We start from the raw sequence: 275,628 nt of genomic DNA, 5'->3' as shown, positions 1-275,628 counted from the left end.
TTTGTCATCTGCTCTTGGCCTCCCCAGCCCCCATGCCCCTCAGCCTGCCCCTCTCCCTCCACCTCTCACCACTCCCACCCACCTACCCCACATCTGTCGGTCAGCGCCTCCCTCCTCACTCCATTGACCACTCCGCCTCGCCACCCGGCTCTCCACGCGTCCGTCAGTCTGTCCATCCTTCCATCCGTCCCCGCGTGCATCGGACTCTGGGCCTGTGAGTCTCTCACTCCGTGTCTGGTGGGAACGTGAGGGGAAGGCCTGGAAGGTGGTTGGGAGTGCGTGTGTGGAGCCGCGCTGGGGCCGGGCTGGGCACGGGTCAGCACTGACCGCGGCGCTCCTTGAGCAGGTGATCCTGGGGGAGGTGTTCTCAGACTACACCCCAGCCCAGGTGGTGGTGAAAGAGCTCCGGGCTAGCGCGGGGCCCCTGGAGCAGCGCAAGTTCATCTCGGAGGCCCAGCCCTACAGGTACGTCCACGGACAGGGCTTCTAAAAACAAAATACAAGCTCGAAGAGGCGACGTTTGCAAGTGGAGGGAACCCAGTGCAGTGTCATACCAGGCTTCCCGGCTCAGACTTCTTCCAGGCTGGACAGCTCAGCTGCTGGGGTTTCCCTCCCAGAATCTTGGGTCTTCCCTAGAGAAAGCTAGGGGCAGCATGGGGAAGGGGGTTCCCAGCTTCTGAACCTGGTATCTTTATCCCAGAAACAGTTACGACCACACCCAGGCTACCCTCAGTCTGCCCCACCTCCCTTCCCCACGGGGAGAGAGACTGGTCAGCACCGTGCTCAGGCGGCCCTGGCCCTCCGTTCTTAACACATAACTGTGCTTTCCAGTTGTAGGAGGTTGTATGGCCTCATCCCTGAGACAGGTGTAAGAGTCTGGCCCAGCCTTGCTCCCAGGCCTCCCATGGCTCCTCAGTGCTTCCACGGCACAGCCCTGGTTCCCTACAGCCCACTGGTCCTGCACAGGCTGACCTTCTGGCCTCAGTTTCTCCAGCCCCCCCCCCCCCCAGCACAGACTGCAGCTTCTTTTCTGCCCCAAGGCCTCCATTATTGCTTATCCCTCTCTGTGGAATACCACTTCTTATCCGCCGTCTCTGATGTTGAACTGGGGTTCATGTTCCCGTAGTCTCAGCAACCAGGCCAGACATGGTTGGGTTTACCTGTAATTGTGCTCAGTTGCACAGGAGGAGGTCCAGTTTCAGATGTGTGTGCGTGTGCGTGTGTGTTGGGGTCTTGTTTTGCCTTGCTGCTTGCTTCTTATCTGTCTGTAGACCAAAGCTCCTTAAACTGAAGCTAAATCAGTGAAGCCAGTTCAGAACTCATGGAGCCAGGTGCCTCACCCCTGCAGTCAGCACACTTCTGAAGCCGAGGCTGGAGGCCTGTGGGAGCTTGAGGCCAACCTGGGTTACAAACAAGTTAATTTACACATTCATTTCCTGAGCGACATTTGCCACATTTCAGGCACTCCATGGCGGACCCAGGTTGGAAATCTGTGGGACAGCACAGGCTGGCTGGCTGCTCAGGCCTCTTCCTGGCTCTAAGCTTAAGCTTTACAAATTCCATCAGCCTGCAGCAGGTATTGGCTGATCTAGACATAGACCCCAGCTGTGTGACACTAGGGAGTTGCTTCACCTCTCTGAGCCTGTTTTCTTCTGGATCACCCTGGTCTCTATTCCGCCCCCACAGAGCTGTGGGGAACCAGGCTTCCCCTCTGCCCACTGTCCTTGGTCTCTGCCTCCTGCCAAGTCTCAGGTTCCAGCACATGGCTGGTGCTTCTAACCAAGCACGATGTTAGCAGTCTCCTTCTAGAAAGGGAAGGGCTCTGGAGCCATTGAAGCTGGCATTGTACCACAGATGCCAGCCCCACACCCAGTGCCCGTGACATCTGCGAGGCTCCCCTGTATCAGCCCCACTCAGCTTGAAGTGTCAGAATAAGAAGGGTCGTGAGTAAGAGAAGGACCTGTAACAATGACGGGGGCTACTTTGAAAGATTGGGGAGGCCAGATTCTGTAGGGTTCAGCAGTCTTGCAAAGCACTGTGGGAAGCTGGTTACAGGAAGAGGGAAAGGAGAGTAAGGGTTGGCCAATAGCCAGCAGCCCTGTAGACACAGCTGGGATGGTGTGTGTGCCTGTGTGTGTGTGTGCGCACACGTGTGCGCGCGTGAAAATCAAGACAAGCATATGTCTAAGTGTTAGGATAAAGGTAGCAATAGCAGCAGAGTTGCTGCACACCTACCGTTTATCCTAGCACTCTGAAGGCTGAGGCAGGAGGATTATGTGTTCCCAGGCTACCTGGGCTGCAGAGTGAAACCCTATCTTAAGTACATACAATAGCAGGACCTACCCCTCACCATGAACAGCCCCTGTGGGAGTCACTGCCTTCACCCATCAGAGGAAGTAAGCAAAGCAGACAGAGTGACTTCCTTGGGAGATCTGGGAAGGGTTCAGTCCCCGTGCAAAGATGAAGAGGCAGTGAAGTGGGGCGTGGTGATGCATGCCTGTAATCCCAGCACTTGGGAGGCAGAGGCAGGTGGAATGTGAGTTTGAGGCCAGCCTGGTCTAGGGTTGTATCTGAGCCCTAAGCCATGGCAGAAACAAAAATGGGCTGGAGAGATGGCTCAGTGGTTAAGAATGTGTGCTGGTCTTTCAGAGTAGCGAAGTCAAGTGGCTCACAGGGCCTATAACTCTCGTTCCAGAGGATCTGATCCCTCTTTTGACCTCCATGGGCACCTGTGGAGGTCACTCACATGCATATACCCACATATCACACACACATACACACACACACAATTTTAAAAAAGAAAAAAACTAAAGGTCAGGCATGCATGGTGACTCACATCTTTAATCCCACCTTGGGAGGCAAAAGCAGGCAGATCTCTGAGTTCAGGCTAGCCTGCGCTACATAGTAAGTTTCAGGACAGCTAGGGCTATATAGGGAGTCCCACATTTGAAAAAAAAAATAGAGCGAGTTCTCCATTGAGGAGAGCTGCAAGTGCAAAGGCCCAGGGCCTGTGGCAAAGTGGAGTCTGGGCTGTGAGTAGCTGTGGCACCAGAGAGTGAGGTCTCGTGGGGGTTGCTGGGGAGATGGAGAGCTGTGAACATATTGGTGGGAGGTCAGGGGCGGCCTGAAGGAGAAGTGTAGCACGCAGGTCAGGTCCACAGGCCTGGGAAAGGGTTCGCTGAGGTTCGGTTCTGTGGGATGGACACAGGCTGCTCCTTCTCTGCCCCTTAAAGGAGCCTGCAGCACCCCAATGTCCTCCAGTGCCTGGGCGTCTGTGTGGAGACCTTGCCCTTCCTGTTGATCATGGAGTTCTGCCAGCTGGTGAGGGGGCTGGGGAAGGGGAGGGGCTGCTGGGGGCTGGAAGCCAGCCTTGGTCTCAGGACTCCAGGTCTCAGATTCCTATGGTCACCTGTGCCGCTGCAGTAGCACTCTCTTTTTATATTTTTCGGGCTGGGGTTTGAATCATGGACATCATGCATGTGTGGCATAGCCAAGCTTGTGCTAACTAGCAAGTGAAGCAGCAGGGGAAACTGAGGCTTGGAGGGGCTGTGTATTGTGGGGCGGGGCTACTTCGTGCTTGCTTCCAGTTGTGCTGAACTGCCCTTGCTCCCCTCCTAGGGGGACCTGAAGAGATACCTGCGGGCCCAGCGGCCACCTGAAGGCATGTCCCCTGAACTTCCCCCTCGAGACCTTCGGACCCTGCAGAGGATGGGCCTAGAGATTGCCCGCGGACTGGCGCACCTGCACTCCCACAACTATGTGCACAGGTGAGCTAGGTGGATCCACAGCAGGAACACAGAAAAGAACTGAGGAAGAGACATCTCCGAAGTTCTGAAGGAGAGAGGAAGAAAGGGAAGGAGTCAGGAGAGGGGGAGGAGTTAGGAGAGGGAAGCAGCTAGGAGGGGGGAGGAGTTAGGAGAGGGAGGAGCCAGGGGGAGAAGCAAAGGGGAGGGGTATTTCAGGAAGGAAAACCCAGTGTGGTGGCTCTAGCCTGTAATCCCAGGAGGCTGAGGCAGGAAGATTCTGGCAGGGTTGAGGCCAGCCTGGTTACATAGTGAGTTCTAGAACAGCTAAGGCTACACAGTGAGACCCTGTAAAAAAAAAAAAAAAAAAAAAAGATGGCACTGTGATTAAGAGCACTGTCTGCTCTTGAGAGGTCCCGAATTCAATTCCCGGCACCCACATGGTGGCTTACAAGCATCTATAGAGATCTGGCGCCCTCTTCTGGCCTGCAGGTGTACATGCAGACACAGCACTCATACATAAAGTAAATAAATCTTTTTTTAAAAATGAGAGGAGATGGAGGAGTCAGGAGAGGAGGAGGACTCAGGAGGAAAAGGGACAGGAAGACCAGGAGAGGGTTCAGGAGAGGAAGGGCCCAGGGGAGGAGGAACGTGGCCGGTGGTGGTGGTGGAGGAGGAGGGGTCAGGAGAGGAAGGAAAGCTCTGTGGGCAGAGCTTTCTTCTCATTCCGCCTTCCCCATCCCTGCTCCGCAGCGATCTGGCGCTGCGCAACTGCCTGCTGACTTCAGACCTGACTGTGCGGATCGGGGACTATGGGCTGGCGCATAGCAACTACAAGGTGGGCAGTGCGTGCGCGTGTGCGTGTGCCTGTGCGCGTGGACCAGTGTGTGTCACCTGCTGACCTGCTGACCCCGCCCGCCCCCAGGAAGACTACTACTTGACACCCGAGCGCCTGTGGGTGCCGCTGCGCTGGGCAGCGCCGGAGCTGCTGGGCGAGCTGCACGGTAGCTTCGTGCTGGTGGATCAGAGCCGAGAGAGCAACGTCTGGTGAGGCCAGGGGTGGTGCCTGGGGGTGGGGTGGGCGCCACTGCCCTCTGACCTCTGACCGCTGACCTCCCGCGCAGGTCCCTGGGGGTGACGCTCTGGGAGCTGTTCGAGTTCGGGGCCCAGCCCTACCGCCACCTGTCGGACGAGGAGGTCTTGGCCTTCGTTGTTCGTCAGCAGCATGTCAAGCTGGCGCGGCCCAGGCTCAAGCTGCCCTACGCCGACTATTGGTGAGGCACCGGCTCCCAGATTCCCCGTCCCAGACGCCGAGCAGCGGTCTCCCCTCCTCACCTGAGTCCTTCCCTGGCTTCACGCCCTCTCCACCCCCAGGCCCCCCCCCTTCCCCCTCTCGCTGCCTCCCTCTGCCTCAGGGTCTTGGTCTTTGGCCGTCTCTATTGGCCGCTCTCCTCCTCTCTCTGGAGTTCTGCCATCTTCATTGTGCAGTCCCTTGTCCCCAGGTATGACATCCTGCAGTCTTGCTGGCGGCCGCCAGCCCAGCGCCCCTCGGCCTCCGATCTCCAGCTGCAGCTCACTTACCTGCTGTCTGAGCGGCCCCCCAGACCCCCTCCGCCTCCACCCCCTCCCCGAGATGGGCCCTTCCCCTGGCCCTGGCCCCCCTCGCATAGCGCGCCCCGCCCGGGGACCCTGTCCTCGCAGTTCCCCCTTCTGGATGGCTTCCCTGGGGCGGACCCGGATGATGTGCTCACGGTCACCGAGAGCAGCCGTGGCCTCAACCTTGAGTGCCTGTGGGAGAAGGCCCGGCGTGGGGCAGGCCGGGGCGGGGGTGCGCCCCCGTGGCAGCCCGCTTCCGCGCCTCCGGCACCCCACACCAACCCGTCCAATCCCTTCTACGAGGCGCTGTCCACGCCCAGCGTGCTTCCGGTCATCAGCGCGCGCAGCCCCTCGGTGAGCAGCGAGTACTACATCCGCCTGGAGGAGCACGGTTCTCCACCGGAGCCCCTCTTCCCCAACGACTGGGACCCGCTGGACCCAGGCGTGCCGGGCCCCCAGGCCCCCCAGGCTCCCTCCGAGGTCCCCCAGCTGGTGTCCGAGACCTGGGCCTCCCCCCTCTTCCCTGCGCCCCGGCCCTTCCCAGCCCAGTCCTCTGGATCAAGTGGCTTCCTGCTGAGCGGCTGGGACCCCGAGGGCCGGGGCGCAGGGGAGACCCTGGCTGGAGATCCGGCCGAGGTGCTTGGGGAACAGGGTACCGCGCCCTGGGCCGAGGAGGAGGAGGAAGAGAGCTCCCCAGGCGAAGACAGCAGCAGCCTCGGAGCGGGGCCCAGCCGCCGCGGACCCCTGCCCTGTCCCCTGTGCAGCCGCGAGGGCCCCTGCTCCTGCCTGCCGCTGGAGCGGGGGGATGCTGTGGCCGGCTGGGGGGGCCACCCTGCCCTTGGATGTCCCCACCCCCCAGAGGACGACTCTTCGCTGCGTGCAGAGCGGGGCTCCCTGGCCGACCTGCCTCTGGTCCCCCCCACCTCGGCCCCTCCCGAGTTTCTGGACCCCCTTATGGGGGCCGCAGCGCCCCAGTACCCCGGGCGGGGGCCCCCTCCCGCTCCCCCCCCTCCACCGCCGCCTCCCCGGGCCGCCGCGGAGCCGGCGGCCGCGTCCCCCGACCCCCCGTCGGCCCTGGCCAGTCCAGGCTCCGGCCTGTCGTCTCCGGGCCCCAAGCCGGGGGACAGCGGCTACGAGACCGAGACCCCTTTTTCCCCCGAGGAAGTCTTCCCAGGTGGGGGGGCGGCCGAGGAGGAAGGGGTCCCTCGGCCACGGGCTCCCCCCGAGCCACCCGACCCAGGAGCGCCCCGGCCACCCCCAGACCCGGGTCCCCTCCCACTCCCCGGGTCCCAGGAGAAGCCAACCTTTGTAGTTCAAGTGAGCACCGAGCAGCTGTTGATGTCCCTGCGGGAGGACGTGACAAAGAACCTCCTGGGGGACAAGGGGTCGACACCCGGGGAGACAGGACCCAGGAAGGCGGGGAGAAGCCCCGGGACCAGAGAGAAGGGCCCCGGCCCCAACAGGGACCTGACGTCCCTGGTCAGCAGGAAGAAAGCCCCGAGCTGGAGCCCTCCGGTGAACGGGGTGACAGTGTTGGAGAACGGGAAGCCAGGAGCCCCGGACACGAAGGAGACGGTGGCGGAGAATGGCCTGGAATCTCCCGAGAGAGGAGAGAAAGCTCTGGTGAATGGGGAGCCGATGTCCCCAGAGGCCGAGGAGAAGGTGCTGGCGAATGGGGTTCTGATGTCCCCAAAGAGCGAGGAGGAGAAGGTGGCCGAGAATGGGGTCCCGAGGCTGCCCAGGATCACGGAGAGGCCGCTAGAGACTGGGTCTCGGAGAGTCCCCGAGCCCTGGGAGAAGACGCCCGAGACTGGGTCTCCGGCTCCAGAGAGCCTGCCGGCTCGAGCCCATGCGCCCTGCGAAGCAGCCTTGCCCCAGAACGGCTTGGAGATGGCCCCTGGCCAGCTTGGCCCAGCCCACAAGAGCGGGAACCCGGAACCCGGGACCGAGTGGAGAGTCCAAGAGAGTGGGGGGGCGCCGAGAGCCCCCGGGGCTGGGAAGCTGGACCTCGGGAGTGGGGGCCGAGCCCTGGGGGTCGTGGGGACGGCCCCCGGCGGCGGCCCCGCAAGCGGCGTGGACGCAAAGGCCGGATGGGTAGACAGCTCGAGACCACTGCCACCTCCGCCACAGCTACCGGGGGCCCAACAGAGGAGGCCGGAGCCAGCGCCCTTGAAATCCAGGCCGGAGCAGGCTCCCGAGGAAGAGCCAGGGGTGCCAGACAGCAGGCTCGGCGGAGACACGGCCCCCAGCGCAGACGAGGGCCCCCCCAGGCCGGAGAGGAAGGGCCCCGAGATGCCACGCTTGTTCTTGGACTTGGGACCCCCTCAGGGGAACAGCGAGCAGATCAAAGGTGAGGAGGTCATACAGTGGATGGGCTGGTACTGTGGATGCCCACCCAGGAGCCTTGGCTGTGTCCCCATGTGCATTCTTAAGAATGGGTCTATTGCTCCGGGTCTCAGTTTTTTCCACCTGCCAAGAACGGATGACAGAGAACGCCCTACCCGGCAAGGTGGGCTAAGCTGTGGCCAATTTGGCACCATTGAGCTGGGTGATCTAATGGAGACCTGTCTTTGTCATTTACACTAGTAGAGATGGGGTCTCCAAGTCAGGGACTAGAAGGTACCCAGAAACAGGGAGGTCCGGGGAAACAGGTGGGGAGTGCCTTGTCTGGGAATGGCCACCCCCAAGAAGGCCACTGGTGTTGCTGGATCAGTGTTCTGGATGCTTGAGTGGTTGTAGCCAGCTCAGAGGTCTGGTGCTGTGCCCATGAGGGCTCCAGTAGGCTGAGTAGCTAAGAGCGGCCCCACATGGCTCTCCTACCAGCACCTGGGAGAGAAGCAGAAAAATAGCTGCCGATTGGGGGATAGCCTGGGCTACCTACTGTGTTCTTGGCTGGTTAGAGATACGTAGTAAGATCCTGGCTCAGACAAAGCAAAAGGGTGGGGAGATGGTTCAGTCAGTAAAATATGTGCCGTGGAAGTGTGAGACCTGATCCTCCAAAGCCACACAAGGCCAGGTGTGGTGGTGAGCTTGTAATTCCAGTGCCAGGGTGTAGGGCCAGGAGGATCCCTGGAGTTCACTGCCCTGTCACTCAGGGCCCCTCAAAGCAGGTGGATGGTGCAGAGGGTGACACTTGAAGCTGTCCTCTGTGTTACACACACACACACACACACACACACACACACACACACGCATTTTTCAAAAATAAGGAAGGCAGGCAAGATGGCTCAGCCGGTGAAGGTACTGGTCACCAGAGCTGCTGCCCTGAGTTTGATGTGCAGGACCTACATGGAGGAAGGAGAGAACTGAGTCTCAGAAGGTGTTCCCTGACCACCACGCACATGCTGTGGCACATGTGTGACTGCACACATACATGCATACATGCACACAGACCAAACAAAGTTTAAAACTTTTAATTAAAAAAACAAAACAAAACACAACACCTTAAAGGAAGCAGCAAACTAAGGGTCTCTGCAACATGTCAGGCCAGGGGTTGTCTGTGGCTGGACCCTGTAGGGCCTCAGGCCTTGCCCTGGCTTGCCCTGGTGGCGGGAGCCACTGAGAGACTAAGAGCAGAAAGGTGAGCCACATAGTGGCTCCTCAAGGGCTGTGGTGCCCACCCAGGTTCCTGAAACACTGTGTCCACAAAGACGCTGGCTCACAGGACCCTACTGGGTGAACTAAGATGCCTCGGAGAGTCTGGCCTGGCTTCGGGCTACTGGGGGAACTTCCATTCATCCTTTAAGACCCCACACAGATTTTCCATTCCCCGGAAAGCCCTCATGATTACTAAAGGCCACCTCTCCCTTCATCCTTCCTGTGGGCACCCATCACTCTTGACAGCACCGTGCCTGCCCTGCTCCTAATCCCCTACCCCGAGGGAAAGTACCTTTTGAGCAAAGTCAAGGAAAGGAAGATAGGAGCTGACTGGGTGTGGGGGGGGGGGTCGGTGGGCACTAGCTTGGCACAGTGGGAGAGCAGCCACAGGTCAGTGAAACATGAGTGCAGGAGGCGGCCTCACCTACACCATCCTTCTCTATCCCCGGCTGTCAGCCTCCATAGTGCCTGCTGATGGTTTACTATTGCCCCTTTCAGCGACCCAGAGAGGTGGATGTGCTTGTTGAGGGACACGGTGAGAGTGGGGCAGGACGGGACGAACAGTGGCCTTGGGGACAGAGAAAGTGCTGGGCAGTGCAGCCAAGGGCCAGGTGGGGAAGAACTGCCCTTCTGCAGGGAATGTGGGTTCCTGAGCCCCAGGGACTGCGAGCACTTCCGTGCACAGGCCTAAAGCTGGCGTGCACGGCCTAAAGCCAGGCACGCTGACCAGGGCTGCGCCGCTGCTGCCCTCGGAAGGCGTTGTGTGACCAGTGTGCCTGCCTCCTAGAGGAGGCTCAGGTTCTGAGTCCCCCGAGCTGGAGATCGGGAAGGAAGAGGCAAAGGTTGAGTGGGGAGCGAGAATAGCGAGTCCTGAATGAGGTGAGGACAGCCGGGCCGGGTCCTGTGGGAGAAGCCTGTTGCTCTGGGTGCCGAGACCGTGCAGTAGGGAGGGCTCGTTCACTGTGCCCACGAGAGGCCCCCAGGATCCCCGCAGCACACAGCTGTGGGCAGAGGCTGGCTGGGTGTCCGGAGCAGGAGCTCACCTGTCTTCTCCCCTTGCAGCCAAACTCTCCCGGCTCTCGCTGGCGCTCCCACCGCTCACGCTCACGCCGTTTCCGGGCCCGGGCCCGCGGCGGCCACCTTGGGAGGGCGTGGACGCAGGGGCAGCTGGAGGGGAGGCCGGCGGGGCGGGGGCGCCGGGGCCAGCGGAGGAGGACGGGGAGGACGAGGACGAGGACGAGGAGGACGAGGAGGCAGCGGGCTCCCGGGGCCCCGGGAGGACGCGGGAAGCCCCAGTGCCCGTCGTGGTGAGCAGCGCCGACGCGGACACGGCCCGCCCGCTGCGGGGGCTGCTCAAGTCTCCACGCGCGGCCGACGAGCCAGAGGACAGCGAGCTGGAGAGGAAGCGCAAGATGGTCTCCTTCCACGGGGACGTGACCGTCTACCTCTTCGACCAGGTAGGGCAGGTGGAGCCACTGGTGGTTCCGAATTGGCCGCGCCTACGGGGGGAGGTGTACCTTCAGGTGTCCCCGGGAACCCACTAGTGGGTGGAGCCCAGAGGAGGTGGCCGCAGGTGGGCGGGGTCTGGACCGGGTGGATGGGAGGAGCTTGGCCGGAGTGGGACCTGGAATGGGGCAGGGGTGTGTGATACGAAGGGGCCTGGAAATCTAGGAGAGATCTGAGAGGTGTTGTTGGGTCTGGAAGGCTGTTAGGTAGCAGCCTAAACAGGCTAGAAGAAAGAAAAAAGATAGCGATTAGATATTGAAGAGAATGCGGGCGGAGCCCGGGTCCGCTGGGGGCGGAGCCTAGCGCTTTGGGGCCTGGTTTTTCTACAACCACCTCCACAGCTGGGGTTGATGCTAATGCGTTCTCATCGCACGTGTCCCCGGTAAGCGTCCAGGGTTAGGGGGGCCCAGGCAGCGGGAGGAGCCCGGGGAAGGTGTCTGGTCCTCTGGAAAGTGACTGCGCCTTCTCAGCCCTTAGCCCAGCCTCCTGGGATCTTACCACGTGGAGCTTTAAGATGGAGCAGGCTTGGCCTGTTGCCCAGGTCCCTGTCCTCAGGAGACTGAGGCAAGACAATCTAGTTCAAGGCCAGCCAGGGCTCCATGTGGAAACCCTGTCTCAGACAAATGAACAAACAAAACCCAAAGTAACCCCGACCTGAAATCTCCATACTGTTGAAGAACAAGAAAAAACCAGAAGGGCCTATGATCTGAGGCCTCCCTAGATAAACCGGGGTGAGACTATCTGAGGCCAGGTTGAGACAGTTGAGAACAGGGTCAGGCGCTGGGTTCGTGGCGGCTGAGACCAAAGGGTGCCAAAATGGGATTTGTAAACTTGTTTATCTGTTTATTTGAGACAGGGCTTCTCTGTGTGGCCCTGGCTGTCCTGTCCTCACTCTGTAGATCAGGCTGGTCTTGAACTCAAGAGATCCACCCGCCTCTGTGTCCTGAGCGTTGGGATTAAAGGCGATCTTCATCCTGCCTGGCTCAAAGTGGGACCTGAGTGGGGGTCGGGGTCACTGTCTCTTGGTGCTCAGCCGGGGTTAAGGGTTGGGGGGCCACAGGAGCCGGCGGCTGGCTCCGAGACACGGCTTTGGATGTCTGCCACTCAGATCCTGGAGTGGTGGCGCAGGGTTTAGAGCAGCTGTTGGGTGCAGGCTGAATTTAGGAAGCAGAATTCCTGAGCAGGGTGGGGCTTCACAGTCAAGTAAGGAACAAAGACCTGATTAAGGCCTATGGGAAGCTCCATGCATTTCTCCACACAATACGATGCCAGTGGTTGCAAGCTGGGGTGCCAAAAGCCCCAACAATATCTTTGCGTTTTATTTCTCTTTGGATATGCGCTGGTTAGGGTGTGACGATTTTCCTTCCCTTCTCTTGCTGTCACAGGAGACTCCAACCAACGAGTTGAGCGTCCAGGGCACCCCCGAGGGGGACACGGAGCCATCAACGCCCCCAGCGCCCCCGACGCCTCCCCACCCCACCACCCCAGGAGATGGGTTTCCCAACAACGACAGCGGCTTTGGTGAGGGGCGGAGCTCAAGGCTTGGGCCGCGGGGAGGGCGGGGCTTGGGATCAGAGGGCGTGGTCTTATGGTGTAATGGGCGTGTTCTTAGGGAGGGCGGGGCTGGGGAGGGACCTGAAGGAAGTCATTCAGCCTTGGTGGCGGGAGCTTACAGGGTACCCGGGGAGCAGCTCAGGAAGGCCGGGCGGGTAGGGGCGGGAAGGTATCTGGAGTGAGAGAGGTGGAGCGTGCGGCTAAGGGAGGCCTTTGGCTGGTCAGCAAAGCTGGTGTTTAAGACTGGTCCACTTTCTCCCTAGGCGGCAGTTTCGAGTGGGCGGAGGATTTCCCCCTCCTCCCCCCGCCAGGGCCCCCCCTGTGCTTCTCCCGCTTCTCCGTCTCACCTGCGCTGGAGACCCCGGGGCCTCCCACCCGGCCTCCAGACGCCCGGCCCGCAGGTACAGTGCTTCCTTCCAGCAGGACCCTGTCCTACCCTCCCCAACCTACCTCCCTTGCCTTGCCTAGCTCATAATTTTCTTGCCTCTCTCCTCCGTGCCCCTACCCAGTCACATTGACATATCCCAGCTCAGACCAGTTGGCTCCCCGTTCACACATCTTTGCACCTCAGTTGCTTTTTCAAGGATTCCCATGTACGCACTCTCTTGCCCGTCTTCCCACTTCTGAGCTCAGACACCTGGCTGGATCTCCATATCTTCTCCAAGGGCACTTAGAGCCCTCAGAGGACACCACACACACCGAGAGGCAGGAGTCACTGTAACAGAGTGATCACAGCAACCTACCACACTGCAAACCGCTCAGTACTCACTGCGATCCTTAGAGTGGATTCTAGCTCCATCATTTTTACAGAAAGGACGGAGGCACTTAGAAAGGACTGTAGAGCCAGAATTCCACCCTGGCTGCTGCCCCTGAGCGCTAGCCTCTCACAGCATCTGCAGCGGTCCTTGTGCTGACGGAGACAGTCAGGTCTCTCCTGCCCCCTGCTGGCCACCATGTTGAATGCCCAGGGTGTGGAGAATCCCTGTTTCCCAAATCCTCTGAGTCCAGGACTAACCCTGGCTTTTGTCAGCTGTGTGATGTGGGCCAGTCAGTGTCCCTCTCTGCCTCACCGTCCTCATCCATATAGTGGGGATGAGAGTGGATCCTGATTCTGAGTGCTAAGAGGGTTTAAATGGCTTTATCCCCCTGATAGGCATGCAGCCTAGAGCTTGTGTGATGGTGTTACTGACCCAGAGCTGTGAGCAACTTGCAGAAAGGTGGGAGGCAGAAGAGCTTAGCTAGTTCAAGGAGCAGAAGACAGGTCAGAATGCCTGGGGCTCCTGAGGGTGCAAAGTTGTGGTAAGGTGAATAAATGGGACAAGTTATAAAGGACTTGGAGGCCAAGCATGGTGAACGCCTTTAATCCAGCACTCGGGAGGCAGAGGCAGGCGGCTCTCTGAGTTCGAGGCCAGCCTGATCTACAGAGAGTTCCAGGACAGCCAGGGCTACACAGAGAAACCCTGTCTTGAAGAAACTCTGTCTCAAAAAGCCAAAATTACTATAATATAATAGAGTTGGAAGATCTTTGCCCATAGGACCTAGGGAAACAAGAAGGACTGTAGGCAGGGAAGAGGCTGGGGCTCGAGAATGGAAGAAAGTAGAGGCTGGGTGCCTGGGGGAGGCTGGCTAGTAAGCTAGGCACAGGGAGGGCTAAGGCAGAGTCAAGGGCAAAAAAGACAGGGTTGGGGTTGCATCCCCATTTCACCCCAAATGTTACTTCCTGACGCCTCCATCTCAGGACCCGCAAGAACTCAGGACAGGGTGGGTCCAGGGTGTGGGGACATCAGCCAGATAGTGAGTCAGGAGGACCAAGGCTGGCGGGTGACCTCACTCTTAGTCACCAGGAATGGAGGTAGAGGGAGCAGTGGTCTGAGGCCCCAGTTCCTGCTGTCATCCATGCTCCTGCTGGGCATGGGTGGGGAAGCTGCTAAGCACGTCTGTCTTCCCAGACCACAGTGGGTGCCCCTGGCACTCCCATGTGCTTCGTCTCTACACCAGGCCCTGGGTGAGGAACTCATCCCCTTCCTTTGAAAAGGCATAAGGGCCACACTTTCCACTCAAGGAGGGAAATGGCCTCAAGTTGGCCAGGCCCCCAGCTGTCAGCACAGAAGTGTAAAGGAGGGTGACCCCTAACCCCACCAGCCCTGGCGTTTTAGATCCAGAGTAAGTCAGGCTGTCATGATATTTGGGGAGGCTGGAGGATGGTCCTGCCAAATCTTGGTGAGGGTTCTGTGTGATGGACTGTATGCCACAAACCTGAACACAGTCCCCATAATCAGCCTATGCAGTCAAGGCACCAGCAGGTTCTTCCACAACAATGGGAATGAGATACATGAGTACTCAATACCAGAAGAAGCAGGTGATAGCAGAGGCTGTCTGGGGTGACTGTGGAAGGCCTCTAAAGAGGGAGCCTGAACTGCCTGGAGAACATTTTAGATCCTGGGAACAGCAGATGCAAAGGCGCTAGGGTAGAATGTTATCCGGGACATTTGAGGCCAGTGTGCCTGGATGAAGACAGGATGGGATACCTTTGCCATGAATGAGTTGGAGGCCGCAAGCTTGTCTCCCCTCATTTTCTCTCCTGATTCCCATCTTTTCTCTATCCTCAGGCCCCGTGGAGAACTGACTCCCCAAAGACCCAGCCCCTTTGCACCCCAAGAAGAGGGTTTGCGAGCAGAATCTTGTGTGGACGATGGAGCCGTTGCCCCTGATGTGGACACAGCCTCTGGGGAGGCGCCTGAGGCTGGGCCCTCCTCCTCCTCCTCCACCATGTGCCAAACAGGAGGCCCAGGCCCTCCACCTCCACCCAGCCCCCCAGATGGGTCCCCTGATCCCCCGGACTCCCTTGGAGCCACATGAGGCAGGAAGCCCCATCGCTGGACAGCCACATTTCTTGGAACTGAACTGAACTCTTTTGGGCCCGGAGCCCCTGGCACACCAGAGGCCCCTCCTGACTCACTTCTGGCCTCATGAGGGCCACTGGCTTCAGGAACCTGGGCCCCCATCTTGCGTCTCCCCTTCCCCCAAGCCTGGCCCCCAGAGGGGCCTCTGATTCAAACCTTCGCGTGACATTTTCACATTATTTAAAAAAGACAAAAACAAATTTTGGAGGAAAACGGGGCCTGTGTGTGTTTGGGGAGGCGGGTGGGAGATGCCAGTAGACACTGCATGGAAGTCACTGTCTTCCTTACAGCCCCTAAGGCAACGTGCCTGCGGAGCTTGCCTGCCTTTCCCTTCCTCTCTCCGGGTCTGCTCCTCATGGCCTGTGCCATTGGTGGCAGCCTCGACTTACCAGTCCATGTTCCAGGAGGAGGCAGTGATGGCTTGGGACCAGGCAGTTGTGGTAACCATGTTCTTCAGGGTCTGGAAGCTATCAGAGGGCCAGACCAGGTGGTGGTGGTGGTGGGAGGGTACTCAGAACCCATCTGCTGAAACTCAGCTGAGTCATCTGCTAGCCGCTGCCTGGCCTGCCTGCCCACGCTGGCCTGTCTCTCATTTCTCCCCGTTCCTGCCCACCTCCTGGGTAGGCACACAAATACTGTCTCTGTGATCATGCACACACCTACCCACCCCCCTCTATCCCTGGACATTGTTCTTCGCCTGCCCAAGTGCTTGTGTCTCTGTTCAGTCTTCCTCGCAGTGACCTATGACTGCTGCTCTGGTTTCTTCCTGTTACTGTGTTCTCCTGTGCCTCTCTCTGCCTCGGCTACACCTTGGGTTTTGTCCCTGTTTTCTCTCCCTCCCTTCCTCCTGTGGCTGCCTGTTCCTTAGCTTCTCTGTGGCTGGGCTGTTGGTGTCTCTTGAGTTGGGTACCTCACCCCAACACTGGGGACCAGATTTATTTATTGTACATGCAGGGAGTGAATTTACATGGTAGAAGGACAGGGCAAGCAGTGGTTTTGAGTAGGATGGTCTACCCTATAATTACAGTGACAGGACATAGGGGTCACAAAAGACCTTAAGAAGGGCTCTCCTTCCTCACAGGATTGTTGCCTAGCAAATGCCTAATTCACAGAATGAGGGTTATAGCCCTAATGCCAAGACAGAGAGGAGGCCTAAGATCAGGATCTTTGTGTGTGTGTGTGTGTGTGTGCTGGAACCCATTGTGCAGACCAGGCTGGCCTCACACACAGAAATTAGCCTGCCCCTGCTTCCTGAGTGTCCCAGCACCTGGCAAGGGCTAGGATTTTTAGGTGAGGGAAGAGGGCTTGGCCTAACCTGGTGGCAGTGAGGGAGGGCCGGGGCCTTTAAGCCTCAGGCTGAGGGAAGAGACCAGTCCAAGATCTGAGACATTAACGTCCTGCCCGGTTGCAGGGAGCAGGTGGAGGGAGGAGTGCTGGAAGGAGGGCTCCCATGAGGGAGAAAGGCCAGGGTCTGGATGGTCTGAGGGGGAATCTGGGCTCAGGGTCCTTGGAACTGAGGAAGATGGCTGGGCTGGGTCCCTGGTCTGGAAGAGGGTAAACTCTTTCACTAGCCCTCACTCCACAAACTCATATTCAGTTGTCTTCAACCACAGAAACTTACTGCTTCACAGTTTTGGAGGCTACAAGACCAAGACCAAGGACATCAGTGTTTGGAAAAATCTTCCGTGGTTTTGCAAGCCTGGCCTCAGGTAACCACTGGCACTCTCTGGCTTATCTGTGCTTTGCCCTATTCTGTGCATTCCTCCCCACAGGGCACCCTCTGTGCCTGCAGTCCAAATACTTACTTGAGGGACTCTTACCTGTGTGTCGGTATGTTGGTGGGTATTGGGGGAAGGCATGGGCTCACAAAACTCAGTTTGGCTTTGAACACGATTCCCTTTCATCAGCCTGCCTAGCACACGGATTGAAATATGAAGACCCACTCCCCGCCCCTCCCCACCCCGCTTGGCCTGCAGTGCAGTTTAAAACACTTCGCTACCTGACTTGAATGTTCCACAGACACCTGTAGCTAATTTTTGTCACCATTCCTTTTTGATCCTCTATCAAGCACTGCCAATCATCCCAGCGCTGAGCCCATTTTGGGGCTCCTCCACTCCCTCCTGCTCTACTCACTGGTTCCCTGAGGACTACAGACCTCCCCCTTTCCACTTAGCCCTCTACTCACTCAGATCACCCTGATCACTTCAAGTAAACGCTGTACCCCTGCCTCTTGCAGTAGCTTCCCATAACCAGGCCTGCATAACCTGTGCTTGCCTCCCACAGCCACAGCAGTCACCTGACACCTGCTGGTGTCAGTCACCGTCTGCCAGGCAGTGAGCCTATGGTGAGGAGAGCCCTACTCCTAGGCTTGTTGTATGTAAGGTGTCCTTGTCACCTTAATTTGTAAGGCAGAGTACACATCCAAAACCAGCCCCTGTTCTGGCCCTCTCCCATCAAGCCAAGCTCTAGCCCTTCCTGTGAGAGACAAGGATTCCAAGCTCAGACATAAATGGGAACCTGTAATCAGCTTCCCACATAGTTCCTCCCGGTCACCATCCCTTTGTAGGAGGTCCTGGGTTCAACCCAGGGAGGCAGATACAATGGGCGAGAGGGTGGTTAAGACCCTCTGAAACAGACTCATTGCCTACTGCTTTCCTGGCCCTTTCAGTGAAGTTGGAAGTTCCATTTTATTGGGGAATCTCCATTTCACACCAGCCCCTGGGGAAGTAGTTCATACCCCTTTCCCAACTTCAAGGTAAGTTCCAGAAACTGTTAATACCCAGGAGACTACAAGACTGCCTTTGTCTAAGCCGACAAGAAGCCTGAGCCACAGAGCCCACCCAGAACATAACTGTGGATGCTTGCACTTTACCCAGATCAGTGCTGTCAGAGAACACCCACAGGTGCCTGTAGCCAAAGAAAGGCAAGACTTAGCCCCACAATAGGGATTTGCAGATCCAATACAGACCTTCTGGAATCTCAATACCCAGAAGGCCCTGGGGAGCATCCTTCCTTTCCAGTCAGGCCAGCATGCTGATGCATGCTTGGAAGTGGTGATGCCTCTAGAAATACGGAGCTAGCAGCCTACAGAATGCCAGCACTAGAAGGGTGAGGCAGGACTCGAGAGTTAAAGCTCACCATAGTCTGGGAAAACGAAAACAATAAAAAAGCTTCTTGGCTCCAAAGGTGGGCAGGAGGCACTGGGCCTTTGTTAACTATCCCAAGCAGGACAAGAGGATAGGACCACTTGGGGACTCAGCATTATCCCCTTCACTAAGATCCCCTTCTATCAGTCAGGACACATGCACAACAAAAGCCCAAACACCTCCCCTGGGGGCTGTCCTGGGGCTGGGAGAAGCCACTGTCACCTCCAAGGCCATCCTATGTACCCCACAGTACCACAATGGCCCCTCCAGCCTACTGTGGAGCACTCAACGGATACCAGACAGTTCCTAGCACCATACACATGGCCTTTCTCTGGGTTTGCTCCCTTCTGAGAGCCAGTACTTTTTTCTAGTCCTAGTCTCTCGTGCCGAGTCCCCCAGTGACCACAGGCCCACAAGGGCAGAGTGTATCTAGAGAGTATGTGTATCTGAACACTGTCCCACACTAAACTCCGCACCCACGGGCCTTGAGTGTCTTGTCTGGGAAGCGCCTGCCTTCCACCCTGTTTGCCACCCAAGATCCTGGTCAATGTCAAGAGGATGGGTTCTTAGCTCTCCCAAACCCAAAAAATGAGGGCATCTGCAGGCACAAGGGATTAAATAATTAATAGATTACCAACATGTTAATTACAAATAAGGAGTCAGGAGCTAGAGACGGTGATTTTTCCAAATGGGGAACCAGGATCCACAGCCCCAGGGCCCAGGGGTCCTGCCACCCAGGCGGGGCAGCTCCAAAATAAATAAGAGAGTTGGGGACAGGGGTCAGGGTTGTTCCTGCTTCTTCTTCACAGAAATCCGCTTCTTTCTTGCTGCCAGCATCTCATAGAAGGGGTCCACGCTCACAGCAGCCCTGCAAAGAGGTCTGGTTAGGACAAGGGCCGAGCGCAGGCCCAGCCCTCCCAGCTCAGACCCCAGCCCGATGGGGCTCACTGGATGGACTTGATCCACTCGTCTTTCTCCTCCTGTGTGGGTGCTGAGATTCGGTACACCATGTGGTTCCCCTCTACTACCCGACCGTCAGCCTCGGTTTTGCAGGCTTTGATGAGCTGTCCCTTATTGTTGGGAATGTAAAGCTCAAAGCAATTCTAGAATAGAGGGGAGGGGACAGGTCAGAGCAGCCCTGGGCCAGTACATAAAGGTAAGGTTTAGGGGCACTTTATGAGTCTCACCGGCTTCCGAGGATCATCCACCTCACGGATGCTCAGGTTCTCTAGGGGGATGATCCCTCGGGGCTCCTTGTCCTAGGGGCAGAGTCAGAATTCAGGTTCCATGAGTCCCCCAGTGCCCTTAAGAGTGCTGGCTGGACGTGTGTGACCCCCCCCCCCCCAGGATCCTGGGCCCATGTCTGCAAGCTCCACCCTCACCGTAGTGTACTCAAAGTAGTAGAGGCAGTTGTCTGTAAGAATGAACCAGCGGCGCTTCCAGGTCTTCACCCGGCCCCCTGCAAGGGAAGGGGTGGGAGGGGCCGGGCTCAGCGGGGAACCGCTGGGGGGGGGGGGGAGCAGAGCAGGAAAGGTAGGGTTCTTAGGTCTAGGACACAGGCAGTGAGGGAAAAGATAGGCAGGCAAGGAGAAGCTGCTAGGGCCCCAGGAGTGGGAACCCTGCTTGGGCCAAAGTTTCTGGATATTCTATTGGCGTAGGCCCAAGACCCTCCCCATGGGCCAAGGCCAGAGCAGCCCCTTCCTATCTGGTGGGGGTTGGTAGGGGTCAAGGACACCAGGTACCTACCTCCTGGGGCAGACAGCGAGAAAGCAGGCAGGACCAGGTGTGGAAGGGAAGGCGAAGGGATGGGGTGCCCCCAAGAATCGCAGCGACAGAAATAGGGGGTCAGGGAAGGGATGCACAGGGGGCCAGAGCAACAGCAAGAAAACAGGCAGAGGGGAGGGGGAGAGAGGAAGAAAACCAGTTACATCCACATGGGGAGGAGCCAAGGACTCCCCCTGCCCACCATGCCCCTGGCCTCCTGGCTTCAGCCTTTCCCAGCAGGTGTTCAGCCTGGCCAGGATGGTCAGGACAGCCCTGAAAAGACATATTCCCTGAGACCCTCTGCCCTGATCTAAGGGATAGGGCTGTCTTAGCTGTGTTTTCTTATGAAGTCCCTGGCCCTCTGGACTCTAGCCTAGAGACCCACGCACCCACATCTTGTATTCGACAAGATGACATACTGTGGCCTTTGGATGAGCCACTGAGTAGAGATGTTTACACCAGCCATCATGATCATAATCAAGCCCATGAGAGACCCTGCATCTCAGTGGCAGGACACCTTTGAGTCTCAGTTTCTTCAAATGAGAAATGGAGAATAAGGTTCGCAGAACAGCTCAGAGACCCATCTTGGGGGAAGTTGCCTTCTTGCTCCTCCCTCAGGCTCAGGGAGACCACTGTTTGCTGGGGAACCTGATCTTCTGTGATCCTACTGGCCTCCTTGCACTCTACAAGGGGACAGGGCCAAGGTGCTTCCCAGGAAAGGCCATGTGTAATTACCAGGAGAGTACACTGACTTTGAAGATACAATGCCTTGCTCCAAGTGCACAATTCAACAAGGCAGGACCTCAGACGTGGAGGGATGCTGAAGCCACTGCTGACTAGTCCAAGAACAGAGAGGCCTGATTCTAACCTGGGCCCTCACTCTGCAGAGTGCCTAGCTGTCCCACTACAGACCACACACTGTCTCTGAGCAGTGAGCAGGCAACCTTGCCATTACCCCTCCAGCTCAGCACAAACGTGCCTAGCTATACTCCAAGTGTCTGCGGAGCTGTAATGGTAATTAATGGCTGGCCTGTACCCAGATCCTGCCTGCATGAGCCTTGAGTCTTCAGGGTTCACAGCACCGAGTGCTGAGAACAACTCTCCTGGCCACACAGCTACCTGCTGAGGCCTTGCTGACTGAGCAGTCATGTGTTACATCACACATTTCAACACGGCCTGCTCCCCCCTAAAGCGTCATCTAAAATCACTGGCTACTGCTGCACCGTCCTCTCTCCGGCCCAGCTGACAATGAGGCCAATTCTAGGGCAAACAGTCTGCAGAACATCTGACCCTGTTCTGGGCTTTTGGGAGTTTTACTGAGGGAGGTAACAACCTGGCTCATCAGGCCCTGGCATAGAAGACTCCAGGCATATGAGTAGGCGAGGCCAGGAGCACTTTTATACAGGCCCAGAAAATAGCCAAAGTGTGTTCTTGTTTTCAGCTCAATTTATCAGATGTAGAAACCTGAGGTTCTCAAAGGTGCAAAACCTTAGGACACTCAGTCCTGACCTGGGCCACTAACATCCCCTGCAAAGTGGCCAGCAGGCTCAGGAAGGGACGTACCCAGCTTTAGGAGCCAGCCCTCGCGGTCTGGGTTGAAGAAGGTGTGGGTAAGATCATTCCCATCATCCTCAGGAATCTTGAAAGGCTCGTTTCGGATGCTGTCATAGAGGTTCTGAGGGTGGGGGAAAGAGGTTAGCAACTTCAGGTACTGAAATTTCTCAAGGGCCAGGAAAATCATCAATGGGTCACTCACCATGGGAGAAAGGGATCAAACTGGGAAGAAAGGGAAACATAAGACTGAAGAGATGGGAGGAGGAAGAAAAAGATGAAGGAATAATGGTGAGAAAGCCTGTTAAGTTCTTGGAGATGATGGAAGAGAGGCCTGGCAGAGCCTGAGAAGAGACACAGAACAAGAACCAAAGGCCAGACAGAACTGGAAACAGAAGAGAAGACACATGAGAAGGTCATGCCCACACTAATGTGAGTAGCCAGAGCAGTTTAGGCACTGGGAGACCCTGGGGCACAAGAAGTGGTGAGGCTAGAAGAGGGGCAGAGCTGGGAGCAGCACTGACCCTGAGAAGGTCCTCAGGCAGGTCCCCACCCTCATTGATGCCCCGGTTCATGGCCACAAAGCGCTCCAGGCCCGGCTTGTCCCTGACATTGGGATTGTGAAGGCTAGTGTTCAGCATGATCACGGCAAAGGACAACACGTAGCATGTGTCTGCGGCAGATAAAATAAGGCAACCAGTGATGACCCAGACCTTTCTCATGGATCTGGGGATCCAGACCCAGCACTCCCTACTCAGACTATAGGTCCACGCCCTGCCCTCTGGTCCTACCTGTAGACTGGAAGACCCCAGGGTTACATAGGCAGTATCGCTGGGCAAAGGCCTCCATCATTCGGTCAATTTTCTGAGCCTCTCCAGGGAGGCGAAAGCTCCATAGAAATTGCCTGGGTTGAGGTGGGGGCAGGCATAGATTTCAGGGCTGGAAAACACTTTCCTTCTATCTTCTCTGTGTGTTCAGTGCCAGCCCATCATCTACATGGAGTTCCAGGCCAACCAGGGCTACACACTGAAATGCTATCTCAATACCAACCCTCAAGCAAGCAAACAATCAGATTCCAAATCTCTCAGCTCCAGTTGTCATGTGACTGGAGTAGTAAGTTCTAACCATGGATTCTGGTGGGGCTATATAGAAACAGCTTTTTTTCCACCCCTAAGTTTGCAGAATTGGACTGGGAATGCCAGGTGCTTGGGCTGCCATGCAGGAAGATGCACTGAGCACAGAGGATCAACATGAGCACGCCAATGGAGAGCCTTGGGCTTATCTCAGTTGAGTTGTTTCCTGAGCGTTGCTTGCTTCTGTTGGAGCTGCTTTCCCCTCCCAGCTGAGAATGCCCTGGCAGATGCACTTCTGCCCCATCCTTACCGGAGCGCCTGCACCAGGTTGAGGTCGGTGAACTCATGCAGATCCACAAAAGCATGCAGCACAGACAGGTTCAGCTCTTCCCTGCAGGGAGACAGTGACATGAGAACCAGTGACACTGGGCACACTAGTGCCACATCCGGTTCACTGTGCTTGCCCCCAGCAGCTGACCCTTTTACCTGCTCCATCGCAGGCTGCGTCCTAGAGGTAGGACACCTTGCTCTGGTAGCTTGTCAGATCTTTGAGCACATGGAGTACCTAATGTCACCTCTCTAGAATGTCCTCGTGCCCCCCAGATGCCTTCACCTCAAGAACTGACTTTATCTAAGAGTTCACAGGCAATTCCTAGTTCTATGCACTCACATGGCCAGAGGGTCTCCTCACACTTGCAGCTCTGGCCATGACAGAAGACTTCCAGACAACCCCACACTTCAGATGCCAGCTATGTACTCCTGAGACTTTGACACTGCCCCCAACATAAATGGGCCCCTACTGGGCTTCCTGGGCTCTGAAGCTCCCCCGGGAGGCAGTCAGACCACCCTATCATGAAGCAGCTGGGAGTCCTGTGTAGCCGGGTAGCTCACCTTTCCCCTAGGTAGTCCCCAATGGCAGTCTTGTTCAGGCCTTCGCCCTTGTACAGGAAGCGAGCAATTTCCTCAGGTGTGTTCTGCAGAAGCTCATGCTCCACCAAGAATTGGATCCCCTGGAGGGAGGGGGTCAGATTTGTGCCCAGGGCGGAGGTTGATGCTCCTCATGAACCTCAGCATCCAAACCTCCTCACCCTAACAGAGCATGATCAGCCTCATGCTCCCATGCACCATCCCTAACACATCCCCTCAGCTTCTGTTCCAGCCGATTCCAGAATGTGCAACTGGGTGTGGCAAGGAAGAGCTCTGAAGAGTAACTGAATAGACTACACACTACAGGAAAAATGAAGCGGTGGCTGCCTGTCACGCTGTGAGCGTAGACCCTTGCTGCTTCTGTCCTGCACCGTGAAAAGCCCTCTCGCTGCCACATCTCCCCTGGGCTGGAGCACTTCTATCTAGGAGATGTCTGAGAAAGGCAGGCTCAGCACTGCTTAGCACGTGGCCAACTCCCAAAGGCCTCGGCACATGGACATTCATGGAACAGACAGGGAGGAAACATATTTTCCTAACACTTCCAGAACCAGAGATGCCAAAACCATGCCTGAATATCTGCTCAGCTAACCTTTTTGGGGTCCATGTTGAATTTCTTCCTGCCCATTGCCATCTTCCGGTTCCGCTGCAAGGTTTTACTGCAAAAGCAAGGTGGGGAGCGGCCAAGGGCCAGTGCTTGGGTATCCATGTCCCCGGCCAAACCCCCTGTTCCCGTGAGTTCCCACAGTCCTCACCTGCCCTCATTGGCCTCCAGACCCTCCACCTCGCTCATAGCCTCACTCAGCTCCTCTCGCAGGCGCTGGATCTCCACCAGCAGCTCCTGCTTGCGCCGTCGGATGTTCTCCAGCTCCATGCGCTCCTCGGGAGTCAAGTCTGGGGGCTCTATGGGCCAGGGTCAAGAAATTAGTTCAGAGGGCCAGGACTCCTGCATCCTGAGAAAGGATTTGGGCTTGGGGCCTGGATTCTTGTCCAGAAGAGGAATGGCTACCAGAGAGGAGAGAGGAAGAAGACCCTGAATCCTTAGTCTGGAAGTGTCTGGGAGTCTCATCTCATAATAGGTTCGGGGATAAAGTCCTGGGCCCATTACTTGGAAGAAGGATGGGGCACTGCCTTCATCATGGCAGGAAGTGGGGAACCTAAATCTTCTGTGCATTACTTGGAAGGGAACCAGTCCCTGGGCTCCTGGACCCGTCACTACAGCTGAAAGCGCTTCAGTCTGAATTTTGCACGCTTTACTTGGATGCCCCGGCTCCTTGATTCCATCACAGTAGACGGGAGGCGTGGATATTGGTAACATTACTTGGAAGGACCTAGAACCTTGGGCTCATGGCTCCATCGTCGCAGGAACTCTGGAGCCCTGGATCTCTGAAAGGTACGGGGCCCTCCACCATGGTAGAGGATCTGGGATCTTGGGTGCATTTCTTGGAAACACACCAAGACTCTGGCTTCTAGCTCCACCATAGTGGGGACCCTAGCATGGGCTTTTTGTAAGGGAGCCGTATCCCTGATTCCATCATGGTGGAAAAGTTAGGGTCCTGAATTTTTGGTGCATTTCTTAAAAAGGAACCGAGGCTCTGGCGCCGCCTCGGCAGATACAGTGGTCTGGATCTTGAGTAAACAGTAAAGACAAGCTAGAACATCAGGACCAGGGTCAGGGTCAGGAACCGCACACAGACTAGGTCTACAGCGGGAAAGGCAGGCCGCGGTTCGCGCGGGTGTACGCCCCGCCCCGCCCCGCCCCGCCCGCCGCCGCCGGAAGCGGGCTCGGTCCAAACAATGGCCCGGAACCCTGGCTCTCGGGCGAGCCGGAAGCCGGCCCCGTGCGCCGAGAGACGCCCTGCGGCGGCCCGGCTGTCCGCGGCGAGGCTCGGGAGCGCTCCGCCCGCTCGCCTCGCCCGGCCTACCGTAGACACCGTCCTCCATGGCGGCTAGGAAGGCCCGCGGGGAGTCCGGGGCGGTTCCGCCGGCTGGGCCTGCGTCCGCGTCGGCCCGCGGGCTCGAGTGAGCCCGCTCAAACGCCCCAGGAGCCACCGCCGCCTCCTCAGCGCCCGTCCTCAGCGCCGAAAAGACTCTCCCTTCACGGCCCAACCGCCCGGCCGGTGGGGCCCGCCCCTCGTCCTGACACCACCCAATCCACTGCGGCTCTCCCCGACTGCTCCGCCCCCGACGCCACAGGACCATCTCCAGGACCAATAGGCTCACGAGAAGCCGCCGCAGGCGCGCGCTGCGGGCGAGAGACTGCTAAGCCTGGCCAATCAGAGTGTGGGCAGGGTGCCCGGTCCCGCCTCCGAAACAAAGGAAAATTCTTGGCACCTTTATCCCCCAATAAGAAAACTCAAACAAGCGCGACCAGGAGGTGGGGCTTCGGGGAGCAGGGAGGGTTGTGCCTGTGCGCGAGCCAGACTGGGGACACTTAACCCTTCGTTCAGGAATTCGTTGTTAGGGGCGGGACTTTGTTAGTCTTGTTGTCAAGGGCGGGAGCTCAACCTTGGGTTGTTTCCTGGAGCCACACCTCCTGGCCCTCCACGCCAGCTTTGGACCGGAGCGGTTGCCAGGCAACTGGGAGCCGCATAGGCCTGTCTTTTTGCCTCCTTTCTGGGAATACTTCTAAGCGGGTCGCTGTCTTTGAACCTTTTCCATACCACCTCACGTGACTTTCCTACACACCCCAATCTCCTCAAAGTCGAAAGATGGTAAATAAAGACATTCTTTCTTCCAGATATTATGGAATTTGGCTCCACGTAGGCACGGGCTCTACCTTTCCAGGGCTTTCTGTCTTTCAGGCTCTTCTAAACTCTCCCTTTAAGCTTAGCGTCATCCTCCTAAAATCCTGCCTTCCCCAGGCATTCTCTCAAGACACCTCTTTTCCCTCAGAATCTTCCAGCCTGCGCTGACTTTCTTCTCTTGGCAGAACTCCAGGTCCCAGTGCTTAAGGTCCTCCTTCCACCCAACCTTTTCAATCCTCATGCTTGCCCTTCTTAAGCTCCTCCCTCCTCTCAGAATCCTCCTCCTCTTTGCAGGGAAAGCAGTGAAGGGCCTGTCTGATGGGGACTCTGCAATTCTTGTAAATCGGAAGGGGCTGAAGTGGCTTCCAGGTCTCGTCCTCATTTGTGTCCCTGGGCTGCTCGGTGGTGACGGATTCAGGGCCAGGACTTGGCTAAGCCTCTGGATTAGTCATTGGAGCCTTCTAATCCCCTCTCTGACCTTTATGAGTGGCCTGACCCATGCCCTCTCTCATGGAGACCCTGTCTGCACCAGACCTACCCCACTCTCTCCTTCCCATTAAAATATGCTCCTGCCTCTTCAGCCCAACTTAGCATCTTCCTCCACCATGGTCTCCGTTGTCCCTAGTCTCTGTCCTAGACCTGGGGGTGGGGAAACTGCCAGCTAATTAATCCTGTCCGGTTATTACCTGGGGATTCTGAAGGATAAAGCAAGATGAGAGCCAGAAGAGGGCATGGGTGGATTCAGCTCTCAGGCCAGCCAATGCCAGTGACAGCGCTGGCTCTCAGTTGGGAACACTGGGGAGGACACCTCCTCCTTCTGGCAGCGTCCCTGAGGCTGGCTATCAGCCTGCTGGGCACTTAGGTGGCTGTACCATGAACGAAGGCCAAGAACAAAGACCCACATTCCAGAAGCACAGGCACACTGCCAGAGCTCCTGGTCCTTCAGTAGAGTGGCAGAGTTCCCTAAGAGCTCCTCTACCTTGCTCACAGTGGATTTTACCCTGAAGACAACATCTCCAGCCCCCAAGTTGGAGCAGTGGGATGGTGACAGTGGCCCTTGGTGATAGCCTATGCCTCTTCTGGCTGGTGGAACCAGTCATCAAGTCGCTGTCCCCTTCCACCTACCCCTAGAAGGCTGTGTGTTTCAGCACAAGGATGGAGACAGGAAATCTCAGAACCTGCACTGGATCTTAGCCTCCATGAAGTGAAGGACCGCTCTTCTAGGAGGACCCTTGGAGAACTTCAGACTCTAGTGGCCATTACAGGAAAAATGAAAACAAGGAGAGATTTGCCTAAGGGCCTGAAGTTCCTTGGAGCTGCTGGGATTTAAAGTGAGCCTTCCTGAATCTCTGCAAAGGGCTCTAGTTAGCGTGAATGTGCTCAGATCTTACCACAGGAACAAACGGAAAACATAGAGATCTGTATTTATGTCATATATAATACTCGTATGAGAAATAAACACACATCACTAGGTGCAGCAGTCCAGCCCTTAGGCTCGCCGGCCTCAGCCTCTCCCTTCCCTTGCCCACTAGTTAGCCCTGTGGTCCTCTAGGCTCTTGCTCACAAGCTCCACACAAGAGTCTCTGCCTCCTAGAACTGCCAGGCTGTCCATCTGAAGGTGACTAGGACTTCTAGGCTTTGGGAAAGGACAGCTCTGGTCCCTGGAATTTTGATTTCTTTTGGCATTACAGAACCACAGGAAGTCACTCAAGGTCATAGAGATCCTCAGCCCTGCTGGGTAAAGTGGAACCAGCAAGTCACAGACCTCTAGAACCCTGCCTGGGATTCTGCTCAACCTTGAACCACAGAATCCTGATTCCTTTGGATGTTCTAAGAATGGCACTTCAAACAAAGACAACAACATTCACCCTGTGGATCATGGAGAAGCCACACTCACTCCTTCAGCTGGATCCTAAACAGCCAGAACTCCAGAGTTCTCCAGCCTCAGGAGCCTCAGCATGCCAGCTCAGTCCTTTCAAACTCAGAGACCTAGAAATGCTTTGTGTATTCTAGAAACATAGCTTTGTAGTTTCTGGAGAAGTTCCACTCTCTAGCCAACCCGTTCTAGAATCCCCAATGTCAACCTAGACTCAGATAATCTCAGCTCTTGGGCTCTGGAACCACCAGAGGTCTTTTCTTCACACACAGTCCAGTCACCATTCTGTTTTTGGTCAATTATGATGATCCAGAATCCTTGAAGTATTCTATCCCCTCCTCTCCTGAAGGTAGCAAAGCCACCATTGCTTGAATCTTTGTTTCTTGATCTGTGTAAGTTGATGTCTTCCTCCTGTGGCTGTGTATCTCTTCTACGCTAACCAGAATTCAGCCTTCACTCCTCCAGAAATCTGATCCCTCAGCTCTGGTAAGACTCAGAAATTCAGCTCATAAAAGGGTCTTGGGAGTGAGAATGGAGCAGAGAAATGAAGGTGTTATATCTGCAGCAGACATCTTCATGGTTAGTGGTTAGCTCAGCAGGCCACTGGTCCTGAGAAGCCCCTGCCCCACTCCCAACAGAGTCTGGAAGCTCTCCACCTCTGTCACGATTGGGAAGGGGTGTCACACGGGGAAGCGGACCTCAGCTGTGTCATGGAGGCAGGGTTAGTGCGAGGGTTGGTGTAAGAGCTCGGGGGCTGACAGCCTTATCTGGGGTCTCTACTGAAGTCCCCTCTTTAGTGTCCTCATCTTCATCTTCCTCCTGGCAGCAGCTCAGAGCAAGTTCATTTTCATAACAAAATGCAGTGAGGGAGCCAGGAAAGCTTGACTTAGGGCTGTGGGAAGCCTGCTCTGCCCGTTCATCCAGCTCCTTGGCACTGCATACTGGTGTCCCTGGGACCTCATACGTTCGATGGAAGTGGCGATAGTCAACCTCATACTGGGAGCCACGCTGGAAGAGGACCGGCTCGAAGCGATGGCCCCAGAGCAGCTCACCTGGGAGGTAAGATGAGCGGCACTGTGTAGTCATGGCTGTGGCCTCAACCATACCTTCAAGAATGACTACCAGCTCAAAGTCAGCCTGGGCCAGCTCAGCCCGCCCCAGCTCATACAGTGGGCTGGCGGAGTCAATCTCATGCACGATGGTAATGGGGGATACCAGGAAGATGCGATCAGTGCCTCCATCAAAGCCGACATCCACATCCTGGTGGTCCAGTGGAATATACTCCCCCTCTGGGGTCACACGGGGCTGTGCAGAAGCAAGAGGAAGGAGCCAGAGAGGTGAACAAAGGTTATAGAAAGAGAGGAACAAAGACAGAGAGAAAGAACAAAGATTAACGAGCTGAGCTACTGGAGAACATGGTTGCAGGGAAAGGGACAGGGACTTAGAGGGAGGGAGACCTAGAAAGAGGGACAGAGACAGACAGACAGATTCCAATATAAAGGGACATGGATCCAAACCCAGGGAGAGGAGGACATAAAACCCAGAGAGGGTGTGGGGACACAGACCCCCGGGGACCAAAACCCAACAGCATGAGGAAGATAGTGAGATAGAGACCTGTAGAGATAGAGAAGAATAGAGACTTAGAGATAGGGAACCAGAGAGAGAAAGGAGGAGCTGGGAGGTAGATCTGGCTCCAACGGCAACTGTTCCACTGCTGTTTTAGGTATCTATCCATCCCATTGAGTACAGGCAGGAGCACACTGAGAAGTGTGTGTGTGTGTGTGTGTGTGTGTGTGTGTGTCAATACTGGCAGTTTTGTCTCCTTACTGCTCTATGACTGTCTTTCAGGCTGTCACTACACCCACACATCTGGAAGAAGCATCTCTCTGGGTCATCTTGGCGTTTCAAAGGGCTAGGAGCTCAAGTATGGTTGAGGATCTGTTCTCTTGTGCCCCAGAGGCTTCTGGGAGCTGTACTTCCCACAGTCAGTGCCCTCTCTTCTGGCCTCAAGGGCAGCCTCCATTTGGTAGTGCTGACTGTAGCTCATTGGCTTGTTGGGAACTCAGATGCCAGGGCAATGTGGCCTCAGGTCTAGGAGCATCAAGGCTCCTACTGCAGGGCTTGGAGGGTTACTGCCCCAGTGGCCAGTGAGAATGGCTTCACTGGAGCTGTTCCCAGCCTGGTGCTGTACTTATTGGGCAGGAGGCTGGTAGGGAGCCTGTGACCCAAGTCCTAAGCTGCTCTGTTGTCCTTTCTCCTGGGAAGTGGGAAAGTCCCATAGTCCCCACACCCAGCAAACAACACACCCAGCAAACAACACACCCAGCAAACAACACACCCAGCAAACAAACATGCGCCACAGGCATTCCCTTGCCCTGGTGCTGCTGGGAGCTCCCAGGAGCACTTGAGGGCAGGCATGCTTGCCCACATCTAGACTACTCAGCACTGATCAGACAGTCTCCAGGCCAAGAAGCTCCTCAGGTGTTTTACTCTCTCAAGCTCAGGTTCCAAGTAACTTGCCTCCTGGGACACTACCTCTCCTTCAGGTCTAACAGTCCTGCTACTCGGGGTGCTGAAGAAGGCGCATCTCCCATCTTCCTACTCCCTACAACATACACACACACCTACTGGTCCTTCCTAAACACACACACACTCACACGCACGCACGCACGCACGCACGCACGCACGCACGCACGCTGGCCGCCATGCGTCCCCTCACCTGCAGCAGCTGCGCCCGCACGTGAGCTTCCACCAGGTGGCTGCGACGCAGGTTGCCCACCCGCCACATCAGGCAGAGCCGGTGGTCCCGCAGAGCCACCACTGCGTTCTCGCTGAAGACCAGGGTCTCGTTGCGTTTCTTGGGCTTGGCCATCTTGGCCATGACTGCACCTACGACGAAGGCGTCGAGCACACAGCCTGCGATGCACTGCAGCACCACAGCGGCCACAGCGGCCGGGCACTCCTCGGTGACGCTGCGCACACCGTAGCCTATGGACGTCTGTGTCTCCAGCGCGAAGAGGAAAGCAGCCAGGAAGCTGGCCACCTGCGAGAAACAGGGTGCCGGTGGCGGCGGGGCAGCTAGGTCACCGTGCAAGGAGGCGATGAGCCAGAAGGTCAGGCCGAAGAGCAGCCAGGAGGCGAGGAAGGAACAGGAGAAGAGCAGGCACATCCAGCGCCAGCGAACATCCACACATGTGGTGAACAAGTCGCTCAGGTAGCGCGCGCCCTGGCCACCCAGGTTCACGAAGCGCACATTGCAGTGCCCATCTTTTTTGACGAAGCGCCCGCGGCGCCGGCTCCCGGCTGCCGGCCCAGGCGCCCACCCATTGCGACACAGCCCGGCCCCCGCCTCCTCCTCATCACCAGCTCGGCTGTTTCCTGACTCCAGCGCGCCGCTCAGGCGGCGCAGGGCCCTGGCCAGGCCCATTGGGTGGGGAGACCCCCTCTGCTTGGCCTAGCGGGGGGCGGGCGCCCCAAACCTGCAGGAACAAAAGATAGGCAGGACCGTCAGGGCTATCAGGAACTGGAGGAGCCACTGGCCACAACAATGCTCTGCACCCTCATTTAACAATAAGGTAGGCCAGTACTTGGGGGACAATGAGACGATCCCACCATAGGAAACTCGGCATCTGGAGCAGAGGGTTTCACAACACTGTTATGAATTATGCCAAAAGGTGGCTTAGGCTGCTGTAAGCACTGTACATGAATCTACACATTTGTGGGTTTGTTTGAGATGGTACTGGCGAGGAACACACCAGGACTCCTGAATGCTAGGCAGTGCTCTACCACTGAGACGGTATCCCTAGCACCAAGAAGAGTCTTGAGATAAACAACATTATTTTACAAATATAACCTGCTTAAGACTACAGCCACTCAGGCTACAGTTTGAATGCTAGAAGTTTTAGCTCCTGAGTCCTTGTAGGTAACTACCAGTACCAGGCATCTGGAGAAAAAACCTGCGGGCCCCACGGATGGAACACACACTGTATAGCTCCAGCACTCGGGAGGCTGATGTAGAAGCATAGAGAATCTGAGGTTAGCTTGGAGCTACATAAAGCCCTGGCTCATACAAATAACAAGGATTCTACTTGGCAGAGAAAAAGAAACGAGACAAACATCAAAGTGTGAACACTTTCTTTGTTGAGGCTACCTTATGGGCTCTAGATAATCTTTGTCCCTTGGACCCTGGAGTAGGTGGGAACAGGCCATGTACCTCAAAGCATTTTAAGTGGGAGCAGCCAGTCCCAGCCACTGTTCCGTCTCTATATCTACATCATCTGCACCCTCTGAACTCTGCCAAACTCAGACCCAAAGCAGTGCCCTCTGTACTGAACACGCAGACCTTTTCACGTATCAGTATTCCCTGGACAATACTTTACAGCCAGGCAGCGGTGGTGCACGCCTGTAATCCCAGCCCTCAGGACACAGAAGGCTGGTGGACCTCTGAGAATTTGAGGCCAGCCTGGTCTCAGAGCAAGTTACAGGACGGCCAGGGCTACATAGAGAAACCCTGTCTCACAAAACAAAAACCAAAGTGCTATATAAAATTGCATTGCTCTGAATGAGAATCTGGAGATATGTTTTTAAGACAAGTTTTCACATACCCAGACTGGCCTAGAACTGATCCTCCTGCCTCCACCTCCCGAGTGCAAGGATCATAAGCCTAAAACACTCCACTCAGCTATGGAGAAGACTCTAAGTACAGGGGCTTACCTCCATTCGAGGAAAGGGGTAGGTTGGGAAAAGGATGTGGGGCTTCTTTTTAGTAAGACATTTTTGGTAAAAAATGTCCTAGCACTACTACGGTGATAGCTGCTCAACAGCAGCTACCCTGGATAAGGCTGTGGTCCAGCAGCGTGCACACTCCTTGCCTCAGGCCTTGGGTTTCAGTCCCAGCTCTCCAGCAAAAACATCACATATGCTGATGAACCGACAGTTACTAATAAGCAAGTTTGGCCTTGACCATCTGACCCCAGGCCACTCCTACTAGGCTTCCTTAGCAAGGATGGGACATCACCCCAGTAAGGAAGCAGCTTCTGTCATCAAGACGTAGGACCTGTTGGTCAGTGTAGTGGAAGGCAGAACCTTGAGTTCTAGGACAGCCTACACAAGCCTACCTTATCTTAAAAAAAATATTATTTAGACTCTAACCTAGGCTTCCTTTTCTAGAGTTTTGATTTGCTTATTTGAGGCTTGCTAACCTGAAAGGGAGAGGACCTGGAGGTCCTTGGCAGCTCCAGGCTGAATCCTGATCAGGACCCTCATTAGTTCTGGCAGTGGGTACAGTGAGTTTATGGACCTTCTTAAACCCCAGAGTGGAGGCCCAGGTCTAGGCCTTCAGTTTCACCCCCAGCTACTACAGGGCTGACGTGGGTCATATGTTCCCATGCAACCCCCAGCTCTCTACACCCTGTAAGCACACTAGACTCTGGACCCTCATGGGCTTTGGTAAAAGAACCCAAGATTCCTTGTAAGGCTGTGTAAAGTTCAGCACTTATGGCTTAAGTGCCTTGCAACTTTCTTGGTCTCCATGGCATACAGAAATCTAGCCAGGGGTCATGAGGCCCACCTGACAGGCACGAACCCGAGGCTCAGGGCTGATTGGATGGAGCTGGACTGAGTCAGCACAGCAGCCCTGAATGTCGAAGGTCATTCTCAGGAGGGGAAGCAGGCTAGTCTCCCAAGAGCAGGTTTGCAGTGGGACTGTGGAAAGTAACCTTCACACACAGGCTTTGTGGCAGAATTCCTACTCTGCAATTGTGTCTAGGAGCCAACTAGGGAGAGAGGGAAGGTGGAATCCCACCCTTAAGTCCCTTAGCTGGAGAAAGGTGGCAAACTCAGGTACCAGTGAGGCTGTGGGTGCAGAGCCCCAGTGATGACAACTGCTTGAGTGCTGGCAGTGGGACAGGCCAGTGTGTTTATGGGAGGACCTGCAGCTGCCCATGGTACCTACTGGCCTCCAGGGTTCACCTTTGGTTGATTGCTCAGGGTGCCAGGGGCCCAGGGCTTCACCCCGTCTGCGCTAGGGTGGAAAGCTGGCTGGGTCATGAACCTCTGAGCCCACTCTGCCACTGCCCTGAGGTAGACCTGTGTCCACCTTAGGTTGGGTGTGATTTACACCTTCAGAGAACCGTCCGCATCACACTGCCCAGCACTAGGCTGCTCCTGAAAAGGATGGGGGGAGGATTCTGATCCACACACCCCCATCTTCCACCTGACCCACAAGAGCAGCTTAATGTTTCCATATAAAGGAGCCACAGGGCTTAAGGTACTTCAACTTCATGTCAAAGTCACTATATAATCTGGAGCCAAAAAACCCCGCCCCTCCCATCCACACAAGGTGGCACTCCTACCCCTGCCAAGTAGTGGCGACAGGGCACTGAAGGAACCCCAAAGGAGACCATTGACAAAGCAAAGGACGGAAACTCCTGTCCTTTCCTAGTCTCCAAAGCAGCCAGACAACCGGGACACACTGGGGTCACTAGGCCCAAAGATGATCCAGGGACAGACAGAGACTCTGAAAGAGTGACAAAGACTGACTCAGAGAAACAGCAACCAAGAGAGAGGGGCAGAGACCCAGATAGGGAAACAAAAGGTCACAGTGGAGTAAGCTGGGAGACCCAGAAGGTGAGGGTTTTAGGACAGAGACTGAATCAAAGAAACAGACCAAGACAGAGGGACATAGATGCAGATAGGGAAACTGGCGTATGCCAGGGAGACTGAGACTCAAGAGGGGGGCAGAGAGTGACTCAGAGGAACAGAGACCCAGAAAGATAAAGGGACTTACAGAGAGACAGTCAGACAGACAGACAAGAGTCAAGACCCAGAGACATCCATGTGCAGAGCCTGAGTAAGAATTCAAAGAGACATGAGGCTTGTCTCATGAATGTCGACAGACAGGGAGAGCGAGGGGCTGCCTCTCAAGGGAGAATGGGTAGTGAGAAAACTCATGAAGTCGGTATCGCCCAGAGCCTGGAAGCCAAGGGCTGGAGTACTAGAGGCAGGGAAGCTTCTGGCTGGTAGGGAAAGTGCTGGGGGCAGAGGGGAGACAAGGTGGGTTGGCTCAGGTCTGCACTTACCTGGGGGGGCCGCCCACCCCCATGCCCTGCACTGGGGGTTCCTCTGCCCAGCTGGAGAGGGGCCTCTGTGGGTGCTAATGTGTCAGGTCTGTCCTCGGCCCCTGGGGCCTGAGCCGGGGCACCCAACCTCTGAGCTACAGCGGATCAGGGCCTGAAGAGAGGGGGGGTAGGGGTGGAGCCGGCTCAGCACTGCAGAGGGGGAGCCGGGGAGGCTGGCCAGGCAGGACACTGGGCTGCGGCCCAGGCAGACTGGAGAGGACAGTGCAGATAATGGGTGGGAGGTAGGGAGGGAGAGTAGGCATCAGGAACATGGGAATAGTCATAGGAAGGGCACTGACAGCCCTTCCTGAACTTAGCAGGAAATACTGAGGTAGTAATAAAGGAGAGGAAATATGGGTCTCCATCTCCCAAGAATAATGCCTTAATAGGCTGGTGGTCCAGGCCTGGGCCACTGGAGCAGAGGTTAACAGGGGTCTTTCCCTGATGGCAGGGGATTAGCGCTAAACCAAGTTCTTCCCTACCACCGTTAGGGCTCTCACAGGAGAGAGGCTCAAAGGATTGGTGCCTCCCACATTTGGGGCCTTATTGTGGTCCTTTACTGCCGAAGCCCCAGACCCTCCTCCAGTACAACACTGGTCAGCACAGGAGGGCATCCCAGAAAGCCCCCGACTTGGCTCTTAACCAAAAGCAATTGGCCAGAAGAGAACTAAATTCCAGCGGAGTGACCCAGACCCAGACTTGGTCTAGCCATGGCAAACCCTTCAAGTTCTGAAAGTTAATCAACAGCCAGAACTGTCCTGGGTCAGAGGTCCTTGGGGTCAAACCAGGAGTCAACACTGACAGAAATATCACATTGAGGCCTTATCTGGGACAGGCAAGGGTTTTCACCCAAACCAAGTCTTTGGTGTAAGGTACATAGAGGTCAATCTGAATCATTAGAGATACTAGCTCAGTAGAATCCATCACTTCTCTTCCACGTAGGCCAGGTTGAACATTCTTTCTGTGGCACAGTCTACAGGCCTAATGATCTTCGCCAAGTTAACTGATCCAGTTCCAATGCAGAGCCAAGGCCTGAGGTCAAGTGTTGGCCACCTCAGACACTGATGGTGCGGAAGACGGTGAAGCCGGATAGGGCGGTGCTGATCAGGACCCCAGGGCACTGTGGGTGCCAGTGTAGCTCCTTCAGGTCCGTCTCACCTTGATGCACGAACAGCAACTGCTGGGGGAGTGCTGCCAGCCCGGGGTCTGTCTCTGCCTCACCTGCCTCTGGGTCCCGTTCAACTGCCAGGTCCCACTGTGTGATCTGGTTGTCAGCACCTGAGGCTGCAAACACCCCACTGTCCTGAGGGTGCCATTCAACAGAGGTCACGGGGGCCATGTGCTGCTTGAAGGTGGCCACAGGGGAGCCAGACTATAAGAGAATGTGGGAGTCAGACCTCAGTATGAGCACTGGGCACTCAGCCTCAGAGTTCAACCAGGGGCCCTCTCTTACACCCATACAAAACCAGAGCCAAGGAAAGAAACACAGGACAAGGACAGCAGGTAAGATAACTTAATGGTCCATGGGCTGCTGGGAGCTGTGTTCGTACCTGCAAATAAGCCTCTAACAGGGTGACAGGAGCCTGACCCCTAACATTCATCCCTGAGCATGCCTCAGGATCCCTTTTCTAAAAAAAGAGCAGGAGGGGGTCCTCCCAGCACATGCTTGGCTGTCCTTTAAGGCTAAGGCCTTAACAGGGCAGAGATAGCTCCCTTAAGCTCCACGACATTCACGCTAGAAGTGGTACTAGGAACAAAGTCCTGAGGCCACTTGGCATGGGAGGGCTGCAGCTCCCTCTGGAAGCTTCCCCAAGGATGAGTCTATAGAAATGATTAAACCGGGAAAAGAGGCTGACTGCATGTGACGCAGGGAAGGTCTGCAGCCAGACGCCCTGGCTTCCTCTAAGGATTGGAAACGCCTCTTCCACCTGTCTAGATTAGCTCAGCTGTACAGACAATGCTTAGCGTGATGTCACCTCTGCTCCTGTTCTGTGCCTCAGTTTCCTTTCCTTAAAGGAATAAACAGGGCTCAAATTCCCAGCTGATACTAAAACACACTAGAATTAATAGCAGCCCAAGGTCATGGGCTATGTCGCCAGCTGTATCTATGCTACACAGACAAATAAGTTACAGTCTCTGTACTGCCCAGCTGGTGGAGGGACAAACACACTGGGTACCTCCCTCCTAATGCAGACATCGAGAAAGCAGGCAGGACCACGTTAGAAGGAGACAGATGTATGGGCTGCCTCCAGAGTCAAAAAGCGAAGCAGAGGATGACATGCAGGGCTAAGTGATTTCTCTGCTCACACACACATTATGCTGTGCCTGCCTCCTCACCTGGATTTAACTCCCAGTACCCTCCCCAGCCCTTAGGAGCCCAGCTGGGAAGATACCTTGAACTGTCGCAGGTCCCAGACTTTGAGGGCCCCATCATCCCCACCGCTGAGCAGGAAGGGTTCCCTTCTACTCCAGCTGATGACATTGACATCCCCATCGTGCGCATTGGCTGTGGTGAGCATGCAGGCCTTGCCTGGGGCTGCTCTGATGTCCCAGATTCGAATGGAGGCATCAACTGAGCAGGAGGCAAACACCTGAGTAGGTTGAACAGTGTGAATTAGGAAGATGTGCCCCAACGCACAGACTACATTATCATTTATTGTCTGAATCAGGCCCCAACTTAGGACCCCCCTCTCCCAAGTCAAGGTTCAAGTTCCTAGCCTGTCCCCATCAGACCCACGTGTCTAGGCCTTCAGCCTTTCCTCACCGTGTCCTCAGTTGGCGACCACTGCAGATCCTCCACAGAGCGTGTATGGCCCACATACGGCCGCTGGTCCACATTCCAGGAACCACCATCGGTGGGTGTCCAGAGGTGGATGTTTTTCTGACAGTCACCAGTCAGCAAGCGGCCTGGACAAGGGTTAGGAAACCACCTTACGCACTTGGACACTCAGGAGCCCTACCTCCATCTCCCTTACACCATGAGAAAATCCAAACTCACCAGGCACCCGAGGGGACCAGTCAAGAGCAAAGCCCTCACCCATGTGGCCAGCAAAGGAGAAGATGGGCTTTACTCGGGCCTGCTCATCCCGGAGGAAAATGGCCAGGGCCTGGGGGTCATCTACCACCTGCAACAGCCGCCGCAGTGCAAACACCTCCACCTGGCCCTTCTCTGACCATACTCCAGCCACAGGCTCCTCCCCTAGCCAGGACACCTGCCAGAGGGTGCACAAACAGAGGAAAGAGGCCTAAGTTTGGACACCAGACCCCCAGAACCATAACCTCTGCATGTCTACAGACAAACTACAGTTCCCTAACAGCTTTGAGAGAGGAAACTGTACCCAACCTTCTAGACTGGCTGCTGCCCAGCTCACCTCCTGGTGCTGGGAGTAGAAGGAGCAAGAGGATGAGGCTCTGGAGCATGGTCCCTGAAACACTCTGTGTGCTAGAGTTCCACGGCTCGGCTCTCACGTCCTTTCACCTCTACACTCACCACAAGATCCTGAAACTGCCCTACCACCACAGGCAACACATTCCTTTGTTCTCCACTGTGCTGGATAGTAAAGTCAAATCAGAGTAATCTGAGAGAAGGGAACCTCAGGTGAGAAGATGCCTCAGTAGGGCTGCAGGCAGTAGGACATTTTGTTAATTAGTGTAGGAGGGCCCAGTCTGTGTGAGTCCATCCCTGGGCTCTGTGAGGAAAGAGGTTAGCTGGAGGTGTTGGCACACATCTTTTATCCCAGGTCTTGGGTGGCAGAGACAGGCAGATAGATCTCTGAGTTCAAGGCCAGCCTGGTCTACAGAGCGAGTTCCAGGACAGCCAGGGCTACACAGAGAAACCTTGTCTCAAACAAAACAAACAAAAAAGTGGAGTGAACAAGCCAGAAAGCAACATCCCTTAATAGCTTCAGAATCACCTCCTGCCTCCAGGTTCTTGTTCTGCTTGAGTCTCTGTCCTGACTTCCTTTGATGAACAGTGATGTAAGAGTGTAAGCCAAGTAAACTCTTCTGCACAAGTTGCTTTGCTCACAGCATCTCATCACAGCAGTAGTGACCCTAACTAGGACACTCACCTTGGACCCCAAACCCCGAGACCCGTTTGCTGTGTCTTCTTCCTTGTACCTTCCGACCTTTCTGCCCGCCTGTGGCTGAGCATGCCTACGCCTCTGCAGATGCAATCCTTCCTATGAGCTGCTCCTTACAGAGCCAAACACGTCTGGCTCCCTGCAGCCAGAAGGATCCAGATGGATCAGGCCTCTGTTTTACAGGCCCCACTTGTTCCTCAATCTCCTGGAGTAGAAACCCACGCCCTTACATTGGCCCACAAGGCCAAAACCCACTCCTCCGGGTACTAACCCCCACATTGTCACCGTCCCCTTTGTCCACTCTGCTCCACACAGTGGTCTCTCGTTTTCCTTGAACCCTCTGAACTGTGCCAAGTTCACCCTCTGGCACTTTCATTTTAGTTCCCTGCAAATCTGTTCCCACAGACATCTTAGCTCCCACACACCTTTCCCCATCACACTTAGCATCTTGCAACAAACTATGTATTTAAAAGTTTCTTTTGTTCCCTTTCCCACTGGTATGTTTAGTTCATTGGACCCAGAGCTTTGTTTCTACAGGCCGACTCTTCTAGTGTTAGGGCAGAACCTGAGATACCGTAATAATTTAACAGAAATACACAGGCCCAGCTGAGGGTCCAATTTTGCTCTAAGTGATCCTAGTAACCCTCCCCCCCATTTGCTCATTTACCTGATCAAATGTGTACTAGGGCTTCATACACTTGAGGTGAGCACTCTACCACTGAGCTACCTTTGAACTCATCCTGTAGCTTAGGCTGGCCTTTGATCCTCCCGCCTCAGTTCCTAAGCAATATCTAAGTAGACTCTTGTTAGTTGTTACACTTTGTAATCAGGTGCTGTTTTAGCGCCTATGATTTGTTTATCAGCTCCTATTGTTTGTTTATCCTCACCAGTTCCCACTGGGTTAGCTTCATAATTTTCAAAATTAAACAACAACAACAACAACAAAACAACACCACAGTCTAAAAGAATACCTACTACATAACAGTTATTATTCTTCCTAAAATAAGGAAAAAGAACTATGCACCAAGCCAGGTGTGGCAAGGCACGCCTGTAATCCCAGCACTCTGGGAGGCAGAGGCAGATGGAGCTCTGTGAGTTTGAGGCTAGCCTGGTCTACACAGTGAGTTCCAGGACAGCCAAGGCTACAGAGGGAAACCCTGTCTCGAAAAACCAAAGAACTATGTACCAAATAAATCTGTAAAGGCTGAAGGGAGCTGGTGTGTGTGGTGGCTCATCCATCTTTAGATGCTGAGGCAAGAAAAAAATAAAAATAAAAGCAACCTTGAGTTTGGAGTCAGCCTGGCCTACAGAGTAGGGATATGTCTGAAGCTGGCTTGGTGGTGCACATCTTTAATCCCAGCACTTGGGAGGCAGAAGCAGACAGATCTCTATGAGTTCATGGTTAACCTGGTCTACAGAGTGAGTTCCAGGACAGCCAGGGCTACACACAGAGAAACCTGTCTCAGAGAGAGAGAGAGATTATGTCTGAGAAAGATAGAGAGAAGCTGAGGGGCAGAAGGAGGTGCTGAGGAACATTTGGCTGTTGAGGGAGGAGTATGCTGCACAGAATGCTGAAGAAGCCCTTGGGAAGACGTGTACCCGAACTCGGTTGATGCCACCATAGTGGGGAACCATGGCCAGCTCCAGCTGAGGCTTCCGCTCTTCTTCATCGTCTTCATCTTCCTCCTCATCGTCATCACTGCCCTCTGAGGGTGGCGGCCTAGTCCCATGGAGATTGTGCATCCGAAGCATCATCAGTCTGGGGAAGCAAAGCATGGATTAGAAACTGAGTGTCAGGATGCTTAGGAGGGAGGCTAGGCACCCAAACTTTCAGTTCTGGCAGAAGCGGAGGGCCCTGAGGGCGTCTTGAAAAGGTTCTGGGTCTCACCTATTGCTCTGGGCGCTCTCCGCCTGGGTTCCCGCACACAGGTAAAGACTGAGAGGGAGCTCTGTCCGGTTGTCGCCCAGGTGATCTCGGACTATGTCAAAGCTGAGACAAGGTGCGCCTAGGAAGGAAGGAGAGATGGTAGAGTTGCAGAGTGGGTACGAGACACTGAGAACTCGATCTCCACCTCCAACAAAGGCCAGAATTCCACAGGGTTATGTCACAACCCTCAGACTCCAGACCCCTCATGCCATAGGCTCCAAGTCAGGCCTTCCATCTCCCTGGCAGTCAGGGCCCTCCACCTACCAGTTTGCGCACGATGGTACAGCACGTAGGCCTCCTCATCCATCACCAACTCCTCCCCTTCGCCTGGTGGCGGCCCTTTGCCGGGCAGGTAGACCTGGGATGGGCCCTCGGATCCTGGTTCGCCGGATTCAGCCTCCATGGGTTCCTCAGTTTCACATGTGCGCCTCCGGCCCTTGCGCGCCGCCATCTTCGAACCTTCTTGCCCCTGACGCGAAGTAAGAGCGTCACTTCCGGGTTTCTCTTGTCACTGTCTAAGACCCGTCCCACCGTACTGTTACCTTGGAAACCTGCGGACCAGCAGTAAGAAAGTGGTGCGCGGAGAGATGGCCAACCCCAAATAACGATGTCCTGTTTCAGTAATAAGATTTATATTAGCAGAGATTTTTGTCTTCCGCGTGACCTTGGGGAGTTCTCCCGGGCAGCAGTGGCAAGGCCTTCTGGGAGTTGTAGTTCTACAGGAATCCTCGACCCCAGAGCCCTTCTCCATCTTCCACCTTTCATTCCCAGGGTTGTCTTTCCACTTAGTCAATTATTCATGTATGTAAACGAGCACTTACTGGCAAGGAGACTGGGCTTCTGTTCCCCGAGGACGCATAAAGCTGGTTTCTTCTCCTCTTCTTGTTATGATAGCTCTAAATTATTTCAAAATGCTTTAGGGCAGACAGGCTGGACTTGATGCATAAATTAGTGGATTGAATCTATTCTCCAGGGGCAGTCCATTTCCCAGCCAGCATTCCCATGGCAGCTCTGGTCAGCAGGCACTTAATCAGAAAGTCTCTCGTGAGGCCACCGCTACAACTGTGCCCACTCTATCTACACACGTGCACCATGAGTTTTGGTTAATTGGAGTAAATGAAATGTTGGAAATGGATCTTCCCTGTGAGATTAAGGGTATTCAAGATGTCGATTGGCCACTCTCTTCATTTGCGCAAGATAACCAATCAAACCACTCCTGCCAGTAGGCTTAGGAACGGGACTCTAGATTTGGTCCTAATTTCTGCGTCCCTTATCTTTACCATTACCTTGGGGGTGTCTCTGCCCTGCTACTCTCCATCTCTCTCTCCTCCGGTCTCTCACCACTTCCTGGGCCTTGAATATGATTTCCCCCACCTGTTTTCTAGGACTGGGGATTGAACTCATGGGGTTATGAATGCTAGAACATTCTGCCACTGCCACACCACCAGCCCAATTTCTGTTGTCTGACTGTCTTCCCCATTCCATTTTCTCCAGAGAAGCTGAAGGCTCCTAAGAGACAGACACAGAGCTCAGGCTTGGACTGAGGAGGCGTAAAAACATGGTTTTATTCCAAACACTGCAGTGGAGGAGTGGGAAAGGGAAGGAAGGGTCAAGTGTGGGCTCCTAGACCCTCCTCTCGGCCCAGCTCAGACCCTGCTGAGATCTGGGAAAGGAGGCCTGGGGCGGAGTGTCTGCTGGATCATCACTGAAGGGCCACAAGTAAGGGCCGGACTTGAAGATGTGGTTGGTAGCATCTGGGGCGGTAGGTATGTGAGGGAGGCAGGTGAAGGTAGGACTTTCGTGGCGGATAGGTCATAGGTCAGAGCCAACAAGGATCTAAAAGGAGGGGTCTCCGAGGTCTAACAAGAAGGGTCACAGTCTGGTCGGGGCACAGTCTGGGGTCAGATGATCATTTTAGGTGTTGGAAGTCACAGTCTGGGGTCAGGGGTTTCTGTGTGGCGGGGCCAAGGTCTGGAGTCACAGTTTGGCGTACTCGTCTCACAGTTTTGAGTCCTGATGAATGAAAGGTTAAAAACAGGCTCCCTGGGAGGTGTGTCTGGGGTCAGGGAGCTGCACAGTGATGTGAGGGCCATGGCCCCAAGCGTCAGGGTGGGGCGTGGCGTGACTCCCACCCACACCTCCGGCCAAATCAGGTGACATTAAAAAGCCCTTTTCGGGTTTTTGTTTTTAAAAAAAGAGTCGGTGGGCTCCAAGAGCCCCGCCCCCTTGCTCTCAGGATGGGTGAGATTTGGGCGACCAAGTCCCCTCTGGCTCATGGTTCCCCCAAGGCGAGGAGGGGGGTGGGGCGCAGGACGCTGCTCCAGGCGGGGTCCGGCCAGGTCCGTTTCTGTCTTTCCCAACCCATGCGGGTCCTGTCCACTTAGTGCGCCCCCTCGGGCCGTGGCCTGCGCTGACCGAGGGGGTGGCGGGGGTCTCCCCGGAGCCGCGTCATACCTCGGACTCCAGGCTGGAGAAGTGCGCAGAGCCCCTACGCGTGCCCAGATCCCCGCCCCGGTGTCTCCGGTGCGGTGCGGTGGGCAGCGGCGGCCCCCAGTGCGCAGCGTGCGGGCAGCGGCGCGCGTGGCGCGAGGGCCCGGTGAGCCTGCGCGTGGGGGCCGCCCGCGGGCAGGAGCTCAGGTCCTCGAGGGATCGCGAGGTGGGCGCGGGCGGCGGGAGGTCCCAGCCGCCCGCCGCGCGCCTGTGGCGGTGGTGGTGCGGGGCCGCGGGCGCGCGGTGCGAAGCCCGCGGGCGGTGCGGGTGGGGCCGCGGGCAGCCACAGCGCGCCCGGCGCCGGGGCGGGGGCCCAGCGGCCCAGGGTGGGGGCGGAGGCGCCCACCAGCCGCCATCTAGGCCGTCGTGCGAGCAGCTGAGGTGGCGCGGCGGCGGCAGCAGCTCCAGGCTGGCGCAGTGGCGGCAGTGCCACGCCGGGCCGCCGCGCGGGGGCAGGTAGTCCCAGCTGCCGGCGCGCCAGCCCCCGAGCTTGTCGACCGACCAGTAGCGGCCGGGCGGCGGCCCGAGGCGCTCGGCGTACGGGTAGGGGAAGTCAGCGTACCACCAGGGCTCCAGGCCACCGAGCGACGCTCCGCCCAGGCTCTCCGAGTCCTCGGAGTCCGACGGCGACGGCTCGAGGTCCAGGTAGGCGCACGGTGGGGGCGCGGGGCGGCGCGGCGGCGGGGCGGCCGCGGCCCCCGCGCCCGGGCCGCCCGCGCTCCCACCCAGCAGCGGCTGGCTCTCGGGGTCAGAGCGCGGCCAGCGCGTGGGCGCGGGAGGGCTCTCGTCCTCGTAGGCCAGGCGGCACAGCGGCGGCCCGACGGCGGCGGCGGCGGCGGCGGCGGCGGGTGGCGCGGGCGGCGACGGGAAGCCGGGGAAGGCGCCGGCGGGGGTCTCCGGCGGCTCCTGTTCGCGTACGATGGCGAAGTAGGAGGGTGGCGGCTTCTGCGGGGGCTGTGCGGTGGATGGGGACAGCGGGCGGCCGGCGGCGCCTCTCGGTGCCGCGCGCGCCTCGCCGAGGCCCAGCCCCTGCGGCTCGATGGGGCCGTAGTACCGGTGGAAGCCGTCGGCTAGTGCCGCGCCCCCCGGCGGCCCGGGGCCCTTAGCCCGGCGCCAGCGGTCGGCGGCCGCGCGCTCTCGGGGTACGAAGGGGGCAGGGCCAGGGGGCGGGCGAGCGGCGGGGTAAGCGGGGCTGGGCAGCGGTTGCGGTGGTGGCGGTGGCTTGGCGGGCGGTGGAGCAGCCTCCGCGCTGCAGCAGCTGTACATGCCCTGCGAGGAGTGGGGAGGGGTCAGCGGGGCGCCCGCACCCACTGCCTCTTCCCTCTGCCCTGGGCCCTGCCCGCGCCTCCTGCTTCTAGGGCTGACGCCTCTTTTTCACTTTCCCGCTCCCCTTCTTTGCCGACGCCTCCCCTGCCCCTGTGCCTCCTTCCCTACCCTGGAGAAGGCCAGCAGGAAATCCATGCGGTGAGTGGGCCCCAGGCAATGCCGCAGGCGCCAGTACACCAGATGTTCCCAGGCGAAGACCAGCAAGGAGAGGCCCATGGCCACCAGGAGCATGTAGAAGACCCCTGCCATGTTGTCGATGTCTAGCTTGCTGCTCATCACCTCGATCTTGTCATTGTGGCAGATCCCGGAAAGCCACAGCCGCTCCAGCATCTCAATCTCATCTGGGGATGGGGGCAGAGCCACCTCTTAGGAGCACAGTCTTCTCCGCCAAAGCCTGCCCCGGCCCCTTTCTTTCTCCAACACCCTCCTCTCAGGACCGAGGGCCAGCCTCCCCCTCCCAGGACCGAGGGCCAGCCCTCCCCACCCCAGGGCAGGACTTCCTGCCCAGCGTGGCCGCACCGTCCCCCAGAAACTGCAGCAGTGCGAGGTCGATGGGCCGCTTCCAGCGGGAGCCCTTGTGGAGGGCGATGCCATAGCCAGTGGTGGCGAAGACCTTGCCCGAGCCGATGGTGACCAGCTTGCAGCCCTCATCCTTGCGGGCCATGTAGTTGAGCACTGCAGCGTCGTAGATGAAGGCGTCCAGCTTCCTGAGGACGGGGCAGGAAAGACAGGGCCAGTCCCATTAGATGACCTCACAGCACTCCAGGAGAGAACCCCTTCCCCTCTAACCTGCACCTGGCGGGAAAGCCATGCTGGAGAAACGACAGCCATTGTAACTGCCAAGGGAACAGGCTCTCAATCCCTATCCTGTCCTTCCGTAGAAGAAGATGCTGTTTTGGTTTTTGTTTTTAATGGAAAATTTACATTAAAGCAGGTCCTAGGGACTGGGGCTGCAGCTCAGTGCAGAGCTCACAACCCCTTACAACTCTGCCTACAGGAGATCTCATGGCCTCTGCAGGTACCTGCACCCACATCAGGAACTGAAGGCATCAGGAACTGAAATCGGGTCCCCTGGAAGAGCAGCACACAGTCTGAACTACGGAGACGTCTCTCCACCCACTTACTTACTCACATAGACACATCAATTAAAAAATAAAAGTACTTTTAAAAAGGTCTTTGATTAGTTGTGACACTGCAGGCAGAACTCAGGCCATCATTCTGTGGCCCTCACTGGAGGGTGCTAGCCAGGTTACCTAAGATCTTGCATCCTAAAGAGGCTTGAGAATTAGCAGGGGGGTCAGCACAGCTAACATGTAAGCACCCACCGGTGTTGGTAATCACCGGTGATGCTTACGCTCGAGCTGTACTGAACCAATTTCTGTTCTAGCACACCCAGCGATTCATTTAATCCTCACAACATGGTTGTCAGACTGAAACCTTTGTGTCTTTTTTTCTTTTCCCAGAAGGCGAACCAGGCTCCGAACCACCACACCCTCACCCGGGTCCTAATCTGCTAAGTCTGGGTAAGAAGAGGAGTTGGGGGGCTGGAGAGATGGCTGGAGGTTAAGAGCACTGCTTGCTCTTCCAGAGGTCTCGAGTTCAAATCCCAGCAACCACATGGTGGCTTACAGCCATCTATAATGAGATCTGGTGCCTCTTCTGGCATTCTAGTGTACATGCAGACAGAACATTGTATACATAATAAAAATAAATATTTAAAAAAAAAAGAGGAGGAGTTGGTAGCAAGTGCCTTTATCTAGCAAGCTGTCTCGCCAACTCTACATTCTGAACATATCTTTATGTTTATTTGTACGTGGGGGCTGGGCTCCTCAGGAGGCGGTTCTTCCCTTCTACCACATGGAATCCAGGGGCGGAACTTGTGGCCCTACATCACTTTCGGTGTCAGTGCGCGTGAACAGGCTCAGGTGTTTGTAGGTGCATGTGTGGAGGCCGGAGAACAACCTGCCGCCATCCTCAGGGCCACAGTCGCCTTCTTTGAGACTTGTCTTTTTGAGACAAGGTCTAGCTGTCCAGGTATCCACACACCTCTAGCTGGTTTGGAACTCACTCTGTAGACCAGGCTGGCCAGAAACAAAGATTTCTGCCTGCTTCTGCCTCCTGAGTGCTGGGAGTAAAGGCGTGTGCCTCCATGCCAGGTGAGACAGAGCATTTTATTGGCCCAGAGCTCACCCAATTGGCTACACTGGTTAGAAAGAGAGCTGCCTATTTCAGAGGCTCCGACACCTGGGTCACCACTCCAGGCATTTTACATGATTCTGAGGCTTGAACTTGAGCCCTTAGGTTTCCAAGGCAAGAACTTTACTGACTGAACCATCAGCTCAGACACACCGTTACTTCACTTGGAGACAGGGGACTTGTAAAGTTGCTGAGCCTGGCCTTAAACTTCATATCCTCCTGCCTCAGCCTCTTGTGTATCAGAGACGACAGGTCCTCACCATCAGGCCTGTCCTCCACGCTTATCCTTTAAATGGCATAGATGCCAGGCTGAAAATTTGCAGACCCCAGATAACTTGTAAGGTGGGGGGAGGTGGGGCTCACTTTGCCTTGATGTTGAGGGTTGGTCTGATGCTTGTATGCTGATGCCAATCACATGCCCCCAAGATCTGGTTACTGCCCAGATACATCTATCCTTGTGTAAACCTGCCTAAGACATTATACCTGATTGGTTGATTAAAAGGCCTGAAACCTGGGCAGGGCAGGATGGGGTAGGCGTGGCTAAAGTTCCTGGGGTTTGGGAACAGGAGAATCACCGGAGAAGATAGAGGGACCGGAAGAGAGGACGCCAGGATGGATTAGCAGGAGAGGAAACCACATGGGGTCAGAAGGAAGGACTCCAATAATGGAGTGGAAAGGCCCAGATGAACAATAAAAGCAAGTATCTATATGACTACAGGTGGAAGATAGCCCAGATGAGGAGGATTAAGGTGGAAGGCATTGGATGGGCTGGGAGGTGGATGGTGAGGCTACTGAGACAGAGTAAGTGAACTATCTGCCCCGCCTAAGGTAGATAAGGCAGTTATAAAATCTAACAGGTGTCTGTGTCTTATTAATTGTGGTATCGGGTTAAATAATACTGCCAAAATAACTATAGGGCAAATAATAATAAACACATATAGCCCAACATTGTGTTTATTTTCAACAACACGTGAGAGGATGGACCCTGTGCTTGGACACGGGAGCTGGTGTCTGTACACAGCTCTTGAGTACTTGAAGTGTGGCCAGTGGGAGAGGGAGATGCAATTTTAAATACTATTTTTCTTGATTTTGTTAAGATTAAAGTACTATTGAGTAGAACAGATTATGTGAGAAGGCAAGATAAAGACATGCCTAGAGGCTGGTCACAGAGAGGAAGGGTCCTCCAGGAAGAAATACTTAAACTTGATGTGTGTGAGTGAGCATGCACACACGTTCCACTCAGGCCTGTCAATTCATATGAACACTTCTACATTAAGCGTCAGGGAATCTCATGCATAAATGCCTTGTGTATATGGAAATAAAGGAAAGGGCTGAAGCTGCCCATCACCTCTACTGGGGAGGTGATACAGCCAAAGCAGAGAAGGATTTGGGGTGTGGGAAGCCCCTGGAATTACCTTTCTTCTTGGGGAGGTCACTGAGGCCCCTCTGGTAAGGGGTCCTAGTTTTCTCTCAGTCCTCAACTGGCATCCGAGAGCATGTGTCCTTAGGCATGCAATCGCCTGCCTGTAGCACTTCTGTCCTGTAGGTAAACTGCAATTTCCCTCTAGGTTTCCCTTTGTTTAGGAAAATGCCCTTGGGGGCAAAAAGTGAATTGCTCTCCACATTGAAGTGGGAATAATTTGGTGTTTCCGGCCTTGGGCTGAGAGGAAAAATGGAGGTGCCAAGGAACAGCATCAGGTGGAGAGCATGCTGAGCGCCTTGGAGGAAATGAGTGGAGTGGAGGAGCATTTCAGAGAAAGCTGCAAAGCAAAGCTTCCAAGATGGAAATAGCGGAGGAGTTTCAAAAGGCAAAATCAAACAGCATTTACATTTCAGGTTTTTGGTCCTGAAGGAACCAAGAGCCTGGAGCTAAACAAGAATTGCACCACTGAGCTGCATGTCTAGTCTAGCACTCACTTTTATTTTAAGATTTATTTTCTATTGTTTGTGTGTTTTGCCTGCATGTTTGTCTGTGTAGCACATACATGCAGTACCGCCAGAGGCCAGAAGAGGGCGTTAGATTCCCCCTAGAACTGGCATTACAGATGGTTGTGAATCACCATGTAGGTGCTGGGAATAGAACCTGGGCCTTGTGTGAGAACAGGGACTGCTCTTAACCACAAGCCAACTCTCCATGCCCCCAGGACTCATTTTAATGACTTTCTCAGTTCTTTGACTTAGGGTCTGCTCCCCTCCTCCACCTATACTGCCCTTCATCCTTCTTCCCTAAATCCTTAATTCAAATTCAACTTTAGGCTTGAGCTGCAGCTCAGCAGGTAGGGGACCTGCCTAGAATTCCCCTGTGAGAGGCCAGGAGGCATGACTCGCAGTAGAACCCTTTCATCAAGTCGGGGGCAGCTTTGAGGTTTCAAGAGCTGAGGCCAGCCCCAGCCCTCTGCCTGCTGCTGGAGATTGGGAGGTTAGCCACTGCTCCGGTGCCATGCCTGTGTGCTTCCTTCACGATGATCATGGACTCACCCTCTAAAACTGTAAGCCCTCACTTACATGCTTTTCTTTCACAAAAGTTGCCTTGGTCACGGTGTTTCTCCACAGAAACAGAACAGCAATGAATGCACCTACCAATGTGCAAGACCGGCCCACAGCATTACAAACACAATTTCTGTTTTAGCTAGGTGCCTCACTTCTGTTATCACTTGGAAAGGTGAGGCAGGAGGACTGCCATGGAAGTAAGTGTGGAAGGGCCCTCTCCAGCCTGTTGTGCAGTATGCTACAGGTTCCCGGCTTTTGTGAGCTATCCACCATGTTGGGTGGGCCTTGGAGATGCAGCTGTCTCTGAGTCAGTTCTGCTCCGTAAGCGACCCCTCACTGGACTCGGGTAAGTCACCCCAGCCAAACTCGCTGCTTCACTAAGCTGGACTTCCGTGCTCTCCATACTCTGGTCTCTCACAGGATCCCTATTTGGAAAGAGTAGACTCGTGTCATGTCCCCCCAGAGCTTTGTCACACAACATAACGGCTGCCCAAATAAGAGCACGGCAGAGGCCAGGAGGAGTTGGGGACGTGATCTTGGCTGTGAGCAGCAGGGCGTGCCACTGAGGGCGAGCCTCTCCAACACAGTTGTCCCTTCCTGTGGGGTGTGTCAGTGTGCCTCCGTCTCTGACGGTGGTTGCGTGGCTCCTGCAGGATGGTTGAGACACACCTCTCAGGCTGAGCCGGCAGTACTGGGAGTGTCTGTGGGAGGAATCCCACGATGGAGTCTTTATCTGTGCGGTATGGGGTACGAGCCTGCTGGGTGAGTGCTGCCCACTGTGTGAATATGGAGATGCCCTGAACACAGTGAAAGGGTTGGGGGAAATTCTGCAGTATTCAGGATGAGTGCACAGGAGTGGATACTGTGGGCCAGCAGCAGCAGAGGCTGCCTGGCCACGGCTGTGTAGGAAGAACTGCACCTGAGGAGCTGGTGCCACGGAGGGGCTTGTCTGTGCGAAGGAGCAAGTGCAACAGAAAGGGAGACGAGGTAGCATCCCCCTCATTACCTTCTGATGCGCTGAGTAAATCAGATAAAGGAGAGAGTAAGGCGGAGGTGCTGGCTTGCTGAGGACTTGGGGGCCGAAAGAAAAGAAAGGACAACTTAGACCCTAAAAGCCCTCCAAGAACTCAGACTCCACGGGCAGATTCAGAAGTGAGGAAAGGAGGACATGTAAAAGCAACAGAAGATACCCTGAGGGTCTGACTTTAATAGGAAAAGAGAGACAATCTGCGGTCCAACATACAGTTAGGGGTCTCAACAATGGTCCAGTATGGGGCTGGAGAGATGGCTCAGTGGTTAAGAGCACCGTCTGCTCTTCCAAAGGACCCAGGTTCAATTTCCAGCACCCACATGGCAGCTCACAACTGTCTGTAACTCCATTTCCAAGGGATCTGATACCTTCACACTAATGCACATAAAATAAAATTAAATAAATTATAAAAAAACAAAACAATGGTCTAGTACAAGGAACCAGAGTGACCAGGAAACACTCAGCACTTGAACTTCTGGAATTTGGGAAGGTTTTGTTGTTGTTGTGTTGGTGTTTTTTGTTGTTGTTGTTTTTGGTTCTGGAACTCTCTCTGTAGATTGAGCTGGCCTTGAGCTCACAGAGATTCTCCTGCTTCTGCCTCTGCCTCTCTGCCTCTCTGCCTCTCTGCCTCTCTGCCTCTCTGCCTCTCTGCCTCTGCCTCTCTGTCTCTGCCTCTGCTTCCTGGGTGCTGGGATTAAAGCGTGCACCACCACTGCATGTCTAGGGAAGACTTTTAAACAAGCAATGAAAGGGCCTGTCCCAGCTTGGCTTTTGAGCTGTGGGACATGGCAGTGGACGGGATCAGTCTGGCTGCTATGGAGGCAGAAACACTGAGTCAGGAAGCTGCCTATCCTTATGGCAGAGTCTGCATAACCTGAGGTAGTATGGCAGAAGTCGGTCCCTGTGGGACTGATGTATGAAGGCCATTAGGAACACGTGGTATCACCAGCTGAACTCCCCATAAATATTAGGGGCTGGAGGACCATAGCAGAGGGAAAGGTGCTATTGAGGGGAACTAGGAATAAGGAAAGCTGTGTCTGAACCCGAGTTCACTGGACCAGATAGAGCTGTGTTCACAGAGGAGTTAAAGAAAAGGTTGATCAATCCGTGACCTCAAGCCTGGTGTGGTGCCTTAGCTTTGCCAAGCCCTGTGGCAGGACAAGGTCTTTAGAAGCAGGAGATGGTTTCCCAGCCAGTTCCAACCCCAAAGGCCAGGTATGATGAATGGGGTTCAACCCAGGGTCACTCTGACCCAGGGAGGCAGCAGGCGCCAGGGAAAAGACTTTCACCTTCAGCCCTGAGTAGGTCTGGGCAGATTAAGTCAGGCGTGGAGAACTTGTCAGGTTTGGAGAAATGAAGGAGGCTCGGGGGAAGCTCCTGGGGAAGCTCCAGGAGAAGTAAATACAGCGGTTCTGAGAGCATGGCCGAGCATGCCAGGGCTAATTCAGTTATGGCCTCCTGTCTGTAATTTGTACCCAACACCGATCTGTGGAGGAGGCAGTTGGTACATGGATGGAACCTTTCCACGCTCTCCCAGAGTCTGCTTGTGTCTGACATTAGCATCTTCCTAGTTGGGAACTGTCACCTGACACTTCTAAGAACAGATGAACCTCACCAAGGTCATCTCTGTAACCCACTATTTATTGTGGGGCGGTAGTTCCAGGTGTTCCTTGTCCTGCCCATCCTCAGGAAAAGGCACACACACACACACAGGCACACACACGCACACACGTACACACACACACACAGGCACACACACATAGATCTATGTGCTTACAACATAGATCTCTGTCGTCAGCCTCCGCTCGTGACCATTGGTGATGCTCTTGAGAACAAGTGACTGTGATGATGGCACAGTGGCCTAATTCTCAGCTACTGAGGGGCATCTTTGTAGTCACTCCCTCAAAGGCTCAGGGATCTTTGTAGTAGAGGGGGCAGAAAGAATGTAAGGGCTGGGGTTGGCTGGGGAGGGAGTGGAGAGGGAGTGGGGGGTTAGAGGGCTGTGTGACAAATCTCTCAAAGATTGAAGAAACATTCAGCCCTACAGGGAAACTCCATAATCGGGAAGTAAACTACTCATGTTAGCTTCAGGAAGTCCCTGAGACTGACTAGTTCATTAGGCCCCTTCCTGTCAGAGTAAGCAGTGAAAGCTAAGAGTCTGTCAGGAAGAAGGGAGCTGAGCTGCAAAACAGACTGACATCACACCAACTGCCTTGGAAGAAGCAGAAAGCAGATGAGCTGCCAGGAGGCATTTAGATCAACTGAGGCACCAGGAAGGACACTCTCCAGCCTGCTGAGCTGCCTGCAGGCTGTGCAATGTGCTCTGGGTTCCCAGCCTTGTGAGCTGTCGCCCTTGCTGAGGTGGGCCTTGGTGACACAGCTGTCTCTGAGTCAGGTCTGCTCCTGTAAGGAGCTCCTCACTCACACGCCTGTAAGTAAAACCCAGTAAACCCCTTTGGTTCACTACGCTGGACTCTGGTCATATCTGTACTTCGGTTGGCTGTCAGCTGTCTGTCTGTGGAGAGTAGATGTGTGTTGCGTCTCCCTAGGAAAAGTCTTGTCATACAACAACCCTGTCTAAATAGAATAAACAAAGCAGAAAACGGGCCATTTCTTACAGCCTTTGCTTGAGTGTATACTGAAGAATAAGAGTTCCTGGCCTTTACCCTTGCTTTCCTGAGTGTTTATTCCTGCCTTGTGGACAGAAGGAGCTCAGCATTTTAGCCTGCACCTGTCTCTCCTCAGCTCCTGCTTGTCCTGTTTCCCTAGTTACCAGTGGGCTGCAGCTTAGAGGGGCACCCCTGCACCCCTGGCCCCCTGTGCCCATCTATAACTCTGTTGCAGCCACATTGGCTTTCACACCTTGGTACTGGCTGTCCCCTCCGTGGCAGTGTCCCCAACTCAGCCTTCTAGTGTTTGCTCAAAAAGATAATATCTAGAGCCCATGTTCAACACGGGAGGCCTCGCCACGGTTCTCCCAAACGTGGCCTTTCCATAGTCAGCATGAATCCCCTGCAGCACCCCACAAAACAGCTTGGAACCCGTGTCCTTCCACTGGACTGTAAGCCCGATGGAGGGCTCTTCGCTCTCTGTTTCCTTTTCCTTCCTTCTTTTTTTCTCTTCCTTCCTTCCTTCCTTCCTTCCTTCCTTCCTTCCTTCCTTCCTTTCTTTCTTTCCTTTCTTTTTGTCAATCTGACACAAACTAGAGTTATCTGAGGAAAAGCCTCCGTACGTGTCCATGCCTGGTGTGTGGTGATGCACACCTTTAATCCTAGCACTTGGGCAGCAGAGGCAGGCTGATCTCTGTTAGTTCCAGGACAGCCAGGGCAGAGTGAGGCCCTGTTGAAACAACAAACAAATGACAGAGTCTTCTCTTGGCCACTGTGGTGACTAACAGCTATATAGCTGTCTGCCCTTGCATCTTGAGATGTAAAAAAAAAGATGTGAGTGTGGTAGGGCACAGACCTTGTCAAAAAAAAAAAAAAAAAAAAAAAAAAAGGAAGGAAGGAAGAAAGGAAGAAAGGAAGAAAAGAAATGTAAAAACCAAAAACCTGCCACTGGTGTTCCGCCAAGCACATTTCACGGCTCGGCCTCCCTGGCTACGTGAGTCTAAGCATTCCCATCTACTGCAGGAGCATGCTGTTCTACTACTTATGACCACCTGGAGAGTGCTATCCTGGACAGCTGAGATAGGACTTGGATCTGCTCACTGCTGAGGCCTTAGCCTGCTGCCTAGTGCAAGGAGACCTCAACAAATCTTTGAAGGCGGTGGGATGGAGGGAGGAACGCACACAATAATGCCTTTTCCATTTCATACCATTAGGGGTTTATCAAGCATATCCCAGTCCTGCTCAATTATTTCCTTCTTCGTTCCTGTGTGTGTGTGTCTTACACCAAGAAAAGAGACCCCGGCACATTGGACATTGGGAGTTCCTTGATATACAAGGTCTGAATCAGCCCAGGGTGGAGCTCATGGCCACCAGCCCTGCCCATGAACTCAGAGGCTCCCACGTCACCCTACCGCCATTCCCAAATATGAATAAGAACTATTGGACATCAGTAATAATAACTGAGCAAATGGGGAAAGGGAAGCAAACCAGTGAAATATTACTATCACTAATATCAGAGGAAGAGGATAAGATACTAAACTTTAAACATGCGTAAGGTTCTATAAAACACCATTCTATAGAGTCTATAAAACACTAAAAATCCTGGGATCAAAAATGCCATCTGTAATGGAAGAACACAATTGCAATCTCAGAATTGGGAGAGCTTATGTAGAAAGATCACTGAAAGTTCAACGCCAGCCTGGTCTACACAGAAACCCCCAGGCCTGCCAGGGTCAACAACAGTGAGACCCCACCTAAAAACAAACAAACGAACAACAAAACCCCCCACTAAAACAAGTCGGACCAGAGAAACAAGTTCTTGGAAATAAAAGTACATTTGGCCGGGGTGTTGGTAAGAGACTAAACCAGCATTCATGAGACCCTGGGTCTTCTAACATCTCAGACATGTGAGCAGAAGACAGTAACAGAAACAAGCTTACTAAGGGGCAGAGGAAAAATGAACGTCTTGTAAGAGTTGGAACAGAGGAAGAGAAGGAGAAGAGCAAGTGCTCCTGATGTACCACTTACTTAGGTCTCTCCTGGGGTTGGGGCAAGGGAGAAAAGAGAGGTGTGGGTAGAAATGGCCAGGATAGGAAATTTATGTCGTTAATATAAATTCCAGAAAGAGGGTTCACAGGATGGCCCCTGGGGATAAAATACTTGCAACACAAAGCTTGACAACCTACATCGGGACAGGAGAGGCCTTCCACGTGTGCGGGCCTCTCTCATCATAAGCGACTGTGAAAAATGGATTCTTGTTAGAGGTGGAGATGTCCTTGTGGCCACACTTAAAAGTTAATTTAGGCTGGGCGTGGTGGCGTGCAGCTTTAATCCAAGCATGTGGAGGCCGAGGCAGGCAGGATCTCTGTAAGTCTGAGGACAGCCTGGTCTTCATAGCTCCAGGTCAACCAGAGCTTTATAGAGAGGCCCTGTCTCTAAATAAGGAAATAAATAAATGAGTTAATTCAGTTGAAAGGTCAAGGAGCTGGCTAAGAGACCACCATTAGAAAGGCAGGTTTGATGGAACTAGAAAAGATCATCCTGAGTGAGGCAACACAGACCCAGAAAGACACACATGGTATGTAATCACTTATATGCGGATTTTGGTCATATAGTACAGGGTTTACATATTACAATGCTCACACCCCAAGAAGATAAGTCCAATGGGCATGTTAGGCTTCATGTTGGCTCACTAGTTAGAGGAGCGGGGGATATCTCTGACACAGACTATGTTGCCTACTTTTTGATCACTTCCCCCTGATCACTTCCCTACCAGGCCACAAGGGAGAAAGACAAACTCAGTCCTCATGTGAATAGATGAGCTGGGGTGTCTGGGAAGGGGGGGTGCCCCTATTCTGCAGAATAGGGGAGAGGGGATTCAGGAGGGAGGGTGGGACTGGGAAGAAAGGAGGGAGGGGCCTATGACGAAGATGTAAATTGAATTAATAAAAAAGAGATCAAAAATAAAAAAGAAAGGCAGGTTCACCTCAAGATAGTACTTTTCCTTCCCAGAATTCTCTTCTAGTACAGTCCCTAGATGTCTCCATGAAGTTGAGCTGAGTCTGCCTCTGTTTCTGACTGAGATGGATATAACTAATCCCTTTTCTTCTCTCATTTTTTTTTCTGGTTTTTGTTTTTTCTTTCAGATGCCATCCAGAGCCCAAGTATGCTTTCCCCATTACTTTGGAGTTCCTTATTCTTTTGCTTCCCCCAACCCCACCCCCAACTTTTTTATTTTCTTTTTGTTGTTGTTGTTGTTACAGGGTTTGTCTGTGTAGCCCTGGCTATCCCAGAACTCCCTCTGTAGAGCAGGCTGGCCTCACACTCACAGAGATCCACCTGCCTCTGCCTCCCAAGTGCTGGGATCACAGGTGTGTGCCACCACACCTGGTTCCCCATGTCCCCTTTCCTAAAGCTCTGTTTTTGTCCTGTGCTGACCTCCAAGCATGCGTATCTCAGACTGTGTCTCCCCTTCCCGCACCTTCTCAATCCTGTTCCCCTCCTCTGCTCTGGGCAGCTTTGAGTTTTCCTAGCTTACCTGTACGGAGCTTTTTCTTTTGATTTCTATTACATTGCCCTTTGGTTTCTGTTTGAGGCTCTTCTTGTCATTTAATTAATGGGGGGCTCCAGGTTACCTGGTATCATGTGCTGGCTCCTTAGAGACTCCTCATGATTTCTAATAACATTTCTTTCCTCCCTTTAATTCTTTAATTGGCACAAGAAACAAGTCCATTCCTGAACCTCTCGATAGTCTCCTTCTCTCAAATAATAAAATAATTTAAAAATAAATTTCAGAAAACCAAACATAGGAATTAAGGAAAGAATTCAGGAAAATTTAAAAAAGCTTCTGAAAACAAATAGCCTAAAGACACAAGTGAACAACTCAGTGATGAAAATAGATCCAGACATATTGCTAATAAATATCAGCACACTGAGGACAAGAAAAAGAAGAGACCACAGAAAGAGGCTTAGGAATCTGCGAGATCTTGGGTTCTTCTCAGTTCTTCTCAGTAAGATGGCAAGAAAAAAAATAAAAATTCAAAAAAGAACACAGTGGAGAGTTACCTCTAAAATCAAAGGGAAATGAGCACTACGCCAGAATTCTATACCCAGCCAGACTGTTCATCACATATGAAGACAGAACAGACCTTTCACATTCACTTTGTCTGCAAAAGCATACCTCTTTGATGCCCTTCCTCTGGAAGCTCAAAAGGAACAAAAGGAACCCCCAAATCAGGAATTTGTGAAATAACAGACTCCAACTAGGTGGGGTGATCCCACATGGCAGCTGTGCACCAGACAGGAGCACGCCAGACAGAGGCCAAGGCAGGAACTGCTGCAATTATTTGTTGCCTCTAAACATAAGAAATTATTCAGATTGTTAACAGAGAATTGAGATTTGAATTAGGTAAGCACAGAGAATGTTATTACATAACAGGGGAAGAAAAGGCGGTTATTAACTTTGGGAAAAACAGAGACCCGTACAGAGGGACGCAGTTAGAATCACAGTGAGAGGCTGGGTCGAGCGAAGTATGAGAATGAGTATTCCACTGTGAGAAGTAGATACAAAATGGTGAAATTAAAAATCAAGATTATCTTTACAAACATGCCCTTTAGAGATACGGATGTAAATAGCAAAATGATAGAGCAGATGAGATAAATGCCACATCTTTTTCAGGTGGGAGAAATGGAGGGGAGGTAGGTGTTCTTCATTACGAAAGAAGAATTTGGTGCTGGCCTAGGAACACAGGCCTGTAATCCCAGCACAGCCTCAGCTACATGTAAGTCAGAGGCCAACCCCAGGCTACCTGAGACCCTGCCTAATGTAAAATAAATAAACATCTTGTATTTTGTCCTCCAAATTGAATAGCTAACTAATAAAAGTGGAACTGAAATTTTAAAAAATATAGAAACAGATTCTTGGGACAAAATAACTTAGCAAAGGCAGGAGAGGACAGTAAGAAACACGGAGCTGCCCTTTGCGATTCCGAGGAACTTGCAGAGGTGAGGAGAACGGTGAAGTGGTTCTGAGAGGAATACGGTGGGGAGGTGTGCTCCAGCCACACCTCTTGGCTCAACCCATCCTGACAGCATGAGGAATCCACTGTACTTCAGCGTCTAATGATAGGCACCTGACGTGGTTATGGGATGGCATGAGTCCCCTCCCAAGATTTATATTCTAGGGTCTGAGCCTTTAGGACCCAAAGATGTGACTGTCTGCAGAAAGGGCCTCACGGGGGTGATGAGGTCAGGTGGAACACAGGGCATGCCCAGCCCAGCATGGCCGGCATGCTTACTAAGAGCATGGGGAAGTTAACAGTTCAGCTATGTCACAAGTTCAGACCAGCATCGCCTATGCGAGACCTTGTCTGGACGGGGAAAACAACAGAGCCTGATGCAGACCAAACCCTCTGACTGAGAGGACAGCAGGGATGAGGCCACGCAGGCAGGCTGAGGGGCACTGTCCTGCCCCAAAGGCAGTGTCCATTAGAATCTGCAGTTTGCTGGGGTTGTGTGCTTCTCCCTGTCATATGGCTGTGTCCTCAAAAGCCTCGCCTGAGAACATCCACAGGCACACGCATGTGATGGCAAGCTGGGAACAGCCAAATGTCAGCAACCCTGCCGAGGAGGCACTGTGGTATGCTGGCTCAGGGGCATATCCAGCAAGTAGCCAATGAACCGTCACTGATGTCTAGTAATTCCCAGTGGTGGTCCATGGTGACCAGAAGTGCAGGAGAAGCTTTGTGAAGAGCCCAGACTTTTCCATGTATAATCTGGGTGTGTGTGGTCCAGGATGCAGAGTGCATCTGTGCAGTCAGTCAGCCGTGTAAGTTCTGTCCGTCACTGGATGTCCCTCACTCCTGTTCTCTTCTTCCTCAGTACCCTGAGTGCTGGAGCACAGGTGGCGACACCATGCCCAGGCAGGGTTCACTCTTTGACCCCCGAGCACTGAGCCAGGCCAAGAGAATGCTGTCCTGTCCACACCTCAGTAAGTTCACTTCAATCTTATTTATGTTTTTATTTATTTTGAGACAGAGTTTCACTATGTAGCCCCGGTTGGCCTCCAATATATTGTAATCCTTCTTCCTAGCCTCCTGAATGTGGTGATGACAGGTATATACCATGGCACCCAGCAAATAACCCAACCTTTACATTTTTTTATTTGTTTGTTTGATTTTGAAGCGGGTTCTCACTATGCAGCCCTGGCTGTCCTGGAACTTGCTCTGCAGACCAGACTGGCTTCAAACTCAGAGATCTAGCTGCCTGTCTACCCCTCTCAAGTGCTGGGATTAAAAGTGTATACCATCATGGCCTAGACATAACCCAGCTTAAAAAATAAAATCTATAAAAAGACATGGGATGAGGGCTCAAGCTATTTTTACTCTATAAAGGCCAGAAATGTGGCTGACATTTTTACATGGGAAAAAAAAATACAGGAGTTCTTGGTTCATGGAAGTCAGAGAGAGGAGGATTTGGATTTAGTTTTTTGCGGTAGTCCCCTTCTTCTCATGGTGTTCAAAACCTGCTCTTCTCTCTTCTTCAGTACCGTCTGTGAGTACGAGACCACAGGATGGTGACCACAGGATGGTGACACCATGCTGAGACAGTGTTCACTCTTTGACCCCTGAGCACTAAACCAGGCCGAGAGAATGGATGCCCTGACCACCTCAGCTGCAGAAGGCAGTTGGCACCAGTGAGGTTGTGGTGGAGAGCAGGCTGCTCTGTCCAAAAGAAGGGCACCCTGGGGCATCTCTAGATGAGGGGAAAGCTGAGAGGGCTCGGGCATCCCAGCTCTGATGGAGTTCTCAGGAGGTGGATCAGGGCCAGGGCCATCCAGGTCTCAGTGGGTCCCAAAGGCTCTAGGGGACACCTGTGTGTCAGGGAACTAGGGCAGGAGAGGGAGGATGAAGGGAAAGAAGTTGAGAATGGGAGGGAGAAGGAAGAGGAGGGAGAAGAGGAGGGAGGAGAAAAGGAAGGGGAGGGGCAAGTAAAAGAACAGAAGAAGGAGGAGAGAGAAGGGAAGGGAGAAGGAAGAGGAAGGAGGAAGAAATGAAGAAGGAAGAGGAAAAAAAGACAAAAAAATGAGTTCTTCCTTCCTTCCTTCCTTCCTTCCTTCCTTCCTTCCTTCCTTCCTTCCTTTCTTTTCTTTTCTAAGCCTATATGGCTTATTTCTTTATTATGTGGTACCAGGAGTTGAACTCAGAGCCTAGCACATGCTAGGCAAGTGTTCTACCACTATGCTACAGCCCCAACCACAAGGAGAGGTTTCATGGAAGCTAAAAAGTAAAACTGGGAAAATAAAAATAAAAAATTTAATGACATTTAAAGAAAATGAGGAGGGGGAGAAAATAACAGAATGGAAAGAGAGTTAGATATGATGGTTGCCAGCCAGATGGGGCTGTTACACACTTGAAATTTGACAAGTTCAGCCAGGTGGGGTGGTGTACACTTTTAATCCCAGCACTTGAGAGGTAGAGACAGTTGGATGTCTGTGAGTTCAAGACCAGCCTGGTCTACAAAGTGAATTCCAGATCAGACATGGCTACACAGTGAATCCCTGTGTCAAAAAGCCATAGAAAGGAAGGAAGAAGGAAGGAAGGAAGGGAGGGAGGGAGGAAGGAAGGAAGGAAGGATAAATTATGCCTGGGACCTCCCCTAAGTTAGAGCATTTTTGTCAGTGTTTATATTAATTAACTACATATTAGAGTGATGACAGTTTGGAGTTGTTGGAGTAACAAACATGAAGTTAATCTCGCCTCTTTCTTTTCATGTGGCTACTAGAACACGCTGACTCACCCTCTTAGCTCCCAGCTCTGTTCCAGAAGAAAGGATGGGAGGGAACAGCACCAGCCACTATGAGCAGCGAGGAGGAGGCCTCTGCTTTAGCCCAAATCCTGTGCTAAGCAAACAGACTATTCCATGGCAGAGGAAAGAGCAATTTAGGAAGGAGGCCAGGAAGGCTGAGTTGCTGAGAATATAGGGAGCTGTGAGGCTGCCCAGCTTCAAGGTGGAAGAGAACAGAAGGCGGAGGAGGAAGACGAGTTCTGGACGCAATCTGTTTCCCGGAGCCACTTACTCAGCTCATAGGAAAAGCACACTAGCTGAGCTGCGTGTGTCAGGGTCCCCAGCACGCTCCATTCCAAACCAGGCCCCTGGCTCTGAGCCCACTGCTGCTGGTGGTCCTGAAAGCGGATAGAATGCCAGAACCTGGGGCACCAGAACCACAGTGTCTCCACGCAGAGGCAGGTGGCAAGTTCAGAAGGACCGAGCCGCTCTGCTCTGCCCAGGAGCTGAGATAGCCTCCAAGGATGTTATTCCCTGCCTTCCTCTGTCCTTCCTTTTGTCCGAGTGTGTGTGAACATGTTTATATGGATGTGTGTGCCATGTATATAGGAACCTTAGGTCAGCATTGGATGTCTTCAGTTGCTTCCTCTCTTTTGTGTATGCGTGTGTGAGTGCATGAGTGTGTATGTATGTGTGTGTGTGTGTGTGCCTGCCTGTGTGTGTGTGTGTGTGTGTGTGTGTGTGTGTGTGTGTGCCTGTGCAGGTGTGCAGAGGCTGGAGGAGGACGCTGAGGGTGACCTGCCCTCTCACCCCCCACCTTATCCAGGATCTCTCACTGAACCCAGAACTAGGCTGGTAGCTAGCAGGCCGCAGCAATCCTTCCTGTTTCTGTGCCCCTCATTGCTGGGGTTGCAGCTGAGCTCACAGGCACACAAGCTTCGTATGCAGATGCAGGGGATCGAAGTTCCCCTTGCCCGCTTAGTAGGTCCCTACCAGGTCTCCGCAGATAGTTCTGCTAGACAGTCCTTGTAGCCTGGGAGACGGAAGGAACCATCCAGTCACGCTCCGAACTTGAATTTTTTTGTTTTTCCTTTTGGGTTGTTTAGGGTTCTGGAACTGGCGAGATGGCTCAGTGGTTAAGAGCACTGGCTGCTCTTCCAGAGGACCTGAGTTCAATTCCCAGCAACCATATGGTGGCTCAGAACCATCTGTAATGGGATATTGACTCCCTCGTCTGGTGTACATAAAGACAGAGCACTCACAAACGTAAAAATAAATTTAAAAAATTTTAAAGAGAACTTTCCCATGGCATGGAACCTTGGGAAGTTTTCAGGGTGCCTGCTCTGGGCATCAGCGGCACCTGACTTATGAAGAGTGGGTCTAGCGAAGGGCGGAGGAGGAGGTGTCTCACCAAGGGTCTGTGGCCGGAGTACCTCGGAAGACAAAGCAGAAGCTTGATAAGGAAGTGTTGAGAGTTTGCATAGAGTCCATGTGACCCCAGAAAGAGAAGCTAGCGAGGCTGAGATGGAGAGCTACAAGGTGGAACTGGACAAGGCTAGGCAGACACAAGCAAGCAAGCAAACAAAGCCAAAACCCCCAAACATGGGGCAGGGCTCCAGCAGATGGTGAGACTGCATCTCAGTTCACAGCCGTTCCTGGCTCAGATAATCGTCTTTCCAGCTGCCCTGACGGCTACGAGTGGTCGCTTGATGGGTTCTCAGAAATACACACAAGCCCCCGAGAAAGGCACAGCATTCTCAGGAAGAAGGCGAAGGTTTGCCAAGAGAAGACCCTCTGCTCTTTCCCACTTCCTCCTCCATGCTTGGAAGTAGGATGTGCTCCGTGGAGCGGCGACGGCTTTCCCGTAACCATGAGGCAACCAAAAGAGCATGAAGGTCTATACTGCACATTTGGTAGAACAGAAATTTGTAAAGAGTTTGGATCCTTAACAGTTTCTTTGAAGTGTCCCGCTAGCCTAGCCCTCTTTTGTTCTCTTTGTTGAGACAGGACCTCACTCTAGTTCAGAATGGCCTTAAGCCCTCAGTCTTCCTGTCTCACCCACCCGAGTGCTCGGAAGACAGTCATGAGCCACCATGGCTGGATGCCTGGACTTGTTATCTATCCTGCAAGACACAGAGAGCAACGTGTTGGCCTCCTACCCAAGCAGGAAGCGTATCTGCTTTGCTGTTGACCGTGCTTCCAAGTACAGGAACCAGCCTCCCCCAGAGCCGCTCTCTCACGAGTTTACGTGGGTAGAGACTTTTGGCTACAGGGCTATATCCTTGGGCCGACACTATCCTATGCCTAAAGACACTGACTGCATTCCTTTTCTTGCAGCTCAACAATCCACTTGACACAATGGGGCAAGAGGTCCAGCCAGGACGGCTGCAAGAGGGTGGGTCCTGAGGAAGGTTCTAATGGCCTTCCTCCTGCTCCTGCTCTGCTATGGTCCTGTCCCCCATTCTCTGAAGTGGAGAACGCTTGGGAACAAGAACTGAAGGCTTCTTTGCTTAGTCTCCTGCAAAGGTGTCTCAGTGTTTTTGGCACAAAACTGATGGTGATGTCCTCAGGGGTCACCATTTGTCCTCTTCTCCTCGGCCCCTTCACTCTAGGCTACTGCCCAATCAGCCACCTGGTCTTCCAGATGTCCCTCTATACCTACCTCAGGGCCTCTGTATGTCGTCTGCCTGCAAAGCTCTGAGTCTACCCCATGAGCATACACACGCTCTCTCTTCCTAGAAGCCCACCCGATGTCCTGATGACCATGACCCTGCTGAGAAGCCCACCCGATACCCTGGTGACCCTGCCAGTTTGTGCCTTTGGTGCTCCCTTTTCATCTCCAGACCCTCAATGACTGAGAACAGGAAATGTCTGCATAACACCCAACACAAAAGGGGGGATAAGAAAAGAAATACGTGCTGAGACTAAATAAACAAGGAGAGAGAGAGCTACTGCACTCAGTTTAGGAAACTGGGGAACTAGGGAATGAATCCAGGACTTGGGACACACCAGGCCAGCCCTCTATTTACTGAGCCACAATCCAGGCCCCACACTAAGTTTGCTTTATCTTGTGATTTAGGGAGACCCCCTCCCCATATTCCAAGTATATGCTGCAAAGTTCAGACTGACAATAACGACCCAATAACTGTAACAGAGATCCACGGTGCTTTGGCCACTGCTCTGCGTGGATTAACTCAGTTTTTTGTTAGTTTGTTTTGAGATAGGGTCTCAGTATGTAGTCCTGGCTGGCCTGGAACTCACCAAGAGCTGCCACCCAAGTGGTGGAATTAAGGGCATGCACCACCACTCCTGAGCAAACTTTGTTCTTATATCAAAGGGATGCCTTTGTGATCCTCACTGTACACACAGGAAACAGATTCAGAGCATTGAGTCAAGAGTCTAAAGTTACAAGGCAAAGAACACAGGGCAGCCCTGACCACTCCGGCCGCCTTGGTCCAGCACCCCGGGATGACCTCAGGAACGAGCCCCGCCCTCCCCAGTGCCCCACTGCCCGAGTCTGCGCTGACCCTGCCTTGAGCTGTGTGAGGGCCTCCTCCACTCTCGGCTGGTTGTATCGCACCATGTAGCTGTGCATATCAGGGTAGTTGCTCCGGATGTTCTTCTCCGTGGACCCGTTGGGCACCGTCCCAAACTTGAGGGGTGGGTATTGCTCCTGGGGTCGCTGGAACTGGAATAGAAGGGGGAGTTATGAAAGTACCCTCGAGGAAAAACCCAAACCAGATGTCCCATTCTGGAGAGCCTGCAAGTTAAGGGTCAGGCTCAGAGCGAGCTGGCAGAACTACACTTCCCTTACTATAGAAGGTATGACCAACATATTCTGTTTATTCTACTCTTCTGCCTCCATTCCTCTGAAAAGAATGCTTAATGCAACCCATGGCCTCTAGCCCACAACCCTCTAACAGCTTGAGATACAGGACTAGCTGTTGTAGTCTCACAGTGTGCCTCATGGCTGCCATTCCTACATGCTGTTGGATGGGCACCACAAGGCAAACCCAGAAGGTGGCATTTGGATTGTTTTGATGGAATCGTTTCATGCATGGTGTATTCAGGCAGCAAAAATTTAGAGTTGACTTTATTGCAATTCCTGTTTGAGACAGGGACTTGCTATGCAGCCAGTCTGTCCTTGAACTCATGATCCCTGCCTCGCCGTGGAAGACTGCACTTACAGGCAGGCACCGCTAGCCTGAGATCGAGTCCTGTCCGTCCTGGTACTCAGTGTTATTTCTACATCGTCAGTGACTCGCTGCTGGTGTGTTTGACTCCAGCGTGGCCTCCAGCCGTGTCATGGAGCCAGTCTTCATGACCGTGCTAGGATGTGCTTGTCCAGGACAGCTCCTGGGACAGCCCCTTTCCCCAGGAGTGTCCGCGCCGTTCATCTCCTCTCTGAACCTTCCATCTGCTCTCGAATCCCTCTGGGGCAGTCTCCCAGGACCCCCGTGCCCTGGGACAGGTGACAAGCCAGTCAAGCCGGCCCCCTGCACATACCTTCCGGTCACTGAGCCCGGACACGGTATCCACATACTCCTCCTGGATCATGAAGGCCGCCAGATTGGCTGTGTAGCTGGCAAGAAAGATGACAGCAAAGAAGGCCCACACCAACACCATGATCTTGCTGGTTGTGCCCCGAGGATTCTCCACTGGCACCGAGTTGTTGAACACCAGGGCCCACAGCAGCCAGATGGATTTCCCGATGGTGAAGGTGGAGCCACCGGGGCCTGTGGGGGGGCCAGGCCAGGACATGGGCCTCACAGTCCCTCCATTCCGCAGGAGAGGAGAAGGGACTGCCATTCCTACCCCAGGGCAGCTGTGTAGGGTCAGGTAAGGAAGGGAACTCACGTTTGCCCGTGGCCAGGCTGCGGTTATAGCCCACAGGACTGAGGTACTCAAAGATGAAAACGGTGACGGCAACCACGGTGAGGCACATGACGAACATCATCACCCACACGGCGGGGCTGTAGGGCTCTGGGGACACGGGAGGTGTCAGCCAAGCAGAGGCTTGGGGACCAGGAGGATCCCACTTGACTCCATCCTATTCTGGTCCCTTTCCTGGTCACACTACCTCAGTGACACCCTATGGGCACACAGACTCCTTGTGGTGGTCTTTCTCAAAGAGAGCTACTGTGACCATCTCTGTGGTTTTCAGCCCCCTGAGCCAGCTCTCTACTAAATGTTTCCTGAGCCCAAGACCTGAGCCTCCACCTCTCTAGCTTTCCCTCAGGACCATTCATCCCATCCCAGGTTCTGCATCTTGGCAGCCATGACCACCCAGCTCCAGGCCACACCCCTTGCCACCCATGCTTCTTTCTCACAGAGGACAACTTTTGCCCCTGCTCTTGCTCCTGCCCTTCAAGCTCCTTGGGCCTGTCCCTCCCCCCACCCCCATCCCCATGGCCAGCAATAAGCGAGCATGATCTCTCTGGTACCATCTCCCCAGCCTCTTGGTGCCCAGGGGAAGGGATCTTTCTGCTGTCTTCTCTGAGGAGCCTTGCTCGGACTGCCAAGAGCAAGGGGGACTGACAGGACTTGCTGGCCTGGCCCCTTGCTCACTTCTGTTGTCCCCAGCTCAGAGATGGTGTCTCTACCCATGTACCACAGAGCAGCTTCTTGATGGCACCCCAGATCCATATACATTTGGCTGCCGCCATTCCTCTGCACACCTCCATCCTGTGTCATGGGTCATCGCAGTGGCCCCCTTGCCAGCATCCTGCTTGCACAGAAGCTATCAGCAACTCACATCTGAGCATTCCTCGTTACCTTCCCAAGGTCAGCCCTGGCCTCCAAGGAGAGAATAAAACCCGAACTTCCTATCAGAGTATCCATAGTCCAGCAAGCCAAGACACTCCCCCTTTGCCTTTCGGTCCCTCACAGGCCATGAAGGCCGCTCACACATGCCTCAGTTTCCAGACCCTCCATCGCTCAGATCTTCACACAGGTGAAATGCCTCCCTCAGAAAGGCTTCTCCTTTCCACAGCATCAGCAGCCCATGCCCCCGTCTCTCTACAGCTCAGCCTAATGTCTCATGACAGCTATCACCACTAGGAGTGGTCTCATCTATATCCTCCAAAAGTAGGCAGCTCCTCAGAGACAAGAATTTGTCTGTCTTAGTCTTGTGTTCTTGTGTTCAATCCCCAGAACTAGGGGAAAAAAAAACTAACTAACTAAACAAACAAGCAAATAAAAAACCCTGTATTTTTGTATTGGGAGTACCCCTGGCCTTGAAGGCACTCTTATGGAAAAAAAATACAAAGCCTGGAGGCAAGCAGAGATGGAGACATAAAGGGTAGTCGCATGTTCAAGGCCAACTTAAGCTACACAGTAAGTTCATATTATTAAAAAACAACAACAACAACAACTAAGAATAAACTGGGCAGTGGTGGCACCTGCCTTTACTCCCAGCACTCAGGAGGCAGAGGCAGGTAGATCTCTGTGAGTCCAAGGCCAGCCTGATCTACATAGACAGGACAGCCAGGGCTACATAGAGAAACCCTATCTTGAAAAACCAAAACCAAACCAACAAATTATTGGGCTAGAGAGATGGCTCAGCTGTTTAGAGCACTGGCTGCTCTTCCAGAGGACCTGGGTTCAATTCCAGCACCCACATGGCAGCTTCAAACTATCTGTAACTCCAGCTGCAGGGGATCTGGCACCCTCACACAGACATACATGCAGGCAGAACACCAATGTACACAAAATAAAATCTTTAAACCAAACCAAACCAAAAAGCTGGCTGGGTGGGAGGGCACACCTTTAATCCCAGTACTTGGGAGGCAGAGGCAGATGGATCTCTGAGTTCTGAGTTCCAGGACAGCCAGGACTACATAGAAAGAGCTTGTCTGAAAAAACAAACACAAAACCAAAACAAACAAAAACTCAAATAAATGTGAGTGCAAATCCATTGGGAGGGATAGCTCCTGAGCTCAGGCGTGCTGACTTCCTGTTGAAATCCCTACCAGGGCAAGTATTTCTCCCACTCTGCAGATCAGGAACCTGAAACTTGGAAGTGATGTCACTTCATGGGAATCATACACCAGTACAGGCAATCCTGGGGTGCGACCTAGGGCCCACAGGTGGAGACAGTTGTTCCAGCCTTAAGTGTGACTCCCCCCCTGGCTGGCTCACCGAGGAAGGCAGAGGGGGACACAGTGCCATTACTGCGTGCCACCATGACGCTGATGCCGGTCTCTACAAAGGGGACGGAGAAGTCCACGATCTCCGACCGCTCCTCATTGATGGTGAGAGAGCCAATGGCCATGTCTGCACGCTGATAGAACACCTGAGTGAATGGAGCAGTTGTCAAGAGAAGCAGCTCAGGGGACAGAGGCCAGCGCTGGGCAAAGCCTGGCCCTGGAAGACAGTGATGATATGGGAGACAGGCTAGAAGGTCTGGTGATGAGTGAGAAGGGGAACAGAGGGGCGGGGGAAGTAAGGGAAGAGAACAGAAGCAGAAGCAGAGAGGTCTCTACCCCACCCACTGCCCACATCACTTGAGTAAGGCCTAGGGATCCAACCTTCCCGCCCCGCCCACTTCTTCAAGTTCCATCTTCCAAAGCATCTCCCTCCCAGACCCGCCCCTCCCCAGGAGTTCCACCTTCCTAGCCTTCTCTGTTGTCCTCCAAAGTCTCTTCTGGCCGCCTCCCATAAACTGGCAGTTCTCTTGGTCCCGCCCCACTCGTCCTAGTCCTACCCAAGACCCCACCTCAGGCCACGCCCTTACCAAGCCCAGCAGTCTCCTCTGGCCACGGCCCCTGCTCCAGGACGCCCTCCTCTTGGCCCTGTCCCTAGAATCCTCAAGATTCTCTCCCACAGGTTCTGTCCCGCCTGTCTTACCTCACCAATCATGCCATTCCAGACACCATCGATCTTCTTGCCATGCTTGCCGTTGGTGACCAGGTAGAGGTCGTAGCTGAAACCTATGGTGTGCGCCAGCCTCTTCAGAATGTCAATGCAGAAACCCTTGCAGCACCGCTTCTCCGGGCGGGGAGCGTCAGGCGGAGGGCTGCGGGGAGCGACCAGGCTTGGAGAGGTTGGAGACCACTGTTAGGCTCTCCCATGAGGTGAGGGACAGGCAGCAGCTAAAACTATGGATAGTGCTTTCTTGGGAGATGAAGCTTAAGAATCTCTCCACTTTCCCCAGGTCACCCAGCGGGAGGGCTTGAGGGGCTGGGGCCTGACCCGACAGGCTTCTGGGGAAGAAGATTCTGAGGCCGACCCGGCTGGATCCGGGGCTGTCACCTGTGGGTACGGTTGAGCTGGCTCCGACAGGGGACCGAGTCTCTGATGCAAGTGCCGCTGATGGGGTCTGCAGGCTCCACGATGACAAAGGGTCTCTCCTCCAGCGTGGCCACAGTGAGGTGCTGTGTGTCATCCACGGGCTGCAGGAAGCGGCCATAGCGGGACCACAGTGGATACTTGAGGCGGAGGGTCTGTTGTTCCCAGCTGCCCACCTTGGCAGGAACAAAACAAAACAGACAGTCATGCTTCCATGCTTCATGGGGCTCTCCAGGGTGTCCTAGCGCTCCCGCCCCTCCTCTCTCATGCCCAGAACTCCCATCTTCCTCCAAAACCTAGACACCTCGCTCCTTCTTCCTTCGGACCAGAACCTGCGCCTTCAGTTATGACTTCCCACAGAGCCTTGGAGTGTAGACCTGTCTCCTCCCTCAGATCCGGGGATACAGATCCCAGGGGTTTAGGTGCTCTCCCACAGGTGCCTGATGCCTGTTTGGCAACTCACCACTTCCCATGTCCTGTCTCTGGTGAGGGAGATGACCACCAATGAAGGGTTCACCAGAAAGCCGTCCTCATTGAAGGAGTAGTCCCGGTTATCCCAGGTGATGTTCATGAAGTACCTGCCCAGGTGAAAGGGTGGGGGCCACATGAGGGCCTGTGCTGGCTCCCTTGGTTGCTGAGGGCTGAGCCTCCTTTCTGTTGGCCAGCCCCAGTCCATCTCTGAGTTCTCTTCAGTTGCCAGAATCCTGAGATCGGGCCCCACACCGTCAGCTCGCTGTTGACCCCCTGAGAGTTCCTGCCTGCCATGGTCTCGCTTGTTCCTGAACCTCCCCATGGGGTGGCTTCCCATCTGAAAACTCTTAACAGCACTAAATGCTGTGTCACTTTGAACACAGGAAGTTTCCTGTCTCCAGGCCTTTGTAAAGGCTGTGCTGTACCGGTCTCTCTTCCTGACCAGCTCTGTCAAGTTGTAAATACTGAACTCAAATACCCCTTCTGGGGAGAAGCTGCCAGGGAATCTCTGGGTCCCTAAATGCCCTCTCTGTACTGAGGTACAGCACCCACACTAGCTCGCTAGTCAGCTGCTCCCTCTGTCCCCACCTCTCCTCCACCCCCAGAGTCCTCCAAGGCCCTCCCTGGGGCCTCCTGCCTGGCTTTCCAGTCTGCATCCTACTCTAGAGGAGTCTTTCTGCACCTCGAGCTGATTCCATGCCTGCCTCCCCTCCTCAGGGCCTGCCTTTGGCTCCCAGATCTCAGAACAAAGTCTCTGCTGTTCAAGCATGCACACAAGGCAAAGCTTCGGTCCCACCCACCTTCCTAGCCCCAGCACCTCAGCACCTCATCTGGTCTGTGCTACAAAGGCCCCACGTTTGCCTGTTTTTTGCCCCCTCTTGGGCCTTTCTGTACGCCTCGATCATGCCTGCTCTGAATGAAAGGTCTCCTTCTGTATCTGGTGAACATGGTGGGCACCCTTAGGTTGAAGCTGGCCTGAAGGACCTGTCTGTGTCTCCTTTGGGCCACTCTCATCCACACAGATGGCCGAAGCCTCAATGATGTGAGGCCTTGGTCGTCCCTCTCTTTATTCAGGGTTTCCAGTGCTCTGCTCCATCTATGTGCAACGATTTTAAAGAAATAAATGTGCCTGCATGTGTGCCTGAGTGTACTTATGTGCAGGGGCCCACGGAGGCCAGAAGAGAGCACATATGTAAATAGTTGTGTGTGCTGATATATGAACTGGTATGTATATATATGGCATATATGTATGATAGGTATCTATGATCTATATGGTTGTGAGATACACAATATGGCTGGGTCCTCTGCAAGAACAGCCAGTGCTCTTGACCGCGAGCCCTCTCTCCAGCTTCTCCCATCTATACTGTTTTAACTCTAAGTCTGACCTACCTGCTATCACCTAACCCCCTAGGCTTTTCGCTTCATACCCCCACATTTTATTTTCATCTCAGAGGCTGCCGCCTGTGGACAGTTCTTTCTTTTCTTGCATTCACCGTCTCTCTCCCCCTTCACTCTCCCTCATTAGACTGTCAACTCTGTGAGAGCAGGGGAATTATTTAAAAATTTTTTTTCGGGTTTTTGTTTGTTTGTTTGTTTGCTTGTTTTTGAGTCAGGATCTTATTATATAGCTTTGGCTGGCCTGGAACTCACTATCTACCTAGGCTGATCTTGAACTCACAGAGCTCTGTCTGAGTGCTAGGATTAAAGGCATATACTACCGCACTCTATTCTGATTTTTTTGTGCCTAACGCAGTGCTTAGCACACAGCCTCTCAGTAAAGGTTTCCAGTGGACACACATTTGGCCAGTAGTTCATCCTTAGGTCGGTTTAGGATCTGGCCCTCCAGGAAGCCTCCCTGACACTAGCTTACTCCCCAGCCCGTGGTGGGAAGCTGGATGTTGTTTTACAGTGAGACCTGTAGGAAGGAGAAATTATGGATCAAGATCTGAACAGTGCCTGGGAAAAGTGAGCCTTGGGGGGGGGGGGGGTGAGGATCAGAAAGACAAAATCAGGAGATGAAAGAGTCACTGGCCCGGACTTGGCCTGGATTTCTGAAGTCTGCTCCCTGCCTGTTTATCTTTCCAATGAACCCTCTTTCTCCTGGGGAAATTTAAACGAGACTGCTTTTTTGCAACCAAAAATGTCCTGGTTGGGCAGGATTCCTCCCCCACATTCCCTAAGGCTGCTGCTATCTCCATTACTGCAAGCCTCACACTGTGTGGCCATTATTCCCATCGCTGTATGTCACCTCTTTAGGCCCTTCATTCTTTGAAGACGTCTGTGGTCTTATTCATCCCTGTGTTCCCAGGGCCCAGCGTGAGCCCTGGTTCCCAGCGGGTGCTTGGGATTTAGGAACACAGGATGCTTTTCTCACCCTCTTGTTCTGGGGTCTTGATTCCCAGCTCACTTGTCCACTCCCCACCCTTAGGTCCCTCTTATGCACCTACCGCCTCCTCCCAGACTTGGGACTGATGGCCTCCCTTCTGCTGCTCTGTTACCACGTGCACTGTTTTCCCCACTCCCAAAGCTTTCTGTGGTAGATGCTGTCACTCAGTTTCCTTCTAATGTCACAGTGTGTAAGCTGGACCTGCGGCCGCAAGGGTGATATACCAGCCTACTTTGCAGCCCATCCAGGCCACATGCAGAGACGGTATAAAGTGTCTAGCAGCCAGTACAGCACAGGTACTAGCCAATCAGGACAAGAGCCCAGCCAATCAGCAGAGATGCTTAACTCATCAGAATGGATGTGCCTTGAACAACCAGTGTGTCGTTCCTGACCATGTGACAATGTTTTCACTTATGTGAGACCTGTGCCCTCCACATCACTTCACCTTGCTTGCTCTCTGCTCTGTCTTTTCCCCCTTCGTTAGACTAGGCGCATTCTGCCATGATTACAAAGCAGCTTCTACTGTACAAAGAGTAGAGAGACACTGACTCATCACATGGATCCCAGTGTCTTGACAGCCAGGACTGCCAGACACTCTGGGATGTTGTGTGATGGAGGAACAAACTTCTGCCTTGCATGGACCACACCATCACTGGGTGTTTTTATCACTGAGGCTTATCTCATGGTTTAATCCAGTATAAGATGCTCTCAATTGCCACTGTTTGTTTGTTTGTTTGAAATTTATTTAATTTTATGTGCATTGGTCTTTTGACTGCACTTATGTCTGTGTTTGATCCCCTACAACAGGAGTTACAGACCTGTAATTGTACCTGGGAATTGAACCCAGGTCCTTTGGAAGAGCAACCAGTGCTCTTAACTGCTTTTACTTACAAAGCAAACAAACCCAGAAGCACTGCCAATTAAAACATCGTAACTGATAGATCATAGGACATTTCTTGATTTCAAAGACATTAAAATATAAAAAGTGGATATTTTTGTTTTAGATATTTTAGCCTTGTTTCCTGCCTCCATCTCCAAAGTGCTGGCATGGCGAATCTCTACCGCCACGCTGAACTAAAATTACACATCTGTGTTTGCTTTGCGCTATTTGAGACAGGGTCTCCATGCAGCCCGGGCTGCCCTGCAGCTGGATATGCGGACAAGGAGGACCCTGAGCTACTGACTCATCTGCCTCCGCTCCTGAAGGGCCCAGGATTAAAGTCTTTCACCACTATGCCCAGCCTTAACTTTACAGATCCTCAAGTCATGAAGTAATGGTAGCAAACTCTGTGTATCAGGTGCTTTCCAAATTACCTGGCAACCCCAGAAAGGAGACCCAGCCGCACCTGTTTACAGAGAAGGAAATCAGATCCAGAATGGGCTCCTTCCCAGGCCACTCATTAGTGAGGATTCCCACGGCTTCCCGCCAATCACCTGTGCAGGCTCTCCCCTCGGTGGGTGCGATTGTGGGCGCGGCAGTCGTGACCCAGCTCAGGCAGGAAGCCATAGTCTCGCAGCAGGGCCTGGGCACCTCTGGCAACCACCGCCACGCCAGCGGCCACTCGGCGTGCCAAGTCGTCACGCCAGCCAGCAGAGCGCACTGCGAACAGTCCGGCAGGCAGCGGGGCACCTCCTGGCAGAAGAGGCTCCCCAGGGACCCCGGAGCCCCCTCCTCCAGCCAGCTGGGGGCCCACCATGAACCAGACGTAGCCAGGCCCAGTGAGGCCCGCCTCTTCTGCTGCCCGGAAAACAGGCTCTGCCTCCTCGCGGGCACAGAAGAGCAGACGGATCTGCGCGCTGACGCTCCGGAGCTGCGCGCCCAGTACGGCCTCACCAGCCCCAGGGTCCAGGGTCAGCGCTCCTCGATGCTCCCAGCCCACCAGGCTGCCATCAGTCAGCACCTCGATGTATGACAAGAAGGCCCGATGGCCGGGGGCACGCGTGGTCACTGCCACAAAGGATGTCCAGTCATACTCCTCCAGCACCTCAAAAATGACCTGCAGCTGCTGCTCTGTGGAGGAGCCGAGCTGTAGGAAGGTGGAGCCCTTCTCCTGCGGGAACAGTGAGGACCAGTGAGCAGACCACGGTCGCCTGAGCCAGTGCCACCACAGCTTCCACTATGGCTGCTCACCAGGCCTGGCTCCTTTGTCCTTGTGGCACTGGCTTCGGCTGGATCATGTTTAGACACATACCTGCGTTCTTCCAGGTTCACCTAAGAAAGCTCACCCTGAACCGTATTCTCCTGTCTGAGGGCAGCTGTAGAGACCCAGAAGGCCTAGGGTCTCAGAGTCACAGGAGGGATGGAGCCTGTGCTGCTCAGGACATGGAGGAATGCTACCCCCAGTCAGAACTCCCTGTTGGGATTTTGTATGAATGAGAAACAACTTACTGGGGTGAGCTTCTGGGGTTTCAGGGTTTATCTGTGGCAGCACGTGCTACTGCTACTATGAATTCACCCCATGTCTTCCCAGTGTTTGATGCATTGTACCCCATTTGCAACAAGCAAGACTACAATTCCCAGCATGTAGTGAGGCTGCTGAAGGGCACTCTTCTTCCCAAGTGGAGTAGACTTTCCCTTTAATTTCCCTCCTACCCCCAGGACCTTCATTTCTGCCTTCTCAGTCAGAATCCAAATAACCCCAAATAAACATAAGAGCGTCTTTAGGGTAGGCCCTTTCCTTTTCTCTCCCGGCTCTGTAGCACTGTCACTTAGATCCTTGTGTTTAACTATTGTCTTCAACACTCTCCAGTATGGTAGCCATAATTTGGATTTGTAGCTATCCAAATTAAAATGAAACGAAACTGGAAAAAACCGTGGCTCCTCAGCTGCCACATGCAAGTGCTCCAAGGCCACCTGTGGCTTTGCAGCTGCCTGCTGGATGGAGCAGCAGGTCCATCTTCCTCACCGCAGGGAGTTCTGGGGAATGTGCCCAAGGCTCTTATCTTTGGGGACAATTGCTCCCGTGAGCTCCAGACAAACCAATCCCACTTCTGGTCACCATCCCAACCCAGGATTTCCACAAGTATCCCAAGAACCAGCATGCCAAAGGCAGACTACCTGGCTCTCCTCCTCTCTACAGCAGAACCACCAACCTGCCGCCCTCCCCTCCTCCCTCTGGTATCTCATATATCATCAAATAAAACAGAAGACTACCCTGAGCGTCTGTTCCTCCAGTCCCCTCCTGAGTGCTGGGACTACGGTTAGGCACTGCTACCTCCATGTAAGTGGGCATGGAGTCCAGGACATGCTAGGCAAGAACTATAGCAACTAAACTCCATCTTTTCCTAGTTTCTCTGATACTTACATCCAGACCACTTCCAAGACTTCCTGGCTCTGTGTTCTAACCTAACCTTAGTTATCTTCTTTCCAATGACCCCCTCCCCCGCCCCATCATGGTTGTGCTTGCCTAGACACTGCAGCAATCTGGCACATTTATGCTTCCATTCCCATGTCTTTTAGTTTGCTCTCCAAGCAGCAAGCAAAGTGATCATTTCGGAATATTAATTGGAACACATCTCTTCCCAACTGAAAACATTCCAATAATGTTTTGGTTTTAGAAGCAAAACCAAAGAAAGTAGTCACTGTGGCCTGAAACACAAAGCCCTATATGAACCAACCCTCAGCGTCTGTCTGAGCTCATCTCTGCTTTCCCAGCCCTTCATCGGCTCCAGCCACTTCACCTTGTTCTTTGTCACACATAATGCTTCTTCAAAGCTTTGCCCTTAGCTGCTGTCCCTCCCGGGACACACTCCAGCTCCGCCATGCTCCTTCCTCCTCCTACCCCTCATCTTCCTTCAGGAGCAACAGCACAGATAACATCTCCTCAGGAGACTTCTCTTGATTATCATCTATTGGAGCCTTAGCCTCAGTCATTACTGGTTTCCCTCAGGGCAGATTTCACTATCTGTTGCCTAGTTTGTTTCCTTCATTAGAGCGCAACTTCCACATGACTGAACCTCCCCCAACTCAGTCCTATAACCCTGAACTTAAACAGGCCCCAGGCCTCACAGGCCTTCCTGCAATTGCATGCAAACAGCAACCAGACTTTCTCCTTTGGCATATGCCAGTGGGCTAGTGCTGGCTACAAGACTGCTGTCTTGAAGAGAGGGGGCTGACTCACAGGAGACCTCATCTGTCCCTAGGGAGGGTATGGCTATGAAGGGACTGGGTCTTGGCATTCATCATAGCACGGCTGGAACAGCAAGGATAACATCTCCTCCCACCCAAGGACCCTGAGGGAACTACATGGGTCCCTGAAGGTGATAGGCTGTGCCAGAATGGACAGTAGCATTCAGTGGGGCACACTCAGCAGCCATGGAGGCACAAGGGACCATGTAAGCCCGAGTTCCATGGAGGCAGCAGCCAGGCCTACAAATCAAGCCCAGAACGAGGAAGCTGGATAGAGGTCTTTCCCGGAATGTTTTGGGCAGACCTGAGCGTTCTGGGGTGCATTAGCATGCTGCTGCGGCCTTCCTCGCTGAGGCCTCGTGGGGGTCCACCCTCCCATATGGCTCCTCCTTCAGCTAATCCCACTTCTTCCTGTCACCCACCCCTTCTCAGGCTTCACCTTTCTTTGCCCGAGTCTCTTCTTTGGTACCAAAAGCCCCTGCAGCCCACTGTCCCCACCCAGACCTCCCTTCAGGCTACCACCAGCACCAGTCGCTCCCTACTTCCGGTTTTTGGTTTTATCTGGCTGGGCTGGTTCCTTCCTGCGCCCAGTTCTGGGTCCTCGTTTCCCTTTCTTTACGGTTTGACAAGCTCCTTCTCAAACCCCACTCCAAGGGCCTACTTCCTCTCTTGTCGGGGTCCATCCATTACATGTCATGGACCCGGCCTGCCCTCAGCCCTCTCCGCTGGACCCCCCTCCTTCCTGGAGCACTAGCCCTGTCCTTGGTCGACCCTTCCTCAATCTGCCTCTCAGAATCTATGGCTCTGTTCTCATTCCTAGACCTTCGGGCTCCACTTCAGCTGAGCCGTCCACCATGCCCTCCTTCAGTTCCAAATTCTCTTCTCCCATGGTCCCTGTCACTGCCTGCCTGGATCCCTCACTACACTCTCCCTCTTTCTGAACCTCATTCCTTTTCAACTAATTCTTCCCCTTGTTGCTCCAAGATCCATAACTCTTATTTCTGACCCTGTCGTCACATTAAATCTCTCTCACTGGTTTTCCCTCCGTCCTCACTGTAACCCCCCTCCTCCCTGATCTGACCCATGTAGGTGGTCCCTGGAAGGCTTGTGAATCCTATAGGGCACATCTCTGCAAGCCAGACGCTAGACTTTTAACACCAGGATGGAAACTGACCAACGGACGGCTCCATCCCCCCAAACCTCGATAAAACCCGCCCCCAACCTCTTGCCCTTCAGCCTCCTCAGGCATTGCCCCTCGACGAACCTCCTCGCCCCAGGTCAATCCAGACCACGTCGGAGCCCCGCCCCCGAGCCGCAAGGCCCCGCCCCGCGGCCGGCCCGCCCCTCGCGGTCGCGCGCACCTTGGGCGTGAGCACGAGCGCGGCGCCGCCGTGCACGGCCACGATGGGCAGCGAGGTCTGCGCCGACAGGAAGTCGAGAATGGGCGCGACGGCGGGCGCGCGCGAGTCGTCCTCGAACACCACGCCGTGCACGCGCAGCCCCGACAGCAGGTCGCAGAGCTGCAGCACTAGGCTGCGAGGGTCCGAGCCGTTGAGCACCAGCGCCACCGGCCGTACGTCCAGGCCCGGGCTGCGCACTGCCGCCGCTACGGCCGGGCCCAGGCGCGCCGCCTCGGCCGCGTACGCGGGGCCCGAGAAGACCAGCGCCACGTTGAGCGGCCGCGCCCCGCCCGTGCCCCCGCCGGCCGCGCCCGGCCCCGGCACCTCCTCCGGGAACGGGCTGGCGCACGCCAGCGCCAGCAGCAGCAGCATCTTAGCGGGGCCCCGAGGGCCGCGGGGGCCACCGGCGCCGCGCATCGCCTGCGGACCCCGCTGGGCGGCCTCTGCGTGGACGGGAGGCGAGGGCAGAGCCCGAGGGGAGGCACAGGAGAGACGGGGCGAGAGGGGCAGGTTGGGTGATGGAGAGAGGGAGGGGCAGACACAGAGGGAAACAGAGATGAGGGACAGAGATAAGGGGAGACCGAGACAGAGGGAGGAGACAGATCGAGAAACAGAGATTGGGAAGGTGACAGAGACAGTGGAAGTAAGGAAGACGCAGAGTCAGGGTGAGAAGGGAAAGTTGGGTGATCGGAGAGGAAGAAGCATAAAAACAGATGAAGAGGGAGAGACAGGAAGATTTGGAGAGATAAAAAAGGGAAAGAGGCAGAAGACAGACACAGACCAGAGACGAGAAGAGACAGCGGGAAAGCAATGGAGGGAGTGGAAGGGAAAGATGGAATCCAAATAGAGGAGGGGTGGGAGGTGAGATAGAGGAATTGAATGTGGGAGCCAGGAGACACAAAGGCGGGAGGGGTGAGTAATGGGGTCAGAGAAGATTCAAGGTAAGGGGTGGGGGGAGAAGACAGGGATGGAATGGACAATGATTATACAGATGGGAAAGAGTTCCAAAGATGGCACAAAAACAAACAAACAAACAAACAAACAAAAAACAGGAACAGAACCAGAGTGAGTGCAAAGGAGAGGATGGATAGAGATGGAAGGAGAGGCTCAGAGGGACACAAACCCCAGAGAGGGAGCCAGGGAGAGGGTTATAGTGAGGCAAGAAGAGGTGCAGAGATGAATACAGGGAAGCCCAGAGATGAGAAAGTTGGGGGGTATAGAAGGCAAGCCAGGAATTGGAAGGCAGGGACCCACAGCCACCCAGAGTCAGGCACACACCAACCTCAGGAAGAAGGAATGGAGATGGAGGAAGGCAAGCAGAGCAAATGGAATACAGAGAAGACAGAAATAGCGAGGCAAGGCAAAGACCCAGACCCCCACCCGGGAGGTGCCCAGCACAGACATGAAAGCAAGGCAGAGCCAGATGGCAGACAGAGTGAAAATAAAAGGAAGAAAGTAAGGGGGGGGGGGGAATGAGATAGGGAAAAGGGGTCAGGTGTGTGGAGAGAGAAAGAGGGGAGAAATTAGTGGGATATTCAAAGAGAGAAAATGCCCACCACCCTAAGCCATTCTTAGCCACCTCCTCCTGTCCCTGCCCCCTCTTTTAAATTCTTGATGAAACTGAGTCACAGGCCAGTCTTGGGGTTGGGGGCACAGCTGTGGAAAGCTGGGGGTGGGTCCCCTGGCTTCCAGACCAGAGCAATTTAGTAAATTAAAGGAAGAAGAGTGTGGCCTCCAGTGGCCACTGGTGAATACCAGTTGCTTGGGGTGGGTGGGCTAGGATCCCAGGGTCCTGGTACAGATCTGTGGAGGCAGCTTTGGGGGCCTCGTCTCTGCTCCCATAAAGCACTGGGGGCTTCCTGAATAAGTCAGGGTCCAGATACTGAAGGGTTCGCTCTTGGCTGTCAGTCTTCTGTCTGGTTGCCATGGTAGCACAGGCTGGTCAACTCTAGACAGCAAGGGTTGGGGCAAAGGCCCACACCCCCTACCCTGCCTGGAAACCTCATCTTCCAAATTGCCACCCCATCTTTCTGGAGGTCCTGGGCTCTGTCTCCCCAGGGAAGGGGGTGCCCCTCCTGCAGGCCATGCCTCCTCCTGTCCCCCCTCTCCACTGTCTTTCCCTCCCCAAGCAGCTGGCTCAGTCCGTGCTCAGAATAGCCCCCCTCCCTTCCTCCCCAAAATAACGCACAGCTGTGGCCTGGCCCCCGCGGGGTTAATACTGGCTCTCCTCTCCCTTCCTGGTGGCGTCAGCCCCTTCTTTCCTTCACTTCTCAGACCCTGGCCTCTGCTCTTCTAGAGTCCAAGGTCCTTGTCACTGTGAGGTCTATAGGGCAGCCTCAGCCCCACCCCTGTCAGGAGGCAATGCTTTCCCATAAAGGGTTCTTGAGGGCACCCTTTCTACCAAGCCCTCTTACCCCAGTATCGGTTCTCTGAGGCAAAGTCCATACCAACCTCCACCTCATGAGTTTAGCCTTCTACTTCCATTCCACAGGGGCCTAAGAAGCAGCTAACCCAGCCTGCCCTGCCGGGAGCCCTAGCCCCTGTCTCTTATAGGTGCCCTCCCTACGTTCCTGCCTGAAGAGCCAGCCTGGCAGCTACCTCACCCCTCACTGTGGTCCACTCATTTCTTTTTCAGGACCCTGGCCTCCTCCTGCCCCCACACCTGGGAATCTTGGTTCCTGTCTTGTTCTCCTTTAAGGAGCCCCCCCACCCCGCTTTTCGCCTCAGACCCCATCAGTCCCAACCTCCTTGCTGCCCATTAGCTCTGGCCTTCCCAGTTGTTCCTCTCATATCTTGTCCATAGCATAAGGAGGAAGGGGTCTGTGTCTCCATTGCCCCCTAATCAATCATGAGAATGGGGAGAGGCTTTGATCAACAGCTCCCAATCACTGTGCTGCAGAAAGCTTCCTGTCTTCCACTGCACGCACACACACACACACACATACACACACACACACACTCACACTCACACACACACATTCACACACACTCACACTCCTAACTCCCATCTCAATCCTGGAAGGACATTCCAGAACCTTGGGGAAGGGGTGTCTGCTTAGGGCTGGGTACTGGTCACTGGACGCCCTCAAGGTCCTTGGCAGGGGTATTAATAGCAGACTCATAGCTCTGAGGTGGGAGGGGAAAGCAAGAGGAGAGAGGGATAGCCAGCCGTGGGGAGACTGCTGCAGGGAGGGGTGCAGAGAAGGTGAGGTGAGAGATTGACAGAGGTGGGATTCGGCTGTGCGCAGCTGGGGACAGGGTACAGTATCGGGAACAGGAAGCTTGGGTGGCTTTGAGGTGTAGAAACCTAGGAAAGGGGCAGAGCGCGCGCACGAGCAGATGGAAGGCTGTCCCTGAGGGACAAGAGGCAGAGACATTTGGTTTGCTTGCATTAAAACCCCTTCCTTCCTTGGGGTCCCTGGCCAACTTTCCCTGCCCTAAATTGGAGGGGGCTAAATCCCCATCCCCACCCCTGCATCCCCTGCCCAGCCTTACCTTTTCATGACCCTGTTCTTTGGGGGGAATTGCTGGGGGGTCAGGACCAGCGTCCAGAGACCCAAAGATTCCGTGGAGTGTTGGGGAGCTGGTTGGGGGCCAGGCCCAGGGCGGCAGCAGCGGCAGTAGTGGCGGCAGTGGCGGCAGCAGGCGGCAGTGGCGGGGACCTTTCGCCTGTCCCGGCTCTGTCCCTCCTCTTCTTGATCCTGCCCTGCCCTGTCCCCCAAGGTTGCGGCCACCAGACTAGGCAAGGATGAGGCTACACATGTTGCGCTGGAAGTTGGGGCCCGGACATTGCGGAGGCTGTCGGGGTGTCCTCTTGCGGCCTGACCCCGTGGGGATCCCCCTCCACCCACCTGGGGTGCCCCCCTCTGCCAGCTTCAGTCCGGGCTCCTCCCCTGGCTGGCATGTCCCATCACCTCTCCCTAGCTTATTGGCACCCTTTTGTGCTCTCGGCACCCCCCTCCCTTGTCTCTGTCTGTCTGTCTGGGTCACCTCTGCAGCCAGTAGCTCGTGTGTGTTTGTATAAGGAGCGTGAGGTTGCCTATCAGGGAAACTGCTTGCCCATTCCTTGCTTGGCCACCTCCAGACCCCCCCTTAGTACCCCCACTCTCAAGCACAGGCAGAAACACACATGCACACGCTCACACACACACACTCACTTCCCTGGGATTCCCCCTCAACACCCCCGGAGCTTGATGAGGGAGACACACACAAACACACACACACACACACACACACACACACACACACACACACACACGCTTGCGAAGGGCCCCAATAGGGCGCGTTGTCGTTGCTCTCAGTAGCTGCTTGGACAGACAGGAGGACACAGGCATCCGGGGACACACAGACACTCGGCTGGATGCAGGCAGGAGGACAGAACCCAGGTGCACACCATTCATCCAGGTTTGGGGGCTCAGGGAACCGAGTGGGGGCCGTGAGGTGCAGGCATGAGGCTCGGGTTCAGACAGGCAGACCCCCTCCTCCCTCAGCTACCGCCGCTGCAGCCCTTACAGACACACCCCCCCCACCAGCCAGCCTGACACCAAGACACACATCCTCACCTAGCAGATGGCTGTAGCGCGAGAGACCCCTGGGGGCCAGGCGGACCCACCCAAGCTGATACCCCTCAACAGGGCGCTGCTGGCCGAGGAGGTTGCGGGCGCGGGCGGAGGGTGGTTGGTAGCGGCGGCGGCGGCGGCGGCGGCCAGGGCTTGCAGGAGCCAGAGCGGGAGGGACTCGGCACACTCGCTGTGTTCTCGCACACTCACCCAGGATGCGATTAACATTCAGTCCCCGTCCCTCCCTGCCAGGAGACCCACAGCCCCCCCCCCTGGCTTCCCTAGGGACCCCTCCTCCCATTAGGGCTGAGGAGGGGGCCCACTCCTTACCCCATTTCAAAGCCTCTGTTTTCTTTATGGGACGTGGGGCTGAGGGACTGCCATGAAACGGGAGGAAGAAAAGGTGGGTTGACAAGGACACTGCATGGTCCAGGCAGTCTGGGACCTAGAGAGACGGCCGGGACTCACTGCCGCTTGTCCCTTCCCTCTTCTGGACTTCAACATCCACCATGCTGAGACCCAGCCTGTGAGATCCCTGGCCCAGAGGCAGGATGGAAGCTGGACGCCTGTCATGGGGCCAGGAGTCTAGACTCCAAGTCCCTTATCCTCCGTCCCAGGTGTCCAGAGGCCAGCACAGCTCCCTCAGGCCCAGGACACTAGAGCCTAGTTGTCCTCCCCTAGACTGATGGGGTGGGATCCCAGCTCTACCACAGACTGCAGCCCTCTTCCCGTAAGCCCGTGGGGCTAGGCTCCCAACCCCCTCCTCCCTCAGACCTGGATGTCCACACTCAGCCCTTCTCTCTCAGGCCAGGTGTCCAGACTCTGGCACTCTTTTCTGTGACCCAGAGGTGTAGATCCTAGCCATCCTCCCTCCCCCAGGGCTCCAGACCCTCCCTGAATTCCAAGCCTTGACTCTCTTCTCTCAGATTTGGGGATCCAGTGCCTGGCCCCGTTCTCTCAGAACAGGATTAGATACCAGCCCCCTTTCTCAGACCACAGGTCAAGACCTTAGCCCTTCTCTCTCATATGGGGGAATCCTGAGCAGGTCCTTCACTGAGGGCCCACCCGATCACTGAGGGACAAGTCCTTCACAGCCACAAGCTCTGTCCCTGTCTCTTTTGCAGCAGAAATAGCAGTCCTAAACAACCCTATTTTTGAGGTCCCGAGGTCCCATAAAGTCACTGTCTACTTTGCCTCTGGTAGGACAGTCCTCAGTATCTGTAACACTGGGAGGAGTGTGCTTCAGGACTCCTGAACTCCTGAGGATGGAAGCTGGGGGTGGGGAAAGAGAGATGGGAGGGGATGAAAGACGAGAGGGAAGAGAGAGAATACAAATGTGCAGAGGGGAAGAATTCTGGAGCAGGGGCTAGACCTAGGCCTATAGCAATCTTACCAGACTTCTGCCCTCATGCCCACTATTGCAGCCCGGCTTCCCATGCCCTGAGATCTGGGAGATCACAGGTCATGCTGTTTCTGAAAGAGCCAGGACCTGACATGTTGGGTCTTAGAAGGAGGATGAGATTATGGATGTAGATTCCCAGGTTAGAATGTTGAGTAGTAAAGTGATTGCCAAGGAAGGGATGGTAGAGGCAGTAGGCTCGGTCTGGGTCCCTGGGTGTGGGGCAGGAGGGCCTGGGTCTTCTCGCTGACCTGGGACTGGAGCTCGCAGAGGAAGGCAGAAGTCTACCCCGCAATCTCCAGGACTGTTGTTGTTACTATTAGTAATAGTAGTACTGATAATTTGTGCGGGAACAGATTGTCTCTGTGGAGGCCTGAGCCTGGAACTGGGTCTTCTGCCTAACCCTCCAGTGCTAAGATTACAGGCTTAGTCGTGGCCCAAGGCGGCTCTAGGAGCTTTAGAGTTCAGAACGCAAACTCCTGGATTCCCGCTAAGGGCACAGGCCTGGAGGACTCTCCCCAGTTCCTTCCTAGAGAGAAGGCACCTGGGAATGTGGGATCCCAAAGACCCTTCTACCAATTTACAGAAGGCAGAGGAGAGCTTATTCGGTACGACTCTGCAAGGCCGGTGGCCGGCGCCAGGGGGCGCCAGAGACTCGGTCAGCCCTCGGGGTGGAGCTCCAGCCCAGACTCCTCCCTTTCCACCCTCGGCCCTCCTCCCTTTTCTCCCTGCCAGCTCTGCCACCAGCTCCGGCCTCGGCTCACCTCCCCGAGCCCCCTCCCCGGAGCCCAGCTACCGAAGGGCTCCTCTCCCGCCCTCAAGCCAGCACCACCGCAGCCCCGGGGCAGCCCGGCCAGCCAGCCTCCCCCCGCCTCAGCCCTGCCCGAGCCCCCCAGTCATGAATCTCTTCCGATTCCTGGGAGACCTCTCCCACCTCCTAGCTATCATCTTGTTACTGCTCAAAATCTGGAAGTCCCGATCGTGTGCGGGTGAGAGGCCCCCCCGCGGAGAGGGGGCGGGAGCGGGCCGCTCTGGGGCACCGGGAAGGCTTGGAGCTCGGCAGGTCAGGGTCCTCCCGAGCTGCCTGTTGGGGATCACTTTTCTAGATCTAGGGTCGCCAAGGGGGTCAGCTCCCTTCCCTAGACTAAGGGGTGCACATAGTTTGGTGGGGGTGCTCATGGGCACTCAGTTCAACCTTCTCTGTGGGACAGCTGTGGGTGTTCCGGGGCTGGGAACCAGGAGCCATGGAAGGCGGGGAGGTGGCCGGGAGTTGGTGACGTGGACTGTGAAGGCCAGGAAGGGAGCGGGAGGAAGGTGACTGGCTGGGAGTCTGAAGTCAGGCAGGGCTCTAACTACGGCCCAACGTTGATCCCGAGTGTCTGGGGACCCTGAAGGAGACAGGGGTACCGGCGAGGCCTAGCCTGGGATGGAGCCTCGGTCTGTAGTATTTTTGGGGCCGGCTGCCCCCTGGCTGTGATGGTAGGAAAAGGGCCGCGCTCAGGCTTCAAGGCCTTTGGGAACCGCTGTGTTCTAGAGCTCTAGTCTGGCCTAGGAGCTGCACGTTAGTTTATTGGCCGGGTAGCCACATCCAGCTCCCCCAACCCTGCCCCCTCGATCTCTGTCTCAACCAGGCATTTCAGGGAAGAGCCAAGTCCTGTTTGCTGTGGTGTTCACTGCCCGATATCTGGACCTGTTCACCAATTACATTTCACTCTACAACACCTGCATGAAGGTACAGTTGCAGTCAGTCCCCTGTGGCGGGGTTCCAGGCCAGGGATAAGGGAGGAGTCAGTAAAGATGCTTGGGCCTGGACATGTGGTCTGAGGGAGGAGGGCTGGAAACCCGATTTCCCATATCTGAGCCTATTAGATGGAGGCCCTCCTGTTAGCTGAGATGGCCTGTCACCCTCTCTTCCTCAGGTGGTCTACATAGCTTGTTCCTTTACCACTGTGTGGATGATCTACAGCAAGTTCAAAGCTACATACGATGGGAATCACGACACTTTCCGGGTGGAGTTCCTCGTTGTTCCCACGGCTGTTCTAGCATTCTTGGTCAACCATGACTTCACCCCACTGGAGGTAGGTTTCCGCTGGGGCTGTGGAGTGGTGATGGCAGGGTCTGAGAGCAGGCCCTCTCAGCTGCCTTCCTCTGTAGGGTTTGCTGAGGTTTCCCTCTCAGGAGCTACACGCTGAGCCTAGGTCCATGGAGGCAGACAATGTGAGCGCAGCCACAGCACTGCACACCACGCCCTGCTCCGTGCAGTTAGTGTACACCGGCAGGCTGAGTTCAGAGAGTAGCGCCCCATTTTCCGAGGAGGAAGCTGATCGTCGAGTCCTGAATGTCCAAGGGCACCTAGTCCAGTAAGGACTGGACGGTCGAGGGGTTAGGAATGGCAAACAGGGCTCTAGAATGAGGCCACTTGAATCTGAATCCCAGATCTACATTTTATCTTTTGTAGCTTTCCCACCAAGAACTGTTGGAGATGAAGTCTAGGGCCTTAGGGCATGCTTTGCCCTAAAGCCACACTGTCAGTCATTGGTTTTTTTTTTTGTTTGTTTGTTTGTTTGTGTGTGTGTGTGTGTGTGTTGTTTTTTGTTTTTTGAGATAGGGGCTTACTATGGTTCAGAGGCTGGCCTGGAACTTTCAATCCTCTTGCTTCAGTGTCTGGATTATAGGTGCATGTCACATCCCTTGATTGAGAACTATTTTCTCCTATGATGGATTCAGCCTGTGATGTCTTTTCTCTACCTCATTTTCTCCTTTGTGGATGGGTCATATATGAAGGTGACTGAGTTCAGGGTTGCCTGTTGGTGGTACACAGAGGCTCCAGAGCTGACGTACAGGAATTGGAGGCTTGCTTCTTGAACTGGACAATGGTGGGACTATGGTCAAGTGTATTCCTGTTTTTGTTTTGTGTTTGTAAACTGGGGTAAGCAGGAGCTGGAGATGGCTCAGCTGTCCAAGGCTAAGAGCTGAAAGGACGTGCAGCCGAAAGGGCAGAATGAAGTCCCTGCTTCTTAGCACCCTTTGTGTGGTGCAGGATGGAGCCCTGGCCCTGTGCACGTAGCGCGTCAGCCCTCTTAGCTGTAGAGGGAGGCTGATGTTTATGGAGTGGCATCTGGTGTGAGGTGGGGAGGACCAAGCCAGCATTTGTTGAGGGACTGGCTAGCCCGTGAATGATATTTCCCCTCCAGGTGGTAGCTTCAACAGAAGCTGTAATATGGGAGTCCTCAGACAAGGTCTAGCTTCAAAGTTGTAGCCACATATTCAAAATATATTTCTTTTTCCTTCTTCCTCCTCCTCCTCTTCTTCTTCTTTTTCTTCTGTTTCCATAGAGAGTGTCAAAAATTATCAATTTCAACTATATTTCAAGTTGTCATGGTGGGGTATTGGGAAAATTTTTTTCTTTTTTCTGTTTTGGTTTTTTGAGACAGGGTTTCTCTGTGGCCCTGGCTATCCTGGAACTCACTCTGTAGACCAGGCTGTCCTCAAACTCACAGGGATCTGCTTGCCTCTGCCTCCTGAGTGTGAGTGCTGGGATTAAGGGTGTGTGCCACCACCACCAGGTGGGAAAAGTTTTCAATTAGCAATAATCGCACCTTAGATAAATCTCTTGGCTATGTTATTACCACTTTGCAAAGTAACATATATTTCTAAAAGCACTATGCTGGCTAAAGTCAACCTTGGCCCATAGGCCCCCAGAATTTCCAGAAGGAGGCGACTGCTGTGGTGGGAGCCCGGGGCTGGGCTTTAGACCCTGCTATCACTGCCCTGCACAGCCACTACCTAAGCTGTTGAATTACTCCTTACCACAGCTGAGCTGGGGTTATTGAACTTATTCTGCAGGTGGGGAGACTGACTGAGGTGGGTAGGCATAGAGGCAGGGGCTGTTTTCTGAGTCTATGTTGGTAAATAGTACGCTCTAAAAAGTTATTTTAACCAAAGATGGGAAAATCACTTTTTGAGACAAGACTTTGCTGTGTAGGCCAGAATGGCCGTAAGTTTAAAATCATAGTCTTGCCTCAGCCTCCTGAGGGCTGTACCATCACAGCTCTCTGGCTGTGCTCAGTGGTGCATGCCTTTAATCTCAGGCAGAAGCAGGCGGGACTCAGAGTTTGAGGCTAGGCTGCTCTACATGCTGAGTCAGGCTAGCCAGGACTGTCTATCTAGTGAGACCCTGCCTCCAAAATGAATGAATGAATGAGTCATAAAAATAAAGCCAAATAAAGTTCTGATCTCGGGGCTGGAGACAGCTCACTGTTAAAAGCATTCCCTGCTCTTGCAGAATTTGGTCCCCAGGATCCGACCCTTATCAGGCAGCTCACAACTGCCTATCACTTTAGGTCCAGGGGTCATGTGCTTTTTTTTTTTTTTCCTGTTCTCCACAGGCATCCAATGTATGTGTGGTATTCACTTATGTAGACATACAGACATACACATAAATAAAAACATTTTTTTTAAAAAAGATTTATTTATTTTATGTGAGTGTTCTGTCTGCATGTACACTTGCATGCCAGAAGAGGGCATCAGACCCCACATGGTTGTGAATGTGGTTGCTGGGAATTGAACTCAGGACTTCTAGAAGAGAACATAGCGCTCTTAACCACTGAGCCATCTCTCCAGCCCTAAAAACAAATTCAGGAGATGGAAAGGAATGGCCAGTGATTAAGAGGATTTTCGGAAGAATGTAGTTCTGTTTCCAAAATACACATACATACTCGATCTCAATCATCTAACTCAGGTTCCAGAGGACCCAGTACCCTTTTCTGACCTCTGTGGGCACTAGGCATGAACACGGTGCTCATACATGCCTACAGACAAAACACTCAGACACATCAATTTTAAAAATTTAGCTGAGCAAGGCGGTCCATTAATCCTAGCACGCAGGCAGCAGAAGCAGGTGGATCTCTGGATTTGAAGACAGCCTGGCCTACATGACTCAGTCTGTCTCTGTCTCTGTCTCTGTCTCTCCCACACACATACACGCGTGCATAAAAACACTAACACAGATAAAGTAAATCTAAAATAAACTTAGAATTCAGCTATCCAGATGAAGTGCAACAGGCCCATGCTTGTGTGTGTGTGCCATGCTTTGCTTCCCTGAGGGTCAGCAGGGATGAGAGCCGAGTGCTGATCAGCCTGTGTGTATCTCTCAAGTGGCTGCCGGGAAGAATCTGGAGAGTCAAGGGAACTGGCTTGGGGTCCACCTGCCTGGCAGTGTGTTCTTAGTCTTTGGGTCCTCAGTTTGCTCATATGTATAATGAGGATAATAGCTGGACCCACCCTGAAATATTAAGGCTGAAGCCAGTTGGTGTCCCATCATGTAAGGGAGGACCCTGGGTTGTTACCAGCATGTCCTGGCATTTCTCACTTCCTTCCTGCAAACCCAAACTGGGAGAAGCCTCTGCTAGCACCTGGCTTCGTTCTCTGCTGGGAGGTTTCAGGTACCTCCAGGTGGTACTTTCATAGAGCTAAGACTCTAGAGGCTGTGATGACTGGTCATCAAGGAGGCTGTCCATGCCCACTAAAGGGTGGCTTATGTCATACTCGGGCAGCCCTCTATAGTTGCTCACTCTAGTTGACTCATTTGCCTGCCTGGTTCAGGAGCTGTGCCTGGTGCTGGGGACCTTAGGGTGAACAAGACACAAGTTCCAGGCCTCACAGAATTCACAGGAAGGAGATATGACAGGATGGTATGCCACCTGCAGTGGCACTAAATAGTCCTAACAGGAGGTTCATGAGTGCAGTGCCAGCCTGGGCTGTGTAGTCAGTTCTACGCAAGCCCAGACTTTACAAGATTCTCTCAAAAAGTAAACAAAGAGGCCAAGTTTGGTAGAGCTCAGCTTTTAATCCCAGCACTTGACAACATGGGGCCTCGCTGTGATCTCCAGGCCAGCCAGGCTATGTAGTAATACTGTCTCAAACACACACACAAAGTCCCCATAGCAAAACAAGGGGGCAGGAGACGTGCTTCTGTTGGCTGATCACCTGTTTTAGTTATTGAGACAAGGTTTTTCTGTGTAGCTCTGTCCTAGAACTCACTCTGTAGACCAGGCTGGCCTCGAACTCTGATCCACCTGCGCCTGCTGGGATCAAAGGCGTGCAGGACCACACCTGGCTTCACTTACGGATTTTTGCAGAAGATTGGCTTCAGCTCCCAGCACCCACACAGTGGCTCCCAACAGCCTGAAAGTGCAGCTCCACTCTGGATGCACTCTCCGATCTTTAAGGACTCGTGAGCACATGTGGTGCACACACACATGCACATAAGGAGGGCTGGAGAGATGGCTCAGCCATTGTAAGCACTTGCTGATCTTCCAGTGCCCAGTCTGGTTCCCAACACACACCTGGTAGCTGGAAGTCTCCTGTTAGCTCCACTTCTCGGAGATCTTTCTCTTCTGGTCTGCAGGCACCATGCGAAGCACAAGTATATATGTATAGGCTAAACATCCATGTAGATTCAAACTTTTTCTTAAACAGATTTATTTCTGTGTGTGTGGGTGCTTTGCCTGCATGTATGTCTGTGCTCCACATAGAAGCCTGGTATCCAGAGGCCAGAAGAGGGTGTTGGATCCCCTGAGATTGGAGTAACAGTTGTGAACTGCCATGTGGGTGCTGGGAACCAAACCCAGGTCCTCTGCATATGCAGCACACCCTTAATTGCTGAGACATCACTCTAAAATAACTTTAATTTTAAGCAAAACAAATAAACAATCCCAAAAGGCAAATTGCTGTGAGTCTTGGAGGAAGGGTGGCCAAGGTGGGCCTTTTTCAGGAAGGGATGGCTTGCTGGGCTTGGGAGGACTCAGTGGGCTGATATGCTGGGGAAGAGTGAGTGCAAAGGCTGGGAGGCAGGAGGAAACTTGATCTGTGCTGCCAGAGAGGGAGGGAAGGGAAGGAAAGGTCAGGAGGCTAGGTTTTATTTTGAGCAGTTAACAAGCCACCAAAGGAGTAACAGTCTGTAGGTCTTTTTTATTAGTTTTTCAAAGACAGGGTTTCTCTATGTAGCCTTGGCTGTCTGGCTCTGTAGACTAGGCTGGCCTCTAACTCAGAGATCTGCCTGCCCGTGCTTCCAGAGTGTGCCACCACGCCTGACTTAATGGTACCTTATGAGAGTAGTAAAGGGTCTCCACTGTAGAGCCAGGAGGAGGGGACTGTAGATGAAAGTGCTCAAAGCTGCAGCTGAGTCCCCAGCTCTGCGGCTTATGAGCTCTGTGGGCATGGGCCGGGGTCTTAGGTTCTCAGGCTTTAGTTTTCCCTGTACAAGGGGGATAGTCGAGGCTGTGATGAGACGTAACTGATGGACTGGTGATGAGGGCTCAGCAGTGTGAGGTACTTCTTGAGTTCAGGGTGCTTGTCCTGCAGCACTGCTGACCCAGCTGGTTCGCCCTGCCCCTCACCCCTGGCCTCTGCAGATCCTCTGGACTTTCTCTATCTACCTGGAGTCGGTGGCCATCTTGCCACAGTTGTTCATGGTAAGCAAGACTGGCGAGGCGGAGACCATCACCAGCCACTACCTGTTTGCCCTGGGGGTCTACCGCACACTTTATCTCTTCAACTGGATCTGGCGCTACCACTTCGAGGGGTTCTTTGACCTCATCGCCATCGTTGCTGGCCTGGTGCAGACAGTGCTCTACTGCGACTTCTTCTACCTCTATATCACCAAAGGTAACCGGGCTGCAGAGGGGGCTGGAGGGGTCTACTCTCTCCCCAGACCTGAGTGCCTGGGCCCAGGGTCTATTCCTAGCCAAACATCACTTGTAGGATGGGGCTTCTGTTCCTGGCTTCTGGGCTTGCAGGCCCACCATCCCCTATTTGGACTTGAAACACTGCCTCCCCGAGGCACAAGTTTGGACTCTCAGGTTGTATTATAAGTAGAGAGGAGGCAAAGCAGGGACGGGTGATTCATGAATCCTCACTGTGCCAACTTGTTGAGTATCTGTTGTGTCTAGGGCTCAGCTGGAGTGGAAAAGGCAGTTGAGGGACTCTCCTCCCTTAGATCCTACTGAGGAAGATGGCACATGAATTAGGAAGAAAGAATATGTAATGATGAGAGGCACACTGAATGGGTGAAGGCAGGGATGCCTCCTGGGGGTGAGGCTAGAAGGGTGGGACCTGCCTTAACCAGGGCCTGTGGGCATCTGGAGGTGATGTTTAAGCAGAAACATGAAGATCAGGAGTCAGTATGTGAAGGAAAGCGGCCAGAAGGCCACACCCAGCACTGTGGAGGTTAATGCAAGACTGTGTTGAGTTCCAGGCTAGCTTAGGCATTGCAAAGCCACAAAGAGTCTGGGGCAATCAGACAAGGGCTTAGAGGCCAAATCGTCCCCAGGCCCTGGTTAAGGCTGGGAAGGCTGGAAGGAGTAGTGTTGTCCAGTCAGCCCTGCTCGTCTGTTTGACCCTGTCTTGGGTGATCCAGGCTTATGGTCGGCACTACTGAAAGCAAAGCCTGCTCTTGGCCTCCCCTGCTCAGCCCATGGGACTAGGTCATGATCCTTGTTCCCCTCACTGGCTAATCTAACCCAATAGAGCAGGATGCAGAGTTCAGGGGGTTCCCTCTCCTTTACAGCTCACTAGCAGACCTTTCTCAGGGTAGGAGGCTGCCCCTCTGCAGGGTGGGAGGTAAGGCCCACCTTGTCTCTCTTTCTCCACAGTCCTAAAGGGGAAGAAGCTGAGCTTGCCGGCATAGCCCTGGCCTCACTGGCCTTCTCCGAGGCAGGGCAGGAGGCAGAGGAAGGCTGCTGAAGACCGAGAGCCTTCCCATCCAGAGTTGACTTTTTAAAGAGCTCACCTCCCCTGGCTCCCCATCCCTCCAGCTGGGTTTTGGGGTCAATGGAAGACCCCTATCCTGGGGAGCTCAGGACCTGAGCTGTTTGTAGCCTTTTGCCTTTTAGAGAAGAAAAACAAGAAACAAATCTTTCCACTATTTAGTTTTTGATTCTGATGACTTTTTTCTCTTCTACCCTGGCCCTGATTTTTTATAAACTGTGTTTTGAGTGTTCTCTGGACCAGGGCCAGTGGAGGTCTACTCCCTTCTCTAAGCCACTTAGCTCCCTCCAAGATCCCACCCGAGCCCCATGGTTGCCAAACACTACGTCTGCCAATGTCTGCCTGCCCACCTTGGCTGTGACCACAATCCTCCCACAAGTTCCTGGATTGGTGGTAAGAAGAAAGAGAGTTAAGGAGGGTCTCCCTAATTTTTCATATTTTTTTTCCCAGAATTTCTTAGCTTTTTGTGGGGGGGAGGGGAAGGGAGGGAAGGGTTGTCCTGTTTTTGACAAATTAGGGGATGCTTTGGGCTTAGGCAAGGGAAAGAGGCTGGCTGACCCAGGGGTCACTATACTCTAACACCATGTTTTTGTACAGAATTTGATGGCTGATTCTTTGTTCTCTTGAAATAAACAACGGAAAACTGTCTTCTCTTTGCTGTCCCCTGCCCTCTTTGGTTTGTATTGGGCCCTGGCCAGTTCTACTTTTGCATCATGGACCTTCTGGGGATGACCAGAGGTCTGGAAGGAGCAGAAGGATGACAAATGGGGTTTCCCCAGGACTTTCCGATGCACTGTGATGCCTTGAGGTTCTGCAGAGAAGAGGTTGGGAGACTCCAATTCTTTGATATATTAACTGCCTGATGAGTGTCCAGAGGACCCTGCAGAGTATGCAGCTCCTAGCCCACGATGGGACAGCCCTCATCCTATCCCTTCCCCTAGCTGGCATTTGAAAACAGTTGTTTTATGTGTATGAATGTTTTGCCTGATGTCTGTCTGTGTACTGTGTGTGTCTGGTGCCCACAGAGGCCAGAAGTGGTTATCAGATCCCCTGAAACTGAAGTTAAGACAGTTGTGAGCTGCTGTGTTGGTACTGGGAATTGAACTTAGGTCCTCTGCAAAAGCAGCCAGTGCGGGTGCTGGAGAGATAGCACATTGGCTGCTCTTCCAAAGGTCCTGAGTTCAATTACGAGCAACGACATGGTGGCTCATAACCATCTATAGTGAGAACTGGTGTCCTCTTCTGGTGCGCAGGCACACGTGCAGATAGAATGTTGTATAAATAATCTTTTTTTAAAAAAAAAAAAAAAAAAGAGCAGCCAGTGCTGTTAACTGCTAGGCCATCTATCCAGCCATTCCCTAAGCCTGGGATTTTGATACTGTTTCATAAAAAAAGGAAAAAGGTTGCCAGCTTTTAAAAACCAGATCTTCATACAGTCTGGATTTCTGGCCTCTGTAAAAGAATTCAGTCAATTCCACAGTGGTGGTCCTCATTCTGGACGGCAGCAGGTGGCTGAAGCTGATAGATGGGACGCCTGCATTTTCCATAGAGCTCATCTTGGCTATGGGCTGTTATCATTTATTATTGGGCTGATACTGTGTGTGTGTGTGTGTGTGTGTGTGTGTGTGTGTATGTATATATATTATAGAGTTAAAAAGCAAATGAAAGCCTGGCATGCACTCGGGAAGCAAAGGCAGGCTGATCTCTGTGAGATCGAGACTAGCCTGGTCTACAAAGCGAGTTCCAGAACAGCCAGGTCTACACGGAGAAACCCTGTCTCAAAAAACTGAAATAACAAAACAAAAACAAAAAACAAACACAAATGAAATACTTAACGGCCTCTTTTGAGATGGGCTTCACACCTGACCATTTCTGACTTACACTCTGCCTGGCTCTTGTCAGTGATAGGATCAAGTTTTGTTTGTTATGATGGGGATCAAATTCAGGGCCTTGTATGCACCCTAGGCAAGTGGTCCTCCATTGCGCTCTGTCCCAGCCAGCATGTGGATTTTGATCCTTGGTTCAAACTTCCTATTTGTCCTTTGAAAACTTCCCAGTTCATAGTTGTGTCTGATGACCTCATAACTTGTATCTCTGTCTAGTGTGTAGTAAATGTTCTCTGCAGGTCATGCCAGCCCTTATACAGGTTTGTGTGTGTGTGTGTGTGTGTGTGTGTGTGTGTGTGTGTGTGTGTTAGGGTCTCAAGCTTAGGGGACTTTTCTAGAGTACTTGCCATATCTTGATATGACATGGATATGCAGCATTTGACCCTCAGAACACTTGATAAACAGTGAAACACTTTATAAATGAGGATATTGAGGCCTAGAAGGATAAATGGCAAAGATGGAGCTTGTTCCTGGACTTCCTAGCTCCAGAGCCCTCTTGTTTAACTACTCTGTGTGTTTTAGTGGCTGCTTCTGTTGAGAAGTTTTGCCCAGAAGCCTGGTAGAACATGGGTGCAGGGTGGAGGCCGGTCCCTGTCTGCTTGTCCCTGAGATTCCTCTTTGAGAATCAATCCATTTAACAGATTACATGCAATGTTGAAGGTCTTCCAGATCATGTTGCACAGAAGACGAAGCCTGCTTCTCAGCCCAGAGTGCTTCCTGTCACTCTTTTCTCTTGCTCTCCACTAGAATCATGCTATGTGATTTTTGTGCCTGACACACAGGAAGCTCCCTCCCCCACCATCAAAAAACAAAACAAAACATACTGGAGCCTAACTTTGACCTCCCCATAACTTATATCTCTGTTATTTGTTATTTGTAAATGCTCTGCAGGTCATGCCAGCCCTTGTACAGGTGTGTGTGTGTGTGTGTGTGTGTGTGTGTGTATGTATGTATGTTAGGGTCTTATGTATCCTACACTGGCCTCAAATCCCTAAGTACTGAGGTTGATCTTGAACTTTGGGACCTCCTCCCTCCCTGTCCTGAGAGATGGGATTATATCTGGCTTATTTGATGCTAGAGATTAAAGGATTCTAGGGATTTGTGCATGCTGAGCAAAGTATTCTACCAAGTAAGTTATAGCCCTCGCTCCCTACTTTAAAAAAGTCTGTTAGCCACTAATTTCATGTACAAAAAACCCCCCAACAAAACAAAATCGAAATAACAAAAAAGATGTTTAGTTGTTTTAGAGAACCCACCAGAAAGATCAAGAGTGATACTGCCAGTGAGTTGCCCATCAGTGACTTGATATGGCACATCCGAAGTGAGCTGTGTTGTGAGGTAAGGTGCGCAGTGGATTTTAACAGTTAGAATGAATGCATGCGAAGTGCTGCATGGTAACTTTCAGTGCTGCAAATGGTGGCCCCTGCCTGGAATCTCAGGACTGAGGCTGGAGGACAGTAAAATCCAGGCCACTGGAGCTGTACACCAAGACCATGTTTTACAAAGAAAATCAAGGTTCAATTCTCATCGAGTTGATTATACATTGAAACAGTAGCGCACTGGATATATTAAGTTATATTAAAATTGACCTGTCTCAATGTAGCCTTGAGCAAGTTTCTGCATCCTCCGCCCCATGGAAGAGCGGTGGGGGAAAGGTCACTCTGGCATGAGGTGCCACCTGCCTGATCCCTCATAGCAGGGCTGTAGTCTGGTGACCCTGGGAGTCTAGAGTAGGGATGCTTGCCTGTTTCCCAGGACAGACTGTAGTATATTTGAAGACACAGGTCTCCCCTCATCTCATTCGTGGACTCAGCGCCCTGAGTCCTCACACACATTGTTGAGTGCCTTCATCACCGTGGGAGTGAAGAGCTTGGGCTGCTGGGTCGACACGGCACTGTTTCTCCCTGGCACTCCAAGGTCTGTCCTCTCTCAGCCTCAGCTGCAGCATGAGGCCCTTGTACCTCCTCTTCAAGGCTAAAGTGAGCTCAAGGTACAGGTAACATGGCACGGCTCCTGCCTGGTGCCACTTCTGGTGTGCTGTCAGCAGTGTGATTAGCATTTGGAGATAGCACAGAAGTGTAACTTGTGGCAATGGTCTCCCTCCTCCCCCTGCCACTCAAGGGATGGGAGAGGAACAGACAGGACAGGGTCGTTCAGAAACCCCTCAAAGGGGGCTCTTTACTGATGTATGTAAGGCTGTTTAGCTGTCTGGCATCATAGCCAGGCGAGGGGCCTTTGGAGTGGTCATATAGGGGGCCATGGCTGAGCTGGTGTAACTCAGAGTGTTGGGGACTGTGGTGGGAGGGCTACTGGTGGATGAAGCAGGGAGCGTGTTCAGCACCACACCACCCTCATCCAGGGAGCGCTTGTAGGGGACTGGAGCCTCGTCTCGGAGGTCCTGGAAGGCCAGGTAGGCCTGGAATATCTGTGGGCAGGAAAGGGCAGGATTTAAGTTGCTGGCCTGGGAAGGGAGGCCCAGGGACTGGCCTGGGAATGCAGTGGAGAGCTGTGCGTTCACTGCCCAACAGTGCCCAGGATGGGGATGCCTGAGGAAGGTAGGCTTGGAGGATGACAGCAGAGGCCCAGGGAGAGTCCTGGCCTTAGGCACCAGAGGTACAGCCCTCCCAACCCACCCTGGACGGGGGCCAGGGTTTGTCCTCACCCAGACAGGGACAGAGAAGAAAGCAAAGGCAATGGCTGCCTTGGCGCTGCTGTTCCCCAAGAGGAAATGCTCAGACTTCGAGTGCTGCCACTGGCTGGCTAGGAAGCAGAAGGCCACAAACCAGACACCTGCCCAGAGGACTGGAGGGGCAAGGAAGGAAGAGAGCTGGAGGAGCGTGCTGGGGCAGGGTAGCTAGGGAGGGGCTCAGGAGTCCTGTGACACCCCTGGTGCTAACCCAGATCCCTCAAGTGTCCCCAAAAGCCAACTTCTGGAGTGGAGCTCCCATGTCTAACACAGTACCCCAGCTACATGCTGCTGCTTCAGCTGCATCAGAATCTGGAAGGAACCCAGTGCCCTGTAGGCCAGCCACATCTCATGTGCTCAGGAGCCATAGGTGAAGGGGGCCTCACACAGAGGACAGCACCCTCCTGCTGCAGAGGCTCTCTGGCCCTGAGGTATCAGGAATGGCTCCTGGGGAAAGGAAGAGAGGCAGTGTGAAGAGAGTCTGAGGGTCTGGCTCTAAAGAATGGGCTTAGTGCCTTCAGTGTGCCAAGCTCTCTAGACAGTGTGACCTGGTTATGCAGGCTGTGCTGTGCTTTGCCTTTCACAGAGAAGTAGGGGTACAGTCCCACGACCTCCTTAGCCTCTCTCCTTGTAAAATGAGAAGATGGGCAGGACTTACCCCTAGGGCTGTTCTTAGAGCAGAGGAGAGGAGGCACATACCTTGATGGTGTGCCTAACACTGGGAGGTGCTCAGCAGGTGTCCACATGCTTATAGGCATCCCTTAACTCATTGCACACTCAGAAACCCCTTCAAGGCAGTCTTCCTCCTAGCTTTCACTGAGGGGCTTTCTGGCTCAGTGCTCTGAGTCAAATTCCTGCCACAGGTGGGCTTTTCAGGCTAGGTTTAGTGGGCCAGGATAATGAATGTGAGTGGAAAGCAGCTTGGGCTAGAGGCAGTGAAGAGACCAGAAAGGCAAGGACTAGAAGATGCTTTTGGGAGGAACCATGGAGTCAGACCCTCAAAGTTGGGAGGATCATCAGGCACAGGTTTGGCAGCTGGGCCCAGGACTGTGACCTGTAGGCACTGGGGCGCTCTCTGTAGTCCCTTGGAACTCACCAGCCAGGATGAAGTCCAAGAGCTGGAAGGCTGTCTTAAAGCGGGTGCCTGTGATGCGGCTCTCCTGGGTGTCCAAGGTAAGGAAGACCAGACAGCTGAGGAAGGACAGGAAGCCAGCTCCTACTGCGAAGCTACAGGCCATGCGGTTGCTGTTGAGGACGCAGTGGAGCTGAGGAGACTCTGTTGTGTTCTGGTAACCATCAGTTAGTAGAGAGGAAAAGATGACCAGGGAAAAGACCTGTGAACCACAATGGACAGGGTGGAACTCAGTGCTTCCTCCGAGATGCCCTTTCCCTTGGGTGGACACTTTTGAGGACTGGGCATTCTGCAGCCACCCTTTCTGTCACCGCCCCAGAGCCCTGACTCTGCCCTTCACCTCCTTTCTTCCATGTGGGCTCTGGCCTCATCCTTTCCATACCCTCACCCTAGTCTCCTTTCTGCTCCTCCTCACCACAGTTCAAGGCTCTTCCGTGCCCCACCGCAGTGCCGGCCCATCACTGTGGCCTCCAAGGCTCTCCTGCCTTAGCTATGTTAATCTGTGCACTCACCCTTGCTTTGTCCAGACCTTCTGGCCCCGCCCGTACTCAGGGCACAAAAGCTAGTAAGCGCTCTCCTCTCCCAGCTCTTCTGTCGTCCTCCTCTCCCCTCCTGGCTTATAACTTTCTATTCTTTTTTCCCCTATGCTTCCCCCCCAACCAGGGCTTTTTCATGCAAGTCAAACACTCCACCTGAATGAACACTCTACTTCCCAGCTAGGTGCCTAGGTGCTGGGAAGCACATTCAAGCTCTTGGCAAGTACTCAGCTGTCAAGCCATCTCTCCAGTTCCCTCCTCCCCAATTCATTTTTTGAAATATGTGAAATAGTCAAAATAAACAGAAAAATGTGCAGACATGACAAGCATACAGTATTGATTACAGAATTAAAATGTCAACATTTTGCTTTTTTACTTCAAAGGACTTTCTTCTTTGAGACAGGATTTCACAAGCAGCCCTGGCTGGCCTTGAGCTCACAGCCTTCTTCCTGCCTTAGTCTCCCAAGTTCTGGGATATAGGTGTGGGACACCGCCTCTAGTTTTTGCCTACACACCAGCCTCTGAGCCACCTCTCCAGCCCCTGCTTTAGGATTCTTAAAAGGGCCCTATAGCATTGCCTTGGGAGCTGCCCCACATCTGGGCACCTGCCTTCTGTGATACTATCCTACAACCATACTGCAGATAGAGGCACTTTTCTGCTGGTGAATCTGAGATGACTTATAAGGATGAGGAGCTGAATGAATTTATCAGCTAGTAAGCAGCAGAACCTTGACTTGGACCTCAGCAGTGTAGCCCGTCATCTTTTGTAATCTGCCTCAGGCCTGACCCAGCCTTGAAGGAAGTGGCTCCTATCAGCGTAAATCTGTGATGGGCTGAAGCTCCTCCCACACTGCAGAGTGGCAAGCCCAATATTAGGCATAGAAGGAACCCATGTGTGCCCACTGGGTAGAGAGTGGAGTGGGTCCAGGAGCTTTCTACATGGAATGTTTGGGACGAGAAGGACTGAGTAGTGGGGCCACTGTTTGGAGAGCAGTGAGCAGAGCAGGGTCAGCTCTCAGTGTGGAGAAAGCCTTCAGGTTGGGTAAAGTTGGCTGGAGTGGTAACTGCGTGCCAAGGAGTCAGGGCAGAGTAGAGTGGAAAGAGCTGAAGTTTGGCTGGAAACCAGAGTTCTGGGGCTGAAATTTGGAAGTAAGAAGTTGAGATCTGGAGCTTCGAGAAGTTTGCAGGGCATGGAAGTGCATTCCTTATAATCCAGTGGTTCCCAGCCTTCCTAATGCTGTGACCCTGGAGTACAGAGGGTCTTCATGCTGTAGCCACCAACCGTGAACTTATTCTCATTGCTACTTCATAGCTGTGATGCTACCGTTATAAATCACAATATAAATGTCTGACATGCAGGGTATCTGATAGAACCCCCCACCCCAAAGCGGTTGGACCCACAGATTGAGAACTGGCTCTTGGAGAGTGGAGGCAGGAGCCAGCCTCAGCTACATATCCAGGTCAGCTTGGGTTCTATGAGCCTCTCTCAAAAAAACAAAACAAGAGAAGGAAGCAGGTGCAAGCGTCAGATGCTATAGATCTGGTTCCTTCAGGGACGAGGTCTTGAGATATTCAGTGAGGTGAGGCTGAGATGGAGCAGATCAAAGACCGCAACAGATCCAAGGAGATGTGAAGGTTAACATTCTCATTTGAACTTCTTTTATCTCTACAAAATTATCTCTAAAAATTTTTGTGTGTTTGAGTGCTTTGACTGCACGTATGCACGAGCTCCACTGTGTCTGGTGCCTGGGGGTCAGAAGAGGGCATTAGGTCCCCTGGAACTATGTGGGTGCTTGGAGTTGAACTTGTGTCCCCTGGAAGGACAAGAGCCATCTCTAAAGCCCCTCACTTGAGTTTCCTCATGTGAGGAAGGGTTCAAAGAAAAAAATTCAAATAGCCAGGACCAGACCTAGGGATTAGACAAATCCTCTGGGGTCATGTGGCCAGTGGACTGATAAGAGTGAGGCAGAAGTTCACAGAGCAGAGACACCCCCGAGCAATTCAGAGACATTTTAGATCCAGTGAGATGGGACGTGACTTAAGCAACAGACTGGTACAAAAAATGGAGACTTTGACAAGGTTTGAGCCCCTAGGGACAGGCGCTACGCGGTGCACACAGGGCTCCAGCAAAGGAGTATGGACAGTAACTCTGGCTCCCTGCTCTTTTCAGGTCCTTCCGTGTGGGGCTCACGAGGGGAAAGACTGACCCTACATTGTCCTGCCCCCTCCTCTCCACTTCTCTCTCCTCTGCAATAACTGCTGTATAACCACAATAACTAGCTTCACTTCTTGCCAAGAACTTCATTGTCAAGACCATAAAGGAAGGCTGTAAGATAGTCTGGGATAGCAGTTCTCAACCTGTAGGTTGTACACCTTTGAGGTTGCATATCCTACATATCAGATAGTTACATTATGATTCAAAATAGCAGCAAAATTAGTTATGAAGTAGCAACAGAATAATTTCACAGTTGGGGGGTCACCACAACATGAGGAACTGTATTAAAGGGTCACAGTTTAGGAAGGTTGAGAACCACTGGTCTTGGAGTTAAGGATTCAGTCTTGAGGAAGTACCTTGCACTGCTCATGAGGCAAGGAAAGGAGAAGAGGGCACATCAATTATTTTTTAACTCATTATTATTATTATTATTATTATTATTATTATTATTGAGACAGGGTTTCTCTGGGTAGCTTGGCTGCCCTGGCCTCGAATTTACAGTAATCTGGCCTGCCTCTGCCAACCTGAGTGCCGGGATTAAAGGCTTGCCCCAGCACGCCTGGCTGAGCTCATATTCTTTTTCCCTGTGCTACCTCTCTGGCACTGTGCAACAATCCACAAAGGGAGGTATTATTAATTCACTTTTCAAAGGTGATAAATCTACCTCACAGCACAACAGGAAAAAGCCACATGTCACCGGGCGAGTTGGTACACATCTGTAATCCTACTGCTTGGGGAGGCAGAGGCACGTGGGATCTCTGTGAGTTCTAGTCCAGCCTGGTCTACAAAGTAAGTCCAGGACAGCCAAGGCTACACAGAGAAACCCTGTCTCAAAAAAAAAAAAAAAAAAAAAGGAAAAAAGCCATATGTGTCTGATCTGCCAGGCTGTGTGGCCTTTAGCAAGTCATTCAGACCTTAGAACCTCAGTTTCCCACTGTGTTTATGTGGTAAAGAAGGGGATTGGGAGCTCAGGCCTAGTAAGTGCTTGGGACAATGATGGTTCTCTGGACTCACCTAGGGAAAAAAATGCAGACCCTTAAAGTTAGCTGCTCTAGGGTGGGTTTGAGTCCAGCCCTCCTGACTTTCAGGCCCCAGGGGCTTTTGTTTATGGTAGAGCCTAGGGCACTGAGAAGGTACAGAGAGGCATCAACTGGCTGGAGATCCTGTTTCTTTAAAGCCTGTGTTTAGTCTCTTTTTGCACCTTCCCTGGCTTGTCTCCAGGGAGGGAGAAAAGATTCATGAGTTTAGGCACCAGTAGGCAGGTGGCATGGAGGACATAAATGCCAGCCGCTGAGAGACTTCCACTGAGGAGCCAGGCTAGGGGAAGGACGAGAGCGTGTGGAGGCAGCGTGGCTGCACAGGGAAAGTCCCGTGGCTGCAGGTCTGGCCTGGCTGGCCGCCTCTCCCAGCCTCCCTTAGCCATACCAGGTGAGTGCCCAGCTCCCTCATGCTCACCTCCACTTTTAGGGCACTGGTGAGTGGACAGTGAGTGGACCTGAGCTTGACTCCTTCATCAGATGGCTCACCTTGACAAGTCATTCAACCCTTAGGAGTCTCAGTTTCCCCTGGGACTAGACAGATCAGTATGTCTTTGTCATAGGTTGCGCTGAGGAGTGAGGGCCCCAGAGTAGTGTGTGACAGTCACAATTCCTCTCTCCTCACAAGGAAGAAGGACACTGTGGCACCAGTCTCTGTCCTCCCAGGTTCCTTCCTCTCTTCCCTCACAGATTTATTCCAGTGACAATACTTGCTATTTAAAGAGCGCTCAGCACGCACCAGCCCCCCCCCACCCCCACCATTCAGCGTGTACATGCGTTGCCTGCCCAGGAGCGGGGGTATTAGGACTCTCAGGACAGATGAGGACATTGAGTTTTGGAGAAAATGCTGCATGTATATAATTTGACCATGTCTGAGCCAAAGGGGCATTTTTGGGGATGAAAAGTGCTGCTGCTGGTTATGCTGGGGGAAGCCCGGCCAAGCAGGGTACTATGCCCCTCTAATGGACACCTGACTAGGCTAGGTCTCAAAGCTAGGCCTGTCTGGACTCTGTTCCAGAGGACAGAGAAGATACTCTGGATTGGGAACCTGAGGAGGTTAAACTCTGGAGTTGAAGCCATGGAGAAGGACATGCATGCCAGCTTCCCAGAGACTCTCATTGAGGAACCAGGGCAGACGGTTGGTTCTTGCTCCCACTACCCTGATCCAATCTCGTCATTGGGCCTCAGTTGCCAATTCTGTCCAAGAGAAACGCTAGAAGTAGTACAGGCTGGCTGAGTATGGGGTCTCATACCTATAATCCCAGCACTCAGGGAGGCTGAGGCAGTAATGTTTTGAATTCAAGGCTAGCCTAGGCTAGGCTACAGAATTAAGACCTTGTCTCAAACAACAAAAGAAAATGACACCCAAAACATAAAATAGGATGTGTGTGTGGGGGGGGGGGGGCACAAACTTGAGAGATGGTTCAGTGGTAAGAGAACTTATTGCCTGTGGTGATTTGAATGAGAATGGCCCTCACAAGCTCATGTGTTTAATATTGGGGTTTTTTTTTTGTTTGTTTGTTTTGTTTTGTTTGTGTTGAGTCGGGGTATCTCTATATAGTTTTGACTGTTTTGGAACTTGCTCTGTAGACCAGGCTGGCCTCGAACTCACAGAGATCATCCTGCCTCTGTCTCCATAGTACTGGGATTAAAGGTGTCTACCACCATGCCTTGGCCAGACTCATATATTTGAATGCTTGATCCCCAGTTGTTGAAACTGTTTGGTAAAGATTAGGGGGTGAGACGTTGTTGGAGGAGGTGTGTCACTGGGGGCGAGCTTTGAGGTTTCAAGAGTCCACGCCATTCCAGCTTGCTCTCTCTCTCTGCCTCCAACTTGCAAATAAAAAGTAAGCTCTCAGCTGCTGCTACAGCACCATGCCTGCTTGCCTGCTGCCTGCCATGATGGTCGTGGACTCATCTTTGCAGCAATAGAAGAGTAACTAAGACCCAAGCAGGTGGCTCACAACCAGCTCTAACTCTGGTTCCAGGTGATCTGGCACCTGCCAGCCTCCACCAGAGCCTGCATGCATGTGGTGCACACCAACCCATGAAGGCACATACACATAATTTAACAACTCTTAAAAAGAGAAGGACTCAGTGTAGGTGGAAGGCCTAATGTTGAGAGAGGGGCAGGAACTATGTATTCAGGGTCATGCAGCACAAGTGGGCTGAAGGACGATTTTGCTCCCAGTGTCCAGATTCTTAGGGACTATGGTAATGATTAAAGGATGCACACAATGCATCAGCACCATGCCTGGCACAGGTGACTACTCAGATCTGGAGCCTGGCTCTGTTGCTTATTGTCTTCCCATCTGTAATAGATCCCAGTCCTTGTTTCCCCATCCCCACCCAAGAAATAGGAAATGTATGGGTCCAGGTATCTCACAGAACTGAGTGATACTACCTCTTTCTCTTTGTTAACCTTAATGGATGCTGTTCAGTGGAATTTTCTGGAATGAAAACGTCCTGAACCATGCTGTCCAATTGGAGAGCCACAAGGTACCTGCAGCAGCTAAACACCTGAAACAATGCCACACTGATTGCAGAAGAGCCCATCTGAATTAAATTAGTTGGAACTGGAGTAGCTCATGTGGCTTGTGGCTACCCCACTGGACAAACAGTCTTCAAACACTGATTCCATTTATTGGTGTGTTTTTTTTGGGGGGGGGGGATTATTTTTCTTCTTTGAAGGGTTTCACTTTTTTCTTTCTCCTATACTGTAACCAAGGCTGGCCTCAGACCCATGACAATTCTTCTACCTCAGTCTTGTATGTGCTGGTGCTAAAAATCATACCCAGATGTGAGGGCTTCTTTCTCATGATGGTGCTGACAATAGCTGGTGACCTCATCTGACCCCTACCCCTGCTCCTGGACCTCTCCTGTGTCCTGACTCCCAGGATCTCACCCCTCCGCAGATCCTCGAGATGCTCTTTGGTTTCCTCAGAAAGCGCACAGCCTCACTGTCTGCCAGGTCCTGCAGGCTTTCATGGAAGTGCATGGCGGCTTCTCTTCTTTGGGTGTCCTGGGAGGTAGGGGCAGGGGTGTTGGGTGCTGCTTTCTGGGCACCACTGCCCGCGTGCTTCAGGCCTACCCTGGGGCTCAGCTACTGCAAGACAGCACAAATGGGAATGTCAAGAGTCAGGGTGCTGGTGGTGGGAAGCACTGGTCCACACCTGGATGGAGTAGGGAGTGCGTAGGAGTCAGCGTCTGATGTGAAAGGAGGGCTGAGTAGCCAGAGGTGGGAGCTGATATTAGACCGAGGATTCCAAGGTAGGGGTGGATGGACTGAGGAGGGTAGTAGCCCTAGGAACAGGGGTGAAGGGCCTGGCTGCTCTCAGTATCAGTAGTCAAAAATATGGGGTGAGAAAAGGCTGGGTGATCCCTGTGCTAGAGATAAGAGATAGGGTAAATAGGGTATGTGGGAGGTTCTTGGGATGGGAACATGGCTAAAAAGGCTGGTTCAGGTCCTAGAAGTTGAAAATGTAGGGTCTCAGGAGATGAAAAGGGACCAGGGGGTGCTGAGGGCCCTGGGTGTTGGGGATATAAGGGTGGTGACGGGTGACAGGCCTGCTGGGTCCTCAGAGTGGAGGCATGAGGTAGTGGGGTTAGAGTCCCCAGGGCATGGAACCCTAGTGAAGGCACTGTAAACCAGAGTCCAAGGGAGTGCAGCTGCCCCTCGCATAGAAGATCATGGCGAGCTTATACCTGAGGTGCTCCCTGACTTGTGTCACTTCCCATAACAAGAGCCTTGCTTAGGTTTCAGCTCTGTTTCAGGAAGCCGCAATGTCTCAGACTGGGGTCTGGTCTGTGAAGCCTCGGAAACCAGCCCGCTCAGGATGAGAGTTACGGCAGCCTTCTTAGAACAGGGGCCTCCCTTCCAAGGACGTGGGGGCGGAAGTGCTGAGACCTCAGGGACGCCGCCTGAAGAGAACCACCTAGTCTTCGAGGGCCGAGGACCATCAGTCGCCACTGGGAGATTGGCTGTTCCGTCTGCCTGCTCTCCTCTCCTGCTCCAGGGCGCTACCTCTAGTCTCCTTTTGGTTCCTATTTTTCCCGCCTTTTCTGTTCTCTACAGAGGATTGGCTGCAGCCAAGTCCCGCCCCTTTCCCTTCCACCTACCCGAGCTGAGTAGCGAGGGGGCGTGGCCACAGCGGACGTTGGGCGGGTCGCCGTTGGCCAGGCGCGCGCCAGGGCCCGGCCCAGCCCCCAGCCTCCGAACTTGTCTCCCCCGCCCCGCCCCTTCCCTTTGAAATAGTGACGCTTCTTTGGCGCATGCGCGTCACAGAAAAAGCCAGACTAGCGGTAAAGCATGCGCAGTCGAGACAGCTCTGGAAAAAAAAAAAAAAAGTGGTTTCAAAGGCCCAGGCTTTGAGCATGCGTATTATTGCTTGCTGAAGCCAATCCTCTGGGCCCGGGACCTCTTGTGCACATGCGCAGAAGGCTCAATGACAGTCGCGCGCTGGCTAAGGTGAGGGAATGGTGGGGGATTGCATGGCCCAGGGAGGGCACCCGCTATTACTTTTCCTAGTTTTCCAACGCTCCTGAGATTCACTTCGTTGTCTAAGCTCCGCAGAAACCATCTGCACCGCTATAGGGTCCCTGGGCCTGCAAGATACTCCAAACTAGGCCCCTGACCCTAGTCTGGTACCCACCTAAATGTGCAGTGTGGAACGGATAAGAGGGAGGGAAACTGGCTAGGGACTGTCCCTGAAGGGAGGGGCCTGTGGAGGTACTACCTCCCACTGACCTTTGTCGCCCCTCTTCATTGCTTACGTTTAGGCTCTGGGAAAAGGGGCTGGTCATGTTGCATGTGACCTGGAGGTCCAAGGTCCGAGTATGGGCCTTGGTGCCTGCTCTTCTCGGGACTCCCCGGGCTCTGTCAACCCTGGCAGACAGGATGGGGGTGTACCGCAAGATGTGGAACCCCAAGGAGCCCCGCGACTGGGCCCAGCAGTACCGCGAGCGCTTCATTCCATTCTCCAAAGAGCAGCTGCTCCGCCTCCTGATTCAGGTACTGCCCATCAGTGGTCAGTCCCCAGAGCCTGGAGACTACAATTTCCGGCTGATCTAGCAACTGCACCAATGTATCTCCTATCGAGGACTGCTCTAGCGCCTTCTGAGAGTTGTAGTTCCTGGTCTCTTTAGCATTCCTAGTGGGTACAAGAAAGTTGGAAAGCACGAAAGAGCTCCAAGATGAGATACCTAATGGATTCCCGACCCGGGCTTTTTCTGGGGCCTTGAACAGGCACTCGGGGACATGAGGTGTTTCCCTTGAAACAGATATAACTACCATCCTCATCATTACTTTCTACTACATAATAAAAGTGTACCTGCAAAGCTGTAATCAGAATTATTATCATCACACTTTGAGCTCTTACTCTGTGGCACTGTGCTACATATTTGTAATGTACAGAACCGTCTGGACAACCTAGTAAGAAAGAGACCACGTCATCCAGTTTTACAGGTGTAAAAGCAAAGTGACCCAATGCTTGCTGGATTCCAAGAGTGAGACCCTTACCTTACCCCTGATCGATTCCAGAGTCTGCGCTCTCAGCCCACCATCCCTGTCAGACCTCCCACCGTTGACGACCACTCATTAATGCAACAGTTGTTTATTGAACACCTGCTGTGTATACCAAGTTCTGTGCTAGACTTTATATACACATGCATACTTGTTATCACAGTCTCATCAAAATTTCCCTTAGGATGGGAGGATGGCTTAGCGGTTAAGGGCATTTGTTACTCTTGCAGAGGACTCAGGATCTGTTTCTAGCACCCACATAGTAGCTCACAACATCCATAGTTCTAGTTCCAAGGGAGACAGTGCCCTCTTCTTACCACTGCTGGCACTAGGCACATGTTGGGCACATACATGCAGTCAAAACACATATATGCAATAAATAAAAATTTCTCTGGAGTCAGAAGGGCCCATCATGACACTCAGAAATGACTTCACTGAGCCTGTTTTCCCCTTTGAAAAACTGGGGTTCTAATTCCATCAACCCTGTCCCTTCTCTGGGGGATGGTGTTCTGCCAAGAAAGAACAGCTGCCATACAGCACACGTTCTGTGGCAGAGCCAGTGCCAAGCCTTGAAGCCTTCTGCTTTCCCTGTGCCATGCTGGGTCACACATTTGGCTAAATTACCTTTTAAATACAAATTTAAAGCCCAGAATTCCCAGCTTGTATGTGGGTTGCCATGAAAGGTTTCCTCTGGAGGAAGAAGAGAGAGGCCTAACTGGGTTTTCTTTCTGGGTGGCAGGAGTTCCACTCCAGCCCAGCAGAGAGAGCGGCTGTGGAGGCCTTCTCAGCTCATGTGGACTTCTGTACCCTGTTTCACTACCACCATCTCTTGGCCAGGCTGCAGGTGAGGACAGTCATTCAGCCTCTTCATGCATGTTTGTCCAGTGTCTGTTTCGTATGTAGTGACTGACACCTGCTTGGAGCCTGGCTCTCTTTTAGGTTCTGAGGACTCTGCCATGACCAGGATAGATGTAACTGCATGGAGCTGGCATTTCGGCTGGGGAGACAGGAAATAAAATGAATGTAAAACATGATGTTGGGTTGAGGGATCTGCAGGGAGAAGGGACTGAGATGTCTTCAGACTCACAGAGACCCACCCTGTCTGCCTCCTATGTGCCTGGAGGAAGTTAGCTATGTGAGCAGAGTGTGACTGAACGCCTTGGGTCTGCAGTGAAGGAAGCTTTGGAAGCGTCACAATGACACTGACACTGTCAAGGGAATTAGTGTTTCTGACTAGAATACTGGGGCAGAAATGCTGTTGGCTGGGCATTGTACACACGGGTGTTTATCCACAGTGACATCAGGCTTGAAGCCTGAGCTCAGAGTGTCCACGATCAGGGATCTAATGAGGATTGCTTGCTTATTCAGCCCTTTTGCTCTCAGCATTGTCCTCACATGTGGGAGGGTTGAGCAAGAGCTCTGTGCTTTCTTTTAAGGATTTTGACTCCCATGAGGGCTCTTTCCCCCCGTAAGTCTAACTTGTTAAAGTCACATCTTGGCATGGAGGCTGACCTCTTACTCTTGCCCTTCCACAGATTAGACAGAAACTGAGTGGTCCAAGCATAGCCATGGCTTACAGTGGCAGTGAAGACCACCCGAAATAGTTAGGGCCGCAGGTCAACCATGAAGGATATTCCTAGATTAGGGTTTCTTCTTACCAGCTGGTGAGGGGCTGAACGTTCTTGAGGTGTATAAGGTGGGAACCCACAGCCTGCTGAGCTGACCTCACACTCCGGCCTCAGATGGCCCTCCCTGCCTTGCCTTGAACAGTACAACAGCTCTTCCAAGCCCAGCGTGCGTCCTGTGTCCAGCGGCAGCCCTGTCTGCTGCTGCCAGCCCCATTTGTACAGACAAAAAGCTGGGCTCAGGGAGAGTCTGGCAATGTTCAAGGTTACAGGGGACACAACTGCAGGCTCAGTCCCAGGCCTCCTCACCTGCCTCCATGTTCTGTCATGGGCATATGTCGCTTCTGCAGGTAGAGTTCTTTTTTGGTTTTGTTCAAAATAGTTTGCTATGTAAAAGTTACTCTCCTTCCCTCCCTTCCTCCTTCCCTTCCTTCCTTTGAGATGGGGTCTCACTGTGTCGCCCTGGTTGGCCTGGACCTCTCAAGATAGACTGGGTTGGTCTTGAGTTCACAGAGATCTGCCTGCCTCCCTGCCCCTGCCTCCTGAGTGCTGTTATTAAAGGCATGTGCCCTCATGCCGGGCCCTGCTATGTACAATTTCAAATACTTAGAGATGCGGAAAGAATACAAGCACCCCCCTGTCGGTGGGGCAGATGTCCTGGTCATGTGCTAGGTGGTGGAGGTGTCTTAGGCTGGTGCTGTGTACATTCCCTCACCCCCAAAACCAAAGATGGTTCTGCCCATGGGAGCAGGACCTATGGTCAGTGTGAGCAGGTGCCCTCTGGTGGCCTATTAGTAGAAAGTAGGGTAAAGGCATTCTGGAGTTCTGCAAGCACGGGCTCAGTCATTGGTCCTGTGCCCTAGGCTGCTTGGATAATCCCCAGAACACAGTTGGTGAGGGGCAGCTTGCTGCTAGAGATGCTGCTGACTTTGGGTTCTGTGTTGCTGGCTGTGTTCTCAGATCAGGTCCAGACATGGTTAAAGCCTGGGTCTACTCAGGAGATAGTGCCTCCAGGACTGGTTTGTGCTGGGACGTGGGCCAATAAGAAGGGTTCAGAACAACCCAGGCTTTGGCCTGCTCCCTGAGGCAGGGGAGATGGTGAGTGGGCAGCATCTGGGCCCCACTGGGGAGCAGCCTGAAACTGCATGGAGAACTGGGTCAGCTCTGGACTGCACAAACCTAGGACTCAAGTCCTAGGGCAACTACCAGCCAGCCATTGTCCTTCATCCTTTAGCAACTCAGGCATCACTGAGCCTTTAGAGTATGCCTGAGCTGCCCTAGGGATCTGAATGTGAAGGGTGGGGACAGGCAAGAGCTGGAGACACTTGTGAGTGGACAGGGCCCAGCATGATGGTCTGTGTGGACAGTGCTGCTATGGCTCCCACAGAGGTCAGTGTGCAGATTCTGAAAGGCTGCCTCCTGCACCACCTTGGCAAGACTCACTGTTGCAGCAGCTGACCTCATGTGGGTTTGTTTTTGTTTCTTGGGGTTTTTTTAGAGACAGGGTTTCTCTGAGTAGCCTTGGCTGTCCTGGACTCACTTTGTAAACCGGGCTGGTCTCAAACTCACAGAGATCCACCTGCCTCCCAGAGTGCTGGGATTGCACTTGAGCACAACTGCTCCTAGCTACCCTCCTGTGGCTTTTAAATTTAAACTGCAGGGACTAGGTCTGGTAGTGAACTCCTATGATCCCATAATTGTGAGGTGGAGGATCAGGAGTTCGGGATCAGACTTGGCTGCGTAAACCTGTAGCAAAAAACAAAAGAAGACGAATGGCTCAGTTTACAAGAGTGCTTGCCACCAAGCATGGTGACCTGAGCCCTGGACCCTGCATGGTGGATGGAGAACTAGCTTCTCCAAGTTATCTTGTGACTTCCACACATAGTCACAACATGCATACACAAACACACACACACAACTCTCATACTAAATTATATATTTACATAATATAATAATACATATAATCTATACATACATATAATATGTAACATAATATATAATAGGTTATAACATATAATAGATATAATATAATTTATATTATATAATAGAAAATGATAAATAACATAATTATATAATATATAATAAATTATATACATAGTTATATATAATTTATTATAACAATGATATGATATAATGTACAATATATTATATTTGTATATATAATATACAATATTATAGTTGTATATTAAAATATACAATATATTATAAAACATAATAAATTGTACATAATATATTATATATTATCTACATATAATAATTTAAAAATGTATACATACAGGCTGGAGAGACGGCTCAATAGTGTAGAGCGTGTGCTGCTTTCCAGAGGACCTCTAGGCTCCTAGCACTCACATCAGGGCCTCAGAACCACCTGTAACTGTAGCCCCTGGGATTCAATACCCCCCTCGGCCTCCACAGTAAACTGCACTATGTGTATATAGCCTTACACAGACACATGAATAATTAAAAATAAGTCTTTAAAACAATCTTGCAATAAAACAAAACATGCTGTCTGTTCCTCAGCAGCTCCCATGTGGGTGCTGAGATGATTCAGCAGGTAAAAGTTCTGGCCATGCAGGCCTGCTGACCTCAGTTCCAGCCCCAGGACTCATGGAAAGGTGGAAAGAGAATCAACTCCACAAAGGTGTCCTCTGACCTCAGCATGTGTGAGGTGATGCATGTGTGACCCTCCATCATATACAGACACACTAATATTTCATAGAAGTTTTGTAGGCCCTTGATCCTGCTTCCCGAGGGCAATGGGAGCCTTGGCAGGGCTTTGTTTATTTGTTTATTGAAGTGTGGTCTCACTCGTAGCCCAGGCTGGCCTCGGATCCACAGATGTACAGTCCTCCTGCCCCCAAACACTAAAGGGCTTTTGTAAGTAATTGGCAGATCAGGGTGTGTCTGTACAGCAGTTTTCACATCTGTAAGTAAGAACCACAATGGTCCCATTCTCATAGACTGGGAATGTGCTTCAAGCATGACAGAAAAATACGCAGGGTTTTCACTCACTTTTTCCATCCTTTGTTGAGCTCTCGCGGCGCTGAGCAGAGAATGTGCTGGCTGCAAGGCCCATGGGACTTGAGGCTGTCAGTGAGGTCTTGAGCATCCAAAGGGGGAGGCCTTTGGGCACCAGGCAGGCATGTGGTATACATACATACATGCACACAAAACACTCATACACATAAAACAAATCTTGAAAAATTAAACAAGCAGAAACAAACAGGGAGCTTGTGGTGATCCATCTGCATTGCTGGTAGGAGCAGTGAACTGGGAAAAGCATCCATCTGTGCTGGGACTGCAGACACGGGAGGAGTGGTAAGCAGGGGGAAGAGTGAGGGGGGGAGAAGGGAGAAAACGGGGAGGGGAGCACCAGGCCATGTGCCTTGTCTAGGTGTCTAGCTTGGAGTTCTCAGAGGAGAACCCGGCTGGTGGCAGTGTCTGTAAGGGGCACAGCCCTCCCCTCATCCCCAGACTTGAAGGCTCCAGCTTCAGTCCCAGCCGTGCAATCTTTCAAGGTCATTCAAGGGCATCTTGGGCATCTGTGGGTGTGGTCTGTGGCTGACTTTGCTTGAGCCCTGCCCTGGTCGCAGCAGCTCCCTGCTCACTGGCACTGGGCGTCTAGCCCCGCCTATCAGCATTTTCTCAGGCTGTCCCATGGAATACCTTCCACTGTCTTGTGGTACCTACCTTGTGTCCCTCAATGGTAGGCTGGGTTCCATTTCCCTCCAAGGCATGTCACAGTGTCTGGGACAAATTACACATCATACTGGGAACAGACAGGTTGGAAGCTGGGGTTCTCCCTGCTCCTTCCCTCCCTGCCAGACTTGGGGGTGGTTGTCAGTATAGACCTAAAAAGCTAGAGCAGCTTTTGAGGGGCTCTTAAGGTCCTGAAAAGGTTCACGCTTCACTCCAAGTTCAGTGGAAGGCTTTGGGAATGCTTTGTGGGTTAGTTTTTAAGTGGAGAGTCAGGCAGGCAAGTGGAAGATGAAGGTGTGAGTGGAGGTGGCTCAGGAGTGAGATGGGGCTCGGGCTGTGAACTCAGGGGTTGAGTAGAGGCGATGTTGGGAATCTGCAGGTGGAATATCTCGGAAGGGAGGGACTGACAGGCTGGTATGAGAAGCCATAGATACGGACTGGAAATACCTAAGGACCCTGGAACCAGGTAGGACATCTTGGGGAGCAGGTTTGGAGAGGAAATGAAGAGTGGTTACTTGGATGAAATGTTGGAGCCATAGTGATTGATGTGAGACCATGATGGAGTGTTGTCAGTGCACAGCTGCACACACTGATCCTCCGCCAGGGTTTAGAGGCAGAGAGTGGGGCTCTGGAGTACACAGTTCCTTCCATGTGCTGTCCCTCTGTCCTCTGTGTAAGCTGCTGGATCTGTCTATTTTACCTTCTTTGTAAACATTTTTTTTTTTTTTTTTTGCTATCCCAGGACCCAGGATCTTTCACATACAAGTGCTCTACCTGCTGAGCTAAGGTCCAAACCCTCAGTAGGGGATGTAGGCTGTATTGCTGAACTTCATCAGGAGCCCTATTCATTCATTCATTCATTCATTCATTCATTCACTCATTCATTCATTCATTTTTGAGACAGGATGTTTCTAAATCACACATGCTGGTTTTGAGCTTTCGGTCTTGTTTCTGCTTCTTTGGAAGATGGGAAGACAGTGCTGTCAGGTCCAGAACGCCTTATCTTCTGTTTTTGTTGTTGTTGGTTTTGTTTTTTCCTCTGTCTTCTTGAATGGTGAGGTAAGTCCTGTATAGCTATGGGACAGGACACAGGGGAGACCTTGGAAAAGACATTGACTTTCCTCACTGTCTCAGAGGTAGGTACTACAGCACATTGTTCTGGGCTATCTGAGGGAGGCACAGGATGCTGGGAGCTCTGTTGGGGTTCCTGAGACAGACAGGGCAGAAGCAGAAGCTCGGGACTGCAGGATGAGACCTTCTACAGGCTTGGTGCCGTGAGCTGTGTATGTGGCCTCTGATGGTCTGGTGCCTGGTCCTGGGACAGTCTCAGAGGAAACGGTCCCCTGTGGGAAGGGATTGGAGCCATGCAAACAGCAATTTTCACCTGATCACTTCCACGCTCAGACATGTTCCGGCTGGGCCTTGGCTGCTCCTGGGAGGACAGCGTCTTCAGCATCTGAAAGGCCTTGTTTTGACAGGGTCTTACCTAGCCCAGCCTGGTCTTGAACTTGTGATCTCCTGAGAGCCACCATGCCCAGTCAAACCTTTGCCTCCCTGCCCTCTTCTTTAAGGACTCCCTGGCCTAAGGACGTGAGGCTCACTGTCCTAGTCTACAGGAGGTTTTAAAGCACTCTGGGCTCAGCAGACCTGGCGTGGTCTGAGGCCTGCACTGCAGTAGAAGTGCAAGTTCCGGGGTTGCCACCTCCTCTCAGTCCCTGCTTAACCTGCCTCCTAGCGTCCTGACCTGGGGGGGTGCACCTTAGTCTCCACCAGGCCCTCTGTTCTCCCGCAGCTGCTTTGCAGGGGAGGCTGCTGCTCAGCAAAGGCTCCAGAGGAAGCTGACATTGTCTGCATGAGGTTTTGATATTTTCTTCCTCTTTTTCTTAATCTTTTAAAAAATTACCTTTATGTGCATTGGTGTTTTGCCTGCCTGTATGTCTGTGTGAAGGTGTCAGATCTTGGAGTTACAGGCAGCTGTGAGCTGCCATGTAGGTGCTGTAATTTGAACATGGGGCCTTTGGAAGAGCAGCCAGTGCTCTCAAGCACTGAGCCATCTCTCCAGCCCCATCTTTTTCTTTTTGAAACAGGGTCTTGTTATGTTGTCCTGGCTAACCTGGAACATTTTATGTGGACCAGGCTGGGCTCTAACTCATAGGGAGCCACCTGGTTATGCCTCCCAGGTGCTGGGATTACAGGTGTGTGCCACTACAACCAGCTGCAGTGTGTGTAGCAGGCAACAGGGCCATGTGGAGGAGAGTACAGAAGACTGAGTTCTGGGCTTCCCCAGGCCTCAGGGGCTCACATCCTCTTGTTGTGACCTCTCTGTGTTTCCTACCATCTCTCCTCAGGCCTTGTATGACCCCATCAACCCTGACAGAGAGACCCTGGACCAGCCATCCCTTACTGACCCCCAGCGCCTGTCCAGTGAGAAGGACGTGCTCCAGGCTCTGGAGCCCCTGCTGGCCCAGGCCAACTTTTCTCCACTCTCTGAAGATGCTTTGGCCTATGCACTTGTTGTCCATCACCCTCAGGATGAGGTCCAGGTACTTGTCCCCAGAGGAGCCGTATTTGCTGGTGAGAGGAACCCCACCCCAGGCATTTCAGTGCCCTTTGTCAGAAAAGGGTCTTCAGATGAGGGTCTTAGGACCAGGAGCACCAGGTGCTGCCGCCTGACAGGATCCTGTGATAAACAATATAAAACTCACCCCATGGGGCTGGAGAGATGGTTGTGTGGTTGAGAACACTTGCTGCTGTTTCTAGCAACCACATGGCTACTTATAATGTCGGTAATTGCAGTTCCAGGAGACCCAGTCCCCTTTTCTGGCTTTTACAGGTGGGTGGCAGGCCTATGCACAGCTCACTTACAAACAGAAAGACCAAACACCTATACACATAAAAGTAAAAACAAAATCTAGAGGCTGGGTGTGCTATCACACACCTTTAATCCAGGCACTTGGAGGTAGAGGCAGGAGGGTCTCTGTGAGCTCAAGGCCAGCCTGGTCTACAGAGCGAGTGCAGGACAGTCAGGGCTACATAGTGAGACCCTTTCCCAATATCCCCTGAAATTCTTTTTTGTCTCTAAAAAATCCACCAAAAAATAACAAAAAACCCCGTCCATTCTCTCTCTTCCTTAAAGTCAACAAAATTATGAATCTTCCAGCTCCATGTCTTAGTGGACTTTAGGATGTTTTTCCTAGACACATCCTGTCATATTTTGCGATCTGGCCTGCCAGTGGTGGCAAGGCATAGTTTAAGTGGCCGTGTCTTATCTGTGTAGTTGCTTCATAAATGGAGACTCTTAAAACCAGAGCTACCTTAAGTCCTAAGAAGATTCCTGTGTGCAGGCCCAGCCTAGAGGCTGTAGTGCTGTGCCGTGTGGCTCTGCAGTGGCCACCACGAGCGACCATGAGTGACTGCCTACCTACACTGCATGATCAGCAACAAAAGGCAGGGCCCATTTCTGGCTAGGACACATATTCTGGCACCCTGACCATAACACCTGGCTCATGTTCAGCTACCTCTGCTTCCTTTCTCCCCTTGGCAGGTGACAATAAATTTGGATCAGTATATCTACATGCAGTTCTGGGCTCTGGGCCAGAGAGTTGGGCAGATGCCCCACATGTCCAGTGTGGGTTCCAAGCGCGGCTTCTTCCGAAAGTTGCCCCCTGTGGAGAGGTGAGCAGGCCCTTGTTCCTCAGTCGCAGCAAGAAGGAGCAAGGTTTGAGTTGAGAGGGCACAGATAGGTCAGGGTTTGCCTTTTGCATCTTGGGACCCTGGAAGAAGTCCTGAAATGGGAGGTACAGAGTGTCCAAATGCAGCTTTTCCTTCCCAAGAGAAAGCAAGAGCTACTGTTTCCGGAGAAAGAAGGGGAGGATCAGTCACCTCCATTTCTAAAGGAGGAAAATTGATAATCAGAGAGGAAGGCCACATCCTCAAGTGGCACAACAATGTTTCTGGTTAACAGCTGACAGGTCCATTAATAGGAATATTTATAAGACCATGTGACTTACTTCCAACTCCTTGTGATTAAGTAGCTTTGAAAAAGGCCATGCAGCATGGGAATGTGTAGTTTCAGGTGTGTTTTAGTTAGAATTCTTTAAAGGAACAGAACACATACATGTGTATATATGTTATATAACATAATGGATTTATTAAAACTGGCTTGCAGGCTGTGGTCAGGGTAGCCCAATGATTGCCCCATGATGAAAAGAGTAAGAATTCAGTAGTTGTTGAGTCCTGGAGGTTTCTGGAGAGCCACCGATTGAAACCCTGAAGCTAGCTTTAATACAGGAGGAAGAATGCTTCAACAGCAGAATAAATTTTCCAGTGAGACTCAGAGCAAGCAGGCAAAAACCAAAAGCTTTTGAGACACGGTCTTACTTACGTTGCTTTGGCTGTCCTGGAACTCACTACATAGACCAGGCTGGCCTTAGACTCACAAAGAGCCACCTGCCTCTGCCTTATGAGTGCTAGAATCAAGGTGTGTGCCACCAGGCTTTTTACATGGAATATCACTAGAAAGTGGGTTGCAAAGTTTTAGGCTGGGTCTTCCAACCTCAAAAATCCAGTCAAGAAAATTCCCCATAGGAGCTTGGGCTTCAGTCAATTCCAGATGTGGTCAATGTGCCAACCAAGAGAAGCCATCACAAGGCGAGAGGGCTCTGGTCCCCTGTGCTTACATCCTTCTTCCGGGCCTTCAGGAGATATTTCAAGCGGGTGGTGTTGGCGGCCCGGACGAAGCGGGGGCACCTGGTTCTGAAGAGCTTCAAGGATACTCCACTGGAGGGCTTAGAGCAGCTGCTGCCGGAGCTGAAGGTGCGCACGCCCTTGCTACAGCGTGCCCTGCTCAACCTGATGCTGGTGGTCTCCGGAGTTGTGTTCTTCGTCAATGTGGGCATGGTGGTGCTGTCTGACCTCAAGATGGCTACCTCCCTACTACTGCTGCTCTTTGCCGCCTTCATGGGCCTGAGGGCCTCCAAGGTGAGCACCCTTGGCTCCCTGCTGCCTAGACTTCCCAGCCAGCCCCCTGTACGTTCAGTGCTTCACACATTGTTTCTGGTACATGGTGCCCTTACACCCTCCTTACGTCATTTATCAGCACTCTTACCCCAGACAGAGTTCCAGTTTCTTCATCTGCAAAGTGGAGTTGGACTGGAGCACTGGCATGTTAAAGAATAGAGCAAAGTTATATACTTTGCAGTTTGTATGACTGGACATGAATATTACTGTAGCCGCCCTTTGCTACTTTGTGGGTTCCTAGTTCTCTTTTCCACCCTTTTCTACATTAACCCCCTAACACTGGATAGGAGAGGGAAAATGATAGAGGGAAAAGGGGGCGACGTTATTATTAGATTACTTCCTGCTGATTGCGGACATCAGGTTCCTTAGGGGCGAGTTTGGTCTTTGCAGTCCGGGTATCTGATTTCTTCTTCTCCTTGTTTCGTCTTTGTGCATCTACTTAACAAACAGCAACCAACAGCATCCAGTCACCAATCAGCCAACAGCTGCAACCCCGCCTCTCGTTTATATATCCTCTGAAAAGTTCCTGGAATTCCAAATGTCACAAACTCGCAGAAACTATCTGCAGAGGCAAAACCATGCCCCTACTAGAGCACCAGGCAAATTACAGTCACCTGCTGTGAAGCAGCCTCATATCCCCACACCCGGGATTGAAACAAAAACATATCCTTATAATTCTGTTTTTTAAAGAAACTGAAATTCTCACCAATATGACTCTACTGTTCTCTTTAAGTTAGTTGCTTAACTTCTCTGAACCTCAGCTACTACACTGCACAATGCCGGCAAGCCCTGATGTAGGGGGGTGGACAGAGATTAAATGAGTCAATGTGAGCCTGGCCACAGTACAGGAAGTACCATGTGAGGGCACAGTTGAGGGATGATGGTTACCATGGGGGGACTCTCTGTTCCCTAAGCTTCCTTCCTGGAGTGCTATTATGATCACGGAGAGAGCCAGCTCCAGCCCCAAAGGATGGCTTCAGAAACTTGGGGCTGGGCCAGGAAGTTGTATATCTAATAAACTCCTTGTCTGAGCTTCACATGGTGCTCAGGACCTCCTCAGAACACTGTTGCTCAACAGCTAGGATTGAGGGTCAAGAGGGCAGGTGGGCCTGACACCCAAATGTGTTCTCTTGGTCCTTGCATGTCCTATTGGCGAGATGGCTGAGTGTGGCCTTTCTCAGTTCTTGTGTGGTCTCACTACCCCAGGACTACAGCCTGCCATGAGCTGTGTGTGCTAGCTTGTCATTCACTTACTACCTCATTAGTCCTCAGGCTGCTCTCAGCAGTCTTGACAGGTTCTCTCTCAGGAAGATGTGTGATAGAGCCTGCAAGTAATGGCCAGGCCACAGTGGCCACAAGGGAGAGCAGATACCCAGGGCCAGCACAGGGGTTTTAAACAAGGCCCAGGGTCGCCAGGGTGGCCCATGCCTGCACTTCTTCTGGGTGCTCTCAGGGTAGCAGGGAGCCACAGGTTAACAGCAGGGAGGAGCTGCCATGCCACAGGCATAGTGGAGGGCAGGACTGAGAGCAGGAGTCTAGAGGGTGCTCCGGCACTCTGGGAAGGGGGCACTGTCCAAGGCGAACCCTCCTTCCACTCCTCAGTGGCCCCAGAGGGCTGCAGAGCCGACAGGAGTGGAAGGGCTCTGTTTATCCAGTTACCCATTTATTCATATTCCAGCTGCCACCCAGCCCTGACTTCCCACTGGGCTCACTCCCAGCCATTCACATCCCTAAGTATTCATTCCTTCTGTGCCTCAGTGTGCCTGGGTCTGTCGTACCACAGGCCCCTCTCCTGGTCCTTTCCTGTCTGCCTGTGTCGAGCCACACGCTCTCCGGCCAGCTGGGCCTGGAGCAGTGGTTCTCACTGGCTGCCCAGCCAACATCTCCCATATCTGCTCTTTTTGGGGCCATGGCGCCTGCCTTGTTCCCAGCCTTCAGGTGGCTCTACAGCTTATTCCTAACTCCACCCAGGGCTGGCCCTACCCTGCCTTCTCACTGCCTTGTGGTTGGTTACAGTCCTTCGCCACCACTGTCCCACCCACCCCCGTTTCTGCTGTCTGTGTGTTTGTGACACCCAGGCTCCCCTCCTGCTTCCCCAGACTCCACGTTTGCACTAGTGCTGTCCCCTCTGACTGATTCTCTGTCCCTGGCCTGGCCACCCTGTGCAGTCCTGATCCTTGCCCAGAGGCCCTTAGCTTCCGGAGAGCTTCCTGGATTGCTTAGCTGGGGTGGGTCTCTGGACACCCTACCATAGCCTGCTTTTCTGTGCAGAGCAGGCCGGGGCAGCCTGGAGGCTGTGGAGCTGGAGCTGGGCAGCGAAGGATTCCTATGGACATGGGTGGGGTGGCATGGGTTCAGGAGCCTGAGGATTCGTCCACTCTCTGGACAGCCTTGAGAATGAGGCAGTGTTTTCTGAGAACACACTGTAGGGTGTTGTTCATTTGAAGACCCAGGATCTGAGGTAACAGGGGTGGGAGGCAACCTGGGCAGGAGTGTTTGCTCTGTGGGCTGCACTAGGGATGTTTGTTTGTGTTTTTTGTTTTTGTTTTGAGACAGGGTTTCTCTGTGTAGTCTTGGCTGTCCTAGACTCATTTTGTAGACCAGTCTGGCCTTGAACTGACAGAGATCCACTTACCTCTGCTTTCCGAGTGCTGGGATTAAAGGTGTGTGCTACCACACTTGACTTCATGGTGTGGGCTTTTAAGGAGAAGGTTCCGCCACCGAGCCATGGCGTGAGGGCCCCAGCTGTGTCAGTTCAGGCTGAATTCTTGGCATCATAGGGTGGGCAGGCAGCTTTGCCCTCAGGCTGTCCATCATGTGTACTGACTTCCTGAGCCCTCGCAGCATCAACCTTGTATGCATACAGCAGCTCTAGGCCACTTTCACTCAAGGGCTTGAAGATGGCAGGGGCAACACAGAGGCACAGGACTGCCTTGAGCTCAAGTATCCTGGCTAAAAGTGGCCTTGCAGTGTGTGAGGGCTGGGCTGCACTCAGTGCCCTTTACCTAGCTTTCTTCACAGCGCAGTAGCTTAAGCTCTTCCTTTTCAATTATGGAAAGGTTCAAATAGATACAGAAATAGGGTAACCTGCACCCAGTGTCCACTTTACAACTATCTGATTGCATCACAACACCCCTGTCTCTTTGTAATGGGTTACTATAAAGCAAATTAGACATGTCATCTGGGGATACGCAAGGATACTTGATAAAGATGTATTGGGCTTGGAATTTCCTAGGCTAAAGCTCATGTTTTAAATCTTTGTACAAACCCACTCACATGTGGCCAGATAGCAAAGCAGTGGGACACTGGCAAAGGGATTGTACTTGAGCCTAAACCCAGCCCCAACCCAGAGCTGAGCTCAGGAAGCCAGGCTGCCCTGGCACTTTGCTCCTTAGTGGCCCTGTACCAGTGTCTTCAAGCCTGCATTCCCACAGGTGTTTGGGCAGCGTCGCAGTGCCCAGGCGCTGGAGCTGGCACACATGCTGTACTACCGAAGTACATCCAACAACTCAGAACTGCTCAGCGCCCTGGCACTGCGTGCACAGGAGGAACACATCAAGGAAGCCCTGCTGGCTTACAGCTTCCTAGCCCGCCGGCCAGGGGCCCCCCAAGGCCTACAGGAAGGTAAGCCCTCCCTGTCTCCTAGGTCCTTCCTGCTGTTGCTCAGCCTCCCCTATTACTTCCCAGGCCCTCCCTGCTGTCCCCCAGGCCAACCTTTCAGTTCCCAGGCCCTCCTTACTATTCCCCAAGCCACCTCTTCTGTACCCAGGTCCCCTGCTATTCCCCAAGCCAACCTTTCAGTTCCCAGGCCCTCCCTTCTGTCCCCCAGACGCCCCCCCACCGCTGTCCCCCATGTCAATCCTGCTCTCCCTAGGCCCTCCCTGCTGTCCCCAGGTCCTACCTTCTTGCCCCCAGGCCCTCCCTTCTGTCCCCCAGGCCCTCCCTTCTGTCCCCAGACTCCCCGCACTGCTGTCCCCCATGTCAATCCTGCTCTCCCTAGGCCCTCCCTGCTGTTCCTCAGGCTCAGGTTTCCTCTAGGTCCAGCTTGGACACAGTCTTTCCCTGCAGAGACCTCCAGGTGGTTGCAGTCTGAAGTGGAAAGCTGGCTTCTGGCCCAGTCAGGCTGTGATGTGGCCTTCAATGGACCTCGGGCCCTGGCCCATCTTCAAGCCCTGACCCCCACCTTCGGGTTGTTCCCACCACCTGAGTTGCCACAACTGGACCAGCTGGTCCTAGGGACTCCAGAGGCCCCGCAGGCTGCGCCAGGCAGTAGCTATCCCTCACCCTGACCTCTTACTGCCAGGCCCCGCACTGGTGGGGTGCCAGGCTCTGCCTCCTCCACAGCAAACCGTCAGTCGTGGCAACTGCATCTCCTTCCTGGTTGTTGACAGGCCATGATTTCTGCTAGGCCATTAGTTTTGCTATGCTATAGACTTAAGAGTAGCCAATCAGGGCCACTGGCAGTTGCTAGGCAGCCTATTGAGGTCAGCCTATCAAAGCCTTTTATTTCAGTTTGTTATTTTATTTCTCAGCCCCGCCCCTGGCGGGAGCCTCACCAGAACCGGTGGAGGGGCGGGGCTTGGGGAGGCTCGACACAGCTGCTGGATTGCAGCTGCCAGCGTTTGCCACATTGAGACCGGCCAGCCTGTGAAAGCTGCGCCTGGAGGCTCTGCTTCAGCATCTGTTTAGCCTGCACAGGAACTGCTGCCACAAGCACCCGGGCGGGGCCCACTGCAACCCTCGAGCTGTTTGGCCCAGACACACAGCGGGTGACAGACACTGGGCAATTGAGCCGTGGGCAGCCAATCAGAATTTCTGGAGGGCCGCCTCCTCTTCCATGTGAGATGAGCCATCTGTTCTGCAGCTGATCCTTTCTGCATGAAGGCACTGGGCTGGGAACTTCCTGCCCCAAAGAAGTTCTGCAGGATTCCACCCCAAGATCACGCTAGCTCAGGCCTCAGCAGGGTCCTAGGCCTGCCCTACCTTGCCGCAGAAACCACTTCAGCCTGGTTCTCCTAACCTGTGCAATATTTATCCTCCCTTACCCTCCTTCAGAGGAATAAATCATGTGTAATAAACTGATTGGTGTGGCTGCAGGTGAAGGGGATGGTCAGAAGCCCAGAAAAAGGGTGTGGCTGGATCCCGGACTGGCCTCTTAGAGGCACTGAGACCTGAGGAGAGCTTTACTGCAGGAGTCTGGTTCTCAGCCAGGAAGATGGGGTGCAGGAGTGCACAGCTGCAGGGTTCAGGCTGTCCAGTGCATCATGGCACTGGACACTGCCAGAAAGTAGGTGCCTGTGAAATCCAGCTGGTACCCCCTGCCTGAGAGTAGAGGAGGGTGTCAAACTGGCTGTAGAGGTGGCCTTTGTTGGGGTGGGGGGCAGGTTCTAGAAAGGAGAGGAGATGGGTTTGCAATAGGAAACTCTTCCAGTGGTCAGTCAGAGAGAAGGAATGAAAGAGATCAACTCAAAACAGCCTGGGTTCCTGAGAGAGGGATGCTACAGAGCCTGGAGCAGGGAGAGGGGACTGAGACTGGGTTCTCATGAGGTCTTCAGGGAGGGAGGGCATGCATCCGGATCTTCCCAAGCTTCCCTGGGGAAGCTGGCTCCAGCCAGGGTCCCAGAGTGTTGAGTTTGGGAGTTGAACTCTGGATGAGACTGGAGGGGACATGTGTTGTTATGGAAGGAGGAAGGGAGCCGAGTCAGGCTCGTGGTTAAATGGATTTATTTTCTAGGGGACAGAGTGCTCATTCACGTTTCCGCAGGTGGATGTAGACAATGCCGCTGACCAGGGCGAGTGGGAAAGCCACCCAGGCCAGGGCAAAGCAGTATCCGAAGCTGCCCCCGCGTGGGTGCTTCGCCAGGATCTCCTCAGCATGGATGGCATAAATCAGTGCCCCGGAGAACACAGCTGCACCTGCAGATCCGTGAACACAGCAGCATGGGCTGGGTGCGGAGGAGGCCGCAGCGTTCTCCAGGTTCTCGGCAGTCTCCAGAACCACACAGGCACCCAGCTGCTGCAGAGTAGCTGTGGGCACCTTGCTTCACCTCTGCTCCCTACTGCTCTTCTGTGAAGTAAGGCCAGGGCAGCTATCCACCCGTGGAAGCTTTTTTGGGGGGAGGGGGTTCATGAGCCAAACATGCAGACATGAGTAAGTAAAATGAGGGGGATTCTCTGGGAACCCAGGAAGATGGTTTCCCAAAACCACCATGATTAACTCAGCCGTTTGCAACCTGGAGCCAAAAATTTATAAAACAAAACCAACCAAACAAACAAAAGAGCTGTGCTTCTAGGTCTCATTGACCTCTTCATTCCCCTCATCCCTTCAAAACTCAATTTATTTGACCTTTTTAAAAATGTGGAACATGACCTGATTTGCCCATCCCTACACTTTCAGTTAGTCAGGGTGCAGAGACAAGAGGATGGAAATTTCAAGGCCAGCTAGGATGATTTAGTGACACCCAATTTCCAACTAAGAAAATAAAAAGGGGGTTGAGAGCACATGCCTAGAACCCACCAGTGTGGAGCAGGGCACATGCCTCAGAGAGGACAGTTTGTCTAGCATGCCACACACTCTGGGGTACATCCCCAATACTGGGCAAAGAGAGAAAACAAACTCCCGAACAGGTACGCAGAAAGCAGCAGATGGCTGCTAGGACTCACAACATTCCTTTTGTGGATCCTTTACCTGCCTCCATCCCTGGAACCCAAATAATTCACCAAAACCTACTTCTCAAGCACTGCATCACCAAAGTCCGGAGATAAGCACAGAGCCTCTGAGAACTAAAACTCCACTAGCCCACGGGGTCACACAGGCTGTCCTCGGGGAGGGCTGGGACCCTGGAGATGGTTTACTTTGTGAGCCTTGAGTGCTGCATCTACTCCTTGCCGCCATTCCCAAGCTTGAGGACATGCTTACTTGTGCAGAGCTGGCATAGGCCGGTGGCGTAGAAGAGCCCTCCTCTTCTCATGGTGTAGAGTTGGAACATGAAGAGGATGAAGGACAGGCAGCAGAGGATGAGGGAGAGCACCATGAGCACCTGCACTGCCTTCAGCCAGCCTACAGAGGGAGACACGGGCGTGGTCACAGCGGCTCCCCTCTCTGTCCCTACTGGCTAGTCTCTACCCACTCCAGGCTCAGCCAGGCAAGCTTCAGGGGTGCGCGTGTTACAGGATCACCAGGCAAACACCTCTGGTGAACTTCATCCTCATCCTCACTTGCTGCCACTTAGAATTTTGGAGGGAGGCAACTCCATCTTTTTAGAGCTCTGGCCCTTTCCTACTCTGCCCCAGTTCAATCAATGGCTCCATTTCCTTACAACTTTGAAAAGTCTTAGCTTCTCAGAATTTACGAAGCTTTCTCCCCATTCCTTAAGCTGTAGTATGTGATCTCCACCCATTCTGGATCCACTGGAACACAAGCAGTGGCCTTTCCATCCAGACAAGCCGCCTCCGCCAGCCCAGATGCTCACTGCCTCGGCTAGATCCCAACCCGAGCCCTCGACGGTCTGGGGCCTCCCACTGCCCTCAGGTCTCGCTCACCATTCTCACTGACGTTGCCGCAGGCCCACGTTTTGGTGGTGGTGTTCCATGTGCAGTCATACCACAGGTTCAGGGACTCCTTCTCTGGGAGAGTCCACCAGGACTGGGAGGGACGGAGACCAGGGAGGGTGAGGACAGGAGGACAACAGAAGACGTCAGGGAGAGTTGGGATAGAGGCACCTGGAAGGTGGACTGATGGCCAAAAGGGTGGGCACGGCTAGGGGAAGGGATTGGCCCAGAAGAAGAAGTACGGAGGTAGGAGTAGAGGGGTGGGGGCAGGGAGGGAGGGAGGGAGGCAGAGGTGGGAGGTGGAGCCTTAGAGATGGGCTAGGCTGAGGCTCACGGTGAGCCGGAACCTCCTTACCTTGTCCAGGGTGGCCACGAAAAGCAAGATGAGAATGAGGATGTGAAGGGCGGAGACCACCAAGAGGAGGAGTGACATGACTGCCAGATGCCCGGCTCAGAGTAGGAGAGGCAAGCCTGCAAAGGGCGGGAGCACTCAGTTCTGGGGGAACAGGGCTGGGGTCTGGCCTTCTAAGTCAGAGGAAGGCTGGGGGATCTCTAGAGTCTGAGGGAGGATGGCGTGGGAAGTCTCCTGGGTGTGAGGGAGACAGGGAATAGGCTAGGCAGTTCCTCCCTGGGGAGGAGAAGGGTAAGCCCGGGACTCCTGTGCCCCTGGAGGGGGCTAGGGAATGCCCTAGATGGACATAGATGAATGAGCAGGATTGACATGTTGTAGCATCTTCAGTTCCCTGCCCCTGGGCCACCATATGAAAGTTTAAGTTGACACCCCTTTCCAACCCGTGAGGAGCAGGAATTGCCCCCAGGACAGGCATCCTTGACTCACTCTCTTCTCTTGGGGTGAGTCATGAGTGACTCATCCCCCCTCCCTCCAGCACCAGGGAGATGTCAGCCCCTGACTGAGTCTCTGTGGTCCTCACCCCACCCTACTGTGGACCCAAGGCCCTGGACACTTGGGGAGATGGATTAAAGGGGGGAGGGGGAGGACTGAGTGGAGAGACCACTCCCTACCACCCTTCAGTGCCCAGAGAACTCAGCCAGCCCTGGGAGCCCTCCTGCACCCCATAATCTCAGGAGAGCGCAGAAACTCCCAGGGCGAAGCCACAGCACAGTTTTCATGGTGGGCTCTGCTGGGACCACAAGTCCTACAGATGGCCCTACCCCTTCCTGTATCCCCACCACAAAGGCTGAGAGATCACTTCTTCAGTTGTTAGTGTCCTCGGGAGCTGAGAGTAAAGGGTCTCTTCCTGCCTGGAGTGCCCCTCCCATGGTGCCATGCTGCCAGTAAATAAAGTCCCGCCTGAATAACGGATTGAAAACTTACGGAGAGTCGAAGAAGTAGTCAGAGTTGGAGTCTGTCCTCCTTTGGGCCTCTTGCCCCGCCCTTCTGCTCCCTCCTTCCACTCTGAGGCCCCCGCCTCCCTCACGGCCTTCCTCCCACCCCTTATTACCCACCCGTCTCCCTCTCCTTTCCCCCTCCCTCCCTTTCTCTCTCTCCTCTGGTGGTTTTCTGCTTCTCTCAACTCTCAATATATACCAAGCCTTTTATATCCACTTTGGCCTCGCCCAGCTGAGGTCTGCAGTCAGGGGAGGGCACAAGCTCTTGGTTCCTTATCCTCTGCTTACCCAGTCACACAGTAGGCACATTCTCGTACCTTCTTTTGGGGCTCAGAGAAGAAATCTTTGGGGTCCTGGGATGGGTCACATTAGCTCCTTGGACTGGATACCTGCCTTCTTTGATGCGGTTTGGGGCAGGCATGTGATATAGGTCACACTTTGAGCTGACTCTGAGGTGGGGTGAAAAGCATCAATCTATGGAGCAGGATGTAGCCTTGAAGAAGGCCAGTGTTGCCATCCCTAGCTGTATGACCTGGGATAGATTTTTTTTCACTGGGCCTCAGTTTGCTAGTCTGTATAGTGGGCACAATATGCTGTCGGTGAAGAAAACTGAGTGGTGACGCAATTGGGTGGGTTGGTGCTAGGTAAAACAGTGTAATCCTTGAAAGCCTCCTGGAAGAAGTGATATTTGACCTGAGAGGCGTCATCTGGACATTAGGGAGAAAAAAAAAGACGGCTCAGGTCCTGAGAAGACACTCTTGTTTGCAGAGCAGAAGGAAGGGACAGTGTGGCTGAAGCACAGAGCCTCGGGTGTGGGGCCCAGGGACATCAGAGGATTGCAGTATTGCGCTGGAAATCCATGGAGGAATCTGGCGTGTGCTGTCCGAGCCGTGAGGCCGTTAGGAGTCTCACTGCACCAAAGTCCCAGGGTTGGAATACCAGCAGCCACGGCTTGTTCTCAGGACACGGAGTTAAGGCGTGTGGTGCCGGCTGATATCCGCATCCCTTGGCAGGGGACCAAGTCCTGTTTCTGATGAAGTAAAAGCTAGGGGCCTGAATGATGGGATATGTGGGCATCTGGAGCTGGGTGATTGATGGCCCAGGCCTCGAGCGGGAAGGCCTAGCAAGACTGGTGATGGAGAGCCCGAGAGCAGGGTAGCTCTGCTGACTCTGGAGCCTGTGTGATCCTAGGCGAGTTACAGACGACTTCTGCGTGCTTTCTCCATCTGTAAAGGAGGGTAGTGCAGGGGTAGCAGGGGTCTAGGGCAGTACTCACGGCAGGCATTGGGGCCTCGAGTGGAGTCAGGACGCTCGAGTGATTGGAGAAAGAGCAGACTTGAGTCCAGTGAGACCCAAAGCTAAAGTCTGGAACCCTAAATGAGGGTGGCTGCAGGAGGGGTCAGAAACTTGGGGAAGTCTAACTGTGATCCTCGGGGAAGCAGGCAGTGGGTCATTGGGGACAAAACTGGGCTTGGGATGGAGTCGTGTGCTCCTCTGGGACACAGGGACAGGAGGCTCCATTCCAGGCCTGGCAGGAGTATAGGAGCCAGGAGCAAGGAAGATGCTACCGGGCAGAGGAAGTCAGCCTGGACTGGCTTTTCAACACTCCTTGAAAAAGCTGAAACAGTTCGGTACTTGGGGTGCCTGAGGGAGGCGTTTCGAGAATCACAATAGTACCACGCAGAAGTGGGAGGATCTGCAGACCAAGGGTGGTGGCAGGATCTCCCTTGCCCAGGCCTCGGAGGAGCTCGGCATCGCGGCCACTTCCTCCCACAGGAAACCGCAGGCGTCGGGCACACCCAGCCTGCAGGCGGGCGTCCACAGCCCGCTTGCAAGAGGACCACGTGGGTTGAAGAGTTTGGCCAGATGGGGCCTCTGGAGGCTCCGCCCCCTCTCGCTTCCGGCTCTGCCCTAGCACTCCCGAACCGTTGATCGCGCACGCGTAGTGAGCTTGTGTAGGAACTGAGTTAGTGGTGAGCGTGCCTCCAAACCATGATATCCCCAAATATCCAGTCCAGACACGCATTCCTTGGACCGGTACCGAAGGACCCTGCCTGGCCGCGAAGTCTAGTCTTCTAAACATTTCCCTTCCCCGGAGACCTGCTGTCCACAGTGCCTAGCTCCACGCACCCCATTTTGACTTCCGGAGGGCTCGCTCCTTCACGTCCCCTCAACGAGCGTCCCCCCAGGGCTTCCAAGTCACCCCCGGCCCCTCACTTAGCTCCTTTTAAAGAACACTGCTCCCAAACCCAAAGCCCCGCTCTTAGAGTGCACAAGCTCCCGCCCCTTCTTCCTAAAAGCCTCGGCCGCCCCCCTTAGTCCCCGCCCCTGCGGCTACGCCCTTCCCGGGGCTGACTCCTCCCCCTGCCTGCAGTCCCGCCCCTCACGGCACCCAAGCCCCTCCTCCTCCTCCCAGCACTGCGATTCCTGCCCCCCCCACAGTACCCGAGACCCTCCCGCACTCCGCTTGGGGTCCCTGGGCCCCTCTTTCCCAGGCTCAGCTGCCTGTGTGCTCCTGGCTCCTCCGTCTTCCTAATGCTGCGACCCTTTAATTCAGTTCCTCATGTTGCGGTGACCCCCCTCAACCATAAAATCATTTTCGTTGTTACTTCATAAATAACCGTAACTTTGCTACAGTTATGGATCGTATTGTAAGTATGTTTCCTCCGATGGTCTTCGGTGATGGTCGACACCCCCAACGGCGTCGCGACCCACAGGTGAGAAACGCTGTTCTCTAGGGTCGTCTCAGCCCCCACCCCCAACATCGAGTCCATCGAATCTTCCACTGGTCTCTCCTGCTCTCCTCCAGCCCTCCCCCCGCTGTCCTCAGGCCTCATTGGTCCCCTATCTCCCCAGTAACCAGACCACAACAGTGAGTGTGGAGCTGCAAAGACAGGTCAAGGTGCTCCAGCAGGTAGAGCCCTCGACCGTACCCCAAGCCGGCCGGGGCTCAGAGGGGCCGACAGGCGGCCCCGGCACGGAGTCCGAGGCAGGCCGCAGGACCCAGGCTGTGTGTGTTTGAGGTGAGCGGCGTGCCGGTGTAGGCCCCGAGGGGCTGCTGCTGCTCGCCCTGTGCGTTGGCTTGCGCGCTCTGAGGCTTAGTGTCCCTTGCAGGAGCGCCGCCCCTGTGTCCAGGATGCGTTTGGGTCTGTCGGCCAGGAGCGCCCGCTCCGAAGAAGTTAGCGAGGTCTTCCTGGAGGGACCCGGTAATTCGTGATTCCTCCTCTCCTCTGAAGTTCCTTTTCTGTCCTCAGCTTTTCCAAGTTCCAGAGCCAGGGCTGGGGACGCTTCCCAGGAGCGCCCTCTCCTGGGGGCAGACTCGAGCCCGCACGGAGGGGCCTCCCGGCGTGTGGGGCGCCAAGCCGGGCAAGTGGGGTGGCCGGAAAGACTTCGGACATCCTGAAAATACCAGGGGAGGGCCTGTGAGATGGCTCAGCGAATAAAGGCTCTTGGTTACCAAGCCTGACGGCCTGAGTTCCACCCCGGAACTCACGCGGTGGGAGAAGAGAACCACCTCCCTCTGACCTCTCCTACGCTATATAAACATAATTTAAAACAGAAAAAGGACCGGCACACCTTTCATCCCAGAGCTGGGGGGGGAGGGGCAGAGGCAGTTTGAGATTCAGTCCAACCAAGGCTACCCAGTAAACCCCTGTCTCAAAAACAAAACAAAACAAAAGCTTGGGGAGCGAGAACAGCATACGCAGCTTGTGGCTAGGGCAGGAGAGTGGACACTGTTTTGGGTCAGTCGAGGAGCTGGGAAGGTGTGAAGAAGTTGATGGACTGGAGGGATGGGTAGGGCAAGGCTCCTCCTCCGGGCTTGGATGCCAGGCTGAGGGGTCCAAGAGGAAGGGTTCATTCGGTAGAAAGTCCTTGGGGACTTTGTAGGGAGATGAGCAGGAGACTGGAGGAAGGTTCTGTGGGAAGGGTTGAAGCATGAGGACAATAAGGGGGGGGGGGGCAGGCTGAAGGAGAGAGGCCACCGCAGTCCCACCGAAGGCTAGAAAGGAGCCGCTTTCTAGCCCCAGGTGTTAGAGACCAGGAGGCACCCTCAAGCCAGAATGGGTTGGGAGGGGAAGGGGTCAGTCTAGCTACTAGGAGACACAGGGACTGAGGTGAGGTCCCAAAGGATGCCAAGGGCTGGGGCTGCGGAACTCTCTGGGGAGCACAGGCAGGCCTGATCCTTTGAGTCCTTTGCCTGGTCTCCCCACAGCGGATTGGGAGCTCAACCGCCTGCGACGAAGATGCAAGGTGATGGAGGGGGAGCGGCGGGCGTACATCAAGAAGGTTCATCAGAACATCAAAAAGCAACTGTGAGCGGGGGAGGGGGGTTTCTGAGCCTTGGGAGGAGGAGAAGGAAAAGGTGTGGGGGAAGTACACGAGTTGTGGAGGAGATACAGGGTCCAAGAGAGTTGCAGTTGCAGGATCTCTGAGTCAGATGCTGGGGAAGAGAGCCGGTAAGCGGGAGAGCAAGGGGAGGAAGCAGAGGAGGGGCGGGGTTGGGAGACCACAGGGTCCAGGGGCCAGTCGGGACTCAGTGACTGGGGCTGGTTGTTGAGTGCCGCGCTCTTGCTGGTGTGTGACCCCGGACTGACTGACAGCGAGGAGATTCGCCAGCTGGAGATGTTCAGAGCCAAGCTCCAGATGCAAATCAGCGTGGCGCAGACCCAGGTCAAGCGACTGGGAGACAGCAAACGTTTGGAGGACATGGGTCATCTGCTCAAGTGCAGGGCCCAGGTGCAGGGCGAGATCGACGCGCTGCAAGATCAGACCCGGGCCTTGGACAAGCAGGTGGGCTCTGCTGCTTAGAACCTCCACCCAGAGCTCTGCCCATAGGCAGGGATGCTGTGTACTCCCGGGAAACAAACACTCAGGAAACTGAGGGAGGAAGGTTACTGCAAGTTCAAGGCCAGTCTGGGCTACAGGTGAATCCCACGTCCCACACTTTGCAATGTGGCAAGCAAAATAAAATATCACCCAAATTCGACCTAAATTTTAGCTGGATTAGGAACCTATTTGGATACTTTTAACCATTGGAAAAGAATGCTTTTTGTTTTGTTTTGTTTTTGAAACAAAGTCTTACTATGTAGTCTAGTAACTCACTATGTAGACCCCGCTAGCCATGAACTCATAGAGATCTGCCTGCCTCTGCCTTCTGAGTATTGGGTTTAAAGGTGTGGGCTACCCCATGGATCCTGGAAAGCATTTTCTGAACTAGTGATCCTAAGCTTTCTTTGTCTTGGAGCTCTTAATTTCTAAGTAAGTTTTTGTTGTTTAAATTCTAAAAGAAACCTCTGGAAATCAGAAACATGGTGAACAGCTCTGAGAGCGCAAGGCCCTGATTGCAGCTCAGCTGATTTTTATGTTTGCTGACACTCCTGTCTGGTGAATGGTCTGAAGGTGTCACAGCTGAGGCGGGCCGCTAGCTCATAGAATGTGGCAGGATGGTGGCTGTCACTCTCTTTGTTGGGTAATGTCAGTAAGACCCCATCTTAATAGACTGCAGACTGAAGGGTCGGTTGCCACCCACCAGCGCTGAGGAGCTGCCATGCCATATGGCGGGGGAGGCAGGGCACCCCGCAGTGGTGAGCTGATTGGTCTCATGTCACCTTGTCACAAGCCAGACACCAGCTGTTTGGGAAGAGGGAATCTTAACTGAGAAAATGCCTCCTTGATATTGGCCTGCAGGCAAGTCTGTGGTCCGTTTTCCTGATTGATGATCGCGGTGGTTTGAACAGGGATGGCCCCCATAGACTCGTGTGTTTGAATGGCTGGCCCAGAGGGCACCATTAGGAGGTGTGGCCTTGTTGGAGGAGGTGTGTTGTTGTGGGGGTGGACTTCGTGGTATCGCATGCTCAACCTGTGTTCAGTGACACAGTCCCCTTCTGCTGCCTGTGGAACAAGATGTAGAACTCTCAGCTCCTTCTCCAGCACCATGTCTGCCTGCCTGCCATCACGCTTCCCGCCATGATGATAATGGACTAAACCTTGGAACCTGGACAGCCCCCTTAAATGTCTTCCTTTCTAAGAGCTGCCGTGGTCATGCTGTCTCTTGGCAGCAATGAAACCCTAACTAAGACGATGGCTGATGTGGACGGCCCAGCCTGTTGTGGTCCTGGGTATTATGAGAAAGCAGGCTGAGCAAGCCTATGAGAAACAGCCTAGGACTAGCCGTCCTCCATGGCCTCTTCCTCAATTCCTGCCCTGACTTCCCTTCATAATGGGCTGGGATCTGAAATAGACTTTTTCCTCCACACTTTGGTTTTGACCATGGTGAGTTTTGTTTTTTCTTTTTCTTTCTTTCTTTCTTTCTTTCTTTCTTTCTTTCTTTCTTTCTTTCTTTTTCTTTTCTTTCTCTCTCTCTCTTCCTTCCTTCCTTCCTTCCTTCCTTCCTTCCTTCCTTCCTTCCTTCCTTTCTTTCTTTCTTTCTTTCTTTCTTTCTTTCTTTCTTTCTTTCTTTCTTTCTTTCTTTCTTTCTTATCACAGCAATAGAAACCCTAACTAGAATGGAAACTAGTACCAGGTAGTGGAGTACACTATGATAGAGCTGACAATGTGTTTTGGGGAGGATTATGGAAGGACTTTGGAACTTTGGGCTGGAAAAGCCTTCACTGCTCAGGTTCAGTGATGTTTGTAGAAACTAAGAAGATTAACCCTGAGGGCTTGTGAAGTTTCAGAGAGATGTCTGAGCATTTCTCCAAGACTGTCAGGGCCACGTGTGTGATATTTTGAATTAAGAACTACTGAAGTGAAACCTTTGCTTTACTGGAACAATTGATTTTGGTCCGCTGGGGCTGAAAAATCAGCCATGATTAAGAGCCCAGCATCACTGAGGAGAATCTGGGAGTATTTCCTCAGGGGCAGCGCAGACACTGTGATTCAGAGGCAGCTCAGGCTGCAGCTCGTGGTGGCTCACTTGATAACATGAATGAGTTTCGTACTGGTTCTGAAGGCATGAAAGGGTCATGAAGAGCTGGGGCTTGGCCCCATGTGGCAGGGCTAGAGAGAGGCCATTAGTGACAGCGCAGCCTCAGCAGCAGTGGAAATCCCAAGATTGAAGGGATCTTGGAGAGAGTCCCTGAAGAGGATTCAGGGGAGGTTACTGGGAAAGGTAACCCCCAGTTTTGGAGATGCCATGGGGCAACCACCAAGGGCAGCAGCAGGTGTGGAGTGGAGCGGCCTGAGCCTAGGGGACAAGCTGCAGGTGCTGTGGATGTCTGGTCGGCCAAGCCCTCTGTGTGACCTAGAAGATTGTGAGTGGATCATTTGACAATGAGCTCCACACTGTTGGACTCTGGTTTCGCTTTAATTTGTTTGTACTGAATTTGTTTGTGATTGTGCTCTGGAATTCTCTCTTGGAATAAGAAAGTATTTAACTTAGCAGGGCATGGTGGCGCACACCTTTAATCCCAGTACTTGGGAGGCAGAGACAGGTGGATCTCTGTGAGTTCTAGGCCAGATAGATCTAGAAAGTGAGTTCCAGGACAACCAAGGCTGTTACACAGAGAAACCCTGTCTGGAAAAGCAGCAACAACAACAACAAAAAAATTATTTAACTTATTTTGATTTTGCAGGAGTGCAGAGACTTTGGAATTTTAGAGAGGTTTTGGATATTTTAAAGAGACTGAATGTTTAAAGTGTTTAAAAATTTAAAGACTGTGGAAGCTTTAAAGTTTGGAATATGTTAAATCTTGTGATATTGATATTAATATGACATCTTGGGGACAACAGGAAAGGAAAGGTTATGGTTTAACAGTGAGATGTTTGTGTGTCAAGTTCACAAGGGGTCCTTTGCGCTGGTTAGTTTTATGTCAACTTGTCACAAGCTAGAAACATATTTGGGAAGAGGGGGTCTCAATAGAGGAAATACCTCCGCAAGATTGGCAAGTCTACAGTGCATCTCCTTGACTGATGGCTGATGTGGGTGGGCCCAGCCCACTGTGGGTAGCACTGCTTCTTGGCAGTGATCCTGAATGCTGTTAGAAGTCAGGCTGAGGGTGCCAAGAGAAAGTCAGTAAGCAAGACTCTTCCCTGCCTTCTTTTTGTGATGGACTGTGTTCAGGATATGTAAACTAAAATAAACCTCTTCCTACCTGTTGCCTTTTGCTTATGGTGTTTCATCACAGTAAGAGAAATCCTAAGACATCTACCAGCAGCTATTTGATGAGGTTCAAGAGACACTTAGCTAATGTCTGTGTTGCAGCTTTGGGAGATCCTGAGCTTAGGGACCCAAGAACCATGAAATCAATATGATACTGACATATAACTGACCCCTTGTGAACTTGACACACAAACATACCACTGTTAAACCATAGCCTTTCCTGTTGTCTCCAAGATGTCATATTATTATCAATATCACAATAACCTTCCAAACTTTAAATTCCCGCAGTCTTTGAAAATTCCAACACTTTAAATATGGATAGAGCCCCAAAGGATGATTTCCAGAGGCCTAAGAGAGGAGGCCTCATGGTAAGCCCTTAGGTTCCTGGGGATGTGCCCTGGGCGAGGGAACCCTGTCTTTCAGTCTCTGCCTCTGCACCCTGGCTCCCTGTGGAGGTTTTTTTTTCTGATGCTGGCACCCCACCATCCCTATCTAGGGCTTTCTTCAGGTGTCTAATGCAAAGGGAACACTGATTGAGAAATCCTAGCTCTACCAGCCTTTTCTCTTACTAATGTAGTTATTTCTGCATATTGTTGTAACAGAAACTTACAGTCATACGAGGCTCGTTGTGGTAATGGAAACTGACTAGTACAGTCACACAAAGATGGAGGACGGCAGTGTAACACTGATTTAAGAGCTCCTGAAAACCTGTGTGTTTTGAGTTGTCTCGGCTGACCCCAGTGCTGCGTGTTTGACAGTTACACTTTAGCCAGGGCAGTTCAAGCAGCCAGTCAAGTGTTTGTGTAGTAAGAAGTCAGAAGCTATTTGTGAAAATAATTTGCATAGACGGAAAAATGTCCATATTTAATTCTTTTTGCAATTTCTTTTAATTTTTCTACTTATGTGTATCTGTGTGATGTGTGTATGGATGTACATGGAGGTACCTTTGAAGGCCAGAAGAGGGCATCAGATTCCCCTAGACCTGGAGTTTCAGCTGGTTGCACATTATGTCCAGCCAGTGCTGGAAAATGAACACTGGTGCTCTGCAAGAGCAGTGAGTGCTCTTAACTGCTGAGGCATTTCTCCAGATCCATGTTTTTATTTATTTATTTGTTTGTTTGTTTGTTTATTCTTTTCCTCGAGACAGGGTTTCTCTGTGTTTAGTCCTGGATGTCTTGGAACTCACTGTAAACCAGGCTGGCTTTGAACTCTCTCTCTCTGTAAACCAGGCTGGCCACGAACTCTCAGAGATCCCCCTGCCTCTGCCTCCATAGTGCTGAGCGTTAAAGGTGTGCGCCACTGCTGCCTGGCTATTGTGATGGAAAGTTTAATTGGGGAGGTTGTGGATTCACTTAAAATTTTAAGAATGATAAAGAGATTCCCCTTGTACATTTTGCTCACTATCCCCCAATTTGGATTTTTATTTGATTTGATTTTTATCATAGCTATCACTGAAAACTGGCACAGGAGAATGTTGCTTCACTGAAAGGCAAATGCTGCCACCTTGTGGTAGACCCTCAAGCCACCAGGCGCGTCTGGTGGCCAAGCGGGTATGACCTATGCCCATGTGCCCTCACACATGTTGCATGCCCCTGAGTGAGTCTGGAGTTGGCCTCTTGGTGCATGTGTGTTTTTGCCAAAGCTGCTGGAACCAGGTCTCCTCGTGAAGTGGTACACTTCTCAGCTCCAGAGACTACTGTCCAAGATCAAGGTACAGGCTGGGTTGTTTGCCCCCGTGCTCAGGCTCAGCAGGACCCAATCTCTTGCCTCCTCAGGGTATGGTGTTTTGCTGGCCATTTGTGTTTGTTGGTCGAGACAGGGTCTCTGTAGCTCTGGCTGTCCTGGAGCTGGCTCTGTTGGTGACCTTTCTCTGGGTCACTTCTGGAGTCCTGGGGTGAGGGTGTTTGACAGGAGTTTCAGGGATACTATCTAGCCTGTAGTAGTACAAACTGAGAACACAGTGTTAAATGGTCCATTTACATTCTGTGGAGTAAGTCCAGACACAGCGAGAGTGCAGAAACACGCTCATGTGGGAAGCTCTCGGGACTCCAGGTATCCCTAGCACCCCATACTCTAAGCACCACTTTTAACTGCTGCTCTTAGTCTCCCAGCATCTTCCTCTTTCTGGGGACCATAACAGCTGCAACTCAACCCTTCTATTTCAAGTATTCTTTCAAAAACAGCAGGAGAGGCAGAGGCAGGTGGTTCTATGAGTTCAAGGCCAGCCTGGTTTTCATTGTGAGTTCCAGGACAGCCAGGGATAGACAATGACACCCCCTCTTGAAAAACAAAAAAATAAAAAGACCACAAGGCAAGGGGTAGAGCTGGCTGGTTTTGGGCCACAGTTCCTGTGGTTTCCCAGACATGGGTCCATTGGCTACAAGGGCATTTTGGCTGACTTGGGTGTTACAGAAAGGAGGATGTGGGAGCTGCAGGGAGAGCAGATGTCCTTGATGAATCTCTCTCAGGCATGTGATGGGTGCTGCGTTCCCTCCAGATCCAGGAGTGGGAGAGCAATATCCTCACCCAGAGTAAGACGCCCCCAGCTCCTGGTGTCATCTTGGATCAGAAGGTGAAGGTCCAGAGAAGGATCACAATCCTAGAAGACCAACTGGACAGGGTGTGTGGCCTTGGGCTCTCCAGGATAGACCTCAGGCTCAGACCTCAGGGCATCGGGAGGACAGACACCGTGGGCTTGGGGTTCCCCTGGAGGGCACAGGGTGGTTCTCCACCTCTGCCCGGGCCAGGCCTCCTGAGCATGCTAACGCCCACCCCAGGTCACCTGTCACTTCGACATCCAGCTGGTGAAGAACGCAGCCCTGCGGGAGGAGCTGGACCTGCTGCGCATCGAGAGGGGTCGTTTCCTGAACATGCACCACAAGCTGAAGAAGGTGGGGCGAGGAGGCCCTTTCCCCCTACCCCCAGCTTAGTGCCCAGCCCCACCTCAGTGCAGGAGGAGGAAGAACCATCTCCCCTTCACCTCGCTCCCACACACGGACAGAAGCTTCATTTGAAATCTGTCTCCTGGGGCCACTCACCAAGCCGTTCATACCCCTCAAGATCTGAGCACCTTCAAAGCCCTCTGAAGAGCCAGCCCGCCTCCCTCCCTCCTTCCCTCTACGCCCTTTATGAAACTTTCATATCAGAACAATTTAAACGTATATAAAAGATGTGAAAACTGTACACAGAAACCTGTACATATGTCTACTAGGATGTATGTACATGTTTATATAGGTACGTATGTATAGGCTCCTTGAGAGACTTACTATAGAGCCCAAGTTAGACTTGAACAATCCTCCTGCCTCAGCCTCCCTAGTGCTGGATTACAGATGGGAGCCATCATACCTGGCTAAGATTGGTCATTTGCCTCTCTCTGTTTCTCTCTCTTAGTCTCTCTCTCCTTTCCCCTTCCCTGGACCCCACCTCACGCACTCGTGTGCTCCATCTTGACCTTGACCTTGGTGCTGTGGAAGCGTCTGGGCCAGCTGTGTTTCGAGGAGGAGGTTCTTGTGTGGACCATCTGCTTGGCTCAGTGCTCTGTTGGAGGGAGGGCACTTTGAGAAGAAGCTGGGCTTGGGTTTGGTGTTCAGGTGTCACAGCTACAGAGGAGGTGCTGTCCTTGGAAGGACGGAGTCTCCTTCCAAGACAAGTACAGTGCTGAAGCTCCGCACTGATGACCTGGTGACAGCTAACGCCCCTGCCTGAATAACTTCCACCGCCCTGACCAGTGTTTCTGGCCAGCATTCTTACTAGGTTCAGCATTGTGACTTCAAGGTGAATGTCCACAGTCAGTACGCTGGCCATGGTGCCCTGTCATCTGGGTGTGCCTCACTACCCTCTCTGTGTGCCTTCTCCAGTTCTCTCCGCTCCTCTCCTCCTCTTTGCTATTTCTCCAGCAAGTTCCCATGTCTGCTGTGGCTCTGTATATGCATGTGCAGGGCGTCCCCTCAGAAGCTGGAGTTACTGGTGGCTGTAAACTGCCAGTGCAGGTGCTGGGACTTGAATTCTTAACCTTAAAGCCACCTCTCCAAAGTCGTCCCCCCCCCCCCCCATAGTGGGGAATAGGCTTTGGAAAATCAAGATTTAGGCCCTGAGTGACCTCTTTATGGCTGCGTCATGGGATTTTCTTTTCACCCTCCTGTCTTTCCTCCCTAGTTTATGTCCTCAGGGCATACCAGATTGAGGTGTTAGATGCTGTGGGCAAGCCCCACCCTCTTAGCATGATCCACCTTTTCTTGTCAGTCTCCCCCCCCCCCAGGAGGGTTTGTGTGTGTGTCTGTTCAGAACCTACCTGGCCCAGTTCTTGTTTCCGTCTTCTACATGGTTCTGTTCTCATCTGAGTACAGCTGGGTTCATTCACGTCTGTCTGAAAAATCCGTTTTTTATCGTGTGGTTTTGGTGGCTGACCCTGCTGCCGAGCTGCAGCCTGCCTGCTTTACTTTTTGCTCCTGTCTTTGTCGACTTAGCTTTTCTTATAAATCTGTAAAACACTAACAAGCCCCCCCCCCAAAAAAAAGTTCCAGAAGTTCACTCTGGGGCACAGGCAGCCAAGCTGTTTCAGGCTAACCTGGGCTACAGATCTATACTCTGTCTCAAAATAAAAAGCACTCACTGGGGATGTGGCTCTGTGGCTCATGCCTAAGTCCCTGCCAAGCCCATTAAACCAAACCAAACCGAACTTCCAAACCTATCCCAAGAACCATCAGCATGACCCTATCTCTTCTACCTCATATCTAGTGGCCCTGTATTACCTGTTTCCTTCCTCAGTTTCTGGTTATCCACACCTAGTCTCTTTTTGCAAAGGTGTGTGTGTATGTGTGTTGTGTCCACATGTATGTGTATTTGTTACTCTGTATCTGTAGAAGCATGTGTGACTTCTCTGTTGTTTCTTCCTCTTGAAAGCCCCCCCCCCAAAAAAAAACATGCGGCTACTTCTGTGGAGTTAGAAAACAGAATGGTAGGGTCACAGTGTGTTAGTCTGTCAGAGTTTGGGAACTTTATAGAGAAACAAGATTCATTTAACTCACAGTGTTGGAGGTGAAGAATCCAAACTACACAGGATGGCTTTACCTAGCTGCCATGGTCTACCAACCACATCATGGCCAACAGAGGCGTGAGGGAGATGCCAAATGGAGGGGAAGCACAGGGTTGGACCTGGGAGGGCAGCCTCAGTCTCTTCTGCGGTCAGGTCACTGCCGTTAGCAGCCTTATAGTAGGCTCTACCTTCTAAAACATCCCATTACTTCCTAGTATTGCCACACAGGGGCCAGGCTCCATCCCACCACTGTTGGTGGACACACCACAGCACATCCAGAATAGTAATAACATCTAAGCAGGTTTCCAACCAAGGGGCTGACCTTCGTTCCCAAGTGAGCTCCAGTTATGTGGCTCCCTGTCCTCCTGATTTTCCTCTCATTTGGGACCTCATTACAATCCCTTTTCTGCTTCCAAAGTCAGTCTGGTGGTCCACATAGGTTCAGGATAGCCAGAGAGACACAGTGAGACCCTATCTCCAAAACAGAAATACGCCTCCACCACCACCCCCCCAACAAAACAGAAACAATTTTTTTTTTTGGTCAGGGACTCATAGGAGGGTCTCCAGTGTGGGTGCAGGACTGCCCATGCCTGGGAAGGCTGGAGGAACAGGGAGCTCATTGTCTCCCTGTAGGACATCCACCTGCTTCGGGAGATGGTTGGAGCTCTCAGCACGTCCTCTACTTCTGCTTACACAGCCAGGTAAGCCCCCTGGGGGCATTGGGTAGCAGAGGCAGCAGGGAGTGGGGCAGGAAGGCTGGAGACTTGCAAAGACTGGCAGAACCCAAGAGATCCCCAGACTCTTCTGCCAGAGCCTGTGCCTCGGATGTGTGTAAACGGGGGGTTTCATCCGTGACAGCAGCTGGCCTGGGGACCCAGGAGGTGTCTGGCGGTGGAGAACAGCTGGGCTACTCACCAGTGCTGGCTGTGGAAGCAGGCAGATGGCCTTGGCACAGATGCGCTGGACGGGGCTGATTTGTGGAGGCTGCTTAGGCGCTGACTTTCCTTTCTGGCTCTTGGCTCTTGGCCCTCCTGTGCCTTTTCTTCCCTCTGGTGTTTCCTGCTCCACACATTCCCCTCCTTGCTCGGCACCTGCTTCCTCTGGTCCTGGGGCACCCCCACGTCCACCTTAAGGCCTTCCCCCCTCCTTCTCTCCCTTGCTTTTCTAATTTGTGTAATAGTCACCATTTAAAAGTGTACAGCCAGCCGGATGTGATGCCATGTAGCACCGTGCAGGGCCAGCCTTAGCTACAGAGCCAGTGTGAGGCCAGCTTGGGTTGCAGGAGACTCATGCCACACAGCTACAGACGTGTGCAGCCCAGGAACATTCACCAATGTTGTACACCATGCTGTCCTTTCCTGAGGTCTCAGCAGACCTCTCACTCCCCTGCCTCTGGTGTCCTGACTGCTCCACGCGGATGGAGCGAGATGCTTGTGTCCATTCTTGTCCAGGGCGCGTGCGCTAGTTCTTCATCCTTTCTGCCCATTGCTCTGCCAATTCTTTTTGACTTTTTTTTTTTTTAACATTTATTTATTTTGTGTGTAGGTGCCTGCATACGTACGCGCATACTCAGGCCATGAGTATGGAGGTCAGGATAATCTTCCACCCGTGGGGTCTAACTTGGGCTGTCAGCCATCTCCCCAGCAAGAGTCTGATTTCTTACCATTGTCACCCTCTGTCCCTTACTCTTGCCACCCAGGTCCAGCTTCCCCACACCCTGGGTGGCTTCAGACCCCTTCCGTCTAGGAGGCCTCCTGTCCTTGGGGTCTTAGTTTCTCGGTTCTAATTCCCAGGGAGAGAATCTGTTTAGTCAGGTAGTTCTCTGCCTGATGGTGCAGTGGTCAGCTCATTTAGGCACGTGTAGTGGACAGTCAGGTGGAGCATGGGGACAGACAGGCTGGTTTCTGTTCTGGGAAGCTGTGGCTTGACCAACCACGAGTTTCTTGGGGGCTGGGGCTTGCAGTTGTCAGGGGAGGCTATGCATGAGAAGAATGGCCCAAACTAGCCCTCAGGGGTGGCTCTGGGAGGAGCCCCCCAAGGCTGGCAGAGATGGGATCAGAACCAGAATGTCCCAAGGCAGGGGCCCTTTGCCACTGATGATATTCAAACTTCAGGCCCATATTTACAGCCAAGCAGGTAGGGCATCAGCAAGTCTTCCTGCCTTAGGATGTGTTAGGATGTGGAAAAGCCCTGACTGCCCCAGTCTTCCCCATTTCTAGGTACAGACCATTCAAACCTCGGCGTCACCCAGGCACCTTCCTGAGTCTGACCACATTCTTGAGCCCTCTGAGTAACTGTCACATGATTCCTGGCCGCTATGTCCCCTTGTGTATCCACCAGGCTTGTACCCAGCCCCATCCTGCCCCAGCTCCTCCAGCCGAGAATGTCTCTGCCCGTTGTGAGCATCTTTGTGAAACGAGCTGGCACTGTCCTTCCCCAGGCCCCATGCTGACCTTAGCCCAATCTTCTGTTTTGACTGACATGCCCCTCCTCCCCCAGGGAAGAGGCCAAGACCAAGATGGGCATGCTGCGGGAGCGTGCGGAGAAGGAGCTGGCTCAGAGTGAGACAGAGGCACAGATCTTGCTGCGACAGATATCGCATCTGGAGCAGCTGCACCGATTCCTCAAGCTCAAGAACCATGAAAGAGAGCCGGATCCTGATGTGGTGCAGAAGCAGGAGCAGCGAGGTGATCCCCAGGCCCTCGGCGATGGGGAGCCCATTGGGAGAAAGTGGGGCAACGGAGAGTGGAGCCGGAGAGTGGGCGGAGCCTGTTAGGAGGGCGGGGTTACCCAGGACCCCCGGAACCCTCAGCTTCCCAATGTTACCTACAGCCCGCGAGGTGGCCGAAGGACTCCGAAAGACATCCCAGGAGAAGTTAGTGCTGCGCTACGAGGATGCTCTAAGCAAACTGGCCCAACTGACCGGCGAGAGCGACCCTGACCTGTTGGTGGAGAAATACTTGGAGTGTGAGTGGGCGCTGGGCGGACGAGGAGGTGGGGCAGCCCAGCACTACCTGCTTCTCTCATTGTACTGTCTCCAGTTTCCATTCTGTTGCTTGCTGTTTTCCTCCCTCAGGGTCTCTCCCTCCGGTCTGCATCTCTGTTTCTTTCCAATATTTCCTTCTCTCTTGGACTTCCTCTCTCCGTATCTGTCCCTCAACCCTTTCTGTTTCCCTTCTCCCTGCTGCCGATTGTTTCCCCCGCTTTCCCAAAGCTCCTTTCACTGTGCCCGCTCTCTCTGCGTGTAGCTGTCTCTCTGGGGCCGTCACTGTCTCTTTTGCTGTGGTTTCCACACTCTTGTGTTTGTGTGTTCCTGTTTTATGTCTGTTTTTCTGCCTTTGTTTCTGTCACCTTTCAGCCCTCAGTGATCCTCCTGTTTCTAACTCCATCCCTTGTGCTCCCCTGCACTCCCCCAGTGGAGGAACGCAACTTCGCTGAGTTTAACTTCATCAATGAGCAGAACTCTGAGCTGCACCACCTTCAGGAAGAGATTAAAGAGGTGGGCAAGGCCCAGCCTCCTTCCACCACCCTACCTCCCACACTCCCACACCCTGTCCCTAGGCCTAGAGTGGGCTCAGCTCCGGCCCCTGTCCCTGCAGATGCAGGAAGCCCTGGTCAGCGAGCATGCCAGTCAGGAGAGCCAGCAAATGCAGCAAGAGCAGCAGTACAGGACGCTGCAGCAGAGTGTGGACAAGGTGTGCTTCGAGTCGGAGCAGCTGGAGTCTCGCTTCCAGGTGCTCCGAGCTCAGCTGGAAAAGCTCAAGACTGGTAGGTGCCCACGCATTCCCTCGGCCCGTCCTCTCCCTCAGGAAGGGTGCGATAGCCTGGGGGGAGCTGGCCACCAGGACGCGCTCTGCATTTGCTTCTCTGTCGGCCCGTACTTTTTGTCAGCCCACCTGGGGCGCGTCTGCTCATCCATCCCTTCTTGCATTCACCTGTCTGCTCATGAGTGTCCAGGTGTGTGATTGTTGGGTCATAGGCCAGGGTGCTTTTATAGTTACTGGAAAATGCTGAACAGTTCTCCAGAGAAATTCCTCAGTCTTTCTTTAGTTAGTTTGGTTTTTGAGATAGGCTCTTTCTATTATGTAGCCCCATCTGTCCGGGAACTCACTCTGTAGAGCAGGCTGGCCTGATCACAGAGATCCACCTGCCTCTGCCTCCCGAGTGCTGGGATTAAAGCTGTGAGCCACAGCGTCAATTTCTCCTTTTATGCCTTCAAGTGCGCCTGTACGAGCCAGAAGGTAAACGTGCCGCTCCCCTGGTGTCACACCATCACATTCGGCTCTATCTGCAGCACTCACTCAGTGCGGGTCCCACGGCGTCAGTGTGGAGTAGTGCTGTCACCTTATCGTTATCTCTGTGACATTCCTGTTCGGCTTCATGCATTTTTATATTAAAATTAGTCTGTCTGTATATGTATATATATGTTTTTATGCATGTGTGTGTGTGCACATGAGCACACGTGTGGAGCATGCCATGGTACACGCGTGGAGGCCCAAGGAGAACTTTCAGTAGCTGGCTCTCTTCTTCCCTCGTATGGGATCTTGGGATCAAACCCAAGTTGTCAGGCTTGATATCAAGGGCGTATTTATTAAACAGTTAAACACAGTTTGTGTGTGCGCATATGTGTGCGTGTTTTCCCTGTTTCATAAGGTCCTTATCCTCTTGTACTAGGAGCTACCATGCTCCTGGTGGATCGTGTCATTCCAGTATTTCCCATTCTGAGGCACGGGGAAGGTTTAGATTCCAGCGTGAGGATGGAGGGGGTTACGGTTCACCTCCAGCCGCACCGCTGTGGCTGACTATCCCTTTCTCTACACAGGGACAGTTAGGTGATTTCTGGTGGCGTGCTGTTGTTTCCTGTTAGAGAAGCGGAGACCCTTTAGGAAATTAGACACAGAACAGAAATAAAGATATCTGTTCAGAGACCATCCAGAGGTGTTGTGAAGCTGCTAAGGAGGGCAGCAGGAGCCACAGGCTTGTGTGTGTGGAGAGGCGGATGGGGTGGGACTCAGCGGGGACGCTCCTGTCATTAACAGCAGCCTGTTCACTAGGTTACATACAACTGGTCACAGGGGGCCTGGGCTCACTTCCTAGAGGCCTGTGTTCCATGTGAAGTTGAGCGCTGGCATTATTGGGTTGGTGGAAATTAGGTTGTTTCCCAGCCGAGGTGTGCCACCAAGGCCTGTCTGCACAGACCCAGGCAGTCCGAGCCTTGCCTTGCCAGAAACGCTGCGCTCGTGTGCTGAGTGTGGAGAGCTCAGGGTCCCTGACGGTGTGGCCCTCTCTGATCCCAGATATCCAGGTTCTCTTCGACAAGGCTAAGTGTGACGGCAGTGGCATCAAGGATCTCCTTGGGGTCAAGAGCTACATCCGGGATAGGGACATAAGCCTCTTTCTGAGTACCATCGAGAAGCGGCTGGTGCAGCTCCTCATGGTGCAGGCCTTCCTAAAGGTTCAGGTGGGTGGGCGGGCCCTGAGTGTTGGGGCGGGGCTTGGCTAGGCCTGCGCTAACTCTGGCTCCTGCGTTCTCAGAACCAAGCCTCTTTGGCTGAGGCTGCACTTCTGGCACTGGGCCAGAGACTAGAGGACCCCTCAAAGAAGACTCCCCCATTCCAGCCTCCTGAGACCATGTGAGGCTTGGGCGGGAGCAGGAAAGGGGCTGACTGTGTGGATCAGACAGAAGGGGTGGGATCGAGGGCGTGGCTATAGCTTGAGGATGTGGCCTTCTGGGGCACAGGGGGTGAAGTGGGAGCTTAGAGGGAGGTGGGAGTAGAGTGGGAAGGTGGGGTGCCAGTGCCCCAAGGAGAGGGGACAGGTCCAGGACAGCTGGAGTCTGTGTATAAGGCAGAGCTGTGAAACCAGACTTTCTACCTTTCTCCCACCTGAGGGAGGACTCCTCGAGTGTTGTCGTCAGAGACGACTACCCCATGAGCAAGGAGGAGCTGCTTAGTCAAGTCATGAAGTTGGTGAGAATGGGAGCCCCTGGTTGGGGCGGGGGAGGACTTCTCCTGTCCGTTGGGACCCTATAATGTCGCCCGCCCCTAGGTGGAGCTCCAGGACCTGGAGGAGGCCCAAAGGAAGTTGGACAGCAGTCCGAGCTTGACCTCCAGCACGCAGATCTCCCTGGCAGGCCCGTCCCTGGTGATCCCTAAGAGGACCAGCACGGCCCCTGAGTCCATCCTGAGCCACAAGGGGAAAGCAGGCCGTGGCACTGGCTCCATCAGCCATGTCACCTTTGGTGACTCTGCCTCTGTTGCAGTCCCTATGACCCTGACTTCCACTAATGCCAGTGGAGCACTGGGGTCCAGCCGGAGCTCTTCGGCGGGCCGTGGGGGCTACAGACATACCAGCTCCAGCAGCTACCTGGGGTCCACCGGCTATATGGATACCAGCCGAGGCACCGAGAGCACTGGAGGTGGCCTGCAGAGCCAAAGCCTGGGGTCGGAAATGAGTCGAGGCCTCAGTTCCAGCGGCGGCCAGACATCCAGTGCCCTCCCTGCCTCTAGGCCCAGCTCCTCCCCTGGGAAGGACTTGAGGGGCTACCACTAGGGCTGCAGGCCTCTCCTTGCCTCAGCTCTTGACAGGTTTTCTAATCTCTGCCTCCCTTCTCCCCAGACTCCTCTCCAATCCCTCTACCCCGAGGCCTCTGAAGTTTTCCTCCATCTCTTCCCATTTTTCCCCATTGTTACCTTCTCCACCTTGGCCTTGACTCTCTGTTGTCTCCTTCCTCTTCGCTTCCTCTCTCTACCCCCCTCATCTCTTTCAAGCTTCCTTTCATCTGATGTCTCCTAACTGGATTCCCCTCCATTGACTAGGTGAACTGTAACAGTAGGAAATAAAGGTCAGAGCCCAGCCTTTTCCCAGCCTGGTTCCTACAGGTGTGTTCAAACATGGTTGTAACTGTTTCAAGCTCAGGGAATAATTTATGAGCCCATCTCTGTATCTGCTTATTCCTGTGTTCGTCCGTCCATCCATCCATCCGTCTTCAGAGTTTTCCCTGTTTCTGGTTCTGCTGGAATCTGCATTAGTCAGGACAGGCTGGGTTACGCTGCAGTAACAAACATCCCCAGCGTCTGGCTCTTATGTAGCCAGAGATTCTCTTGCTCCAATATTCTGCTGCTTTGTGGGTTGGTTAAGACCTCTATTCCACATCCTGCTCCTGCTCAGGCTGACAGGCCAACCTCGACCTGGAGAGGGGGTCCTGGGAAAGGGAAAAATGGCAACTCTTGGGGCTTTACATGGGCCCAGGGGTCCCATCGTGCACACCGACTAGCAGGGCAGCCTTGGCAGGGGCGGGGGATGGGGCTAGGGGGCTTCGCAGACGTCTCTGACCGGCCCACAGTGGGCCACAGTGGATGACTCCTGTCTGTCCATGCCTAAATGGTCTGTCAAAATTTAATCCAGCTAAAGCCAGACAAAATTCATCAGTCACCCTCTAGACCTCCTCCCTCCACTTGGGTGAAAACAGCCGGGTACTCTTAAGGGGGTTTGTGAGAACGAAATACCTCGATTCATGTGAAGCAGCTGCCACAGCCTGTCCCGACTGACACAGAGGTCGGCGGAGCTGGAAACGGAAAACTCGGAAAATGAGGATGGATGCCTGTGACTGACTATACACTGTCAGTACTGTGTGTGTGGCTGTTATACTGTCATCTGTAGAAGTGAGAAAGTGTCTCTACATTTTCAAACACTCTTTTAAAAGCATTTTCAGAGCCCAACACTTGGAGGCAGAGTTCAAGGCCAGCCTGGCCTCCTGGGAAACAGTTCCAGGACAGCCAGGGCTACACAGAGAAACCCTGTCTCGACATCCCTGCTTCCTGTACTAAAAGATTATACCTGTAGTATTGATTAATGGCTAATATAAATGCACTCCACTCACTGTGGGTGGGGCCACCCCCCTGGGCGGTGGGCGGGGCCACCCCTGGACAGGTGGTCCTGAAAAGCGGGCAGAGAGAGGCATTGGGAGCAAAGCAGTAAGCAGCACTCCTCCATGGCCTTGGCTTCAGTTCCTGCCTCTGTGAGTTCCTGCCCTGACTTCTCTCAGTGACAGTGTGACCTGAGAGTTGTAAGACAAATAAAGCCTTTCCTTCCCAAGTTGCTTTTGGTGATGGCCTCTATGGCAGCAATGGAAAACTAAGATAATAAAAACTTTTGGTAATCTGCTTGTAGAGTGGTTTTACTATAAACTTGCTCAATAAGAGGCAAAAAGTCACTTTTTGTTTGTTTGTTTTTGTTTTTGTTTTTTTGTGAGGGGAGGGACCATTTGGACAAGTGCTGAAACTGAAACCCTCAATGCTGAAGAAAGCAGTTTTGAAACACACAAGAAGCAATTCTAAAAGCCCAAGCACATCCGGGCCTCATCACCTGGTGTTGATTCACTGCTCACGCGATGTTTAGCTTACACAAGCGCAGAGAGAAAATGTGGCAGCACACATGAGCGTCTTAGCACTGCCCTGTTGCTGTGAAGACACCAGACCACAGCAACTGTTAGGAAAGAGCTGGCGTACAGTGTCAGCGATGAGCCCACTGTCATCGTGGAAACATGGCAACAACAGGCAGGTACGCGTGGCGCCGGGGAAGGAGCTGAGAGCTCTACATCCTGGTGCGAAGGCAGAGGTGGGGGGAGAGGGGAGAAGAGCAAGGATGAGCGTGATGCTAGGCCTGGCTCAGACTTCTGAAACCCCAAAGCCTACCCCCAATAACACACTACTTGGACAAGGCTACACCTCCTAATCTTTCTCAAATATTGTCACTCCTTGATGATTCAAATATATGAGTCTATGGGGACCTTTTTTTTTTTTTTTGAGACAGGTGTTGGTATAATGTTTTTTTGGAATGTATACACCTTACCCTTATTCATTCAAATGCTGATTTCTCTCCCCCACTATGTGGTTTTAATCTGGACATTGCATTGTGATACTTATTCTAAACATTACTTGTCTCAAGTTTGTGTCAACATGCCAAAATAAAGCAACCAGCCACAGTGTTGAGCAATGGAGAGGATAGGGTAGGACATCCTGGTTCAGAGTAGGAGGAGAGGAAGGAAGAGGAGGACAGGAAGGAGTGGGAGGCAGAGGAGGAGGAGAAGTGGCAGGAGAGAAGCTGGGAGAGCAGAGGCTGGAGGAGAGGTCTTGGAATGATGTGGAGAATGAACCAGACCTAAGATATCACTAAGAGCAAGTATAATGGGTGAATCTGAATGTTAGGAAACTATGAGGGCTTGGAGGTTTAGGATGGAGTAACTATTGCCCAGCATTGTATTCTAGGTTAATTAAATAAATCCTAGTCTCTGTGTGGTGATTTGGTTACACAGCTGTTTAGGATTAACCTCAGCCTTACTAAGAGATATATCAATAGTAAATATTAACGCCATAACATAATACAACAGACAGAGTTTTTCTGTGTAGCCTTGGCTGTCCTAGACTCACTTTGTAGACCAGGCTGGTCTAGAACTCACAGTGATCTGCCTGCCTCTGCCTCCTCGAGTGCTGGTATTAAAGGGTGTACCATCATGTCTGGCTTGTGGGGACTGTTCTTATTCAAACCACCATCCTCAGATGGTGGGGACCACATGGCGACCACTGCTGCTTGACAAAGTTCCAGCACATCAATGTCTTGGGTCGTAGTTATCCAGCATCCTTTTACTTTCATCCTTGATTTTTCATTATGTATAAGGGAATTCCCTTATACGTTTTTTTCATCTCAGAAGTTTTGAATGGGCTTTGGTTGAGGATACAAACACAAACAAAATAATCCTTTGGAAAAAGCCTCCACTGTGCTGGAGAAATAGCTCTGAGGTTAAGAGCACTGACTGAAAACAAAACAAAACAAAACAAAACAAAACAAAACACTGCTCTTTCGGAGGACCCAGGTTCAAATCCCAGCACCCACATGGCAGCTCATAACTGTGACTCCAGTTCTAGGAGATATGATACCCTCACACAGACATGTATGCAGTCAATGTATATCAAATAAAAATAAATTTCAAAAAAGGAAAAAGCCTCCACCACCATGAAACCATATGGTGTGATCACACTGCCTATTCCTACCCAAGAATCTCCTTTGAGCCCCCAATGGCACCAAGAATAGAGAAGTTAAAGATTTATTAACTGAAAGATGGTTCCAGGAACCCTTAGGCACTTACACCTGCTCCGGAGGATGAATGCACACAGTTGAGATAATGATGGGTCCAGATCCAGAGCCTGAGACCTTGGCAGTTGAGGGCAAGAGTTGAGTTAGGTCTAAGATAGCACCCGTGGTTGATTACTTGGATACGTGACTGTGGGACGGATATCAAGGTCTGGTTTTCCCCACGAGAAGCAAATTTTATTAAAAAGTTAGACTGACTTGATCCCCCTTTGCCATATACAAGAATTAGGATTACCATAATGAAGAAAAAAGGGCAAGATATCAGGACCTTCCCTGTGGGCCTATGGGGAGAACAGGCCCATATTGGAAGGCACATAGAAACGCAATCAGGAAACAGCTCGATGTTTATTAAGCTACATGGCACACACACTGCATCAGGCCCCTTGAAGAATGAAAACTGCTCTTATAGGTTTGTTTCTTGGGACTCAGTGTCTGGCACCTCCTGACCACAGAGGCCGAGAGCCTGCAGGATGAAGAGTAAAGGGACACCCAGTGGGGTTGCTGAACCTTCACGAACAACAGGGACTTACATGCTTCTGGACTTACTGCTTTCGCTTCAAAGAAAAACATTGCAATAACATTATCTTACTCTGTATGCTGAAAAATGGGCTAAGATGGGTTAAAATAGTATGTGAAAAGACGATACATCTCTTGGAACCATTAACTCTGCTTTTAATATTACCTGTGATTAAGCTACTATGCAACTATAAAGTGTAGAAGGCGCTCAGATCGTGTCAATCTTCCTCCACGACTCCACACCTCCTCCCTGGGACCTGAACCCCATTGGAGTGAAAGAATCAGATTAACTTTGTAACCTATGTTTCTTTTAATTGCCTTATAACTTATATTTTCAGCTTTTAGGCCCATGTTAATTAAAGCCTCTTAGTGATTCTGCAGAGAACAGAGGAATGTAAAAGTTCCTGACATTAGCCATCTGCGAGGGCAGAGATAAGGAAGAGAACAAGCAGAGATCTCTACTAGGTGGAGAGAAGATCACCGGCCGGCACCTGTGAGATAAACTTTGTTTGGAAACTGGGCCAAATGGCCCCAATCCTTCTCCTGAATAGCTCCTGACCTTTGACCCAAAGCCTGTAGCTCTCAGAATAGACACAGTGTGCTCCACAGTGTGGTGGGACAGCTGTGCCTAACAACAGCCAACTGCAGTCTTCAGAGTAGTGAGGACAGAGGAGATTGATGCTCCCAGCACGAGAATGTTCAAGGCCATTGTGGGACACTGTGACTGCCCCAGTTGTATTCCTGCATTAAGAGTTCCTTATTTCTGCTTTTGTTCCCATCTGTCTCTTAAGAAACATGTCTCCTGTGTTGGAAGTCGGTCTGATGTGTGTTACGGGTCATCAAGATCTGTTACACCTATTTTTTTGTAAACCTGCCTAAGACATTCTTGATTGGTTGATTAAACAGCCTGTATCTGGGCAGGGCAGAATGGGGTAGGTGCGGCTAAGTTTTCCCAGGGCTTCCAGGACAGGAGAATCACGGGAAACAGACGAACAGGATGAGAGGAGGAAGGAGGATGCCACAATGGGTTGGCATGGAGAAAAACCCACGTGGGCCAAGAGGAAGGACTCTAATAATGGCGTGAAAAGGCCCAGATGAAGAATACAAACAGGTACCATGGGATTGTGGATGGAAGGTAGACCAGATGAGGAGGGTTAAGGTGGATGGCACTGGATGGGGGCTGGGAGATGGATGGTGAGGATATTGAAGATGAAGGTGAAATATCGGCCCAGCCCAAGGTAAATAAGTCAACTATAAACTCTAACAGGTGTCCGTGTCTTCTTATTTACGATAGCGGGTTAAATAACACCGCCGTGATAATCATAGGGCAAGTAATAAACATTCTATAGCTCAACACTATTTTTTATTTACTACAACACTCCTGGGCTGGAGAGATGGCTCAGCAGTTAGGAGCTGCCTGCTCTTCCAGAGGTCCTGGACAATTTATAAAGGGATCTGATGCCCTCTTCTGGCAGGTAAGTGTATACACATCAGAGCGCTCATACGTAAATAAAATAAATAAATAAACCATGACTCCTATCCTGAGGCCCTGGGAGGACTGCCTCAGATGCCCTGGAGGCCATTTAGAGAGCTCTCTGGAGGACGTGCCCATCACTGAAGCGCTTCCAGGCGTCCTGGTCCTCAAACTTGTCTTCTTGTGGCAAGCTTCAGGAAGGTCCTCCGCCTTAATACTCTCTGGGGCTGAGATACAAGTTAGTTTTCTAGACGCTCCATACTTTCTCACAAGCTAACAGAGTTAGCACCAAAATTCTATACTTGGTTCAGACCCTATGTAGCTGAAGGAGGTGTTCCATCCGAAACTTATACACGGGTGTTCACAGGATCAGGACCGACCACGCCGGGAGTGGAAATGTCTGAGCAGCCCTCGGAGACTGGTGGATAAACACAAGGCAGCCCCTGATGGAGGGGGCGAAGAAGCGCTGAAACTGACTACGGCGTGAGTGCGCCTGGGCAGCCTCTGCCGCCCCAGAGAGGAGACACGGAAGGCCACACAATGGAGTCCACTCTGAAATGTCCAGTGCTGTAGTAAATAAAAACGACGTTTATTATTGTTAGCCTTAGAATTATTGTGGCGGTGTTATTTAACCTACTACCACAAGTAATGAGACACAGACACCTGTTAGATGTTATAATTGCCTATTTACCTAGGGCTGGGCCCATATTTCTACCTACGCTATCTCAGTAACCTCCCCATCCACCTCCCAGGCCCCATCCGGTGTCGTCTGTCTTCGCCACCCTTCCTTGAGCTGCCTCCATCCATAATCTTAGGAATACTTGCTTATATTTGGTGTTTTTTCCACCCACGCCATCTTGGAGTCCTTCCTCCCGGCCCACACGGTTTCTTCTCCATGCTAACCCATCCTGGGTACCTCCTTCCTCCTCTCTTCCTGTGATTTTTTTCTGTCCTAAGGGCTCGGGAACCCTAGCCACGCCTACCCATTCTGCCCTGCTCAGGTATAGGCTGTTTAATCAGCCAATCAGGTAGGTTTACACAGCAAGGATAGGTGTATCCGGGCAGTAACCAGATCTTGAGGGTCATTTATTAGCATCAAAATGCAAGCACCAGACCAACCCCCAACAGTCCAGACTAGTAAATCCAGGGGCGAATTCTTGTTTGCCAGAGACTGGGGCTAGGGATAGCGGTTGTCTTCCGGGTGTGGTATCTCTTGTGGGGCACTGGAAGGTTATGGAACTGGACAGAGAGTCTGGACAAACTGAACGCAACAAGGGCTGCAGGGTAGTACACTTTCCACGGGGTTAAAATGGTGAATATTGTGTTTACCTTAGTTAGGGTTTCTATTGCTCCAGCAAAACACCGTGACTAAAAAGCAAGCTGGGAGGTTTATTGGGCTCACACATCCGCATCATTGTTCATCACTGAAGGGAGTCAGGACAGGAACTCAAACAGGGCGGGAACATGGAGGCAGTTGCTGATGCTGAGGTCACGGAGAGTGCTGCTTGCTAGCTTGCTTTCTGGCTTGCTCTCCTTGCTTTCTTATAGACCCCAGGGCCACCAGCCCAGGGATGGCCCCACCCACAATGGGCTGGGCCCTCCTCCACTGGTCACTAGTTGAGAAAATGCGTTACAGCTGGATCTCATGGAGGCATTTCCTCAACTGAGGCTTCTTCCTCTCTGATGGCTCTAGCTGTGTCAAGCTGACAACAAAACCAGGCAGTACAGTATTACACGTTAGTTAGCAAGAACTGCAGCCAGGTGATTCGGTGCAGGAATAAGCTTAGAGCCAGTGAATTAAATGATTGTTGAGGCGGTCCTGGCTGCTGCCCAGAGCTCAGTCTTTTCAGACAGTTATTTTTTATTTTTGTTAAGAAGTTCACTTTTTTGAGGACACACATTCTACAAGGGTATTGTTTGATTTTTCTCTCCTTTTTTCCTTTTCTCTCAGGTAGAGGATCAGGAATGGAAGCCGGGCAGTGGTTTGAATGAGAATGGTCCACATAGGCTCATACATTTGAATGTTTGGGCCCCGGTTAGTGGAACTGTTTGGAAAGGATTTGGAGGTATGGCCTTGTTGGAGGAGGTGTGCCTCTGAGTGTGGGCTTTGAGGTTTCAAAGGCTCCCCGTGGGCTTAGTCTCCCTGTGCCTGCAACCTGTGGGTCAGGATGTAAGAGAGCCCTCAGCTGCTGCACCAGCACCAGGCCTGCCTGCCAGCCACCGCAGTGCTCCCCACCGTGGTGGTCAGAAACCAACCCTCTGAAAGTGTAAGCGAGCATCTCAATTAAATGCTTTTTAAAACATGTAAATTGCCTTGCTCATGGTGGCTCATATGAGCAGTAGAACAGTGACACCCAGGACTTTGCTCATGCTAGGCAGATGCTTTGCCACAAGTCCTCCCTGCCCCAGTGAGGGCAGCTGGGTGGTGGTGGTGGGGTTTCTAGGCTGGGCTCCAGGGTTAGGCCGTGGCCCTAACTCCATTCCTGAGTTGTAGGGTTGGGTTCCATTTCTTTTGCTGGCCAGAGGCCACGCCCTGCCCTGAGCTCTGTCTGCAGGGCCCATGCTCTTCCCTGGAATTTTGTATTTCTAGAAGGTCGTGTGAGTGGAACCTCAGAATGCCACCCTTCTCTACCTGCCTGCCTCCTCTTGAGACATGTTTGGGGGGAGGGGAGGTCAGAGGCTTGTTTATGGGTACCAACCACTCCTTTTCAGGGTGTAGGGAATTGTTCATCCATCTAGCCAGTGAAGATCACTGAATAACTTCCCATTCTAGGAACAGAGCTGGGTTTGAATTTTCAGTTCTCCAGAACCTTTTACTGCCTAGGCTCTGAGACAGGAGAATTGCTATGAGTTCAAGGCCAGCCTGTATTACATGTCTCAAAAAGAAAATCAGATGTTTTGTTAGGGAGGGGCATGCAGGATTGAAGGGACGGAGAGACGTAGCTCTGCTAATTCCAGAGGCTCCAGAATCGCAGTGGGCTGTTCTGCCAGTTCTAGTGGCCATAGAGGCCCAACCCCAGCTCTTTCCACAGGACAGATGTGATGGTAGGGTTGGGAGAGGCCTCAGAGGCGCCGCTCAGCAGCACTTGCTGAAGGCTAGCGGCATGAAGCCGCATCAGCAGCCTCACCTATGCTGACGTGGTCCACCAAATGCATGTCCTTCAAGTCATCTTAATGCAGAAATAGCTCTTCCCTGCTGGGCAAGGTGGGGAAGAGAGGCTCATTTCAGTGGTGGACAGATCAGTGTGTGGTGTTGAGAGAAGTAGCTCCCACTCTAGGCTCTGACATGAAGGGTGTCCCGTGGCTACAAGGATGCGCCCTCTTCCCCACAGCATGCCAGCCATCTTACAGCCTACTTCCTGGGAAGCTGAAGAGGCTTTTTGCTGTGTCCCGGTTTCAGAGAACCTGTGTTAAGTGCCCTTGCCATGGAAAGACACGGTAACAATTGCTTTTAAGCTGCTTACACCCTTCAATCTTTTCTTTTAAAGACTGAAAACTAGATTAACTTTCCTTAAATTTATCCCGTGTTACCAGGGGAAAGACGCTACTTCGGCAAAAAGCAGATGGCATTTGGGAGTTGCTTTTCATTCTCACGAGAGGCACTAGCTAGGCACGAGCCTGCATCCCAGTGTTGGGAAGCTGAGGCAAAAGCGTTGCTCTGTGGCCAGCCTGAGCAGTTTAGCAAGGCCCTGCCACAAAACATGCAGCTTACCCTGACTGCTTGCCTGTTCTTCGGGTACTCCTCATCCTTCTGAGGCAGTAGGTCTCAGAAGGGTTTTCTTAAGGGTTTTCTTTTGGGGGAGGGGGCAATTGGAAATTAAGCTCATTTCCCATTGTGTAGCCTCAGGCTGGCCTCAAAGTATTCTTCCTGCTCCAGGCTCCAGGATGCCGCTGCCTTTCATTCTTCCTTTTGTACATCACTAACCAATAACCAGGAAGTCGGATAGGTCTGAGCCGATGAGAATACTGTCCAGACAGCAGATGTCTCCCCTCAGAGGGCACTCACTTTGCAGGGGGGAATCAAATAAGGGGTCCTCGGCCTTGACCACAGACCAGGGAGAAGTGGAGCACAGTGGCATCAAGAGATGCTGGAAAGGTCTACTCGAGGGCTGCTTGGGACATGCTAGTTACTTTTCTTATCAGGTGACACGACACCTAACAGAAGCAGCTTTGGCTCAGGTTGACAGCGTCATCCATCATGTGGGAAGTCAGGGCTGTGGGAGGCTGAGTGGTCGGGTTTGCCGGATCCAGGCGGGATGCTGGCGGTCAGGCATTCACACTCTATTTCTCTCTTCATGTTTGGTCTGGGACCCCTGTCTATAGGGTGCTGCTGGCCACATTCGGGGGGGGGGGGGTGTCTTCTCTCCCTAGAAATGCTCTCACAGACATCCCCGGAGCATCTCCCGGGATCCTAAATCCAGGCAGGTAGAAGAAAGACTAGCCAGTGTGACTCGATCCACGGTGCACTGACACCAAACACGTCCCCGTAAGCTGTCACCTTCCACTCTGGGCACTGCAGTCTCATGTTCGTCTCAGAATGTCAAATGGCATTTAGTCCATCTGCAAAAGTCTGCAATGCCTTAGCTGTTGTAGCACTTCAAGGGTTTAGGCGCAGAGCCTCCATGACATCTAGGCGAGCCCTCAACATCAGCATTAAAGCCAATATTTTCAGGATGCAATGGCATAACGTAAGTATCCACAGTCTAAACGGGAGGAACAGGCACATAGCAAGGAAATATCAAACCAAAGCAAGACCAAAACCCAGCAGGGCAACAGAACCCATGGCTCCATCCTTTATCTAGGCTCCTCGCTGGGGTAGCCCCACCCCACCAGCTCTGTCACCTACTGTACAAGCCGCCTCTCTCTTGGGCTGGCTCCGCTCCATGCCTGCATTCTTGGCAGATGCTCCACACTCCTGGATCTCCAACATCTTTGGGTTTCCACGGCAACTCATGTTCACTGTCCGTCAGAGCTTCGTGCAGTGGGCTCCGAGGGCCCCCTCACACGGACTCTGCCTCTGCCACAAATTGCTTCCACGTGGCCTCTATTTTTGAAACAGGGTCTCACTATCTAGCTCTGGCTGGCCTTGAACCCATAGAGCTCCACCTGTCCCTGCCTTCTGCCAGATTCTGCCACCAGCTCCAGATACAGCCCGGTGCAATGATCCCACAGCTGTAGCGGCCTTGCTACACCCAGCAGCTATGTTAGGATTCTGCAGAGGAAGAGACAAGACAAAATGAATGAATTATGCATTTATATAGACATTGGAGTGGACGTTACATCACAGAACACGCAATTTGGATTAATAGTTACGTTGAACGCAATTGTTTAGAGGTGAATAAGATGTGATATACTGTATTGTATAGAGTTGTCTAGAAACCAGACAGTGTTCTTGGTTGTTTTTTTTTTTTTAACTTTTTATTGGTTCTTTGTGAATTTCACATCATGCACCCCAATTCCGCTCATCTCTCCATCCCTCCATATCCACCCTCTGTCCTTGCAACCTCCCCGAAAACAAAACAAAACAAAACACCCCACTGTGGAAGCTGTGGTGTGTCACAGTGTGCCACGCAGTGCACCCTTTGGCCGACACTTTTTTGCTTTCAAGTGTTCACTGCAGTGCGTCCTGGGCCTGGTTCGAGGCCTCTGGCTTCCACTACCCTATCGATACTGGATCCTCACCAGGGCTCTTCTCGGCAATCCTGTAGCTGCTCTGTGTCACGGGGAGCCTGCAGCTTTGGCTCTGCAGGACTGGCCTCTTCATGCTCTCCAGCAGTTCAGAGATGGGGTGGAGGTCGGGGTGGGCTGTCAGAGCCCTGGCTCTGCGCCTGGCCGAGTTGTTCAGCTCGCCATCTCTCTTGTGCCCGTGCCGCCAGGGCCAGCTCTCCTGACCCGAGCTCCCAGGCCCGGCTCTCCAGCCCTGCCCCGCGTGTCCACGCGTTTGCCAGCACATCAGCATAGACGGGAGCCTGTGCAGTGTCCACATCGCTGCACCAGTTCAGGAGTGCCCGTGCGCTCGTTCTCTAACAGCACACACAGACGTCTCTAGTGCCTCCCTACGAATGAGTGTGCCAGTGAAGTGCTGCACACGCGTCTCCTGCTAACGCTGACCCCAGACCCAGCTCACTGCCACGCAGCTGTACAGCTCTGCGCACGCTTGAACTGCAGTGGGGTGGGGGAGAGAAGCCCCCCATGAGAGCAGAAACGATGGTTCACCCGCAAGAACAGTTGCTCTAACGGAAGGCTCACAGGCGAAAAGCAGCAGAGCGGTCACAGAGCGGAGAACAACGCACAGGGGGTGCTACCTCAGTTCATGCGGACACTGGAGTGAGGGCTCAGAAGTGGAGCCATGCGCACAGGTGAGCTAGGATTGAGAGGCCGCAGATTAAAAATGAGCAGCTATGATTCATTAAGGCCTGAACTAGGTGGGTGAAGTCCAGGAATGCCCTGAGGGGAAGGGCCGCCTCACTGCATTCTTTCCCCACCCACTGGAGATACAGTTGCTAGGAAACTGGCCCATCCCCCTAGGGAGGGACACCAGATGATGAATGGTCTGGGAACCTTCCTATAGTCAATCTATTAAAAATGTAGCATTTTGACCAATAGATGCTTGCCAGGCAGGAATCGCCCCTGCCTTGGGCATGCTGGGATGGACCAGAATCTTTAAATCACCCAACTAACCTGGGCACGAGGCACTCGGCTCCCACCGCTCTGGCGGTGGGGGGTGCCAGCCCAAGCTGCAGCTTGTAATCTACAGTAAAAAGACCCTCATGTATTTACAGCGGAGTCTGTTTATTCCTGGTCTTTTGGGGTTTGTGAACTGGGCAGAACAGTATCAGCGTGTCTGTGTATTTGCAATCAGAACATGTGGTTGGTTGTCGGTGAACTGCAATGCACAGAATACAAACAAAGCAGCATGTGTGGAAGGACAAGTTCACAAGGAAGCGCTGTCACGTCACTGTGCGCTGCTGGCCGGCAGAGCGCTGCGCCACAGCGGTTAGCACGAGCTACACAGCGCCACCTCTGCAAACACCACTGGACTGCCTCCTCAGTGTCCTCATGTGCATTTACAACCGAGCAGGCGGGCGCGCAGCTCTGCACAGGCCTGAGCTGGAGCAGCTGCGCACACTTTTGGAGGAGGAGAGCAGTGCGCCCAGGTGGATGGACAAAGACGGACTGCAAATGGGAGTAAGGCACAGCAGCAAGGGCAGCTGCACCACACAAAGCTGGACTGTGCCAGAAGGGAGCGCTCACTCGGAGGCCAGCAGCACGTGTGGGAACATGGCCACAGCAGCGCAGCTGGGCGCCGCAGGTCCAGGCAGCAGCGGGGTGGTTAATGTCGGCGTCCCGGTTTCGCATGTCCCTATAATTCACGAGCACTGCAGAGCATCTGGTTGTCAAGGAACAGCATCCGCACTGGGGTCCAGGTACAGCAGCACACGGAGTGAGCTCCTGTTTCAGAAAAGTGCAAGTGTGAGTGCCCGAGACAGCCACACACAGATGGACTGTTACACACAGGCACGCGCGCGCGCGCGCGCACACGCGCACACACACACACACACGCACACACACGCACGCACGGACTATGCCGGCACTCGGAGCACAGAAGGGCACAGTGGCACAACACGGGACGTGAGCGTCTCAGTGGAGGGCTACACGAGCAGGGCTTACTAAAGCACCACCGATGGCCTCGTCAGCAGAGCCGGTTCTGCCTAAGCTGGCTGGCACGCACAGCACCCACAGACCTCTGCTCTGCGCCCGTGTGCGGCACAAACAAGCACGGCAGCAGAGCGGTGCGCCGGGATGAGCGAGCACACTGCAAACGCAAGAGAAGGTGCAGCCAAGAGCGCCGACAGCGGAGCCCTGCTCACTGCGCAGAGCGGGGGTCACAGGTTTACTAGACAAGGAAATGGGGACGCACACTAGTGACCTAGCATGGTGTGTCTTTGTATTTGCTAGCACACCAGAACGCGTGGCTGGCTGCCAACAGCAGTGCACACGTATGCGCTGGCACAGCAGCATACAGGGAAATATGACGAAGGAAGCTCACGGGCATTCGGTGCCACAGGAGTGCTCACGCATGTTCTTGCCCACATGTGGACGGCCAAGTACAGCGGACCAGAAATGCACGGTTACAGACACCCCCTGCAGAAGCGCGGAATCAGCAGCCGTGGGGTGTTAAGCCGGAGCGCACAGGCGCAGACCAGAGAGCCACTGCACCCACATGCCGGGGGCCGACACACAGCTGACTCTAAAGCTCTTTGCAGTGACGTCAGTGCCAACACCGACGCTCTTCTGTCCGTTTACAACGATGCAGCTGACGGGAGGGTGCACGGTGAACCGGAGGTGTGGGTGAGGAGGCGCACGCCTGCAACCCCAGCACAGAGACAGAGGCAGGCGGAGCTCTGTGAGTTTGAGGCCAGCCTGGTCTACAGGGCGAGTTCTAAGCTAAGGAGAGCTATGTCGAGAGACCCAGACTCCAAAACAGGAAGAGAAACAAAGGAAAGCCAGGAGAAGAGGAACCAGCGTAGTGGTGAGAAAGGCTGGCCCAGGGAGCAGCTGCACGGCCAGCTCACACACCCGCCAGGTAGCAGCGCACACGAGCACCGGGAGGCGCCAGGCACAGCAGAGCAGTGTGCTCGGGTGGACACCAAAGCCTCCGCCTGCACCGCAGTCCTGGGCGGCAGGAACAGTGTTCCCGAGAGCAGCACACCAAACCAGAGTCCGGTGCAGCACACGCGGAGGCGCAGAGCGTGCCCGGCGGGAGCGAGCACGTGCGTAAGTCAGCGCACAGAGACGCCCAAGGCCACGCACAGGCGCTCGGCACAGACGTGGCCCGACAGGACTGAGGATGTCCGGCCCAGCAGGGCCCACGGATGTCCGGTATCCACATGTTCAGGGGTACTGCACGTGGGCGTCCTAGGGAAATCAGGGCACCTGGACCTATCACCCCGCTCCGCACACGGTGCTGTGAGCACCCTCGGTAAACCGAGGCGCACCGCTGATGGCGCAGATGGGGCTCGCACAGCTCTGAACATGCTGAGCCGGCGCAGTGAGCGGGGGCACCAACATGGATGCGCTCACCGCGTGAGCAAAGGCCGCTGGAGCGCCGGCCCGGTGTCTGTCCATTCGAGTTGATGTCCTAGTGCCAGGGTGTCTGACTACCACAGAGGAGCGCGGGTGGCTGTGGACAGAGCCCACGGCAGCACACACAGAAACACAGAGCAAGAGTGCATGCTGGGTCGCTGCTCCAGGGTGATCACGACGTCACCGTGGATGTTAGTGCACAGCCAGCACAGACGAACACAGCGAGGGGACAGACCCGCGCAGGGCTCTGGTAGGAGGACAGAAGGACGCGCGTGAAACCGGCACTCATGGAAACACAGGCAGGAGCATACAAGATACACAGGCAGCTCAGTGCACACGAAGGTCCTTGTGGAGATGCCGACACATCTGCTACCCAAATGCCACACAGTGGCGTCTGTGCGCCATTGCCACACAGCCGCTGAAGCACACACTGATGCAGGCCGACGGCAAGGTGGCGTGTGTCAGCGCTCTGGATCTGCTCTGGAGCAGCGGGCAACAGGCAGTGACGCACGCCAGGCCGTACAGGCACACGGTGCCGACAGAAGCGAGCCACGGCGGCGGCACGTGTCAGGAGCGGCGCGCCTCGTGCCTGTGCTTCAGAAAAAGCCATGGTAACGGTTCGTGAAGCGCACGCAGGGAATGTTCTCGGAGCAGGGCACTTGCACGCCCAGCTGCTGCGGAAGCAGACACGCACGCGCGCACACACACACACACACACACACACACACACACACACACACGCTCCTGGCCTAGTACCGGCGTATAAATGTGCTTCCTAGCACCACAGAGCTCCCGGATGTCGGCGCACCTCAGTGAACACGTGTGTGCTAGTACAGCCACACACAGGAGAAGACAAGCAGAGACGTGCGCGTGGATTTGAAATTGTAGAGTGGCTGGGCCTAATATTCTCATAGAGCAGCAGCAGGAATGCCGAGGGCAGGTGAACACAGACAAGGCGCACACACCACCTCAGCCTTCCAGGAAGCCCCCCACGGACGCACACGGGATTGAAGAGGGGGTTCTGATTCCTTTGAAGGCTCAGTTGAGTCACGTGGTGTTTTTCTCTCTCGTGTGTGGGGTGTGACTTTGGCCAGCTGAGAACCTCCGTGAGTGGACTCTGGGGGGAGAGAGACATAGAAGCCCACAGACCGTGAGACATCCCTTCTCGGACCGACATCGCCGAGCTGATCTGGGTCCTTCGACACTGGACTTCGCATAGGCAGATGCTCCAGAGAGCTTCTCGGGCAGGCCAGCTGAGTCTCCAGGCTTTCGCTGACCTGTCCCCATCCTCTGGATCACGGTGATTCGTGTGGCTACGCAGCATATCCTGAAGGCCGCTGCACACGAGTATGCTAGCAGAGCACTGCACAAGCCTCTCTCTCTCTCTCTCTCTCTCTCTCTCTCTCTCTCTCTCTCCCTCTCTCTCCTTTCTTTTTTCCCTGCAGCCCTGGCTGTTTTGGACCAGGCTGGCCCTCAACCCGGAGACACACTTGCCTCTGCCTCGCCAGCGCTGGGATTAGAGGTGCGAGCCAGTGTGGGCAGCAGTGTGAAGCCTTCCACAATAGTCTTTGCGGGTGTGCTGCTGCTGCAGTGCGAACAGAGCAGTCACAGCTTGGCAGGTGGGGGTGCAGCTCGGAAGCTTCTGATCTAGACCGGAAGCTCTGGAAGCAGAGCCGGGCAATGGCTGGACACGCTCAGTACGAATGGAAGAAAAGTGTAGGACCCCAAGCCCAGCTGTGATCAGGTATGGTTGTATTGCCGACACACTGAACACAGACGAACTGCAGAGGCCACCGTAGGTTTCCAAAGTCGGAGACTCTTGCCGGAGCAAGGCACTTGGATTTGGAAGTTGCTGTGCAGAAACAGAGCAATGAATATTATTCAGCATGTCTGTCTAGTACATGTGTGTCCCAGAACAGCAGTCCACGTGAGAGCAGCCGATGGCAGGCCACACGGAAATATGGATAAAGAGCGGGCCTGGATTCCGTGTTGCAGGAGGCAACACGCTCACCGGGTCCTGCTGTCGGCCTGTCTGTGTATTTACTAGTTCATCGGAACGTGGCGGCCTGGGTAACGGCTGTAAAGCTACAGCACACGCATGGGAATGTACGGGAAGGAGAGTGCGAGGATGCACCGGGAAGTGGACAATTGAGCATGTTCTCAAATGCAGACCACAGAGACATGCCGGAGGGAAGAGCACAGCGGGACCACACCACTGCGGTGAAGGACCTCGGCGTGCACAGAGCACACAAGGACCTGCGAGAAGAGCTCTGCACGCGCGGGGCCCAGCGGAGCACCGCACGCGATCCTATGAAAGCCCTACCCCAAGGCCTGCAGCGGAGCTGATGCGGGCGTACCACAAAGCCGACGATGGACACGGCCCTGCTCCGCACAGGCCCGAGCAGAGCTGCCGTGCGTCGTGAGCAGATCGGTGTCCGGGACCAAGGCCGGCGAGGGCACCGAGCCTCGGTGGCTGCCGTGCCAATGCGCCCAACACAGATCTATTCACAGGTGCGCGTGAAAACGTTGTTCTAGCCTCGCAGCTGGAATCGAAATGCTAGGGCAGACGTGGGCAATACACACGGCTGTCCTGCTGTCCGAGGCTGTTCTGGCCAGGGGATGCACCTGCAGCTCACCCACCTGCAGTCACTCAAGCACTGTGCCAAGCTTTCCCGATGAAGTGGGTGGTCTGGCTGCACAAGCGCGCTCGCTGGAGCCCTGCACCTCCTTCCCTGGGCAGGTGGTGCCGGGCTGTCAACCGTCGCGGGGAGCCTTCGCAGGCCCCGGATCTGGAGCGGCACAGAGAGGCGTTCCGCCGTGTTTGCCGTGTTCGGACTCGAAGAAAGCAGTGCGGAGGTGTTGCCGCCCGAGAGATAGTTGTTTTCCTGAGGGAGCCGCAGCCTCTTAGTCCCCGCACCCCGGCGCACCGGGACATCTTGCGTCACCGAGTTCTGCACACATAAGAGACAGGCTGCAAGGTGAGGTTCCTCCCGGAGGCAGCAAGGCTCTGAGGCGAGGGCCGTGTGACTCCAGGAACTCCCGTGTAACAGTCAGGAAATCGGCTCCGCAGGGCCAGCCGCACCGTTCACGGAGGCAGAGCCCGACTCCACCCTGAGGCCTCCCTCCTCAGCTGTCCAGACGCCAAGGCCGCCACAGGAGAGAAGGTTCCCTGGGAAGCAGCGCCCCAGGATCTCCTTCCGCTGGCCCACGCAGACGCTGAGGCGCTAATGCACGCCAAGGGAGGCCTCAGCACCAGCGTTCCCAGCACGGGGGAGCACGGAGGAGCACTCCGGGAGCTGCAGTCCACACCAGAGCACTATACAGCAGTGTGTGTGGAGATACAAGGGATGGGTGAGATCCTCGAGACAGGCGTGACCTCCAGCGCCCTCGTAACGCAGCACACGCGGGCGTGAGCACAGCCTACACAGATGCAGTGCTGGCGAATGTGCTCGAATGTGTTACAGCAGGACTCATGAAAGCAACACACCCAAACCCTCAGAGGGAGACTGCACAGGGCCGCACAGGAATGCACACCCGTGCACACGTCACCACACGTGTGTATTAGTAAACCACTGCGCAGTGGCCTCTGCCAAGAGCGGTTTACTGCTGCTGCTGCACTCCTCACCCTCGCAGTTTTCTCTCTCTCTTTTCTTTTTACAAGTTTTCTTTAAAGTTTTTTTTATAAATTACAGTTTATTCACTTTGTATCCCAACTGTAGGCCCCTCCCTCACCCCCACCTGCCCTCACCCCCTCCTGCCCTCATCCCCTCCTGCCCTCATCCCCTCCTGCCCTCACCCCCTCCTGCCCCCATCCTCTCCCACGCCCCTCCCCCAGCCCCCATAGGGGCAGTCCTCCTCCCCTTCCCTCTGACCCTGCCCTGTCAGGTCATCAGGACTGGCTGCATTGTCCTCCTCTGTGGCCTGGCAAGGCTGCTCCCCCTCGGGCGTTGTCTCTTACTGTGGGCACTGTTTGCAGTTGACAACAAATCCAAACACCAACAGCGGCCACAGCGGTGCACTGGCCCAGCAGCTCACGTTTAAACACAGGAAACAGTGTAGGTGGATTTAAGAGCAGAGCGGGCACACTCGCTCTTTTGTCTCTGCAACAGGGCCGCTGTGCACGGCGGCCCTCACGTCCGTGAGCAGCGCGCTCGGCGTCTCTAGCAGAGGATCCGAACACACCCTTCTCCTTCATCGCCCTGTGCGTGCCTGTACTCCCCTGTGGACTGTTCATGGATACACGCGAGGGAGCAGGGAGTGCTGGGAGTGCTCGTGGAGCAGGACTCGGGGTAGCGGGCTGCAGCCGCACACTGTACCTTCCTGAAGAGCACACACGTTCAGCCCTGTGGCAGGAACCGCGGGGTCTGGACACCAGTGCTCCCGGAAGCACTAGACAGGGGCCCACGAGGCTTTCCTCGCACACGGACGCACAGCAGAGCAGCACCCGGCATCTCCCCTAGATCCCTCCACAGTGGCATTTTGCAGAGCCGAGTGCTGCGCCGAGTGTAGGGTCATGTGCACTCACAAGGAGCTGGACGTCCACACACGGCGCCACACATTTTCTCAGCGCTAGAGCCGTGAGCCAAGGCAGATGAGTGCACGGAGCAACTGAAGTTCACGAAGGCAAAATCAGCTCTACCGCTAATGCCCCACACTGCGCCCCACACTAACCCACACTGCGCCCCACACTAACCCCACACTAACCCCACACTGCGCCCCACACTAACACCCCACACTAACGCCCCACACTAACCCCACACTAACCCCACACTGCGCCCCACACTAACACCCCACACTAACACCCCACACTAACCCCACACTAACGCCCCACACTAACCCCACACTAACGCCCCACACTAACGCCCCACACTAACCCCACACTAACACCCCACACTAACGCCCCACACTAACGCCCCACACTAACCCCACACTAACCCCACACTAACACCCCACACTAACCCCACACTAACACCCCACACTAACCCCACACTAACGCCCCACACTAACGCCCCACACTAACGCCCCACACTGCGCCCCACACTAACCCCACACTAACGCCCCACACTAACGCCCCACACTGCGCCCCACACTGCGTCCCACACTAACCCCACACTGCACCCCACACTAACGCCCCACACTAACGCCCCACACTAACCCCACACTGCGCCCCACACTAACGCCCCACACTAACCCCACACTAACCCCACACTAACCCCACACTGCACCCCACACTAACGCCCCACACTAACACCCCACACTAACCCCACACTAACCCCACACTGCACCCCACACTAACGCCCCACACTAACGCCCCACACTAACCCCACACTAACCCCACACTAACCCCACACTGCACCCCACACTAACGCCCCACACTAACCCCACACTAACCCCACACTGCACCCCACACTAACGCCCCACACTAACGCCCCACACTAACGCCCCACACTGCGCCCCACACTAACCCCACACTAACCCCACACTAACCCCACACTAACGCCCCACACTAACCCCACACTGCACCCCACACTAACGCCCCACACTAACGCCCCACACTAACGCCCCACACTGCGCCCCACACTAACCCCACACTGCGCCCCACACTAACTCCCCACACTAATGCCCCACACTGCGCCCCAGCAGGCCGTCGTAGGTCTATCGGGTCCAGCACACCCTGGGAAGGTTCTTACCACTCTGCACCTACAGCCGGAGAGAGGGCACCCCAGGCTGAATGCACAAGGCGCTAGATCAGAGCACACGCCTGTCCACAAATAGCAGTCTACATGGACACTGTACAGCACGCGTGGAAATCCAAGTAAGAGCACACGTGGATTCAGTATAACAGGAATTGTCTCGCATGTCCCCTCTAGCAGCAGCCACGGACTTCCAAGTGCAATTTCTGTCACGAAAATGTAATAGCCTGCAGGACTCTCGGGAATATCAGCAGGAGCGGCTATCCTAGCACATCAGTGCCCACGGGTCCATGTTAACACACGACGGCGTCTCCCAAACCCCATGTGCTAGTGCTGTAAAGTATAGAGTTTATTCACAGGATGGCGGAGGAATGCTGGGACAGCCTGGCACACGCCTAAATGAGCGTAGCTGAGCCTTAGGTAGGAACAGAGCGGAGCACTTGGATGGCAGTCCCACAGTGCAGTGTCGCGAGAACACGTGGCAAGAATTACAGCCCCTCCCCCAGATGCACAGCGGGACCGACCACACACCCACTAGAAGGCAGCACACACGAGAACGTCGCTGCACCAGTGCACCTGGACAGTGAGGGGCCAACGCAGAAGTACACCAGCCACGCTGGGGTCCTACTATCCGTGTGTGCGTGGACAAACACAATACACACAGGTATGCACGCACACACACACAAACATACACATGAAACACGCATGCACAAAACATAAACATACATGTGTACACACGTAAGCAAATACATGTGTGTACACAAACAGAAATGTACACATGCACATACATAAATTTATACACATACATGTAAACACACTCAATATACGTACATACACCCACAAACATGGATATACATATGTACATGTACATAAACACACATGCACATGCAAATATACAGTTACAAAAATTATACATAGGTACACACTCAAATCTACACGTGTATACACAAATGCACACAGACACAAATGTACACACATACACACAGTAAGTACATGCAAACATAAATATACACATGTGCAATATATGGATATGTCCATGAACACAGACACCAACGTACACACTTACACCCCCACAAACATCCTCGTGTGTGCCAGTTCATTCGAGGCACCGGAACGTTTGTGGATTTTGGAGGTGGCGGCTCAGTAAGACACCCCTTGTCTCGGGGGTCGGTGTGTGATCTTCCTAGAGCCACAAAAGAGAATCTTCCACAGGGGGCAGCAGCGCCACACGCATGGCCTGTGGCTGTGGTTTTCCTCGGTTTCTCTGGGAACCTGCTCTGGAGGTGGGACTGGGTGAGTGTGTCAGCTGCTCTCCCTTGCTGTGAAGAAATACCACCGGAAGCAACTCTGAGGAGGTTTATTTTGGGTCTCGGTTCCAGAGGTGGAGTTCGTGATGGCTGGAAGGTGTGGAAGCAGGAGCAGGACGCAGCTGCCACCTTTCATCCACACACACAGGAGGCAGAATGAAAGGAAGTGGGAAGAGCCTGGAGCCCACCCCGCAGTGACACAGATCCTCCAGCAGCTGCTTCTCCCCAGCCAGCATGCCCGCTGGGAACTGGTCTTTGGGACACTTGGGCCTTCAGGGCGTTTCTCACTCAAACGGCAGCAGGAGGCATCCTCACTTAGGAATTACCCAGGCCACTTTTGCCTTCTAGAAAATTCCTAGCACATTTGCATTTGGAGGTTTGGCAAAGTTTTGCAAAAATGTCCGTTTTAGACCAGTTAACTCAGAGGTCTCCAGATATTTTCCACTTCAAATGTCCCTCCGAACATGCTTTGGAGGGACTCTTTGGCCCCTCCCTGTTCTAGTGTGACTAGATCATGCCTCAAAAAACGATGACAGCAAACAGTACTGCATCATACACAGACTCACAAGATTTGGGGACATGTGAATACGAGTCTGTTGGTGTCAGCGTGCCACCTGATCTTGCCCTAGAACAAAGAGGGCAGAGAGTCCACGGCTTCCCTCTTCATCATTCTTCAAACTGCGTGAAATCTACAGTGACTTCAAATTAAGTAGTTAGGGGAAATGTGCACACCATCACCAGGGTGTCCAGCCTGATCGGCCAGGGGTAGGGGGTGGCCTTGAAGTGGACAGCTTGGGCTGAGAGTCACCGTCCGCTTTGGCTGCAGGGTGAGGATGGCCTTGCTCAAGCCAGCCTGGGCATGCTGGGTTCTTCTTGGTATTCCAATAGTCTATCGCTTTCTCTGCCATCATCCTCCCAGACAGGAGTCTAGATTGGACATCCTGTGGAGTCCCAGTGGCCACTGGGTCTCTGGCGTCTCCAGTGACTCTATGGCTCTTGGGGGGTGGTGAAGAGTCCTGACTCAGGCAAGGCCTGACTCCTGGGCGAGCCTGTAAAACAGGCCTTTCTGGGCCAGCAGCTGGGCTGGGCTGCCACTCTCTGCCACCTGCCCCTCGTCCATGACAAGGACCCTGCAAGGAAGACATGGGCAGTTCTTGTGACAACGGCTGAGGCCCTCGCTGAGAGCCCAGCTCTGCTTTGAATCCACTCCCCAGGTGTCTGACTTTCCAAGCCGCTTCCTGGCCCTCCTAGCATCCTGGCCCTCCTAGCATCCTGGCCCTCCTAGCATCCTGGCTGCACAGGTCCTGGGCAGAATGCCTTCCCCAGGGGCTTGGTCATGCGCCCGGCACAGTGGGCACTTCTTGATCCATCCCTGGATGATTTCAGATGAGCACACTGAGTGTCTCCCCTGCCTCCTGGGCCCCGTGATCACTGGGGATGACTTACCGGGAACAGTCCATGACAGAGCGCAGGCGGTGAGCGATGAGCAGGACTGTGCACCGAGAGAACCAGCGCTCCAGGGCCGCCTGCATTTGCATCTCCGTCCCTGGGTCCACAGAGGCGGTCGCCTCATCCAGGATGAGGATCTGGGTTTTCCGCAGAAGGGCACGTGCCAGGCACAGGAGCTGCTTCTGACCCACGCTGAAAATAAACTGCACGGTCAGGCTAAGCAGGTGCCATCAGTTGGCATGACAGGCCTCTCTACAAGCAGGCCCCGGGGAAAGCTGCTGGTGGCACCTGCTTGTGTCGTCCCCACCCCCACCCCCGGAGGGGCTCCGTCTTCCATTTCTGCTGCCTTAGTGCAGCCTCACTGTGGCTGACACAGTCACACCTTCTGTGCCTTGGTTTCTCCACCTGTGAGAAGGCTGCTTTCTTTTTTTCCTCTTTGTGGGTGCGTGCGTGCGTGCATGCGTGCATTCGTGTGGAGGCCAGCAGTGACACCCACTTTGCTTCCAGAAAGCAGAGACTCCCCGACCCAGAGTGGGCAGCCTTAGCTAGGGCTCCAGGTCTCGCATCTCTGTCTCCTGAGCACTGAGGTCACAGGCAGCTGCTGGGCCCACCTGGCATCGACATGAGACCAGGGCATCAGGCTCTGATCCTTGCTCTCGTCCAGCAGGCACTGTACCCACTGGGCACCTGTCTCCCAGCCCCCATCATAACATGCCAAGTGTCCAACTAGAAACCAGACACAGAAGGCGGCTGTTGTCCCTTTTTTGTTCTATTTGTTTGACACAGGGTCTCACTATGTGGCCCTGGCTGCCCTGGAACTCACTATGTAGACCTGGCCTTGAACGCGTACAGATCTGCCTGCCTTTGCCTCCTGAGTGCTGGGATTAAAGGTATGGAGTACAGCCTTACTTGTTTTCTGTTTTTTTCTTTTTTTGTTTTTTGAGACAGTGTCTTGCTACCTAGGCAGGCTATTCTCAAACTTGAAATCCTCCTGTCTCAGCCTCTTGAGTGCTGGGATCACAAGGCCGCAAGAGCAGGATCAGTTATGAAGGACGGTGCCGCTACGATCAGGGAGGGCTGTGGGCCGGGGCTGCAGAGCTTCTGAGGCATGCCCAGCCCTGCCCAGCCCTGCCCACCCCACGTTAACCACCCTGCACCCCAAAAAATGGTGTGACACCCCTCATTACGTTACATGTGTCTCCTCCTTAAAATGTTTTAGCAAAAGGCATCACTAGAGAGAGGGTTAAGTTGGGGACATGCCTTGAGTTCAGACCCCGACCACCGTGTGAAAGCTGGGCAAATGTCGCAGCCCAGCTCTGGGAAGGCAGTCAGGAGGACCCTGGGAGCTCATTGCTCACCAGCCTAGGAGGACCAAAGAGCACCAGGCTTAGCGAGAGGCCCGGTCTCAAAAAATATGGTGGGGAGTAATAGAGGAAGACACCCAAGTTGACCTTTGGCCTCTACACACACACACACACACACACACACACACACACGCTTGGCACTGCAGGAAAGGGTTGGGGCTTATATTAGCAGAAGGGGTCTGCTCAGAGTCCAGACTGTCCCTCCCTTGCCCTCTTCCTTCTGGTCCTGCCCCTGGTGGCTGGCCATACCTCAGGTCATCTCCCTGGCCAGCACACTCATACTGCAGCTGGCCAGGCAGGCTGGCCACAAAGGCCTTGAGCTGCACCGTCTCCAGCGCTGCCCAGAGGTCTTCGTCAGTGTGCTCCTGAAGCAGGTCCAGGTTCATCCGCAGAGAGCCTGGGAACAGGACCGGGTCCTGGCCGGGGGGACAGGAGGGAAGCCGTCAGAACAGGGCCGCCACGGCCCCTCCCCCACCCCTGCCCCACCATCCGTGGTCTCACCTGAGGGATGATGGTGATTCGGGACCGCAGCGTGTGCAGCCCCACACGGGTGATGGGCACGCCGTCGATCCAGATGCCACCCTCAGAGGCCTCCTGAAGCCGCAGCAGGCCCCAGGCCAGGGAAGACTTCCCGGCCCCTGTCCTGCCCACGATGCCCACCTGCCAGTAACGGAAGAGTGAGGCCACCTGAGCAGGCCTGCCCCAGGCCTCGAGTTCACAGACCTGTCTCTGTGACCCCCTCCACTGAGCATGCCGCCTCAACACAGCTGCTCACTGTTCCATCCCCCCTGGGCACTCTAACTTCTGATAGTTCTGCCCTTTGCCTTTATGTCCTGGCCACCTCAGTCACCCTCCATCCTTCCAGGCGCGCCCTCCCATTTCCCGGCATCCTCCTGCCTCCCACCCTACCCGTGCCTTCTCCTTCTCCTCCTCTTTCTTCTACCCACCATCCGTCCACTCTCCCACTCACTCCCAATCTTTCTTTCTCATTCCCCACCCTACACATGGGTCTCTCCCTTTCCTACACTCTACCCTCCTCTCCTCTGTCTTCCATCCCTTATCCCTCCTTTCACGCAGCGAAACATGCCTCTCCTCCGGGGACAGCAAGGTAGATAGAGAAACCCCCTGCCCCCGAGGCAGATGGGGGCCTGGGAAATGGAAGCTGAGAAACCTCAGCCCAGGAGCCTGGCGCCCACAAGGACGGGCTGGGAGCCGCCCACCTTCTCTCCTGCATGGATCTTCAGAGACACGCCCTTCACAGCCAGCGGCAGCTCTGGTCGGTGTCTGAGCCCGAAGTCCCGGAATTCAATCTGTCCGCTCTGAGGCCAGAGAGGCTGCGCTGCACAGGTGGGCAGCCTCCAGGGAGCCTGGGTCAGGGAGAGGTCAGGCACTGCTCAGAGGAGCTGCCCCAGACCTCTTCACAGGGCCTGCCTCGCAGAGCCTCGCCTCCCACTACACTGTTCATTTGGAAACTGCCCCAGGGCATCCTTGTCCCCTTTGGGGACAAGGGCTCAGTGTATATTCCAGGCTAGCTTCTAACATTCCTGTAACCCAGACTCACCTCTACTTATTTAGCCTGTGCTGGCCTCCAAATCACTATTTTTCCAAGCTACACTCCAATTCTCTGTGTAGCTCAGGATAACCTCTAACTTGTTGTGTAGCCCAGGCTGGGCTCCTGCTTGCTTTATATAGCCAAAACTGGCTTCTAACATAAGTAGCCCAGGCTAGCCCACAATGTAGCCCAGGCTAACCTCAAATTTTCTACCCAGCATAGCTTTTCACTACGTAGCTCAGAGCAGTCTCAAACTTGCTACATGGACCAGGCTTCCAGTGCTGGGGTTTCCTTGGGGCCTGCTGCACCCGGCTTGAAGCCGTGTCATTTACGTTGCCGCCCTGTCCCCGTGGCGTTGCTACCGCACGCCTGAGACCTCATGCACCGTGGGTCTGTTCTGGCTCACTGCAGCTGTGAGGTCGTCCCAGCTTGCTGCTAGGTTAAGATGCCATCCTAGCAGCACTGTCCTTCTCATGGGTGATGGCCTCGTCCTGTCCGTGCCCCGCTGCACGTCTGGAGCCTGGCTGTCACTGTGACACCGTCACCACGCTGAGGGAGCGCCCTCCTGCCCCTCCTGCACTGTCACTCAGCGCTCAGACCAGTGACCTGCCCTGCTCCAGGGAAAAGCAGGGTTTTAAGCTCCTCACTCTTTCTGCCACCCTGACTGACTCCAGCCCACGGCGACGCTGCTTGTGGGAAGGAAGGGGCAGGCAGCAGCCTGGCCACGGCACCCCTCAGTCCATCACCCTGTAGTCACCTCTTTGGGGGTGCTCTCGTAGTCCTGCACCCGCTCCACTGCCACCATGCTGTTCTCCAGGTCCGTCCAGCTTCGGACCACCCACTGCAGAGTCTGTGTCACCTGGGATGAGAAGACACCCCAGCCGGGTCCTCTGGGTTCTCAGTATCCGGCCTCACTACCCAAGTGCCAGGTGGGGGTGGAGAGGGGGGTGTAGGAACAGGGAAGTCGAGGGCCTGCGCCCACAGGGGTGGGACCGGACTTCCACCAACAGCGCATAGGGCGCAGGTGACAAATCCACTGGCCCCAACAGGAGACAGCACCAGGAGGGTGCCTGGCCCTCCCAGGACACCAGAAAGACCTGGCTCTGTGGGTTCCATTCAGGCAGCCTCTGCAGTCAGGCTAGGCCTCCCCAGATTTCCACCCTGCTCCCAGCCCCCGACTCTGTCCTCCCTCTTTTGGCTGTGCCTGTCTGACACGGCAGGGACAGCTGCCGCAGGCCCCGGCCTTTCCTGCTGCTGCCGGTTCTGCCCGGAGCACGGACCCCCAAGGGAGATTTGATCCGCAAAGCATGAAGCAACAATTCCACCATCTGACGCTGTCTGTGCAGATGAGTGAGAGAGAGGAGAGAGAGAAAGAGAGAGAGAGAGAGAGAGAGAGGAGAGAATGAGTGTGTGAGAAAGGAGAATGTGAGAGAGAGAGTATGCATGTATTGTGTGTGAGACAGTGTGTGTAAGAGAGAGGATAAAGAATGTGTGTGTGAGGGTGCGTTTGTATGTGGGAGAGAGAAAGTGTATAAAAGAGAGTATGTAGCCGGTGTGGTGTACACACCTGTAATCCCAGCACTTGGGGAGGCAGAGACAGGTGGATCTCTACAAAGCAAGCCCAGGACAGCCAAGGTTACAGAGTGAAACTCTGTCTCAGAAAAAAAAAAAAAAAAAGAGTGTATATGCCTGTGTTTGTGGACACGGCATAATAGCAAAGCTAACCACAAACACTCCGCTAGGAGCCTGCTGTCAACACCTCCCCGGTCGCAGCTAACCCATGGATGTTCAAAGCGGCACATCACTTGGACGGGCACACGGACGGTCTGAGCTACTTGCTTGAGGCCACACAAGGCTCCCTAAGAGCCATACTTCCCCAGTTCTGGGCAGTGGAGACCCGGGAGTCCCTGGAAATACTCCAGAGGGCCCACCTGCCTCTGACTGACCCACGCAGGTGAGGTGAGGTGAGGTGAGGAGAGGTGAGTGAGGTGAGGAGAGGAGAGGTGAGGTGAGGTGAGGTGAGGTGAGGTGAGATGTGGTAAGGAGAGGAGAGGTGAGGGGAGGTGAGGTGAGGTGAGAAGAGGTGAGGAGAGGTGAGGAGAGGTGAGGTGAGGTGAGGCGAGGCGAGGCGAGGCGAGGCGAGGCGAGGCGAGGCGAGGCGAGGAGAGGAGAGGAGAGGAGAGGAGAGGAGAGGAGAGGAGAGGAGAGGTGAGGTGAGGTGAGGTGAGGTGAGGTGAGGTGAGGTGCTGGGTACCTGGAGGGCAGCGGAGACGGAGAAGCCCACAAGGCCAGCACTCAGGTGAGCCTTGCTCAGCACAGCACACGTAGTGGCCACGAACACCAGGCCGTTCCCCAGGAGCTCCAGGTTGGCCGCCAACCACCTGTAAAGGGATGCACAGCTCAGCAGGACCAACAGGACCCACTTCTTTGGGTGTGGGGGCACTGGGCACGGCCGATGCTTGCCACCCCCAGGGCCCTGCAGTGGCTGTAAAGCCTGGTTGTGGTAAACGCTCAGGACCCCTGGGGCCCACAATGGGTCCGAACTTGGGGAGGAGAGAATACTATTCTGTCTACCTAGTAGCCCAGCTGCAGGCTGACACATGCCGGAGGATCCGTAGAGCTTCCTGTTTTGGAGATGTGTATTTTCTATCCCAGCGCGGCCTGTTCCCTCCCAGCTCCCTCCCTGGGGTGCATGTGGCTACATGTATACACGCGTGTGCAAGCTATACTCTCATCTGTCATTCCTCAGGTGTCATCCACCGTGGGTTTTGCTGTTTTGTTTTTTTAAAGACAGGGTGGGTTTCTCTGTGTAGCTCTGGAACTCACTCTGTAGACAAGGCTGACCTTGAATTCAGTCTCGTGCCTCTAGCTCCTGAGCGCTGGGATTAAAGGCTTGTGCCGCCACTGCCAGCTGGCTCTACCAGTGAGACAGGGCTCCCACTGGCCTACAGCATGTCCAGAGTTGGACTGGCTTGCCAGCCGGGCTCCATAAAGCCCCTCTCCCGAGTGCTGAGACAAGCTCGCGCCACACGCCTGGGTGCTCTGTAAGGCGAGTTCTGCCGACCAGCCACGCCCTCCTACCCGTGAGGCAGGCTCGCTACCTTCTGAGAGGTCTCCTCGCCCCGCCTGCCTCCTCGTTTGGCTCTTCCTCACAAGCACCCAGCTCCAGTGCTACCTCTCCTGGGAGCCTGCCCTTGTTGGGTTTCTCCTTTCTCTCTCACCCACTGACCTCCTTCCCGTGATCCTCTTGCCAGCCAAATCATTTAATGTCACCAATTGACATCACCGCTAGGAGCCCTGGGCTTTGTGGGGACGAGGATCTTGTTTCCTCATTTCTGGTTCCAGTCCATAGTTCAGCAGGAAGTTTGTGCTCAACGAATGCATTCTTGATGGATAGTAGTGTGCCTCTGTCACTGGGTCCTGTTCTTCCGTTCATCCGTTTGTCCACTCATTTATTTAACAGATAGTGAGTGTGTATTATGGGCTGGGCATATTCAAGGTGCTCGGACCGGACTGAACAAGCACCTATCATGTCACTGGGAGCCTCATGTGTGATGTCTACTCCTCCTGCTGCCGGTGGAGAAGATACTCTCCCCACTTGAGGAACTGAGGCTAAGAAGGGCTGGGACAGTGCCAGGCATGTGGCAAGCACGTCACAGGAACTCCCGGCAGTGATTCAATCGTTCATGCCACCCGGGTGTGACCGCTTGAATAAGTGGGGATCAGAGAGGTTGTGTAACTTGTTCGGGGTCCGCCAGCTCAGAACCGCAGAGCTGGAAGTTGAGCCCACATCTTCTCTTGCTTAGCCCCAAAAGGTGGTTAAGGATGCTTGGTACCGGCCTCCTTGTCACCAAGGAAAGAGGCTGGCATGGCTGGCTGGCAACGCCACTTCTTCCTGTGCCTCAAACCCACTGGACGTCAGGGACTCTGTTGTTGTGTGTGTTCAGATGTTCTCAGTGGGACGAGGCTTCAGACTGTCCCAGCTTGTGTGACTGTGGCCAAGCCATCTGGGCCCTCTAACCATGCAGCTCAAGTCTGTGTGTGTGTGTGTGTGTGTGTGCGCGCGCGCGTGCGTGCGCGTTCCAGGTCTATTCTGATCCCGGCTCTTCCTACCTGTCGGCTACCAGGCGTGGGAAACTGACCCTCTGGTTTTCATCCATGAGGGCGTCGTGCTGAGTCGTGAAGGGTCCCTGGGCCCGGAAGGCCCTGACCACCAGACTGCCCTGGAAGGTCTCAGCCATGTGGGAACACACAGATGAGTAGCTGGCTGACTCCAGGCGCCTCAGCTGGCAGGAGGTGGCCACGTAGAGGCTCTGCGGTAGGGGACGGGGGAGGGACAGAGACAGGGAGGAAGCTCTTAGAGCACACGAGCAGCTGGCGCCCTCTGCCGGGCCTGCTTGGGCCCCTTGCTTGCTTTCTCAGGAGCAGGAGGACTGGCCAGCTGTTGATACGGCAGCAGGACCCAGTTCAAAGCCATCTCCGCCTGACTCCAAAGCCTCTGCCCCCGGTCAGGTGGACTGAGGGACGATCTGGGGCAGCTGGGGCCAGCAGCAGTCACGATCGCTAACAGGAGAGCTGGGAAGGGGTACTGTCAGTCATTGGCCTCGACAAGTAGATGGTCACATGGCCCAGTCTAGCTGATAGAGCTCTGGCCCTGTGATTGGTTTAGGACAAGCACGTGACCTATCACCACAGGCCAATTAGAATCTTTCCTGAGTCAGTGAAAGACTTTCTTGGGGAGGCTGGGACGAGGCAGACCGGAGGGCAGCTGAGGTCAGGACAACTGTCTCCTGGCAAAAGCGTGTATAGACTGAGGCCTGGCTAGGCTAGCCTGAGCTTCTCAAAGACCAGAACGCAGAGTGTCATGCAGCCCAAACTGCCAGGCTGTGAGTCCACTCAGGCAGCAAAGCTTCCCAAAGAGCTGGGATTACAGATGTGGCCCACCGCTCCTGGCTCAAGTGCTGATCTTTGTGTGAGGTCAATTTCAGAGGGCCTCTGGCCTGGCAAGGTAAAACAGTCACCTTAATGCAATACGGTCCCACCTGTGCAGCTCAGTGCTTTGCAGTGAGCATGGGAGGAAGGAATACTGCAACAAGTAAGGCCCAACACTGAGACATGAAGAACTTTAGGAAGGGACTGAGAGGCAGAGGCTTGTGTGGGTTCTCCGGGGTGCTGTCTCTGCCCTGGGGGTCAGGAGTGAGGCTTCTAGCCTCTCTATTCCATGCCAAGCTGCAGACCTTCCCCCACCAAGCCTTACCCAGAGGCAGGGGACCGCCAGAAGTGACCTCAGCTAGCCCTGGGTCCTGACATCTCCATACCTGAAACCCAGCGTAGAGGAACATGAGAGGCAGGATGGCCACGATGGCGAGGGGCGTGGCCATCGTCACCGCCAGGCCGACCTCCAGGAGCCCGAAGGCGTAGGTCAGCAGAGACCTCAGCTTGTCGGGGATGTCGGCATCCACCGTGTCTGTCTCCCTGGAGAAGCGGTTCAGCAGGCTCCCGACTGGCGTGCGCTCGAAGAAGCCGATGGGAGAGCGAGCTACGTCCCAGAGGAGGCTCCGGAAGAGGAGGCCTGAGGCCCGGGCCCCACCCAGGAACACGGCAGCCACGGAGGCAAACAGTCCGATGGCTGCAGAGGGGGAGTTGGAGTGGAACCCACTGTTGGGCTGGGCCAGGTCTCCCAGCACCCCAATATATGATGTAACAGCTGGAGGGCTGAACACAGTCTCCCCAACTCATGTCCACCCCAACCCCCAAATGCAACTTTATCTAGAAATACGAGTTTCATAAGTACAATAAATGAATATTCTAGATTTAGGGTGGGGCCTACATCTGTTCTTTGTATCCTAAGAACGGGCACAGGAGGCAGATATACAGACAGAGACAGAGAGTGGTCGGTCACAGCTAAGGGGAACACCAGAAGCTGGGAAAGATTGCAAGGAGAGGTACTGCCAGGCAGACACTACTGTCAATCATGGTCCCATAGTGCAGTGTAGGCAGTCACGTGACTCAGCTAGCCAGTTAGGGCACCAGCCACGGTGTTACTGACTGGTTTGTGATGGTTGCCTGACTCATAAAGGGGCCAGTCAGATCCCTCCCTGTTAGATGAAGGATGAGCTGGATCAGAGAGCTGTGTTGGGGCTACTGAGGCAGCCTGAGGGAAGCAGAGTGCTCCCTAGCCTTCTGCTCCTGCTCCCGAGGTCTACCCCCACAGCCTCCTCTGTGATCCTAGAGACTGACCAGTTCACAGAGACGTTTTCTTTTGAGACATGGTCGCATGTAGCCCAAGTTGGCCTTGAACTTGTGACGTAGCAGAGGAGAGCTTCGAATGCCTGATCTCCCTGCCTCCACCTCTGGAATGCTGAGACTTCAAGGGTATGCCATCACAGCCCTAGGTTGTCAGCACACAGCTGTGTGCCACCCAAATGGGAGTTCAAGTTCATTCCAGCTTGGCTGACTGACAGCTCAGGGTCTATCTGGATTTAGCGACCACCTGCATTCAGGCAGCTTCTCCCAGCTGTGCAGACTGGTCTGTAAGTGAGAATTTTGGTGTCCTTAGAAAACACAGAAACGTAAGAACATGCTTTTGTTTTAATCCCAGGTGTGAGGACATGGGTCTGCTCCACAGCAGTGGACTATGGTTTGTGATTGTGACAGTTGGAATTTTGGGGAGCTTTCAAGGGGCATATATATGTAAATGCTAGGGCCCTGAGAGGCAGGTGGGCTGATGGCTGGTTGCTGTTGGTTGTGATCTGTTAAGCAGTAATGCATAAAGAGGAAACAAGAAGAGGAGGAGGAAATTAGATGTCCCGATGGTGGTTATCAAGCTTGCCCCAAGGAGCTAGACGCCTCTAATCAACAGGAAGTAATCCAACAATGACATCATCCTTTTTTTCCTCTCCTGTCTAGTGTGAGGGGATTGAAAGGGAAGAAGAAGAGAGAGAGAGAGGAGGGTGAAGAAAGAAGAACCCACCAAGTAAGTCTGGTCACACAGGTCTACAAACTGTAAGGGTCCCTAAAGTCAGGGCCAGCATTCCTATTTTACAAGGGTGTCAGGCTCATGGCATCTTGCTGAGGTGGCTATAGTTCTAGAGAGTCACACGAAGCTGCCTTTTGTTTGCAGTGGTGGGGACTGAACCCAGGGCCTCACGCCCGCGAGGCAAGCATCTACATGAAGTTCTAGCCTCAGATGCCCCCATTTGCTTTTAACTTAAAAATTGCATGGTGTGTGTGTGTGTGTGTGTGTGTGTGTGTGTGTGTGTATCCATGCCAGAGCAGTCAAGAGGTCAGAAGACAACCTAAGGGAATCTGACCTCTCCTTCCACCTCACGGCTCACTAAAGTTGAACTTAAGTCAGCAGGTTTGGTGGCAGATGCCCACACTCCAAGCCATCTCCCAGGCCCCATTTTACCCTAGTACCTCACCAGCTTACCCGGGCTGTCCTTGAGTCCAGGATTGTACCCATCCTATCTTCAGCCTCCAGGAGCTGTGGTTGCAGGCGTGTGACACTATTGCTAACTAACCCAAACAACTAACGGGGCCAAACTCACACGCTCAAGAAAACACTTTGTTTTCACTGTGGCCATGACTGAGACGGAGGAGAATCAGGGATTGAGGACAGTGGGGAGACGGGAATAGGGAGGATGAGGCTATAAAGACAGCATAGGTGATCCCTGAAGGGCGTGGCTGCTCGGTAGCCTGAGTGTGAAGTTGTGGGTCTCCACAGACCATTGCTGGTGCCACTGCGCAGAAGGTCCAGGATGGCTTAGTCAATATCCTTGTTGCAATATGGCCCCACCACTTTGCAGCCTGGTGTCCCTGGCAAGGGGCACATGGGAGCTCTTTGCACCTTGCCTTATGGCAGAGGTGAACCTACAGTCACTTCAGGAATTATTATTATTATTATTAATTATTTAGAAGGAGTTGAGTGTGTGATGCACACCTGTAATCCCAGCATGTGGGAGTTGAAGCAGAGCAATCCTGAGTTCGAGGTCAGCCTGGACTAGGAGGAAAGACTGTCTCTCATTGAAATAGCAGGTTAAGTGGGGCTGGGAGAAGGCTGAGTGGGAACAGGTCTTGCTGCCATGGCTGAGCACACAACCCTGGGATAGCATGGTAGACAGGGAAAACAGCTCCAGCAGGTGTGGCCACACGTGTGCTGTGGTGTCCACGTGTTCACGCACACACCGAAAAGAAGTAAATAAATAAGCAAATGCTTTTTGAAGAATAACAAAAATTTAAAAAAAAAAAAAAAAGGAGAAACTGGGAGCGGTGGAAGAGGCACTGGGGAGGGTGTGACTGGGACTGAGGTGTGATGAATGTGGCAGTGTCAGGAGGCTTGCGGCAGGCGATTGATGTCATTAGCTAACCTCAGAGACGCCGTCTTAGAAGCACTGTCCCAGGCCCCACCTAAGGACACAGTGATGGTTGGTCCTGGGACATCCTGGGCAGATACTCAAGGACAGAGGAAGTGGGGTGGGGGGTAGGGTTTGAGCCATGCTCACTGACGTGGGTTACCTTGGAGACAGCCGAGGAGCCCAAAGACCCAGCCGCGCAGGGCTGTGTGTGCCTGCCGCCCATCCACGACGGGGTCATCGGCCCAGAGGCTCAGCCAGTAGCCCTGGCAGAAGGACGCCACTTGCTGGCAGAGGAAGAGAAACAGGGTGTAGGTGCAGAGGGGTGTGCCCACCGCCCGCAGGTAGCTCAGGTATGTGGTGGTCTTCACCTAGGAGACACGGAAGGGAGGGTGGCAGAGAAGGGGAGGGGGGAGGTCAAACGCCCAGAGGCAACACTAGCGAAGCCTCAGGGGGCATGCCATCTACCCTACAGACCCTGGCCTCAGGATGCCTCTGCAGAGACTCACATGGGTCATGAGAAGCCATGATGTGGGTGAATGAAGGATGAGTGAGGGGATGCTCGCACAGGTTAAGGATAAGGTGGGCTGACGGATGAAGGGGGGCAGTATGGGAGATGAGAACGATAGCGTGGATTTCGGATCTGGGCTTCCTAGACTTGAGTGTTGGTCAGAGAGGCAAGTGTCAACCCTTGCATGCCTTGCTCCTTCATCTCTAAAATGAGGCTACTACCGTTTAGCTTTTCTGAGGGACCGGGGTGATGGGGGAGATCATAAGGATTAGGAAACAGGAAGGTTATAATCTTATTTGTCCCACAGTAGGTGCCTGAGGAAGGTGAGTGCCTTCCCCGGGGTGTTGGATCTGAAGCAGGAGCCTGCCCCTTACCCGGCCATATCGCACGCCGTCCTCTCCAGTTGTCAGTCCTGTCCCCTTAGGGTCATCCAGAGAAGGCTCTGTCTGTGCATCTGAAGTGCTGTCCTTCACAGGGGCTGACTCGATGGGCCTGGGCCTATCATTTCGAGAAAAATCAGGATGGGTTAGTGTCTCTTCCCATACGGGGCTGTGAGCTCCTTCCGGTGGAGCCAATGAGCTCTGCAGCATTCTTCCTATTTGGTCATTCATTCACTTAGGATGGAGGGAGGGGTGTGCATTCACGGATGCATGGGTGGATGGATAGAAAGAAGGATGCATGGATACTGGCTAGAAAGAAAGGATGGATAGAAAGCATGGGTGGACAGGAAGAAGGGAGGAGAGATGGAGGGATGGGTGGGTAGAAAAAGGACGGGCAGGTGCGTGGATGGATAAAAGGAAGGGTGCTTGACTGCATGGGCGTGTGGGTGCATGGGTGGATGCCTGATCCAGGCACATACTTCCTCCGACATGGCACCCAGCTCCATCACTGGAGTCAAGCAAGCCTTTCCCCTGCTGCCAGTTCACCAAAAGAAAACGTTGTCCAAATATGGAACCCATCTTCCAGAGTTTCCCTTTGGCCTGAACTTGGTTCCGGTTGTTTTGCTCCTGCCGCGCACCCTTAGACCCCTCACTGCAGCTTGTCTGAATGTCAGTTTTTCACAGTTCTGATGCTAAAGACATTCTTATTCCTGTCAGCTGTGGAGGTGTGGACTAACTTAGCTGTTCTGTGCCTGTGTCTCTAGGTACAAAATGGGGCTATCTGTCATTTATTGTCTGTTTATTGTCTTCCTAGCATTCATCAATCATGCTCTCTCCCATGAATCATCGATCCACCCATCCTTTTTTCTATCCATTCGTCTGTTCCTCGTTCCTTCCCTCCACCATCCACCCCAGCATCCTTTCATGTGTCCAGTCTTCCTTGTATCTAACCATTCATCTTTCCAGTCATCCATGCTTCTTTGCACCTTTCCTTCCATACATTCATTCATTCATCCATCTACCATCTGTTCTTCCATCTTTCCTTCATTCTATCCATCCATACACCTGTCAGTTCATGCACGAACATTCCCTTCCTCCCTTCCTCCCTATCACAATTCACCTTTCCACCCACTCCCACGTCTACCTATGCACATCTACCTGATCTTACTCAGCTCGCGAGCATCGCCCTGCTAGTCATGGACACTCTCAGGGTGACCAGCGGTCATGATGTCAGAGGACCTGTCCCATCCTCAGGGCCTGAGGACCCTAAGCGTCCCTGTGTGCTCTGCTGGTCAGGAAGTCCACACTCCTGGTACACAGCAGCCTGTTGTCAAAGTCCACTGGATGAGAGGACTGGTAGGAGGGGGCAGTGGGCTCCCTCTTGGTGCCCCCTACCTGTGGACTCTGTTGGAACTCCAGCTCGGCCTGCCTGACAGAATGGGAACCTGAGTTTAGCATAGTCATGTCCAGCCACACTGAGGCTTTCCCGGAAGCCAGCCTGCCCTGCTCTAATGACTGGCACTGGCCCACTAGAAGGTACTTGTCTTAGACCTGACCATTGGGAGGCTCACCACTGCCAGTTGGCTGGTGGCTCATTTGGGGTCAATGAATGATACATGTCACTGAGCCCAAAGGAGCATCCAGCAGGCACTCCGTATGTGAGTCTGGCTGTCCCCTCTCTGCCTGAGGACAGTAGCCACAAGCAGATCTTGTCTTGGCTTCAGCCTGGCCCTCCCTTGCTCAACACCGGTGAACCTACCTTTCTGGTCTGTGCTTGGACCTCCCACCTCCGGGAAAGCCTCCAAGGTCATCACCAGTGGCCTCAGCATGTGTCCCTGCAAGGGTCAAGGGTGTCAGTGAAGACCACACTGTAGAGTCCAGCTTTGACACTCACTGCTCTCTGCTGCCTTAACTTCCCTGAGCAAACATTTCCTAGCACGGTTCCCGCTGCTGCTCTAGCAACCTTTCTCTGCTCTCAACCCTTCCTGGGGTCAGTCAGGAGCATCATTCATTCAGTCTCATTCACTCATTCAGAAAATGCTGAGCGCGTGCTATGGAGTTGGGAAGTAGCAGTGAGTATTGTACAAGGTCAAGCTGTCTTTGCTTCCTCCACATACTTGCCCGAGCACCGCACGGACAGCAAAAGCCGTCCAAAACAAATGGCCAAGTTCTGTGCTCACGGTCCCATCGTTAAGCTCAGAGACAATGGCACTGTTAGTCTACAGTTAAGTGTTGGTTTGAATGAGACCGGCTCCCAGAGACTCATACATTTGAACACTTGGCTCCAGTAGAACTACGTGGGAAGGAGCAGGAGGTGTGGCCTGTCAAAGGAGGTGTGTCATTGGCAGCTTTCAGAGTTTCCAAAGCCCCAGTCACTCCCAGTATCTTGTGATTTTGTCTCAAGATGAGAGTTTTCAGCTACCGTGCCTGCCTGCCTGCAGCCACATGCTCCACCCTGATGGTCATGGACTCTAACGCTTTGAACTGTAAGCACCAAATAAACTCTTTCTTCTCTAAGTTGCCCTGGTCCTGATGTCTTACTACAGCAATAGAAAAGTAGCTAAGACAGGTGTTTACCTTTTTTGTCCGAGTGTGTGTGTGTGTGTGTGTGTGTGTGTGTGTGTGTGTACGTACATCTGTGCAGAGGCTGGAGGACAATCCTGAGTGTCATCCTTAGGGGTGTTGTCTACCTTGTCTTATGAGACAGATCTCTCTCTAGAATTCACTAGTTAGGTTGTGCTGACTGGGCATTAAGTCCCACAGATCCTCCTGTCTCAGTCTCCCCAAAGCTGCTACCATGCCCAGCATTTTCCTTGGGGACTGAACTCAGGTCCTTCTGTTTGCAAGGTGCTTTGGCAACTGAGCCATCTCCCCAGCCTGTCATTTAGGGCCAATGCTGAGCAGATGTTTCTGGAAAAGGCAAAGGTAACATTAAAGCAAGAGTTGAGGACATGGAAGCCAGCAGCGGCCTACCAGTTCACAAGCGTGTTCTCTGGCCTCTATTAGTTTGGCTCTGTGGCCCAGCACTATTGCCGACAAGCCACACATGTAACCTTGGGCCAGTTTATTGACTTTCGGGCCTCAGTTTTCTCATCTGTAAAATGGAGACAATTAGGTACCGTGCTGACTCAATGAGCTGAGGCAAGGTGAGTGTCTTAGCTGGCATTTCTCACTGTCTGCTCATGGGAGAGGTTACTTTTGGAAGTTTGGTGTTTACCCTCTAGAAGGCAGAGGAACCTTAATGCTCCCTGAAGCGTCTTCGTAGCATCCTTGAGCATAGACACTGATGATGCACCCTGAGTTGTATCCTGGGACCAAAGGCTTAGGCCTCAGTTTGCTCATCTGTACAAGGCAGTAGTGGCCGGCCCCACCTCAGAGGGCTCTTGTGGGATCAAAGGAAATGGCTAAGCTGGTGAAGTGCTTGTCTCTCAGTGTGAGGACCTGAGTTCCACACCCAGAACCCACAGAAAAAGCCAGGCATGGCCGTGCACGCCTGCGCCCCAGCCCTGTGAAGGCAGGGACGGAGGGTCCCTGGAGCTCCAAATCAAGGAGACCCTGGCTCTGAAAGCAGGCTGGACAGCTGCTGAGAATGACAGCTGGGATTCAGCTCTGGCCCCAGCCGCATGTGAATGCACACGGGCACGCGTGTGCGCCTGCACACACAAACACGCAAAGAGAAGCAAAGTATGGTGACAGACACTGAGTCCCGGGGGTGCCCTCGGCTGTTTGTGGGGGAGGAGAGCGTGTCTGCAGGGAAGAGGTTGCAGGTGGGCCCTCAAGCTGGGTGTGGTTAAGGTACTCCACCCACAGCAGCAGGACCCTCGCAGCCTCGAGGGTATCCAGAGCTGGGCACGGCCTCAGCGATGCCCAGCCAATACCTTCTTCTCTTCCACCAGCAGGCTGCCTGGCTCCATCCAGAAGGTCCATGAGGGCTCCATTCCTACGCAGAAGGTCCTGATAAGAACCCATCTCTGCGATGGTCCCATCGGCCAGTACCAGGATCTGGTCAACTTGGGGCAGGACGTGCAGCGAGTGTGTCACGAGGATCCGAGTCTGGGGTGGGCAAGAGCAGAAGTTACATGTGCTGGAGTGTCCCCAGGACAGAGAGGGGACATCCCTACCCCTTCCTGTGTACTTGCCCTTGCTGTGGAGAGAGAGTAGCGGGCCTATCTTAAGCTGCGATGTGGGCTTAAGGTGAGCCCTTGGGAGCTTCTCATTCTGGTGAGGTTGTGGGGTGACCTGAGGAACTCACCTTAACTTCAAAATACAGCAAGTGGAAACACATTTGAAAAATTTTTTGAAAGAAGGTTTCATGTAGCCCAGGCTGGCCTTGAACCCACTCTGTAGCCAAGTGTTCTAACTTCCTTTCTGTGACTGTGACAAACACTGTGACCTGAGGCAATTTAAGGAGGGAGGGGTTCATTTGGTTTACACTTCCAGGTCAGAGGAGGAAAGAGTTTATCTGGCTTACATTTCCAGGTCACCATCCATCACTGAGGGAAATGAGGCAGGAACCTGAAGGCTGGGAAAGCGCTCAGCCCAGCAGCCACCATGAGTGTGGCGTGTTGGATGGCTCCCTCAGAGAACCATGCTTAGCTAGCTTCGTGGTACAGCCCAGGGCCACCTGCCTAAGGAGAGTTGTAAAAGGAACTTAAAAAAAAAATGGTTTGTTTTTTGAGACAGGGTTTCTCTGTTGTGGCCTTGGTTGCCCTAGACTAGCTTTGTAGACCTGGCTTCCCTAAGTACTGGGATTAAAGACTCGCACCACCACGCCTGGCATCTGTAAAAGGAACTTTTATTCACCTGTTTCAGTTACTGTCTTCGATGCTTACTGCCTCTGTCCAGTAACCTAGGCCTAGTCCTAGAAGTTTCTAGCCTCTGTGCAATCTAACCAAGGCCTAGAAAGTTTTCAAGACTACTGAATAAGCTCATCCTTTCTTGTTCCTACTGAGTTCTGACTGGCTGGTTCAAATCAGCCGTTCTGGCTCAAACTCCTCTTCCAGATGACTTATTCAATCTGGCTTTTCTCTTGACCTCTAAATTGCTTTGCTTGGCCTCAAACTAACTCCAGAAATCTGTTCTAACCTTCTGGCTCCTTCTCGTTCTCTGGCTCATTCTGTCTTCTCCTGAGTTCTCTTTCTTCCACCTGTCACTCTTTTACTATCCTAGTAAAATAAAACTCTCCCTTTCTCTTTTTCTCTCTCCTTCCCCCTTTCTCTCTGCACTGCCCCTTCCTCTCCATCTTATGAGAGTTGGGCATATCCTATTCTGATTTGTCACTTTCTTTTTCTGCCACTCAATTAGACATCACTTTCAAAATGGGTGCTTCCTTCTACAAACTAATTTTTCCTTCATTGTTTGGGATTAAAGGCATGTGCCACCATGGCTGGACCCAAGCTTTTCTTTGCTTAAAATTTGCTCTATACCAGGCTGGTCTTGAACTCAGATCTGCTTGCCTCTGTCTCCTGGATTAAAGGTGTGTTTGTATTCCAGCTGGATCACACAGACTTAGAAGGTCTTTGGATGTGATCTCTTGCTGGAGCAGCCATCTTCTGAATTAAATTTCTTCAGATAGTGGTAGAGCCATCCCCAGTGGGCTGGGCCCTCCTTACATCAATTAACAGACATGCCCAGAGGCCAATCTGATCTAGGAAATTCTTCAGCCGAGGCTTTCCTCTCAGATGACTAGACTGTGCTAACTTAACAGCTAACGTTAGCCAAGACATCAAGGATAACCTTGAACTTCTGATCATCCTGCCTCTACTTCCCAAGTGGTAGAATTACAGGAATGCGCCATGCCCCTGTTCACAAGTGTTGGGGTGGAACTCAAGGCCCTGTGCTTGAGTACTACCACTGAGTCACATCCATCCTGGGGATACATTACTCATAACACACATAACACCAGGGCTCCACCATGAGGTACTTCTTGAAGCATTGCAAATGGAGCCACAGTTGATGGCCACCCACTAGCACTACGAGAAAGTATTGCTACCCCAGGAAAAGATCAAAATCCTCATATCATAAAAACAATATGTACCATTTTTGGACCACCATAAAGTCGAAACATTCTAAGTAGTTGAATCACAAATTCCCTAAGAAAGATATAAAGTGGGGAGCTGTTTGTTATACAGCATTGTTGCAGGAAGAGCTGGCTGATACAAAAAGAAAATTGGACTCAAGAAGAGCTAGCGAGACAACCCTTGGTTAAGACAGAACTCTCAGGACTTCCTCAGCTTCACCATGACACACACTTACTGTACCCTGGAGCAGTCCACAGGGTCCGATGACCTGTTTGAAGACATGCTGGCTGACGTGGGCATCCAGGGCTGCCAGAGGGTCATCCAGCAGGTACACAGCGGCCTTTCTGTACACAGCCCTAGCCAAGCTCAGCCGCTGCTTCTGGCCCCCAGAAAGATTCATGCCCTGGGAACATGAGCGAGAAAGAGACTCAGATGCACATTTGCTGGTGACGCCTGTCATCCCAGCACGGGAGGCAGAGGTAGGTGGACCTATGTGGATTCGAGCCCAGCCTGCTCTACAGAGTGAGCTCCAGACCAGCCAGGGCTACACAGAGAAACCCTGCCTCAAAACACAAAGCAACAGCAAAACAGAAGGACATAGAGGAGGGACACACCTGCTCATTCAGCCAGGGGTAGCTCAAGGTACCTGTCCCTTGGGTCACACTTGGCTCTAAACACTGAGCAGACTAAGTGCTAAGGACCAAATCTGGCCCTCTACTTGTCTTTGTAAATAAAGTTTTATTGGGACACAGCCATCTATCCACTGACTGATCATCTATGATGACTTTTGCAACTCAGGGGTCAGAGGGGGGTAACTGGGACAGGCGACAAATGGCCCTCACACTCTACAAGAATTACTCTCTGGCCCTTCCTAGAAAATGCAGGCTGACCCCTGGATTAGGAAGTGGGGATCAATGCTGGGGACAGGACCTGAGGCCATTGCAGATTCTGAGCAATGGCTTCTCCTCTGAGCCACAGCCCTTGTTTGGTTTCATTTGAGACAGGGTCTAGCACCTGTGGTTTTCTCGCCTCAGCCTCTTGAGTGCTGAGATGACATACGCTACCACACCTGGCTGGGGTGGGGTCCTTTCTCCCTTGAGGCCAATCCCAGCCCAGCAGACAGAGAGCACCATGCCAACAGGTCAGGTACTCCCCCTCCTCCTTAGAACTCCCAGAATTTCCCGCTTCCCTCAGAGCTAGAGACAAAGTCTGGACCATCCCCAGAAAGCTCCCACGTGACCCCATTTCTCTCTCCTCATCATCTCCTGCCATAGCTCCCTGTTCATTCACTCCCCAGGTACAAGGATCCCGCCACGCTCACTGAATGTCCAGGGCCTGTCTTCAGCTGGAAAGTTGTCTCCCCAGAGCAAGCAGGGCTTATGCGCCCCCTCTCCCCCGCCCCCCGTCACCTTCGAGGACAGACCTTTCCCAGCACACACTCATTAGGCAAAAGGGTCAGGAGAGAACATGGTTGCTCACTGCTAGACCCCACAGCCAAGCACAGCCCAGCAGAGCAGCTGTGGTGAGCATCAGCTGACTAAGTGGATGGATGAAAGCAAGGACTGGATATTTAGGCAGTGAGGACGGAGTGGTGGCCTCAGTGGGCAGAAAGGGGTGGAGTCATAGCGTGGAGGAGAGCTCGGACACCACCGTGCATGCAGACAGTGTCTCTGGGAGGCTGGGGAGCGGGGAGCAGGCTCATGCCAGCTTCTGCTTGGTTTTCTGATTCTGTATGTCCTTTAGCTCCAGGTGGCTGTGGAACCATCTCTGCTCAGATCCTTTGGTGAGGTCAAGAGAGGGGGAGCGATTTGACTAACCTTACCCAGGAGGGCACTCTGCCCGCCCTTTGTCTCTGTTTACATTTTTTTTTTTTAACAGTTTCTTCTCAATAACTGAATGGCTGCTATATGTTTGGCCCTGAGCCGGGCTGCCTTCCCTCCTACTTTCTGTCCCAATTATTCCCCATCTTACTGCCCTCAGGCAGGGAGGCATATGACCCCAGGGGCTCCTCACCTGCTCCCCTATCGGGGTGTGAACTCCTGCGGGGAAGCTGGCCACATCAGACCCCAGGGCACAGGCTTCCAGAACTTTCTGCAACCAGGGCAGGTCCAGCTCCTGCCTGAAGCACACATTCTCCACCACCGAGGTATTCTGGACCCAGGCCTCCTGCGGCACGTAGGCCACGGAACCCTGAAACATGCCCCGATGTTGGTGGTTCACATGAGAGTGGGGGAGCTGGGTGCCGAGGGTGGGGCTGAGGCAATAAGCAGGAGGGATCTTAGCTGTGTGGGAAGATGTGTGGCATATTAGCAGCCAGGGTGGGGAGGGACGGAGTGGCCTTACCTCAATGTTCACAGACCCTTCTACCTTCAACAGCTCCCCAAGCAGGGCAGACAGCAGGGAGGACTTCCCAGCCCCCACTGGACCCACGACAGCCAGCAGACAGCCCTGGGGCACGGTGAGGTTGATCCTGACAACCCAGGAGAGATGCAGGCCTGAAGGCCCAGCCTGGGTGTGCACCGAAGCAGGGAACCCCCGACACACCCCTGTCCTGCTGCTCAGGCCTTGGGGAGGCCATTAGGAGACTATCTGGGGCCTCTCCTCCCTGATCCTGCTCTAGCTATCTGAATTGCCTTTCTCCTCACATCTGAGCACATCACATGTACACGCATGTGCCTGCCGCACAAGCACCTATGGACATGCCACAAACATTAGTATACACAGTCATGGGCATAGCCAGTATGCAGGCATAAGCACATTTGTGTGGCCACAAGCATGCCACTGTATGCATATCCATGTACACATGTGCACAAACACATGCACACACATGGAGGAGATCATGGTGTGAGGGCTTGGCAGGTGTAGCCTCTTGCCCCACAGGGAGAAAGCCCCAGCCCAAATGTCCAGACTGAGAACTGGGCCTCAGCATGCTCCTGCCTCAGAGTCTTTGCTCTTTGTCTCCCCACTGTTGAAGAAGCCTTCCCCCGACCTCTGTGGTGCCCGTAGCTGGAATGCCAACCTTCTCGCACTGTGGGCTTTGTCCCTTCCCCAGGCTTTCCACTTGTGCCCCATGCTCATCCAGACGTCACCCTAAGAGAACAGAGCCCTGGCCTTCCATCTGGCCCCAGCATCCAGAACTGAGCTTGGTGCGCAGCAAGTGAATTCCCAGCAAACACTCCTGAGGGTATGGCTAGAGGTGGACAGAAATGGCCAGGTTTTCTTTGTGAGATGCTTTGGGACTGAGTGACAATGACCTTGGAACTGATACAAGAGGCCCAGAAGGAGGTCATAGCTGATGAGGCTATGAGACTCCTCTCGGCCAGGTGGGAACAGAGGGGTGTCTTCTGCCTAACGAGGGAGGCTCAGGTCCCCTGTGTCTACTCTGTAGAGCTGTGGCACATGGGAACCCTTGCCTCTCTGCACAGAACCCCAGGAGCCAAGAGCATCTCTCTGTGGGGTTTCATACCGGTGCAGGCAGGGCAGGCTCTCCTGGGACCAAGCAAAGGTGCCATTGTGTACGGAAATGCGATCCTTCGAGGCTGCAGGACACAGAAAGACAGTAACAGGAGCTGATCCTGCCCTCCTGGCATCCTGGGGCCCAGTGGTAAAGGCCTCGAAGGCTCTACCCTCACAGCATTAAGTTTCAGCTGGAAGTCTCACAAGGCTGCTGCCCTGCTAACCGCTGCCTCCATAGTAACCCTGCCATAGTAACATTGTAATTCAGGGACAGGCACCCTGAGGTTTAAATCCTGCTTGCTGCTCCCCCCCCCCACCCTTTTAAATAAATAAAGTTTGAACTGGGCATGGTAGCTCATGCCTGTAAACCCAGCACCTGGAAGGCTGAGGCAGGAAGCTAATGAGTTGGATGATAGCCTGGACTATAGAGTGAATGTGATGCCAGCTTGAGCTATATAATGAAGATTACCAATAAAGTTATTTATATAAGTAAATAAAAAGATAATCTCAGTGTGGTGGCTTGTGCCTGTAATCCCAGTATTTGGGAGGAGGAGGCAGAAAGATCATGAGTTTAAGTCCAGCCTTGGCTACAAAGCAAGTTCAAGGCCACTCTGGTTTATCATAGCCTGCCTCAAAAAGCCAAAAATGGAAGAGGGGCAGAGAGATGAGTCAGTGTTCAGAGCACTGGCTGCTCTTGCAGAGAACCCAGGCTCAATTCCCAGCGTACGCACAGGGCAGCTCACAACCACCTGAAACTCCAATTCCAGGGGAACCGACTCCCTCCTCTGGCCTCCCTGGGTATTGAACACTCACAGGTACACAGACAGACATGCAAGGAAAACACCTATGCACATAAGATGAAAGTAGATCACCCCTCCAGTTTTTAAGCCAAAGATTTAAATAAGTAAATAAAATGCATTAACTTTGCAGATGCTCTAGTCGAAGTGTGGCACTTAATTCGATTCCCCAGACACGCCCTCCACTCCACATCGGGTGCTTGGACCCTGAAGATGGGCACTGAGGCTCTAACGGGTTAACAGAGCCTGGTTTCAGAGATGTCCCTGGGGTGGCGTGTCCATCCCGAGGGCAGGAGTTTAAGTACTGGCGGGCATGTTTCAGATAAGCAGGTTGACCAGATGTCTCACCTACAGTAACTGGGTGGGAAGCTCCATCTGGTGAAGGCCATTCTCTGCCCTCCCTCCCCGAAGCAACTGAAGTCACATAGCAGTGGGTGAAAGTGGCAGGACTGAGGGGGTGGGGCAGAGCTGGCTAACTAGAGCTGTGCCTCTCTTCCTAGTCTTCCGCATAAGGGGAAGGACTTGAAGGGGTACCCACTTCTGAGCACTGAGGTGGCACCCCACAGTGCAGAAGATTCACAGTGTTGGGTACCAAGTGACATGGCGGATGGCAGGACCTGCATTGCATGTGTGAGCTTGTCACCCCTCCCCCGCCCCTCTCAGCACTCACAGCATCTGGAGGGACTCGAGACCATGCCGTTGGGGTCCACTTCTTCCAGGCACAGGAAGGCAGCCAGCCGGTCAAAGGACACTCGAGCCTGGGGAGACAAGAGCGGGCTAGTGACCAAGCCAGAAGAGCTTTTGGGAATGCCTGGTGAAGGCTTCCTGAGGGCTCAGCCCAACACTTTGCCTTTGCTAGATGCTGGACCATGCGTAGGTCATAGAAAACATGACCTTGACAGGCAGGAGGACTTCTCTCTGCTCTTCAATCCAAGAGAGGAAGGCTGGAACAAGCCAGCTGCCTCAAAGTAAGCCTGGGAAGGCACCGCTTCCGGCAGCAGCAATGTGGAGTAACTTCCAACGGGGGACGCCTTCTTGAGCAGCCATTGCACACCTACTCTTGGTGACTGGAGGCTGCTCTATGTGTAGAGCCTGGGGCTGAGGAGATAGCTCAGTGAGGCAAACTGCATGATATACAAGTATGAGGACCTGGGTTCAAACCCCAGAGCCACCATAAAAGCTGGGCATGGCAGTCCATGTCTGTCATCCCAATATTTGGAGGGTGGGGCCAGGTGGATTCCTGGAGCTCTCTAGAGAGAGCTTGTAAGCTCTGGGTTCAGTGAGACTGTCTAAAAACTAAAGTGGGGCACAGGGAGGAATAACTAGTACCTAGGATTTTTGAAAAAGCAATATGAAAACCTGCTGTTTTACAAGCTTCCGTGTGTGTGTGTGTGTGTGTGTGTGTGTGTGCAGGCACATGTGCATGTATATGTATTTCATTGGAGTTACCTACACAAGGGATGATGCTTCTCTCATAAACCATGTATCACCTACTAAAATGCCTAGTGTCGGATGTGGAATATCTCAGCTCTGACCTGGGAGACCCTAAAAACGACAGTTACTCTCAGTGCCCACCAGCACTTGAGGGTAATCCCCTGTTGCTGAAAGCACAACATGCTTTGGTCATGGGGCATGGAGAAACCAAGCTGGTGCTGACTGGGCAGCCTCCTCCCTGCCGGCCAGCTTTTATGGTTCCAGAAGGTGCTGTGCAGGCGGCTAGTGAGAGCGTAACCAACTCGCTCACCTAGTTGTGAACACTGAGCTACAGGTGACTGTCATGGAGAGATGTGCTCCGGGGTGCAAGGCTGGCTTAATGTCATGGGGTAACCAAAAGTTTTCTGATGGACTCAAGGCCTGCTCCACAGGTAGAAATGTACACCCTGTACTCTAAATCTGGCCAGTAACCCACAGCTGGGGCAGCTGGTAAGCTTTAGGAGTAAACTTACTAATGGTTGCCAAACGGACTTCAACTCAACTGTTTGCTAAATGTGTATCTTTCTTTCTAAATGTATCTCTTTATACCTCACATAAGTGCAGCTTTCAGACCTTGGTTAATGAAGACACTTACAGCTGGTCAGAGCACAGAGAATAACTGTCTGCAAAGAGCTCACAAGCATGACTTCTAGATCACATCCCCTTCTCCCAGGCTCGGGGAAGAGGGAGCAGAAAGCTTGTAAGAGCCAGAGGTCAGGGAGGACTGGAGGGAAACAGTGTCTTCTGGACACTGCAGGACTGCTGCCCTCGTGAACTCACAGCAGCTGTGGCTGCCTGTGCAAGATCAAGCAGTCAACATTCTAGCATGGATGAGGGGAGAACGCATGTGGCCTCGTGGCTGAGGAGCTAAGGATAGTTAATGGCTTCTGAGCGAGGGTGGGTGTGTTGGTGAGTTTATGTCACCTTGACATAAGCCAGAGTCATTTGAGAAGAGAGACTCTCAATTGTGAAAACATCATGAAAACAGGCTCATAGGCAAGCCTAGAGAACTTCTTCTTGGTTCTGGGGCGTATAAGAAAGTAGGCTGGCCTTGATGGTGGCACATGCCTGAAATCCCTCTGGGAGGCAGAGGCAGGCAGCCCTCTGTGAGTTCGAGGCCAGCCTGGTCTACAAAGTGAGTCCGGGACAGCCAAGGCTACACAGAGAAACCCTGTCTCTGTGAACTACCACCACCCTGAAAAAAAAGTAGGCTGAGCAAACCAGTAAGCAGCATTCCTTTATGGCCTCTGTATCAGTTCCTGCCTTGAGTTCCTTCCTATCCTGACTTCCCTAGATAATGGACTTGCAAGCTGTCAGTTGAAATAATCTTTTTCCTCCCCAAGTTGCTTTTGGTCATGGTGTTCTATGACAGCAAGAGAAACTACTAAGATAGTTTTATTTAAGGGTGTGGCTTCCAGTAGGTCAACCACGCTTTTGAGGATGGCCCACACTGAGGAGCATATGCTCAGCACAAACTGGACTCAGTAGGTTATAAAAAAGAAAGAGAGAGTGAGAGAGAAACCACAACGTTGGAAGTGGATAGGGAATGGATTTGAGAGGAGTTAGGAGAAGAATGGGGTGAACATGATCAAAATATGTTGATTGGAATTCTCAAAGAATAAAAAAAATAATATTAAAAAATAAGGTGGAGAGGGACAGAGGAAGACACCTGATGTTTCTCTCTCTCTCTCTCTCTCTCTCTCTCTCTCTCTCTTTCTCCCTCTCTCTTTCTCTCTCTCTCTCTCTCACACACACAGCAGGACAAAGGAGTAGGAGGAGGAAGCAGTTCAAATCTTCAGTCTTCCTCTTTTTTTTTTTTTTAACATGTCTCAGGATGTGTGATGGGAAGACAAGATAGAAAAGGCAGAGAAATGAAAGGCCCCATTCAAGGAGGGGACCCGGGATGAGTTCTCGAATGTAAGTGACACATTCTCCAGGGATGCTGGCTGAGGTTTCCCTGCGCACTCTGATCCACTTCTAATGGTGTCCGGCTGTACTCTAGACCTTTCCCTCTCCTCACTCTTCTGCTGACAGTGGTCCAGAGTCCGGGCTGAGCTCCATGGAGCCATCCTCGCACCTCACCTGAATGATGCAGTGTACAGAGAAGGGCAGGAAGGCCTGGGCTTTGTTAAGGATGCTGAGCACTGTGAGGGTCACAAAAGCCTTCTCTGCATCCATGGCGTTGTCCTCCGCCACCAGGGTGTGGACAGCAAACACAACCAGCGCCACCTGTTAAAGCACATGGGTGGCACTGAGCCTGCTGTCCCTTTCTGTGGGGCAGAGCCCACTGAGGTGACCCTGGGTTCCATACGTGTAAGCTGCAGTGCTGCTGGCACAGGCTCTCCACTGCAAGCATACCCTCTCCCAGCCCCTGTCAGCAGCGAGACCAGAATGACGTCACCAGAAATGTAGACACGTGGAAGGACACCAGAGACACAGAGAAGAGGAGGGTGGAGGTCTTCAGAGCGCCGATCTCCTGACCCCGGATCTGAAGGAGTCTCTCCAGGAAGGCTTGCTCCCAGCCATGGGACTTGATGGTTCTCACAGTTCTGAGTATGGAGCTGGTGAGCCGTGCTCGGGAGGCCTTCTGTCTCATCTGCTCTTCCTGAGACGGGAGAGAAGAGGCAAGAGAGGGGCCAGCCTGGAAATCTCCATCCCTGTGGCCCCTGCAGCCATTCTGCCACAAACCCTGCTGAGTCTTTCTCCAAGCCACACAGCAACCCAGCATCTCTGCCAGGGTCGCCAACCCCACCGTGGGCCCTCATTAACCCCTGACCCCGCCCCCTGCCAGCTATCACAGCCTCCTGAGCCTGCTTTTATTATGCAATCAGAAGCCCCCCGTGGGTGTGGGTGAGCTGCCAGGAGGGCTTTCCTGAGGACAGGAGGCTGCAGAACCCAGTGTGGTGAGTGTGCAGCTGGAGTGGGTGGGGACAGGAGAAGGGAACCTTCAGGGAGGGAACAGTGTGACCCCAGAGAAATCCAGGGGGACTGGAGGAAAGAGCGGCAGCGAGCTGGGTCCTTGGGGAGAGGGCTGACTGCAGCAGGCAGGGCTTGAAGGTCAGACAGGTCAGGTGAAAGTATTTAAGGTTTCGTGTTTAATGCAAGAGACCACAGGGCAGCTATGTGGAGAGCGCCTTTGAGGCTACCTAGAGCCTGGCCAGCCTGGGTAGCATGGGAGAGATGGGGCCTGGACATCTGCCGGGAGGGTGTCCGGGATCGGCGGAAGCACAGGCAGGGAGGGGGAGTGCCGGCCCGCAGAGGTCACCAAGGCTGACGAGGAGGCAGAGGTGACAGTAGAGGGCTGAGGGACAGTTAGGAGGGCTCAGTTCATCTACCTCCACTCTCCTGCGATTCACCAACTTGACTGAGCACTTCCCTCTCCTGCGGTTAATACACCGTCTGCTGTGTAGCGCAGCCTGGCCCCAAACTATCCACCTGCCTCCCTGGTACTGGGAAGGCAGGCCTGTGCTGTTTGTTTGTTTTTGAGATAGTTTCTCACTACTTAGTCCTGGCTGGCCTGGATTTGCTATGTAGACCAGGCTGGCCTCAGACTCACAGAGATTCCCCCATCTGCCTCCTGCAGGCCAGGATCAAAGGTGTGCACCACCACATCTGGTTCAACCACTTTTGCTTTCACGTCGTTTATTTATTGTGTACACGTATGAGCGAGCATGTAGAGGTCGGGACAACCTGAGAGAGCTGGTTCTCTCCCCTCACCATGTGGTCCTGGGGTCAGACTCAGGGGTCAGAGCTGTCAGCAAGTGAGCCATCTCATCAGCCCCGATGGTGTACTAAACCCCACCTACTGTCCCCCTATGCCGAGGCTGCCTCCGCCCTCAATGCTTGGAAGCTTCCAGTGTGACGGCCTGGGCGGTGCTCTGAGAGAAGTGCAGAAGTAAGAGCTGCAGCCAAAGGACAGCTGTGTGTGGCTGTGCGAGGAAGAAGACTGGGGTAAGGGACAGGGGGAGGAGGCGAGGTGGTGACGAAGGCCATGGTGGGGCCTCAGGCTTTGACGTGGAGCGGCCTCAGCAGCATGGGTGTGGCTTCTTTGGCTGCCACACACTCCCCTGGGCTGAGTTGGGGGCAGAGGTAAGAGTCACTGAGGGACAGAGCTTGGGGCCACTTTGGGAAGGGGCCACATTCTAGAAGGAACTAAGGCTTGTCTAGGGACACGGGTCTGACAACATGGAAGGGCAAGGCCAGCTCTGTAGCCTCTGGCCTCTCCCTACCTGTCTGCAACCAGAACCCCAGGGCTGTTTACCCACCCAAGGTGTCCCCATTCCCAAACGCCATACCTGATAGTAGCTCTTCTTCTTGGTAATGAAGAAATTCAGAAGGAGAAGGCTGAGGAAGACAGCAATGGCTGTGAGGGCAGAGGGGCCAAGAAGCTAGGGACAAAGACAGGGTGTCGTGAGCCTCCACAGGTTTGGTCACACCACCTCCCAGGGCTGGGGTTCAGGTAGCCCACTGTGCCCGGCTTTTTACCTAGGTTACGGGCTCTGCACTTAGGTCCTCACGCTTACCCAGTGAGCGCTTTGTTGGGGCCCCTCCCTGCTCTGTTCAAACGTCTGTTATTACTGAGGTGACACGGCTGCAGCTTGCATGTGGAGGTTGGGACATGGATGGCACTGTAGACTCAGACTCCCCACCATCTTCACGTTTCCCCTGGTCCCCAGGCATGTGTCATCACACAGCAAGGTACTTACTTTACCTCCTGAGCCATTTTGCCAGTCCCTCTTTTTGTGTTTTATTTCTCTTGAGACCAGGTCTTAATCGGAGCTGGTCTCAAACTCACTATGGTCCTGAGGCTGTCTTAAAAATCCTGATCCTCTCGCCCCTGCCTCCAGAATGCAGGTACTACAGGCACGGGGGTCACTCCCACCATCGGGAGTCACTGTTACTCCAGCCTTCGTCTCACCTCTTAGTAGGGGGTCAACAGATAAGCAAATAAACAGACAGATTTGAGGTTTCTGATACAGTAAAGAGTATTCAGTGTAAGAATGTTCCCCGAGATACTGGAGAAATACTTATACTGAGGGATTATTCAGTTTATTTGACATTTATGTATGACTGGACATCTGTGTTTTGCTGGTCAGCTCCCTCCCACGAGCTTTGTTACCGTTGGTGCCTCGGAGATGAGGTGGTGTGAATAGACTAAATAACTTTTTTTTCTTTCAAATCAAGTTCTATTGTGCTTTTCTGAGATTTCATCCCTGAAGCCCCCCAGCTCCAGCTGTATTTCTCTCGGCCACAAGAACTCTACTCTCCGGTCTCCAGACTAAAGCAGGCTAGTTGGTTTTATTCATGCAACAAGTCCACCACCTAGTGGCTCAGGGGAATTGTCCTGAAGACAACTGGCAGCCTGGGAAACACACTCATTTGGACAGTAAGGTTAGCCCTGACTCGCTGGCTCGACAGCGCGGCCTCATGAGGCCCATCATCTCAGTAAGACTGGGATGGCCTGGTGGTCCTCTGGTGCCAGGGCAGGGGCTCTGTGCAGAACACTGTGGCCACTGCAGCCTCTGGTTGTCCCCCGCCTCCTCCCTCTCCCTCCTACAACAATTGCCAGCTTGTTAACGCTGCGCATAGGCACTGTTTGGATGCCTGTGTGTGCTTACTGACCACCGGCCTTCGGATGTTCAAATGTCAGTGCTCATAAACAGAATTTTACTCCCAAGGTCAAGGCAGGAGAATCACAAATGCCAGCCTTTCTATACGGCAAGAGCAAGGCCAGCTTTTTTTTTTTTTTTCTTTTTTCTTTCCTGAGACTTGGTCTCAAAATTAAAAAGAAAATTAAGGACCAGAGATGTAGATCAGCGGAAAATCACTTGTGTGGCATACTCAAGGCATCACAGAGATAAGTGAGAAAATACCCAGTGGTCATCAGTGAGTGGTGATGCATCCCCTCATCCATCAGGCAGAGCTAGCAACACTGCAGCAGGTAGGTTCAGCAAGCTGTTCAAAGCCCCTGAGCATCAGTAATTCAGAAATCGGAAACAAAGTGCTTCAGAGTCTGATGAAAGGCTTTGAGCACCAACACAGTAGGAAATTCATACTTCCCCTCACACTAAGCCACGGGAAAAATGCAGGGCTAGTTAACAACATTGCTCAAAATGACCTTCAGTAGGTGCCCACAAAACACATATGAATTTCTTGTTAAACTCCGGTTATACCCTCAAGATCTCAAATGCGTCTCTACCATTTCCAAATCCAAACCCATAGTCCTCCCCCGACTCCCAACCCCCCACTCTCACCCCAGCCCAAGGTCGCATAACCTCCGTCAGCTTGTCTGACCTATTTCTAATTATCCTCTGATTTTAGAGCTGAGGAATTGGGGCACAGAGAGGATGAGTTACTAGTGTGAGAGTTTTAACAGCAAGTAAATGGTAAAAGCCAGATCTGACCCCAGGCGGCGCCCACACAGAGCCTACCAGTTTGCCCCATAGTGGATGCCACGGCACTCCATGCTTTCCGCACATGCTAGCAGTTCCTTCCCCTGACACTGTGTTTCAGTCTTTTGCTGGTGACCGTGCCTCAGTGGTCACCCACTGAGAAGTGTTGGTAGTAAGGCTCTGGACGGGTGTGGCGGCAACACTCCCGTAATCCCGGCTCTCAGAGGTGGAGACAGGAGGACAGACATTCGAGGCCAGCCTCTGCTATGTCATCAGTTTGAGGATAGCCAGGGTCACATGTCTTATCTGAACCCCAAACTGAACCAAACTAAAACTCCAAAGTGGGGGATAAATTCATCAGCATGATCAGCAGCGTTCCTCGAGAGAGGGACCTGCGCGCCAGAGAGGGCCGGCCTACGCTTGGAGTCTAGCCAAGGCCGCCCTGTCTAACCCTTGACTTTACGTCAGCCTGCGCGGTGCACCTGGAGCTGGAGGAAGAAGAGGAAGAGCCAGAAGGAAGAGGAGGAGATGGGAGCTCACGCCCACTTCCTCGTCCCACCTGCCACAGGTAGACAAAGCAGATGATGATCCAGTGAAAGAGAAGCCACAGCCCGTTGAGATGGAGCACGCTGTCCGCCAGCCGCTGCACGTCCACTGACACCAGGTTGACCACATCCCCTGCTGCGTTGGACTTTCTGGAACTACTGGACAGCACCAGGACCTGGGTAGGTGTGAGGAGGAGAGCACGAGGAGGGAAGACTGAGGGAAGACGGGAGTGGGCGCCGGGTGCAGGCCCCACCTCGGTTTGCCGGCGCGCAGTGAACCTGTACACCCTCCCACACCTCCCAGGGTGGGCATGAGGATCGGGGGTCATGCTCATGAAGAGAAAGCTTAAGCCGTGGTGGTCTGGCTGCACTGGTCCTGTTCTGCGGAGGCCCGTGCCTGTGCCGAGAGCAGCCTCCTTTTCCCAGATGCCAGAGCCCGTCGCTCTGCTGAATGCAACTAGGCCTGCAGGTACGTTGCATCTTGAGGGTTGTTAAAAAGGGGAAAGTGATCCCAGAATCTCTTAGGTGTAGCTAAGGAAACTGAGGCTCAGAGAAGCAGATTTGCCCAGAGTCGGAGTCCTGGGGTCAGAGCCCCCTCTCCCCCCCCACCCCAGCATGACGAACTCGGCTCTTCCTAGCTGCTCCCTATCGTGTGAGAGTTAGTGTGATCCATGGTATAGAACTCACTACTCTGAAAGGTTTTACAAAGGGCTCCTTGCAATCCCGCCCACCAGGACTTCCTGCCCCTGCTGCCTCCTGAGAACTACAGTGGAGACAAGCTGGCTGGCACAGCTGGAGTTTATAGTTCATTTCAATGGAGGCTATGCCAAGGGCCAGGAAGGCGTCTCCATGAGGGTCAGGCTATGTCAGACCTCTTCTTGAGGATCAGAGGCTGCCTTCGCGGTAGGCAGCGTTTTTTTTTTTTTTTTTTTTTTTTTTTTTTTTGTGCTCAAAGGAAGTCAGACATGGAGACAGGAGTGGACTGTAAGCATTGTCGCAGGAATGCAGATTGTCTTGTTCCTTCCCTGGGCTAACCGGCTATATAAACAATGGATACCTGGACACTGACATTTCTCCAGGAGGCTCATGCTGGGAGAAGGAAAAGACCGAAGCCTGGTGCCAGAGAGGAACTAGTCTTTGGGAGAGATTTCACGGTGTCCTGACAAGTTGCCGAGACCCAATGTGTCGGTGGGGCCACACCCAAGCAGAATTGCACAGCTATCATCCTGTTTACCCTCTGTTTAAATCTAGACCTCACAGTCAGGGTCCCAAAGAAGGGCTTAGAGGGAGTTGGCCACTGGGTGTCTTTCTCCGCCCAGTGCGGCCACATTGGGTAAAACTCCTTTTTCTGCCTTCCACTGTCACTTGTCTGTTTAATTGGCCTACTGGAGAAGGTGCCCAGCTTGTTAGGGCTGCAGGGCCCAAGCTCTGACCCTGAAAAGTCTACAAACATTTTGTTCCCCCTGGTTGAGTTGCTTCAAGCCCAGGGAGCCCCCATCATTTCAGCAGTCCACAGACATCACTCAGAGTCTCACTATGGAGCAGAAGCCAGAGAAGGCATGATAGATGGAAGAGATATGGTTGGAGAAGTTGGGGCTGCGATCACACAGAGCATAACCAAGGAGGTAGGTCGGAGCGCAGGAGAGCGGCAGTGTGACGCTGCACTCTCACCCCTGAAATCACGTGTGCAGGCAACTCAATCCCTCAGGAACCCTTAGGGTCCTGACAATGTCAGTATGTGTGTCATCTGGGCCAGGTACTTAGTGGCCTGTCTGCCTCTCTCTCTCACTTGCTCTCTCCACTTTCTCTGTCTTTCTCTCTCTCCCTCCATCTCCATCCAATAAACCTCTTTCATATAACATCTGTTTTACGCATCACTTCTAAAACAATAACACCTGAGGCTCACCTTTCTGTACACCAGACCGGTGATGGCTGTTCGCAGCCTCATCTGCAGGATCTTGGCCCTGTACATGTGCTGCTGTTCAAACAACGTCTGGAGGCAGGCCGACAAGAACATCAGCACGGCCAGGAGCCAGCCCGTCCACGCCGAGGAATCGCGGTCACCCATGAACTCCAGAAACAGGCTGGGGCGCAGGAAGAGGGACCGCCAGTGAGGCCAGGCTGTGCCACCTGAGCAATCAGTCAGCATGGTGACTGACTGGACAAGTGGTTACAACTATTTTCAACGTCACTTTGTTTTTAAAGCAGGGTGGGGATGGGGGTCATGTTGCCCAGGCTGGCTTTAAACTCGCTATGTACACCATGACCTTGAGCTTCTGCTCCTCCTTACTGAGTGCTAAGGGTACAGGCAGGTACCATCACTCCTAGTTTACGTAGTGCTAAGGACCAAACTCAGGGCTTGGTCAAGCCAGGCAAATGCTTTACCAACTGAACTACAAATCAAGCTCCAGTTTGTCCCTAGTTGGGGATAGGACTCATTCTGTGGTTCAGGTCTCAAGCTGTGGTCCCACTGCCTCAGACTCTTGAGTGCTGTGATCACAAACCTGAACACCAGATTTTACTTTGTATTTTGAGACAAGATGAGTTACCTAGCTTGGCCTAGAACCCATGGTGTAGCTCAGCCTGGCCTGGAACTTGCAATCTTCTTCCTTCTAGGTAGGAATGACAGCCCTTCCTTGGCAAGCCTGCCCCCATACTCCACCTCTTGAATCTGGACTGGCTCCAGCTCTGGCTGTTCAGACAGGGGGTGGATAGTACTGTGCCAACGCCAGGCTTTGCCCTGGGTATGTGAATGTGTGGTTGTTCCCTGTCTCCCAGGGCCATGTCCAATAGCACTTGAACAGGCCTGCCTTAGTCTCTTCGAGGACGGAAGTTGCATGGAACAGAGAATCTTTCCTCAGTGAGAGCATCTCAGACAAGCTAGCCTAAGCTAGTCTGGCCTGCTCAGCCACTAGCCACAAACTCGTGAGTAAGCCCATACAGTGGGGTCCAGCTCTAATTACCTATCCTCACATCCTGACCAGCTGGGTGAGCACCTGTGACTTTAATGGCTAATCTTGGGGGGGGTGACCATTTAGCATCAAAAACTAACTGGCACAGGTCCTTTGTCCTGCTGGGGGTCAGTGACTTTCTCCTCCATGTCTCCCCCACCCCCAGGCTCTGGGGTCTTAAGTCCCAGATGTACACACAGAGGCAGAAAGAGCCCAGATTCTTCACCCCACGATGCCCTTGAGGTGCCTCAGCTGGAGCCAGGACCTACCTGAGCAGCTTGGGGACAGCAAACCTGAAGGCATCGCTGATGGCCAGGCTGAGGGTCCCTAGCAGGAAGGTGGACCGGAACACTCGCCAGATGGCCTTGAGCAGCAGGCCCTGCTGGCTCCTCTCTGGCTGAAGGAAGGCCTCTGTCTCAGGGCCCCCACGACTCTGCCCTTTACTCATCATCACCTTGGAGTGCCTGGTAGAGAGGAGACAGGGGAAGGGACCCACATTATCCTCAGTGGCTGCAGCAGGCCAACAGATTGTGGTTATTTATTATTGCTGTTGTTGTTTTGAGACAAGGCCCTGGTTGGCCTTGAACTCAGAGCAGTGCTAGAGGCCCAGATAAGATCTGGGGGTGACTTAGGGGCCCTGGGTACCACGTGAGCAGTGCAGGGTCTTTGGGTCTCAGATGGTCCCCACTTGGGGCCTTTGCACATGAAGCCTTCTTTCAGGATACTGAAGAGAACCTCCATTTAGAATCTGTTTAGATCACGCACAGCACTCTGGGAAGCCATACACCTTGAGACCATTCAGTGATCAGTTGGCGCTCGGTGGGAGAGACTGACAGGCATGTGCTGGGGAGCCGGAGGAGGATCGGGCCGTACCAGGGGCCAGTCGAGGTGTGCTCTCTGCCAGGCTCTTGCCTGAGCGCTGGCTCAGCCCCCACTCACCCTGCCGACACACCGCAGCTCCTCCTCCATTCCCTTTCCAGCTGGGAAACCAGTTCTTCTGAAGAGCTTTCTCTCCCAAGCGACCAGAGGTCTTTTGGTCTCAGCAGGTTCCTGTAGCCCCTCCAAAGCAGCCTGTGAAAGAGGGGTCAGCAGAGCAAGCTCCCCCTGCTGGCCCCACGCCCCGACTTGTCCTCTGCAGGTCGCTGTGTCACCCCACGGAAGCCACCTCTGCTGGGTGCTGAAGGCAGTGAACCCAGCCCCACCTAACCAACGTGGCCTCCACACGTGGAACCCATCTACTGGCCTCTTTTTAAAGACAGGGGAAGTAAAAAATGACTTAGTGTTTAAGGAACAATGGACATGCTAGGGAAACAGACCCTCTCTGGGAGTTAGAAGCCCAGGGTCGGAAACTTGTTTCAGAGCTTTGATCTTTCCAAGGCGAAGCTCTTGCCTAGGGCTGGTCTGTGTCTCTAGGTCCTGCTGAGCGCCCGCTCGAAGCACCAAACAAGGGTGAGCAACAGGACTCTCTGTAAATGGTGAATTGCTCGGGGCCGGGGGTGGGGTGGGGGGGGTGGGGGGGTCTAGAGGAAAGTCATTTGACACAGTCTCGGTGACACTCAGGTCTGGCACAAAGCAGAAGGCAGGGCTGATGGGTGCCTGTGTTTGGGGAGCAGGGCGTGAGGCCTTCTAGTGGACCTACTGGGAAGCCTCTGCTCTGTGGGACCTGAACACCAGAGTGCTTCGCCCTTCACCACGGAACGGCCAACAGTGCCCCGCCCTCGGCTTTACACACTGTAATTCACTCAGATCAACCTGGTCTGGCCTCTAGGTCTGGCTGTGCCGAAAGCAGCAGTGGACCTGATGGGAGGCCACAGCTTTCGTGCCTGGGAGAATAGCACTATGAAGGCAGTCGCTTTCTCCTGCAACCCGGGACTCCTTCGGGGTAGAGACTTGGCCTTCTGAGCCCACCCCTGGCGCTTAGCGTGCAGCAGACACTTATCAATCGTGTGAAGTGATAGGAGCTGAGTGATAGAAGTGCAAGCTGGGCATATTCTGTTTGACGGAGGTAGAGCTGTCCCCATCCTACAGAGGACAAGCCTGAGGCTCTGGGGTTCCTCACATGTGTCCTGAGAGGCAGAGCCAGAGTCCAGGGTCACATCTCTCTAGTAAGTGAACGGGGCCATCCTGGGAGGGAAGCTCAGGGCTGGGTAAAGAAGGCCTGAGTAAGCCTGTGAGGAAATGCTGTGGAGACGAGTGCTGACAAGGTCAGGGGGCACCACCCTGTGCCTCACTTACCCAGAAGCCCACCAGAACATGACCTTGGAGGGAAACGAGGCCTCAGCCTCTGGGCACGGATTCTGGAAAAGACAAAAGGCCAGGAAGAACGAGATGTGATGGTGTCCACCGGTTGTCCTAGCATTTAGGAAGCTGAAACAGGAGGAAAGAGACAAGGCCACCCTGGGTTACACAGCAAAGCCCTACCTCAGGGGTAGAAAAAGAGACAGGCTGGCCTTGGTCTCGAAGCCCACAGTGAGTAGGTGGCCGAGGTTAGGGAGGCAGGGTGAGCGCTTAGTGTTGCAAGTGTGGCAAAGGTTGGTGTGTCTTCACCGGAGAGAGCTCAGTGAGTGTGGAGCTTCCTGGTACTCAAGGCAGAAAGGGCCAGAGAGCCAGGCATGGTGGCTCATACCCGAGTCTAGCAGTAGGGACAGGCAGATCTTTATGAGTTCAAGGTCAACCTGATTTACATATCTAGTTCCTGGCCAGCCAAGGCTACACAGTGGAAGGGCTAGAGGGCTAATGGAGTCAGGAACAAGAGACAAGAAAAGCTATTGTTTTACTGAGACCAAGATGACCTCAAGTAGACTGGTGTGGTAGCTCATGCCTATAATCCCAGCCCTCTGGAGGTAGGAAGATTGCTGTGGTTTCAAGGCTAGCCTGGTCTATCCTAGTGAATTCCAGGCCACTCTGGCCTTCAATATGAGAGCCGGCCTTAAAAACAAAACAAAAACAACAAATCAAAACTCAAAGCAAGGACCATGCTATGAATATATTATGGGCCAGGCAATAGGATGTGTGTTAGGAGAAGGGAGTGTTGAGGGCTATAGCTTCCGGTCCCCTCACTGCTTCCTGCCCCCTTGAGTAAGAGAAATTCCCTCCTCAGGATTCCACCACCGTAAACTGAGCTGCTCCCATCACCATGATGGACTGAAAAACCTTCTGACAGTGAGCCAAGATAAGCTCCGGCCTCAGGTGCTCCAGACAGATGTTTTGTCCTAGTGAGGAGACAGTAACTGATCCATCATTCATAAGAAAGATGTATTCTGTGAGCTTGCAATCCTTTTGCCTTTCCATGAGATTACAGCTGCCTCCATGCTGGACCATGGGGCTCAGATTTTGCTAAATGGCCGGAAAAATAAGACTTGTATTCTAGGCCAATTCCCTTTGGTCACATAGGTTGTTGGCATCAGAATGAGGCACTGAGGTCTGGCCGTGGTTTCTAACTTACCGATGACTGGGAATCTTCCAGGAAGAAGGGTGGCTGGTCTACCAGGCAGGACAGCACAAACTCTGCCACCACCAAGGACAGGCACAGATAGGTAGCCAGGTGATGGAGGGGCTCATGGTGGAAGCTCTATGGGGGATAGAGAAACCTCACTGAACCAAGTGAAGGGATTCCAGAGATTTAGGCTGAAGCTGGACATGTGTGCTGAGGTCGGGAACAATTTCTACATAGGAACTAAGCCCTGGTACATGGAAGCCTGATCCTAGCATTCCTGCTCATCCCAGCTCAGTGACTGGCTCAGCTCATCCTGGCATATGCGACTGCCATATGCCTGACTGTGTGAATGAGTCACAGCCCCAGGGACAACAACATAAAGGGGTGGGGTTTCTTCCTTTCTCCTTTCTAGCCCTGTGGTGGTGTAAACAAGAATGGCCCCAATAGACTCATATCTGAATGCTTAGTCACCAGGAAATGATACTATTTTAAAGGATTAGAAGGATTGAAAGGTGTGGCTCCCATGAAGGAAGTGTGTCACTAAGGGTGGGCTTTAAAGTTTCAAAAACCCACGCCAAGCCCAGAGTCAGCCTCTCTCTCTCTTTCTCCATATGGATCAGGATGAACCCTCGGTTCCTTCCCTAGCACCATGTCTGCCTGCATGCCACCATGCTCCCTGCCATGATGCTAATGGACTAAACCTCTGAAACTGCAAGCCAGCCCCAATTAAATGTTTTCTTTTATAAGAGTTGCTTTGGTCTCTTCACAGCAATAGAACAGTGTCTAAGACTAGCCCCCACCTCCCATTCTGTTCCTTTTTAGCTGACTTTATTGACATCTACTCTGCTTGGTTCTCCACAATCTTGCAATGTCCAACCTGCCCTGGTCCCCACTGGGATTTTGTTTTTGAGATTCTCTCACACTGTAATCCAGGCTGGCCTCAAACTCATGATGCTGCTCCTGCATGCAGGAAAGTTAGGTGTGTGCCATCACATCCAGCTGACATTTTGGTTTTGTTGTCCTCGTTTTTCAGATTGCAATCGAGGGTATCCTAGTTCTACCATGGCCCTCCTCCCCCACACTGCCATTTTACCACTGTTTCTATTGGAAATGAAGGAGGGAGTGGGGAAGGAACAGAAGGGAAGGGAGAAATGGAAGGAGAAAAATGAGGAGGAAGGCTTTCTATTCATCCAACATACTAGTAATACTATTACAGATATCTGAAATAAATACAGATGCATGGGAACATGGGAGAAGATGAGAAAATCCATTTGTAAGTATGCAAGGTAATTGTACATGTATCTGTGGAGCAGCCTGTGCAAGCATGCAATGTGTCAATGTCTGCATGTATCTCTCTCTCTCTCTCTCTCTCTCTCTCTCTGTGTGTGTATGTTGTGCATGTGTAGGATGTGTGTGTGTTATGTATGGATGCACGCGTATGGATGTGTGTGTGTGTGAATGTATGCAAGTGTCCTGTGATACATGAATGGAACATACTGATGTGTCCGGCCTTTGAGAGAAATGTCTTAATATGAGATGTAGTAAGATAATGAAAACTTGTGTTGTTAAACTATGTACATTTGACAATGTGATGATGATCGTTATGTTCCGTGGGATAAGCCAGCACAGAAAGATGGTCATGGCATGATCTCACTCACAGGCAGAATCTAAAGAAACTGCCTTCTAGACGCAGAAAGTAGAAGGGTTCTCATTGGGGAGGGAGGCGGGAAGGGAGGCAGGAACGCAGGCAGGAAAGGCAAGGAGGCGCTGGTCAGTCACCATGCAAACAGAACACTGTCCTGGGGTCCGGTCACAAAGGCAGGTGACTGTCACTGACAACACTGTAAGACCAAGCTGCCAGTCCAGCTCCAGGGTCACTGAGGGACACTGACTCAAGAGAAGAAGTCAGAGGGTGGTAGATCAAGACACAGCCTGCCCTCCCCTGGCCTCTGCACACAGGCACGCACGCCTACTATGTACATGGCACACACTAACACACCGCATCCTACAAATGGACACAATAACCACGGGTCAGGGAAAAACAAACTGAAATACATGGAATTGGAGGTACTTATGAGGCAGGGTGTCATGTGTGGAAAGGGGGCAGGAGGGAGGTCTGGCACCACCACATAGATTTCCTCAGGTCACTTACCCCTGCAGAGGCCTGCTGGACTGCGTTGATCCCTGGCAAGAGACAGCAGAGCAGCCAGTACCCGAACAGCACCCCAGATGCCCGGACTCCCTTCTTCCTCTCCATGTGAATCAGGAAGGTGGCAAACGTCTAGACAAGAAAGGGTGGAGGGCAGAGGGAGATCCCACCTTCCTCACACCCCCACACCAACAGAGGCTCCTGCACAGGCAGTGATTACCATGGTGGTGAGCCACACAGTAGGGTGGATGAGAAGCTCCGAGGCCTGGGGCATCCCCTGGTGGATCCTCCACAGAGGCATGGCCACGTTGAAGATGTAGAGAAGTATGAGGGCAAAGCCGAGCACCTGGAGAAACACACTCTATAAGACTGTCAGGGAAAAAGAAAACTGAAGGCAGGCTGCAGAAGACCCCATTTTCAATGCTTGGTCACCAATGTGTCACCCCTGCTTTGGGAGGCACTGAGACCCATCCTGACCTTCAACTGTCCTGTCAAAAATGCTCATCAATAGTTTGAGCTGATCCAATGTTTCCCAAGCCACAGAAGAAGCTGGAAGTGTGATGTTGAGGTGACTCATGTGAAGTGAGGGTTCCTCACTGCGTGAGGAATCACGGTTTCCGTGGATGCCACTTTAAGATGAATGGGCCTCCGTTGCCAGCACCCACGCTGTCTCTCCAGCCGTAAAAAAGAAAAGATGAATGGGCCGGCTGGGCTGTTTCTGACTTGAGGCAGGAGATGACACTGCCTAAATGCCAGGCTGTTGGTAAACACAAGCTCCAGTTTCAACTGCTCTTGGGAAAGGTGATATTGAAACGCACCTGACTGCCCCTGTAGATCCGCCACCCATTAAAGCAAGCCCTGGAAGGCCTCCCTGCGGCTCTCTTCCGGGGATAGCTGGCTGCAGCTATGCCACGGTGGAGTTAACGAACTCTCTACTTCTGCCTTTTTGGTCCTGGAAATTCTTTCAACACCCACGTCTGTACTGTTACCCCTGGCATGGTATTTTGGTGGCCTGCGTGGGGACCTCTCTCCTCTCTTTTCTCTCATATTTGTGTGGTCTGCTAACCAACCCACCAGCAGCTGAAGGTCTCTGGCTGGGGGTTTTCCAATGAGACTGAAAGCCTGTAGGCTGTGACTCCAGACCATTGTCACCTGTTCTGGTATAAACTAAGAAGTTCCTTCTGGCCCCTGTAGACAGTCTTAGCTCCTTTTTGCAATGGATGAACCCTGGTGTAGAGGAATTTTCATTTAGCAACATGGCTACTTTGGCTGGAATACAGACATGCCTTTAATCCAAGGAGACAGAGGGAAGCAGATCTCTGAGTTCAAGGCCAGCCTGGCATAGAGCAAGTTTCAGGTTAAGAAAAGCTTAGGTCCAGGCATGGTGGTACATGCCTTTAATTCTAGCACTCAGGAGACAAGAGGCATGCAGATCTTTGAGTTCTGTTCAGTCAGTTCAGTTGAGTCAGTGAGTTGAGAGGCAGTGCGGTGGAGCTGAGTTTGTGGCAGTTCAGTCCACGGAATTCAGAGGCAGTTTTTACCAGCAGAGTTTTACAGAGAGCTGTTGAAGAGAGAGCAAGCTAGAAAGGGTAAAGGCAGAAGCCGAAAAATGTGAAGCAGCCAGACTAGAACAGATTGCAGAGTTAGTGTGAGGCCGAGCAGAGCTATGCAGTGAGAACCTGGGAGAAGCCAGACTAAATCTGTCAGCTTGGAGAAGAATTTGAGCCAGAACAGCTAAGTTGAATGAGCGAGCCAGAGTTCAGAAAGAGCTAGCAGGGGTAAGCTTAATTTCAGCAGTAAGTCTCAGAGGCTGAAAACATTGTAGGCCTAGGTTAGATTGTACAGAGGCTAGAAGCTTCCAGGACTAGGTCTAGGTTAGCAGATGGAGTCAGTAAGCCTCAGAGAGAACAATTAGATCAGGCAAATAAAAGTTACTTTTACACCCTGAGAGACGTTGGTGGAAACTGAAGGTGGAAAGGAAAAGGAGGGTGGCCAGCTAAGATCTGTGAGGGTGGTGATTACTCTCCCTCCTCCTGGGAGCCTCCGCACTCACACTCAGCGTGTGTGGTGAGCAGCAGGGCTTGACAAATCCACAGGTTTGTGAGAACACCCTCTTTCGTCTCCCCTCCCCTCTTTCCCTTCTTCCCTTAGCTACCGCAGCTATTTGGAGCGGAGAGGGAACAGAGCGCATGGTTGACAGTGCCTGAGCCCGTGCCCTCGCATTCCTGGCCAGACTTCCTGGCACACTTCTCCATCTGATCTCCCAATTCTCGACTCCCTGCGTGAAGCGTGGCTGGCTGGGGGTAGCAGCCCCTCTCGGGCTAACCTGCGCACATTGTGGGAGGTTCTCTTGCTGTCCCATTCCAGCCTCCTTTCCAGTGAGAGCCATCCTGGACTGAGCCCCTGGTCCTGAGGTTGCCCTGGCTAGATCTTCTGCCTCCCATCCAGTAGGTGGAATCTCTCCTTTCCTTATAGGAACCCAGACTGCTCATCTGGATTAAGTGGCCCTGAGCTGTAGATTGGCCTGGTGTCTGCAGGCAGTTTGGCTGTGTGTCAGTGGCCCTGTGTAGGAGGGATAGCCCTATAGAGAGGTACCTCAGGTCCTCTATGGTTGAACAGAATGGTTTGTTGACCACAAAGGACTCCTCACAGGAACAACCACTCACAGACCCATCAGAGATGGTCATCTCTGTCCCTCCCAACTCCACTGTGCTCTCCTCTTAACAACAGCAACGAATTTTACCCTCCAACTCTACATTAAGCCTGCCTGTGTAGTGTCACGTGGCCACAGAATGGGCACTAGGAGACCTGAGCCCTCCAAGGCACTCTAAACCATCTCACATTCTGCAGTGTGGCCTGTTCTGCCTGAATCCTTTAATGTAAGTATACTGTAAAGAATACAAATGTTCTAGGTCCAGCGGCCATCAATGGACCCAACAGCCAGTGCCCTGCCTGGCTGTCCTGCTGTACTGTTCTTCTCTTCCTCCTCTTCCAAAAAGTAGCCATTTGCTGGTGCTTCTGGTCCTCCACGGGAACAGATGTCTTTTGTATCCCTAACTGTGGTCTCAGGATTAACATGCAAAGATTTCTAGTCACTTATTTTTTTCCTCTCTTTCTGCTTATACTGACATAATTCACTGCCCAAGGTTATCTGTTATCTTTACAAATTTTTGCAAAAGTGCAACACTCTGAAACTCTTGGTCTCTTGTACGCAGACAAAGAAAATAGTGTTTTTTAAAAAGGCCTTTTAGCTAGGTAATATCCATAGGAGGAGAAAAGGTGAGAGGGAGGGACAGGGAGGAGAGGATGGAAGGGAAGCTGTGAGGAGGATGTGAAGTAAATAAATAGCTTAATTAAGTAAAACAAAACAAAAAAGAAAAAAGAAGAGAAAAAAAAAAGAAAGAAAGAAAAAGAAAAATTGTACTCCAAAAAATTGGAAAATCTCTATGTAGTTTCTCTAGGTAGCCCTGGCTGTCCTGGAATTCACTCTGGAGACCAGGCTAGCCTCAAAATTAGAGATCTGTCTGCCTCTGCCTCCAGAGTGCTGGAATCAAGGTATGCACCAGCACTGACTTTAAAAAAAAAAAAAAGCCTTTTAAAAAATCCAAGCAATAATAAAGTCCCCCTGAGACCCACAAAAAGAAAGAAACTTAGAGAGCTTAACAATGTGGAGCTGGTGGGGTGCGGGTAAGTGCGGGAGGTGAGGGCTATGTCTGCAGTATCTATGCTGCGGGGAGGGCACACAGAGCAGAAGTTCAATGTTAGCCTCAGCTATGTAGCAATTTCCAGGCCAGCCTGGGTTATGGGGGCTACATGCCTGTCTCAGGGAAAAAAAAAAAAAAAAAAAAAAAAGCAAAAAGTATAAGCAGGAAAGCTTAATTTGTTACACTTTGTAACATAATGTAAATTAGAGCATAAATGCAATTTAGATCCATACTCCTTTTAGTAAGTTAGTAAATGTCTTATAGTGCTCTGATTGTGATATTAAGAAGAGAAGTAAAGCAATCAAAAAGAAAGCCAACAAGCAGAAGAGAAAAAGATCTGAGAGAGAATGTAAGTGTAATTTATTTACTACAACAAACGGCGTCCAACTAATTTAATTATCCACACCCTTTAAATCATACTTTATCATAATTTGGTGGGGGAGAGTAGGCTCCCAGAGATACAACCCAAATTAAAACCTAAAAACTCCCAGGTCAATTACTATCTCTTTAAGAGATACTCTTAACCGTGCCCACAAGCAAAACACAGCCTACTGCGGGCAGACCCACACCAGGAGAAAAACGGAACAGACTTAACAAAACTGGCTGCTGCTGCCCTCTGCCATCTACCGGAGGGGGCGGGAGATATACACAGCTTTGCTCCTTGCTGCTGCCAGCTGGCTCGGCTCTCACAGAGCAACAGTACCACCATGGCTAGAGAAGGCAGAACGGGGAGGCAGACCGACCTCTAGACAGAGCTCGTCCCGGAACCACGTCTAAAATAAAAACGTCATAGCAGAGGGTGCTTGGATCCCTTTCGGCTTTGTGTCGGGTGTCATAGTCATGGATCTGTTTGCAGTGTTAACGGTGATGGCTCTTCTCCATGCCTTCTCCAAGAAAGTTCAAGGAGAAAGCCAAGGAACGGAATACCAAGTTTTGGACTATAGAAAGGGCACTCTTGCTGATAGAAATGAGGTTGATAACAGCTGGAATTCAAAGGTCTCTGGCTGCAAGATGCTTGTCAGCTCTTTCAGGTAAGGGTCAACTGAAGGGACAACTAAATTCCAAAAAATTATAAACTCCTGCTTTGTGAGCCCATTCACATATACACACAAAATACACTTTAAAACATAACTTCAAAAAAAGAACTGGGTGGCAGTGGGACACGCCTTTAATCCTAGCACTTTGGAGGCAGAGGCAGATGGATCAGAGTCTGAGGCCAGCCTGGTCTACAGAGGGACTCCCAGGGCAGCCAGAGCTATGAAGTGAGACCCTGTCTTGAAAAGACAAAACAAACCAACAAATTAAAAACAAAAAAACGGTATCTCCTGACTTCTCTTATGAGTCTGAGACCTGAGAGGCCCACCAGGATGTCAGAATAAGGGACACACAATTAACAGATCTAAGTCTGTCCCAAGATCCTCCTGCCTTATGGGGGCATCCACATAGGGTGAATCCTCTGCCCCGTGGCACACGGGGCTCTCGCCTTCCGGTTGCCGTCCCTGATGGACAGGTGTTCTTCCCGCCTGGCCTGCCACCATGTTCTTCCCTCCCACTCTTCGCTTAGGTGAGTGTGACATGTCATCCTCTTATGCCTCCAGCAGGTTTCTAATGCTGCTCTGTATTTTCAGTCTTCCAAACAAACCAAGTTTGTTTCTCCCAAAAATGCAACAGATCTGACTTCAAAGCAGTTCTTCATGCTGGCCCTGGTGGCGCAGCTGTCGATCCCAGCACTGGGGAGGTAGAGGTATGTGAGGGTCTGCGAGTTCAGACCAGCCTGGTCTACATATCAGCTTCCAGGTCAGCAAGGGATACCAAGCGAGAACCTGTGTCCAGAAAAAAAAATTGTACAACAAAGATATAAAGCCATCTTTTCTGGGCTGGATCCTGAAGGGCCAACTTCTTTTGTTGTTGGTTTTTCCCTCCTCAAGACAGGGTTTCTTTGTGTAGCCTTGACTTTCTTAGAACTCACTCTGAGACCAGGCTGGCCTGGACACAGGGATCCACCTCTGCCTCTGCCTCTGTCTCCCTAGTGCTAGGATTAAAGGCGTGCACCACCATCCAGCTCCAATTTCTACACTGGATCAGACTGGACAAACCTTTCTGGAGACCTTTTGTCAACTATCTGGTTGTTATTGCTTGTGCCAATAGACTCACACCCTCATTCTAAGCAGCCTTAATATCCCACCAACATACATGATGGCATATCACACCCGTACGACCCACAGCGTCACCTACAGGAAGTGCTTACCAAGGCACAACCCTCTCCTTGGAGACCTCACTGCCTTTTCCCTTGGTTGGGCCATCTTATAACCCATGCTCAACTTAGTCTCTCATGAGTATCTGTCAGATCAGTGATAGACAGGGCCACACTGCCTCTGCCCCCTTGAAGAAGCTACTTAAGAAGGGACTTTTACCCGAATGCCAATGATGTGACATGGTCCCACCTCTTGGGGGTGAAGTGGGGGGTGCCAGTTTAGGTCGCATTGAGCCATTTCCCCCTCAAGGCAAGACCATCATTGTTTCAAGGCCAGGTTGTAGATAACCACCAGCTCCCTGATAATACAACGTGGTCTGATTGTCTCTGCAGAAGCTCCCCCAAGCATAGCTGTCCCTTCGATGCCCCCATTCAGTCTCTGCTGACTTGCTGCTGTGTCTGTACCACAGCTTATCCAGTAAACTCTGCTTCTGCCTTCTCTTCTGCCCTGGTGAATTCTTTCCCTCCCACATCACTGTCTATCTGTGGTAATGGTTATGGGCAAGGCACGCTCATGAGTGGAGTCAGCTACAGAGTCTATTAGTAAGTTCAGGAGAGGAGCAGGGCTGTGCAGATGGTCCAGTGGAGGATGCAAAAACAAAACGAGTGGAAAGGCTCATGCTTTTTGGGCAAGCATTTATCAAAAATGGTAAAACAAATGTCTAGCAATTAAAAAAAATGTTCATCGGGCCTATCAGCGAGAAGATGTGAAAGCACACATGAAAACGTTAGGAGTGCAGCTCAGCACTGAGTCTCTGCTGTGTAGGTACGACTCTGGGGTGGATCCCCAATATAATGGAGTTGGACAACAAGGAGTCGGGGGTCGTGACACATGCCTACAATCTCAGAAACCGGAAAGAGAGGCAGGAGGATCGGGAGCTCAGGGTCTCTCTTTGCTACATAGTGAGTTTGAAGCCAGCCTGGGTTACATGAAAGCTTGTCCTAAAAAAGAAAGCCAAAGCACATAAACAAAATACCTGCTGAAGTTATAAAAAGACTCCTCCTCCCTGTCTGGCTCTAAAACTCCCATGTGTACCTCCAAAGTACTCACAGTAAATGAGAAGTGCCCGGCCACTGTAGCTATGTGTTTCTGTGTGTGAGTGTGTGTGTGTGGATTTGCACAGTCACAACGTCTGTTTGTGAGGACTTTGACCTGTGGGTTTATCCCCATCCTCTCTTCACTATTGATCTATTTAGCTAAATGTTGGCCTTCTTGCTCTGTCCTGTGCTCTTGCTGATGCTCCCATCAGCATGGGGTGTCTGCCAGTCTCCAGCTGCTCCCCCCCTCCCTCTCCCTCCCTTCGGCTACCATTTTGACTTTGAAGAGGTAGGACATCCGGAGGTAGCACCTGCCATGGCGATGGATGTAGAAAAGGTAGATGGGGCCGAGGACCCACAGGTACAGCGGGGGTGCCCAGCTCCCAGCGGTTCGCAGGAAGCACAGGCTGAGCAGGTGTGGGGCCCCAGGCTCCTGCTCTGTCTGGTTCCAGCCCTGAAGAGACCAGCAGGGACACTGTTAGGATGGTAGCCACCCTGTCCCAGTGTCACCTATCTGTGGGGACAGACATTTCAAGCCCTCCCTGGTGTGCCTTTTACTTCTCAACTCCTTTCATCCTTACATCAACTCCATAGGGCAGATGAAGTTATACTGCCTTAGCTTAAGGGGAAGCAGAGGCCCAGAGAAGGTTAAGAGGTTTCCCAAAGCTGCTCAGCTGGGAGGCAGTGGGCTGGGGCTGGCTTTGTGATCCTCTGGCCTCAGCTTCCCAAGTGTTGGGCTTACAGATGAGTGACACCTCATCTGGGTGGCATTTGGCTTGGCTGTTACTCATTATAAGGACCCTGGTGGTAGTGGTTGCCACTGTCCCGATTTCATAGACCAGTAGACTGAGGTACCCAAAGCGAAAAGCCCCGTTTGCACCCACACAAACGGAGTGGCAGAGCCAGCTGTGCCCTTTTCTGTCAAGGAGGGATGATAGCTTTCCCAGTATGTCTGTCTAAAGCCCTGTGAGCCGTTGAGCTCACAGCGTGATGCTAGGCTCAGTACAGCCCTCTGTGAACACCAGCGCTTTCCTGCTGCAGGCTATAGAGTAGAGGCGGGTAGGAACAAACGACGCAAAGACCCGCGGGCTCTTCAGGAGTGGGAAGGTTTCCACACATAACAAAGTCCCCAGTGGCTGGCAGGGGCTCTGCAAGGGCCCTGGTTTGTTCTGTCACTGGCCTCGCTCAATGAGGTCAGGAATTTGGGAGTGGGGTGCTGCTTTTCCCAGCAGCTCGTGTTGTCTGTGGACCAGGGAGAGGAAAGAGCAGATGGGACTCACCCTCAGGCCGGCGCAGGGCTCTCCAGGCGTGGCCATTGGGGCCCTCCGCTCATCAACCCGTGTTTGTCTGTCCCAGAGCAGCCTTCAGAGCCCGGCTCCAGCCTGGGGAAGAGGCGGGACCGGCGGGTTCCACGAGGATTGGAGCTGGAAAGCAGAGGCCCCAGGGCAAGGTCCAGCTGCAAACTCAGGTGGAGCGGGTGCTCGGGGAGGTGATTCTGGAACCCGCGAAAAGTGCCGGGACACCTCCGTGCTTCCTGCCTATGAGACGTCCTTCCCAAACTGCACACTTTGGACCCAGCAACTGCAGGAGGTTATCCTGAGGAAAGAGCCAACAGACTTAGTAATTAAGCGTCCAGCCGCTGACCGGTCTAGATGCAGGCACCGGGAAGAATGAAAGGGGCTTACTTTAAAAAAAATATTTGCTTACACATGTATTGTTCCTATTTCTGTATTAGTTTTTTGAAATAGGGTCTCGTCTCACTATGAACCATCTCAATGAAGACGTCAGCGTGAGCTGGACAGGTGGCTCCGGCGTTAGAAGTGTGGAGCTAGAGACTGGAGTTGGGTTCCCATTACTCACACCTCCAGGAGTTTTCATTCAGCACCTCATCTGGCCTCACACTCACGTGTGTGTACCCACGCACGTAAAAATAATTAAAAATAACCCTTAACATAGTTTAAGCAGTGCCAGTCACACAGCTATCGCTTCATAAGTTATTTATTAGTGGCGCTGATTTCGTCATTAGCCCATCAGGTTCAAGCAGCAGCTTAACATACTACAAAAATACATTAACGTGGAGACACGGCCTCTAAATACTGAAGCAGATTATAGCACACAAGTGGAAACAATATTTTTGTAAAACAAAGACAAAGTGTTCCTAAGACAGGAGAGTGGAGAAGAAATCTTTTTCTTTCCTGTCCCAAAAGCCTAAAAACAAGGGGTGTGGCTCAGGGCAGAAGACCTGCCCAGCGATGCATCGCAGACAGACAGACGAGTGATCCTGTGATGTATTATATGTTTGCATAGCTACAAAGTTGGAGATATACTAAAGGTGAGGACATTGGTACTCTTCCCAGGACAGGGAATAAAAGTGCTGCAGACAGAGCAACAGTGGCGCTCCTCTCCAGTAAGGGTGGCACGCAGACTCTGTCCCCTGCCCACCCTGCTGCTTCTCTGGCAGCCTGTTGGCAGGGCCCAGGCAGGATGGGATCTTTTGAGGTTGCCTGGACCCCCAGTATGGTGTAGTCTCCTTTCTGCTGTCTTCTGCTGAGCCTTCCGCAGGAGGGGCTCTCAGAGAATCCTGCCTGCGTCTGGGAGCTGTGTGCGGCAAGTATGGTGTCAGGAAACAGCCACATCTCGTCTGTTGATTCTGGGTCTGTTTTGGTGGAAGCTGTACAGGGAAGCCACAGCCCCTTCTCTCTGTAAGTGCCAGTTCCCCTCCCTCACCCTGCCCCTGGCATTGCTCTAGGCTGCAACAGCTTTATTTCCTGGCATAAAAAATAATAATAAATTTATTTATTCAAGTGTGTAAATTCATTTAAGAGAATGAATTCAAAGGAAATTCAACTGGATGAATCTCAGGCATATGAGAGAGAGAGAGAGAAAAAAACAAACCTCAAAATGTTTCTATACAATTTAGAGTTGGAATCAAAATAAAAAGTAAATATCCTTAATATATTATGAACTTAAATAATATGTTTTGCTTAAGAAAACATCATTTAGCAGGCAGGAGGTCTGTGCCTTTAATCCCAGTACTCAGGAGGCAGAGGCAGAGGCAGGAGGATCTCAGCGAGTCTGAGGCCAGCCAGGGTGACTTAAGTGAGACGCTGTCTCAAAACCAACAAAACAGCATGATTTGTAATAGAAAACCATGTCAACAGAACTACATCATTTGTAATAAAGAAGCCAAAGCACAAATTTCATTTCTTTATGCTCGTGTGTGTGTGGGTGTCAACACGAAAACCACAGCTCTCATCTTAAAGGGAGTAAGAGGTAGTTTATTCTGGAGCCACTTTGCGCCCAAGAACAGGAATTTAGTTTATCGCAAATTCCATCTTCCAACATGGAAGCAGGGTAGGTTTCAAACCCGGGACTTGGGGCTGAGGCGCCTATTTAACATATCAAAGCAGACCTGGCCTCCAGGGTCTTTCAGCGTCCCTCAGCTCCTTCCTGTTACAGGCCCCCTGGCTGGCACACCCCAGCTGCTACTCTGAACTCTCCAGCCCAGGGGGCTTGTCTGTTCTTTGCTTTATAACCCAGCCATTGTGGTTACCCATTCCTTTTGTACCTTTGGGCCTCCTGGCTCTGTGCCTGGTCCCTCTTTCTCCCCTCTCCTTTCGCCGCTCCCAGCTCTTCATACGGCACACTCTGATCACGCCGCTCTGAGCTCTCCCAGAGGTCCCCTTCTCTGGCTATGCTCTCCCACTTGCATATAATAAACCTTCTCCCCCCCCCACCTACACAAGAGGAGTCATGTTTCCCTTTCTATTCTTTTTTTTTCTTTCTTTCTTCAAGCAGTTTACCAAATTTTTATGGTCTTACAAAACAGAGAAAGTCATAAGTGAAGGCGAGTTTAAAGTGCATTGATAAGTGCATCAGTGGGGCAGGCACATCAAGATGGAGGAGGCCCAAGGTGCTACCTGATGGTGCTCTGAGCTTTTGGGCTGGCAGAAGCTAGTTGCCTGCTAAGCCAATAGATTCTGAAAGGCATTTATCTATTGTCATCATATGTTGGCTTCAACGCAGAGGGTGGCGTGGCTGTTCCAGAGAGGGATGGGGATTAGGAAGGAAAACCAAATAACAAATTTCTAACAAGTTTTTTGAAATGACATCTGACGTGAAATATGTGAATCAAAATGATTTGGACTTGTTGAATACGTCAATCAACAAGAAGCTCTCAGCTGTGTGTGACACTGAATCTAAAGTGAGAGCCTGTCTGGCTGTTCCTTCCAGAGGCTGCGCGCAGTCCTCCAGGACGCCAGGGGCGCAAGCCGCGGCGATTCCCGCGGGGCGTGCGTCACGTCGGTCTTTCTTGGGGGCGTGGGCGCAAGGCCGCGGCGCGCCTGCGCGGAACGGCGCGGGGGCGGAGCTTGAGCTTGTCAGCCGAGCGAGGAGGAGGAAGGAGCCGGCTGCGTGCGGTGTGAGGGGCGGGACCGGGCGGGCTGCGGAGGGTAGGCACGCGGAGGCCCGGCCATGCGTGCGGGCCGGAGTGCCGCGGCGCTGCCGCCGCTGCTGCTGCTGCTGCTGAGCAGCGCGGGGCAGGCGATCGGCTCCGAGGACATCGTGGTAGGCTGCGGGGGGTTCGTGAAGTCGGACGTGGAGATCAACTACTCGCTCATCGAGGTGAGCCGCCGCGCGTGGCCGGGCTGGCCGTGTGATCCCGGGCCAGGCTCTAGCTGCTCTGCACCCTTCCCCAGCCGCGCCGAGGGGCGGGGAGCCGAGAAAGTCTGCTAGACCCCGGCTCTCTCACACCACGACCCCTGAAACTCTGATCTGCCCGGTCCATATTGCAGAACCTGGAAACCACACGTGTCACTCTCCCACTCCAAACCCCAACGTCCGGACCCATCGCTCCTCCATCCTGTCCGGGATGCATTTAAAGAGGATCGATTCCCATCGCTAAGCCCTGCCGTGAGCACTGTAGCACCTCTGGGGCTGTGAGGCCGCCTCCCCTCCCACCACTCCTTTTTAAAGTGGAGAGTTGCCGCCACTCAGCATAGTTGCTGGAATTACGCTAGAGATTTGTGAAGCCGTTTTTTGACTGAGTCGAAAGTTCGGTGAAATATGTATCAGCCCAGTGGGATTCTGACCCAGAAAGCCTGTGAGCAGGAGGAGGATGGGCAGAAGTAAACATAGGGGATTGGAGAACTAGGCCTGGTTTTCCCAAGGAGGGAGATGGGAAGAGGTAAAGACAGGTGCCCGAGGAGGAGACGTGGGGGTGCCAAAGAGAAGGGCAGCGGAGGTCCCATTGAGCTGCCCCACCTTTAGCATGCTACTTAGGACTCGGGGGGGGGGGGGGGAGGAGGGGAAGGTGAGAAGCCGGCCCCACCCTGATTTCCCTTTGGCCTGGCCTTTCTCCAAACCTCAGTCTGTAGATTTAAGATGGTGTTAGAGGTAAGATGATTTCCTAACTCTGGGAGGATCAGTTGTCATCTTCCCAGCTGTGTGTCTCCCCTCTACCTGGTTGACTAATTTATATTTTATTTTCTAATTTTTTGAGACAAGGTCTCCAGTAGTCCAAGCTGGCCTCAAACTCACAATCTTCCCAAGGCTGGCCTTGAACTCTGGAGGCTCTTGCCTGCACTTCTACAATGCTGGATTACAGGAGTATGGCTGGTCTCCTTCTACCCCCTTTTTTATCTTAAGGGATCGGGGGACTGCTGGGGACATGTGACCAGGTGCCAGTGCCATCTCTTGGCTTTGTGGCATTGGGCATCTCAGGAGCTGCTTGGAAAGGCTTTTCAACTTGAGCTTCCTACAGCGTTGGGAGGAAGGAGAGGGCAGTCAGAGGTGCCCTCACACCCAAGCACCAACAGGAATCAGGAGAGCAGAGAGTGGGTTTTGTGGCCCATCGTGAACTGTGTTTCTCGAGCCTGAGGTTTCCTTGTCGACATCTCTGAAGCAACCCATCCTTTTGTGATGTCTGCTTACGACATCAGGCATTTCATGTATGTAACCTTCACATAGTCGTGTTGACCTTTTCTAATCTGTACTTTAAAGAGACTCGTACTGAATGGTCCAGAGGGAAGTGTGGTAGCCGTGCTTTTGATTTGGGGATGAAAGGCCTTCCTAGATACATAGCAAGCCAAAGGAAAAGACTGACTAGCAGTCAGCAGGTGCACAGGGAGCAACGCATTGTTAGAGTGAGTGCTCCAGACACCCAGGAGAAATCCACCGACTGAGTCCTGGGCACAGCAGATGTCCTCCAGGTGGGGCCCCCAGGGAACCGAGCAGGGAACAGCACCTAGAGATGGCACCATCAGCCAGGTGCTTACAACATGTAGCAGAACCTGAGTGGGGAAGTTGAGGAATCAGCCGGAGGCCCCTCGGTGGAACTTGTGGCTTCCCCTGGCACTCTTACATCCTGGGATGAGCAGCAGTAACATCTGATGGAAAGGGCCCACCCTCCAGCTCTGCCCAGTGATGTGGTGCTTCGCTCTCGGGGAGAGGGAGGTTGGCTGTTCGCTTCACTCCCTGTCACAGCCTCCCTGTCCTTGGAAGACACCTTGAAACAAACATGCTTAGGTCTGAAATGGAGAAGGGACAACATTGTTCCCAGAGCCAGCTTCTTAGTGAGTTCAAACAGCATGTGACAATTTACCAATATAATGAAGTTTATATACATGTACGTAGTTGGCTATTTCACAGTCTTTCTCCTCCCCCTCTTTTTTTTTTTTTTTTTTTTTTCCTTTTTTCTTTTGAGACATGCCCGGGCGGTCTGGAAGCTCTGATGTTCCTGCCTAGCTTCCCAGGTGCTAGGCCTGTGGCAGAGGTTGTGCAACCACACCTGGTCGTTCTCCCATCATTCCTCGGCCTCCTTCCCTGTTTCTGTCGGAGGTGCCTGCCTTCAACAACTTTGTATTGAGCTCCACCATATGCTGAAGGCTTGTCTCACACAGAGTATCACAGTGCCAGACAAAGCTCTGGACTTTAACATTCTGTCCTTTGATAGCAGCCTGTACAGCTGAAGAGAAGAATTATAGGGCTGGGGAGGAGGCCCTTTGCTGCTCTTGCAGAAGACCAGGGTCAGTTCTCAGCACCCACGTGATGGTGTACAACCAACTGTAACTCCAGTTCCAGGGGGTCCGACACCTCTTCAGGCCTCTGCAGGTATCAGGCAACCATTCGGTTCACAGACTTCTATGCCAAATTATTTATATGCATAAAAGTAAATAAATCTTGACAAGAGAATTACAGGTTCTAATGGTTTAACAGTCAGAATTCACCTCAAAACCTGGTTCCTGGGTTGAGTGCTGGTTCAGTTGGGGAAGGGCGGTGTGCAGTGTGAGGACTCCCGTTCCATCCCGAGAAGCCATGTGGTGAAGAAAAAGGCAGCCTAGCCTTTGCTGCGTTCCAGGCCTTCCAGGGAAGGTGGACAGCTCCTAAAGAGTGGCACCTGACATTGTCCTTTGGCTTAACCACGCACGCACGCACGCACGCACGCACGCACGCACGCACGCACGCACACACACACACACACACGCACGGCCATCTTCAACATGCAGGGCATGGCTTAGGTGGAGCAGGGAGCCAGTGACTGCCTGGGTGCTTGCTGTGAATTCTTCTTTACACTTAACTGAGTAGCTGGATTCTAAAGTAGTGAGCCTGGGCTGCGTGGAATATGAGCCGTATTGCCCATGAGTGCTGTGCAGTCCACACCCTACACGGCTCTCTCCAAAGTGTGCACTGGGGCCTGGCTGCTTATATGTCTTCTAAGGCTCTACTGGGTCATAGCTGTAGTTTTGCCACAGAACATTTTTTAAAGTGTTCATGTGTACCTGTACGTATCTGTGTGCAGTGCTCTTGGAGGCTAGAAACAGGCACTGGATCCCCTAGAGCTGGGATGGAACTATGGTTCTCTGCACCAGCAACAAGTGCTCCTGGTTGCCGAGCTGCTCTCCAGCCCCAACATTCGTACTTTAGAGGTCAGGCTCTGTGATGTCATCTGCCCCACATGTGTCTTTACAGATTGGGAAACTGAGGCTCAGAGTCATTGAGCCTCACAGCCCAGCTTAGGGAATTTGCCTGCATCCCTCTGCTGTGTGTCTGGCTGATGGTGCCAAATGGCCTTTTCCTTCAGACAGATGAAATAGGGTACTCTTCTTTTTGAGTCTGTACTCTGTGAGTTTGTACAACCACGCTGAAGCAAGGTGTCTCTGTTTTTACCGTGAAGAAGCTTACCTGTGGAGGTGTGGTGACTTTGTCAGTCACCCTTGCAGGGAGACCATGGTGTGACTTTGTGCCTTTCCGCTGAGCAGGAGCATAGGGTGCAGTACTTGTCCCGGGCCGGCCGTGGGAGGAGCGAATGCCTTGGGTGCCATTCACATCCGTCTTTGTTCTGAGGACGGCAGGGAAGGATTTGGGGCTTCAGTGCAGGCTCCAGTGCTCATCTCAGACCTTCTGGGCAAGTCTTTGGAAAGCTCAGAAACCTGCCTGCTGACTTGCCCTTCCACTGGGGTGGAGCCGGGGCACAGGCAAGCATAAAACGTTGTGTGTGTTCATGCGTGCTGACTTTGTGGACTCGGTTCTCTCTTCCCACCTTGACGTAGGTTTTGGGACTTGAGCTCAGGCTTATGCAGTGAGAGCCTTAGCCCATTGGGCATCCTACTGGCCTGCGAATCTGGTTTTTCATAAGTGCTTTGCTAAGAGCAAAATTAGGAAGTTTCAGACTCAGAAAAATGTACATAAAGTAGAAACAGCTACTGAAGCAAATGAAAAACCTTTAAAGAGCAAGACTTTGGGGGTTGGCTGAAGGTGGTTTCAATTAAAACAACAACAACAAAAAAAAACCCATAAAGACCATTGTCCTGGGGTGCTGTGTCTTCCTTTCCTATGTCCTGAGGCTGTTTGGGCAGCTGGCCTTTGGTAGGTGCTCAGCTAGCAGGGGCCAATAGACTGCATGTAGGCTTGACATGGTAACTAATTCTCTAACCCAGTGTGAGAACTCTAGTTGTTGGTTTTTACTTGCAGATAAAGCTGTACACCAAGCATGGGACTTTGAAATACCAGACAGACTGTGCTCCTAACAATGGCTACTTTATGATCCCCTTGTATGATAAGGTAAGAGGCGGAGGACTTCAGTCTCTGTGAGCGACTTTTATGATAGGAAGTGATTAGTATGCTAAAGTGTCAGTGGTGAATGGGAATGTGGCCTTTCCCTAGGTACAAACACTTGTGTTGTGATGATCTGTGGAATGCAGATTTCCAGTGGTTGAGGAGGTTTAGTGAGGCTGCATGTCTCTGGCACATTTGGCAGCGTCTCCAGACATTACCCGTCATAGCCACAGAATGGAGGGGATGCTACAGGCAACCTAGAGAGGGGAGGCAGGGGTGAGCTGGACACTTGGTGCTGCATAGTTTGCTCCAGGTGGCACACGTGACAGGTGTGCCATCATTGAAAGACGTGTCTGGCTATCTGTTTAGTGTAGAGGGGTGGGAGTGGGTACAGACCTGCCTGTTATGATGTGTGTGTGTGTGTGTGTGTGTGTGTGTGTGAGAGAGAGAGAGAGAGAGAGAGAGAGAGAGAGAGAGAGAACAGCCTTGGGAGCCAGTTCTCTTCTACCTTTTCGCATGCTCCAGGGTTGAACAGAGGTCATCTGACTTGCACAGGCTCTTTCTCCACTGTGGGATTTTGCTAGCTCAGGTCTAGAACTCACAGATGGACTTCCACAGGGCAAGCTTCTTGCTGTAATGGGAATTTCTGGGTGTCCAGCCTTAGCCAGCTGCCACCATTAGAAGAGCCTCGTGTAGGGTTTTAGTTCAGATGGGTCCGTTTTGGGTGAAATGATTACACTACACTGCACCAGGGCCTTCAGGTCTCCTGCCTTCACTTTCCATGGCTTTTCTTGTAGGGCGATTTCATCCTGAAGATTGAGCCTCCCCTGGGCTGGAGTTTTGGTGAGTGAACTCAGTAGCAGGGCTCTTCGCAAGAACCACACTGCGTGTTGTCATTCTCTTAAAAATTCTCCCTGGTCTGTAGTCCGTCTTTCTGGAGGAAGTGCCTTGGCAGCTTCAGTTCATGCAAGCTAGAGACAGAAACTGGGCCTCATTCCCATCCCAGGACCAGGGCGATTAGTGTTTCTGGGTCTCACTGTGTAGCCCAAGCTGGGCTTAGATTCAGCATTTTTCTGTGTCAGCCTCCTGCAATGGAGGTTACAAATATGTGCTACTGTGCCTGTCCCCCAACCTCCAAAGATAAGGGAAGTATTTAACAGGATTTGATATCACAATCAAGGTCTACATGGAGCTAGAGATAGAGATTTGTCCTTGGACACAAGAGTCACACTTACTTAAGAATCCCTTACCCTGACAGAGGGCCCCTGCAGCTCCTTTCTCCAGAGAAACCTTATTTCAGCAAAGGTGGGGTACCAGTTGCTGTGTCCCAGGAAGCTGGAGGGGCCAGCCCAACTGGCCATGGGAGCAGAAGGTCCACTTTCCTAGCCTGCAGCCTTCTTGTTTCTGCGCCCTCCAGCTGGACCTTTTAATTGAACTGTGCTTCCAGATATGAGCATGACTGTAGCAGTCACGGGAATGTTTTTATCGAGGTGCATCTTTACAAAGTGCACACCTGCCTAATGCCCAAGACGTGATAGAACTGTCAGCAGCCTGGAAGCCCACCTCCGTGTTCACTAGCCTCCTACAGCACCAACACATGGCCCTGTCCTCACCTTCCAGAGCCAGACAGGTGCTCAGGTTTTCCTTCTGTTTAAGGATTGAACCCAGAGGCCTGTTTATGTGCTGTCTCCAGCCATCTTAGCATTTTTGCTTTTTAGTTTCTTCATTTTAATGCAGGGTTCTGTTAAGTTGTCCAAGTTGCCTCGATTGTCTAATCCTTCTACCTTAGCCTCCCAAGTAGCTGGGACCGGAGCCCGAGCCCCCACGCTCGGTGTAGGTGCGTTTTGTTTTGAACTTGAACTAAATGAAATAATACAGGCTGCTTTTTGTGTCTGGTTTCTTATAGTAATTGTTTATGATATTAATCTTTATTATGTGTGGTTCTAGGTAATTTCTTTTGCTGAATAGAATTCTTGTTGTGTGTGTACATGTATGTTGTTTTGTTTTTTGTTTTTCTGTGTAGCTTGGCTGTGCTGGAACTCTGTAGACTAGGCTGAACTCAGAGATCCACCTGCCTCTGCTTCCCTCCTAAGAGCCACTGGGCTCTGCAGCTCAGTGGTTAAGAGTGCTGGCTGCTCTTCAGAGGTCCTGAATTCAATTCCCAGCACCCACATGGTGGCTCACCACCACCTGTACTGGGTGGGGTCTGATGCTCTCTTCTGGCATGCAGGTGTACATGCAGATAGAACACTCATCATATTAAACAAACAAATAAACAACTAAAGGCGTGCGCCACCATGCTTGGCCTACATGTGAGTCTTAGTTTGGATTTCTGTTGCCGTGATAAAACACCATACCCGCTAGGTGAGGCGGCATACCTTCATAATCCCACGACTTGGGGAGGCAGGAGCAGGCGGAGCTCTGAGTTCGAGGCCAGCCTGGTCCACACAGCGAGTCCAGGACAGCCAGGGCTACACAGAGAAACCCTGTCTCAAAGAGAGGAGAGTGTTTATTTCAGCCCCACTCTCAGATCTACACCCCATCACTGAGGGAGGTTGGGCAGGAACTCAAGGCTGGAAGTAAAGCAGAGGCAGTGGAGGAAACTGACATAATAGCTTGTTCAGCCAGTTTGCTTCTGCCCTTCAAGACTGCAGCCCCAGGTGACGTTACCCACAGTGTGTCCTCCCACGTCAGTCAAGAAAATGCCCCACAGACTTGTCCACGGGCCAACCTGAGAGGGGCATTTTCTCAATTAAGAGTCCCTCTGCCCAGATAAGTCTAGGTTTCTGTCAAGTTGACAAAAACGAGCCAGGACTTGTGTGTGTCTGTGTATCTGTGTATGTGAGTGGTGCACATGTATGTATGTGAAGGCCAGAGGTTGATACCGGTGTCTTCTCTCCCCACCCTAGTTTTTGAGGCAGTGTCTCTCACTGAGCCCGGAGCTCTGATTTAGCTAAGCTGGCTGGTCGGCCCACGAGCCACAGGGATCCTGTCTTTGCTGCTTTAGCTCTGGGACGGTGGATGCATGCTGTGTGCTGCTGTGCTGGGGGTCAGACTTGGGTCCCCATGCTTGGGTGGCAAGCGCTCCCCGACCTAGCCATCTCCCTAGCCTTCTCTAGTGTTTTAAAGGCCCCACTTCAATTTCTGTTGTGGTGAGCTATTCAGTTTTCTAAAGAAAATGCATTTTGTTGATACCTAAGAATCGGGGGACTCATGCAACATCCGTATTTGCGAGGGCTTGGAAGCCCGTTCACACAGGGTGGATGGCAAGAGGTGGTAAGCTGAGGCAGAGCTGCCTCTTCATTTGTCGTTGTCCCCTAGCCCGCGTTGTTCATGTCCTCCCCGTGTAGTTCTTGCTGCCGTGGAGTCGATGGGCCTCTTTAGGTCTGCAGTCAGGATGTGAGATCACTTTGGAGCTATGTCACATACTCTGTGGAAAGTGCACTGGGCTTGGTGCCTACAACACCACAGATGTTTGGGGCTGGGGAATGGCTCAGTCCATAAAGTGCTTCTTGTGTAAGCCTGAGGAGCTGAGTTCAGATTCAGGTCAAAACCAAGCATGGCGGCCTGAGCCTGTGACTCTGGAGCTGGGGTTAGGGACAAAGGACCCTGCGCAGCTGGCCAGTCAGCCAAGGCAGCTGCATTCCAGATTCAGGGCGAGACCCTGCCTCAAAGGTAGGGAGCTCTAGAGATGACACCCAGCACGGACAGGCAGCCTCCACATGCGTGTGCACACACTCACAGAAACATGCACACAAACACACACGCCCACCAACAACACAGCAGCACTGTGGCACTCAGCGAGGCCTTGGTGCACTCAGGAGTTTGTTGGGAAGCCCGTTCCTTCTGTGGTAAGATGCAGGTGGCGGGTGGGCTGGGAGGAGACTTCTGCAGAACATCTGTCTTTAGTTCTGGCGAGCGAGGGTGATGCGTGTGGTGTGTAGAAGACTGTGGCTGGGAAGTGTGCCCAGCACGTGTGCCCAGCACACACGTCTCTCGTCTCCTAACCTCTCCTGTGCCGATTTCCCTCCAGAGCCAACAAATGTGGAGCTGCATGTGGATGGTGTGAGCGACATCTGCACGAAGGGCGGCGACATCAACTTCGTCTTCACTGGCTTCTCTGTGAATGGAAAGGTTTGGCTGCGGCTCTGCCTGCGCCCTCCTCAGCTGTCCACGAGTGGGCGCTTGGTGTCCTAGGTTGCCCAGAGCAAGCTTCAGGGGCCGTGGTGTGCTGCAGCCGTGGGTGCTGCCAGGAGATGCCTGTGGTTAGGGTGCACAAAGGGAGGACCACGTGTCCAGGACAGAGTTGTAGGTCCGTGTTAGAGCTGCGTGGCTCCCTGGAGGAGGCTCCTGCAGAGGTGGCCCCCTGAGGCTTCCCTGGCACCCTGTCGGGGAGAACTCGTGGTGCCTGCTCCAGCTCTGTTTTCATTAGGGCTCTCATTCTTCCCTCCATCCAGCCCCCAGTGGGGATGAGTTGTCTGCACCGGTGGGCTCCTAGCTGTGTGGACCTACAGAACTCTTAGGTTGAGAGGGAGGCCCTCAGCTTTTCATGTGTGGGGTTCTTACTGGAAGAGGGGAGGTTGGGTAGTTTTTGTTTCTTAGGGATTTGTAAAATAGTGACACTTCTTTAATTTTTAGGTATGTGTGGCTATGTATATATGAGTGCAGGTGTCCTTGGAGGCAGAGGCATGGGATCCCGTGGAGCTGGAGTTACAGTAGTTAAAACCTGCCTGATGTCAATGCTGGGAACCGAACTCCAGGCTTCTGTAGGAGCAGTGTGTACCCTTAAACCGACTCGCTGAGCAGCCTGTGGCCCCACCTCAGTGATGCAGTATTTTACTGTCACTGTCTGCTCTCCACCGAGCCCTCCACAGAGGACCCCTGACTGTGTCCACTTCAGAGAGGGCCTTGACCCAAAGAAAAATGTTTTAGGTGCCACTTGGGGAGTGGAAGCGTGAGTGAAAACTTCTCTCCTCCTCCTCACAGGTCCTCAGCAAAGGGCAGCCCCTGGGCCCCGCAGGAGTGCAGGTGTCCCTTCGGAGCACGGGCGCTGATGCGAAGATCCAGTCCACCGTCACGCAGCCTGGCGGAAAGTGAGTGGCGCCCCGGAGCCTCGGCTCGGCTGGCAGCTGTGGCAGGCATGGGGAGCTTTAGGTTGAGCAGGGCTGGGCTTAGATTCCTGTCTGGCCTAGTTCCTCCTGGAGTGGGGCCGCCTGACCCACTGCGCAGGACGTGGGTGATCGACTGTCGGCTGCCGTCTGTAAAGGCGGTGCTCCAGGCCTCAGGTGCACTTAGACCGTGTGCTATGAAGCCCGGTGGCCAGGCTGGGTACCTCTATCTGCTCTTTGACTTGGGACAAGTTGCCCTTCTGTGCTTTGCTTTTCTAGTTTGTAGATGAAGGTAATGGTGGAGGTTACTGGGAAGGTCATAATTGTTTCAGCTTGTCCAGCTTGGTGCTAGTAAGCGTTTGCTGACCACAGGTTAACACAGCGTTAAAGGCAGCGTTTTCTCATGTGGAAACCATTTAGTAGTTGGACCTGATGGTCATTTGGTTAAGCTTGCAGAAGGAAGGTTTAAAGGGCTGTTTAGTTGACTGCAGCGGGGAGAGCTCAGCTGCAGCCGTTAGCAGATGTGTCGGTTGATACTAGATTTACTGGACCTCATTCTTTTGGAAACATTCACAGCCTTATTACTTTATACACAAAACCCAACCAAAGCAGTAACTGAAGCTTCTACTGTGTTACCCAACTTAAAGATTACTGCTGCTGATGCTCTCTCCTTGATGGTGCCTGGTCCAGATCTGGAGAGCACGGGGCTGTGTTTCTTGATGGCTCAGCGCTGGCTGAATGTCCCTCAACCAGGCTGTTGGGACCAGAAGGCCCTCTGATGTGGGGTTTTCCAGAATTTGGAATATTTTTATGCATGCAGTGCCTTAGTTTCTCAGTGCCAAAATACACAACTGACACTATTTGGCTCATGGTTTTAGACTGTGATCCCTTAGCCTTCATGTTTCTGGGCTCCCTACCCCAGTGACAAGCCCCATCCCCTTCCCCAGTGACACTCTTCCTGCACTGAGGCCCCTCCCACCATGGTTCCCACTACCTCCCAATAGCTCATCCCATCCTGATTCCATCAACAAGCTGTTGATTCAGTCAAAGCCCTCCTGACAACAGTCGCTTCCCAGAGCCCCGCCTCTGAACCCTGCATTGAGGAACCAAAACATGTGCCTTTAGCGATGGGACTCACTCCAGGACATGAACTTCATTTATATCTGTTGCGCATCTTAAGCATGTCAGCTGAACCTACTCATACATACGAATTTTAAATAATTATTACACAAAACAGTTTCAGAGTAGAGAATATTCCACTTTTGTGGCATAATATTGGAACTCAAGCAGTTTTGCATTTTGGAATTTTTTTTTGGGGGGGGGGCTGGTTTTGAGACAGGATTTCTTTGTGTGACAGAGCCCTGGCTATCTTGGGCTCTCTTTGTAGACCAGGCTGGCTTCAAACTCACAGAGATCCGCCCGCCCCCGGGATCAGGGTGCGTGCCACCACACCCTGCTGGATCTTGGATTTCTGATGTTCAGATGAGGGATGCCCAGCTGCAGGTTTTTCCAGACCTCCCTGGGAGCCGCCTCGATCTCCCGAGCTCCTTCACCCCGTCGTCAGCGGTGCTTGGCACTCTTGGGGACACCGGGAGGAGAAAGGCTAAGCCGGGAGCCAGTGGCCCCTCAGCTTTATTGTAGCCACGTGGTCCCCAAGCGCTGGCCCCTGGAGAATGCAGGTGCTGCCTCTAGTAAGTTCCTTGTGCCAGAACTAGCTTCTGATTGGCAGGGGCCTTGTTCAGGTCCAGCCTGCTAGGACTCTGGGTTAGTTTGCCTGGAGTCTCTAGAACCCCGTGTATTGGCTGACGGCTTTGTCACAGTTGCTGAGAAAGAACGCACATTCAGACGACGAGCTTGTCAGCTCCTAATAGCATGCTCAGTGGTAGTTTTTGTTTTTATTTAATCAGAGTTTTGTTTTCTTTTAGGAGACAGGTGACAGTGTAGCCCAGGCTGGCCCGGGGGGGGGGAAATATATATATATATATATATGTATATATACACACACAGACACAATTTCATTTATTTATTTATAATTTATATGTGCGGGTGCCTTGCCTTCATGTCTGCCTGAGCAACACTTGCATGCCTGATGCATGTGGAAGGCAGAAGAGGGCACTGGAGCCCTTGGAACTGGAGAACTAGAGTTATCTACAGTTATGGGACCAAACCTGGGTCCCCTGAGGGGCAGTCAGTGGTCTTAGCCACTGAAACATCTCTTTGGTGCCTACCCTTGGATTATTAACTCTCCTGTCAGCCTCCTGAAAACAGGAACTACAGTGCATGTCGCCATGCCTGGCTTTAGTGTCATCTGTGTCAGCCATCTGCCTCAGCCTGGGGTTTGCTCTCTCCCTTCCCACTTATCAGCTCTTAGCTTTTTTTTGGGTTCCCCCCTTCCCTGTCCTTCCTGTTCGTGCCAATCAAACCTAATGATTGTGAGCTCATGTCAGGACTCCTGCGAAGCTGGGAGTGTTGGCCCTCTGAGGGTACAGAGCAGCTCTCCTTGCGTTGGCACACAGGGAGTGTTCAGTGAGTGCTTTGGGCAGGACTGGATGGGGTAGCTCTTGGAAGTTTACGTTAATCCCCACATAGCCCCTGTCTAAGCCTCGGTTTAAGTGAGCGCTGTTCTGTGTTCCTCAGATTTGCGTTCTTTAAAGTTCTTCCTGGAGATTACGAAATCCTTGCCACTCATCCAACCTGGGCGCTGAAGGAGGTGAGCTCTGACGTGTCTATGCCAGTGAGGCTGTTGTTTGGGAACAAATGTGGGGATGGATTTAGGTTATGGAATGAAGTCACATACTTTGCCCTGATGTCTTGGAAGAGCAGGGGTGCTAAAGATGTGGGTGTTACCAGGGGAACCTCCCCATGCAGGGGCTGCCTCTGCTGCTGGTTTAGGTGACAGTGCTGGGAGGTCCTCCGCCATCCACTGTCACTGTCTGGAGCTAAGTCAACACCAGAAATTCCTACTGACTTTTGTTCTTTTTCTGTCCAAAAAAGAAATCTATAAGTATGCTAAATATTCTAGAAGCCTGCTGCCCACACAGCCTAGGAGATGGAGGTGTCTCAGGCAGCCTCATGATTGTCAAGGGGAGAATGGGCTCTATGCCACCACAGCCTGAGTGTCAGCCGCAGCAGTGAGGTGGGGGTGTGAGCTGGAAAAAGCTCCTTGTTTCAAGGAAAGAAAAAGCAGTAATTTCCTTTTTGGTTTAAATTTTCAACGTTTTTCTGCTTTCTATTTGAAATTTTAATCAAAAGTGGTTGAGATGTTACCATTCATTGAAAGAATGTCTAAGCAGGTGTGATGACTCATACCTGGAATTCTAGTACTTGGGATGCTGAAGCAGGAGGATTGCGGTGAGTTTTTGGCCAGCCTGAGCTACATAGTGAGTTCTAGACCAGCTTGGCTATAGAGTGAGACCCAGTCTCAAAACAAAACAACCCAAAAGCCTAAATGTAAATGCTTAAAATATCATATAAAGGCTGATTTCTAAAATATTATGGTAATTAAATATTCTTGTATGAAAATAAAGCATGGTGCTCTAAGTGAGGTTACCTCACAGGGTCAGTGCCTGTGGCTCTGGTCCTAATTTGTCATGGAGTATTGGTCACCCTGAGGGGGCAGGGGTTCTGGCCTGGCTTTGTCTCTGTCGGGTTTTAGTTAGTAGGGGCATTGCTTAGTTTCTAGGGATTGCATTCTGTATTGCAACAAAAAAGGGGAGAAACCAGCAAGCTCATGAAGAAACAAACTAGAGGGGCAGGAGCGATGGCTCAGGTGCAGATTCAGGTGCAGGGGCTTGCTGCCAAGAGTGTGGTCCCTAGGACCCTCGGTGGAAGGAGAGACTCCTAGTTACACCCCCCCCCCCCCCGACCCTGCCACATAGATAATTCTAATTTGAAAAGAAGTTGGGCTATGCGAAGAACATGAAGGGATGGGAACAGAGAAATTGTCAGTGCCAAGTCATCATTCACAAGTGTTTGCTTTCATGCACCACGCTTCTTTTCATTCCATTTTGTTTAGAGAAAGAAATTGCAAGGCCAGGGAGACGGCTGTGGGTAAAGTACTGCCATGCGAGCATGATGACTTGACTGCGCACCTCAAAACCCGTGGATCTGTAGTTCCTCTGCTCCACGGGGGCGGGAGAGTCCCCCACAGCTCCTGTGTCTCCCAGTGTGGTGCTCACAGCTGAAAGCAAAAGCCGATCTGCCTCAAACTGGGTGGAGGGCCAGGACCGACTCCCCAGGATGTCCTCTGGGCTCCACACGCACTCCATGGCATGTGCACACCTGTGCTCAACACAGGAACACACAGAAGTTGCCTGGCTTGACTGTGGATTTTATCTGTCACATCAGCCAGTTTCAGATCAGGCAGTTATGAATTTAACATAATTGTAGACTTTTTTCATTGTTGATTCTTAAATGATAAATATTGTTTGTTTAGCGTTGACCTTGTGTTGGACATGGTATCCAGGGGGGATGTGCATAGCCCCTGCACACAGTATGCCATCTTATAAAAGAGATGTGGGCGCCTGAGGGTGTCACCACCTGGGGGTCCAGGGATCAGTCCCTGTGGCTCTGGAGGGATGCCTGTGTCTGTAATTTTATTGTGGTCCTATTGTGTGTTCACACTATGTTTATCATACTACTTTTTTAGTTAAAAATTTAAACATGTCCTTGTACTATTGTGTATTCTGAAAGGATTTATTTTTTATATCTTTTTGAGACTGTCATATTGTAGCCCAGGCTGGCCTCAGATTCACAATAATCTTCTACCCCAGTTTCCCAACACTGGGATTGCTGGTGTAAGCCACTGTGTTGGGCCGTCAGGGTTTAGTGCTATTGGAGCTCAGACCTCTTCCTTTTCTAGGCAAGTACCACGGTGCGTGTGACGAACTCCAATGCTAACGCAGCCGGTCCCCTCATAGTGGCTGGCTATAATGTGTCCGGCTCTGTCCGCAGCGATGGGGAGCCCATGAAAGGGGTGAAGTTTCTTCTCTTTTCTTCTTCGGTGAACAAAGAGGTGAGTGTAGAGAAGTAAAGAACCAGGGTTGGGGGGAGTCCACTGTTGAACCCCGCATGTTCGTTGACTGCACTGTGAGGCCATGGGCTTGGGGGCCGCTCAGGCTTTATAAGGTGTCAGGTTTTGACCGATGCCCCCTTGCTCTGGCATCTGGGTGTACTACTTCCCTTCTTTGGCCAGTTTTCTTATTGTTGGGGCAGAGCCTCACCATTTTTCCTAAGAAGACTGCCTGTTTTTAACTCCTCAAGCTGGGTGTGAAGATTTGTGTTTCATTTGTTCGCGTGGATCCCCTGGCTTGAGAAACCCATCCATCGACCTCTGCAAGTTGGCCTGGCCTTGCTTGTGGCTGTTGGGTAATCAGAACATGGAAATGGAAAAGGAAATCTCTTCTTCCCTTACACAGGACGTCCTGGGCTGCAATGTGTCCCCAGTATCTGGGTTCCAGCCCCCAGATGAGAGCCTGGTTTATCTGTGCTATGCGGTTTCCAAAGAAGATGGCTCATTTTCTTTCTATTCCTTGCCCAGTGGGGCTTACACTGTGGTGAGTGATTGGGGTTCTTATCTGTTCGGGACACTGTGGCTTGATTTGCGCCTATGCCCTTTGGGTGTTGTATGAGTCAGCTACTTGAAGTAAACCAACTTAAAAGGAATGAAGGTTTATCTTGGATCATGGTTTCAGTCCCTGGCTGGTGGCCCTCTTCTTTCGGGACTGAGGTGAGGCTGTCAGGTGTGGTCAAAACCTGTGGTAGGGTAAACCTGTATGCTTCATGGAGGCTGGGATGCACAAAGTTGGGGAGAGCAGAAAGGCTGGGCTTGACAGGCCTTTAGGGGCATGCTACCAGGGATGTGACTTCCTTTCATCAGGCCCTCCCAGCGTTGACTAGCAATGCCTCTTGCACAGGAGTGGCTAGCCTTTTGACACCGCAGCATGACCCTGCTGGCTCCAGATGTGTTTGGCCATGTCCATAGCTACCCTGGGGCACTCTAGCACATGGGCTTTTGGGGGAGTTTAAGATCCAAATCAATAATAGGTATTGAATGACTAAATAGTGGGCCTGTCCTCCATGAACACTTGGCCTAGCAAGGATAGATTGAGTGCCCTTAAAACTAAAAACCCCTTAGATGCAAACATCTAAGGACACAGACAAGCTTGCCATCAGCTCGCGCCTCTGTGAGGTGTGTGTGAGTGTGATGGATCTTGGATTCAGACTTGGACGTGTCTACAAGGTGACTTCCGATGTTCATCAGGCCCTCTGGCATCCCAGCGGTTCTGCCGTGGGAAACACTATGGCTGCCAGCGTGGAAGCGCGGGCTTCCCGTTACCGCCAGCAGCGGGGACTCACATTCCTCTGGGTGGCTTTGACTGCTAGACCCCTGTGAATACTGATTGTCGCATGTGCTGTAGGCTCTTCCTAATCACCAGACCCCTCCTCCTAGGTGCCGTTCTACAGAGGGGAGAGGATCACCTTCGACGTGGCGCCTTCCAGGCTTGACTTCACCGTGGAACACGACAGCCTGAGAATCGAGGTGAAGCCTCCAGGCTCTGGAGACAGGCATTTGGGTTCCCAGCCAGGGCACAGACATTGCAGACATGTCCTCAACAGTACCTGTTGGAGGAAGTGGGCCTCCATGCCATAGCCTGGGGTCCACGGCATATACGCCCTCTCTTACACAGCGTCTTCATCTTGCAGAGCTAGGATCCTGGCCAGTGCTGCAAGCTGTCTTGAGTTCTGTTCCATGGTGGCTGTGCAGTAGGGGCTTAACAGGTCAACAAACAAGTCTTTCTGAAACCTACTTTGTAGTGACAAGAGGAGCCAGTGCCTGTTTAGATGAGCAAGTCAGTAAGTGTGTTAGAAGGTAGAGAGAGAGCCCTCTCTGGTACAGAAGGAGGGGCATGCAGTCCAGGGCAGGGCGTGGCCTACATCTGTGTCAGGAGTCCTCTCTCTGGAGGTGACTGAGCTAAGTGTAAAGGGGAGCAGGGTAATTATACCTGAGCTGTGTAGAGAATGCAAAGGTCTCAAGGCAGGAGTGTGAAGTGTGTCTGCAGAGTGAGGCACTGTGAGGAGGCCAGGGAAGCTGGAGTAGAGAGGAGGAGGGGAGGAGGAGGAGGGAGAGAGACTTGGAGAGGTGATGGCTTAGAGCCTGGTGGCTGCTTTCCTCAAGCTGCTGAGCTCGGGTGCTTCTGAGGAGAGGTGTGAGGAGGAAAGCTGGCCTGGGCCAGAGTGGAATCAGGAAGCCGTTCCAGGCCAGGGCAGTAACCACATGAGGATAGGAGAGCGTGGCCATGTGATATGAAGGGATGGCGAGATAGTCAGAAAACACAGTGAATGTGTTTTCATCATTCTTCTGCGACGTAAGAACAGAAATGGGAATGGTCCCTGCTGGCAGCTTGCAGCGTAGAAGCACCCAAGGGCACCCGGCGGTAGTGATAGTGAAAAGTTGTTGTCAAACTTTTTAACGCACTGAAAGCATTGGTATCACAGTCAAGAAGCTGGCCCTCCTTAGAAGACTGCGTAGGGCATCTGACTGATGACACAGGGCGTCAGGAAAATGCGCCCTGAGCCTTTCTTGCCTATACAACCTTCCCGGAAAGGTGTGACAGGTACTTTGCCACCTCACTGTGTCATTTAGCACTTGATACAGAGTAAGTACCTAAGAAAATATCTGTTGGATACATGAGTGAGTCAGTTAGGGATACATAGCTGTCTTACACTCATTTACAGGATTTTCCCTGAATGAAAGGAAGCCGTTTTCTTATTCCTTCCTCCCTCCCTTGCACATTCTTTCTTTCTTGTTTTGAGACAGTACCACTCTGTGTTCCAGGCTGGCCTTAAACGTATGATCCTCCTGGCTTAGCCTCTGAGTGCTGAGGTCACAGGTGTGTGCCTTCTGAGTGCTGGGATCACAGGCGGTGCCACCATGCCCTGCACAGTCACACCTGATGCCTGCATTATGGGTGTGAGTGTTACGTCACGCCAGGCTAAGTGTTGACCACTTTGAAGCTGTCCTTCAAATAGTGCCTGATTTTCATCTAGGAGGCACTTGCTGAGTGCTGCTGTATAGAGATAGCTGAGGCAGGGCAGTCCACTGAGCCTGCAGTGTCTGCATTTTAATGAGAGGGGGATGAGGTGTAGGAAGTCAAACAGGCATTTCAGACCCTGAGTGGTTTGATGAAGATAGAAAATTAGGTTGCTGGTGACTGGTTGAGGAGCTCAAGGTCAGGGTCTTGGTGCTCAGTGCCTCCCAGGGGAGCCCAGGCTCAGTGCTCAGGGGAGGAGGGCACACAGAAGGCAGAGGCTGTGTGCTGAGCAGCTTTGGAGAGGAAGGGTGAGCTGGAAGGAATCTGTCTAGGCCTGGCTTATGGCTGTTAGGTGAGGGCTCTTGGACTTTGACAGGGGAGGGTAGGCCATTGGTCTTAGGTGGTGAAATAGGCGTCAGGTTTCAGGCGATCCTGAAGGAGCATGCAGGGGTTGAAGGGAAAAGCCATGGGTCCCAGGTAATGTTGGGGGTGACAGGTCAGAGGTCCCAGCCATGTGGTTTGTGAGGCTGGGGACGGGTAGGATTTACAAAAGTGGGGACATATGGATGGTTGTGGGGAGGGAGTCAGGAGGAGGCAAGGCTGGGGAAGCCCACAAGCCAGAGGCGTTGGGAAGTGGGTCTGCAGCTGTTTCTGTTCCACTCTGATGATCATTCATGCATTGGATACACAGCTGAGAAGACAGAGGCTGTGCGAGGGGATAGGGCCGAGAGGGAGGCAAGGGGACAGCACAGTGAGCCTCGGTGCTGGGCAGGAGGGGGTTTGGTGGCACGGTCATATGAACACCTGTTCTTCACTTTGCAGCCCGTGTTCCATGTCATGGGCTTCTCTGTCACCGGGAGAGTCCTGAACGGACCTGAAGGAGAAGGTGTCCCGGAGGCTGTGGTCACTCTGAATAACCAGATTAAAGGTAGGCAGGGCATAGTGGTCTTGAAAGGGCTTGTCCCATCATGGAACAATAGAAATACAACTGTTAGCCTCCGTGGTTTTATAAAAGCACTGTATCCTTACTTACCTGGGGAGTGCAAGCCTTGGGGCTCAATTTTTGTTCACATGCTTTGGTTTCACAGTCAGAACGAAAGCCGATGGCTCCTTCCGCCTAGAGAACATAACGACAGGGACGTACACCATTCATGCCCAGAAGGAGCACCTGTACTTTGAGATGGTCACCATCAAAATTGCACCCAACACTCCACAGCTGGCCGACCTCATCGCTACAGGGTGAGAGTGCTGTCTAGTTAGGGTTCCTATTGCTGTGCGGAAACACCATGACCAAAGGCAACTTGAGGAGGAGAGGAGCTTTTTGGCTAACACTTCCACATCACAGTCCACCATTGAGACAGTCACCGGATCTGGAGGCAGGAACTAAAGCAGAGGCCATGGAAGGCTGCCCATGGCCCACTCCGCCTCCTTTCTTAACAACCCAGGACAACCAGCCTAAGGGTATCACCGCCCTCAGCGGGCTGGACCTCCCACATCAGTCATCAGGAAGAAAATGAACCGTAGGCCAGTCTGGTGGGGGCGTTTCCTCAGTTGAGGTTTCCTCTTCCCAGATGACGCCAGCATGTGTCAAGTTGGCATAAAACTCCAGCCTGGGTGTGTCCCAGCTCGTCTTGGCAGCAGTGGAGAAGAAAATGAGCTTTTGATCTGACTGTATTTCTGTGTAGGATTCACATTCAATTCTGATAGCTGTCAAGAATCAGGCTGGTTTCCTCTTGGAAAGATGAGTGCTGCAGGCACTTACATGGTAAACACTCAAAATTGCTTTCAAGTTAAGGGTTTGCTAAGCTAGAAAAAGGGCCACTGAGATGGTAAATGTGGTTTCTGACAAGCCTGACAACTTGAATTTGGTTCCTGGGAGGCACATGGTAGAAGAGCACCTGTCTGTCTGTCTGTCTCTGTGCATGTCCTGTCTGTCTGTGTGTCTCTGTGTGTCCTATCTACCTATCATCCTTCTGTCTGTCTATCATCCTTCTGTGTGTCCTGTCTATCATCCGTCTGTCTGTCTGTCTGTCTCTGTTAGAAAAAGATCTTTGAGGTTGGCTCTCCCTGTGAGTGCTTTCCTGTGTGACTGAAGGGCTTTGTGGGTGCAGTGGTAGATGTGGAGGTGGACTGGGAAGTGTCTGCTCGTTGGCGGTTCATCACCTAGTCCAGGTTTGAAGCCTCTGTGGTGTTGCTGTGGACAGGTGATGAGGGGTCAGGTTTGGTGTCACATGACCACTAAGTGGCATACTCTCCCAGATGCTTGGATCTGTGTACATCCTGATGCGTGGCATTCCGGAAGTGGAAGGCCAGCATTGCAGGGGTGGGCTGGGAACTAAGTGGTAAGATCACAGGAGCTAAGAAAGTTGAGTGTTAGGGACAGGCTGACTACCAACACCAAAGCTAAGAGCGGAGCCCCAGCAGACACCATACATGAGCCTAAGTCACCCAGGATCCACTGTGGCCTTCCAGCTTTAAAAGACCAGGAAGTAAATCATCCTTAGAAAATAATTCTTGGGTTCAAGTCCTTTCTCTGTCTCCCCTCTCTGCTTGTGTGCTGGAAAATCCACACTAGGTAAGCAAGAAACTCTATCATGGCTGTGGACTCTTACCATTACCTGTGGACTCCTGTGAGCAGTTCTGCCCAGCTTTTTTGAGTGAGGCATTGTGCTGAGGGCTACAGATGTAACAAGCAACAGAACCAAATGGTGAGGACAGGGCTGTCAGCTCCTTGGGGGGGGGGGGGTGGCACAGAGAGGCCTGCAAGCTTGAACTGTGCCAGCAAGAGGCTGGGACTCTCCGAGAAGGCCTTAGGTAGACGGGGGTTCTCCGAGAAGGCCTTAGGTAAATGGGGTTCTCCGAGAAGGCCTTAGGTAAATGGGGTTCTCCGAGAAGGCCTTAGGTAGACGGGGGCTCTCCGAGAAGGCCTTAGGTAGATGGGGGCTCTCCGAGAAGACCTTAGGTAGATGGGGGCTCTCCGAGAAGGCCTTAGGTAGACAGGGGTGGGGGTGGTAGCCCTGAGGCCTTTGGAAGACCAGGGGAAGAAGGAGCAGGGCTTCCCAGGCAGGAAGGCAGCATGTTGAGAGGGGACGGGACTGAGCCAGTGTGGCCAGAGGCCAGTGATGAGGTCAGAAAGCCTTTGGCCATGTACCTGCAGTGCGGAGACAGCCTTGTCCACTGAGACCACAGGGTCAGCAAGGGGGCCGATAGAGATGGGGCATTTAAATTCTTTTTTTGTGTCTGGCTGCTGGGTGAGTAGAAATTGGTGGGGAGTCAGGGTGTTGGCGGAGGTGCAAATGGGAGCATGTGGCAGTCATCTGGAGGAGACGGAGGGCTAGGGGAGGGCCGTGGAGCTGGGTGCCGCAGGAGAGGAGAGCAGGTGGATCAGCTGTAGAAGTCGGCAGGCACATACTGCCTGTTTTTGAACAACTGATGTGTGTATATATATTTTCTTATTTAAAGTGTAGTATTTGAACCAATGTAAGAAAAAAATGACATTTGAGCATTTTTGGGAAAACTCATTACTTCTTGCAGGGACCCAGAGGCCAACCAAGCACATTTATGTTTATTTCTAGATGGTGTTGGGATCAAACCTAAAACTTTGAGCACAGGCAAATGCACTACCGCTGAATTTCACCCCAAACCCGCTTTTGCTTCTTTAATATATCGGTGTTTCTCACCTTTCTTTTGTTTTTTAATTTTTAAGTTATTTATAAATTTTTAAAATTTTTATATTTCTTATATCTACTTTATACGTGTGTGTCTTGCCTGCATTATGTCTATACACCGTGTTTGTGCCGTGCCCTCAGAAGGCAGCGGATCCTGGAACTGGAGTTGCAAACAGTTGCAAGCAGTTAACAGCCACTGCTGAGCCATCCACAGCCCCTATTTTATTTTTAAATTTTATTTCATTTATTAGGCTGTGTGTGCTGTGGCACTCACATGGAGACGGCTGTCTTCTTCCGCAATGTGGCTCTCGTGGATTAAACCCAGGTTTGTCAGGCTTGGCAGCAAATAGCAAAATGCCTTTACTCACTGAACCAGCTGCTGATCCACGGTTTCTTTCTTTTCCTTTTTTTTTTTTGAGACAGGGTTTCTCTGTGTAGCCCTGGCTGTCATGAACTGACTTTGTAGACCAGGCTGGCCTCAAACTCAACAGAAATCCACCTGCCTCTGCCTCCCTGAGTGCTGGGATTATAGGCATGTGCCACCGTGCCTGGCTGTTTCATTTCCTTTTAAATTAATTTTTATTTCTGGTGGGGTGTGTGGATGTACGTGCACTTATGTAAATGGGTGTCTATACAGGCCAAGAAAGGGTGTTAGATTCCCTAGAGTTGTAACTGAAGGGAAGTGACATCAGCACTCCTGGGTGTGGTTAAGTGGAAGGTTTTTATTGTAGATATGAGGGAGAGAACAGCCCGGGGCATCTGGAAGGGTCCAGGCTGAATATGGCCAGAAGGATAGACTAGGTCATGTGAGGAGGTAGGGGGTTAGGGGATCGTAGAGGAAGAGGAGAGAGAGAAGGGATCAAGAGAACAAAGAGAGTGTGTGGGTTCTCATATAGCCACAGTGTCTGGGTTATATAGGAAGGGAATGGAAGCTGGGGGCTGGAGAGGTTCAGGGTGGGAAGTGCTTCGAGGAGCCAGGACTTTGGGACGGCTGGGAGACCCTGGCAGCCAGCATCCTATCTGATATGTTATAGACACCTCAGCCATTTGTATTGACTGTCTTTGGGACCAAAAGGAGTTTGAGGTGGTTTTAGACCGGCTGAGGTGGGTGCTGGAGATTGAACCAGGATCCTCTGGGCAGTGGTATGTGCTCTTACCACTAAGCATCTCTCCAGCCCTGAGTTTAAACCCTTTAACCAGTTAAGAATGTAGACACCTCGCTTGGATGACAGTCCTCGAAGAAGCACGCAGTGAGCCTGAGGTGGCCTAGGGTGCAAGGGGGTGACCGACACAAGCCATCCCCGGCCGTCCCTTTATCCCCTCCCTGATTGTCCCGTTGGACAAACGTGTTTCTCCAGCGCTCAGTCTGTGATTGTCAGAGGCAGAAGGCTCTGTCAGAAGCAGCAGCTGGCATCTATCTCCAGTGACAGGAGAAGATGAGAAGATAGGACCGTTAGTGAGTTAGAGACATGAGTGGCTTCCACGTGCTCTTGACTCACCCAGCACAGTTGAACCAGGAGGCAGCGCCTGACGGAGCACCCGGGCCTGCTGAGGGTCGAAGGGTCATGTGAAGCTGCAGTCACCCCATCCATAGGGTTCTTGTGCCTGAATGAGAGGCATCTGCGGCGCTCCGCTCCCAAGGAGTGTGTTCAGCTTTGCACTTGCTCTTGCTCACGTGGCGTCCAAGCATAAATGAGGAAGACTCTGGTAGCTCTATGGTCTCGTTAAGGGCACTGTTTGCTGACAGCTCTTCCCTTTTTAGGGTTAGCCCGAGTTGCCTTATGGATCCAGTTGCCTGCAGCATTTTTACTACCTGCAAGTGGCTTCTGCAGCAGTGGGGAGGGGCATGTGTTACCCAGTGCACGCACAGCCTTGCTCTGGCCCAGCTGCAGACATGTGCAGGAGGGTCTCTGAAGGGAATGTCGAAAAGTCTGCAGTGGTCACCAGGCCGTCAGAGGGTCTTGTCTCGGGGTTGTTGGGAGCCTGCCCTGCGTGTTTGAGTCTGGCTAGAATGACCAATGCTGAACCTCTCATTGCAGGTTTAGCATCTGTGGCCAGATTTCCATCATCCAGTACCCTGACACCACCAAGCAGATGAATAAATACAAAGTGGTCCTGTCCCTTCAAGACAAGGACAAGCCTTTGGTCACCGTGGAGACTGATGCTCACGGGTCATTTTGCTTTAAAGCAAAACCTGGGACCTACAAAGTCCAGGTACATGAGTTGTGTTTGGTTTAAGATATTGGAGGGCTGGGAAGGTGGCTCAGTCAATAGTGGCCATTGATAAGGCCCTTTGATCCCCAGAGTCCATATAAAAAGCTAGGTGTGCCCAGGAGGCAGAGACAGGCAGATCCCTGAGGCTCACTGGCGAGATAGACTTGCCTACTAGGTGAGCGTCAGGCCAGTGCGATTCCACCTCGAAACAAGCTGGATTTGTCATGAGCAAACAACACCCAGGGTGACCTCTGCCCTCCACACACTCGTACCCCACCCACCTTGAGAAAAAGCAGGGGTTTTCCAGAGTGTTAGGCCACAGTGGGGCACAAGAGGGAGCCTTTCTGTTCCCGGCTCCTGACAGTTGAGCGTCTCATTGCTGCATGTGAGTGCTTGAACAGCAGAGGCCTGTGCAGGGTCAGGAGTGGGCTTGTGCCTTCCCAGGTTCTGGCTGCTGTAGGATGTCCATGAGGCCAAGAGCAGAGCAAAGCCAGCCAGCTCTTCAAGCAGTTGAGAACTTGATGGTGCTGGCTTCTGAGAGTCTGGCCAGACGAGGGAGGAGCTTCCCCACCCTGACTCCAGGACAGCCAGCAGGTCCCAGGGAGCCTGCTCTTTCAGGCAGAAAAGCAGGGCAGCCCTGGCCTGGAGTTCTCCCACAAGGGAGTAGGCCTGAGCACAGCTGGGCTGAGTGACGAGATAACCAGAGGTCTGCCCGTTTGCCTGGTGCAATCCTGCTCACTTTGGAAAGACCTTGTTCCTGTAGCTGGCAGGGCTGCTGATCAGCTCAGCCCTGCTCCCAGCACTGGTGAGGGAGGCCTAGGAGTGTCCACTAAGCCTGCTCTTCGGGAGCGGGCCCATCCTTCTGTAGGGACAAGTGAAGAGGAGGTGACAGCTGCTGTTAGTCACCTGACCAGCTTATCTGAAGATGGCCACATTGACGGCCTCCTGAGGTTTTTGTTGGAAGCCCAGAGTTGGGCAGTTTTTTCACTGGGAATAAGATAGAGGATGTCTGCCCCCTTTCCCAGCCTTTTCCCAGCCTGGGAAAAGCACACAGAAGAAGGAGCCACATTTGACAACACACGCCTGTGATCCCAGTACTGGGGTGGTTGAAGCAGGAGTGTGAATTTCAGGATCTGGGTGACGTAGTCTCTGTTTTAAAGTAACACACGGAAAATAAGGATATGGAAAAAGAAAATGATCTGATTCTACAGGTGCCTCTGTGGGGACACCAGTCACAGTCCCCCCCTCCTCTTTGAGACTTGGTTTCACACAGCCCGGGTTGACTTGGACCTTGGGTGTCTTTCTGCTTTGGCCTCCTGAGTGTGGGATTACAGGCCGGTGCTGCCGAGCCCGGCTAGGATGGTGTTATAAAATATGACTTATATATACTGTGATTACACGTCTAGGCTGGAAGTGAGCCTGCACCCTTCAGTATCCACTTTAGTGGAGAGAGCTGCCCGGCTGGCTCCAGCACAGCCGTTCTCAGCCTGTGCGGCTGCATCCATCCTCTTGAGGGTCAGATGACTTTTCACAGGTCACCTAAGACCATCAGAAAACACAGATATTTACATTACAAATCGTAACACTAGCAAAATTACAGTTAGGAAGTAGCAGCAGAGTAGTTTTATGGCTGGGGTCATGGCATGAGCTGTATTGAAGGGCCGCAGCCTTAGGAAGGTTGAGGACCACTGCCCCAGCGCCTCATGTGCTCACAGGTGGTGGTGCCTGAGGCCGAGACCAGAGCTGGGCTGATGCTGAAGCCGCAGGCCTTCCCTCTCACCGTGACCAACAGGCCTGTGATGGACGTGGCCTTCGTGCAGTTTCTGGCATCTGTTTCTGGAAAAGTCTCCTGTTTGGGTAAGGTGTCCACTGCAAGCAAAGCCTCTGGTTCAGAGCACTGGGCAGTGGGACGGGCTGGGACCAGCATTTCCGAACGGGGTGATGGTAGCGGTGGTCTCTCCCATCCTGCCTCAGCGGAGGCTTGGGGGGGCTGAGCAGAGGTGCAGAGCGGGGCCTGTTCCCCGCCAGAGTGTCACTGTCTGCTGACCTTGGGGTGACTGGACCTTGATCACTGTGGTGGCTGTGAGGGAGAGCCAGAGCTGCCCTTGGGACCTCAGGCTTGCTTTCTGAACTTGCCTGCAGGGCCTGCTGCTCAGGCTAAGGACTCTGAAGTCAGGGTTTTGGATGGCCATCATGTGAGGTCCTCCAATCTCTCTTCTACAGACACCTGCGGTGACCTACTGGTGACCCTGCAGTCCCTGAGCCGCCAGGGTGAGAAACGCAGCCTGCAGCTCTCCGGCAAGGTCAACTCCATGACTTTCGCATTTGACAAAGTGCTGCCTGGGAAATACAAAAGTAAGATGGAGCATGATGCTTCCGTGAGCTACCCCAAGCCTGCGCCGCCTTTGTGCTTACTGTTGGCCTTTCCTAGGAACTCTTTTGTGTCACAAAGGTACCACTCTGCATCTGCTCTGGGGAGGGGGCCTTGGCCTTAATCATTTTGTTTCTAAATGCCAGAAAGAGGGTGATGATTCTGCCCTCACAATCTGCCACTTACTCAGCTCTAGTACTGTATTGGCCAGCACTGTGTTACCTCACCTGTGAAATGGTACAGTAGGCTTCCTCAAGTGCAGATCAGGTAAAGCACAGAGCCTAGTCAGTAGGGCAGTGGTCCACGCTGGTGTTCTTCCTGCCCTCAGTAGGCCAACTCGTGCATCCTTCGGAGGACCAGTGTGCAGCTGGTGCTATGGACTAGACCACGTCTGTCTCTGGGGGTTGCTTTTCTGTCCCGGGAAGAGCTGGCCATCTCCATTCAGGGTGCTGGCAGCCTGTTTTTATCATTTCCATGGAGCCCTGCCACGGCCATGTACACATACTGTTGCTGCTGGGAGCCCACTGGCAGAACCCAGAAGCCCAGACCTGCAAGGCTGACAGGGAGCCAGGTGCTGGGAGGCTGAGGAGGGAGCATCTCCTGACAGTTCCAGGTCTGCCTGGGCAGTGTTTCATGACAACAGTGTCTTAGAGTCTGGCGTCCTCAGCCTAAATGGATTTCTTTACTGGTGGTGACAAGTAGCCGCTGGCGTCAGTTTTCCTTTGGCAGCGACCTGTCCTGAGCATTGTTGACTGCCTAGATGTTTTTATATAAAGTGTATTTTCTTTTCAGACAAGGTCTCACTCTGGAGCCTAGGCTGGCTTTGAACTCTTCATCCTCCTGCCTCAGCCTTCAGAGTGCTGGGACACAAGTGCACAGCACCACGTTCAGCACACACGTACTCTTTTGCAGCTAGTTAGCGGTCCCCGATTGCTCGGTGGCGCGTGGCACAAGCCCCCGTGTTTGCTTTGCAGTAAGCATCGTGCATGAGGACTGGTGCTGGCGGAACAAGAGTCTGGAAGTGGGCGTTCTGGAGGACGACGTGTCGGCCGTGGAGTTCAGGCAGACGGGCTACATGCTACGCTGTGCGCTCTCACACGCCATCACGCTGGTATGTGCTGCTCCTAAAGGGTCTCCACGAGGGTGCCCAGACGGGCGGACAAGGTGGCTCAGCTCTTGAAGGTGCTTGCTGCCAAGCCGGGGAGCTGGATCAGATCCCCAGGGCCCACCCAGTTCTGCAAGATTCCTCTGCCCTATACATGCATGCAATTCACACATGCCTACCCCAACACACAGCACACACAGCACACACACACCACACACACCACATACACCACATACACCTCCCTACCCCAACACACAGCACATACAGCACACACATACACCACACACCACACACACACACACACACCACACACAGCACACACACACACCACATATACCACATACACCTCCCTACCCCAACACACACCACATACAGCACACACCACACACACACACCACACACAGCACACACACACATACACCACACACCACATACACCACACACACCACATACACCTCCCTACCCCAACACACACCACACACACACACACACACACACCACACACCTCACACACACACACCACACACACACACACACACATACACCACACACACCACATACACCTCCCTACCCCAACACACACCACACACCACACACCACACACAGCACACACACACACACACACCACATACACCTCCCTACCCCAACACACACCACACACAGCACACACACATACACACACCACATACACCTCCCTACCCCAACACATACCACACACAGCACACACACATACACACACCACATACACCTCCCTACCCCAACACACACCACACACAGCACACACACACACACACACACACACACCCCACATACACCTCCCTACCCTAACACACACCACACACAGCACACACACACACCACACACCACACACACCACACACACACCACACATACAGACACACATACACCACACACATACACCACACACACACACACACACACACACACACACCACATACACCACATACACCTGCCTACCCCAACACACACCACACACCACACACAGCACACACACACACCACATATACCACATACACCTCCCTACCCCAACACACACCACACACAGCACACACACACACACACACACCACATACACACCACACACACCACACACAGCACACACACACACACACCACATACACCACATACACCTCCCTACCCCAACACACACCACACACAGCACACACACACCCCACATACACACCACATCACACACACATACACACACACACACACATACACCACACACATACACCACACACACACACCACATACACACCACACCACACACATACACACACACACACACACACACCACACACATACACCACACACACACAACACACACAACACACATACCACACACACACCACATACACACACCACACCACACACCACACACACGCACACAACTAAAAAGAAATGCCTGTCTTACAGCAATTGCCAGGGCCTGGCACAGCAAGAGTTCCCTTTTCTACTCAGAGTCCCTGTACAGGAAGGCATCCCCATGACTGCAGTGCTACAGGCCTTCCTCATCCTGTGGGCCGTGGCGGCTGTGGTGTGGAGCTTGAGCAAGCTCCCTGTCTTTTTCTGTAGCATTGGGACCCTGTTGCCTACTTCTCAGGCTATGGAGGCCCAGCGAGCTGTTAACATTCCCTTGTTGCACCAGTTTGCTGTTTATTCTATTTTTTAAATATATTTATTTATTATTTATACAGTGTCTGTCAGCATGTGTGCCTGTGCACCAGAAGAGGGCACCAGATCTCATTATAGATGGTTGTGAGCCACCATGTGATGGCTGGGAATTGAACTCAGAACCCTTAGAAGAACACCCAGTGCTCTAAACCTCTGGGCCGTCTCCAGCCCAGCTCCAGTTTGCTGTTTATTAAGTACAGCTGAGTTCCTAGGTTGCTTCCCGGGGGCAGAGCTCACTTGCTCACTTGTTCTTTCTCATTTTGCTTTATTTTACTTTACATTTTTGGGGACTAAACCCAGGGTTTCAAATATACTAAGCAAACACTTATTGCTGAGTTGTATTCCTGATCCTTAAACCACTTAAAAGTTATTCTATTTGATTATTTACTGTTTTGAGATTGGGTCTCTATTATGTAGCTCTGATTGTCCTAGAACTCACTGTGTAGACCAGGCTGGCTTCAGACTGACAGATCCAAATGCTTATGCCTCGCTAGTACTGGGACTAGCGATGGGCAGTTCCGCCCTTTGCTTAACTTACTGTTACTTTGTGTAGATGGGCGTTTTGCCTATGTATGCCCCTACTGCCAGTGTTCAGTGTTCAGTGAAAGCCAGAAGGGGACATTGGATCCCCTAGGACTGGAATGCAGATGGCTGTGAGTCTCCACGTCGGAATCAAAACCAGGTCCTCTGGAAGAACGGGCAGTGTTCTTAACTGCTCAGCCATCTCTCTAGCACCAACTTCTTTACTTTCTGTTTTTGAGACTGAGTTTTGTTGAGTTGCCCAGGCTGGTCTTGAACTCTTACACTCCTGCTTCCCTCCCAAGTCAGTGGAATGTAGGCCAGCGCCTATATACTTGGCCACAGTCCCAAAGGCTCTAGGGAAAGGATTATCTCTATAGTTTCCTTAGGGGCATAGCAAATGTCACTGTTGGATCCCAGCAGAGAATCAGGCAGATGGCAATGGCATGGCTGCTTGTGACACTGGTGGAGCCTCAGCTGGTGTCTCCAAGGCCAGTCTGCTGCCCCAGCTGCTATAAACTCGCACGTCCCCACTTTATTCCAGGAGGTGGGCTGGTGTGCATGCACGACTGAGCTAGTGGACATTCCTCTCCCTAAGCCCTTTAGTGGATGTCTGCTGTCTCTGCATTGAAGTCTGAATTGTGTAAGGAAGGTGGGCAAGGGGCCTGTCCTCTTCTGCCTTACCTCCTTGTCCACCTGTCCCTGGGCCCAGCAGCACCTGCTTGCCCAGTTCTGCCCAAGCTTGCTGCCTCTGTGCATGTTCGTCCCTCTGCTCAGAGCTGCGCCCTCCCAGAGATGCAGGTCATTAATTTCCTCTCATCACTGAGGCCTTAGCTACAGCTTCCTATGGGGTGGGTGGAGCTGGAGAACTCGCCGTGGTAGAACTCTCCGTAGTAGGTGCCCGCTCTGTTCGTTGCCTGAGCTGCTCTGCTTTATCAATCCTGTCTGACACCGCTCGTTCACTTGTTGAGTTCCTGATTTTCTGATTTCCCGAATGAAAAGGTCACTCCATTCCCCAGAGCAGGGGCCCCGTGATGCCTCCCTGACTTGAGTCTCCCCATAGCAGGCACTCTGTAAACAGGAGCTGACTGAATGCAAATAGCACACTTGAGTTGTGCGTTTTTGAAGGTTTGCTATTTTCCTGTGCCACCCAATAGCTCGAATGATTAATGGCCAACCTGATGTCTGGTTCAGAAACAGAAATAGTATTAGCATGGTGTCTCTGTCTCCCAGTAAGTCACTGTGTTGCCTTTGGCTCCACAGGAGTTTCATCAGGATGGAAACGGCCCTGAGAACGTGGGGATTTACAACCTCTCCCGAGGAGTCAACCGCTTCTGCCTGTCTAAGCCAGGTGAGCCTGGGGGGTGGGAGTGTGGGGCCAGCATGGCCGTGAGCTGCAGAGACCCTGGGTCCTTTCGCCTTCAGAGATGGTAGTGACGTTGCTGGCCAGCGGCCTGTTTTTAGTGATGTCCTGACTTGCCTCTAGTGCTCTACTACCTCTCTCTGGCTCTATTGAAAAACAGTTTTCACGGCATGAAGCTCACCTGCCTGGGGGTCAGTGGTGGAGTGCCAATCCAGTGTGGCTTTGGGGCCTGGGCTTATCCCCCGCGCCAGGTTCACATTGCGGAACAGCCGGGTCACTCATTCAGTCGCTCAGACCCAGCAGCTCAGGCAGTGTGTGCCTCCAGGCGGGATCCTGCTCTTTGGCACTTCCGCTTAACATAGTCTGGGAGTTGAGCCACACTGTAGTGTCTGGTGCTTTTTCTTTTTTGTTGTTGAGTCATATTTCGTTGTGTGCGCACAACACGTCCTCTCTGTGTGGCTGTTTGTTGTTGCTATTTGAAGTGCACTGGGATTGCTTCCATCTTTGGGTTTTAGGAATAACATGGCTATGAGCCGTGCACGTGGTTTTGTGACTGTGTTTTAATTCCTAATGGGACCGTAACCACATGATAAATTTATATGTTACTTGTAAAAGAAATTACCAATTCTTTTCCAGCACAGACTGCACCACAGTACCTGCCCAAAGCCTGTTCCTGCTCTTTTGTTGTGGTTTTTGTCTGTTAGGGATTTTGAGCCACCCAGTACTCTCTGTGGATAGAGGCCTACTGCTACCCTCCAGTGTGGTGCTGGGCTGGGGTCAGAGGTTGGGCAGTGTCTTTTGATGAAAGAACAGCAGAAATGTGGGGTATGGGAGCTAATCATGACCCCCCAGTGTCCACTGTGCTGGGGTCCGCTTTGTGCAGTGAGAACAGAAAGGGGCATGAGGCCTCTGTAGGAGCCTGGTCAAAATACTGATGAGTGAGCCTGTCAGGGATTGGCAGCACTCCTCAGCAGACGGTGAGCTGTGCCCTGACCAAGGTGTCGCTCTCCTCAGGTTTATGCCCAGCATTGTGCCCCTTGAGTGCCTTGTGCTTCTGCAGGCCTCCTCTGCCCCGTTCCTTCTCAGGACCACACAGCCATGGTTACCCTGAGCCCCTTAGCAGAGTCCTCTCAGTTGAACTCTCAGTCTCAGATGGTGGCTCCATCTGAGCACCTGCATCACAGACTTCATTAAGTTCCGATCAGTGGTCAGCGCTCCTGAGGGGCTGTGGTGGGAGGGTGTGGTCAGCGCTCTGAGCGGGCTGTGGAGGGAGCCTACGGTCAGTGGTCAGCGCTCCTGAGGGGCTGTGGAGGGGGCCTGCGGTCAGTGGTCAGCGCTCCTGAGGGGCTGTGGAGGGTGGGGTCTTTGGCACAGGAAGGCGCCTGCCTGGTGTCCCCAGTCTTGTCCCCTCAGTCTGTGACGTGCATGAGCTTTAAGATGAGGCCCCCTGCCTTCTGAGCACACATGTTGGAAAGTGCCTAACAGTGCTTTCTGTTGTCAGAACGTGACTTCTGATTTTCTCTGTAGGTGTGTACAAAGTGACCCCTCGCTCCTGCCACCGGTTTGAGCAAGCCTTCTACACCTATGACACGTAAGGGTGCAGAGTGTTTTGTGTGGGTGTGTTCTGGGGAGGACACATGTGTCTGTTTCTGAGCTCACAGGTTTATTTCTGTTGCGTTTGTTTTCTTTTATAAGAGGTAAGATTAGGTGTTAAATGAAATTCTAGATTCGGGTTTTATGATACTTGGATGTTGTGAGGAAATGGAGGCAGTCTCTCTCCTTCGTAAAATTCTGTAAACTCATGGGCTGGCAAGAGGGCTCCTTGGGTAAAGGTGTGTACTGAGCCAGCCTGGAGATCAGAGTTCAAAACCTGGAGACTGGGTCAAGGTGGAAGGAGAGAACGGACTCCACAAAGTTGTCCTCTGATCACCACGTGTGTTCTGTAGTGTGGGTTCCAATAAGAATGATAAAGATGAGGATAATAATGGAATTCTGTAAACCCAGACTGGAGAGCCATGCTGTGAAATGCCTTACAGATGGTCTTTGAACTAATTCCACTCTCAAAATATAACACCTCTTCTCCGTAGATCCCACACCCACTTGTAAAGTGTAAGCATGGTGGCCTGAGCCAGAGTTCCTTCCCATCAGTAAGGGCTGGGAGGTTTGGCATCTTGAATGTCTCGTGTAGGTCTCTATTGCTATGATAAACGCTGACCAAAGCCAGCCGGGGGAGGAAAGGGTCCATTTGGCCTACTGTCCCAGTCCCAGTCCATCCTGAAGAGAAGTCAGGACAGGAACTCAAGGGGGAACCTGGAGCAGGAGCCGGTACAGAGGCCATGGAGGAGCTCTGACTGGCTTGCTCCCCTTGGCTTCCTTAGCCTGCTCTCTTACACACTCCAGGCCGCATGCCCAGGAGTGGCACTGCCCCCAGTGCGCTGTGCCCTCCCGCATCAACCGTCAGTCAAGAAAATGAATGAAGCACAGGCTTGCTCACAGGCTAGTCTGGGGGGAGCTTTTTCTCAACCAAAGTTCCCTCCCGAATGACTTCATGTTGTTTTAAGTGACACAGACTAATCAGGACACTACTTGTGGGGCTTCCTGAGTGTCCTCTCCCTGACAGCAGGCTGCGTTCTGTCTGTATCCGGGAGGGCCCAGGGCAGTGCTGATTCCCCTGGAGTCTGTGGTGCTTGCTGCTAGTGGCTTCCCTGTGCTCCGGTCTGTAGGTCTTCACCCAGCATCCTGACGCTGACGGCCATTCGCCACCATGTTCTCGGAACCATCACCACCGACAAAATGATGGATGTCACAGTGACTATCAAGTAAGATGGCTGTTACATGTGTGCAGGGAGGCCCTGGGAGATCTAACAGACCTGGAGAAGGTGGTTCTCCAAGTGAACATGCCCTACACTCCAGCTATAAGCCCAGCAGCTGGGGCCCAACTGTTCAAAGCGGGCTTCCTGACAGCAGCTTCTTTTTTTTTTTTTAAGATTTATTTTATGTATATGAGTGTTCTATCTGCATTTACATCTGCTAGAAGAGGGAATCAGTTCACATCATAGATGGTTGTGAGCCACCATGTAGCTGCCAGGAATTGAATTCATGACCTTTGGAAGAGCAGGCAGTGCTCTTAACCTCTGAGCCATCTCTCCAGCCCTGGTGTCTGCTGCTTAAATCTGTTTGAATATGTTATACTTTTTTGCTAAGGGGAAAAACCTTCCAGGGTTTGCTCATTATAGTGTTAAGTATTTAGTGACTTTTTAAAAAGATGCCTCTTTTTCTTTAGCTCCTTTCTCAAGGGTGTGAGGAGTAGGATGGCTCCTGTGTGGTTGGAGGAGGTACTTGGCAGGCAGGCCTTGCTGAGGGACCTTCCGAGCTGGGTGGGTGTGGCAGACTTTGGGCACCATGGCTGTCTCACACAGATGGATTGGGAGGAACGCTCTCCTTCCTCTCTCTCGTTGAAGACGTCTTTGTCTCCAGCCAGATTCCCATCTTCATTTGTCACAGACACTGAGAACACTCAAGCACACATACATGTGCACCCACACTCAGAGATATGTACACAGAGACACACACACAAACACAAGCACATAAATGCCTACACATTCCACACACATACACAAATAAACACACAAGCAAACACAAAGTACTTTGTTTGCTTCTTAGTCCTAGGGATTGAACCCAGAACCCAGGGCATTCATGTGCTAGGCAAACGCTCTACCATGGAGCTCCAGCTCTAGCCCTTACATCCATTTTCACTTTGAGACAGAGTTCTGGTCAACTTGTGCAAGCTGGCCTTGAACTTGCTGTGTGAGCCTTTTTTCTCAGTATCCTTCATAGCTGTGCCCAGCCTGTGTGACAATGCACCTAGAAAATACTGTTGAGAATTGTCAAGGTGTGGCCTATGGCTTCGTAGAGTGTAAATGTGGTATTGACGGACTCACAGGGAAGCAAACACAGAACTCTAACTTTATGACTGTGACAGGGAGCATGTTTTTTTAGATAGTTTCTCTGTGGAGCCCTGGCTATCCTTGAACTCACTCTATAGACCAGGCTGGCCTCAAACTCAAAGAGATCCACCTGCCTCTGCCTCCCACACCCCAAGTGCTGGCAGTAAAGACATACACCACCGTTGCCTAGCTCCGCACGTCTCCAGATTCCAGAGAGGTGGTGTGAAAGGACAGGGATCATGGATCTCTGTGATCACAGATCTGAGTGCCATGTGAAAGCTGGCAGTTTTTCATCAAGTTTTAGGGTCCTTTATTCTGGCCAGTTCTGCTAGCATCTGTTTCTGCGCTGCATCAAGCTGTTCAGTCATTTTATTTATTTTTTATTTTGTAATTTTGTGTGTGTCCCATGTCGGTGCCAGTGCATGTGTGTAGAGGTCAGCCGTCAGTCGCAGGTATTGTTCCTTGGTAGCCATATACGTTTTTTGAAACAGGGCCTCTTATTGGCCTGAGGCTTGTTGATTAGGTTAGGCCGTCTGGTGGGAACCCCAGGGTCCACCTGTCTTAGCCTCTGCAGAACTGGGATTATAAGCACATTGTCAACATATCTGACTTTTTTGAAAATGTGGGTTTGGGGACTCATATCCTCATGTTGACATGAGGCAGGTACTTTCCTAGCCCCGGTTTTTAATTTTTACTAAACTAATTTGTGTTTATTATTATTCCTTTTTTCTTTAATTTTAGTTTATGTATGCAGGTGTTTTGCCTGCATGTATGTCTGTACCATGAGTATGCGTAGGCCAGAAGAGGTCCCGGCATCAAACCCGGGTCCTCTGGAAGATCAGCCAGCTAATGAGTTGACACTCCAGCCCTCTAGTTGTTAGTGTTTTTGAAATGAAGGACTGTGCCACTGTCGTGTCATTGTAAGGTGTCCAGCCTTTGCTCACAAGTCCCCAGTTGTGGGAATGTCAAGTTCCCATCCAGTGCAGCACCATGCCCCATCACCAGCCCTGTCTCTCCTCCAGGTCGTCCATTGACAGCGAGCCAGCCTTGGTCCTGGGACCTCTCAAGTCTGCACAGGAGCTGCGGAGGGAACAGCAGCTGGCAGAGATTGAGACCCGCAGGCAGGAGAGGGAGAAGAATGGCAAAGAAGAGGGTGAGGATGGCAGGGCCAGGCCTCCTGGGCAGGAGATGGTGGATGAGTTACAGGGCCCCTTCTCCTACGACTTCTCCTACTGGGCCCGGTAAGTGCTTGTGCTCTCCACCGCCCCATCCTCCTGTGTGATGGAGCTAGCCAGCCACCCTGAACCCTCCTCACTCCTTCAGGTCTGGAGAGAAAATCACTGTTACACCCTCATCCAAAGAGCTGCTCTTTTACCCCCCATCTATGGAAGCTACCGTCAGTGGAGGTACGAGTCCACTCCATGAGCAAGTGTCATCCTTTGTTTCTCTTTGTGTGTGTTTAAATGGTTTTGTGTTATACTTGCAGCCATGTCTATAAGCCACCCGAAAGCCTCTTTGGCACTTGATGTCACTAGTAGGTTCATACATGCATGCATGTATGTATGTATGTGTGGATGCATGGATGGGTGGGTGGATGGATGGATGGATGCAGGGATGGTTGGGTGGATGGATGGATGGATGTGTGAATGGATGCATGCATGGGTGGATGTTTGAATGGCTGCATGGGTGGATGGATGGATGGATGGATGAATGGATGGATGTGTGAATGGCTACATGGGTGGATGGATGGATAGATGTGTGAATGGCTACATGGGTGGATGGATGGATGGATGTGTGAATGGCTACATGGGTGGATGGATGGATGGATGGATGGATGTGTGAATGGATGCATGGGTGGATGGATGCAGGGATGGGTGGTAGAGGTAGCTTCTGTGACTGCTGTTGAGATGGTGGTTTTTGGAGAAGGACCTGTCTTCCTTTGATATTACTGATCCAGAAGGTGGAGGAAGAGCCATACCACCCATTGCCACACTTGCTTGAGTTTGCTGCTTCTGAATGGTTTGGCTTTTCCTGTGCTAGGTGTGGAGGGAAGGTCTTTTTGGGGAACAGGTTATCAGTGATTTCTCTGGGGAGCATTTGTATGGTGTGTGTTTAGAATTGAGTATGTTGGAAGAATACATTTCTGTTGTGTCCTGTGCTCCCCTTTTATCTTCCCACTGGGTCCAAGGGGCAACAGTACCTCCCCCCGCCCAGAGCAGGTGTCTTTCTCTGTCTCCATCTTATTCTCTTGAGATGGAGTCTCTCAACCTGGAGGTAGACTGCAGCCAGTAAGCCCCAGCCATCCTCTTGGCTTCAGCCCTCAGTGCCAAGGTTATAGGCACAAAATGGCTAGAGCTGGCCCTTTACATGTGTACTGGGATCAGACCCAGGTCCTCATGCTTGCACAACTGAACCGTCTCCCCAAACCAAGCTCCTCGTCTCAGGTGTAGGCCTTTCATCAGAAAACTCCCTCTGTATCGCCATCCCATTCTTTTGTTTTCTTCCTTCTTAGAAAGCTGCCCAGGGAAGTTGATTGAGATCCATGGGAAGGCAGGCTTGTTCCTGGAAGGCCAGATCCACCCAGAGCTGGAGGGAGTGGAGATTGTCATCAGTGAGAAGGGGACAAGTTCACCCTTGATCACCGTCTTCACTGATGACAAAGGTGCCTACAGGTATGTCCCCAAGGAGAAACCACCTGGCTGAGCCCAGCAGAGAGCTTCCCGAGGCAGGTCTGGCTTCCTGGGGAGGGCTGTGCCTCCTCTGAGGCTGGAAACATCCATGTGCAGTGTTTGGCTCTCTTTCCTTCAGTGTTGGCCCCCTGCACAGTGACCTGGAGTACACTGTGACCTCCCAGAAGGAGGGCTACGTGCTGACTGCCGTGGAGGGAACCGTGGGAGACTTCAAGGCTTACGCCTTGGCCGGCGTGAGCTTCGAGGTAACGTGCTCCAAAGGCCACTTCACTGAGGATAGTGTACATAACGGAAAACCGCGCAGAAAGTTCACCGGTCAGTTTTTCACGTGTCACACACCACACAGACACAACCACTGTCAAAATAGCAAGTTTCCTGTCCCCATAGTCCTTCATGCTGGTGCTGCTGCCTCCTACTGTCAGTGAGTGTCCATCTCCCCGAGCGTTTGTATAAGTGGGCTGTGTTCTGTGTGTGCCTGGCTTCCTTTCCTTGGGCACACTGTGGAAAGACATTGACTTTCATGTGGTTATGCATGTTTCAGCTGTCTTTCGACCTCCTCACGCCCACCTCCACCCCACTTTGCAAACAGGGTGTCCAGCCCAGACTACCGGCCTCTAAGCCTCTGACTTCCTGTGTAGAGGAGTATAGCTTTGAACTCCCAGTCCTCCTGTGTCTGTCTCCCAAGCTCTGAAATGACAGGTATTCTTGTCCACACCCGGGATATGCAGTACTGGGGATGGTACAGCTGTGACAAAATGCCTAACACAAGTGAGGACGAAAGGACTGGTGTAGGTTCATGGTTTGAGGGTCCCATCCTGTTGGTGGGGAGGCATGGTAGCAGCCGGGGCAGGAGGCCGCTTGCTCACCTCTCCATAGATCAGGAAGCAGAGGAAACATAGGCAAGTCCCTTCCTCTGTCTGTGGTGACCCAGTCTCTCAGCGAGGCTCCTCCAGAGTTTGCACATCCTCCTGCAGCATCACCTGCAGCTGGGGGCTGAGTGCGCAGGTGTGCGAGCCTGTGGGCACATTCCACGCCATACTGAGCTCTAAGTGGTTGATTGCCCGAGGAAAGACATGCATGCTGGCGACATTTTGGTCGTCGCCCCTTCTGTGCTGAAGTGTGCAGCTGGCCCTCTTGCTGTGGGTTGCTGGCCTCTGCTCTGCAGTGTTCTGATGAGTTAAACAGCAAGTGGGACTAGTGAGAACTATGAGAATAAGTTGCAGAGCTCCATGCACAGCCTGCCATTTCTGCCCCAGCCCCCACCAGCATACCCAGCATTGTAAGTGTGGACCATGGAAAGTCTCCTTCCTCCGTGGTCTCTCAAAACTACTCGTGGGAGGAATAGAGTCTCCGTTCCTGAGAGAACAACCGAAGATCGCCCCCTGCTCGCTTGGGAGCTGCTGTCCTCAAGTGTGACCTTTCTTCCCAGATTAAAGCTGAAGATGACCAGCCCCTCCCTGGGGTCCTCTTATCCCTCAGTGGCGGCTTGTTTCGGTCCAACCTCCTGACCCAAGACAACGGCATTCTGACCTTCTCAAACCTGGTGAGGCTGCGTTCTACAACTCCCTAGTTGCTGGCCAGCGTGAGAACAGACGGCGGTGGGGCCTCTGGAGGTGCACCGGTTGCGGTTTTACTCAGGACTCACTGGTGGTGATCAGTGTCGTCTTTTACTTGACCCATCACCAAGGCAGTATAATTAATTGCCTGACCACAGCAGCCCCTCCCTTAGGCAGCCCTTTGTTTTCCACAGAGCCTGTTATTTCGTTTTGTTTTTGTTCTTTTGTGTGTGGGGGAAACAGTGGCTTGCTTGTCTGGGTTTCTTTTTCAAAGTCCAATCCATGTGTAAAGGGGGTGAAGTACCAAGTTTTTATTTGTGGCAGTTCAAGGCCATGTCCTGTGGGTTCAGGAAGTGTATGCACACGTGTTGACAGATGGTCACTCCTGGGAGACCACGGGGCTAGCTCGCCTGGTGCAAAGCCCCTAGAAGATCATCAGCCACTTGCTTGCTGTGTCATTTCCTGCTGTTTATTCAGGTTCTGACTCTAAGTTCAGGCGTGGCTTCTGTTTTTCCCTGAGGTGCTAAAGGTGGTAACTCCCCATTCATGCCATGTAGTAATACAGCCGCCATCTCTGGGAGGCCCTGCTGCCCTGTCGCCTCATTTGTGGCTCTTGGTGACTCTAAGCCCTTCCCAGTTTGGCAGCCATCTTGATTGCGCCTGTCTCTTGGCAGAGTCCTGGCCAGTACTACTTTAAACCCATGATGAAAGAGTTCCGCTTTGAGCCGTCCTCACAGATGATAGAAGTACAGGAGGGGCAGAACCTGAGGATCACCATTACTGGCTTCCGAACCGCCTACAGGTGCGTGCCCTCCGGGCTGCAGGTGACCTCTGGCCTCTCATCTAGACATGCCCCCAGGCTTCATGTGGACTCAGTGTGGGGGACTTGAGGTAAGGAAGAGGTCAGAGAGGTGACTCAGCTCCATCTTGTGCTGCATAGGTGACTACTGCCTTCCTTCCAGTGTGCCCCCACTTCCTGCCCCCCTCGTGTCCACCTCCTTCCAGTATGTTGCCTACTGACCCCTCACCAGGGTGCTTCTTCAGTTCTAGTCTGTGGAAGCCTAGTGTCTTCCTTTAAAAAATTATGTTTAAAAAATGTTTGAAATATGCTTACATTATTAAAAGGAAATATAATAACTTGAGAAGAACTTGCAAATGTTGAAGGAGAATAGACACTGGGAAGTTACCTTTCTTGGCTGAGTGTGGTTTTGAAGCCAGCCTGGTCTACATAGTGAGTTCTGAGATAGCCAGGGCTATAGACAGAACCAGTCTCAGACAAAAACAAAAAATCCACCAAATGAGCCAAATAAATAAGTGAATAAATAATGGCATTTCTATTCTTGCCTCCTTGACCCCTAACATCCCTTCTTAGAAATGTCCAGAATGTCTACTTCTTTTTTTGTTTTTGTTTTTTGTTTTCCAAGACAGAGTCTCTCTGTGCAGCCCTGGCTGTCCTGGACTTGCTTTGTAGACCAGGCTGTCCTTGAACTCACAGAGATCTCCTACTTCTGCCTTCCAAGCACTGGGATTACAGGCCTGAGCCACCATGCCCAGGTCCCACTTGTTCTGAACACTCCAGAAATAGTTCGTGACAATTCTCACTACATTGGAGTGATAATCCACTAACTGGACAGGTACAGATTCTGTGCATGCACACAGACATGCGTGCTCATGTGGGTTTGCAAAAGCACTTTGGATGAAGGAAAATGGGCCATTTCAGGTTGCAGAGATGCTCAGAGGTTAAGAGCACTGGCTGTTCTTCCAAAGGTCCTGAGTTCAATTCCCAGTAACTACCTGGTGGCTCACAACCATCTATGAGATCTGGTGCCCTCTTCTGGTGTGCAGGTGTACATGCAGGCAGAATACTGTATAATAATAAATAAATTTTAAAAAAAGAAAAAGAAAATGGACCATTTTAACCAGTTACGTGGAATGAAAACTCTTGTGCGATATTTATGTTATCAAATGCTTCATAATTTCAAATTAAAGATTAGCAAGGGTGAAAACATTCCACTCCTACCAATATCTTCCTGGCCCAGGCGTCTCTAAGTGGCCTGGAAGTGTCCCCAGAAAGCAGTTTTGCCCTGCAGCCATTGTATCACAGGTGCTGTGTGCTTCAGAGGGCTGAAGGCACCATGTTTATTTCTCCTCTTGCAGTTGCTATGGCACAGTGTCTTCTTTAAATGGAGAGCCAGAGCAGGGGGTCGCTGTGGAGGCTGTGGGGCAGAAGGACTGTAGCATCTACGGAGAAGACACCGTGACAGACGAGGAGGGGAAGTTCCGGTTGCGTGGACTGCTGGTGAGGCTGCGTGTTTCGTGGGTGTTTTCTGGCTGTCAGTGGTGTCCTTGTGGGATAGCCTGGGCCAACAGGCTGGAGGTGTGAACTCTAGAATCCCTGAGCCGTGTGTGCGTTTTAGCTGACAGGGCTCATGTTTCGCCCACGTGCCTGGTTTGGTCTATGGGAAAATAAGGCTTTAAAAGGGGGGTCGTTGGAGCTTTTCCCAGTGCTGAGTGCTCATGGCTTGTGCCAGGGCTGTGAAACCAAGGCAGAGGGGCCAGAGGGGCATTGTGCACAGCCAAGGTGCTGGCAGGCTTCAGGGAGTGGTCGGGACTGGAGGGCACGGCACAGGTAAAGGCTTGTCACTCAGCGCCAGGTTACAGTGGCTGTGGGTATAGATAGCATTCCCAAGTGATTAGAACTTTTAAAAGAGAAGCCCCAAGTCATATTTTATTGGCAAAATTGCTTACCTACCTTCTCTCCTGCCCCAATTTTTGATTTTTCTTTTCTGTTTTTTGTTTTTGTTTTTTGTTTTTTTGTTTTTTTGGTTTTTTGGTTTTATTGAGACAGGGCTTCCCTGTGTACCCTTGGTTGTCCTGGATTCACTTTGTAGACTGGGCTGGCCTCGAACTCACAGAGGAGATCCACCTGCCTCTGCCTTCCCGAGTGCTGGGCTTAAGGCACCACTGCACTCGGCCAATTACTGATTTTTAGATGTTAGCTAGTTAAGAAAAACATTTGATGTAATGGTATGGCACAGAAGAGCCACTTGTCCCTGGGGCCACCTAGCCCTGACACTGGGCTTTGGGTCTGTGGTGCTTTCTTCCTGGGGTTTAAGCTGTTGATGCATTCGTCTGCTCATTCGGTGTTCACAGAGTCCCCAACAAGGACTTTGTGTCTGCTGGTCACCCATACACTGAGGTGAGAATATTGGCCCGACAGCATGGCTGCAGGCTACCTGATGTGACAGCTCTAAAGCACAGACCGCAGCCTCCTTAGTAAGTGTAACGACACAGGATTGAGCGGGCCTTCCTCAGGTGGTCCTCCCTGCTGCCGCACTTTGAGGACAGGGGGCTTGGGGTTTGCCTTTTCTTGGCTGGCCCCTCTCCCCTCCCTTGGGTGTGCTCTGCTTTCTTGCTTCTCCTGGTTTTAGAGTGACAATTTTATATCACCTTTGTTCCCCCAGGGTCCGCCTGGCCTGGGCTGTTCTAAATTCCCAGTTAACATGTTTGATTGAATTAAACTGAACAAAGCCCGCTTCTCCATGGTGATAATTTCTGCTGCTTGGCGCTTCCAGCAGCTGCCCCTTCCCCAAGTTTTCATTCACTGGTGCTCCTTTAGTAGCTTTAGGTGTGCTCCTGGGGGCAGTGTGAACCTCCTCGAGGAAGGGCGCACACCAGGTGCGAGCCCTCAGTGGTCGCCCTTCTCCGGAAGACGGGAAGTTCCTAGAAATGCCTTCTTAGAATAGGATTTCAGCAATGCTGTAGTGACCCCTGCTGCAGGGCGCCTGTGCAGACATCTCTAAAAAGGCCTGGCTGCTTGCTCTCTCAGGGCAGTCATTTCAGGACCAAAATCAAGTTGGAGAGGAAAGGGTTTATTTCACTTACACTCTCACATCACTATTCATCATTAAAGGAAGTCAGGGCAAGAGTTCAAACAGGGCAGGAGCTGATGCCGAGGCCACGGAGGGGTGCTGCGTACCAGCTTGCTTTCCCCTGGCTTGTTCAACCTTTCTCATAGAACCTAGGACCACTAGCCCAGGGATGACACCACCCAAATCGCCTGGGCTTTCCCACATCAATCACTGCTTAAGAAAACGCTCTACAAACTTGCCTACAGGCAAATCTGATAAAGGCATTTTCTCTTCCAGTTGATTCTAGTCTAGCTTGTGTTAGGTTGATATAACTGTCCAGCACGGCTGCCAAAGGCTGTAGGCAAATCCTCGGGACAGCTAGCCAAGGATTGAGAAGGTTCTGTGAGGATTGTAGCCTGGCCTCTGGCCCTGGGCCAAGTGACAGTGGCCACTATTTCCAGATTTAATAGTGCCATCTCCTCTCTTTGAGTCTCTTCACCTCAAAGTGCAAATAACTGACTGATACATCCAGGCCTAATTGAACACCTGTCTAATTGTGGGCTTAGCTTTAACTGGCTTCATAGTGTTTTATTCCTTTTTAATAATGTCTTTATTTACTCTTTGAGAATTTCATACACTGTATTTTGATATTCTTTCCCTCCTCCAACTCCTTCCAGATCCTGTCTACCTTCCTACTCACCCAACTTTATGATCTTTTTCTCTCTTCAAAAACAAAACAAAAACCCCAAGAAGCTGTCGTAGAGCATGGTATTCAGTTGTGCTAGCTGTTTGTTCGTGGGCCCAGGGCCTGCCCTGGGTGTGGTTGATGTGCCCAATATCGCCTGGCTGAAGGAGACTGATTTTCCCCTGTCTCAGAAACTCAGTTACAAATAGCTTCTTGGTGATGGGTGGGTTTTTGTGCTCACTTGTACTTCTCTTTTGCGCTGCGTTTTTGTCTGTGGGCCTTGCACATGCTGTCACACTCTCGGAGTTCACATGTATATCTGCACTGCTGTATCCTGAGGTCATCTGTTACCTCTGGCCCTTTCCATCTTTCTACCCCCTTTTCTACATAGGCCCCCGGGCACTGAGGGGAAGGGCGTGATCATAGGTATTCCATTTCTTGCTGAGCACTCAGTCTCTCAGCCTCTTTGCATGTTGTCCAGGTGTGGATTTCTGTGTTAATTAGCATGTACATGGAGAAGAAGCTTCTCAGGTATGGGGTAGTGAGGCGCTGATGAGGTTATAGTGATATGTTTTATTGCTGTGTTCATTTAGCATAATAACGTAGTAGGTTTTCCCCTAGGGCCCATGGCCTATCCACTCTTACAGTCTTAGCTCAGGTGTGGGCTCCATCTTCTGAACAGACCTTATTTCCAAACTAAAGGAAATGAAATCAACAAGGCGGGCCCTGCCGTACCATTGATCCACTGTTTCACCAGCGGACACCTTGCAGGCGAGGTGTTACGTAGATTGCAGGGTTAGTGTCAGGGGAGACTGGTGATCACTTCTCTCTGGTACCATGCACAGCGCCTCCTGGCTCTAGCCAGCAGGAGTGACGCTTCCAGGTGAGTGCCCACTCGATTTCTCCGCGTTTGTGACTCGAGTCTGTGGTCTCATAGCAGTAGGCTGCTCTAACCATCAACCTGTGGAGAGTGACCACAGGCATTAGGGTTCTGCTGTAATGTTGGGGGTCTGTGGGACATCTCTAGCATAGTGCTTTATTTATTTACTTACTTACTTATTTTTGAGGCAGGGTCTGTGTGGCCCTGGCCGTCCTGGACTCACTCTGTAGACCAGGCTGTCTAGAACTCACAGAAGTCTGCCTGCCTCTGCCTCCCAGATTACTGGGACCAATGGCTCGTGCCACCACACCTGGCATGGTTGTATTTTTTAAGTAAAAGATTTACTGTCTTTGGAAAGATGTCATGAGTCCTTTGTAGAATTCAAGCAACATATAGAAAAGAGCATGACCCTGGAGGGAAGGTGGCCTGTAGGGCCTTAGGTGCTTGAGGCTGCTCAGTCTGCCTGCTGCTCTCAGCTCAGGGCTGCGCAAGGCAGGAGAGCCAGCTCTGCCTGCCAGTCTGTGCTGATTTAAAAGTAACCGTCCTCCCTAGTGTGTCCTCCCTGAGTTTTTGTCTGTCTTAAGCTGTGGGCCTTGTGTCCTCCCTCCTCCTCGAGGCACACAGACACTGGGACCTCAGCCCTGTACTTCAGAACTTGACCCTAAGAGCTGTGCTGTTGGTGGCTAGAAGTTGACACCAGAGCTTTTCCAATAATATTTTTGGTGAACCTAACAATATTCCTGTAAATTTGATCAATAAAACAAAGTTAGAAATAAGAACATTTAAAAAATATTTTTAAAACTTTTTAAAGAAAAACAGCCTCATATCCTGCTTGCCAGAGTGCCCATCCGTTGTAAGGATCTACAGCGTGCTTTCAGTTGTCACTGGAACAGGCACAGGTTGGGAATAGGATGAGCACGGTGTGGGGAGAGTCAACAGTCAGGGCAAATGCCTGTAGTCAGGAAGCAGCCTCATTTAGTCTTCTGTGAGCCAGGAAGAAAGAGAACCGGGTGGAAGGAATCGCAGCACTAATGGCGTCCTGTCGCTAACATGCTTGGAAAGTGGATGGGTGGATGGTGAAACGGGGACAGAGGTGTCCCGTGTTGTGATCGCTTCTACCAAAGTCACTGTCAGGTCTACGACGGATTCCGTAGAGAAGTAACAGCTGGTATCTTTGTAGCCAGGATGCACCTACCACGTGCAGCTGAAGGCCGAAGGCAACGACCACATCGAGCGAGCACTGCCCCACCATCGCGTGATTGAGGTAGGCACCGCCCCCGCCGTGCCTGGGAGGTGGCTTCTGATGAGTGCTGCCGGGTCGCACCGTCGTGTGCTCATGCGGGTGTCTCAAGAGGGCCTTCTTCTCGGTGTGGTCTTAGGTTGTGGATGTGTGTGGGTGTGCACAGATGAGGATGTGTGCAAGCCACAGGTGGAGGCCAGGCGTCTTCCTTGATTGCTCTCTGTTTACAGAGGTGGGGTCTCTCGCAGATCCTGGAACTCAGGATTTCAGCTTGCTTGGCCAGCCAGCTTGCCCTGGGGATCATTTGTGCCCACTTCCTGAGTGCTGGGATTAAAGGTTGGCCGCCATGCCCACGTCTTTTAACGGGTTCTGGGGGTTCAGACTTCAGTCCTGACACTTGTGTAGCAAGCATTTTATCCACTGAGTCATCTGCCCAACCTTTAAAAAACAATTGATTTAGCCAGGCAGTGATGGCTCACACATTTAATCTCAGCACTTGGGAGGCAGAGGCAAGTGGATCTCTGAGGCCAGCCTGGTCTATGGAGTGACCACACAGAGAAACCCTGTCTCAAAAACAAACAAACAAAAGAAAACTTAATTATTTAAATTTTTTAATGTATTCTTTGATAATTTCATACATGTGTACAATGTATTTTAATCCTATCCACTCCCTTTTTCTAATTCCCTCCAAATTTCCCTCACTACCCCCTCCCAAGTTCATGTTTTCCTTTTTAATTTCAATGGCCTGCTGAGTAAGTGCTGTCCATACACACGGATGTGTGGCCATCCACTGGACCATGGGCTGCCTGCCGATGGCCGGAGCCATCAAGTGCTGGCAGCTCCCAAGGCAGGCCTTGGGTGTCATAATTCTCCCCCCATCTATGCAACAGTTTTGGTTGGCTTGTTATGTGCGGGTAACTGCAGCAGCTGTGAGTTCATGAGGGCACTGGCCACCTCCTGTCTGGAAGCCAGCATGTCGCAGCTCCTCTTTCCACCCTCATGCATTCTTTCCAGGGTCCCGAGTCTTGGAGGTGGTGGCCTGATGCAGATGTCTCATTTAGATATGTTGCTATTCTCTTCACTTTGACTGATTATGAGTCTCTGCACTGACCACTGTCCACTGCAAAAATAAGCTTCTCTGGCCAACACTGAGAGCAGCCCAGAGTCTGTGGCTATGAACATAAGTATTTAGAGAGCGGTTTGGCAACATGACTCCTTGGTAGAACAATAGTGGGTCCCCTGTAGGGCCTGCAGCCTCTCAGCTATGGGCTTTTGACCCATCTCAGTCACAGGAAGCTGCTGAGACACCATTAAAGTGCCGTTCTTCCCTCTGGCTCGACTGGAAGGCTTCTGGGCACAGAACTGCCTGCCAAGAGGAGCAGAGTGGTGGGCCCTGTGGGACTTGCTTGACCTGGGGGCTGGATTGATGGCCTCTGCCATTTTAAACAGCTGTCTGCTCAGGCTACAGTGTTTCATGGTTTTACTTTTCATGCTCTGGTGACTCTCAGCCGCAGTAGACTGTAGTCAGGTGGTCTAAAAGCGAAGTGAGCCCCCTGGTCTCCACATGGGGTGTGGGCACGGACAGCCAGGGCTTTGCTCTGTGTCTGTGGGCCAGGCAGAGCCCGATGCCCACTGCATGTGCCTTGCACAGACACATCCGCTCTCCAGGATGGCAAGCAGCTTCCGCTGTCTGCTCAGTGTAGCCCTCTCTCTCCAGGTTGGGAACAATGACGTGGATGACGTAAACATCATAGTTTTCCGGCAGATCAACCAGTTCGACCTCAGTGGAAATGTCATCACGTCCTCTGAGTATCTGTCTACGTTGTGGGTAAGATGGCACCTTCAGAGGCAGAGAGAGGCAGGGAGAGAGGTTTATCTCCGCTGGCTCTGCTAGGGGGAGCTGGCCAGACAGCTGCCTGCTGCAGGAGGTTAAGGCTTACGGAACAGTGGTCATGCCTAGCGTTGAGCTGCTTATCGAGTGATGGGGAGAGTCCGGTGTGGGGTGGCCAGGTGTCAGCCCTCAATCTGGCAGGTCGCAGTAGAGTCCCAGGAAGGCTGAGCACAGCAGAGTGTCCACTGGGTGATAGTCATACTCCGCGTACCTCCTGCAGGTCATTCTCCTCACAGCTGCTGAGCGATGCCTGAGTCGGGCGGCCTGGGGCTATCTTGGCCACACATAGCACTCCCACGTCCCCTGTTTCTCTCCTTGGACGTGGTGACCAGACCTTTCTCCTAGCTCTGACAAAACCCACGGCACCATGGCCTAGTTCCACCTGGTTGTTGCCATGCTAGAATTTGGCCCAGGGTTCAAATCACTTTTCAATTTTCTAGAAAAGCTAGAAATCAGAGTCAGCTGAAATCATCTACTTTTTCAATGTAGCCAAGGAATTAACATTTACCTGCAAAACTCTGTTTGGCTAAAGAGCACAGACATGGTCTGGCCCTCACAGCCTCTGCTGTGGTCCGGGGCTACGGCTCCCTCCTGCACTCTGGTGCGTGGTAGAGAGGGTGCCACCGTTCCTGCAGATCGGTGCAGAACCAAAGGCCACAGGGCGCAGAGCTATGTCAGGTCCCAGTGAGATAGGCCACATGGCGAGTGAGACAAGCTGGGTGGGGAAAGTGTGTGTAGCCCTAGGTGTCGTCCGCTCCTTGGAGCTCTGTGGAGGGATGTTCAGGACGGGCGACATTGTTTATGAAGTGCTCGTTGCACACTTCACACATGGAAGCTGTTCTTTGCACTCCGCATGATGGCATTAATGACTGTTTAAACCTGCCTGAACTTGCATCTCTGCGTTGCTTCCACTGGAGTCTTGGGGTCGAGGACTGCATCCTGAGGCCTGTGGAGGGAAGCTGCTTTCTCAGCAGCCACATTTTCCCATTCTGCCGAGAGAGGTTGTCCTGGTGTGAAATGAAGTCACTGCAGTCTTACAAGCTCGGCCCTCTTCCTTTCCACCTCCAGGTGAAGCTCTACAAAAGCGAGAATCTGGACAACCCCATCCAGACAGTGTCGCTGGGCCAGTCCCTCTTCTTCCATTTCCCACCACTGCTCCGCGACGGCGAGGTAATGCCGGGCTGGGCACTCAGGCCTCGTGACTGCCTCGCTCCCTTCTTACTCTAAGTACTGCTCTGCAGAAATAAATGTGCGCCTCTCCGCCAAAGGAGAGTGGGGGCTGCAGCACTGTTTTTCTCTTTACAAAAGTAATACATACTCCTAGCAGATTTTGGAAAAATACTAAAATAACCAGACAGAATGCCAGCATCCAGAAATAAGGGAGTGGGAGGTTATTGATTGCTTTCCTCTGGGTCTTTTTTAGTATAAGGACGTGTGTGTGTGTGTGTGTGTGTGTGTGTGTGTGTGTGTGTGTGTGTGTATTAAGGGCAGTTACTGTGCTCCTTCATAGCTGACACTGTTCTGTGTGCTGTTTGTGGTCTGTGCTGTTCAGGGGACACTGTCATTCATCTGCTCGCTGTCACCAGCTCTCTCACATGCTGCCCAGCTGTTGCTCAGGGCTCTGCTGTTGGGAAGTGTCGTCATTGAACCAGAGCATTCCTTAGTCTTAGCACTCTGGACCCACTGCCATGTTTCTCTTGGACTTCCTTGGTCTCGTGGCACTTCTTCTCTTGTGTTTGACGAGTCTCTTGCTGCTCTCAGTTTTTTCGCTATTGCTAAGAATAGGAGCAGGGCCTCACACGTGTCTGGCAAGCTCTGTCCCACCGAGCGGCATCCCGTTCTCTGTGTTTGGCAGTCAGTGTGTTGTCTCTTAAGTTCTCCCTTTTGGCATCTTCTGCGCTTTGGTCTGGGTGTCTGTCCTCCACCCCGAAGGGTAGTTTTCGGCCACTGCTGTCATCGTCAGTTATTGACTCTGTCTGTTCACTTGACTTACGAGAGTTTGGTTTCGATGGCTTTAGCTTGGGGCTGTTCTCTGTGAACCGGGGCTGTGGCCATTTCTCCTGTAGCTCTTACTACCCTGGGGTGCAGCGACATAGTGCAGCAGGTGGTTGCTGTCATGGAGCTTGAGGTTGCTGATGGTCACGGCCAGGGTGCCTGAGTGTGACACAGGCCTCTGTCTTCACCACAACCATTGTTGAGAAGCTACTTTTCTAGAACTTGCTGGTTAGCAGCCAGCTAAGTCACATCCTGAGCGCCCAGCCTCGCTCTCTGCTAGTGCTGGCTCCCATTACACACCTCTTTCATCAGAATTGCCTTGTGAGAACTTGCGTGTTTCTTGAAGCTGGTCCTTAGGCTGAATATGTCATAAACCACGACCCTGACAGGCTTATCAGAAGATGCAGGCGCAGAGCCACTGGGGACCCATGTCTGTTACAGTCTGGAAGTTGGTGACCTCACGCTGGGTGCACCAGCTGGGGGTCCTCAACAAACAATGTGCTGAGCGTGGCTGCCATGCGTCCCCTGCCTTGCCTGAGCTGTCTGTCCTACACCAACAGAACTACGTCGTGCTTCTGGACTCCACGCTCCCCAGATCGCAGTACGACTATGTCCTGCCTCAAGTGTCTTTCACTGCAGTGGGCTACCACAAACACATCACTCTGGTTTTCAGCCCCACGGTACGTAAGACTGTGAAGTTTAAAAATAATACATCGAAGGAAGGCACAAGCACTGCCATCTGCAAGACTGCCCGCTAGGTCATTTCCGTGTTGGATCTTTCTGACCCCTTCCTTCCATCTGTGCAGCAGAACCTGCTGTCAGGTCATGAGCAGACAAAATTGCTTGGCTCAGTGGCGTGGGGCTGGAGGGAGAGGGACGTGTCCCTGTGGCCAGTGGCATCGCTTTCCTTCATTTAGGTTACTGCAGTATGAGCAGCAACTGCAGGTTCACAGGCAGTGCGGAGGACCCAGGAATGTGTCAGTGGCAGCAGCATGGGGGCAGGAGCCGCAATAAGTGGACACGTACATTGCAAGGAAAAACAGCAAACGGGCTGACAAGATGCCCATGGGGGAAGGACCTGATCAGTTTGTCAGACCCTGTAGCAGACGCCTTCACTGTGTCCATCCAAACTGGTGTGTGTTACATTTAGGAGCTCATTTGGGTTGGTTCTGGGAGCTTAACAGGCATCGGTGATGGAAAAGGTGCTGCAGGCCCAGCTCAGGGTCACTGGCCCTGAACACAGTCAGAGTGGAAGCCCAGAGAGTGCATCACCAGAGAGAAGCACTGAGGTGGCTCAGCAGGCCAGGGCCCTCACACCAAGCATGGTGACCGAGACAGTCCTGGACCTCACATGGAGGAAGGAGGGAACTGATTGTGACCACACACATGCATGGTGCATGCAGACATGGGCTTGCAAACACACACATACACATGAAGTGAAACATTCATGTAGAAAAAGAAAAGCCTTGCTTTGCAGTTGCAGTGTTGGCTCTTGTTTCTGGGAAAAGTAAGAATCTCACTTGGGCGTCTTTGAGATACGGCAGAGCCCTAGACGTCAGACTGTACTGCCCTTGTGTGGGGCACCACGTGTCTCAGTCTGTTCAGGCTGCTGAAAAAGCCACTGTAGACCAGCTAACTCGAAACAGCAACTGCGCCTCATAGCTCTAGAGGCTGTGAGTCGATTCCGCTGGCAAACGCAGTGTTGCCCAGGTCTCCGGAGCACGCACCACAGATGGCTGAACCAGTTCCTCTCAGCCTGACGTATGAAGGCGCCTCTCACTACTCCATCACTTCCTGAGAGCATTGTTCCAGACCCTTCTGCAGTATGTCACATGGGTCTCAAGTGTGACAGGTCTTGGCAGAGGAACTTGAGAGACTGTTCATAACCACAGCAGCACGGGGTGTCCAGGGCAGCCCCTGGTGGGGGGCACGCAGCGTGCTGGTCAGCCTGTCTTTGGAACTGGCAGAAGAGCTGTTGAGTCACGGATGTGCAGGGCCGGGGATGGAGCCCCACTGGTAGAGGCCTTGTCTAGCACACACACCAACCAGGCATGGTGGCACGCGCCACTCTGGAGGAAGAGGCAGGAAGATCATAGGTTATGGTCATCCTCAGCCAGCGTGAGTTTAGTTGGCGATAGAAAGAGCCTTCTGTGTCCGTTCCAGATCTGAGTCTTAGGCTGTGGAGGACTCAGGTCATTCACACCCGTGCCCTGCTTAGTTAGTTTGTTTGTTCATTTGTTTGTTTGTTTGGGGGTTTTCTTTGGATATCAAGGGATTCTGGGTAACCTTGGTCCCAGCGTGGGCGTCTGTGGGTTGAAGCTCTGTATGACAGTGGTTGGTGATGTGAGAACTCACAAGGTGCCGTGGCTCTCTTGCAGAGGAAGCTACCTGAACAAGACATCGCACAGGGGTCCTACATCGCCCTGCCCCTGACACTGCTGCTCCTGTTGGCTGGCTACAACCACGACAAGGTAGGGAAGCTGAGGCCTCATGGGAGGGCAGGGGTCGAGAGACAGACCGTGGGAGGGGCCAGGCAGCTGTCCCAGGCTCCCTACATCTCTGTTAACTCCAGTGACATCATTTCTAATCATTATGGAGGTGTTGCCTGGTGAGAGTTACACCCTCTGTGTAAAGCCTCCCCGCCAGCCTTCTGCAGGCACTGGGGTGCCCATAAGTAGAGGCCGGTGCCTGCGTGTGTAGGGCCGCCCTGGTACTCATGGTCTCTCTCCCGTTCCAGCTTATTCCTTTGCTGCTGCAGCTGACGAGTCGTCTTCAGGGAGTCAGAGCCCTTGGCCAGGCGGCCTCTGACAGCAGTGGCCCAGAGGACATGAAGAGACAAACCAAGAAACAGAAGACCAGGCGCACGTGAGGAGGAAGGAGGCCCGTCCCCTGCGATGGCACGGCCAGGGCTGCCACCTTCCAGGGGACAGAGGCACTGTTCACTCACCTCAGGCAGGCCTCGGGCCCTGAGCTCCCCTGTGGGTATGCGGCCTGCCTGTCCTGTGTAGCCCTGTGGTGCAATGCAACAAATGGACCCTGCTGTCACCCTGCTGAACACAATTTATTTTCTGAGTTGAAGATAATTTATTATTATTATTTTGTCAGAGAAGTATTTAAGGTGAGCCGGTGGCGTGAGAACGCAATTCCAATCCTCCACATTCGTTTGCGAGAACAGTCCAGGGAATATGGCCTTTGTCTGGACTCTCCCCAAACTCCCTCTGCACTAGGGCCCTGCTGGAAGCCAACCCACATCTGTCCACACCAGAAGGACCTGTCAAGAGCCAGAATGAATAAAGTCACCCACTCATTTGTGTTGTAGCTCATCTCAGAGTTCTTCAGGGGCTGGGGGTGCGGGGTGCATCGGAGTGGGTGGTCATGGGATTGTGCACAGCCAACCTGTGGCTGCCCTCAGGCTCCCTGCAGTCCCCGGGATATGTGTCCTGTATCCTAGAGAAGCCCGTTGTGATGGGCTTCAAAAGTATTTTACTTCTTGGTGGGTGTGTGTGTGTGTGTGTGTCTGTGTCCACTGGGCTCTTGACACAGACCATCATGTGGGTTTGCTTGCTGTGAAGGAACAGTGAGCCACATGAGCCTCTGGGACAGAGACAACCCCTGTCCACTGTGTTCCTAACTCTCACTCCAGGTGGACACCACAGGAAACACCCCCCGAACGTTAGTGGAACTTTTAATGGACATGGTGTAAAGGCTTGTGAGAGACAAGTGCAGTGGGCTCTGTCCGGCTGTGGCCCTCGTGTGGCAGCTTCACTGTTGCCCAGCCTTTCCCAGTCCTTTTGGAAGCACTCCTTTCCTGCTATGTCCGACTTCCTGCACTTGCTGGATGGACTGGGGCAGAGCACCAGTGGCCTGTGGGAAGTGAACATTTCTGTCTGGTGGATTGTAAATGGTGCAAAAGTTCTGTGATTCACTGTTCATGAGACAGTGAACTGCCCAGACTGTGAGGCTTGTGGAGAGCCCGGGCTGGGAGTGTTTCCTAGCATTCACAAGGCTGAACAACACTGCCCCAAAAAGGCCAGGTGGTGCACACCCTTGTATTCCCAGCTTGGGAGGTAGAGGCAGGAGGATCGGAAATTCAGGGTCATCAGCTTCATAGTGAATCTGAGGCCAGCTCGGCTGCATGAGAAAAATGCCATGAAAGCAACCCTCACTCCTAAGTAAGGAAGGACAGCTCTGAAAGCTTCCGGCCAGAGCCCTTCTAAAGCCATGCTGCACGGTTTCCTGCTGGTCTTCCCTGGTTGGGATTTTGTCTCCCAGCCAGCGAGCTGTGTAAAGTTCCTGCTGGGGTGGAGGCAGGGTGGGCAGGGAGAAGACGAGGGAAGGAGCCATCCCTGTGCCTAATAGAATGAAAGACCGTTCCCTTCCCGGATTTATAACACAGGCTCATTGTGGAGATCTGTGATCCCAGCACTGATGAGGCTTGAGGCAGGGAGATTGAGAGTTCAAAGCCATCCTGACCTGCAGAGAAGCTGACCAATCTAGGTGACTTGCTGAAACCCTGTGGTAAAAGGTGAGAGGGCCGGGGTGTAGCTCCGTGCGCTTGCCCACCTAGCATGCTTGAGGCCCTGGGTTCCGTGCTGGACCCTGTCATGTATCCATGGACCTTCGTAGTGTCTTCAGCCTTGTTCTTTGGTTAGCAGCGATTTGAACTCTAACCCCTGCGTTCTGCCAAATGGAACCTAATAATGTGGTTGTGTCAGGCTGTGTAGAAAGTGTGTGTTATGTGCAGGTGTAGGCACAGTGACAGGTGGGCCACAACAGGTGCAGGTGGCAGCGACCTTGCACTGTCAGCTTTGCCGTGGGAGCAGTAGCATGGGCGAGCACCCAAAGCCAGGAAGAGGCCAGCCCCTAAAGGCCAGGGTAGCCCAAGAGAAGAGCTGGGCAAGTTCAGGGGACAGAGCTGGCTTTGTCACTGATAGCTGATCTTGACCGACAGCTTGATGGGATTTAAGAGTCACCATGGAAACATCAGGCACATCTGTGAGGGATTCTCTAGGTTCTCCAAGTAGGAAGGCCCACCCTACACGCCGGCAGTGCCAGTCCATGGTTAGGATTGGAGGACGTGAGCTGAACAAGGGCTGACTGCCTCCTGGCTGGGGGTGTGACATGGCCAGCCACCATGTGCTCTGGCTGCCATGCTCTTCGCCTCCCACATCCTTGGGACTCTGAGCTTCGATACATTTCCTTTATGAAGTGGTTTCTATTGTATTTGTTTTGAAGAGATGAGACAGAAGCATCTGCATGTTTCTAGCCTCCCCACTGCCGTGGGTACTTCAGGCAGACCAAGCTCAGAGTGAGTCTCCCACAATCCACCCTGCCCTGGGTATGCTCCACATCCAAGGATGAGGATGGCTCCTGTGACCAGTAGAATAAGGCCAGAGCATAAGGACGCTGCACTTCCTGTATGGACGCGGTGGAGGGGGGCACTGAATGCCTACTGGCATCCCATGGAGAGTGAGGGCCTGCCAGGGATGCCATTTGGTCTGGGGAATGCTCTCACTCTGGGCACAGCCCCTGCCCATGCCTGTTGCTCTGTGTCTTCTTGATGTGGTCTGGTGTGACTTGTGCAGGGGACGGGGCCCTGTGCTGGGAAAGACTGGTTCAGTGTTGGTCAGCGTGGTCTCTGGGCCTGGTCTGTCATTAAGATGCTAAGGACATTTTAGTCATCTGCAGCTGGCTCATCCTAAGTCTGCCTAGTGGAGAGCTAGCCTCTGCCAGGGTTTGCCCAGGCCTAGGTGATGGGTTCGAGGAAACATCAGGTTTGGGACAGTGCTCACTCATGCTCTGGCTGGCAAGCATCAGAAAAGAAGCTCAGCCCCAACAAGGCAAATGCCCCAGGACCTAAGACAGGGCAGGAAAGTCACGTC

General features: G+C 52.8%; 13 protein-coding genes across 33 annotated transcripts in view; 5 read left to right on the top strand and 8 right to left on the bottom strand.

Moving 5' to 3' along the window:
• Positions 1-16,718, top strand: part of Lmtk3 (lemur tyrosine kinase 3) — a 20,584-nt gene extending 3,866 nt beyond the window's left edge. For 3 of the 5 annotated variants that reach the window (XM_060378950.1, XM_060378945.1, XM_021640370.2), the window contains exons 6-16: positions 347-465; positions 3,234-3,321; positions 3,619-3,767; positions 4,497-4,581; positions 4,669-4,790; positions 4,868-5,017; positions 5,246-7,689; positions 9,999-10,393; positions 11,828-11,963; positions 12,260-12,397; positions 14,606-14,759. In XM_060378950.1, coding sequence (XP_060234933.1) covers positions 347-465; positions 3,234-3,321; positions 3,619-3,767; positions 4,497-4,581; positions 4,669-4,790; positions 4,868-5,017; positions 5,246-7,689; positions 9,999-10,393; positions 11,828-11,963; positions 12,260-12,397; positions 14,606-14,622 — 3,843 coding nt within the window. In that variant the 3' untranslated portion in view covers positions 14,623-14,759. Of the gene's footprint in view, positions 1-346; positions 466-3,233; positions 3,322-3,618; positions 3,768-4,496; positions 4,582-4,668; positions 4,791-4,867; positions 5,018-5,245; positions 7,690-9,998; positions 10,394-11,827; positions 11,964-12,259; positions 12,398-14,605 lie in introns of all 5 variants that reach the window. The other 2 variants (XR_009590405.1, XM_021640369.2) reach the window with 2 other exon arrangements.
• Positions 16,719-18,644: 1,926 nt separating this feature from the next.
• Cyth2 (cytohesin 2) lies at positions 18,645-25,498 on the bottom strand. Its single transcript, XM_021640398.2, has 12 exons — positions 25,283-25,498; positions 24,113-24,260; positions 23,950-24,016; positions 23,325-23,443; positions 22,744-22,824; positions 22,152-22,264; positions 21,885-22,033; positions 21,373-21,484; positions 19,428-19,504; positions 19,233-19,304; positions 18,994-19,148; positions 18,645-18,913 (listed from the first exon to the last, which is right to left on the bottom strand). The coding sequence occupies exons 1-12, from the start codon at positions 25,299-25,301 to the stop codon at positions 18,826-18,828; spliced, it is 1,200 nt and encodes a 399-aa protein (XP_021496073.1). The 5' UTR covers positions 25,302-25,498; the 3' UTR covers positions 18,645-18,825.
• A 2,016-nt stretch (positions 25,499-27,514) lies between these two features.
• Kcnj14 (potassium inwardly rectifying channel subfamily J member 14) lies at positions 27,515-35,498 on the bottom strand. Its single transcript, XM_021640404.2, has 3 exons — positions 35,060-35,498; positions 30,700-31,459; positions 27,515-29,285 (listed from the first exon to the last, which is right to left on the bottom strand). Exons 2-3 carry the CDS (start codon positions 31,405-31,407, stop codon positions 28,689-28,691), a joined length of 1,305 nt encoding a protein of 434 aa, XP_021496079.1. The 5' UTR covers positions 31,408-31,459; positions 35,060-35,498; the 3' UTR covers positions 27,515-28,688.
• Positions 35,499-35,632: 134 nt separating this feature from the next.
• Positions 35,633-41,576, bottom strand: Grwd1 (glutamate rich WD repeat containing 1). Its single transcript, XM_021640384.2, has 7 exons — positions 41,372-41,576; positions 41,069-41,186; positions 40,780-40,939; positions 38,097-38,310; positions 37,863-38,005; positions 37,492-37,689; positions 35,633-36,470 (listed from the first exon to the last, which is right to left on the bottom strand). The coding sequence occupies exons 1-7, from the start codon at positions 41,556-41,558 to the stop codon at positions 36,153-36,155; spliced, it is 1,338 nt and encodes a 445-aa protein (XP_021496059.1). The 5' UTR covers positions 41,559-41,576; the 3' UTR covers positions 35,633-36,152.
• Positions 41,577-43,407: 1,831 nt separating this feature from the next.
• Positions 43,408-82,949, bottom strand: Grin2d (glutamate ionotropic receptor NMDA type subunit 2D). Of its 5 annotated transcripts, XM_060378868.1 has the most exons (15): positions 82,598-82,949; positions 82,271-82,472; positions 81,204-81,476; positions 77,670-78,151; positions 73,614-74,230; positions 69,786-69,900; positions 69,287-69,498; positions 68,882-69,068; positions 68,174-68,327; positions 65,891-66,016; positions 65,540-65,769; positions 64,561-64,721; positions 45,443-45,630; positions 45,032-45,264; positions 43,408-44,866 (listed from the first exon to the last, which is right to left on the bottom strand). In XM_060378868.1, exons 4-15 carry the CDS (start codon positions 78,123-78,125, stop codon positions 43,556-43,558), a joined length of 3,990 nt encoding a protein of 1,329 aa, XP_060234851.1. In that variant the 5' UTR covers positions 78,126-78,151; positions 81,204-81,476; positions 82,271-82,472; positions 82,598-82,949; the 3' UTR covers positions 43,408-43,555. The 5 variants fall into 5 exon arrangements, with proteins under 5 accessions (XP_060234851.1, XP_060234842.1, XP_060234845.1 ...); XM_060378859.1 differs by lacking the exon at positions 81,204-81,476 and having other exon boundaries at positions 82,271-82,949; XM_060378862.1 differs by lacking the exon at positions 81,204-81,476 and having other exon boundaries at positions 68,882-69,050; positions 82,271-82,948.
• A 1,438-nt stretch (positions 82,950-84,387) lies between these two features.
• Positions 84,388-93,088, top strand: Kdelr1 (KDEL endoplasmic reticulum protein retention receptor 1). Its single transcript, XM_021640405.2, has 5 exons — positions 84,388-84,655; positions 85,298-85,398; positions 85,586-85,744; positions 91,082-91,334; positions 92,321-93,088. Exons 1-5 carry the CDS (start codon positions 84,565-84,567, stop codon positions 92,353-92,355), a joined length of 639 nt encoding a protein of 212 aa, XP_021496080.1. The 5' UTR covers positions 84,388-84,564; the 3' UTR covers positions 92,356-93,088.
• Positions 93,089-96,508: 3,420 nt separating this feature from the next.
• Syngr4 (synaptogyrin 4) lies at positions 96,509-106,812 on the bottom strand. The gene is made up of 5 exons (XM_021640357.2): positions 106,675-106,812; positions 104,833-105,033; positions 98,104-98,341; positions 96,984-97,123; positions 96,509-96,746 (listed from the first exon to the last, which is right to left on the bottom strand). Exons 2-5 carry the CDS (start codon positions 104,923-104,925, stop codon positions 96,522-96,524), a joined length of 696 nt encoding a protein of 231 aa, XP_021496032.1. The 5' UTR covers positions 104,926-105,033; positions 106,675-106,812; the 3' UTR covers positions 96,509-96,521.
• Positions 106,251-122,869, top strand: Tmem143 (transmembrane protein 143). Of its 5 annotated transcripts, none has more exons than XM_060378899.1 (8): positions 106,251-106,395; positions 106,707-106,938; positions 108,188-108,292; positions 115,121-115,315; positions 116,317-116,447; positions 117,473-117,752; positions 121,226-121,415; positions 121,792-121,972. In XM_060378899.1, the coding sequence occupies exons 1-8, from the start codon at positions 106,373-106,375 to the stop codon at positions 121,827-121,829; spliced, it is 1,194 nt and encodes a 397-aa protein (XP_060234882.1). In that variant the 5' UTR covers positions 106,251-106,372; the 3' UTR covers positions 121,830-121,972. The 5 variants fall into 5 exon arrangements, with proteins under 5 accessions (XP_060234882.1, XP_021496061.1, XP_021496063.1 ...); XM_021640388.2 differs by having other exon boundaries at positions 106,252-106,395; positions 121,860-122,869; XM_021640387.2 differs by having other exon boundaries at positions 106,252-106,395; positions 121,830-122,869.
• Positions 122,870-123,498: 629 nt separating this feature from the next.
• Positions 123,499-126,865, bottom strand: Emp3 (epithelial membrane protein 3). Its single transcript, XM_021640362.2, has 5 exons — positions 126,679-126,865; positions 125,698-125,813; positions 125,334-125,436; positions 124,711-124,851; positions 123,499-123,707 (listed from the first exon to the last, which is right to left on the bottom strand). Exons 2-5 carry the CDS (start codon positions 125,773-125,775, stop codon positions 123,538-123,540), a joined length of 492 nt encoding a protein of 163 aa, XP_021496037.1. The 5' UTR covers positions 125,776-125,813; positions 126,679-126,865; the 3' UTR covers positions 123,499-123,537.
• Positions 126,866-129,072: 2,207 nt separating this feature from the next.
• Positions 129,073-147,993, top strand: Odad1 (outer dynein arm docking complex subunit 1). Of its 2 annotated transcripts, none has more exons than XM_060378880.1 (16): positions 129,073-129,409; positions 129,549-129,715; positions 129,807-129,898; positions 130,906-131,005; positions 131,294-131,483; positions 137,291-137,413; positions 137,571-137,684; positions 140,462-140,529; positions 142,328-142,515; positions 142,661-142,795; positions 143,245-143,327; positions 143,428-143,596; positions 145,126-145,265; positions 145,364-145,461; positions 145,719-145,797; positions 145,877-147,993. In XM_060378880.1, exons 3-16 carry the CDS (start codon positions 129,829-129,831, stop codon positions 146,378-146,380), a joined length of 2,061 nt encoding a protein of 686 aa, XP_060234863.1. In that variant the 5' UTR covers positions 129,073-129,409; positions 129,549-129,715; positions 129,807-129,828; the 3' UTR covers positions 146,381-147,993. The 2 variants fall into 2 exon arrangements, with proteins under 2 accessions (XP_060234863.1, XP_021496029.1); XM_021640354.2 differs by having other exon boundaries at positions 129,074-129,409; positions 145,126-145,289.
• A 10,752-nt stretch (positions 147,994-158,745) lies between these two features.
• Positions 158,746-164,748, bottom strand: LOC132652906 (uncharacterized). Its single transcript, XM_060378855.1, has 2 exons — positions 161,866-164,748; positions 158,746-159,422 (listed from the first exon to the last, which is right to left on the bottom strand). The coding sequence occupies exons 1-2, from the start codon at positions 162,379-162,381 to the stop codon at positions 158,829-158,831; spliced, it is 1,110 nt and encodes a 369-aa protein (XP_060234838.1). The 5' UTR covers positions 162,382-164,748; the 3' UTR covers positions 158,746-158,828.
• Positions 164,749-168,091: 3,343 nt separating this feature from the next.
• Positions 168,092-217,365, bottom strand: Abcc6 (ATP binding cassette subfamily C member 6). 8 transcript variants are annotated; one of them, XM_021640365.2, is made up of 31 exons: positions 217,163-217,316; positions 216,154-216,336; positions 209,107-209,232; positions 208,890-209,018; positions 206,747-206,872; positions 205,537-205,598; positions 204,241-204,372; positions 203,571-203,765; positions 202,257-202,434; positions 200,365-200,526; positions 197,709-197,801; positions 195,815-196,018; positions 195,496-195,642; positions 192,611-192,698; positions 191,154-191,226; positions 190,031-190,157; positions 189,701-189,877; positions 187,923-188,090; positions 185,546-185,720; positions 183,427-183,502; positions 181,662-181,785; positions 180,940-181,147; positions 177,741-178,051; positions 176,536-176,735; positions 174,677-174,803; positions 173,180-173,281; positions 172,091-172,237; positions 171,372-171,530; positions 171,120-171,286; positions 169,504-169,698; positions 168,092-169,187 (listed from the first exon to the last, which is right to left on the bottom strand). In XM_021640365.2, exons 1-31 carry the CDS (start codon positions 217,196-217,198, stop codon positions 169,079-169,081), a joined length of 4,506 nt encoding a protein of 1,501 aa, XP_021496040.1. In that variant the 5' UTR covers positions 217,199-217,316; the 3' UTR covers positions 168,092-169,078. The 8 variants fall into 8 exon arrangements, 7 of the variants coding, with proteins under 7 accessions (XP_021496040.1, XP_060234798.1, XP_021496041.1 ...); XM_060378815.1 differs by having other exon boundaries at positions 180,940-181,063; XM_021640366.2 differs by lacking the exon at positions 216,154-216,336 and having other exon boundaries at positions 217,163-217,299.
• Positions 217,366-220,256: 2,891 nt separating this feature from the next.
• LOC110550475 (BOS complex subunit NOMO1) lies at positions 220,257-273,064 on the top strand. The gene is made up of 31 exons (XM_021640382.2): positions 220,257-220,505; positions 224,853-224,942; positions 225,734-225,779; positions 228,970-229,070; positions 229,923-230,029; positions 232,682-232,754; positions 234,906-235,058; positions 235,462-235,599; positions 236,496-236,585; positions 238,900-239,005; positions 239,166-239,316; positions 243,785-243,959; positions 245,675-245,816; positions 246,183-246,314; positions 247,305-247,441; positions 250,912-250,999; positions 252,539-252,602; positions 253,735-253,830; positions 255,981-256,199; positions 256,282-256,364; positions 257,471-257,630; positions 257,767-257,893; positions 259,078-259,191; positions 259,879-260,006; positions 261,362-261,503; positions 265,801-265,884; positions 267,578-267,688; positions 268,820-268,921; positions 270,307-270,426; positions 272,125-272,217; positions 272,484-273,064. Exons 1-31 carry the CDS (start codon positions 220,356-220,358, stop codon positions 272,613-272,615), a joined length of 3,654 nt encoding a protein of 1,217 aa, XP_021496057.1. The 5' UTR covers positions 220,257-220,355; the 3' UTR covers positions 272,616-273,064.
• Positions 273,065-275,628: the final 2,564 nt, after the last annotated feature.

The sequence above is a fragment of the Meriones unguiculatus genome, chromosome 1 (assembly GCF_030254825.1).
Source record: "Meriones unguiculatus strain TT.TT164.6M chromosome 1, Bangor_MerUng_6.1, whole genome shotgun sequence".
In the NCBI taxonomy this organism is placed as follows: Eukaryota; Metazoa; Chordata; class Mammalia; order Rodentia; family Muridae; genus Meriones; species Meriones unguiculatus.
Note: the sequence above shows the minus strand (reverse complement) of the source record. Positions and strands in the feature narration are given on the sequence as shown.

What these genes read in the sequence shown, in the direction of transcription:
- Grin2d (XM_060378859.1), bottom strand. Translation starts at nt 82,568, where the DNA reads ATGGGAGGAGGGGTCCCTAGGGAAGCCAGGGGGGGGGGCTGTGGGTCT. An exon ending in GCGCTACAGCCATCTGCTAG is followed by an intron (nt 78,152 to 82,270) that starts GTGAGGATGTGT and finishes CCGTCCACGCAG; the next exon opens with AGGCCGCCCAGCGGGGTCCG. An exon ending in GGAATGGCATGATTGGTGAG is followed by an intron (nt 68,328 to 68,881) that starts GTAAGACAGGCG and finishes CCATTCACTCAG; the next exon opens with GTGTTCTATCAGCGTGCAGA.
- Kcnj14 (XM_021640404.2), bottom strand. Translation starts at nt 31,407, where the DNA reads ATGGGCCTGGCCAGGGCCCTGCGCCGCCTGAGCGGCGCGCTGGAGTCA. An exon ending in TGCGGGCGCAGCTGCTGCAG is followed by an intron (nt 29,286 to 30,699) that starts GTGAGGGGACGC and finishes GCTTCTGCACAG; the next exon opens with CCCCGTGTGACCCCAGAGGG.
- LOC132652906 (XM_060378855.1), bottom strand. Translation starts at nt 162,381, where the DNA reads ATGCTGCGTAGCCACACGAATCACCGTGATCCAGAGGATGGGGACAGG. An exon ending in GCACACACGTGTTCACTGAG is followed by an intron (nt 159,423 to 161,865) that starts GTGCGCCGACAT and finishes TTTCTGAAACAG; the next exon opens with GAGCTCACTCCGTGTGCTGC.
- Grwd1 (XM_021640384.2), bottom strand. Translation starts at nt 41,558, where the DNA reads ATGGCGGCGCGCAAGGGCCGGAGGCGCACATGTGAAACTGAGGAACCC. An exon ending in GTACCATCGTGCGCAAACTG is followed by an intron (nt 41,187 to 41,371) that starts GTAGGTGGAGGG and finishes CTTCCTTCCTAG; the next exon opens with GCGCACCTTGTCTCAGCTTT. An exon ending in GAGAGCGCCCAGAGCAATAG is followed by an intron (nt 40,940 to 41,068) that starts GTGAGACCCAGA and finishes TTGCTTCCCCAG; the next exon opens with ACTGATGATGCTTCGGATGC.
- Tmem143 (XM_021640386.2), top strand. Translation starts at nt 106,373, where the DNA reads ATGACAGTCGCGCGCTGGCTAAG. An exon ending in ATCTCTTGGCCAGGCTGCAG is followed by an intron (nt 108,293 to 115,120) that starts GTGAGGACAGTC and finishes ATCTCTCCTCAG; the next exon opens with GCCTTGTATGACCCCATCAA. An exon ending in AAGTTGCCCCCTGTGGAGAG is followed by an intron (nt 116,448 to 117,472) that starts GTGAGCAGGCCC and finishes CCGGGCCTTCAG; the next exon opens with GAGATATTTCAAGCGGGTGG.
- LOC110550475 (XM_021640382.2), top strand. Translation starts at nt 220,356, where the DNA reads ATGCGTGCGGGCCGGAGTGCCGCGGCGCTGCCGCCGCTGCTGCTGCTG. An exon ending in CTTCTGCCTGTCTAAGCCAG is followed by an intron (nt 251,000 to 252,538) that starts GTGAGCCTGGGG and finishes TTTTCTCTGTAG; the next exon opens with GTGTGTACAAAGTGACCCCT. An exon ending in TCCGGTTGCGTGGACTGCTG is followed by an intron (nt 261,504 to 265,800) that starts GTGAGGCTGCGT and finishes GTATCTTTGTAG; the next exon opens with CCAGGATGCACCTACCACGT.
- Syngr4 (XM_021640357.2), bottom strand. Translation starts at nt 104,925, where the DNA reads ATGCACTTCCATGAAAGCCTGCAGGACCTGGCAGACAGTGAGGCTGTG. An exon ending in CTTGGACTTCATCCTGGCTG is followed by an intron (nt 97,124 to 98,103) that starts GTGAGTTCCAAG and finishes TTGCCCCTCCAG; the next exon opens with TCCTCTGGGCAGGTGTCTGG. An exon ending in TCTTCTCTGTCCCTGTCTGG is followed by an intron (nt 96,747 to 96,983) that starts GTGAGGACAAAC and finishes TCCTGCCCACAG; the next exon opens with ATATTCCAGGCCTACCTGGC.
- Odad1 (XM_021640354.2), top strand. Translation starts at nt 129,829, where the DNA reads ATGCGTTTGGGTCTGTCGGCCAGGAGCGCCCGCTCCGAAGAAGTTAGC. An exon ending in GGTGGAGAAATACTTGGAGT is followed by an intron (nt 142,796 to 143,244) that starts GTGAGTGGGCGC and finishes GCACTCCCCCAG; the next exon opens with TGGAGGAACGCAACTTCGCT. An exon ending in GCTGGAAAAGCTCAAGACTG is followed by an intron (nt 143,597 to 145,125) that starts GTAGGTGCCCAC and finishes CTCTGATCCCAG; the next exon opens with ATATCCAGGTTCTCTTCGAC.
- Abcc6 (XM_021640365.2), bottom strand. Translation starts at nt 217,198, where the DNA reads ATGGCCACGCCTGGAGAGCCCTGCGCCGGCCTGAGG. An exon ending in GCTTTGTCTACCTGTGGCAG is followed by an intron (nt 197,802 to 200,364) that starts GTGGGACGAGGA and finishes CTTTGTCCCTAG; the next exon opens with CTTCTTGGCCCCTCTGCCCT. An exon ending in CTCGAGTCCCTCCAGATGCT is followed by an intron (nt 191,227 to 192,610) that starts GTGAGTGCTGAG and finishes TGTGTCCTGCAG; the next exon opens with CCTCGAAGGATCGCATTTCC.
- Cyth2 (XM_021640398.2), bottom strand. An exon ending in CTGGAGGCCAATGAGGGCAG is followed by an intron (nt 24,017 to 24,112) that starts GTGAGGACTGTG and finishes TTGCTTTTGCAG; the next exon opens with TAAAACCTTGCAGCGGAACC. An exon ending in GAGTGGATCAAGTCCATCCA is followed by an intron (nt 18,914 to 18,993) that starts GTGAGCCCCATC and finishes ACCTCTTTGCAG; the next exon opens with GGCTGCTGTGAGCGTGGACC.
- Kdelr1 (XM_021640405.2), top strand. Translation starts at nt 84,565, where the DNA reads ATGAATCTCTTCCGATTCCTGGGAGACCTCTCCCACCTCCTAGCTATC. An exon ending in GAAGTCCCGATCGTGTGCGG is followed by an intron (nt 84,656 to 85,297) that starts GTGAGAGGCCCC and finishes TGTCTCAACCAG; the next exon opens with GCATTTCAGGGAAGAGCCAA. An exon ending in TCTACAACACCTGCATGAAG is followed by an intron (nt 85,399 to 85,585) that starts GTACAGTTGCAG and finishes TCTCTTCCTCAG; the next exon opens with GTGGTCTACATAGCTTGTTC.
- Emp3 (XM_021640362.2), bottom strand. Translation starts at nt 125,775, where the DNA reads ATGTCACTCCTCCTCTTGGTGGTCTCCGCCCTTCACATCCTCATTCTC. An exon ending in CGGCAACGTCAGTGAGAATG is followed by an intron (nt 124,852 to 125,333) that starts GTGAGCGAGACC and finishes CTCCCTCTGTAG; the next exon opens with GCTGGCTGAAGGCAGTGCAG. An exon ending in CCTATGCCAGCTCTGCACAA is followed by an intron (nt 123,708 to 124,710) that starts GTAAGCATGTCC and finishes ACGGATCTGCAG; the next exon opens with GTGCAGCTGTGTTCTCCGGG.